The sequence below is a fragment of the Apostichopus japonicus genome, chromosome 5, assembly GCF_037975245.1.
Source record: "Apostichopus japonicus isolate 1M-3 chromosome 5, ASM3797524v1, whole genome shotgun sequence".
Taxonomy (NCBI): Eukaryota; Metazoa; Echinodermata; class Holothuroidea; order Aspidochirotida; family Stichopodidae; genus Apostichopus; species Apostichopus japonicus.
In genome coordinates this window covers 4,706,764-4,995,121 of record NC_092565.1, presented here as the reverse complement: position 1 = coordinate 4,995,121, position 288,358 = coordinate 4,706,764, and the positions used below count along the sequence as shown (strand labels likewise).

The 288,358-nt window shown below is 37.9% G+C and overlaps 11 protein-coding genes and 1 long non-coding RNA gene across 34 annotated transcripts in view; 5 read left to right on the top strand and 7 right to left on the bottom strand.

The window, feature by feature from the left end:
- LOC139968155 (zonadhesin-like) overlaps positions 1-8,749 on the top strand; it is a 43,567-nt gene extending 34,818 nt beyond the window's left edge. Inside the window, exons 29-35 of the mRNA XM_071972551.1 lie at positions 6-395; positions 1,190-1,515; positions 2,846-2,996; positions 3,686-4,020; positions 5,020-5,148; positions 5,830-6,233; positions 7,880-8,749. Coding sequence (XP_071828652.1) covers positions 6-395; positions 1,190-1,515; positions 2,846-2,996; positions 3,686-4,020; positions 5,020-5,148; positions 5,830-6,233; position 7,880 — 1,736 coding nt within the window. The 3' untranslated portion in view covers positions 7,881-8,749. The remainder of the gene's footprint in view (positions 1-5; positions 396-1,189; positions 1,516-2,845; positions 2,997-3,685; positions 4,021-5,019; positions 5,149-5,829; positions 6,234-7,879) is intronic.
- Positions 8,750-12,944: 4,195 nt separating this feature from the next.
- Positions 12,945-28,298, bottom strand: LOC139967387 (triacylglycerol hydrolase DDHD2-like). Its single transcript, XM_071971121.1, has 17 exons — positions 28,088-28,298; positions 26,383-26,729; positions 25,820-26,044; positions 24,811-25,018; positions 24,266-24,459; positions 23,215-23,419; positions 22,700-22,789; positions 22,129-22,270; positions 21,136-21,344; positions 20,237-20,511; positions 19,804-19,899; positions 19,021-19,195; positions 18,409-18,575; positions 17,650-17,755; positions 16,874-17,095; positions 16,061-16,199; positions 12,945-15,483 (listed from the first exon to the last, which is right to left on the bottom strand). The coding sequence occupies exons 1-17, from the start codon at positions 28,197-28,199 to the stop codon at positions 15,369-15,371; spliced, it is 3,027 nt and encodes a 1,008-aa protein (XP_071827222.1). The 5' UTR covers positions 28,200-28,298; the 3' UTR covers positions 12,945-15,368.
- Positions 28,299-32,735: 4,437 nt separating this feature from the next.
- LOC139967386 (RCC1 domain-containing protein 1-like) lies at positions 32,736-62,515 on the top strand. Of its 7 annotated transcripts, none has more exons than XM_071971119.1 (7): positions 32,736-32,745; positions 56,175-56,399; positions 57,703-57,954; positions 58,849-58,999; positions 60,114-60,238; positions 60,951-61,126; positions 61,889-62,515. In XM_071971119.1, exons 2-7 carry the CDS (start codon positions 56,201-56,203, stop codon positions 62,204-62,206), a joined length of 1,221 nt encoding a protein of 406 aa, XP_071827220.1. In that variant the 5' UTR covers positions 32,736-32,745; positions 56,175-56,200; the 3' UTR covers positions 62,207-62,515. The 7 variants fall into 7 exon arrangements, with proteins under 7 accessions (XP_071827220.1, XP_071827219.1, XP_071827214.1 ...); XM_071971118.1 differs by lacking the exon at positions 32,736-32,745 and adding an exon at positions 32,752-33,063; XM_071971113.1 differs by lacking the exon at positions 32,736-32,745 and adding an exon at positions 54,528-54,674 and having other exon boundaries at positions 61,889-62,514.
- LOC139967384 (DNA polymerase lambda-like) lies at positions 33,208-54,471 on the bottom strand. The gene is made up of 8 exons (XM_071971108.1): positions 52,908-54,471; positions 52,098-52,175; positions 51,591-51,878; positions 51,371-51,499; positions 50,207-50,375; positions 37,070-37,161; positions 34,207-34,320; positions 33,208-33,519 (listed from the first exon to the last, which is right to left on the bottom strand). The coding sequence occupies exons 1-8, from the start codon at positions 53,589-53,591 to the stop codon at positions 33,364-33,366; spliced, it is 1,710 nt and encodes a 569-aa protein (XP_071827209.1). The 5' UTR covers positions 53,592-54,471; the 3' UTR covers positions 33,208-33,363.
- Positions 62,516-63,422: 907 nt separating the features above from the next.
- LOC139967385 (DNA-directed DNA/RNA polymerase mu-like) lies at positions 63,423-71,909 on the bottom strand. Of its 3 annotated transcripts, none has more exons than XM_071971111.1 (10): positions 71,175-71,522; positions 69,866-70,067; positions 69,388-69,492; positions 68,357-68,542; positions 67,578-67,649; positions 66,732-66,855; positions 66,125-66,257; positions 64,892-65,251; positions 64,153-64,321; positions 63,423-63,841 (listed from the first exon to the last, which is right to left on the bottom strand). In XM_071971111.1, the coding sequence occupies exons 1-10, from the start codon at positions 71,291-71,293 to the stop codon at positions 63,755-63,757; spliced, it is 1,557 nt and encodes a 518-aa protein (XP_071827212.1). In that variant the 5' UTR covers positions 71,294-71,522; the 3' UTR covers positions 63,423-63,754. The 3 variants fall into 3 exon arrangements, with proteins under 3 accessions (XP_071827212.1, XP_071827210.1, XP_071827213.1); XM_071971109.1 differs by lacking the exon at positions 71,175-71,522 and adding an exon at positions 71,530-71,844 and having other exon boundaries at positions 63,430-63,841; XM_071971112.1 differs by lacking the exon at positions 71,175-71,522 and adding an exon at positions 71,852-71,909 and having other exon boundaries at positions 63,431-63,841.
- A 9,408-nt stretch (positions 71,910-81,317) lies between these two features.
- Positions 81,318-97,248, top strand: LOC139967383 (programmed cell death protein 4-like). Its single transcript, XM_071971107.1, has 10 exons — positions 81,318-81,954; positions 86,239-86,345; positions 90,278-90,391; positions 90,768-90,995; positions 92,012-92,109; positions 92,556-92,670; positions 94,619-94,726; positions 95,013-95,123; positions 95,578-95,717; positions 96,443-97,248. Exons 1-10 carry the CDS (start codon positions 81,678-81,680, stop codon positions 96,495-96,497), a joined length of 1,353 nt encoding a protein of 450 aa, XP_071827208.1. The 5' UTR covers positions 81,318-81,677; the 3' UTR covers positions 96,498-97,248.
- A 3,171-nt stretch (positions 97,249-100,419) lies between these two features.
- LOC139967381 (serine/threonine-protein kinase 10-like) lies at positions 100,420-151,771 on the top strand. 6 transcript variants are annotated; one of them, XM_071971103.1, is made up of 19 exons: positions 100,420-100,533; positions 101,813-102,025; positions 109,624-109,788; positions 114,734-114,932; positions 116,113-116,185; positions 124,015-124,209; positions 132,766-132,847; positions 133,761-133,871; positions 135,385-135,549; positions 135,812-136,453; positions 140,723-140,859; positions 141,309-141,432; positions 141,951-142,079; positions 143,189-143,444; positions 143,750-143,874; positions 144,549-144,740; positions 145,696-145,821; positions 146,260-146,373; positions 146,849-151,771. In XM_071971103.1, exons 2-19 carry the CDS (start codon positions 101,879-101,881, stop codon positions 147,044-147,046), a joined length of 3,180 nt encoding a protein of 1,059 aa, XP_071827204.1. In that variant the 5' UTR covers positions 100,420-100,533; positions 101,813-101,878; the 3' UTR covers positions 147,047-151,771. The 6 variants fall into 6 exon arrangements, with proteins under 6 accessions (XP_071827204.1, XP_071827205.1, XP_071827203.1 ...); XM_071971104.1 differs by having other exon boundaries at positions 100,434-100,533; positions 101,817-102,025; XM_071971102.1 differs by having other exon boundaries at positions 100,473-100,697; positions 101,817-102,025.
- Positions 151,772-156,803: 5,032 nt separating this feature from the next.
- On the bottom strand, positions 156,804-185,273 carry LOC139967379 (threonine synthase-like 2). Of its 7 annotated transcripts, none has more exons than XM_071971094.1 (9): positions 185,114-185,273; positions 174,063-174,306; positions 169,008-169,202; positions 168,432-168,584; positions 166,097-166,315; positions 164,780-164,928; positions 161,596-161,721; positions 160,726-160,865; positions 156,804-158,715 (listed from the first exon to the last, which is right to left on the bottom strand). In XM_071971094.1, the coding sequence occupies exons 2-9, from the start codon at positions 174,286-174,288 to the stop codon at positions 158,469-158,471; spliced, it is 1,455 nt and encodes a 484-aa protein (XP_071827195.1). In that variant the 5' UTR covers positions 174,289-174,306; positions 185,114-185,273; the 3' UTR covers positions 156,804-158,468. The 7 variants fall into 7 exon arrangements, with proteins under 7 accessions (XP_071827195.1, XP_071827196.1, XP_071827199.1 ...); XM_071971095.1 differs by having other exon boundaries at positions 174,063-174,302; positions 185,114-185,266; XM_071971098.1 differs by lacking the exon at positions 185,114-185,273 and adding an exon at positions 185,043-185,060.
- Positions 174,765-183,969, bottom strand: LOC139967380 (uncharacterized). The gene is made up of 3 exons (XR_011792979.1): positions 178,767-183,969; positions 178,106-178,220; positions 174,765-177,501 (listed from the first exon to the last, which is right to left on the bottom strand). It is a non-coding gene; the product is annotated as an uncharacterized lncRNA (long non-coding RNA).
- An 11,969-nt stretch (positions 185,274-197,242) lies between the features above and the next one.
- Positions 197,243-224,914, bottom strand: LOC139967378 (serine/threonine-protein phosphatase 2A 55 kDa regulatory subunit B delta isoform-like). 3 transcript variants are annotated; one of them, XM_071971092.1, is made up of 8 exons: positions 224,730-224,914; positions 219,770-219,847; positions 211,819-211,916; positions 209,796-209,961; positions 209,169-209,459; positions 207,048-207,212; positions 205,422-205,683; positions 197,243-204,211 (listed from the first exon to the last, which is right to left on the bottom strand). In XM_071971092.1, the coding sequence occupies exons 1-8, from the start codon at positions 224,734-224,736 to the stop codon at positions 203,929-203,931; spliced, it is 1,350 nt and encodes a 449-aa protein (XP_071827193.1). In that variant the 5' UTR covers positions 224,737-224,914; the 3' UTR covers positions 197,243-203,928. The 3 variants fall into 3 exon arrangements, with proteins under 3 accessions (XP_071827193.1, XP_071827192.1, XP_071827191.1); XM_071971091.1 differs by lacking the exon at positions 224,730-224,914 and adding an exon at positions 224,430-224,646; XM_071971090.1 differs by lacking the exon at positions 224,730-224,914 and adding an exon at positions 223,644-224,331.
- A 5,549-nt stretch (positions 224,915-230,463) lies between these two features.
- Positions 230,464-240,347, top strand: LOC139967377 (uncharacterized). Of its 2 annotated transcripts, none has more exons than XM_071971089.1 (2): positions 230,464-231,056; positions 232,277-240,347. In XM_071971089.1, the coding sequence occupies exon 2, from the start codon at positions 232,277-232,279 to the stop codon at positions 234,314-234,316; it is 2,040 nt and encodes a 679-aa protein (XP_071827190.1). In that variant the 5' UTR covers positions 230,464-231,056; the 3' UTR covers positions 234,317-240,347. The 2 variants fall into 2 exon arrangements, with proteins under 2 accessions (XP_071827190.1, XP_071827189.1); XM_071971088.1 differs by having other exon boundaries at positions 230,465-231,052.
- Positions 237,657-270,711, bottom strand: LOC139967376 (uncharacterized). The gene is made up of 20 exons (XM_071971086.1): positions 270,531-270,711; positions 269,130-269,282; positions 268,868-269,021; positions 268,210-268,395; positions 266,956-267,113; positions 265,372-265,451; positions 264,088-264,291; positions 262,942-263,170; positions 262,215-262,399; positions 258,853-258,971; positions 257,936-258,185; positions 257,551-257,631; positions 256,466-256,558; positions 255,396-255,503; positions 254,578-254,730; positions 250,028-250,153; positions 248,451-248,631; positions 245,446-245,550; positions 243,447-243,549; positions 237,657-241,805 (listed from the first exon to the last, which is right to left on the bottom strand). The coding sequence occupies exons 1-20, from the start codon at positions 270,577-270,579 to the stop codon at positions 241,700-241,702; spliced, it is 2,823 nt and encodes a 940-aa protein (XP_071827187.1). The 5' UTR covers positions 270,580-270,711; the 3' UTR covers positions 237,657-241,699.
- Positions 270,712-288,358: the final 17,647 nt, after the last annotated feature.

Below are 288,358 nucleotides of genomic sequence, written 5' to 3'. Positions count from 1 at the left end.
TCCAGGTGAAGCGCACACATGCCGAAGGGGTTACACCGCTCTGGCAACCGGATGCTACGCTCTAATCGACAACGACGGAAAATACAGCAAAGCTGTGTCCAAGTGCTCCTCAAAGGGCGGTTACGTGGTGGAAATCTCCACCAGACGAGAGAACGCTGCTGTCAGCGAACTGGCCAACGGCAAGGACATCTGGCTGGGCCTGTCCGATTCACAGGGTAACCAGAGGTTTGACAACCCCATGGGTTCACCAGCTCTATATTCCAACTTTGCCATGCAGGAGCCCAATGTGATGGAACCAGGATGGCCCAACATCTACATGCGGGGATCAGATTCCAGATGGATCCGATCAGCTGCCAAGGAAGACAGGTTCATTATCTGTGAAATCGATGGCGATGGTGTGTATCTTGTTCTCAGTCTATGCTTTGTTTCATTTTATTATGAATGCTTTTTTTCCGGCTTAATTGACATTAGGGTTATAGAATAAAATATACCAGGCTATTATATTGTAGACGGAATCTTATATCACACAGGACTCACAGATATCTGGAAAGAGAAAATGAAAATGAGAGGAAAACTCTTCTGGTTCAATCTGAGAACTTCAACCCTATATTGAAGAATTGCGGTGGAGGGGTGGGGGGGGGGGGTGGAGGGGGATTTAGCTTGGAAATTGGAATTCATACAATGATAAAACCTTAACCTAACTGTGCATCACTCTTTACTGTGCAAAAATTTAATGCCTAATTTTCTCTCATCAAGAAAGTTGAAAAAATTGAAATGACAATCCGCATTTCAAAATGCTTTTGTTTGCCGGCTGCATGCCTAGAAAGTACCAATTCTATGATTATATCCTTAAAGCTGCATCCCAAAACATGCAGAGTACAGGCGGTACGATGGGTTTGTCCTAGTCGGCGAGGTTCATTTAAGTAAACCGTTAGTCCCGATATTTCTTCTCACACTTCGTTTGCACCACGAGACCTAATTCTCTCACGGTGATACTCTTTCGATATGGAAGAGATAAAAGTTTAATACCGAAAAGCAGCTGAGCTGGACAGAAGATGGTGAAATTAGCCGTTTAAAGGCTTTTTGGCAAATTCTAGGCATGTCCTTCAAACTTAATAGCATACTATTTTAAAACCATTTGTAACAATTATCTATTTCCCCCCTAACCCCCCCCCTCCTCCATTTACAGCTCCGAGCAGAGTACCAGAGGGCAATAGACTCGGTGCTGAATTCGAGAGAGAGATTCCAGACTCTCAATTTTCAAGCTCGTCTTTCAGAGACATGCTCTTCCCCGAGTCCGGTAGACTCTTCTTCCCCGGTGACAACGGTGGTTGGGGACCCGACCCATCCGACGAGGACCCATACCTGCAAGTGCAGCTCAACGTACCGAGCCTGGTGACCGGACTGATCATCCAAGGTCGAGGTGACCAACCAGAGTACGCCAAGAAGTTCCGAGTCTCGTACAGTATTGACTGCAGCGATTTCCAGATGGTATCCAACGAGGAAGGCGAGAGAGTAAGTCTTGTCGAGGCCGAGTCACACCTTCTTAAAATTCTTAAAACTAAGGCAGTCAAGATAGAAGAAGACCCAAAAAATAAATGGGGACATATTCATGATTTAACCACCTAGGTGTTCACCATAAAGTGTCAATTAGTGCGAAGCAACAATTACACACAGAACACGTTTTTCGAATATGGTCACGATTTTGAGAGTTCTAGTAAAAAAAAAGGTGACATCTGATGTGAATATGTGTACGTGAGAAGAAAAAATAATTGTGCAGTTAGTGGGCCACATTTGCAGCTCTGTATGCACGATACTTAGGCTGAGGATACCACGCAAATTCTGACCGGCAATTGTTTTTTCTTCACTAAATTTATCCAGCTTTAATTGCCTAATACTAAGCCTAACTTAATTATGCCTTATTATGCCTAGGCTTACTTAGGCTCGACTATCGTGCCAGTCTGTGCCTTCTGGGAGTGTTCTTTCTGCTTCTTCATTTTCCAAACCAGACAGATCATCATCTTCACATGTGTCTGGTTCAAAACCTGTATAGTCGATGTGTCCCCCCCCCCCCCACCCTCTCGTACGTTTTCCGAGATGATGTCCTAACTGAATGTCTGAATCTGATTAGCAAGGATGGGTGACGCATGTTAACGTCATTGTTAGAGCACAAAGGAAGTGTATGCATGGGTACGCACACTTTACATATAATGTACCTAGCGTATATATGTACGGCTTAAGTGTTTGTCGGAAATGAGTCCTAGTGCAGAATTCAGGCTATTTTCGGTCCTGTAAGTACTTTCAAATGAAATTTTGAACAGTCAGTGCTGCATTTTAAGACCCTTATTAACCAAGTTAAGAATGCAGCCATGAGAGATCTTGAGAGGCTTTCTCACAGAATTTATAGAGACGAGAAGCGCCCACTCAATAACCAGCTGAAGTCACTTCTTCAACCGACTAGTTATTCTTTGAGAAATAGGACAATCATGCAAAAATTTACGAACTGTATGTTTTAAGAATTTGTTCCCTTATCGGGCTGCCATATTTATTTAGGGAGTTGTTCCACAAAAGTTACTTTAATTCTTTTTATTAAATTTTGATTTATTATTTGTACATATATTCAATACTGTTTTAATCTTTATAACTCTGAACTGTTTTTCATATCCTAGTTATAAATATGTACTTTCATTTATTTATACTGGATTTTAATTATAAACTTGAAACTTGAAGTATGCATCTCTCGACGTATAACCCTTTCGTCGGATGATTAACCTGCCCCATGGTCAGACACATAGTTCAACCCCGATTTATTTGGATTGTACTTTTCATTTCTCCCTCTTTCTAGATTTTCAATGGTCCTACAGATTCCAACACTCAAGTAGTGATCTTCTTCCAAACGTTTTTCGAAGCTCATTGCGTCCGAATCCATCCTTCAAGAGACCAGAATGCTGGCATAGCTCTCAGGGTAGAATTTTACGGCAAATTCCTCGAACCATGTAAGAAATATTTCAACTTTTGTATTACATATCCATAAGCTTAAAGGATGTCTATGGCTACAAAAAAACTCCCCCTTTTTTTTTAGAATGTTAGAGAACATTGAAACCCAAGCACTATCAGGTTTGGTTATGTTTGAGTAAATACTTCAATGTTTTGAAAAATTACCAATTTATCATGAGAGAGCTCATCAATCGGATGTGGTTGCAGACAACCTACAGTATAGTGATAGACGGCGCATTGAGTCAGTGGCTCATGAGAACCATAACATTCAGTCGCATTCTTACTGGACAGAAACTTAACTGCCATTGACAGCTAACAACATCTGGTACCGTTTATTGTACACAAAGTAACATAGGCTTTGAGAGCATTTCATACCCGAGCGGCTACCACATACCTATGTCCTGCAGTCGTGAAAAGTCATGAACATTTTCCTCTCGCTGTGTTGTCAGCATCTATCATGGTGCAGACACGGCAATTATAAAGCAATGTATTTCTTGCTCAAAGAGTACTTGATTGCCGAGAAACGTTATACCGGAAGCACATTCCCCATTAGTTTTAACAGTGTTTTAGTTCATACAGTGTTTTTAAAATAAAACTACTTTGAAGAATTAATTGAAATGATTCATTTTCAAAAAGTTCACTTTTTTTCCTTCTTCTTTTTCTTTGGGGGCTGGATATTTCTTGACAGCAATTCCATGCATGGATGGTTTCCTGGCCAACATAGAGAACATTCCTGATCAAGCCTTCGCAAGCAGCAGCTGCCCTCTCCCAGAGGACGCCGCCGAAGTCGAGGGAGAAATCGACGTTTGCGCCGCCAGCGCCAGATGGAACGAGAACGGCATCTTCTGGTCTCCAGGAGGCGCTGGACCGTACGAATTCATCGAGATCAACTTTGGCAGAAACGTAATCGTACGTGCTGTCTTGGTAAGAGCTCAGGAGGGCCAGGAGATTCCACCTTTCCGAGTACAGTACAGCCCCGACGGTATTACATGGTTGTGTGCGGACTACGCTGAAGGGGAATCAGTGAGTAATAGATGATTCTTTATTAAATCAGCTCCTCGTCTTCGCCGTAACATCGGTCGAACGTGTCAAGCAGAACATTGATGTGATTCCTTAAAAGAGATATCTTCCAAATCAACACCTTTTCTGAATTAAAGAGACAAAACCATATAATAATAGTCCCACATTCTCTAAATCTATAGGGAATGGATCCAGACACCAAAGAGATAAAGGAATAGACTATGAAAGTTTAAAGTCACAACTCGATAGTCTACCTTGTCTCAAACTCAGTGTATGGTTGATTTTGAATGTTGTGGAGTTAGGGAGAAGACATGCGGAGAGATTTTCAACTAGCATCAATGTATATAATTTTTTGCTCTCCATTCAATAGGTTTTCTATTGTCTGCTACTGGAATATTCCTTGAACAGTTGGTGGGTACTTTTGTGAACCCATCTACACCATTGATTGCATACAACAGATTGCGTGTAAATATTATCACCTCCCTTACTGTGGAATGTGGGCCTATATATAATCATATTACCATTCTATTTAACTATATAGCCATTCTATATAACTTTGAGCTAGTGTGTGACTATCTTTAGCTACTTAGCTTAGAGTGCATGTGTACGTACAGTCAGTCAATCTCACTTTGTTTGATGGATATCATTGGTCTATCAACTAGATCTACGACTAGACCAATCTCACTGTGTTTGATGGATATCTTTGGTCTATCAACTAGATCTTAGACTAGACCAATCTCACTGTGTTTGATGGATATCTTTGGTCTATCAACTAGATCTACGACTAGACCAATCTCAGTGTTTGATGGCTATCTTTGGTCTATCAACTAGATCTACGACTAGAACCAATCTCACTGTGTTTGATGGATATCATTGGTCTATCAACTAGATCTACGACTAGAACCAGTCTCACTGTGTTTGATGGATATCATTGGTCTATCAACTAGATCTAAGACTAGAACCAATCTCACTGCGTCTCCTTTCCTCTGCTTGTTTTAATAGGTCTTCCCATCTTCTGTCAAATCTGAAGAAACATACCAGCTGGAGGTGGAGGTTGACCTGAAATTCATCCGTATCCTCCCTGCATGTGACGACGTCCCAAGCCTTATGGTCGAAATCTTGGGTTGTGAGGTTTGTGAGGCCCTCTCTAATTTTATTTCAGTACTTTTAAATTATTATTGCAGGATGTTGGCTCTGTTTGTGTGTGTGTGTGTAGGGGGGAAGTGGGGGGATGGGGTGGGGAGAACAGGAAACAGGATGATAAAACCACATTCAGAGATGGATTTCAGGGAGGTCACATTGGGGCTGAGCCCCTCCCACAACCCGAGGCCATTCCCCATCCCAACCCTTTCCTCCACCCCACCCTACCCCTCAATCCAACCCCCTTTCTGGAATTTTTTAATGCTAATTATTGGCTACGAGCATCATTTAAACTAGAGAGATACATGGCGGAAATACTTTATCATGCTTCGAGGGCAAGCATATACATCACTTTTCACAATGTTTCTTTGCCCTGTCACTTAATTTCAGTCTCTACCAATACTTGCTTCCCAGCCCAGTCCCCCACCCTTTTGATAATTCCTGTGTGTGCACTCTAGTAGTTGCTCCTTCCCCCCCCCGCCCCCTAACCTTCCATCATTTTTTAAACTTTTTATTTGCATATTTTTCAAGAAAACTAGAACAAGAAAAACTGAAATGTTCTAACTGTCTTCTTGGCTGTCATAGCAGACCCAAATTATTTTGATGATAGGTTCCTATCTTTGGACCTGAATCACCTGACATTTCCATGACAATTATCCTTCTTCCAAGCAGAAAGACGCTGCTGCTGCGTCTTTTTTCCGTCCAGTGGTTAGAGGTGAAGAGGCACCTGTTGAGGAGGAGGTAGCTGTTGAGGAAGAGGTAGCTGTTGAGGAGGAGGTAGCTGTTGAGGAAGAGGTAGCTGTTGAGGAAGAGGTAGCTGTTGAGGAAGAGGTAGCTGTTGAGGAAGAGGTAGCTGTTGAGGAGGAGGTAGCTGTTGAGGAAGAGGTAGCTGTTGAGGAGGAGGTAGCTGTTGAGGAAGAGGTAGCTGTTGAGGAAGAGGTAGCTGTTGAGGAAGAGGTAGCTGTTGAGGAAGAGGTAGCTGTTCAGGAAGAGGTGGCTGTTCAGGAAGAGGTAGCTGTTAATGAAGAGGCACCTGTTAAGGAAGAGGTGGCTGACGAGAATCAGATAGTTGCTTAGTAAGTACTTCACAATCCAAAAATTTTCCAACAACATTTTTTTATTCTTTCTGGAAGTATCAGCAGATGTCCTCCACAAACTGTGAGACCTCTTTTACCGTTTGCATAGTACATTTTTTGAACCTCGTTGACTGGTTTCATCCACAAAGCCTAAAAAATGGTTTTTGAGTTGCACATGGCGTATTTTCCTGCCCTAGGCTAATGAGGCACATGTTGAGCCTGACCATGTATTCCTAAGCGGTCGGGTCCAGACATTATCAGATACACACCGTCTGAACAAATTTTCCGCCCCACCTGGCCTAGCCTACTAGCGATTTAGTCACATTATCAGATACACACCGTCTGAACAATTTTCCGCCTCACCTGGCCTAGCCTAGCCTACTAGCGATTTAGCACCTTCGATTTAGCCGAGGTAATCCTGCACTGTGTATCACCATCAGACATGACCTCGCAGGGAAACGCAAGTCCATTGGAGTTTCCCTGTACTGTACTGAGCTGCAATGTATACAAAGTTTAGGTACATACAAGTATAATGCTAGCAGACCATGCATCTGTACTGTACAGGCCTAGTTTACTAAAGTTACAACACATGGAGAAAGTGCCTACTAAATGATGCCGAAAATTGTGTATCATTTAAATTGCTGTAAAGAATATTATGGATGCAGTCTTGCTTCCTTAATAGTCGCTAAATGAATGATGAAAGGGTGTAATTTTTTAACGTGATGTGTACAAACGATTTTCGAACCTAGAGTAAGGCTGCCTGGAACAATGGATCACTTTACTTTTTCCAAATAAGTCTGGGTGGGAATGACAGAGAAAAGAAGTTCATTACTTTCTGTGTTACATGCTTTTATAAACCAGTACTTTCCTATTTTCATTGGGGTTATCTTTCTTTTAACAAAATATTACTAATGACATAAATTATAGAAAGAACCCCGCCCCCCCAATTAAAAAAAAAAAATGTTATAGGCTCTCTTTGGATTGAGACTTGCCATTAATTTTAATTTCAACCTAATTGCTCCTTCCTATACATGATTAGTCAACCTCTTTCTTTTTGAGTATGTACATTAAGATTTTGAAAAATAAAATAATTTAAATTTAAATTATTATGATTATGATTATGACTCCGTCTGAATTCAAAGTTTAACCCGTGTTTGATAACATTGTAGTAGTTTAAAAGATTCACTCAGTGACATTTATACACTGCAGATTATTAGAAGGGCATAGTCAATGACATTGGCTCAAAGTACATGAATTACAACTAATATTGTGCCATTACTAAACTGTTCAAGTTTACGTAAATCATGACACGTCTATAGCCACAATATTATTTACTTTTTTTTGGGGGGGGAAGGGGGTAAAGACGTACCAATTAGAGAGCTCGGATGAGCCAGTTCTCATCAGTGTGGAGGATTAGGTGTAAATATAACTAATCTAAATGTGGCCCTCACTTCCTTTACCCTCCACTTGCCCCTACCCTCCAAGAAAAAAGAAAGAAAAAAAGTGGTGATTTTATTCTTCTAGCTTGGTACCTGTATACCACCAAATGTATCATCACTTGATTCCTCCTTTCTTGTTAATGATAGAATCTGTACTTTTTATCCATACATTAATTAAGCACCACCTCTCTCTATCTCTCTTTTCAGAATCATTCCTGAAGACAGCAAGACCAAACATCTGAAATTTTAATTTAAACTTTAAAAACCAAGATAAAGGCATTAAAAATATATCGGTGAAGGTGTTCTCTATGTTACTATGTTTAATAAAGGAAAACTTGTGTAAGTGTGGAAAAAGTTAAGGCACATTTATTTTGAAAATATTTCCAAAGAAAAGTTTTAAATACTAGAATAATAAGATGATTTGTGCTGTCTTAAAACTGCGACAATATTTCAGAAGTAACTGTCCATACCCTGTGATAATCACCATTTGTTTAAGTTTGCATAAATGATATCAGATTTTTTCCCCCTAGGAGCAAGAGATTAACCTAGTCTGTGATAGTAGGTCCAATTCCCTGTGGTTTCAACTTTTAGAATCCTCAAACATGTAATGTTAAATTTTTGAGATACCGATGCCCAAGGTACCCCTCCACTGTTAATTTGTTTCATAAAAATTGATAATAAATAAACTTTATCTTCTTAATGTAAATAATATGAGTTTTAAAGAGATCCCTATGCACACATTAAATGACCCAAAACTTCCAAATATGGTCAAATAGTTTTCCTTTGCACTGAGAGATAAAGTTTGAATACTTTTTCTTTTTAATGTACAAGTATGAGTACCTATTAAGCAATATCTGGATTTTTTGGCAAATTTTAACTAATAATATGGATATATTCAGTTGACATAAATCTAAGCAGACCATGAGAAAAGTTGATTTTAAATGAGGTATGTCTAGTTGGAAACAACATGGTTTTGATTACAATGGCCAAAGCTTTAATAACATCCCATAAAACTGTCACTTTTATTAATAAATGTAATAAAATTATGCATTAAAATTTACGGCCCCTGCAATGGTATGAACTTGTTTCTCGTAATTTTTCTTTTCTTTTGGTAACCTGTCAGAGATGTACGTTGGCTTAATATGGACATAGGAAAGAAAAACATTGAGATTTGGGAACACTTATTCCACCCCCCCCCCACCCCTCCCCCAAATGTCCCTACTAAGCCACAATAGAGATGTCCGATCCTTTTCATTTACCTAGTTAATTTTCGGATATTTGTGTTTATGCTTTTGCATGTCAGTCTTTTTAAAGACAATTGGAATCTTTCTTACAAACAAACCCGCAAACCAGCTTAAAGAAAAGTCAAGTCACGTTGTTCAACAGTATACAAAAGTCTTGTTTAACCAGTCGTTTTAACACAACGTGGTTCATATCTTGTGGTTCTCCACTGATCACTACAAAGAACGATTGGAATTACACCCAGTGCCGAACTTACAATACCGGCCGGAAGCAATAGGCAGATTTAAACGACACGACAAAGTCGTCTGCGATTTTGTGTTAAGCCGACTTGTTGCATATGATCACGCAACCACCAAATTGACACAGATCTGTGACCACTGATCAGTGGCGAAGCTATGGGTATTGGTCAGAGGGGGCGAGAATGGTCTGTATGGGTGCTTTCGACTTTATCTAAGCGGAGCGCCACCACAGGTTGGCACGGAGCGAACAGAATTTTTTTGAGTAAAGATACTCCCTAGATCGCCGGAAATGACCCTTTCCGAGCCTTGCTAATTTGCAGATAAATGAAGAATAAATAGGTGTCATCGCCAACAAAATGTGACAAATGTCAATAGGTACTAGATGAGAGCGCAATAAAAAAGTCAATAATCGCGAATAAGTAAAAAGTGGTAAATGGCTGAAAAGGGCACCAGCAGTCCATTTGAGTCCGTCAGGGGGTAGGGGGGGCATCCGCCCCTGACTGTATGGGCGCTCCGCCACTGTTATGAGCGCAGTGTAGGAAGAGAAGGGGGAGGGGCGGTATTTTGTAACGGTTTGGGTGAGCGTCTGCAATGATTCGTAATGACATGTTATCGCAAGCGTTCAACATGCTCAAATAAAATGAATGAATGAGGAGGAATTCATGTCACTTTTCAACCATTTTTTGAAACAAATTGAGCGAATTGATCGCTAGTAATCTTGAAATTGATTTCATCACGGTCATTGTCATGTTTCCCATATGTACCTTTCTCATAGAAAAGGAGGGTAATGTAATCAGAAATACTTTTAAAATGACACCAAAGAGACTAAAAATTCTTTTCGACTTTGTTAATAATGATGTCTTTTAAGAGACACCGTAGATACGTTGCTCGCTTGGGTTTACTACAATAGTGGCAAATGGAGACCAATATCCGCACTTAGTGGACCTAATGTTATAGTCGTGCATTGACCTTGAACAGAGGGGCCTACCGTGAAAACGTACGGAAAATTCATACTTTTATATCTCAGCGAGACAATTCCACTGGATACAGAAATACGACTCAAAAGTCCTTAGATGTGGTCATGATAACAATCACAATAAAAGATATGTATGAAAAGCAGATTAAAGATATGATGGAAACTCAAATGTGGACCAAAAAAACGATGTCCCTACGGATGCCGTTCAGTGACATTTACATAATTTGTGTGTAGTAGGTTATGTAGCTCTTCTGTGGAAAAACTTTGGAATATGCTTAAAGTTGAGAGTTCATCCATGCTTTAGATTAATGAGGGACATAGATCATCACGTTTAATGAGGAGGGAGGCTATTTTTAATTATTTACATAACATCTGGGTAATAGGTACTGTAACTCTTTTCTTGGAGAAAGCTTGGAATATGCGGATAAGGAAGAAAGTTTCGAGTTCCTCCCATGCATTAGATTAATGAGGGACCTAGATCATCACGCTTTACGAGGATATCTCATATATTAGGTGTAAGAGAAGCGGTGAGTGTGAGGAAGGGTAGGGGAGAATGGGGGGGGGGGTAAATGATGTAACCAGCACAACAATTGCTACTAAAAAGTTTAGCATAGTCAGTGTTGTTGTGTGTAAGCCTAACAAGGGCTGAACGTTACAATGTAACGGTTAGGCTGCCCAGATTATCGTAGCCTGCCCTACTCATACTTCATAGACTCGACGTATTGGAAGCAAGTGTGTTACGACAGCAATGTAGTTTTAAAAACAAAATAAAGCTGTAGATTCACTGGTATTATCAATTCAGCAAGTTAGGATTGGAGGATGTGTTTGTGAGTAGGAGTTTTTTTGTATGTAGCCTACACCATAGTCCATACATGTATGTCACTTAGGAGTTATTGGATTTCAATAGCCTATCCCTATTTGGATCAAATATTTCGTTCAAATGGCATCCCTGAATGATTGTTTTAATGACGATTTCGAAGGGTCAGAACCAGGAATTTAATCATTGTAAATCCTCACCTAGGCCTACGTAATATTGCTAATACTATAATCAATTCAAGGGATGGACACTTTTAGGCTTTATTAATATTAGTTGAAAGTGGGAGGCTCTGACAAACTGAAATAGTTGCCTTGCTCAACCATATGGAACTCAATATCTAGTAACAGTAAACTTATTACAAGCACAGAGGCCACTGTATTTTTTGATATCCTTAGTTTTCACAAATATGCCTCTGTTAGAGCCATGTTGTAAAAAGAAACATTTAAAAATGACAGAAATCTAGAGCTGGATCATATTCATTCTCCAGCATCTTGAGATGAGCTCTCAAAATGTTGATTTCTCCAATCTTGATAATCTCTTTTATTTACTAATTAGTCAGGAGGAAGGTTATTTGGCCTCTCTCCTGATGTTAACATTCTTTGACCTCAACTTTAAAAGGTAAAATAATGTATTAATGTTCAACTCAGGTCACTGGAAACCTTTGAGAACTAACCCTCACATTTGGCAAACCAAAACCGATATTTAGGCGATCAAAGTTGTGAAATGTATGCAGTAATAATTTTCAGAAGTCAAACACACCCAGCTACTTTAAGAACACCATACCAGTCCAGATCAACACTGAGCGGACCAGCAGTCATGACTACTGCATCAAGACATGGTGGTAGGTTAATCCCAGTGGAATGTGATGTTCATGGTTCACCAGATACTACACAAATACATGAAAGGATGACTTTTTACAGAACTTTTGGTTCGGAAAAATTATGATACATCAAAGTGCAGAATGAAAAATAGAAAATTGGGTGGCGAGTTATGTTAGATCAGTATAGTTATTAGTTTTCGAGAAGGGTTTAAATGGATCCAACAGATTGATTTAGAAGCAAGGTGACTTACATCATGTGAGAAAACATGAAACCTCTTGCTAGGGGTCATTCCATGTCAGATCACCCAATGGAAAATACACCACCATCTCAGAATTTCTTAAACATTTCTAGGAAAAGTAACACACAAAAATATTTGAGTAATTAGTAATTCAAGAGAGCATTCAACTGCAACATCACTCTCTATGCATTTCAATGTGTTACTCAGTGTATTTTGCATTATGACTGTATATAATTGCTAAGATGGCTATTTTTAGATGCCAGATATTGGAATTATAGATAGGATATGAAAGAATTTAGAATTTTGAAGAAAAATGACAAATGGTTCCACAAGGTCCTTACCAAGGTCAAAGTTAAGTTCCAAATATCAATTATTTATTCATGTAGCCCACATGATATCTGACAGTGGATTAACCCCCATTGCATCAGCTTTAAATGACACTTTTCCTATCTACATTGGAACTTTGTGGGCCTGGCCCATTTTCATAATTTTCTGCAATATTCAGTGGGCCATAATTTTTGATACGTAGGCCCGATTTTGGTTAAAATCTGAAATTTTGCATTTTTGTGGACAATAATATACCAATTTTTAAGAAATACTGAGATGGTTGTGAATTTATCTTAACTTTTTTTGGGTGATTTGATATGGAATGACCCCTGGTGGTGATACCCAATATATCAGGTATCCACTTCCACAAAAGGCTATTCTACATCATAGCAAATGGCATGGCTGTCACCTTTCTGTGTTTCACTCGAGAGATTGAGTTAGATGGTACCATAATCGAAAGGTATTGGAAAACTATGGCACTTGAAAACATACTTTTACTTTTACTGTAGCCTGTCAACCTTGATATATATGTAAGCAATGAAATTACACCCCAACTTTAAACTTCAGAGAAGAAAGAACCAGAGAAGAAAAATGAAGCACTAATACATCAAATTGTAAGTCACAATATTCGTCTGTATTTAAGTTACAATCATTAATCAGGCATAAACTGTTGATTATAAGTAAGCAATGGCTGGAACCACATATTAGTTAAATTGACTAGTATCCAATTATGTTTGAATATGACATAGTATGTTCATAATTATGCAATTGACAGGATAACAAGGGAGTGATTGACCCTTCCACCTTACTCTCCTCCTTATGCACATCCCCTCACCTTACCCACACATCTTACTCCTCTCCATCTCTCATAAGATCCCAGCCACCCAAATCATTCCCCCCCCACCACCCCCAAGTCACTGTATTATCTTAATGAGTAAAAAATGCAGAAACTTGTTCCAATCAGCTTTACTTTGAAATTTAGTGACTTGAGTTGCGACTTGATAGACAATACCAGTAACTTTCCTAACTCAATTCGAATCACTGAGTCAAGTTACTGTATTATCTGTGCGAGGAGAAAATGCAGAAACTTGTTACAATCAGCTTTACTTTGAAATTTAGTGACTTGAGTTGTTACTTGATAGACAATACCAGTAACTTTTCCTTACTTAAGTCGAATCAATGAGTCAAGTTACTGTATTATCTGTGGGAGGAGAAAATGCAGAAACTTGTTACAATCAGCTTTACTTTGAAATTTAGTGACTTGAGTTGTGACTTGATAGACAATACCAGTAACTTTCCTAACTTAAGTCGAATCAATGAGTCAAGTTACTGTATTATCTGTGCGAGGAGAACATGCAGAAACTTGTTCTGATCATCTTTACTTTTGAAAACCTAAAGACTTGAGTCATGACATATCATAACATTGTTCACAACCATGACAGCTCCCAAACAAAACTTCACCATGTTTTTATTTTTTTATTTGAATGAATCGTTAATACAAATACTTCTATCACAGGGAAGATGGTCAGATTTGCTTCCCATCAAATGAAGCATTCAAGTTTGAAAACTAGATGAAAAAGTTCTTGCAAACTGACAACATAATAAATAAAACAAAATAGCAAAGACAAAGTTTGTTCACTAATATAGTGAAAACTTTTTCAATGGAATGAAAAGGAATTGACCTTTGACCTCACTGTCTACTGTAGACTGTAAAGTTTGATATTAAAGGACTTTTCTGTCATTGTCGTAATATGTAGTATGCTTTTTACACAAAAGAAATTTGAATTTTTAGAGGATCAGGAAATAAAAACTGTGGATAAAATTTCATTTTTTGGCAGTTTTTATGACCAGATATGTGGAAAACCTGTATCATTCATCTCTAACCCAAGCAAAATGAAGAGTGCAACTTTCACAATATTCATCGTGGAATCATATCGTCCACCATTGAGATGTGAACAAGCTTACTTTAACCTATTGTTATGAATACAATAGACTAACTAAACTATTATTTTTAGTTGCAAATTGCAATAGAGAGAAACAAAAGCCAAAGATGATGATTTGAGCTATTATAATTATTCTGATTCTTCCCCTTTGGACAATACACTGAAAATTAATGTTCACGATTAGTTTTGAAATATTAACGAGTTGAGAAAATATATATAAACAAATGTTTCACAAGAATTTATATTGTAAACTCACCCATTGACACTTACCATAAAAAAACTTAAAATGTGTGTTATGGCTATGTCATTGTTTGTGTGTAAAACAATACTCTTCAAAATGCCAAATTTTTGTGGCATGCTGATGCTACTCCCCAAAGACTTTTTCTAACTGAGTGGGTAATTAGAAGCTTTCATCTTTTAAATATTATGAAATGTTAAATGCAATAACATGACACAATGACTACTTGACATCAAAAAGGTTTTTCATGCAACAATAAAAAAGATGGGGTTGATTCAAGAAGTGGCAAAATATTCTGTTTGAACTTATAATTAACTTGCTTAAAAGTGACATCCTTGATATATTATCTCTGAGTTACATAACATGAATATGAGAATATTTCAAAGAAGGCACACAACATTCTAACTGTATGGACTAAATTTCTTCCCAAAGAATGGAATACCATTCTTGGGAATTTTGGGGATATAGCAGCAAATATTTTTTATCAATGTTTCCAAATATGGAAATTTGCTGTATCAATGAATTAACAACATGTATGGTATACCAACAGACATCTAAAGCAGCTAGATGAGAAAATTAACTTGTTTTCCAGTTTCTCACTTTCTTTTCTCTCTGTCTCTATTATTCAATTGTAGATGCCATGATGGATAGACATCTCAAAATTTTAGCCTAAAGAAAAATTCCATTTATACAACAAACCTGGATTGAAGAGATGTGTCAAAGATATGATCAATATTCATGAAATAAAATTAAAATTCATATATATTCTGCCCAAAAATTCATCAGTAAGAACAGATACTTTGTTTCATAACATTTAAAGCCATCACCCATTTCACAAAGGAGAGAGGTCAATGTTCAGGTCTGGCTTGGAGTTGGTGGTCCAGAATCTTTGATTTGATTGGAGCTGGGGTAAATTCCAAGAGGATTGTAAATTTCTTTTAGAACCATGAGAACCGTATCTTCAGAATACCTGACAGAGAAAACAGAAACACAATAGAACACAAAATTGTTGACTTTGTTAATTCACCAATTCCTGGCAGCTTCAATTATTTACATATTCCAATATTTGCAACCAGTTTATACTAAGGTTTTTTCCCCTCTCTCTGTTAAACCAGGTGTAATTAGCTGACCAGTTAGCCTTTTACAATTAATGACATGTGACATTGTCAGTCTTATACTTAATATACGCAAAAGAAGGCTAGGATGTACACTTTAACTAAGACACTGTGGTAGGTCCTACGTCTAGTCGTCAATGGTGCTTTTGAAAATTGACAAACGTTGACAAATCTGTAAACAACCATGTATTACAACTGTGATGCATGAAACTAGCAACAAGCTTTCGCTGCAAATTTTGCTTGTAAATATCATTATTACAAATATAGATGTCCATTCAAGAAAAGGAACATCAGTAACTTTCCATGGCAAGACTTAAAGACTTTGCAAAAGTTGTAATTATTTTTTCTTTGAGATGATTTACATCAAATCTTAGGTATTAAGTTACTACTCTGTAGGGTATACATATGTATGAATGAATTTAATAAACTCACCAATAGCAAGTGTGACTACCTAAGGCAAACAAATACTCGTTGAAGCTTTCAAAGGGGGCTTCTTGGAGGACATAATCGATTCGTCTTCCACTGTTAAGGTTACCCAGCCTAAGGTCAGCCTCTGCCATGGTCTTTTGCACTGAAACATAGCAAATGCAAAACAGTATGAAAGCCTTAAAAGCGTATGTTATAAAAGTATTTGTGACATAAACCATAATGCAAAGTTATTAAAACTACAAAGTTAGTTTACTTCAAAGGGGGGGGGGGGTGTAATCTGTGCACCTCTCTCACTTGCAGTGGGGGTGGATTATCTGTACACCTCTTTCCCTTGCAGTGGTAATAACTGGAGAATTAATGAGCTAACACTGCTTTTAAGGTGGTTTTCAACAAAAGAACACCAAAAAACAAATCATCAATAGACAAATTTTCCCATGGAGGGGGGAAGGAATCTTCAACCAAACTCACCCCCCCCAAACACACATCACAACGTGGTGGAAGGGGAATACACGTTTGCTAGTGAGTTCTAAAAGTGAGTTACTCCATGCACACATTTGATTATGCCATTGATTACTGCCTTATATTTCTCAATCCCCCCTCCCCCCTCCACATTTGTAGAATTATCCTCACGTCTTATTTCATGAACATCTTCCTTTTATGGTTGAAGGTTGTTCCTGCCATAAATTCTCTACCTTGATTATTATTAGCAGCAGATCCTCAGAATTTTTGTACACCAACCTGAAATTAATCTGCCCCGACCCATCCCCTCCTCCTTCTCCTCATATTCCAACCGTGACAAACAAAAAGTCAGCTCACCTCTCATATGCTGTGCATCTTCCTGTTTCTGTTGAAGTTGTTCCTGGCTTAATTTCTCAGCGACAGCTTCCATAGCTGCATCTGTAGCTGCTGGGGTTACCTCTTCCTCGCCGCTCGTGTGTGCTAATGCAAATTCATGGAGGGTCTTCCATGTCTTCTTCATAGAATCCACAAAACTTTTTTTCAAATCTGCTCCAAAGTGGGCAAGACTGTCTTTTATCTCTGCATAAGGAGAGGATTGCACAAAATATTGCATCATAAAAATATGTCACCATTTCTTTTACTGTTTCATTTGTACAGCGAAAATGTTGAAAATCAAGTTTACTGGAATAGTTGTAATACAGAAAACACTAGTCTTATTCTCAGCTTATCCTAAAAATATCCTCTTTACCTCAAATGGTTTCAAACAATTTCAGACAAATTTATAGAAGAAATGAGTTAATGGTTGATACACACTAAATATGTTTCATAAAGATAAAGAAGAATGGTAAATTATGAAGCCTAATTCAAATGGAAAGTTTAGATGCCTATTAAAGTTGAACAAATTGTCTTCCCTTGAGAAGTTTACATCCAAATTTTTTCATTAATTTAATTGACATCTTCCTGGCACCCTAGAAAGCATGAATAATGAAAGGCACAAAAGCTGGCAAAAGTATCATAAAAAATACAGCCCATAGGAAACCATCCTACTATAACCCAAAACTTTCTGTACCTTTGCTTATTTGTGATATATACTTCCAAGACTTTACAGCAAGCACAAAATATGTGACACATACCTAAATGGAAGCGTTTCCTTCCCTTGTGGTGAGGCATCAATACTGGCTTTACATCAGCTAGGCTGGTGTTAATCAAAGGCTCGATACGATAAGCTACGGGATCAAACTGTAACAGAGACAGAAAAAACAAAATCTCCCAAACGGAAAAAGATATTCTTATCTGGCATTCATTATAAGTATCCCCATCATATGATGAGATCTATACGTTTGGGGTTTGAGGTTCAGTCATGACCATGAGGTCATGGGCTAATTTTTGACAAAATTCACCTTCCCCTGTCAAAACTCTCTCAGGAGCAGAATTTGGGGTAGATTAACGATTTCCAATAAACAAGGCAGGTTTGGGAACACGTATAGTGAAATAGTAAAAGAAAACTTGACCTTTCAAATTTACCTCTGAAACATGAGAGGATAACCAAATTTTTTAGTTTAATTTTTTGGACCCAACTGAAATTAGCGATGCAGTTATATACTGTCATATCTGGACTGAAGTTTCTTCTCCTCTTCACTATTAAAAGATTCTGCCATTTGAATACACAGTAATGTTCTTGTCAATATTGATGTGATCGTGTGCGCTTCTTGGCACGACCACCAGGGTTCATGCAGTCAAAGCAACTAGATCGTATCTGTGCAAGCCGAAGGCAAAAATGTGTAAAAAAAAAAAAACAGTAGCATCAGCAGGAATAAAATAATCTAACCGGACGAAATTTGAAATGTTTCTTTTACAAATGAGTCGATGAATGAATGTAAATCCAAACTTACGGGATGAAATATATTAAAGAAAGAAGAACACTCTGGTAGCTTGTAGTCTTCGCCGACGTCGTCGAGACCACGTACTGTGAGGAACATCCCAATGGGGGAACCCAGAGCAAAGAAATTGACAGGTTGGACGCTCAACTGTGGATACTTCACAAAAGGTTGACCAACACCTGGCAAGATAACACAAAGTAAAGATTCAAATATTCTTAGTAGTTATTGGGAAGAAACTGTCTTTCAGGTGAGATGTTCCGAGCATGTATCTAAACTAACATAATCTTTTGTATGGATAGGGCAAAACGAAAAGAAAACGTCCCTCCGATGTTCCGGTAGAACTTCTATGAACTGTTGTAATTCCCATAAGACCACACAAACATAACATAAAAGAGGCAAGTCATGAGATGACCATCAAGGATAACAGAAGCTGATAGGTCTGTACAAAGTACATAATATGTATCGATAATAACAACTGTGTAAATGCAAAAGCTCCTTTGCTTTTGTATTGAGCAAAAGGAAACATCATTTTCCAGGGAGTAATATACTTCAATTCAGATCCAACTTTACATTGTGATGAATAAACTCCAATTTGAAACATGAGCAAAGCCAAAAACAACGAACCCTGCGTTCCGAGTGTGTAATCTACGTGAACAGAAGGAGGGGCGTGGCCGTCGACCAGCGTCAGACCATTGACTGATGATGCACTCTGTTCTAACTGTGACCTGGTGATTTCTTCTTGAGCCGCTTTGGCAGCTCCCAGACGAGCGAGTTCCTCAGCCTGTTGCTTTCTCCTTTCCTGCAGATAAAATTTGCGGACAATATCAACTTTGTATGATGTACTTCCTAACTAATACACCCAATTATGTCCCCATCGTTACTTGCAAATATCCAGAGGATATGTTCTTATGGAGATCTATAAAAATGGAAAGGAGGTGAATTCTTTTTCATGGAAGTGCATTTTCATTTGGATATCCCCTTAAATTGATTTTATACTTATATTTGTGATAATATGGTATCTTTTATGATCATTGTCTACTTTAACAGTAAACCTTGAACCTGCAATGGTTCTTCAAGATCATGAGTCTCCTCCCTACCCTCCCAAGAGATGTCAGCAATACAAAGAAACATTGTACTTATAAAGAAAAATACTTTTCCCAAACTGGTTCAAAATGTCAAACTTCTTAGACCTTTGAGAATGGTCAAAACTTGGCAATTACTAAGGAGGTAAGCTATTTTAAAGCAAAACAAATATATGAATATTTTACTATTATTTAAAAGTAAAGATATTGCAATCATAAAGGAGCAGCAGAAAATAAGTTTAACTACATATTGAATGATTTTAACGATCTGAAGAGTAAATAATATAGTGATGTTAAAAAAGATGTCTGAGCTGCTTGTCCTCACCGATTTCTCTGCTTGATGTTTGATAAAACCTCTGATTTTCTTTCTTGGTCCGAGAGGAATGCCTAGTTCTTTGAGGTCACTGTCCTCGCACATCATCTCCAGAAAGAAAAAAAAAGTGACAGGCAAAAGATGAACTTATGTAACAAAATATGCACCAAAAGTAAACTACTGTATTCCAGGAAATATTTATCTGGCATTGATCCACATTATATTCAGTGAGTTGAAACTTCCATCTAAACTGTTTTCGCAATTAAAGCACTTCCAGTAACTCCTCACATCAGCAGAATATATCGAAACAAGCTAGAGATGAAAACTAACTGGGAGGGGCAAAGACATTCCCTCGCCACTTTCGGGACATGTGTCCCCTTCCCTCCTCTTCTCTTCCTCCCCATCCTAACACCTTTTTTTTATACTCTTCTGCCATATTCCTTACCAACGACTCCATGTCTATTCTCTCCTCTTCAAATTTTGGCATCAAATCAGACATGCCGAGTTGTTCTAACGCTCCTTCCAAATCCAGACTCTTTTCCTCGCCAAGTTCATCTTCGCTGGCAAGGTTTGAAATTGATAAATTAGAGACGCTAGAGTTACAAGAATCTGTCGGCGCAATCTCCGCCGGGATAGCGAGCTTGTCCTTATCTTCCTCTTTCTGTACCGGTTCACTCTCACTCCCTTGATGTGAAAGCAAATCAAACACAATCAAAGAACCTGGAATGAAAACAAATTAGAAAGAAAATGTAAACAAACCGTAACCATGACTGCAACTAGTATACCTAAACTCAAAAACTTAAAGGAATTCAAATGCAGGTAGTTCAATCATGCAACTTTTTGTTTTTCTATTTGTCATTGAGAAATACTTTCTGTAAGTACTTTATATCTGAGAATAAAACACCTAAACAGAAATCATGATAAATAAAAGAATGGTCATCCTTTAGAGATCTGAGTTATGGGATGTGATCAAACTGCCTGTATCGTTTTGATAACATCTCGATCCACTATTGGTTCAGAGTCAAAGAGAATATGTGACAACATGCAACAAAAACATGTGTTAACTAAAGACACAAGTGTCGATTAATAGACAAATATCATGTTCATTGCATTAAAGTAGCTTCCTTTTTGATAGAATCAGAAGACAGACAGAATACCCCGTACGTGGTAATCTCTTTATGATATTTCTCTACAATAATATTAACGAGAAAGCTGCAAATTCTCCTGAAATCCCTTCGGTCTACCTATCTCACAGGACACTACTGAGCTCATGCATCTTCCCCAAACACCTGGGCGCCTGTTTACATATTTTGGAACGACAAAAGGCAAAATAAACCTTCTCACCTAAACTGTGGCCGATCAAAGATGTCTGACCATTAAAAGAGGGATTTCTTTCCTTAAAGAGATTGTAGAGCCGGTTTATTTCGCTGGCTACCACTTCTGCGATCTGCTGGCAATAAGCAGGGCTCGAATAGAAGAGAATATCCAAGAGGGTATCGTTGGTGAATCTTCGCAGCCGAAGAATGCTTGGCAAGGTAATTCTTTTCAGTTTGCTGTTTGAAAAGGAACAGGAACGATGAACAGTTTATAAACATGGGAACTCATTACCCCATACTGTTGAATTAATCAAAGTTAACTTATGTGTAAATTGATGCTTACACTCACAATTATCCTTGATCTCTCTGTCTCATACTTTTTTACCACATGTTATCTTGCTTCCCAGTTTTGGTTTTGGTTGTAGTCTTCACAAAAGCAGATTGCAAAACCTGTGAGGCCACAATGGCATATTAAATGACAGATGTTCACCAAAGCGTCTTTTAATACACAGAGTCAGAGGCTGACATTGAGTCAGATGTATTAGTCTACCTCTCAGCTGTCATACACCTCCGTCTTTAAGCAAAATTTTACGGACTATTGGAAAGTTTCTGCACTACAAATATGATCATTCTGAAAATGTGCCACAATGTCTGTGCCCCTCCTACCCTCTCCCCTTTGCCCCACCTCTTGTCAGCTTGCACCAAAAGGCACTATGCAAAGTCACATTATTCTAGCCTGCAAAACAGTCTTTAAAAATCAAAATTTAAACAGTTTTTTTACCTTTTTGTTCCCTTTCTCGTTCCCTTTCCTTTTTTAAATTTCACTTTTACTATTTTGTGACAGGAAATTTGTTGCTTGGTTTCACTTTTGAATCATTCATGTTATATATGCAACACTCTCATATGTTATTGAAGTAGAAATAAACAGAAATTCAACCTATGTAGTACCTGAATAGTATTAAACTGATAAAAAGGGATAAGAATTCCCAAAAAACCAAAAATGGTTAAATGAAGGAAATACCTATCAACTCCAGTCGCATCTCCATGAAGGGCTTCATACCAATAGACGGGTAAAAACTCTACCCTAGCGGCTCGCCCATCCTCCACGGCCTGAACGAAATGAGAATTCATCAGTCTCAAAGAAATGGAGCGGAAGTCCTCCACTAAAAGATGGGAGTAGAACCAGAGATATTCAGCACTCTTAACCATTCTGTGTTCTTCATAGCTAATTTTAACTAATTAATTAATATTAAAGTAATAGAAGATAATGAATGCACAAGACAAGTAATTGGGCTGTTGTGCTGTACAGTATTTTCACCAAAGAAATGTAAGTAGTAAAAGGTACAGCTTTATTAAATCAATTAACCAGAAATGGTGCAGTGGGTGGGGGTTGGCAGTGGGGATGGGGAGGTTAGCTTTCTCCTTAAGGCAGACGGTACAGAAGGTATAGTCTGTCTCAGTTTAAACATAACCTTTAGCTCTTTGCGGACGTGGGCAAAGTGTGGCCTTAGTTTAATTCGCTTTTCTTTCTGAGTGCCACTCGCCCTCCCCTGCTCTCAGTTATCAATTGTGAATGAAATCATGGTACCTACCACACTCTACTATACTCCTGAATCTCAGATCACAGACGGGACCGATTCCATGGACAACAAAAACCAGGTGATCTATTTTATCAGGTTCACCTGAAATTGAGACGAAAAATATGTTAAATATTTTAAGTAAATGTTAAAGCACATCTTAACTGAAATACCAAGAAATGAGGAAGAAGAAACAAGGTATAAAAGGGAAGATCCTGTTAGTAAGTTAACCGAGAAGACCCCTTAAGTCTGCCTCGGTGCTCTCAAAAGAAAACATCCAGAGCATACATCATTAAACTCACCACGGAGCCTCAGTAAAAACAGTGCCCTTTTTGATAACAGCACCCTTAGAAACAAAACTCCCATTTTTGACTTATGCCTATATGCTTTTTCTCTTTGAAGAAGCAACCAGGGCTATTACAGGATCAAAATGAAAAGGAATAATTTGACAGCCAAATATGAAATTGAATCTAAAGACACAGGTAGTAGATGATTTATTCTGTCTGGCATATCATATTTTATTCTCTCACCGAAATCGATGTCGTCTATATCGTCCACCCCTCGTTTCACGACTCTGGGCCTTATCTGCGTGTCCGCACTTCCCCATTCTCTGGGCTTGGCCCCGGGTCGGAAATGTACGATCACATTTGGGTTATGCATCACTACTGCTTCCCCCTCCGGTAGTTCTAATCTTCGATTCCATAAGTTCTGGAGGGCAGCCGATTTGTATTCTTCCTGTGTGAAAGAACAAGGTTGTTAAGAGGGGATGAAAACCGACATTTGTTTTATAGAATATTATCATCATATTTAAAGCATTCTTAATCTTTAATCATAGAGTTTATTTTGCGTACTTTTTACTGGAAATTTGATGGTTCTATTGTTTGTAATTTACTATTTTTATATTGTGAGACGCGTTGAGATGTTTTTACATGTAATGCGCCTTTAAGAATATATTAACATTACATTGCATGACATTACATGACATCTTATTCTTATAAGTTTAGCAAGTTTCTATTCAATACCAAAATATCTCAACCATTTCCCAGGGAAATTCACATTCCATTTTATGTTTTCAGTCATCACTGTTAATTGTTCTTGTCGACGCAAAATCCTACCCCTTCTGTTCTTTCTAGTACTGATCATTTACTTCTAAAGTTACAACTTTTCTAAACAATGTAATGTTTTTAATTGTTTTAATTTAGATTAACAAGAAAGACAAAAGGGTTAGTGATTCCTTGCCACGTTTTATATGAGAACATTCATTGTAATACTGCACAGAAAGTTTTCAAGGTTTTGTCCGCACGTGACCGTTGACCTCCGCAAATGAGTTTAAACGATTAATTCTGTATTGGACTTTCAATAAAACAAGGAAGGGAAACAAATGTAAAATATACATAATTGAAACTACAGAGGATGTAGACACTCTGTTTTCAAGGAATGTTTTCGGTATTTAAATCAGAACACAACGGTAGCAAGGTTACACTTTAGAAGTGGAAGACTTATCTCCACATACAGCTTTTTGTAACACCAACTTCAAATGCAGCATTTAGAAAACGTTTCATCTTCAAAGAGAGACCGTACCTCTAACGTTGCTGCAAGCTCCTCGTCGTAGGGGACAAATTTGTTATCTCCATCGCTCTTGAAGAACCATGTACACCTCCTCACTTTGGATGGGGCCTCCTCCCAATAGATGGAGTGTCTAGTTCTCTCGCGGAGATTAACGTCATAGCGTCCTCCGTTCATAGCCAGAATTATTTCATTTTTATTCTGCATCCCTGCGGTGAACGTGTAAATGTGATTTCAAATTTAATTTGACACAGATTTTCAATTTACTTTAACTACTTTACCACTGACATTATTTCATACAGTAATACATTTGTGATCCATCACTTGCAGGTATGACATAGTGATGACAGCTTAAAAGGAAAAGCAACATGTCCCTCAACTACTCGCTCTGGATCCTGTCATTACTTTAATGGCTTGGACAATTTAATGCAGAAACAACATAATCCATACAGCTTAGACCCTGTACTTATACCCTCTTGCAATGCTCCTTCTTTTCGCCCCACTGACCCCACCCACCCACAAATACCCCGTCCAACCTCTCTAAATCAACTTATTCATACCTCTTAGATAGGATTCTTCTAATCTGCTGGAATCAACAGTACTAAAAGGGAGCCAGTCCTCTGTATTTCCTTTCATTGCGCAATAGAACCAGTGCGGCAACACTGGTCTGTACTGGGACTGTATCCCCGGACCACCTGGGAGAGGTGGGTGTATGTTCACGGCAGACAGTTCTTCGTTGGTAGGGGGCGGCCTGGCAGGATCGTACGACTGAAACCATTAAAGAAGAATGGTGATTGAAAAGATTGCCAAGTGATCAGGATGTATGATGTCAAAAAAACATGTAAGACATATATATGGGATGAAGTTACGAATCATTGTATATGCAAAGTCACATTGCAGTGCAACATCTGAGTACAGTTCCCTGGAATGATGGAAGATGGTTCAGTGACAGGGAACAGAAGTTTGTGTTGTATTTATTAGGGGGAAAAAACCCAGCTTTTCTTCAAAATCAAATAATGAGACTAAGGGCTTCACCTTACAGGAGCTAGGTGTATTTCACTTCTAGATTTATATAACATTATACCACTCTCTTCCAGATGCACTTTACGATTCACTTTTGTACGATTTGCAATGACAATTTTTTTTGGCCTTGCACCAGTATTTATAGTGAACAGTTATTTATAAACACCTTTGATAAAAGTACCAGATAATTGATGTATCAATGCAACAAGAAAATGCCTCAAAATAATATTCTCCAACTGTTTTGAAGAGATGAAGGTGCAAAAATAATAACATTGTATTATTATCTTCAAAATGACTGTGATTGTCAAGCAGGGAATAATTTATCCAGCATCGCATCCCAAAATTGCTATGCTGGACGGTCAAACTGCTATACAAGTCGAAAGATGTATAGCAGCTTCGCATTTTACAAATAAGGAACACAAGGACCATAGTGTTTTATAAGAGACAAAAATTCTGAGCCTCCAAAACAGAGTTTGAACACTAAAATATTCCCCTCTTTGTGTCAAGCGTAGTATCTGCTCTTTAATTGTTTCACAGAACGCTCACCTGAACTCCATGGGGATGTTGTAGACCAGCAGGTGGGACGTGATGTGACTCCAGGGGTACTGCTTGTGGTGACGATGAAGGGAACATCAGGGGTGGTCCTGGACTTGACAGAGAAGATGCGTCCACCGGGTGAGGCATTGGTCTGTGTTTGACGTCCCTAAGGCGATACATTCCCTGACCACTGCCTGAAGGAGGACCAACAGGAGGTCCACCAGCAGGTGGTGCCTAAAAATAGGACAAAATGAAGACAAACGATGGGAGTTTTCAAAAAGTTATCTCCAAATGTTATTCAGTACTCTTCGTTTGTGTATACTTCCCAGCTTCGTTTAATACTTCATATGAACATATGTAGACATGTATTTACCTCATAAAATGAAGAAAAGGGTGTACTTTTGCTGTCCCATATCAATCCTGAAGCCCCATTGGCCTGGTCACCTATCACTAGACCATTCCACCCTTGATCAACAAAGCTGCCCTCCCTCCCCTCCCCCCCCCCCCCCCGCCTTCAATGATAGAACCCTTCTCATATTAAAAGCACAGAGAATGTGGTATATTAAAAATACCTGTTGTGGAGTAGAGGCGGCAGCTGGAACAAATGGTTGCACCGGTGGAGCATTTTGAGGAGCACTGGGTGGACCCATATCAAATGTTGCTGACACCGGTGGTTGTGGTGGTACCATCAGAGGTATAGACCCTGGCTGAGAGCTGGCATCAGGCGGAGGAGGACCGTGAGAGACATTCTGAAATGGATCTGTGGAAGCAGATGTATTTGCTGGTGCGGGCTCTTGAAAAAACGATGCTGTCGAAAATTGCCCTTGGGTTGACGGCTGGAAAGCATCTGATGCTGAGGACTGTTCAGGTGGGTAATCTGAGTTCTCAGTTTGGCCCAGGAAACTACCAACTTCCTCCTCTGTAAATGTCAAGAATATTTTTAATTTCTTAAACATTTTCAAATGTTTGTTACATGAGAAGCTTGATCTTAAAATCTCAAAGGCATTCAGGGGCTACGTTATTCGTCATGGGTACGTTATTCGTTGTAACTGGTGACAGCAGTTCATGATCTAAGCATCTGGGTAAATTGAAAGTCAATTCCAATGTGAGATTACATGGACCAATGCATAATAAGGATATGTGTTGTAGTTAGGTATGGACCAATGCATAATAAGGATAGGTGTTGTAGTTAGGTATGGACCAATGCATAATAAGGATAGGTGTTGCAGTTAGGTACGGACCAATGTATAATAACGATAGGTATTGTAGTTAGGTGTGGACCAATGCATAATAAGGATAGGTATTGTAGTTAGGTATGGACCAATGCATAATAAGGATAGGTGTTGTAGTTAGGAATGGACCAATGCATAATAAGGATAGGTGTTGTAGTTAGGTATGGACCAATGCATAATAAGGATATGTGTTGTAGTTAGGTATGGACTTATACATATTAAGGATATGTGTTGTAGTTAGGTATTGACCTTTTGAAAAGTTATGTTTTGTATCAAACATGAACTTAAAGCAAACTTATTCTGTCAGGCACCTAATCTCTGCTTAACTATTTTTTACCCCTGCAATATATATTAAGTTCACTTAGGCCTAAGTAGCTTGCACCATAATTTTAAGGACAACAGCACCCATACTAATGAAAACACTTCAAAAGAAATTTTGAAGAAAGATGTTTGCCTACAATTATAATTGCTTAGCCTAGGCATAGTAAGTGGTTAACTCGTGGGCCTAGTAGTACTAGGAACATGTGAAATACTTCATACTGTAGCCTAGGTCTACTGTATCCGAAAAATTCTATGTATTTTGTAAAACTTGCTATGCAATCGAAACAATGTAACAATATGCTATAGTATAGGCTAGCAACTTTAGTACATAGACTCTTCCATAGTTTGGAAACTTTGGGTCTAATGCTAATCCCTCACTAGCCTATATGAGACAAGATTAACTGCCATTTTAGCTGCTAGTGCTACACACAAGTTTAATACTAACTTATTCCGTGTAAGTGTAACATAGCCCCACACATTTCTCCACAAGGCTAACATGAAATAAACACATTTCAGTAGTGGACTAAGACCCACGACTAACACTAGCTTAGTCCTTGCCCTAAGACTCAAGAGTCTTAGGTTGGTAGTGTAGTTGCAACTTAGGAGTTGGGGTTACAACATAGGCTTAGGGGCCTAGTGTTATCATATTAATTCCGTAACGTTAACAATAATAGTGTAATGTTAGGCTAGGCTTGATAGGCGTTTATGCAGAGGGAAAGAGAACCTGGAAATAAAGATGCTGCCACGGGAACTGGTCTCAGAACATTCGATGCAATGCTATCATTTGCTGAGAATTGAAACAATGGATGTGAAGTATCATCCTTTTTATTTGCCATTCTGAATACGGCAACACTGGGGACAGATGATCTTCAGGAAGGCATATGTACCGTAGACAGAAGGTACCTATTGCTGCTCAGCTACCTCTTGTTACTAATACAATTATTAACATAGAAACTTAAAATCGAAGACAGGCGACAGCGACGCAGGAAAAGGGTTCTCGTCACAAATACTGTACACGTACACGTCATGAATACTGCTTTTGATTTCTCTCTTGGTTGACCAGAATGGTAGTAAAACTATCGGTCATTTAGTATATATTACGGTGCAGTAAGTGCAAAATCTTTGAATACCCAATGAACAATTTCTATATCTTTTAGACAAATTTGGTATCGCGAAGACAAGGGTGTAGGAACCGGGGGGGGGGGGCGCCAGCCCCCAGTGAAAAATATGGGGGCGGAAGTATCATTCCGCCCCCCCCCCTTCGCAAGTCAGAAAACCTCTTTTTCATTTCCAAATGAGAAAAAAATCTCATTTGGAGGACCAAAATCCAAATTGCATCTAAGGCCAGGTGAAAATGCAAAATTATTTACAAAATGGAGTGGGTGTTGAAGTGTGCTATATTGCACCAAATTGCATCTGAGGCCACCTGGAAAATGCAAAAAAATTCCAAAGGGGAGGGGGACACCCCTCCCCCAGGCCGGCCATCACTCTTCAGCCCCCCACTCAAAAGTACCTTCCTACGCCACTGCGCGAAGATATAAAGTTGTTAGTTTTGTGATATTTTGTTAATACATCTGGCAACAGCAGAAATAAATATGTCTTTCATTTTGTTTACAATTTGTGAATCATTTATCCACAGAAGAAAAGAATATTCCTACAAAAAATCTACAGTTTGATGAAATTAAATAGAAAATTGACAGCTAAGTATAAACAATAAATTCCAATGGTGAAGGTTTGTAGGATATATGAACGCGAAAATTTTTATGACCCAAGTGCAGTGAAGTGTTTGATTAGCACTTGCCCAGATGACATAACAACCCTTTACTGTGACTCCAACTTTCTGGAGTAGTAGTAGGTTTAGCCATTCAAAATGGATTACATTCAATGAACCACATCTCGCATAACGGGCAAGATATTGAGATTGGGATTTCAACTAGCAGTGTGGAATATTTTTCAAATTGTCACCGTGACAAATCGAAATCCAAGTTGATTATGACGTCGGCTACTAGTTGACAGTCTAAATTTAATTGTGAATTCTTTGTTTTATTCATTCTAATAACTTAATCAAAACATGCCTATAAAAGAGCACCCTATGATCCAAAGAGCTAGAAATGGTTTAGTCCTTTGCTTGGATCACTTCAACACAATTTTTGCTTAACAAACTGAATGTATCATAATGAGTTGTGCGTTGCATCTGAGTAAGCGTGTGTTAGACTTGATAGTCCAGCCACTTTCAAAGTGTCTGGTCTCAAAATTAAAGAACGGATAGAAATATACAATTGCGAACTGTGGGGCACAACGAAGGATCTTGATCGCAAAATTGACACTTTTCAAAGGAGACTACTTCGAAATATTCTCAACATTAGATGGACCAATAATAATTGGTTATCAAATGATGAGCTCTACAACGAAACCAACCAAACACCTTGGTCATCCATAGTCGCACATAGAAGATTGAGATTTTTCGGTCATGTAGCAAGACTCCAGGAGGACGCTCCAGCAAAAGTTGCTTTAAGAGAAGCCCTGAGACATACTGCTAAACCAGTAGGAAGGCCCGTGACTACCTTGCTTGGAAAAATAAAGTCGCAATTTAAGGACATTAATATTAACAATTTCGAGGAAGCAATAAACCTTGCGCAAGATCGTGATACGTGGCGGAGGTTAATCACTGAGCATGTCGGATAGACGAGACTCAACTTACCACTACTACTACTAGAAATACAACATGGAGTGCGTGTGCATGAGCGCGCAAATTGGCTTTATCAAGAACGCGCTGTGGATCATCTATAGTGCTTTCGGCTATTATTGGAAAGACGTGGGTGCACCGGAATGCGCGTGCACTGGCTTCATATTTTTTGTGAATATAAGAAGTATATGAGTCATGCATGATGTAGCGCCTGGGCGCATACGGAGAAAAAGCGTGACTCTGACGTCACAATGTCTATAGGATTACCTACAAACATATTTTGTTAGCAACTAAACCTAGTATACACTATATCGTATATCAGTTTCTTTATTGATACTACAACATTCAGTTCTACGAGAGTTTTACTGTGCTTTACCTTTACGAATTTGCATATTAAAGATGCAATCGCCAACTGCCTTCAAATTGAAAGCTTTGTTAGCCATGTATTATCTGGTTACTGTAACCATGATCAAACCTATCGGTAAGAAGATTTAAAAAAACATCATCTTATTTTCGTTAAGTCAAGTTCTTATTAGAGGAGTAGAGTAGGTGATCATATTAAATCATTCTTAACTCAATGTGTTTGACATGATTCTTTAGAAAAATTTCTCAAAGTGTAAGAATACCGTATAGTCTTTTTTAAAGTATGTAACTGTTTTTTATCTTGTCTCGATGGTTTCCATTTGCGTTACGACTTAAGGTTAAAATCATACTCTAATTAGTACAATGCGGTAATTAAATATACATACCCTGTAAGACAATATATCAGGAAGACGGGTAATCGATACGGCGTTCGCATGCATATTGTCCCGATTATTCGAAGATTCATTGATATATTGAATGACCCTTTAGGACCTGATCTTATACTTTCACGGAACGTTCCCGCCATTATTACCCACGGTACTGCACTCACGCAATACTGTTAAACAATCGACGGACGTGTATAGAGTAGGCTGATTTAGTGAGCGAAGTCATTTTAATAATAATACTTAATAATAAGTGACGTCACTGAATTTCGCGTAATCATTATTTATACTCTTTCTTCACAAAACATCAGATAATCCATTGATGGCTAACGACACCTACATCTATGATCACGCAATGTTTGCCGGCGTCACCCATGTTGACCCAGATCTCTCCCAGTCGAGGTTCGTTGTTTATGACGGAAATGTGACCCTTACTGACCGCTGTGACGATGACCCTGCCTGTCACCTCACGCTTCATGACAACGAAGAGAACAAGACCCTCCTCGACCATATTCTGGCCTCGTCTGACATCCTCTGTTATTTCGTTGACATCAGTTTCTATCTCATTGTCCGTAAATACAACTTTGGGTTCCTGACGTTGGCTACTATGACCCTGCGTTATAATTTCGGTCGTATTTACGAGTGGATAGTCGTTAAACGTTCACCTCAACCTTGCCGCAGACGACGAACATCTCGGCGTCGCTTATACCGTGCAGAACGTAGAGACGTGACCGTTCACTATTACCCACCCTAGCGAGATGTTTGAGAGTTTGTTTGTAACTTTTTGAAATAAAAGTTGAAAACGAACAATTTCGTCCTTGATGTTTTTAAACAAGCCACTTCTTACTGGCAATTTAGGTTAAGTTTTGCCGTCTCCCGCCCCCCTCTCTCCGTTATTATACCACAGATCCTAGATAGCATGTGCAAACGTTACTAAGATTCTCCCTTTGTATCACCTTCTCTCCCTCTTTCCCCTCCTCAAGCCCCCCCCCCACCCTCCGTCATCTTTCCATAGGTCAACATAGGTGCCAGGCATTGTCACGATTCTTGGCTTTATCCCACATTTGTCTTTAGTATCCAAACTCTTTAACTTCCTTTTCTATTAAATTTACATAACATGAAATTTAGTACAAGGCTGGTCACCGAGCAGTGTATAGTCGACGAACGATGCCTATTGGTTAAGATCTGATTATTAGTTTTTAAATCATGTATTTACGTACTCTTTTTCGTTTTTTTTTCAATCAAATACTTAATTTCTGAAGCCATATTGTTTTTTAAATGGGCAAAGCGAAAACAAAATCCCCACATTCAATGAATTGCACAAAACAAGTGAAAATTACCAAAATAATTTTTTTATATTGCACAATTGTCATCATTAACAACATTTCTTGGAAAATAGCAATTAACTACACATTGAAAATGACATTTAGAATTCTTAACATTTATCAATAAATTCAATCTTAAATAATTCAAAACGTAAGTAAGTCAGAAACAGAAACCTGTTTGAGAAAATACTAACAAATCCCCAAAACGAAATGGCTTTAATAATGACGCAAGTCCTGAGTCCAAATGAACACGTTTTATCTTTGTAGAAATCCCTTATGGGCATCAACAATATCATTTAGACTATGGGCCGAGTGACTCTATTGTGTTGTTTCGTACTCCAGATTTGTGTATAACATAAACTATTCACTAAAGCATGAGAAAAATAAACATTATTCATAATCAAAAATGTTTCCATGTTTCATTCATCTAACATTTAAGAAATTAATTAAACTGTAAGCCGATATCAACTTAGAAAATGTACATCTCTTGATGATGTATTAGGCCAATCAAAATATGCAAATGGCGTGACGTCACCAACCTGGGACTTAACAGTGCTAAAATTTAGCCTAGGCCTAACCTAGTCTATAATGACCATGGGTACACCAACAAACTCTCGAAAAATGTGTGTTCGATGCACTTTCCAACAGCAGTTGAAAGTGACAATTTACAGCATTTCTCCAAAACTTCGTGGTCAAAATTCATAGAGTGTGTAAGATTTTGGAAAAATCACGAGACAGCGCATGGGGAAATTCCAAACAAATTGCTCATTTGCAGACCTTAATTGTTGAGGACTAGGCTAGACCTAACCATGATGACATTGACGTCGTATTCACGTTGGAACCCCCCGCTTGTGATGGATTTCTCGTCAAAGCTACCAAAAGTTCACAAACGTGTCTTGGATAGAGCGATTTAAGAAGAAACTGCAGTCTCCGACAATAAAAGGTCAGTTCTAGTTCCACAGCAATTGATTTGGCAAGAAACAGTGTAATGAATATACAGCTGTAAATATGTATGGTCTAGTTCTGCGAAATTAAATTATTGTACTGAAAATACCCTATGCCTAGGTTAGGCCCGCTAGCCTATTCAAAATTCATTGTTTATTTATTAAACCCAAAAATATGAAACATTATTGTAGGAAAATGAAACCTAGTTATCAATTTCAACATATTTTTCAACATTTACTGATTATCTCTTCAATGAAGAAAAGATGGTGACAATTTCTGAGAATTCTTGATATTTTGCTCAATAATCTCTTTCGTGCGGAGGGCGGTATTCTAAACCCATATGTTTGAAAATATCTTCTTCACTCGTGACCAATAGAGGGCTCCCTTCATGAATTTTATCTTTTCCCCTTCTGATGACGCCAGTCCTCAAAGCGTGTTCAGATAACGACATACCCTTCATAGAAGAGAAAAAAGAAACAAATATTTCCAGCATGTCAAATATGAAATGTTTTTTTGTTTGTCACGCAGTCAATTGACGAACTGACATATGATCTCGTTAATTTATGCAAATGTGTGCATCATGAATAACTGAACTGTTGCATTATAAATGAATACAACATTTTGTGTCGTGCTCATAGTTATATAAAATGGCCTTGTAGTAAATGTCTTTTATTAATGTTTTTGTCATGAATGTGAATAGTTAAATGTTATCAAAACCTTGAGTAACACGGTTTTGTCGCTGTACATCGCTACAGTTCGACTTAAATCAGTTAGACGCCCCCACTTTTTAGTTGAACACGAAATATAGATACATGATTATGATCTGGAAAATGCCCGACGGAGTCACAGCCTGAATTGGGGATGGCATAATTGCTGTAAGTTGCATAACGAGGATACTAAATCTCTCAAGGTGGCTCTTTAATGATGAGGTGACCTATAAACAGAACAGGATGAACGTATTTTTTCGGGTCACCTGATGCGGTTCCGTTTCTCTGTGTAACCTTTTTGTCCAATTTTTACAAAAAATAGTACAATAAGAATCCACCTATGCAGAGTGAGGAATGAGTGAGAAAAAAGGGGTAAGTTTTGTGTGCATCTATCTAGCTATAAGCAAGCGACAACAAATTCCCTGTAATTTTACCTTCTTGACGGCGAGTGCTCGAATTGACCTGTTGAAGTGATCGGAACCGGTGAAGTGCACTAAAGCGCACGGGTACTCGTTGTACGGAGCAACGATGATATCCAAACGACGGTGCTGAAGAGGATTATGGAATTAATAGATGTAAAAGAACAAAGAACATAAAAACAAAACAAAAACATTAACAAAAATAAAACGGAAAAACGAGGGCGGTGTTACAATAGAGTTATGGTTTTAATCGTTCATTGTGATTTTAGCTTTATCATTTTGTTTTCTTCTTTTCTTTCTTCTTTTGCAACGAAGCTTTAAATGAAATTAAATTGGTTGAAAGGGCGTAGGAACCGGGGGGGGGGGGCTGGGGGGCACCAGCCCCCCAGTGAAAAATGTGGAGGGGCGGAAGTATCATTCCGCCCCCCCCCCCCGCTTCGCAAGTCAGAAAACCCCTTTTTCATTTCCAAATGAGAAAAAAAATCTCATTTGGAGCACCAAATTGCATCTAAGGCCTGGTGAAAATACAAAATTAAGTTTACAAAATGGAGTGGGTGTTGAAGTGTGCTATATTGCACCAAATTGCATCTGAGGCTACCTGGAAATGAAAAAAATTCCAAAAGGGGAGGGGGACACCCCCTCCCCTTAGACCCCTCCCCCAGGCCGGCCATCAGTCTTTAGCCCCCCACTCATAAGTACCTTCCTACGCCACTGTTCAAATGAGTTTCACATATCTTTTATTCATTGTTTTTAAAAGGTTTAATGGATAGTGATGAGTTGGACCTTTCGCTGTGCAAACTTACATTGATCGTTTTTTATTCACTTTGTGAAAAACAAATTGATTGCGTGACAAGCTAACACCCTTCTCGTTGGGTTATACTTTCCGTTGCTATGGTAAAGTCAAGAAATCCGCCCCCACACCGCTCCCCCCCCCCCCAAATAAATAAATAAATAAAAGGGGGTCACAATTAAACCGAGCCACAATAGTTCTATATACCTCTATATACCTCAAGTATGTGGATAAATATACATAGAGCTGCAAACTAAATATACAGTTTTTAACTTGATCTGGATTCAAGGTTCTATAGAACATTCATGAGCTCCAGGATGGCCGACTCGTATAAAATAAATTCACTCGGCAACTTATCGATCACGATATGACACAGAAATATTATATTAATTGACAGAAATGTGTTTGAAGTGATCACGTTATCGTGGCTTGGCACTCATGCTGTATAGATCATCCTTTCCATAATCGTGATACAGGATTATACGCGTACGAATGTCTGACGTATGAGTTCACTATATACGACGGTGATACAGACTTTGCCTATAGGCTTTAATCTTTATTTGGAAAAGAAAGAGAAAATGTCTGTGCACGTCAGATATCATTCATCAAGTATCACAGTCCAGCAATTGAAACTTCTATTTCAGGCTAAGGTGGTTTCCGACGCATATATAACCTTCCATTTTCAACGGTTTCAAGATCGTTCTAAAAAGTGAAAAACCAGATGGCGAGTTGATGATGATGGTGGTGGTGGTACATTAATGAGATAATAACGATCTCGTGACTTGACAAGTAGGGCAAAGCCGGTTAATACGTCAGAGGTGACGATCTAATCGGGGTAGTTTTCAACTGTTGAGGTAAAACGGCTGCAATTATGTTGGGTTATTTATACTAAAGTGGACGTTTGAAGAGGTAGCGCAGGCGACAGCATTTCATATATCTAAAAGTCGAAAGGATAGAAGTTGGTATGATGTTACCGGGGACATGATAGCCTAACTATGGGCGGCCATCGGTGAAAGAAAAGGAGGAGAACTTAGTTCATGAATGTGTTCTCTCTTACGTTAACTGTATTAAAAATTGGATTTATCCAGTTGATAAGTAACATTTTTATTTGCAGATTTTTGTTTAGTTTTGCTCTTATTTTGATTGTCGCGAATATCAAGATAAGTTTGCATATATTAGTTGTTTTTGCTGCATTAATTGTGCACACCGTGGTCTACTTTTCTTTTTATTTGTTCACCCCGATATCCGCCCATACAGTTAACAATTCCCTGCTCTTAAGCAGTCACTAATTGTATTTATGCATTGCTCCATACTCAATAAAGAATGTAACAATTATGTCTTAAAAGTCCTTTGGATACAGAGGGACCGAGTTGATGATTGATAGACAGACAGATAGATATATAGATAGATAGATGGACGGATGGATGGATAGATGGATAAGTAGATAGATAGATAGATATAAAGGCGGATCACATGCAATAGCTCAACCCAGCATAGCTGATTTGAGCTAAATATCCGTTCAGAATTACGTTAAGCAGTAATCACACATCGTGCGATTAAACGACGCCATTGCAGGGATCAAGAAGCAATACACTCTGCTTATCTCATACATGCACACGTCATCATGACGACATACATACATTTTGCTTCCAGATAGGAAGTAAAATATGTCATATCACTGAAGGCACATCAGTTATCAAACTTTTATCGCAAAACCCAAATATGGGTGGATAGTTGATAACGATCATGAAAACGTGTTTAAGTTCAACAATATGCATTATACGCATGTATTGCCTATATAGACGTACATCCGGGTATACTGACACTGAGAAAGTGTATCGTTAATCGTGACGTATTGCATATTCCTTTCAACGTTACGAGAGGGGAGAGGGGGGGGGGGGGGAGATGAGGAAGAGGAGAGACGGCATGAGGATGTTGTCCGATCATTAAAGTCGAAAATACGTCACAACGTTGCTTGCATTTATTGGAACAGTTCGTAACCTGCAGCCACAAAACTCTGCCTTTATTATAACCTAGAGTATAACAACATCACACTCGAAGTCTGAATGAAATCCTAAAACACCATACCTTTCTGTTTTCTCCAGGTAGTCGACAGACGCCCATGTATTTCTTTTGTTCCCCTCTCTCCTCGACCTTGATCAAGTCGTCGGTCAGAAACCCTTCAATTGCCAAAAAAAGTAGAAATAATTAAATGATATTGACAGGCAGTTCAATATGAATGCGCGTAACCAGAAGGCGGTGGGGTGTAAACCAGCCACCCCCCCCCCCTTCAAGCCCAAAAAATAGCTTACAGTAGTTAATAGCAGACCAGTGACTGTATATTCCTAATTATAAACCTCTTTTTACAGCCTAAATGTGCCTCAGAATGCAGCATTTCACGTCTAAGTTTTTTTTCTGGTGTGTGAGGGGTTGGTCGGGGTGGGGGGGGGCGCTTCATTTAAAAGGATATTTCGGTGGTGTGTTTGCTTGATTAACAAAGTTCCTTTTTCAAATTTGATGACATTTTGTCAATGCATCTCGCAACATCAGAGTCGAGTCAATGATGTTATCACGGAAAATCAGCTCAACATATCTTTTTTTTCATAATAATATTTAACTAACTTATTCATAGAGGGGATTTTTTTTTCACAGACAAAAAGTGCATTAATGATGAAGTTCTAAATACAAAGAGAGTTGGCAGCAATGCAAACATTTGAAAGATCACACATTTCAAGGACAAAAATCAAACAGGAAATTTTAATAAAAAAGTAAAGCTTTTGAACAATTAAAATTGGCTGTAGTGATACAACAGACCAACTATACTATGAACTATATAGCTTCGAGTATGTATACAGCCTGCGATATAATAAGCAAGGTCATATATACATTCATATATATACATTCAATAAAACATATCTCGAGTTAGCAACAAGATGTCGAGATGGGGGGTCGGTTGCTAGGTATGCAGTGTGGAACATTATTCTCGGCAAGGTACAGTATGTTTATACCGCGTTATGTCTGCTACCGGAATATCCACGACTCACATGCCCTTTACTATGGCCAGTAAGATATTGTGATCAAATCTCTAAGGCTTGAAGTGTCTGTCAACAGTATATCAACATCGTCTCATTCGTTCTAGTTCCGCAAGACGCAGTCAACACTTCATGACAGTATCATGCACATTTTTAAAGTATTTTGTGCAATGAGTTGTGTCGGACTTTTTGAACGTCATCAATTTGTTGAAAGTATATAAAGGGCGCTCTTGGAAACCACTATAGGAACCAAGTTTCCTCGGATTTCTCTCATTTACTGATCAATATATATATTATATTGAATATAGGGATGTTATATGATATACAGAGATGATGGAGAAGAGATACTCATAAATTATATTTGCTGAAAAGATGTTTATACAATATACAATGCAAAAGATAAACTAATGACTTAATAGACCCCTCCGGCCCTCCCCCTTCTCCCCCTCCTGCCCCGCACACTATCCTCATCATCCGGTTGACTATATACGAAAGTGAATATGCTATATAACTTTGAGATTGGAGGCGGAAGGCCTTTGAATGGGTTGGATGGACACACAACCAGTTCAAATCCCAACATGTGCTGTAGACTATATAATAAACCAACCAAATTACCGTTCTCGTTACCGTTCTCCAGAGTCAGCTTGTCCCCTTGTTGATTTACCCATATATATAAATTATGATGTTTGCCAATTTAGATTACCAAACAAACATCGCAATTCAAGACAAGTCAACAGGAAATATAAATCACACAGATGATGGGTTGATGACGGCATTTTGGCCGTTATTACACTCAAGGTAATCTAACTGCATTATATGACATCACGAGAAAAAGACCAGGTTCTTAAATTATGCAGTCACAGTATTGGTGTTTCGACAACAGAATATCGTGACGGAATCATTAATTCAACAAAACAAAGAAACTAAAAATAAAATACAAATTAAAAAAGGCATAAAAACTAACAGCTTGCATCTCATATACGTCAGTTGTGCGTTAATTGCAATCGCGATGCTTGCTAACCGAACGGATCTAATTAGGGCTTTTCTATAACAAAATAAACATAAATTAAAAACAAAAGTCTTTTTTGTGTGTCTATACTACCGCTGCGTAGGTTGTGTGTGAAATGGTATAATAACGTTCAATTGAATTTGAAATGACGCCCGTATAGACATGCGCAGATATATAGAAAACGACATCATGGAAAGTAAAATGAATTAAACGAACCTGGCGCAACAACCGTACAGGAAAAATTATATATTTATAAAAACTATATATAATAATTAATTATATATAATAATTATATAAAAGTTATATATAAAAATTATATATATATATATATATATATATATATATATATATATATATATATATATATATATATATATACCCATTTACATAAATAATGATGTTTGCCAATTTAGATGACCAAACAAGCATCGCAATTCAAGATAAGTCACAGGAAAAAATAAATCACACAGATGATGGGTTGATGATGGCATTTTGGCCATGATTAAACTCATGGTAATCTAACTTCTTTATTAATGACATCACGAGAAAAAGGCATGTCCTTAAATTATGCAGTCACAATATTGGTGTTTCGACAACAGAAGATCGTGACGGAATCATTAATTCAACAAAACAAAGAAACTAAAAATTAAAAACAAATTAAAAAAAGGCATACAAACTAACAGCTTGCATCTCATATACGTCAGTTGTGCGTTAATTGCAATCGCGATGCTTGCTAACCGAACGGATCTAATTAGGGTTTTTCTATAACAAAATAAACATGAATTAAAAACAAAATAGTCTTTTTTTGTGGGTCTATACAACCGCTACGTAGGTTGTATGTGAAATGGTATAATAACGTTTAATTGGATTTGAAATGACGCCCGTATAGACATGCGCAGGGGCGTATCCAGGGGGGGGGGGGCGCAACAGGCGCGCGCCCCCCTATTGGCCGTCACCAAAAAAAAAAAAAGTTTAGCAAAAAAAAAAAAAAAAAAAAAAAAATTGATGACGACCTTAATGTGAGATGTCGGTGATCGCTCAACCCCCCCCCCCCCCCCCTCCCGTATGCTTTATTTTTTGTTTGCCAAAAAAAGGTTCTGGCGAAGTTCGGCGGCATAATAGTTTTAGAAACATAGATGGTAATTGTGTTTGTATTATCACTATAAACACTAAATGACATGCCAGCCATACTAAATTGTGCATTTTGTGTCCATATTTACTGGAAATGTTGCTTATTATTAAGGTCGAAAAATGGATCACATATGGCCATGGGCGGCGATCCTGGGTGGAGGGGGGATATATCCCCCCATGAAAATGGGTGGAGGGGATGTAATGCACCATATCCCCCCCCCCCCCACCAAATGCCAGGGATAAGAATATTTTCATGCCTACATTTATGCATCTTCGTTAATGTACGGCTCTTTTTTAGCTTCATTTCTCGCCTACCATAAACGCAGTGCGATCTTTTCAAATAAAGCGTCTTTATAAAGCAAAAATAGTTGACTGTAGGCTTCATTGGCCCTATAACAACAAAATGTATTATTGCGCCCACGGTATTGATATAGCACATATATGCACCCTCATAGTATTCATATAGGCCCTATAGTAGGCCTACACACGTACATGTTCCCTCGAACAGCTGAGAATCTCATGTAACCAGGGTAATGCTTAATACACGTTTCACCTGGATGCCCTAGCAATCGGTACCTAGGAATGTAACTATGTGCAATTGTGTATTGCATGTGTATAGGCCTATAATAGCCTGCATGAGGCCATTTTCTTCATCGAATAATATAACAGAGCTCTCGAACATTCTAACGTTGCGCCTGAAACAAGATTGACAGGGGCAATTTTCCCAAAATAACACCCGAAATTAAAAAAAAAAGTATTTTGGATCCTGATTATGAGATATTTCGGACATGACATCCCTATTTTAAAGTTGGGTATATGCCGCTTGGAAACCTCGGGAAGTGCCGTTTCCGGCCATCTAGAGGGTTTGTTAATCCCAAAATTTTCTTGTACGCTTCGCGCCAACTCATGGTGGCGCTACGCTTAGATAGTCAACAAGGTCATATCCCCCCCCCCCCACTCGGAAGTACGGATCGCCGCCCATGCATATGACACCATTTTGCATTTCAGCCCTTCTTTGAAAGCAAAAATTGTACACCCCTCCCCTTAGACCCATCCCCCAGGACGGCGATCATTCATGCCTGGCGCCCCCCCTATTGGAAAATCCTGGATACGCCCCTGCATGCGCAGATATATAGAAAACGACATCATGGAAAGTAAAATGAATTAAACGAACCTGGCGCAACAACCGTACAGGAAAAATTATATATTTATAAAAATTATATATAAAAATTACTTACATATAATAATTATATAAAAATTATACATAAAAATTATATATATAAAATTATATATATAGATAAATATATATATATATATATATATATATAGGTTTATATATATATAGGTTTATATATATATAGGTTTATATATATATATATATATATATATATATATATATACGTGTGATATATATATATATATATATATATATATATATATATATATATATATATATATATATGTATATTATTTTACAGTGTTACTGTTTGGGAGTAGTGTGGCGATGTTGCAGGCGTTTCTTTCATACCGAATATAGGCTAAATTAGTCAATGATTTCCTGTTGAGCTTGGTGTATCCAATTTGTTTGTTTTCTTTTGTCTTGTTAACGTTGTTTCGTTCCATTTCTCTAAGGGGGTGTTCGACTTTGCTATGTAAGCCCCAAGGCTGCGTACTGTGAAACACTTGCTTCACAACAAATTTTCATTATATGTATTTTTTTCATTTTTAATTCATCAATTTCATGTCTATATCAAATCTTGTTGCGGAAACAATACAAGAAAATGAAAGGGAAAAAAATAACGTCTTATATAGTTATAACCACGTAAACACTTTTTCGTTGTCGAGGTTAAGAACCTGTTGCTATGACGACAGGGTGATCTAGTCTCTGGGTGGTGGAAAACGTTGCATCGTAAACAATAAAACTGCAAATCGCTGTTTTGAACTCTTTATTATGATTGAATCACGAGACTGAAAATGAAATGACGTTAATGCAAAGACGAACAGAATCATTGAAAATAATTACTGTCAGATAGCGATGACATGTAGTATTAAAACAACAGATGAAGTTGATGGATTCGAAGATTATTCTCTTAGAAAATATATGAAAGATATGTATTTTGATATTTAGCATGCATGCAATTGTATGCAAGTCAATGGAGCAAATATGGCACGACACTGGAGAAGGACTTGATCAAGTCTACCGTGACTAAACTGTCCATCCGAGATATTGCCTCGATATGTTTTCGCCGAGTGCCCTTTGCATGATCCTAGCCCCGCCCCAACCACCCCGCCCCCTACATTGATATTGTGACCAACGAGTAATACGTCACATAAAAGTGACCAGGACAATTATAAACAAATTAAAACAACACAGTTTGCCAATCGTTCAAGGGACCAAGGTCTTTTTGCTCCTTCGCAATACAATCAGTGGTTAAAAAAGGCGGGCTATTATATCGACAATTAGACTCACGGGGGCGTATATAGAAGCAACGAATATCCGCATGAACCGAAGAATCCGTCTTACAAAATGAACTATTGAACAGGGTTGCCTTTGCCCAAACGTTTCCAAAATGAGCCGTACGCATTGCATTTTATTATAATTATAATTATTATTATTATTATTTTTTTTTTTTTGCTTTTGGCCGTCTACACAACTTTGGGAGTGAAGATAATGTTGACCGAACTTGGCTGCATTACTCATTGCCTGTATTAATACGTGACTGCAGAAGAAAACTTCATAAACCTTAGCTGATGGTCATTGCCTGAATTTTAGCATTTCCAGCAAACCATTCCATTCATTATGATTTTATCCGTAAAAACACTCATTTGGCAGAATTTCATGTAATATGGGCCGTGTATAGCCGTTTCATGATGATCTGGCAACAAACTACTTTGAATCAGATTTGGCGGGCCAAAGGCAGGTACGTGCGACTTACTATTTTGATGAAACCCCATGTGTACAACAATATCGGGAGTGCCAGGGTATAGGGTCGATATTCGCCCGATGAAATGCCGACCTGCAGGCCTTGACAATATACAGTGACACATATGAGACACCTTTTTACAGATCGTGTAGTGTTTACTATTAATCTAAGCTTCAGAGTCCTTGTAAAGGTGTCAGCTGTTGAATTAATGGCCTACCACAGAGAAATATACACCATGTATTTGTATACCCAGGCGCTCTTTGATCTGTATAGAGGTGTGAACCATCTTATGCTATCTTGTATAGTTCGCACGGTGTACCTGAGTACTGATATATTCTGTTGGCATATATGAATTTGGAAGTAACAATAAAAATGAGGTACGAAGTGCAAATTAAATAGTCACCCGATGTGAAGTGTAAGCTACAGACCATTCCGGACGTGGTAGCTTATATCGTCGTAAAAAAAAAATCTGCCTAACGGGCCAATTAAACTATTAACCCATATATGCTGACAGACACAATAGTATAACCTGCCTAGCTTTGTTGATATGAATAATCATGAACCTACAACGTAGTGGATACATTGACCTAGCACAAAACGTGGTATGACTAAGATTTAGTTACCCCCCCCCCCACACACACACACCCCATCCCCCTCATTTATGAGGGGATGTAGGGTACGTACATCTATAGACGGGTGGGGTATTCTAATTAGCATATGCGTTTGAGTGTCATCCTTGGCTTATGACAATAAACATAGCTGGTTAAATTTCAGCCCGCGGGCAAGTTGTCTACACCCCGCCAAAATGCTTTCGAAGTCCTGTCGATGCCTATATTGAAAGTTTCCACCCAGATGGATGGACACTTTTGATTGTATGTATGGGAAACCGGTTATTAATAAAATATTTCAATCGACCAAAGACGATTATTTTGTAATGACGTCCAATAACAAAAACTGTGGGTAGAGAGAGGGAGGAACGCATAATGTCACCCATCCACCCGACCCCCAAATCGATATGAAGTAATATTTCTGGGGGGTGGGGGTGGTAGGGTGAAGGCGTAGAGTTCATTACAAGTTAGCCACGGCTAACCTGAAAGTCAATTCCCCATGCAGATACGATATCTTATATATATATATATATATATATATATATATATATATATATATATATATATATATATATATATATATATATATATATATATATATATATATATATATATATATATATATATATATATATATATATATATATATATATATATATGAAGACATGTGAAACTACCTGGAATTTTGAAAAGAACTTTTGCAAGTGCCAAAGACTGTGTGCAGGAGTTAGTCGATCCAGGCTTGCGATGTGCGTGCTATTACAACTAAATTATACACGCGGCCACAAGTAAAGTTTGCGTGACCAGTAGACGAAATGATAAAATATTTTATAGAAGACAAAACTGGATACACAGAGTTTGAAAAATGTTCTACCTTCTTCTTATTATTTATTTCATTTCAGAGTATAAAGTGATTTTCTTTTCCTTGCCTTTTAAAAAGAAGTAAAATAGTATAAGAAAACCATACAAAGGCAACTAGAGATATACAGGGGGAACAATGCATGAAAATAATATTTCAAAACTGATATGAAAATTATTCTAACCTGCCAGTAAATATTTGCGATATTTTTTTTCTTGGTTGGGGGGGGGGGGGAGGAACGAGTTTTCTTACGGGTCTGACATTTTAAAATTATGCGAACTGATTGCCAGAATCGCAATTTCAAATGAGGAAATAACGATATCATAAAATACAAAAACATTTAGTTAATACCGTAACTCTCACTTCTGCTTTGAATACGGATATGTGGTAATTCAGTGTAAGCTCTATCACAATCTGTTATTGTAATTTGAACCTTTACATCACCAACAATACATTATATATCGAAAGGGGAAAAAAGAAACTGTTCCCTTTTAAAACCTCTGATATTCAAAGAAGAAACTCTAGACTCTTTCCAGGATAGCGAAACAAAAACGGCATAAAAGTCAATTTGCCGATATTGGTGGGAAAGAAAAAGTGGCAAAATCTTGAACAAAATTACTGCAATTATTGCAAAAACAAAACAACAAAAACAAACATCCTTTTGCAACAAAGCACCCCTTAGTCATACCAAACTTTGTCAAAGGGGAACTTGGGGGATACCTCCTTTTCCGTTGACGCCTCCCGAGGCGACAACAACCGCCACTGAAGGGACACAAAAAGATGATGCAGGTGAGAATTGGGATCGGCAGGCAAAAGAAAAACGTTTGAATACCCGAGAATTAACCCTCTCCCTTACACATCATAACCTGTATACCATGGCGTCTATAGTCATTTCTGTCAACATGATCCGACTCAAATTAAGCAAAATTGCTACGAGAAAATGATATCTTAGACTTGCCGAGTACTCGAATGAATGACTGTGAGCGGCCTCCTGGTGGTGGCGGCGTCATCAATCTAGCACACTTAACACAAAACATATATACTGTTGACGCAATCAACAACCGTGTTCCTGACAGTCCTCTTGCATGGTGAATTAGAATGGGGAGGGGATGATTAAATCTTAAAATGAAACAAGTTAACTTATATACAAAAAGTTATAAATTGAATAATTATTGGTTTTGAAATTTTCTAGCTATAGCCATCAAACTCTGATTAACATCTGATAAAATACCACAGTGTCTGGAATATATACAATATAGTGCGGAAGGTTCCGCACAGAAAATCCGTACATCCCAAATAAACTGCACTATATAGGAGTATTGAAATACTCCTGCAGACTATAGCGTAAGCATAGGTGAATTCCAAACGTATATAAATATTCGTTGTAAAAGTATGTTACAATTAAGTCCCAAATCGCCAGGTATCGGCAGCGACTGAATGGCTTCTTCAGAAGTAACTGTGTCATCGAGAAAGGTCTTTTCGTGAGGACTGTTTGCTATATCGCCGGACGTCAGTTGTAAGTGACGGCGAGACATCGCTTGAGATCTCCTCGTCGCAAACTGCACATTTCTGTGATGAAAGACTGTGAACTGATTCACTGCTGCATGTGTGATGCTCGGTGCACGGTTGTGACAAACCGGTGACATCCATCAGTGTTATAGCAAACCGAGATATGAGTTCTTCGATGTCGGTAACCGATATACCGGTATGGATATCACTCATAGCATTTCTTCGCCCTCTTCTTCCACAGTTGGAAACACTTGTTGATTGTGTGCAGTGGATGCTCATGTTGACACTTTGTTCAAGTCTATCGTATAGTCTATAAGCTAAACTCACGGTTATTGCCCGCGGTACACGATGAGAACGGGTGTATCCCGTAAACAAAATATTATAATAATAATATTAGCAGGATTTGCTTTCCGATCTGTATGATTTGCTTTCCGAGAAACTGTATGAATTTATTTATACAACCGGCTATGGTTATTTGCGCAAAGTGGTATAGAGACGATTGTGTGAAATGACGGGGAAAAAAGATACCACTGTATGGCTTGACCGTCTTCTGTGCAATTGTGATCAGTCCTATGGTGAAAGCGTTACTATCACTACTTTGAACGAATTAGCTCAGATGGTATATATTAGAACAGTACATGTATCATGGCAATGTGAGCCAGTTCAGTCAAATAACAATTCCTCGTCAAAACAGATAAGATATTTCTTGGTAAAACAAACACGTGACAGGATCACTAAGTCGTAATGGTTTTCCCCTGCACGAGTTATATGTCGTAATAACTAATGACTACTCAGAAATCTCCTTCAAAGTACTATCACGAACACTAAATGTGAAAGGTGAGTTGACTTCCCTCAAAAGCGTAGTAATATATATATATGGAGGCTGGAAGTTTGTTCACTGTTCTTGATTTTCCAACTCATTACGATTTTCAATTATATATACATATATATATATGAACTATCGAAAGTAACTTTACGGCAATGTTGAAAGAAAGTTGATTGATCCTCTCTAAAGTGATCACAAAAAAAAATCGTCGAACAAAGCACAGAAACCAAACTTATGAAAATGGCAAGTTCGGAATGTGATGTTCAGTACTGCACTGAACAAGAGACGTTTCTGTGACTGACTCACAGCTAGTCTATCACCTGTTATTAAATAGTCATGTAAATGCCAAGTTACGTATGATTCGTCATCTGTGTACGTATTCGCGTCTGTGTCACACAGACAATTGATGACGTCAACTGATTGTTCATCGTCTTTGTCCAATCAGAGTTACGAGGGTGAAAGGTCGCCTGGTTTTAATACTGATGAAAATTTCCTTCTACCAAATACCATGATAGAAGTGTGACACAAATCTACCCATTACCTTTAGCTGATATGATAAGAGGTCCTTATGAAGAACAACTCCCTCAAACAGCTAAGAAAGATCTTGCTCCGGTTGAGAGATATTCTACTGCAGTTTGAAAGTCGCCGTACGTCTGAGGGCTGTCATTTTGTATATCTGTGAGGTCCAATTGCACCTATGAGGATCTGAAACCTTTCATGTTTCTCCTTGTTTTTCTTTTCCACATTTTCAAGGTAGAATGTTAACATTGACATCCCAAACAATGCCATAACAAGATAATATGTCAACAGATCCATCATTATAGATTCAGTGAAACGGTACCCATCGCCATCACAGAAAATAACATTGCAATAAAGACAGGAAAACATAGACACTTGAAGCGCGCGTGGCTTGATGATGACTTGATCAAGTCTACCGGTTGTTTTGCGAGTGAACATTAAAATCTGTAATATCTCCCAAATGGAACACGATTTTTCTTAGCTGTTACGGGGAGGTTTGTTCATGACAGTTATCTCTATCACATAGAACAATATTGACAGTTAGGTTTGTTTGTTACTCAATGTTCTAACCTGACCAAATACCAGTGAATTTACACCTGAAATCTGTAAGACTACGGTCTGTAGAATACCATGAACCTATTACTGATAAAAAAAAATCATGTTCGTGAATCTTGAATCCTTTATCCACACCTAGGAAAAGTATTTCTACAACAAAGTTGCATTTTCATGAAATTTCTAAATACATAGGACATTAATAACTGTAAAGCAAACATTCGAAATGTACGATCACGTTCTAAGAAAAAGTAGATTATAATTGGTAAAGTAAAGCTAATAGCATCTACCATAATGGCATCACAGACCACATACGCATGTGTTATATTTCCTGTAAGAGTAAGGGGAGATTTTGCCAGTCAAATTATATTACAAAACTTCAATCAGGAAGTCGTTGTAGGGAATAAGAACTTCCTGTACGTGTGGTTCAAGGAACCATAGATATACAGCTGGGGATAATCAACTGACAGTTTGGAATGTTTATCACATTAAGATATACGCTATATTGGCCGACACCAGAATATCCCGTAAATGTTTGGGGGAAACATAATCAGGGAGACAGGCGCAGATACTCTAAGATGTGACCTGCCATTGTGTGGACCTGAGGTCATTGACAAAGGAGAGGGTGTGGACCCGAGGTTGTTGAAGAAGTAGAGGGTGGGGACCTGAGGTTTATGTTGAACAAGGACAGGGTGTGGACATGTGGTTGTTGAAGGAGAGAGTGTAGACATGAGGTTGTTGAATAAGAAGAGGGCTTGGACCTGAGGTTGTTGTAAAAGGAGAGGGTGTGGACCTGAGGTTGTTGAATAACGACAGGTGTGGACATGAGGTTGTTGAAGGAGACAGTGGGGACCTGAGGTTGTTGAATAAGGAGAGGGTGTGGACCTGCGGTTGTTGAATAAGGACAGGGTGTGGACATGAGGTTATTGAATAAGGAGAGGGTGTGGACCTGAGGTTGTTGATTAAGGAGAGGGTGTGGACTTGAGGTTGTTGTAAAAGGAGAGGATGTGGACTTGAGGTTGTTGAATAAGGACAGGGTGTGGACATGAGGTTGTTGAAGGAGAGAGTGTGGATATGAGGTTGTTGAATAAGGACAGGTGTGGACATGAGGTTGTTGAATAAGAAGAGGGTGTGGACCTGAGGTTGTTGATTAAGGAGAGGGTGTGAAACTGAGGTTGTTGAATGAGGGCAGGTGTGGACCTGAGGTTGTTGAATAAGGACAGGTGATGAGGTTGTTGAAGGAGACAGTGTGGACATGAGGTTGTTGAATAAGGACAGGGTGTGGACCTGAGGTTGTTGAAAAAGGAGAGGGTGTTGACCTGAGGTTGCTGTTAAAGGAGAGGGTGTGGACCTGAGGTTGTTGTAACAGTGAATAGATGGCACTATTTCTAAACAGACAGCAGAGCCATATGTCTATTGAACACTCTCATAGATAGACGCATAAGTCAACGATTAACAGAGAACTTGACTGGATAAATTATAAACAAATAGAAAAAGAGAAAAGAATTTTATTTATTTATTTTCTTCTTCTTTTTTTTCAACAAAAAATTATAAACAATTGGAAAAAATTTGAACCAGTGCAGTAACCACAGTGGGACAAGCCCCACACTCTACCAGTCGAGCTATCCAATCCCTTAATTGGCAGTAGGGATTCCATTGATAGGTCCTAGTACTTTGCATACTGAGAGAGGGATCACGCTCAAATTTCATATGATGCAACCCAGAAAGCAGCAGGCAAGGGAAATTTGGCTGTTTATGCATATATCTGAATAAAATGAACAATGGCAAACTGAATGAGGATGCTTATCTTCTCGTAATAATATCTCAGTGGTACCTTAAAGCCTTCATACATATGTATGGCATTTATGCATACATTTATGCATATTATGTATTTATGCATATATTCAAAGAAAATGAACAAATTGAAAACTGAATGAGGATGCTTATCTTCTCGTCATAATATCTCAATGCTACATTAAAGCCTCCGTACATATGTATGGCATTGCCAATAACAATTTCTAACTACTGTTTTAAGGCCTGAAGTTGTATGCTGTTACTTTGTGTTGAACTTTATATGTTTATGTTTTGTACTTTAGGTCTTCTACTTTATTTTAGCTAGTATTGAAGTTTGCTTTATTTCTTTTCAGTTATGTTGCTATCATTCTATCAAATATACTGTAATGAATATTTGACTTATTGATGCGATTATCAGGTAAGGCAATAACTATTTCAAGACAAAATAGATCAATGGCTTACCTGTGGAATGCAACTTTTCCAACAATTTGAAGAGAATTCCTTTGTGAGAATGTCCATCTAAATGTGATATCAAGACATCGACGTCTCCGCAAGTTTTCTTCCCACGTCGGAAAGATCCACAAGTGGTGCAAACAAAGTTTGGGTTGAACTCCTTAGTAGCATCTTCAACCTAGTCATGCATAAAAGTCAAGAGAAGTTACTTACATAACAAGTAGGCCGGAACCAAACCCAATTATTATCGTTATAGCTTCAATATATTACAAAGAGTTTTGTGTCGAACAACTTCACCTAAACAACCTCAAATTCATTCCGAAGTTATGCTAGTTGGAACATACAATAGGTCTGGGTGCTGCCAGTTTGTAAATCTGTGATGTCACATGGTGGCACTAGGAGGTGAAATCATTTTATTTTTCCTTTCAAATATATCATATTTTCAAGGTTGGTTGTAAACAGTATAAACACCGAAACCAATGTCAATCATATGTATCATATGTATATAAAGAAACTTCAATAATTTAGATTCAGCAGTTGCCAAAACCCATCTCTATAAATTAAAAGAAACCCATTGTACTATAAACTATTAGCAATCCATTAGACAATCTTATGTGGCTAGATGGTGTGATCTTTAGACTTACTCAAGTCTTCATTCTTTGTGTGTGAAGGAACATTAAGCCTGTGATATCTCCCGAATGGGATAAAAAATTATGGAAACTGTTGTGGAAAGGTTTTCACCATAAAATGATGATGGATGAATCTGTTTCCCTAAAATTAGCAAATCTAGAAAAAAAAACTCATAGAGTCCCAAGTTGTTGATTTTGTTATGTATTTGTTTGCTAGAGGTGGCATGCACTAATATTTGGAGACTGTTTTAAAAATCTGCTGGTACTGGAATTGTTTTCAGCGACCACGTTGTTTCTTTTTTATATGAATAAAAGAAAAAGGAACAGGAAAACAAAATGGGAAATGAAAGGTTTTGGCTAATATAGGAGCCTGTAGTTTCAGTCTCAAGTTTAAACTAACTACAAAAGTAAGGAAAGAACTGTAAACAGGCTGATTGCTTTGAAAACCAAATCTATCCTGGTATTGCATAAATTGCCTCCCAAAAAAGAAGAAAAACCCCTGACAACTCCTTTTAACAGGACGCAGAAAAGTTAAACCTCTCACCAATTTGCCAATTTCTGCCGCTTCGTCTCTGGGCATTCTATCAAGAAAGTCGTAGTAATGGCTGAGGCCGATCTGTTGTTGCTTGTTTAATTTGGCCTTCGTTCTTACATCCTCCAACGTTTTATAACCCTTCGAGAAATGAAAGGAGAGAGCACGGTTAAGGATGGGGATGTACCAGGCCTATTGCCTCACATCGTGTAGATTCGAAATTGCCACTTACCAATTGTACAAACTCTTGAGCGACTGTGGGTCCAACGCCCCAGATGTTGTTGAATATGTCAAGGATCTTAGCCTCTTCTCCTTGACAGACGTGATCAATTTTACGGAGGTGACCGCTCTGAACGATCTCGGCTATTTTATCAGCCAGTCGAGAGCCAATCCCAGGGATGGCACTTGCTTCCTCCCAGGTGGTGACTGCTCTGGGGTGTGACTTCAACGCACCGATGGCTTTCCGGTAACCCAAGGCTCGCCACTGGTCTTTGGTGTTCTTATATGCATTCATTAAAACCTGTTGGAGGACAAAGAAAGGAAACACAGAGTAATTTCAAAAGGTGAACTCTCCAGAGGACTTTTAAGCTTTATTTTTGCAGTGGCATAGAAAATTTGATCAAAGTACAATTCATGACTAAATACGATGCCTGATTGAATATTTAACTAATTATCATTTCAGAAAGCACCTAATTTATTCATATATTCGATAAGCTGCTACATGTGAATATATCCTTACCTCCAGCTTTTCTGTGATATGTTCGTTAAGATTAACAGACTGTGATGTGGATGGTTTAGCACAGACCCAGTTACCTCTCTGGTGAAAATAAAAGAAAAATGATCAGAGAATTATGTTGTAATTTCATTGATTACCGTCATGTACTCCATCATCTGATGGCTTCCTCAGCAGGAAGTTTGAAAATATGTCAACAGATTTTTCTTCAGGGGTGTGATTATGACGCAGAAAAGTAGAGGTTCTTGTATGGGTATTTCAACAATGCACCACCTCTTCCCCATATAGAGGATATATTAATTTGGTTCATAAACAATATAAGCAACATGCTGATTAGCTACAGCTATAGCACACTGCATACCAAGTAATAAATGTTAATTACGCATACCAATCAGCACTTTGTATCATATTCAGTTATATTTATAGAAGGATACCTTTTATTCAAAATGAAATGTCATGTTTACCACCCTGCAAAAATACATACTTATATATAGATAAATGTTTTTTCATATACACATGTACAGTTTCCTATGAGTACACATTAAAAAAAAATATTAAAAAAAAGCTCCTCCACTGAATCCTACTTATTGTGCCAGTGACAACAGGAGTCGTTGAGTACTCCCCGTGGTATGATTACGAGAACAAAGCTCTAAGAGTGAGAACAAGTACTCAATCTTGTACTAAGTAGTATCTATAAAAGATGTTGCAAAATGCACACGTAAGGAGTACTTGAGCACACATCCACTCATGAGTACAAGTACGAGTACTGGCATGAACGTTTACAGATTTACTACCTACCAGTCTGCAAATACTTACCGGAAGTTTAGTCGGGGATGTCGTTGGTGTGGACTGGTTGGACGTTGACCTCTCTCCAGCCTCTTCCATCTCTGCTTCACCTTCATCTTCATCACTGGGAACATAGTTACTATCTTCACTGTCATAGCCGACTTCTTCTTTAGTTTTCTTTGGAGATTTTGTACGAGCACCAACTTTTGCTACATTTTTGGTCTCTCCGACTTCACCAAACGTTTTTTTTGTCATTTTCTTTGCTTCCGTATCGTTTACGGTACCCTTGCCTGGCTTTTCACTATCTTTAGTTTTAAAATCTATGAACAGTTCATACTCTGAAGTGTTGATGACTTTCTCTTCCGATAAGCACGTGCTCAACCAATTAGCTTTCACGACTACTGCATTACCAGATGTAAAGTCATCTTGAGAAATATTTGTTATCTTTAAAAATCTTTCCGAGGTCATCTTTTCATCGACGATAACGAAAGACACGCTCTGATTGTATCTTTGGCAAACTTCAGCTCCTTGTTTGGACAGTTGTTTATTGAAGATATCTGTTCTTGCTTTTCCTAATCCAGAAGACAGTACAAAAACCTGATATCCTGAGAAAATTGTATCTGTCTGCTCCTTGTCAGGGGAACTAGATTGGTCTATTTTTCTACATTTTAAGGGTCCTCCTTGTACTTTTTCAAGGACTCTTTTCTTTTCCATGTTTGGTTCAAATAGCACACAGAGATATTGCTACTTCCAAATAATTTCACAAAGCCGATTTACCGTAATTTAACATTAATGTGGTGGTAAGGGGAAGGGGGGGGGGGAAGAGGTGAGGATGGATTTTAGCAGGGATTCAAGTGTGCACATGATACCTAACCATACTGAGAAACTGAAGCACACATTTCAACATAAATTCCTTAAATTCTAAGTTGGGCTGCTTTGACATTATGCATAATAAACATTGAATTAGAAATATAACTTTGGTAATTTAATGTAATTATTAGCCTTAAAATGTTATTAATAAAGGCCACAAAGTTACTCAAATGTTTGCCAAAGATTTCAAAATATTGAGATATGACCATTTCTGTCATGTGTTGTTAGTTTCCATGTTTATTAAATGCTCACACTCACAGGGCTATTTGTAAGATGTTCCCAAAATTACATTTAGGTCTATGCTATTGATCAAATGAAATGCTTCACACAATCGAACGTTGATATGCCAAACCAGCGGATGTATTGTAGGCCTAGACCAACGTTAAGGTTATTCAGACTATTTCAGTTGATACTAGTGTAGCATCTTACCTACTACTACTTGAACTAGTGGTAGTAGTAGTACTAACTAGGCATCCAGGCCTAGGCTTGCTGGTACCTTTAGTCCTAACGTCAAGGCCCTAGTGTATAGGTGCGAAGTAGAGTGAGTTTCACTGAATTGTTGTAATTTAGTCCTTTCCAACATCGACCAAAATTCCTTTAGCACGGAACAAGAACAGTAAGAAGCTTTAACTCATACGTGAACTTAAAAGAAAAACATATTGTGAAGATCCAACCAAATTAATGTTTCAACTAGTCTCTACTTGTCTGTAATCTCTTCAAATTGATCTGTTGTGACGTCATACCGAGGTAGCATGTCCCTTAAATTAAACTCTTTGGTTTTGAATGTGAGACGTGTTGACTTGTGTTGTTTATCGTGAAAATTTTGGGAAAACGGAATCAGGATGGACATTTAGTCAGTCCCAACAAGGACACTATGTCAAAAAGAAACTATTCACCATTAAAACCTCAAAACCTGGCTGGTATTAAGTAAATATTCACAGTTAAGCATAACTGACTAGACTAGAGTAACAAACTAAGTAACAGTAACAACAATTAGACTAAAGTTAGTTAGCGATTAATAGTAGCGGGCTATACGAAAAATGTGCAAGTATCTCTCAATATATTATAACGTGAAGATTTCGACGGGGATTGTTTGTAACACATGAGCTTGTTTTGCAACTAGTGAAACCTAACACGTTAGGCTTAACTTAGACGTAAAGTCGGGGTTGTACTGCATGATTTATAAGTAATCATATCCTAATGTGGAACATCAGGCAGTCGCCTACGGTACTATGCCTAGGCCCCTTTCCACGAAAATTTGTTAAAGCATCATCGTTGCGCAGACACGTCTACAAATGAAATAGCTTTCCTCAGTTATTACTATTTGCCATTTTTGTGGCTTCGATTGAATTTTCAATAATCTAGTTCCATTTTCTTTCACGCAAGTTCTGTTGGCCTACAGGCTACAGCACTATCTTAGCCTAGCCTAGGCCTAAGTTAATCTTTTATTATGCATCACTAACAGTAACAGTAAATTAGTTAGGGCTAAGTTGTGATCTTGGCCAAGCATACCATTCTTATAACATTAACACTATCTACTTAGGTCCACTGGCTCTCCAAATACATGTCATATCGAATTTATGTATTAAAAGAAGGCCGTGGCTATTCTTACGACGAGTCGTAACAATTATTTAGAAACTATTCTTACGACAAAGGCAAATTCAAGCGCAGTAAAGTAAATAAAGCAACTGCGCATGTAGTAGGGGTAACCCTAACCCTAAACATAACCCTAAACCTCAATCCTAACCCTTACCCTAACCCTAACCGGAAATTATTGTTTCTCCTCGTCGTAAAAATAGTACTCCTGGTCATGAAAATAGCAACTGCGCATGCGTAGTCGGGAATTATTCTTACAACTAGTCGTAACAATAGCCACTTTGTTAAAAGAAAGTTTGTTGGAATGGGTCATGACATTTATACGGCAGCCAGACAAATAATGTGGGCAGAACCCCTCACTTGTCCATATGCTGAGTGAATAGCATGTTACCTGTTCTTATTTACCTGGCAGCCAAGGAAGTAGTGCAAGTGTAAGTCAATTATATTCTGCCACTGCCAGGTGAATAGACGTGAGCAAAAAGATAAGGCAAAAGCTGACAAAGTGCATACAAACTGAACAATCCAGACTTGGTGACCAGATTTACCAAAGTATTGACAGCCAAGCCTGCCTCATTAATTGACCAGAGGATACATGTAATGTTATTTGCATAGCCATTAATTTTGCCAATTAATGAAGCTGTTTCAGCAGTTATTACTAGCAGTTTTCCCCGTTGCGCTTATGCCCTATGGGTTTCTGCAACGTAAGAAGAAGAAGTTACAGTGGCCCTTGGTGCCACAGAAATGTCAGTCATAGTTAGAATGACACCCATTGTTCACACCTTCATTGATCTCTCGTGCAAATGATACCTACCTTTTAATTTCATCTTCCAGACAGGGTTTGAAAACTGGAAGTCCAGATGTCACATGAAGAAAAGGCAGAAAGAGAATTATATGCTTGTGGCTATAATGGTTTTGAACAACTCCCTTTGATAGACCCTAAATATGAAAAGTCCCAAGCAGTACTATATCCTGCCCAGTGTATCTTTTGCCCTCCATATGGTGCCCAGTTAAGACATTGTCTTTCAGTGAGTTGGAGCAGTTGTTCTCTGAATAAAGGTTGGTACCATTTATGTATTATAAGTGAAAAACTAAGCAAATTCACATTTTCCACAACCATAATCGTAGATCTTTTACTTGTGATGTTTATCCAGGAGAGATGAGCAAATAGTATTGTCGATGTTGGTAACCATGGAGTCTGAAGCCTATTAAGCCTGACTCCCACCACTGCCTCCACACCCACCCTACAGGAGAATCTAGTTCCCTATTCCCAGTATCTGTTGTGAATAACAAAGTACAGAAACCAGCATTTTCTCAAAAATTAGGCAATGCTCTTTGTGTGAGATAACACAGACTTTAGCAGTTTAATTAAGTTTACGCTCAGACCACATTGAACAGTTTTTGAGATCAAAGGATTGTTTTGGATATTACTTTATAATTCATGTTCATTCTATGCAAAGCATCGCTATTTGATAAGTGGATTATCTCTTTGTAATATATATGTGGGTTATAAGCTCTAGTTGAATGACAGTAATGTATAGATCAGTGCTTTATCTCACAACTGTAACTTCTGTATGCTACCTTGTGATGTAAATCTCTCCTCTGAGCAGCTGGTCAAAAGTTATTCACATGTATGATGTATGAATTGCCAACATGCTTATTTTAAGTGCAAAGGTAAGTTGCCGTAACAGCTATAACAGACTCCAGAATAGTGAATTCTGTGTCCTAACCAACCAGCTGTTCTTTGTTGAAAGTAATTGTAACAGCTATGATACAGCTATAACAGGCTCCACACATTGAAGTGAATTCTGTGTGCCCACCACATTTTCTTTGCTGAAAGTAAGTGTATTAACTATGATACAGGCTCCACAGTCCACACCAGTGAAGTCTGTGTGCCCACCAACTTTTCTTTGTTGACAGTAATTGTAACAGTTATATTACAGCTATATAACAGGCTCATCACAAGTGAATCAGGGGTGCCCACCAGCTGTTCTCTGTTGAAAGTTATTGTAAAAGCTATAATATGGGCTTCACACCAGTGAATTCTGTGTGCCCATTAGTTGTTCTTTGTTGACAATGATTGTAACTTTACTAGTCATCAGGGGCATGAATCATCAATAAAATCAGTTGCAACAACTGAGACTGGTCATGTTCAATTGAACCATTGTGTTTGCTGATATTGCTGTGATGTTCGGTTGCCAGTTTGTCTAGTTAGTAAGGGTCAGGTCTGTATTAATGTATCTTTACCAGGGATGAATTGAGACAGCCGATGTGTGTCGGTTTATGTCTTCATAATTGAATGTATCATCTGAATTCAATTTGATTGTTGGTATCCTACTTTGCATGTACCCTTCTTTCACAGGTAAAGAAGTTTTGCACAATGGTTTCTCCTTCAATCAAGCTAAGAGGAAGGATATAATCAGGAGTGAAAACAGAGTTATATCCATTCATAACTTTAAAGGTTCTCTCTTTGCTACGGCCTCAACACCCAGAAATATTCTCGTCCAGAGAAGCCCAAACAACTTTGAGATTGCCAAAATTGAAGACAAAGATGGAAGAGGCATCAAAGCTGTCTACCTTGACAGCGATGTGAACGACATATTTGTCCTGACAGGTAACTTTGTTTCCAAACAGGCAGTCTAAATCCAAATAGTTGAGAAGCTTGGAACACTACCATGGTTGCTATCGGTAATAGAGATTTAAGATATAAGGGTGGTAGGGTCCATTTTTTCAAGAGACATCTCAAACTGAAATTTCGAAAAGATTGACGAAAAACAGTTGAGTCATCGTCATGTCCATAATCTCATATTTCACTGTCCTAGAGTAAAACAGCTAGTTGTCTGTTGTTACTATTAACATAACATAAACTTGTTCCGATATGTATCATTACACGTTCAATGTTCCTTTACTTAGGCAATCAGGCATCGAAATATATCTTCCTTGAATGGTTGCAATTGGCTGGTGATAACTTTCAGATCTTAATGAAAGCTTATGGCTATTTTCCCTTCTGCTCAGTCTACAGCATATAATATTGTGCAGTGTTGTATGTAGGCCCTAGACTAATGCTAATGTTTGTTTCAAATAGTCAAGTGACTGTCTCAAGCAATGAAAACGACTTCAAATGGAATGGAACAACTAATAAATTAGCGTATATATATGATGTGTTTAACTTTACCTATGGTTTTTGTGACAACCGCTGTGGTACATTTTCACAGCTGGCAAAAAAAAACAACCCACCAGTTTCTTATTCTTGACAAATATAAACGCTGAACAAAAACAAAATCTGAACTGATGGCAACAAAAGTGTCTTTAATAGATGCTTAAAAAAATTGTCAGCTCAGTTCAGTTCAGTTCCGACCAGCCAAGCAAGTATTTACTTATATCAGTGACTGCAGTATACTTCATACCCTGGTCTCAGTTGGAGAGCACTTCATATTTCAAGTGAATATCCGGCCACTTGGTCTTCTTTGTTTACATATTCCAGACTCTTCTTTTACTTTGTTTTAAGAGACAGACGCTGGTATCCTGGAACAAACAGGAGGGATGTTTATTTACCGGACAGTCTTTAGCGAAGATCAAGTGTATGTCCTCAGCTGTGGGAAGGAGCATGTTTTGCTGCTGACTAAATCAGGCATGGTGTTTTCCTTTGGTGCTGGTAGGTAGGTTAGCATTGGTCAGCTGTCTCACTGACATTTTGATATCTCTTCGGCTTTTTTTCTCCTTTTTTTATTTCTTGTAGAAGGTAACAATAATCTATATTTGATGATGATGGTTTGGGTGTGTGTTTGTTTATGTGTATAAGTCTGTATGTAAGTGACACCTTGGCTTGTAAACATTACTCAAAAAGGACATCATGGATTTAATTGTGAACCTTGTATGTAGATAAATCCCAGTGAGATCAAGAACAAAATTGTTTTTCATAGATGTGGAAGGTCATAAAGAAAGAAGATTGAATGACTAAGAATTACAAGAACCTTTTGCAGAGGTCAAAGGTCATTTGACGTCTACATAGGTTAAGCATGAAAACCTTGTAAACAATATAATCGAAAAAGAAAGTTTGTACTTAATATATCGATCCATCTTATTAAGTACAAAAACCCTTCTGAAGGTGGAGCTCAAAGCCCATTTGAGGTCATCATCGGTCAAAGCCAAAAAGTACAGCTTTGATCAACTACATACGTGGTATGTGGATCCACCTCATTGAGTACAACATATCTATCATTTTTGTATAGGTCAAAGGTTATTTGAGTTCAACATAAGTCAAAGTTTGGATATTTTGTACACAACGACTCCAACAACAAAGTGTGAATAATGTTCATACCTCATATATCTTTCGATTTTTAGGTCAAAGGTTAAATGTGAGTTTGACAGAGGTCATGAATCATTGTTATCGGAATCTAACTCCAACTTGGATGCACTTCATACTTCGTATGCAGGTCCACCTTATTATGTACAAGAGCCTTATTTGCAGTTAACATTAAAGATTGTCATGTAAAATTTGGCAAGGAATCAATAAGCCTGTAGGCTTTGTAGTTTTAATGGAAAGTGCATTTTTTAAGAATGAAATTTGCATTTGCTTCTCAGATATTTGTGGAAAACACAATTAACTAACTCCTCCCGTTTGGAGTGTCACCCAACCTTGATGAGCTTCAGGTCCATTCATCTGTCCCGACATCCAAATGTGGCTGCTTTAATAGCATCATGATATGACTCTGCCTTTAAGCTTTAGCCAATTTGTTTTCTTTCTTCTAATTTTAATAATTATTTCTTCAGCCGTGGTCAGCTGGGACATGGTGTTGTTGAGGATAAAGTTCAAACACCAACCCAGGTTGATGCAATAGCCGCTATTCCAATAAAGGACATAAGTGCCGGCGGATGGCACTCCGCAGCTGTCAGTGGTACGTCTCATTCCTCTCATTTTGAAGGTTAAATTTATGGCTAATTGATGGTTATTTGAAATCTTCGCATCCAATGTAATGGAAGGAGCCCACTATTTATTCAAATTGTAGTAAGCTTTGTCAGTCTCCAGGTTTTGAGATCATTTAAATATCAGTGGTAGTATTTATCGAAACCTTCATTTCATGTAATTATTTGATGCAATTTTTTAGTATAGTAAAGCAGAAAATGTTCACTGTAGTCCATTTCTTCTACTTAATACAAATTATAGATATTTGTATTGTATTGTATTTTATTGCAGTTTTGTATTACATTGTATTGTAATACAATGTATTGCATTGTATTACATTGTATTGTAATACAATGTATTGCATTGTATTACATTGTATTGTATTACATTGTAATGAAATGTCAGACCTGCCATCTGCAAGAAGGTGTAGCATTGACCTTTTCCAATAAAATCCTGGAGATTGGTGACCGGAACATGGAGGTATTACAAACTATTCTTAAATCATATAAAATTCATAGCTTTATCATTCTAAGAAGTTATTTGAGTTCTGCTGGAATCATGGTAAAACGGTTAATGATGGTATATAAATGTACTGTAATGAAGTGATATCATTTTGTAACGCTGTAATACTGTGCTGGCAATAGTTTGCTATCATCATCCTACCGACCATTTACTTCTCACATATATGTTTTTAATTTACACAGAGTATGGCGATCTATACATCTGGGGCTGGAACGAAAGTGGTCAGCTTGGATTTCCCAAACAAACCAAGAAGGACAAATCTACGTCCCGCTCTCCGTTAGCCAAGAAAAGAAGATGGAGTGGGAAAGACGAAGCAAGCAAAGATGAGATGACTGGGAATAGTTCAGCGAAAGAAGAGGTAAATAGTCACTGTAAACTTATTGTCAATGATTCGTTTCCGACACGTTTCGTTTCCGACACGGTCAAGATGGGTAGTCATGATTGTATTTAGCCTAGAACATCCCAAGGTAGAAAATGGAAATCGAGTTCAAACTTGACCATTCAGACGTTGAATCATAGAATTCACTCTCATTAAATGTGACGCATTTAATAAAATGCGAGTATTGTCGCAGAAGTTTTGACAGTGAATGTTAAACAAGTTGTTTATATAACAATGCATCTGTAAGTTGTGTCACCTTGTTCTATTTGCCTTTGTTTGGATCTAGACGGTCAATGCAGAATACATAAAAATGAATGGTTAATGTTTGAGCTATCATGGATGATTCAGTAGATTTGTTGGAGGGGTTCAGGGGGTGGGAGGGGGAAGGGGGTCTCCATTGTTGTCCTTTTTACATGAAATGGTGAATTGCAACAACAAAAAACTTGCAATCATGAGAAATTTACAGAATGAATGAGAATGGAATACCCACTGAGCCACCCTTCCAAACTATCCAATGCGATCAAATCAAAGGAAACAAAACAATCCTGCCATCCAATGATATTATCGCTTCTCTACCTTTTCTGCTTATGTCTAATACTGGTCTTTATCCGAAAGCATGTCAAGCAGTTCTTCTAAGCCAAAAATTCTAATTTCTTTTAAGAGGTACAGAACTTGCTCCTTAGACAGAAAAATACAGAAATGATTTGAACAATGGACCGTTTTGATCTTCCTTATTTTCAGGATATTTCTGTAACAGAAATTGATACAGAAGATGTTACATTTCTCATGTCTCCACAAATCCTGGACATGTCCCCACCCAAAGAGGTTCTGATCAAATCAGCAAGTTGTGGATCCAGGCACACAGCAGCAGTGACTAGAGATGGGCATTTATATACCTGGGGTTCTGGAAGATGGGGGCAGCTCGGACACGGTAACGAATGGACCCAGGATACCCCGACAAGGGTAGAAAGGTTTGCAGATGGGGGGTGCAGAGTTGTGGACGTTTACTGTAGAGAGTGGAATACCTTCTTTGTGTTAGAGAATGACATCTCTCAATAACAAGAAAAGCTATAGTTTAGCTGGAATGAATCTTGCACATGGAAGATGACATTGTAAAAACTTTGTAGTTTTACTGAAATTGGGACCATGTTGACGGAGGCATTTTAACGCATTGACACACTTTTACTTACTACATATCCAATGAGAACAAAGAAAAAATGTGAATCTGTTAAAAATACATATATTTCAGATGAACTTTTGTTTGGTATCATACATAATTAACTAATTATGATGTTAGGTAAATATGATATTATAAACTATACGAGTGTACTGATATTGTGTTTATTATAGATGATATAGATGATACAGATATTTGGGAATGTTAATAGCTTTCCAACCTACATATATTTTGCTCACTTATCATTTTTGCTATATATTATCACCGTGTGCTTTTAGAGATGTTTTCTCTTTGGTCGTTTAACTCCCAACACTAGCATACTATTCATAGAAAGGTAGCCATAGGCAATTGTTTTGAAACATCGAAGGTAAACAAGTTACCACTGTTGCCAATATATGTGTTCACATGCTAACATTTATAAGTTTCTCTTTCAACCTTTAAGTGCTTCTCCTTTTTGTGAAAGACAGAAAGAGGGAAAGGGACTGCAGATTATCAGATTATGTATAAATAGTTAACAGAGTTGTTTAATACATTTTTGTATAAAAAAAAATAAACATAACACATAGTACTATTATATTAGATAAATGATTTTTGTCATTTTGTATAATTTTTATCAGATAGGTCAACTCTACATACATATGGTAGTACTTTTGATGGGCTAATTTATGCGAGAACTGTTTTTACCTACGATACCGCCAAAGAGTTCAAGAGATGGATCGACCTGGTAGCCTACCTGTACCACAGTGTTTTGATAGTACAACAAAAGTATATAATTTAAGTGGTGGGGGGAGTTTACAAAAGTCCAAGTTTCCCTGGCCATGTCGTCTTTACAGTTTTCTCTCTCTTTGTCTTATGTAAGTGCTGGATAGATTCACAGAATTAAAAAAACAGAAAATAAAATTTTGTTGATCGTAATTTACCCATCTATCTACTCCAATTTGAGCACAGATAGGCAAACAATCCTAACATTCCTTCAATAGCTCTGATCATACATGGCTTACTGCCAAGCTCATTGAATCAAAGTTTCACCCTATAAAAGGGTAGGAATACTCATTAACTTAGACCACTTCCACCTGGCAATGAAAGCTTTCTTCAGATAAAAAATTATAAACCACTTGCAAGTCAATAGATTTTGTGGCAAGTTACAATTGCAGAAGTGTATAGTGCATGTTTTTATACTACGGTAAATGTCTGGTTTTTAGGTACTGATTACATATTGCTAATGCTATCTAGCTCTCTATGCAAATTAGATTTCAGATCAAATAAAAGTCATACTTAAATGAGAGATCTCTTACGAATGCAAAGTTTACAGAGTTCATGTCTAAAATGACAAAATCATCTAGTACTTTTTCATAAAAAATGATAAAAAAAATGAATATTTCTGAGGTAGGAAATGTGTAGCATGATCCCTGAAACTTGTTCTTCTCCTCTTAGCAATTTCTCTCGTGAGGTTCTCGGTAGGTAAGATTAAGATGCTGAAATATCTCTCTTTCTGTCTTGGCTTCCAAGGAACAGTTCTGTAATAAATCAAAAAGAGTCTGTTTTGCCACAAGATTTATACAAAGTACTGCATGACATCCCAGTAGCACATAAAGTAGTAAACACTTCCCCCTACAGGACATTATAAAGTCATCCCCTGAATCATTTCAAAAACTTATCCAATTTATAGACTTACATAGGCCAGATATTTTACTACCTTTGGAGTATGTAAGCATGATCAATTTTTCACCAAGTACTCTTCACCCCTCCTACCCCACCCCCAACCCTTCCTACCATCACATTACCACCTAATGTACCCCCCCCACCCCAAAAGAATGTTGCTCCTTACATTTACTTTGTCGAATAGTCCATGACTGGTTAATATCATATTCATTTCTTTATTGGCGTAGTCTCGAATGGAACGACAGAACATTCGAGAGCCTGTCCAGCCCATGAGAGCAAAGGCATGCTGACTGGCTGGCGTCATGACAAAGTCTACCCTTCTGGCAATCCATGATCTGTTACAGAAGAATAACAATAGAGCTTTTGTATTTAATCTGTTGTCTTTACGATGGTGTGCACATCACTGAGAACACCGCTTAGTTTAGCAATGACAGGAGTGAAATTTGCCACAAGCAAAGAGATTACAAGGACCAGAAGGGTAGGGGAGAGAGGAAGAAGTGAGGGGGATAGAGGGAGGGGAAGGGGAAATATTCTCCCGTAACTCACCCTCACCTCAAAACCCATAACCCACTGCATACTATACTTGTAATGTATCTTCTATTTAATCAACTGAGCCAGGATCCCACTCATAATATAACATTATCAATGGCCATCACACCATAATAACCAACAATTAATGGAACGGAAGAAACGATTCACCTTGAATAATTGCAAAAACAAACTAAATCATGATACATGCATGAATTGAGGCTGATTTATCAAAACCTCTTTCACTACTTAGGGGGGGGGTAAACAGTAACCCGAATAGTAAATCAAAAACCATTTTAAGGTTTGAGAAAGCTAATATTGACATTCTTTTAATATTCAATATGGGAAAAAACAAGATGATAATAAGAGGTTCTTACTTTGATTCATTTTCACTGGTTCCATGAGTAGATCCACTGCTTCTCCCAGAAGTCTTCAGCTTCTTACAAGGCGATGACGGTTCTTCTTCATCTGCGTGAATTCGTTCCTCGTCTATGCCGGATGTAGTCACCACGTCTTCATCTTTTGGTAATTTGAAGATGCTGAAACATCTCTCAAAGTGGTCCATGACGCTCTGACGTTTGACCGATATCGGTGCCTCGCCGTACGTATTCCTCTGAACGTCCGTGTAGATGAGGTGAGCTCTCAGGTTTTGAAGGAGCTGTGCCAATAGCTCCTCTTCTCTACCCTCTTCGGGATGGGAGATGAGGAAGTCAACGTCGTGACCCGAATCTTTACCCCTGAGGAAAAAATTGGAAAAGGATCTCATTGGAGCATGTAAAATTACTCTCATAAATTCTCTTATAAAGTAAAGTTGGCATTTGTGATGGACTTACAAGGACCTAGTTTTGGATGTATTTTTCTTGCTTTCTGTGTTATAGGGTAATACATGGTCCACATTAATAAGGCTTCAAAAGTGTTCCTGCTGTGAGTGTGCATGTAAGTCACAGAGGGGTTGCATGCGGTCCGCAATATGTCTATCTGTGGAGTAACCCAACGGACCATATTTTCAGATACCTTTGTTTAAAGGTAAAAATTAATAGCAAATTACAGATAATCATTTCCAGGTTCCAGGCATATTTTTTGCTTTTAGTCAGATCTAATTAGGCTTACAACTTACGTGCCTTCTAGGTTACTTCATCAAAAAAAATTGTTGAGAAATATTTGGGACAAACTCCTCCTTTTATGTATTTCTTTATCTCAAACATAAATTAAATATACAATATCAGCACTTTCAAATTTCCTATTCATTTTGCAAAGAAAATTTTACTCATTAAAAAAAAAAAAAAGTGCTCTCAGTTGATAATGCAATCAAAAGGTGACCTCAAATATACTAGAAAGTTAAATAATTTTCAGTTTCACCTGTGATCAAACTTCAACAAGTGTTTAAACCACAAGACTCAACGCATCCACCTGCACTGAGAGAATCAATTTCTCTAATTGGACGCCCCTTAATGTCTGAGAAAAACCATGGATGGACCAAACCTCCAGAAACAGTTCTTATGAAATCTTTTAGCAGCTTTTAGCTTAAATGGAGGGCAAAATATGATGACATTTCAGTGTGATTGTTGAAGTTTCATAAAACCCTGGATTCCCCATTCAAAGTAGATTACCGAATAAACCCTCCTGTCATAATGACTGTAACTCCTGGCAATATTCTTTCTGCTTCTGTTTTCACGATGGAGTGTATCTTCTCTGCTTCTCGTCGTGTTACAGGTGTGTTTAAGTCAGTGAAATGCTCCAGACCTACGAGAAAAGGGAAAATTCCCACGACCAAAAAAATTAATATCTTTATTGGATGAAAATTGTAAGAGTGCAGAAAAGGAATAGAATTGATGATAGTTTAAGGAATATTCCAAATAAAAAAAATGTAATGAACATATTTGTACACTAGTTGGTGAAATGAACTTCTCGATAGTCAAATTAAGCTTTGAATTTTTAAAACTTTCATGAATTTTCAGAAGTTTCATGAATGTATACGGCAAGAACATGAGTGAATAACCTCATCATGGCAAACAACTTTTACTGACGTAGAAATGAATTTTATTTGGGAGAAGAGAATAAAATACTGAGTAAATTTCAATTTACAATTGTCAGTTCAAGCTTAATGTGAATATAGGTTGAGAAATGATTCTGTTAACTTTACCAGGCCCCTCAAGTCATCAATCGTAACTCATAGTATAACATTTCCTTGGTGGAAGGAATTCTACTTGACCTTACCTTTTCTTTGCTCAATCGAGAGGTTCGAATATTCCGAACGTCTAATGTCGTCCAAGGTGCGATGACCCAGATCATACCACTTTCGTGCCGTTGCAGGGCCACATCCAAAGATACCTGTGAAAGCCTATTGAAAGATGAAAAGTAGCATCACACACAGTAAAACTTGTAACAAGAGTAGTGTGTTAATAGCAAATATACAAGTAGGGGTGGCAAACCGACAACTTTTGGGCAACTTGTATTTAAAAACTGTTTTCATGATTACTCCTTTTTTGCTTGTTGGCTTTCCTTTTTTTTTACATACCATAAGCTATGTGTGTGTTCAACTTGATATAAAAACATCAGTGTTAGGATCCAAGCCATTTTGTACATAGATCTACACATTTTAGCTCTGACAACTTTCATATGTTTAAAGAATCCCTATGAAGTAATGAATGAAAGTTGAATGTTTTCCTTTACATTTGGGGATGGGGGTGGGAAGGAGGGAAGATCAGCCAACAAATCGAATATCAAATAGTCCTGAAATTATGAAAGGTTCAGTACCCTTTAAGAATAGGATTATTGAAACCAAGTGAGCCTTTATGAGCAACACAATAACCAAATGTTGTGAAGAGAAACTTAGACCAACACCATACATGTATGCACTGAGTAACTTCTTAATTTAAATAGTCTTAATTCTTGATAAGACAGTATAAGATAACTTTCTCTTTTTCAAATTTTCTATTATGTACTCATGCTGCTCAAATGATGTTCTTCCTTAGAGGTACTCTCCTTTGCATCTAAAACATGCTAGAATTGCCACAAATGGTCACCGACATCAATATTCTTCTCTGCTTTTAATGAACTTACCTGCATGACCTCGAACCATTCATCTCCTTGGATGTTTTCTACTTCTGTTGAAAATCCATCTTCCAGTAACTCCTGAGAATAGAAGTCAAATAACATGTTGGATATATACATATTTAAATGTATACAAGTTTACAAGAGTGCATATATTGTGCCGTCCTTTTATCATCCAGCTGTCCTTCAAATCAATTCCTAATGTCCTCTCATGTGCTAGTTTTCTTTTTATATACATTAACTTTACCAAATGATATGTAATTCCTTCTGCTTTTCTAACCTTTGCTTTTTCTATTTTACCAGTTACCTTCTGGAGAGCACTTTCCCAGGCTTGTTCATTCATATATTTTTTAATATATAGTGCCTTTTCTCAAAGGCTCAAAGCGCTTAACAATATTACCCCGGTCAACGATAACCTGTCAAACAAAGAGACAATCCCTCCACTTGGCAGCAGCTAAACCGTGCCCAGCTGACAGTTTTATGTCACAGGTCCCCATTTATACACCTGGGTGAAGAGAGGCAATGGAGATAAAGTACCTCGCCCAAGGACACAACGCAATGATCTGGCCAGGACTCGAACTTGCAATCCTTAGATCACAAATCCACTGCCTTAACCATTTGACCACAACACTCCCTCAAACTTTGACCTTGCTAAGGTCAGAGCTTCATTTCTTCTCTCTTATACATAATTGCAATCCTCTCCACACAGCTGCATTTTCTTGTCTTCAGCATAAATATTTTTGCCAAATCTCAACTAAAAACTCAATCAAACAGCTTTGTAACCTTACCTGTATGATTCTTTTACAATGCTTCCCTCCTTTCAGATCATACAAGTCTTCAACATCTCCCATGCTTTTGATCTGTTTAGGGTAGGCGCGAAGTGCAGCAGATGCTTTGCGAAATGCCAACGCCCTGCCAAGGTTATTATCACCTCCAAGAAAATCTGCATGTTTCTCTAGCAACTCTAGGGCATCCTAATTGACAAAAACAAGAAATTAAAGAACAGTGAATCCATTTATTTGGTATGTCTAAATATAGCAATGTTCAAGTTTTCATGACACATAATGCCCTAAGCATCTACCTCTACCTTACATAAAGAGTTTAAATATCTATGCCGCAATGACCTCCACTGACATCATGGGGAGTTACTAGATGAACCTTCCTAATTCATCGTTTCTGGAAAAACTGAGCCAAAAATCAAAGATCAGACCAATGGGTCCACTGTCAATTTTCTGGCAAACCCGAAATGCATCGTTACCATGGGAGGCATCTTTGTAAAGACCTGACTAGGGTCAGAGCGGGAGAAAGTGGGGCAGCTGTTTGTCATTGTGAGCAAGTTCTTTCCACATTAGAAGATGACAGAAGAGAGAAGGGGAGGGACAAGGAGATGTGCTGATCTTCCTCTCCAATTGTGATATCAATGATGGCATATTTAACACTTTTTCATTGTCAGAAAAATGTCATTAGGAAAACAGATATATTGCTGTAGTCTACACAATCTTTGGTTTCACTGATAACTTGCTGTCGATACTGGATCTTTCTGTTATCCATCATCAATTATATCAATTTCAATTAATTTCAATAATATACTTAAGTGGCCTCATACAATGTAATATCTTTAATAAAGAATGTTTTTTGCTTGGTTGCTTTGATGATTTGCCTTCAATGAAATATAAAGTCGTTTTTATTACATTTGTCCCAAGATTTTTAAACGTAACATTACTTTTTTTGAACAGGCTGCATTTGTTTTAACAATTTGACGATACAGGGTAAAATGGAGGAAAGAAAGATTACAGAGGAAGCTTGTAGGCTATCTCACCGAGAACTTCTTGTTGACGCTATGTAAAGGAGTTATCCTCTGACAGCAATATTTGGCATTCTCATAAGGATTTTCTTCTGTCTTGCTCTGCATAATAGGTGCAACCTTTAGAGGAACAAACAAATTTGATAATAATGTGCAGATTATTGATTACAATTCATTTACAAGATGAAAGATAAAATTCTTACACAGGCTCTCTAGTGGATAAGCAGTTCGCTAACAGTTTTATTTTATTTTAAAGATAAAATTGTTAGAAATTAATTTAAATCAAACATACTGGTTTTTTAGAGTGCATCTAAGTGTGTGCCTTCATGTTTCTATTGTCATGGTCATGTTGGTTTACACTTTCATCAGCAATATCCATTTAAATATTGGGTATTTAGAAAGTGTATCAACTGTGGCTATGTATATACATGATCTGTTGCATTACTTCAATTTTCAAAAACACAAACAAAAATTAAATTGTCCTCAAAATTACCCGCTTTCCAGTCTTCAGTCTGTGATGGTCACAAACTTCCACAAAGATTCCCTCTTCCATGCAAGAAGTGAAATACTCGAGTGTAACGACATGGCATTGACCACAGATCTTTTCAACATCAGAGGACGGATGAGACTTTTTCAAAGACTTGACAACTTGATCTTGTGTTTCCAGTTCAGAGATAATATGAGTCACTTTTTCTCTGCAACGTTTTGGAATAAAAAATAAAAAAATCATACCACGCACTGCTCAAAGCAAGCACTCTCAACTAACATTATGACAAAGCTTTAAGAAAGCAGCACACAGTTCAAGGTCATTATTATTGGGTCCATTATAAAGGTATGCAAAGGTTAAAGGTCATCATTATTGCCACCAAATTTTAACATGCTTTAAATTGCTTTCAAAAAGTTTTCAAAAGTACTTTCCGAGAGGCTCTGATTCTCCAAATTGGTCTTTGACATTGACAAACATTCAAGTCAACAGTTCTATTATCTTTATGTGGGTAATTTCTGTAACAGTGGCTGTGAAAAGCTTGTTGAAATTTGAGCATTGGTGACCATTCATTTTCTAGCATATTTGGGGGCAATACAGGTCTATTACCTTTAATCCTCAATATTCAGGAGAACAAGTGAAACAATTATACTGTACTTTCACGAGATACTTAATGCACATACATTAACTTTTCTCTAATTGAGAAACCATATTACTTCATTGAAAAACATCTTGAAAAATAATTACAACTCTGAAGTATTGACCATCTTGACATATCATTAGAAAGAGAAAGTTTGCTATGCAGTGATGTTATTTGAAAGTCACTTTCAAGTAGGCTCATATTTGAGCTGTACTCTTTACAGTGGTGCTAACTGTGAAGCTAAATATTACATGGTTGGAATCATTACCACAATTTTAATAGCAAACTATATACTGTATAGCAATTAAGCAAACTCTTTAGAGGTTCACATAATCCCTTTAGTTAAAATCCGATACAAAGTAAAAACAACAAAGTGACAAATAAAGTAAAGTAACACTAAGCATTTTGCTGTCACTATGACACACCTCTTTGCTTCAAGTTCACTTTTGGTATGAATGTGACAACTTTTATCATCAATATCTAAAGAACCCATGCACTATGCTTGGAATATGTTCCATTTTATCAATCAAAAGTAAGTTTCCCAATGGACTTTCCTTTCAATAATACTTTCAAAAAGGGGAACATGGACAGTCCCATATTGAGTAGACCAAGCTCCAATGGAATTAGTGCAGGTCAAAAGTTAGGAGGGCTTGAATCTGAAAAACCAAATGATTGTACCTGAGCAGGGATAACCCACACAATTTTAAAGACCTTGGGCTATAGTATTTTGTTTCATGTCCATAGTGAAGAAATCCTGATGGCCTGTAGTTGCCTCTTTTTTCATATCGAACAGTCATTCATTGAATTCCTTGCAGACTAGATTTGATGGTCACTAGCGTAATTTAGATATTTGTTTTAATTAGAATATAGGAGGGCTGTTTTCTGTAGCTAAATGAAGTTTGAGGTGTGATGAGTCAAATGTTAAATTCGTGGAAGTAGTACTTATGTATGGTTGACGGCATAACAACATTAACAGCCAATGTTACAGGATTAACAACATGAAAAAGGATTCGGAATCAACATAAGCCCTTACGAAAGAGTTTCATCCACCAAAAATCCTTTCTTGTTTGCGCTTTTCTTCATGTGAATTAGTCGAACTTTCTGTATTTTACTCCCTACGATAAACATAACCGCGGGATCTTTGCTTGATCTGGAGCCCGACGAGGGTAGTTTCCCTCCGGCAGCTGCCATCTTGCTCTTAAACCGAAATATACGCCTAGAAATGATAGTTAAATAAACATCCCTAAAAATGCGTTTGTTCTTGCTAGTTCAATTTTTTTATTTTAATGTGCAAACTTGCATCTTTTGTCAAGTAAAGTTATCCTTAAGAATTTTTCTATCATTGTTTTTCCTACCTGGTGTGCGTCTGTGATCCAGACGTCGTCTGCTACCTACATATTCGTGATCGCTGTGTAAAGCATGGGATTTGAATTGTTGAAGTACAGTATGATGAAATAATGTTACTGAATGACTGACGAGGTCGACAGTTGGAGTCTTAAGGTAGTCTTAGCATCAACATGTAAGTTGTACATATATCAGAAAGTGTCTACTGACGAAGCATTAAAAACATCAAAATCTTCCCGATTATAGCTCTTATTATTAACAGTAATCATCAATCACATAGGCTATGACTGAATTATTTCAATGCCTGTCCTATCCTAACTGTGTTAGGCTATAGGCCTTTCCCATAATGTAAATTTCAACACCAACACTAAAGGCTCTGAATGGGTCTTTATTTCTTAATTTACTTAAACACTTCTAACTATAGCCTTGTTATCCCTTAGCCCGATGAAAAGGTGACATAGGCTTAGCCAGCTTGCATTGAACAAGCGTGAGTATGATGAGGAAGCAGCATAGCTGCACCTACAGTTCTCTAGGCCTAGGTAATTCATACTGTTTCTTATAGTTATACTTTGGATTTGATAGGATGTGAGGTACTTGATCTAAACAAATTATTCATGTGTCCAGAAGGAAAAAAACACTTTTCTACTGCTTCCACACAACCTTCCAAGTCACCATTCCATTCAGTAGTACCATGCATTTTGCCTTCATTTATTCCCCTTTTAATAACTAATTGAATCCTCTTATTTAATCAATGTTTATCATTCTTTATACCTGTTACATGTAAATCTTTAGATCTTTATCATCATCTTTATATATCTTAGCGTACGATGGGCAGTCAAGAAAGTCGACCAGTCCAAACTACAGAAAAGGCTCAAGAAATAGGGAAAACAGTAAATCCCTCAACTCATGAGACTGGTCTGAGAGGAGCAAGGACAACAACTTTGTTTAGAGCAGTTAACTTTGAGCTGTTTGTCAAGCCAGTAAGTGTATTGTCTTTCCTTTACCTAAACTCTCAGAATCTCAACAGCTATTAATCTTTACTGGATTTGAAAAAAAAGTTGGAATAATAAAGTTTCCGATTATCTATTTTTTTTTTTATAGTACCCTTGTAATGGAATGTGTTAATACTGCAAGGTGTTTCCACAATTCAGTCTTTCAACTTACCCAAGTGATTTTCAAGTTTTTTGAAGTTATATTAATTATACTTCATTTACCCTTTTAAGCTACATTTTGTTTGCTTTAGACTTTGGAGTTATAATTTGCATCATTGTACCAAAGCAAATTAATATTTACACATACTTGGATACACTGAATTTAATTAGATAGTTTGATTTCAGAATTATGAACTAACTGCTTTTACCAGTGCAACTGGCTTTTGTATTACATTCATTAATACAAGTACAATGCTTGGCTCTTTTATTTGCAAATGTTTCAAGTTTTCATAACTAGTTTACATCATTCCTGCTGGTGGACTAAAATAAGTGATTTTTTTATTTTTTTCAAATAGCTTTCCATTACCTCTCACAAATGGCAACATGGATTGAAGTAACTTCAATATAAAAATACATCTTTAATATTTTACCATTATTGCAATATTTTTCATTACAGAATAAAGTGGTTATGGCTTTTGGTTTAATTGCACTAACAGGCAGTGTTGCATACATAGCTTACATGAACGCTGTAAAAGAAAATCAGAAAGATCAGATGATGTACGAACAATACTTTGAAGATGGATCAACGTTGATGAAGCCTAAGAAATCAAAATGGGAATAAGGAACATTCCAAGGAAGTCTCCAGTATTTTGCTTCAAAAAGCTACCATGACTGGAAGAGTCGTAATCTAGCCTGGAAGAATACGATCTGCCAGTCGGGTGGATTTGCAGTGAGAAATTTATGGTGCAAATAATTGAAGTTTTGTATGACCTTGCATTAAAGGGGATCCTCGCAGTTCATATTCAAGACATGCTCTCTGAATTGACTTATGTGAACAGTGAAGTTGATTAACACACTATGCTGTGTCTAAGCAATTTTTCCTTAAAGCCTCATTTTGCCTTCAATCTCGACAATCTGAGTAATCTGCTTTGATAATATTGTGTAGTAAATTATCACACAGCCATGAGCATGTGCTTAATTGTCAAAAGTATGGCCCATTGGCAGAGATCGAATATGAGAAAAATCCAAACAACATCCTCTGACCTGTGCTTGTGTACCAAACAGATGAGCCAAAGTGTTAAGTGGACACATTTGTGAGCAAAGGTTTAAGTTTGGGGGGGGGGGGGAAGGGGGGTGGTGTGGGTGGTTGGGGTCTAAACAGTTAATCATGATTGTGCTACACAATAGTACAAAAAGAGATTGTAGAGGAGTGGTGAGGTCATGTTTATAATGAAAAGCAGCTGATTACTCTTGAAGGATGCAATTGACTTTGTGAGCCTCATTTGCTCGTTATTCATTATGATTCGATGAATGCATAGTTGTTTAATACATGGATAGATCACATATCACCAGCAGATAGTCACCATGTGGTGTGAGACAACAATCCAACAGTGATCTATTGGTTGACTCTCTCAAGGAGTTGAAAGGGAGAAATTAGTCTTTTCTTTCAATACACAGGTTGTATATCTACTCAACAAATCTACAAAGTGTTTATAACACTTATTTTCCCAGAATGGATCATAAATGTTGGAATCGTTTGCATACTTCATGTTTGTTTGTTGCCAAGAAACAAGTAAACAATGTGAATGAAATATCCCCAGGATGGAAACGACTGATTGTCTACCTTACACCCTTCTAATTTCACTTCAAATCTAATTTTGAAGTGTCTGTTTTCTCAAAGGGAAAGGAATCAGTCATTCATGAGACCTCTAACCAGGAAAAAAATATATGCATGCTGTGACCATGCCCATTGGCTGCTTGTACACAAAATACCAAGCTGAGTTAGGCACATGAACTTTTAACTGACTTTTTTTTCATACAAAATGAATGCAAATCTAGCTCTTTGATCCTAACTGTAGCTGCCGAGAGTTTTTTCTCACCAACTCTATCCCTGGTCTTTCCTTTGATATACAAACATAATATAGCATTGAAAATGAACATTTTCCACTTTGGGGACCCACTAACAACAGTTCTGGAGCAGAACAGATAATTATATGAAATATGAATGTGTTCAAAAGTAACAGGTACTGCATGTTTTAACCTCTTCAGTATTTTATAAAACAATAAAGCATGGTGTGTTACTGCACATTCTTAAGCACCTTGTATTGACTTTATGAAAGTTCCTAGAGATAAAGATTTTAGATCATTCAATTCTAATGTTGGTTTACTTGTGAAGATTCCTGCCTCCTCCTAGCCATTCCTTGTCAATCCATGGCATAAATAGTAAACTCTGTTCCTAGAAAGTAAGAATATTTGTTAAGTAGATGGTGTCTGCATAGCATATCTGCAGTGCCGTGCCGTATAAACACAAGGATACCTATGGCCATGTATACTATCAATTATAGTGGCTGGCAGGGTATTTATCCTTTCAAGTTGTTTTGCAATAATCATAGTGTGTTTGTATATACAATCATTGGTTTGGTACAAATTGAATATCTCTTGATTAACGAAGAGTTATTGCCCTGTTTCCGATCTTATTTTATTATATCTTCACAAACAACAGTGGCTATTAAGTCGGAATGGAATGAATGAGAACAAATACATGCTCAAACATGGAAAAGTCTATTTAACAGTGGAAAATAACAATTATACAATTTACAGAAATAATTTTTCTTTGTTTTTCTTATTTTGTTATATATTTTCTCTTGATGTTTCACATCTTCATAATGAACTAGAAATACCATTGTTTTGATTTATTAGGAAACTAAGGCAAGGGGATTATAAGGGAGACTGTCACCAAAATTAAAAGTTTGAAACAAATGAAAGAATTTTTGATTTGCAACAGTCCCCACTCCCCCTCCCGACCCCCCCACCCCCATCACCAACCCTGACTTCACCCTGCCTCAAAAAGTGTTGGTATATGAATCAATTAGTCCATTATACAGTATAATATATTCAACTTTCTTGTAATCAACCTGTGATGACGGACTTCAAAGAATAAGTATGTTTTCTTTTCAAATCATAAATTGTAGTTAAGTCTACTTTATAAGTTCACATGGATTGTGTTGGTTGTGATAAGCAGCGTACCCTAGGGATGCTCTGAATCCTCCCCCTTCCCACCTTCAATTCCCACTATTTGACCTCTGATTTCCACAATAACCCCATAAAAGTTTGATGTACCACTAGCTTGCATCCCTATTAAAGCTTAAAAGCTACTACCCACCGCCCAATTCCATCTACACAAGGTTCCATTTTCCATACCATTGCATTCTTGTCGACTTTAAAATCCACATTTCAAGATTTAAAGTTGAAACGTCGACTCCTTGAAAAATCAATTTTGGTATTAACTTGTCAGTCATAAACCAACAAACAAGTAAACTGTTCTTTTATCATAATTTTTTGGGTGGGAGGGGTGGGGCGACAGGTCGGGTTGCTGTTTTTGGGGGGTGGGCTTGCCTTTTCTTTCTCGCGTGCTATGGCTGATTGAACCAACGGACAGATTCACAGGGCATTTTCAAATTTCATCGACAAACTGGAATAAGAAATGAGCTGTCACTCGAGCATCATAAAAAGCATCGCTCCGCAGGTATAGCTTAAAGAGCTCATTGGAAAACCGTTTCAAAGTATTCAATTGTACGGTGATTTTGTAGGGAAATGTTTGTGGGGGGGGGGGGGGAATAAAAGATTTAAGGCGAAATATCGAGATTTGAAAGTCGAGATTTTAAGTCGAAATTTAGACTGTGGAATCATTCATCCCATGCTCGAGAATGTGAAAATAAAGTCAAACAAAGTTATTTATGGTGACTCCAAACCGCCAGAATGACCATATATAGCTGAACCAATCCAATTGTCAATACTGATGACACATTTGTCAAAATATCCACAAATCACGTAGAAAATCGTTCACTTCTTTTTCCACATGTTTTTGCCAACATCGGTCACGGTGGATGCACACGTACGGACACGTTAAAACACTGCGTGCAGGTATGAATACAAATATGATGTAGACATATGCACATCACTATATACCAGACTTTTCATGCTTCGTGAAAGAATTCAGTGGAGCTTATTCTAAATCGTTTCCATTCACTCATTTCAATTAATAAGTTAAAAGATACCCAGAATGAACTTTTAATCGATCTTCCAGAGAATAGGCCTATACTGATTTCATGCGTGATTGCACTCCAAATCACTCTCTGGCTGCATGGGCGCAATCACGCATATAATTCTTGGGGCCCTAACGTACTTAACCCTCCCCGAACAAATCATGTGGGGGGGGGGATAAAATTCTCAAAGGTGAGTATCCACCCTCCCCTTAGACCCTTCCCCTCGGACATTAAATCTTAACACCCATCCCTAGTACAAGAATACCCTCAGTTATAACTAAACCAAAAAGCTCAGCAGGTTTGTCACATTCAACGTCTGTGAACATAAATACAGTACCGGTAGTCTTTCCCCCCTGGTTTTAAGGATATCGATGTCTTATCAAGGTGACTTTTGGTTTATGATCGTAAATTTTACCATTTTTTATATTTTTTATTGTATTTGTGTTTGTTTCAATTCCACTTTGAAACGTTTACTACTATCATTTTTTCATGATAACCCCTGTCTGCCTGTCGCTCGTTTGGTTCACTGGGATAAATAAATGTGGACATAATTTCTTTACTCGTGATAGCTAGACGACATTGTGCATGAAATATCCGATGGTATATCGTTAAAGGGATATCATGAAGCACGCGTCCTGTTGTGCATGAAGATTCCACACCCATGCCTTCCAAACCCACCTCCCACTAGGTTTCACCTCGTACATAAAATAGGAGGGGTGTTTCGTTTCGCTACGTGCTGGTCGTCCTTCTGTGGTGTTTTGAACAGTGGCGGAGAAACAGGGGGGGTTGGGGGGGTTTTAACCCCCCCACTTTTTGAAGAGGGGGGGTTGGCCCACACAATCAACCCCCCCTAGTTTTTGCCAGTAATGTTCTGTTATAGCCTATGTTATGTGCTCCAAATGGCATAATAAATCAAATTATTAAATTTGAAATTGTTAAAGTCATTTCAACCTTTTACCTGGTAGGCTACATCAGCAATTAACGACCGAAAACCGAGTTAGAATTGACCGACACATTATTTCTAGCCCCTTTCCCCCACCTTGCGCATTGGAACTTGTAGCTCATAGCGCTAACTTCACCCCACAACAGAAATACACAAAATAACGTTTTGTTGCTGTTGAATAGCTTTGGAACTGTATACACTTGCCAACTTCAACGAGGTGAAGGAAGGAAAAGAAAAAGAAGAAAGAGAGAAAAGGATGGAGTAGAAAATACGGCAAGAAAACGGGAAGAAGAAGAGGAACAGTGACAAAATTATTCGAATTTGTAAAGCAAACAGCAGATATCACATCATATCAGTGAGCATGAAAATGGCGTTCCACGATAAACAGCCTCCAAACCATGGGCGCAGATCCTGGTGAGGACAGCGGGACGCGTCCCCACCAACTTTTTCAGTAGTGGGGACATGATATACCGTGTCCCCACCAATTTGTCTTTGCATTTCAAGTTCCCCTGTATGGAACTTTGGCGCAGTTTGATCCAGCATTGTGCAAATGACATGCAGCAGTTCTCATTTTATTGTATTTTATCCACAGTTGTTAAATATAGGACGCAAAATCGCATTTGCGGCAGTCTATATTTGTTTTCTGGGAGAGGACCCCAGACCCATCGTATATACAAAAGTCTACTTGGATTATTTGTCCCCTGATTTTCTTTCTGCAGACGCCCATGTATTTCTCCAAACTAAATTTCTAAGCAATGAGATCTAAAACTTAAGGAGGTTTAGGAGCATCATTAGGTCTGGGAAGTGTTATTTCCGGCGATCTGGGAGGTATATTTGCCCCAAAAAATCGTACGCTACGCGCGAACCCATGGTCGCGCTCCGCTTAGATAGTGTCATAGAACAGACACGCGTCCCCACCATTATCCAAGACTGATCTGCGCTCATGGTCAAAACTGTCGATGTGTGTAGTGTTCGGTTTCGGAAATAACTGGTATATTTTTATTTCCTTCAACGAAATTTTTTATTTAGTAGCCGTCTGAATTTTCGAAAATTCCCTAACCAACATTCTTCATCATACTTCATCACACTCGTGCAATTTTGACCCGTCTGTTAGGGTTTGAAGGAGGTTTTTCTATATCGGTTGTCCATAGATGATATTTTGTGCAACATTATGGGTATGTTTTGAAGTGAATTTATTCACGAGAATTGTGAATTTTCAAATTCTGAACAGTGGGGCTGACGGATATTGTGGGCCGCGATGAAGAATCACCTACAAAAGCAATGATCCACAGGATATGTGATGAAGTCGAACATGATGTGTGACTGGTGACAATCTTCAAAAAGGTTATAGATGAGAAAAACAGTATTTGGAAAAAACTTGGTTGTCAGGCAAAAGTGTACATATGGTTGGTCAGTTTCAAGCCATTTCAAGTGCCATTTCCGGTGATCTGGGGGTACCAAAACCAGAAATTTTCTTGTACGCTGCGCGCCAACCAATGGTGGCGCTCCGCTTATATAGTAATACACGCCCCCCGGGTTAGAAAAGCCTGCATACACCCCTGGTTAAATCCAGCTTTTCAAGGCCTGGGCAGTGCCATTTACTGCAATCTGGGAGGCAATATTTGCCAAAAAATTCTTGTGCACTTCGCGCCAACTTATGGTGGCGCTCCACTTAGATAGTGAGCCAGCAGTTATGACTTTTTATTTCATCAATGGCCTGCAACCCCCCCACTTCTGACAAGAAATCTCCGCCACTGGTTTTGAATGTTTGAGTGGGTGGTTGGGGGTTTGTCTCTGCAGGTCGGTGGGCGTATTTACCTTTATGGCTCGCTTGACTTGAATTTCGTTTGTCAGAATGGGATCATGGTTGGGTAGTGCCGTTTGGCCGTGACGTCTTGGATCCCGCAGGGCGGGTCACGTTCACATACTCCATCTCAGCCGATCGCATAGGCAACGGCGTTGATATTCATTGCATGAATAATACACCGGCCGGCGTCAGTCACCAAATTAAGTAAGGGAGAGACAGGAAAATACTTGAATCGAAAATATGCATCCTCCCAGACCCCTCCCCCTCCCCTTCCTGCCACTCTCCTTCACACTGTTTCCAGATATTCAAAGAAATACTTTAAGTAATTCTTTGCTCTGGACGAAGGCTCAGAAATTTCAAATAAGACCAATAATTGTTGTGAGCTGTTCCTTATCTGAAAGTGTATCGTGCTATTCATGCATAATACAAGCAAATAGTAGCTTGTATTCACACGTTGCCACTTTAAATTCCTTGTCATTGTAAATACAGAGCGCTTTTTATTGCAACATAGGGTGTTTTGTTACCTGGAAATTCAGAAATTGTGTAGATTTCCCAGGGTGCTTCCCATCTACATACCAAATGTAGGCAAATTTGAACGTAGGTTAAGCTGAAAATTTGTATGCACCCCACCCCCACCCCCCACTTATGAAACTTCTCCTCCTTTCATTTTAGAAAAGTGTTTTCATTCTCGAATTTTATCTCATACTTCAGTCACTTTATCCTTGCAACTTCAACTCCTGAGTTATATTGAGATTGCATCTGTATTCTCAAACTTACGCCTTAATTTCACGACGCTTTATATCAAACTCTCAATTTGTTACTCCAACCGATTTTATGTTGCAATTTTGACGTATTTATCCGCCAAACTTTCGATATAATGATGTTTTTCGGAGCTTCCGCTTGTAAACAGGAATTATCTTGTCAATGATAGAAAATATCATTTGATTGGCTGAAACGTGTTTTTTGCTACTGCAACGGATCCATCTATATATTAACTAATTCTACTGTTGACAGTGCGCCCTAGTGAGAAATTGGCGGGTGTAGGGGAAGCTTACTCCACAGATGATTGCCGTCCATCAGCATAGCTTTTTTAGACTCAACCGTTCAAGTTGAACCAGGGAGCGTTAGAGTAGCAACTCCCTGCCTGAACATTGAACGGCTATAGTACAGTTAATTATGATGGATACGACGGTTTAATTCGGGCTTTAATTTTCTTCTGCATCACTTCACTAAGAATTACGTACCGTTCTTCTCAGTCTGTTAGTACACAACAGTTTTAGCCCATTGTTTTTCCTAGCTTCCGACAACAATAGAGTCTGTTATTTAAATTGTTAATCTTATCTGACAATCTTTCAGCACCGCATATATTTGCTCATTAGCAAATAACTGTGGTCCGCTGACCTATTACTCGAAAGCATTGTTGACAAACTTATTTAAATTATCATCAATTTGCATGTATCGACGATCATAGTCAGCACAGAGCTATCTGATTGGCTCATAATATCTTCATTATTGCCACCGGCCAATCAAACCTGAGAATTTATGGTACCATGTGACTACGAGGTCAGCCGAAAAAAATCAAAACATTATGGTAATGCAGCAGTGTATCTAGTATTAGCTGCAAAGTACGTCTCGACTTGCCAGTACATGTGTATGGTGGCATTGCTAGCAATAAGATATTGCCATGCGCACTAACACAATTTTGTCATAACAAACAATTCGACGCCGTGTTGTGACAGGAAGCATCCCACAAGAAAATTCAACAACAATTACAGAAAATTAAACAAGAATTTTCATTTCTCTTCATTTTGCATCTTTGTGGAAAACATAAAGCAAACAAGTGAACAGAATTTGAAGGACTGACGTAGATTCTCTGCCTTTAACGGAGCCATGGAAGTTGAGGTGCCTGTCGTGAATGGAGGCGTGGAGAATGGCCACATTACAAGCGAAGACCACGTCGAGGCTCTGGACGGTAATGACAATGAACAACAGCTCACTTCCATCTCCGTGGACGAAGGTAGAATCTTCCGAAAGGCTAAGAGACGTCTCAAAAAAAGTCCTTCGAAAGAGCTGCAAGATCAAACTGGGAATGGAATTGCCCTTCAAACCGTCAAAGAAAAAAACCTCAGGAGATCTCGCACTGGCAACAGAGGTTTGCCTAAGAAAGGTGAGTGTGCTATTTGCCAGACTAGGTAGTACTGTGCTGGCTCTAACCCTAGCCTAAAATAATAATATAGTAAAAGGGGAGGCCTAAGTTAATTAGGCCAAACTCAACTGTAGTTTGTAGATTAGGATTTTTAATCCATTAGCCCTTACGTGCTTCTCCCATATTTGTGGTCGCCTTAAGTATCGCAAAAATAACTGCTGATTATTATCATTATTGATATTCAAAGGAAAGGTACTTTAGCCTACTTGTTTTGGAATACTCTATTTGCAGAATGCATCATAGTTCATACCATAGATTTCTAGCACTGAAAAAATGTAGGGCATTAGCAAAATGCAACCTTATAATTTATATTTCATGCATGTAATCTCCAGTTTTTCACCCTCTATAAATCTGGCTTTATGAAGTTGTTTTGTATAGATGATGCTAGAATTGGGATAGTGTTCCCAGCTGCCCTTTGTCATTTAAAGGCAAATACCTTTCTTAGCAATAGGATTTCATATCAAAATAGGAGAATTCTCATGCTAAGCACTCTCCATTGATCTAGGTTATAGTGTATAGTTAGAGACCCAAGGATCAGGAAGCTATACAGTAGCGTATTGGAGACCCTATCCGTGTTAGATCTTGGATGAACACTGGCTTATATCAAGCCTTCTCTTTTCAATAAGTGTTCAGAGAATAACGAGGCAGGAATGCGAATTCACTCCCATACCTGCTCCCGGGACCCTCATTTAACATACCCATCGACGGACTAGTGTATGCCACAGCTTCTGACACTTTCTCAATTACTGAGGTTGGCAATGGCACCCATTTGACTTCACTGCAGTGCAGCTATAACGAACAAAGTTGTTTATAGGCCAAATGAAGAAAGAACAGAAACAAACCACTTTTCCAAAGTCCACAAACCAGAAATACCAAATCCATGGAAGACCCCACACATCACCACTGCACTGCAGCGATTTTTGAATAGGTCAAAAGAATCTGGCTCCTGTTAGAATTTTGATCCTAGAACCTAAGGATTGTGAGGCGGACACTCTAACCGCTGAACCAAGCCTTTGCCATAATCAGCTATGAATCAGCTATTGTAAGCAAATCTAGGTTTTCCGACATGCTGCACATGGCACTATATAATGCCTTAAATATGATATAGCTTCTCACAAACTATTTCTGAATATATAAGCTAATGGAGTATGCTTCCTCAGGAATGCAAGTCAATTGCAGGCAGCAACATGGACTTCAGAATAATCAGCATACAAGGAATTGACCGTACTGTTAATTGTCGGCTCTAGTCATAGTTTAAGACTTTGGTATCTGGCTACCGCAAAACCTTTACCTTTACTTTGCGAATGTCATCGGGGTTATAATTTTTGGTGGTTGTTGGAATATTTATTTAGTCGTGCGAAAAAATGTAAGTAGTATAAATTTAGCATAACACTACAGGATGTGTTGTTCAAAGCAATGCCGATGGTCAGTTTACTTATTATGTCCTGCCTGCCTTCCAGCCATTCTTCCAGGAAGAAGCAGGGTCATCCATAGGTCAGTACTGTTTTCTAACCACACAGTTGACAAAAATAACACTAACAGCTGACTTTATGACCTGTCTGGCAGAGTAACCTGATAGTCTGCATTGACCATAGAATTGGTCACTCATGATGCTGGAGTGATAAATGTCTGTACTCATTTAAAGGAGCAGTAGCCAAGAATCCAGTTTCCATTGGATTGCGAGGCTGTGCTGTAGAGTAGACTTCTGTAACAAGTGCAGTAACGCTAGTTTTGACATGTCCATAATGGGTCGCTGTGGTTTGTGCTGTTTAGACAATTAGTTATTTATATTAGGTGCAAGTCTGTCTTCTAGCCTAAGTTATTTAAGTATATACAAACTATAGACTTGTTTGGTAAACGGTATGTACTAGAAAATTCCAAAAATAATGAAAGACTCCTTGGCTAGCAATGTTAGCAGTGATCTTGGTTAGTACCTTGTGTGTTCAGCCGTTTTCTTTATGTGTGTAGTACAAATACATTATGCATTTGCCGAGTTAACAGTGCTATGCATTTGATAACTGTCATTAACAGTAACTAGGTATGGTGTTGTATCTTTCCTCCAGTATCTTCAAGGAATAGCACAAACGTAAAGTGAGTTTTGTTTTGTACAAGAGAATTTATAAATAAATAAATAATCAGCAGTTATTTTTACGACGCTTAAGTGACCACAAATTTGGAACCCCTTCAATTTAGAAAGTTATTTCAGATGGAAAAACCGTAGATTTCTCTTGGATGAAAAAACCCACCTTACTATGACCCGGACGGGTATCAGACCCCCTCATTGCTGAGCCTCATTGCTTCAAATGCTATCGCCTCTATCCATTCGGCCAATGCAATCCTGGTGAAATATCATGTTCAAATCCAACTGTACATGCCACCTTTTGAGAAATTTGTTTTATAAGTTGAATATTATTTTGTGCCAAATGTCAACTAGTAGCAAGCAGGTGTGCTGTCAAAAAGGAAAGTAACCTCGTGACCATCCCTTCTAACAACAAATAAGGTATTAATTTGTAACCATTTGGACAATCAAATCTACCCAGAGATAAATTCCTGTTATGTATAACCATTTGTATTCAAGTGAAATTCTTATCATCAAGCTTACAGTTGCTGTTATGATACCCAAAATATTCATCAGATTGACAGTGGATGTTTATGTCGATGTCGTCTGTGACACATAACAAATTGGTCCCGGCCTGGAACATGGCATGCCATTAGTTCTTTAACATTAATCTATTTTGTTAAGGCACGTTTTTATTTAGATCTATTGTCAGATTTGAAAAAACTAAGTGTGCACTGAGTCAACTGGCAAAGAAATTTCTTTACTTTTTCCAGTCAGTTTGGCTTCATGCCAGGTGAGTTGTTCTGGCGGGTCTGGTTTTATCGACTACTGTTTACATTTTACAACTAGTAGGTATTGTCTGCTGGTATGGTGCAGATAGTAACCTACCATGAACAAGTACTGGATCAAGTCTCTTAGCGGTCGTCAGGTCATTGTCAATGAAGGTACCATTGCAAACTAGGTACGTGCAGTATGTGCGTATCAAGGGTTAGGATTAGGATCGTGGTAAACATTACTCTATAAATAAAGAACCTACTCTAAGCACATATATGACTCGTTTGTGATCATATGCTGCACTGCAACTTGGCATGCACATGCTGAACACCAAGTTTGTACTGGTATGCTCAACCACAATAACGTGACAACCACTAATGGACTTGATCGCAAATACTGAGAGCAATCTCATGTAGTAATGTTGGTCAGAAGTTTCATTTGAGAGGAATGCTTCCCTCCACATATATGCTAATATAAGAAAGTTGTACATGTTAGTTACAGAACCTTATGTTAAATGCTAGCTACAGTTATGTTAGTTACATGTTATGTTAGTTACAGAACAACTGAGGACTGCATATTTTGAAAGACTATTCAAAGTTTAAAGTACTTCAGAATTTATTGTGTAAAACAGATTATCTATGTGTTTGGCACTTTGGCAAATATTGAATACTGCAGTAAACAATAAACAGTTCGGGTAGTGGCAGACTTTCATCCTCCTTTGTGAGTCATAGTGTTGTTGATAAAGTTAGGTAGAAAATATTATTGTTGAAATGAGTTACTTGGAAAACTGATGCAACAGTTTACGTTTGGCTTGTATGGCTGGCTGCAAATTACAAACCAACCTTTGGAAGGAAATTCTGCTGTGTAAGTTTCACCACCTGTGAAGGTTGTTTACCTGGTAATCCAATGACTAGCGAATCGAATCCCTGGAATATATTGTATCGCATGATGGTAGTCCATGAGAATGCAACAGATGCTCGGCCTGCCCAAAATTTAATAATTAAAACCCTGGATAAAGTTTGTGTAAAAGTCACACAGACTGGCTTAGTAATTAAAAAGATCAAGTTGATAATGAAAATTAATGGTCTGTTTTGGCTACTGATGTAGGTAATGCAGGGAAGCTGGTGTGCGAAGGTCAACTTTGCTTGAACTCGGGAGTGCAGTAGTAGTGTTGAATCATTCAACTTGAATGCATTGACCTAATTTGTCAAAACATGAAAATTATTAAACCTACAAATTTCCTTTCAGTCCAGTGCTGGTATGATTTCAATTCCAACTCAGTGATTAATGGTATTGTGACAGAATTTCTTCTTCCGATTCAACCCGGTCTGTTGGAATCAAGTTTTCCAAACTGAGTAAATATTTCATCCAAGTTACTACAATTTTATCTGTTTTTATTTTGGTTTTAATAGGCGGTGGTGGCGGCAAGGGTACTTGGGGCAAGGCCGGTGAGATCTACGAAGAAAACGATAAGGATTGCCGGGATATCAATGACCCCAACTATGATTCAGAAACTCAGGTGAGGAAAAAACTTGGTGGTTTTAGCAGGACAAGTGTACCATGGATGTTTCATCGCAAATGACGTTTGCTGTATCTTCCCAACCCCCCCCCCTCCCCAGTATTTAGAACATGGCACCTTCTATGACCAGGTGCTATATAACATAGAGTATTTTTAACAGTCAGACCCCCATGCCAGTCATCATTGAGTCCATATAGTAGAAATATACGATGAAGCACCTTCCCAAGCAGCTAAGAAAAAGGTTATTGCGTTGATGCCAGATATTACAGATTAAAGCGTTTCTTCACATACGCGACAAGACTGAGGACTTAAGCGATTCAAAAGATGACATTGAGGCACATATGCTTGAAATGACATTTTTTCTTAATGCATTGTCGATCCATAGTGCAAAGATTCCTCATGTATGAATATCTAGTCTGATTCAAGAGGTTGTCGAAATTTGAAATATAGTGGTAGAGTCTAATGGAGACTCTTTGAACGTCAGGTAGTAGGTAGACTCGAAATTACATGTTTGGATGGAGACTTGAATAACTCTTCTTAATCATAAATACCTGAACCAGTGAAGGTTTACAGTACATGTGTTTCAGTGTGGATTTGTTTTCTCTCTCTCTCTTCATTTGACATCAATGCTCTTTTCTGATATTGCACAGTTTTCCTCTTTTACTTGTTTTTATGAATTCAGGGAATAGTTTAACCAGTAACACATCGCAAAACACCAAATATCTTGTGAAGTTGCTTATATACAAGTGTAAAGTTATCGCAGTTTTTTACACAGGAACTGTAGTGTTAACAACAGAAATCAAATCAGAGCTTTCAATTTAAATACTTTACGAAATTTGAACACTAAATTATTCCTTGAAATTGGTAACATGTTTGCACTGCACTCCCCTCTGACTCTCTTGTATTCTTGTGTGCGGTTCGCCTCATCGTTCATGACAACTTTACTTTCATGCGGGAAAATCATTTGTGGCTCTTTCACTTCAACAACACAGAAATGTACCATAGTAAAAAGCAGTGGGATGATCTGTGATAGTAACCAGCAACTTCCTATTTAAGATGTAATTGAAACATCCTCTTTGCATGCCACCTTATAGTGATAACTTTTATCAGAATGTATTATTAGAAGTAGAGTAGGGTTATGCATGTGGATGGATTCAAGCTTGGATACTCAATTAAAGTCAAAGGAAAAAACACTTTTGGAGTTCAGAGCAAACTGGCACAACACACAGGGTGACTGTTCAAAGTCTGATACATATGTATTTACTGTGTATACAGTACTTTAAAAGTTAATATGTTAAAATATACGACATTGTTTCATGATTACTGTGCATAAACAAACATATAACAAAGAATCTGTGCTTTCATTTTGGTACTTCACACTCTACAATGTATTTTGTTGTTAAGTTACAAAATTCAGGCTGCACAAATAGGAAGATATAGACTTTGCTTACTTAAAACAAAATACTGTATTTTCATTCTTTATAACTATAGTAGAGGCATACACTATACTACCTCAACAGATTATTATCAAATATTTGTATTGATCAACTTGTAATTTACTCACAACAAAAGATCTGATTTCATTTCATGAACGCTATGTCCATTGAAATGCTCAGTTACTTGGATAGTCACACCTTAGTTTCCACATTACCGTAGTAGTACAGAAAGTAACCAGCTTCTCAAAGCACATTAACCATGCACAAGAAGGTGGAGGGTGGGGGGGGGGACATGCATGCAATTCCAACTGATCTTTGCTTGCTTCGATCACAGACAGCTGAACTAGCTGTACAGTACTACAGTATGTGAGGTCAGACAATAATGTGAAAATAGCATTACCTGTAGTATATTCTGGATCCTGTTGTTTTTGTGAGGAAGTGGTGGAATTGTCTGGTAGGTAGAACAGGAAGAGTTGTGTGATCAAATAGCTCCTGGGATCAATGGGGTCAAAGTTGTAGCGTCAGTTTGCGGTTCTAATAATCCATTTCAGAACATTGAGAGTCATAGTCAAGTTGGGTAATATCTTAAAGCTTAGTGTAGTTGCGCAGGTAAGCAGGATTGAATCATAGTGTGTTTTTGTTTAGGAAAGTCTTGTTTGAGTGATTTGGAGAGGAGGAGTCGAGGAGAGTATTGTGTCTACAATTATTCTTGCCTGGTGTTTCTTAAATATACCAGTGTGTTTTAGCAGAGAGTAATATGTTCCATGCCTACTAATTACGTTTTATAAATATAATAATAATAATACAGTGGATTTATAGAGCGCCAAAATCAGCAACAAGAAGTAGCTGCAAAATGCACGTAACACAAAACAAGTCAACCGCAATCAAAGGAACAAGGAAAGAAATGTCTTTACTACCAGGGATTGTCATTGGCAGTTTGCAACTAATATTAGGTTAGATGGTGGATGACATAATGAAGAGACATAATGAAGCAACCAGCAATATCTCTGCACATAACGTATTAATTTAGTATGTAATCTGTCCAGATGGGCTTTGGTTATGAGTATCCACCAAATAATGTTGGAAAACATTGGTTGTATTCTTCCGGACTTGCATCAGTTTATGTAAAACGCAACCAAATGTGTTTTACTAATTATATGCGATATATTTTTTGCATGAATGATGAAATTCAAACAGCTATGTCATGTGTTTGCAATCCCTGTTGCATAACTTCAGGTTATTAAGAAAACAGTTACACCACACTATTCATTATGAAAAGGGAAATTACAAAATTGTGTGAGTCATAAAAGACATTGCCTCACTTGGCAGTCTGCCAAAGTTTTGGACTTGTGATGCCTGGGTAGGTACTGATATATATTGCAACATAAATGATCATGGGGCATTTCCCTGAGAGCTGTAATGAATCTGCAAAGCTGCACCTGTTGTGTGGGTGGGAATGTGGAGAGTGGAATTGTCTCCCTTGTTTCACATTGATTATAGTATAAACTAGAGTCATAAAGTAAAGTATGTGGATCCTGCGCAGTACCATGGACATTACTAACTGCGGTTGCACACTTACAGTTCAGAATTCAGTTTCTTGATAAATTTCTGTGCGTGAATTGAAACTGCAGTGTCAATCTGTGTAATGGTTATTACTGTTATAAACTGTCGATAATGCACTGAAGGATTTGGTTAAAGAGTCCTTCGTTGAACAGCCAAGTGGATATGAACAACTTGTATGAACTGTAGTGTGTCTCATGTTAAATGCACAAGATTCATGCTGCACAAAGTAATAAGGTGAGAGGTTTGGTGGGGGGGGGGGGGGACGGGATGTGCAGAGGTATAGAAATGGTTCCAGATGTTGTGAACCAATTTAGCAGTAAATGCCATTTGTATCCATGAGTTCACATAGTGTGACATAAAATGCCCAAGGCAGTTTTCACAGAATTTTGATATGATCAAGCAATGCTAAGCTTTGCCAGGCTCACATTATATGGTCTATAAGTGTGTCTATTGAAGCCAGTCTAAGACATCCATTTCATCCCTCTCTTACTGCACCTGTTAATTCCTATGCATGCCCTGTACTGTACATCAACTGGTAACAATCCTGCAGTGCGCCCTCAATGAATGACCAGCATTGTTTCCTAGACTTTTAGATTTTCTTCTGCTCAAATATCCAATTCCCAGCAAGTTCTTTGTAAATGTTTTCAAACTCATTGCAGACGAATGCAAGAATGTTTCCACTTATCGACGATTGGGTTAATCAGTATATATAGGAGACTGGGTACTAAAAGTATTGGTATTTGTGCGTGCACCAGTTACCAGTAATTTTGGAGGAATATTGACACATATTTCAAACTTTTTGGCAAAAGTGATGAAAAGTTTGCAACCCTGTGTCCTCTGCTTTGAGGTTTTCTCCCATATAGTCTTGGTAATAATGCTTTATGTTAATTCTAAATGTGTTTTTATTTATTTTTTTATCTTATGGATATCAAGGGAGACTATCTGGTCAAGACTGTGACACCTATGCTGAGTGGCCAGGATTTGCTGGAGGTGTTGCGACCAATTGTGCAAGAATTCTTTGAACATGGTGATACCAAAGAAGTGTTGGTAAATATTTCTTTTTCTTTGGTTAAGGTAGGGATGGGGGGGGGCCTTCTTTCATGATATTTTCTGTAATGTTTAATGTGGTACATAATATTGCAATTGATATGTATTGCATATCAAAAAGGATGGTTTGTGAATGTTTATGGGTAATTGCTGTCTAAGCAAAAGAACATTGTTTTACGAGATATTGTCTGGTGCAGCTAATAATGAATTTGAAATTTTAAAGGTTTTCATGAAAAGGTGGGCCTAGTTTCACGTTTAAATGTCAAGGCTTGCTTAAAGCATCCCTGGCGTAAGGGATTCTAAGCATCAGTTTTAAAGTCTTCAAGTTTCCATACATTTGAGTGGATTCTACATTGTTCCTTTAATTTGATTGCAGGCGTATTTGTCTAACCTCAACATCCAAGAGGACAATCTACATCATGTACCAGCCTTGGCTGTGACAATGGCCCTTGAGGGTAAGGCAGACCACAAGGAAATGACCTCCGTCTTACTCTCTGACCTCCGTGGAAAGAAACTCTTGACGGAAGAGGAGCTCAGTTTCGCCTTCGATCATCTGTTGAACAGTTTGAGAGATCTGAGCTTGGACACCCCTGATGCACCCTTGGTATGTTGTCCAAATATATAGTGATTGTATAAGTAAAGAAACAGCTACATCTGTTGAACAGTTTGAGAGATCTAAGCTTGGACACCCCTGATGTACCCTTGGTATGTTGTCCAAAATACATAGTGATTGATAAATAAACAGCATAACAGCAACATCTGTTCAACAGTTGTGAGACATCTAAGCTCAGACACCCCTAGCTGAAGCACCCTGCGTATGTTGTCCAAAGAACATAGTAATTGATAATTAAAGAAAACAGCAACATCTGTTGAACAGCTTGGGAGACCTGAGCTTGGACACCTCTGATACACCCTTGGTATGTTGTCCAAAATACATAGTGATCAATAAATAAGCAGTACTGTGGAAGCTTTGAGGCTTGTTGATAACATAAAAGAGAATGAAGGGAAAAGCCAAATGAATAAATTCGTCATTTTACAACATTCTTCTTGCATTTTGTGATCTTCCAAAAGAATGACACTTTGTGATTGTCTCTTACCATTCTCCAGTACTCTACTATAACTCTCTCCCATTTACTCAGTCTACAAATTGGTAATTGACTATCTTGTGAGCAAAAGATAGCTAAAGTTTCTGCCAACTGTAGATCCAGAAGGAACCGGGGGTGTACAGGACGACCGTAAGGTTGTCAGTCACTTGTAAATGTAAGAGCTTTGCCTTGTGTACAGAACACTGTAATATTGTAATATTAAGGTCGACAAATTAACTTTGACTTGTAAATAAAGACCCTACAAATGCTACCTCTTGCACACTTTAATTTCTGCTTGAAATAGAGATCAGCCACTCAATTTTAAAGGTTAGTATTAGGCTCTGCCACCTCTGCCTTCAACACAGTACCTGCACATATATACACACATACTGACACACACACACTCACACAAACAAACACACTGTACAACTTGTAACCCTAGTCAGGTAGTCTTTGAACAGTTCTACCTTAAGGAGACAGAATTCCAATCCTTTCAGGTTCTATAAGTTTAAAAATTCTGTTTCCTGTCCTGTAGGTGGTGGGCCAGTTCATCGCAAGGGCCGTTGCTGACGATTGCTTACCACCAAAATTTTTGCAAGAATTCCAAGCCTCTGTCGATTGTGATTTCAGCAAGTAAGTATTGAAGATGATCTATAAATAAATCAAATTGGCAATTTTCAATATGTCATTTTGCATATGAATAGTATTAATGTGATTAACTGTCTGAGTAAAGAAACTTGCACAATTGACTGTAATCATTAATTACCAGCCAGTTAATGCTCATGCACGGTAAAAAACAAAAAAGAGGCAAAGTGAGCTCTTGTTAAGGTGCCTTTGTAAAGTATTCAGAAACTGACTATCAGACAAAAGCAGCTACCTATGTTGGAATTAATCTTTTCCGATGACTTTGTGAAGATTGCCAAACTGGAATCGCAGTTATTGATTATGTTAATCGTGTTATGGAATGATAATACTTTCATTGTGGGATGTTGTCAGAAACACAATGGTTCATGGCTTCCTGTAACATTGTTCTGCCTCATAAAACATCTTCCTGTTTTCTCCCGTTTTTCGTTTGACAGGAAAGCCCTGGAGAGAGCTGCCTTACTGCTCAACATGAAACACGGGATTTCAAGGCTTGACAACATTTGGGGTGTCTCAGGGGGAACCAGGCCTGTTAAGCAGCTGAGCAAGAAGGTGAGTCTTTGTTACCCTGAACAAACTGGAATAGTTACAAATTACTCATTGTCTTAATTATTTCATAACTAACTTTACTAGCTCAGGCATGAACTCTTAAAACCCCTTGAGGAAATTTCTACCTTCTTGGTTTCCCCCCCCCCCCCCCAACAGTGGGAACCATAAAAAAAATCTGGTTCGAGTCCCCAGTATAATGTCACCAACTTGAATTCAACTCATATTCACCAAAAACTAAATTTATGATTGGTTCATGTCACAATAGAAATTTAAAATAGGAATATCGTGGAATAGTTTATCTGGAATCCCATGTTAGCCAAAATACGATTCAAAATGGGCAATTTGCTGGACAAGTGCAAAAGATGCCTAGAAGTGTTGCAACACTGATATCATAGACAAAACTGCAGAGCCTTCCAGACTGCACTTTAAAGTTGGAACACTAAACTACACCATTGATATGCCATGGTGGAAGACTTTGTCACAATAACAAATCCACACATTGACAGCGATAAGTTTTGAATAGCATTGTTTGCTTCCATGGCATATTGTAAATCTGTTGTGGTTTGTGTGTGTATGCTCCTGTAAAGCCCTGTTTGTCAAGAAGGAAAACTCTGATGAATCCCATCCTTGGTAGGTTAGTAACGGTGGATTGATTTTAGCAGAGTTCAAAGTCTGAAAACCTTGTAAACAGGCCAGCTCTGGAATAGTACCATGGATGAATTCCAGTATGCAGCATAATAATAATAATATTAATAATAATAATGATAATAATGGCATTTCTATAGCTCTCACTTCTTTAGAAATTATATGCAGTGGCGCTTTACAAAAGACACAACTACACCCTAAAACAGTACTATTGAACTGAAACCTAGAACAGATGTGTTTTTAAGTTTGCTCCTAAGACTTGTGAAGGAACAAGACAACTGACTTTTAGTGGATAACCTGCTCCTCTCCCTTGGACCTGCCACAGAGAAAATGAGTTAATTTTGTCACACGAATTAAGTGAGAACCAGACAAGGTTTAGTAGAAAGACCTTGTGGGGCATCAACCATGTCATTCACTCATAAAGATTTTCTATAGCTCTCACTTCTTTAGAAATTATATGCAGTGGCGCTTTACAAAAGACACAACTACACCCTAAAACAGTACTATTGAACTGAAACCTAGAACAGATGTGTTTTTAAGTTTGCTCCTAAGACTTGTGAAGGAACAAGACAACTGACTTTTAGTGGATAACCTGCTCCTCTCCCTTGGACCTGCCACAGAGAAAGCCCGATCACCGAAGGTCTTCGTCCTAGTTCTCTGAACAATGTATTTAGTTCCAGACCTATGAGAGTACCCACTTTCCTTTTTAATGAAATAATTAACCAAATAATTGGGAGCTTGGCCATTGATGCATTTATATAAACATGCAATTTGCAAAGGAATAAATTAGGTTAGTAAACCATATAGTAAAATCTTTATGAGTGAATGACATGGTTGATGCCCCACAAGGTCTTTCTACTAAACCTTGTCTGGTTCTCACTTAATTCGTGTGACAAAATTAACTCATTTTCTCTACATTAGTCAAAAAGTTACAGTATTTTGAATTTTGAGAAAATTTTACATCGCAAAGCTTTCTGGTTTAGTTTAATGTTCCTTTTATGTTGGACAGCTGTTCAACGTAGCAATACATAAAATCTGATATCGTAATAAATTTAAATCTTCTTTTTTGTAAGTAGTGGCCAACAATAGTTATAAAAATAAGTCGGCAAGTATTCTCAAACTAATATTTGTTGTGTGTGTGTGAAAGTTGATGCAGGCAAATGTGGTCGGTGGTCGGCAGACAATTTTTAAGTTCGATCGAGGCCGACAGAGGCCAACCCGAAAGCCTCTGCCATCATGGTCTATCAATGGAGTAGGGTCAACCTCTGTATGCAGCATCAATGTTTCTTTTTACTTTTCATCCTAGATGATAATGCTTCTCAAGGAATACCTCAGTTCCAAGGACTCTGCAGAGGCCATCACTTGTATTCAGGAACTGGCAGTGCCACACTTCCATCATGAGCTAGTCTATGAGGTATGGAGAAAAAAATGAAAAGAAGATCATATTTTGAGGGGGGGGAAGGGGGGGGGGGAATAATGCTAATATTCCATATTGGTTTTAAGGATAGATAAAATACTAAATTAACTTTACATAATGAGGACAACTTTTTTTCTATATCATCTTGTAAAATAGTTGATCTGTGGATTCTGTGCCTCAAGGTCTTTCTCCATTTTCATTTGAAAGCAAAAATACACTTGAGACAACCAGTTACCAGTGGAATGACATATTAATCTCTTTACTTGTTGTCCTTGTAATCTAGGCTGCCGTCATCGTGTTGGAGGCAGCGGATCGAAATGCCGCGGAGCAGATGGGGAAGCTGCTCAAGCTTCTCTTGGATGCAGCAATCATTACCAGCTACCAGTTCAATACTGTAAGTTACCCTCCTAACAACCCCCCCTTCCAAGCAGCTGGGGGTTACCTTCCAGGACCTTATTTTCCACCTCTTGAAACCAGATTAAGAAAAGTACAATTGTTTTTTGTTCCTTATCTCAGCATCCTTCGGATTTTCATTGAATCAGATTATAAATGTGTGTATTTTCAATAAATGAAGGAATTTGTTGCACTTTTAATATTTATTTCTAATATTTGAACTTGAACTTGATGGAATTCTTGAAAGAAACCTTCAAACGTGCTCACATATTTGTTTCTTTCACATGCCCCTCTCCTCATCACAACCCCCCCCCCCCCTTCTTAATTTTCAATCATACAGGAAGCTAATATTATTTTGTGAAAGTTACAGAAGATTGGTATGGACCTACCATCTCTCTTAACTAAATATTAAAATACTCTTGCTCAAGTTGGTGCATCTTTCATCTAACATTTAGGGATTCGAGCGTGCGTTTGACGCCCTTCCAGACCTGGTGTTGGACGTACCGTTTGCGTACCAGCTGATGGAGCAGTTTGGTGACGTCTGCGTGCGAGAGGGAGCCATGTCTTTATTACTGAGGAACAAAGTGCCTGTCAGGTAAGTAACTTCCATGCCCTAGCAGCCAAAAGTTAATCCGGCTTTGTTCCTCCTGGAAAAGAGTCGTTTAGCTTTCAACGTAAAATATCTCATAAAATAATTCCACATCACGCTGCCGGTGGCTGTGATCTCTGGTATAATAACTTGCAGTCCCTTTTGTAGTACTGAATGAATGTAAGAAAACTTACTTCAAGTTGTACACACATTCATAACTTTTCTAAGGATTCAAAAATGGGTTGACTGCAGTCCTTTTGGACAAAGTTAATCTGTGGTCTAATCTTATAATCGTGCTCCTGATTCTTGGTATTGTTTCCTTGTTAAAGCAGGGAAATGAATGATAATATCCTTGACCCTGGAAAGTGTAAAGAGTCTTAAGCTTCAAAACCAATTAAAACAGACCTTATTGAGTAATCCTTAGTGGGGCATACCCCTCATCACCCCTCAGCCCACTTCTCCTCTGATGGCTGAGCTCCAGCCTTTAATGAAGACCCTCAAAGTTGGTAGTGCCCAATTGAAAAAGTCTCAACACTGTTTAGCATTAAAGATGCAGTAACAATATTTCAAATAGTCAAAACATGCAAATTCATTTATTTTTTTTTTCCAATTGAAACTCATTGACTCTCCAATTTAGTTGGTCCTTTATCTTTCTTGTTGTCTTAAGAATCTTTGTGTTCTTGACAAATGCACTGATGGTAAATTCATATCTTTGTTTTTTGTTGTTGCAGGGGTCGCAAGCGTTTTGTGTCCGAGGGCGACGGGGGACGAGTCAAAGAGTACTAAACACCTTTTGAGCAGTTGTCATAATTCTTCCTGTATTTCCGTGCAACAATTATCATTTTTAGTCTGTGTAGTCTATTAAATTTAAAGGGATGTATGCTGGAAAACTGCATGCTCTCATCGGGAAATCTAATTAATGACGATGTCACTCAAGTTTTCTTTGTGTTTTATTTCTCTGTTGATGTTGAAAACACCATTAAAGTGAAACAAGACTGACAAGAAGAAAACAAAAAAACTCAAAGTGTTTTGGTAAAAGCTTTGGTTTTGATTTGCGGCATTGAATAAATATACATGTGTAAATAGTTACAGAAAGTGTACAAAATTTAAAACAAAAAAAAAAGGTTAGAAGAAGGATAAAAAACCTATTATCGTCACAAGACTTTGAAGAGAAAAAAATAACATAAAAATTTCTAATCTGATGTGTTTCTTCTTAAAGATATTAATTAACATTACTTCTTTCATTCATTTGTCAATAATTGGAAATGCCTTTCACCAACCGATGGACATGTATGGTGGGGAATTATAACGTTGTTTAAGCCTTGATCTGAGATGGGAGAAGAGAAGGAGAAAGAGAGACAAAGAGTGTGTGAATGATACTGACCGTAAGAAAGAATAATGTATGGGTTTTTGCTTTAATGCCTGAAAATGGTTATTTTACTCATTTTTGGGAAGAATCCTGAATGTGAGATAACTGCGTTGAACAATGCAACTAACATTGGATATGAAATTAAAGTTGTAGTGCATTCCAAAGAAACCCAATTGTTCTGTACTTTTCTTATTTCTTTTCTGTTTTACCTTATCACATTGTGCAGTATGTCGCTAAATTAAAAGACATACCCTCTTCATACATTTATTACGGGGAGACTAATTGTTCCCAGATTATAGACCCATTTCATCCGTCGATGGGTGTCCTTGTTGATAGATGATTTTGTCATATATGTTTCTGTAAGTTTTCAGGGTTGCCGGGTGAAAATGACATTTTGGTGGCAAATCTTATTGGGAACATGTGAGAGTCTAAAAATGTTTGGTTTGGTAATGGTAGCATGATCAACAACAACATTGCAATTGAGCTGACAATATATTTTGTCTTCTAAGCAAATTACTGATGTTTTTATCAACGGAATACAAGACTATTGTTATGAACAAATACACTAGGAATAGTTAATACAACTTCACATCACAAAAGCTTTTCAAAATGGACGAATTCCTACTGCAGTGTTTAGGGCGGTGTTTATTTTTTGCACAGTAATCAGTATTTTATGCTGACAAAAGTCGGAGCCTTTAAAACTGCTACATCAAAACTGAACACTAAATTGTTTCCTTCAAGAAAGTGTTGAAACCTTGTAGTTTACAAACTTGAAATGGATCTAAAGGGGTAAAGAGGCTTTCTTTATGAGTTATCAAAATTTGGGGTCTCATCGCTAAGACATTACATGTTCATGGTACGGAAAATTCAAGTTGCTATGAATGTACAACTTGTCAGCTATCCAGTGATGGAAAGGGTTTCGCTATCGTGACAACTTCTGCAAAGACAGACCACATTACTTTGACTTAATAGGTGGCGCTATATAGATAAACACCTATTGTTGGGTACATCTTATCAGTGTTTCGTGAATGTCTGTGTTTTCTGTCACTAGGGAAAGTAAGGGATTCAATCTTTCCTACTTGGGTTCTTAACTTGGAATAAGTTTTGCTATTTATATAGAAAAAATAATACATCACTGCACCTCTTATTGGAAAAATGATCGCAGTTCTTTGTGTTTCTGGGATAGCTATGAGCTTGTGGTGCAGAACGATGAGAAACACGGCCACGTCTCTCCCCCCCCCCCCCCACACATCTGCCCCTCACCTTTTCCGCTGTGGCGTTGGTTTCTTCCAGTTGTCTTTAAACCCACTACCAATTTAAAATTAGTTTGCAAATAGCTAACAAACAAAAAGCTCACAAACAGCTCTCAGTTCCTGATCGATCAGGAACCGAGAGCGACAAGTAAATTGATACATATCTGTATGGCGCCCCCATTTTCACAACTTCAGTACGTTGTCCTAAGTTCACGTTCACCTTTTTGAAATAACTAAGGGCACTCACATGAAAATGAATATTTTGCATTAACAAAACAAAAAGGGGCACGGCTTCTAGTATGTTATGAATTGCGACATCCCTTGTGTCATCCGAAGCTCCCATTTGTCAAAATTTCCGCACCGTAGGTCAGTGTTTCATATTACAAGTATAAGCAAACACAAACTATGGAAATCGTCAGTATTTTCTACCGGCCGTATGCAAATTTTCAACATTTGAAATAAATATTGATTATTCAAAGCAAACTAGGTACCGTAAATTATTATGGCTCTTTTTGGACCTTCCCCTTATATTTTTACTTGACTGTTATTTACACCCCTGTATTAACTTGTGTGCAACAAATGGAATATCCATTTCAGTATCCTACCGCCGCGATTCCTATACTACTATGAACTGAGTTTGAGAAATACCGTTAACAATTTTAAATAAAATTGAATCAATTATATGGCCTGTTCTAGTATCCCAGAACGATCTGGCGAATTAAAGTAGGCACATTTTTAGTCCTGTAACATTTTTTGAAGGGATGGGGAGGGTAGGAAGGGATTACATAAACATAATATCGCCCTCTATTTCTTGTTTCTGTGTCGGTATGAACAGGGAGTTGTTATGGAACCCCTGGTATGAATAAGCACAATAGGTTGTTCGTATTTGCAATAATGCAAATATCCAACCCCGATATACAGCACACAAACATACACAACCAACGTACAACTAATGACCACAAAGGGTATAACGTTTCCTTATGCCTAGCCAACCGGAATGAATATTGCAGTTATGCATCTATATATGGAGTTCTTGTTTAGTTGACTTATTTAAGTAGAACAACAATATGCAAGCATCCTTCTTTCATGGACCTAGCAACTTGGGACTGAACATTTGCATGGTAGCCTGACTGGGTAGGCATGAGCTACTGACTTAGTCCGATAGGTTCATCTATGTTTTACATGATATGAACTTAACTCACATTACTGACTTTATACGACCAGTCAGTCACATTGTTATCGACTTTGCCGGTGTGACAGAGAATATGACATCGTTATAGCCTAGGGTAAGGATGCATTGCGGTAAGAAGGCGGCTTCTGGTGCACGTCCTATTTTGTATTCATTTCATTGCGAATACAGACAACAAGAAGGCTTGTTCCGTTATCCATAGGTCCGAATGCAAAACATGGGCCTACAGTGGTGGGCTTGCAATACGACTTATTGTAGAACAATGATTGAGAACCCCTCATAAACCATCCTCGAGCACGGAAACAAATCCTTCTTGTTATCAAGGTCAAGGTAGAGCCTAGGTCAAACCATATTCGATGCAAACCTTCCCTCTCAGAACATGCTCTTGCTACAATTGCAACTCTGACCACGTGAAATATGGGTTCGTGTCCCAGAGGCAGACCTGATATTTCGATTTTCAGAGGCAGCCCTGATATCTCGATTTTCTTAGAGAAGAGATGATACGCACAATCTCTACCAAAGGTCGAGAAGTGATTGAAACTTTAAAAAAAGTAACACATGACCTATAACTTGACATTATTGTTATATATGCCGACGGTCCATTTTCCGGCTTTGTTAGTGACCTCACCTGTATATGGTAATTTCGGAGTATGTTAACATTTGATCATAACAATATTTTGCTTCGGATAAGAAACTCTTGCATGACGTTTTATTTTGTTTAAGTACCAGTGCCATCGACATTCTATCATAAAGTCGCCCCATTCCTCTCCCTCAATTGGTTCTCTCTATCCGACCATTTTCACGGTGTAATTATCACCCTGGTAAGAAGTGTATTGATTATCGCGGAACCCTCAATACCTACCTTAGAGGTTTACGTGACGTCATCACCAGGCGTGGTAAACATTACACGGTGAGTGTACCGATTTTTATTGACACTGGCCAGCATTCAATACATTATTCAGTAGTTGGAAATATGGCGGAAGTTGTACACCGTGATAACCACGACAGCGGGTGAGAGTGGTCAGGAAAGACAGCTGATTTTAAACTTAGATTTTAGCTTTTTCCTTACTAGTGAATGGTCGAGTGGGTTCTGTGGATATATCGTGATTTATTACCTGCGAAATTCGAAAATAATTCTCTTGATCGCATTCCGCAACAGTTTGGACTTATTTGTGGTACGATATTGCATAGCCTACATCATAACGAAAGTGTTAGTTATATTACTTAAGTACTAGGCTAGCCTAATAATAACATGCCAGTCGAGTTTCCTTCTGTTACTATGTATGTTAGGCTAGAGGGTAGGCGATGACAATTCCTTTTACTCGGTCCTTGCTCAATTCTAACTCATATAATTACAAGTTCCCATCAATGTTACTTGAGTGACTCTTCCCAGGGGGCTATTAGCTGTGTAAGTTACAGAGAACTGGATTTTCTGTATGTGTGTTACAGGCAGTAAATGTGGCATAGGCTTACACAGTAACACTAGTCTACAGTAACACTGTTTTTATTCCTAGACTCGGTGAGTGTTTAAATGTTTCATTTTGCTGATCAATAACCTACCTTAAGTCTAGCTTAACAATTAATGAATGTAAGTGTTAAAGCAGTATTTACTTCAATTGTCTATCAAGAGCAATTATCATCTATTTTGTATTTAATTTTAAAAATGTGAAACCCAGTGCCTAACCAATGCCAATCTTTTAAAAAGGACTGCCTAGCCCAAAATGAAAGAGACAACATATTGGACAATTATTTTAGTCCTAGAAATGCATAGACAAGGCCTATATCATACGTCACTCGGCCTTAGACAATTAGACAAAGTTCCGTTTGCCTAAATTTGAATGGGAACATTATTTAGCATAGGTTTGGAACAGGCAGACTGGAGCACATAAATTGCCACCTGTTCAGGGATCCAACTGGATGCACAGAAGCCATAAAACAAGTGGCATATTTGACTTGTGGATGAAACTAGCATCTTTCAAGACTAAGAGGATGTGCCTCTTGATCGCTGAATGCCAAGTAACTGTGATTTTAACTCAGCCATTGTCAAAGACATTGCATAACTGAATTCTTGTCACATCTACATGCAAAAGCAATTTACTGAAATAAAAAAGGATTGAGATTCCACAGCTTTGCTGCTCAAGTGCTTGTTCTCAAAAAGAATGTCTAGTCTTATTAGTGATCATTAATTTCTTTTAGGATAGCCCAAATATAAACAAAATTAAATTATAAAGTTTAAGTACTGCGATACATGTTCAAATTTGTTCAAGATTATAACTTTTCCATTCATCAGCTAGATCATTTCGAGAGTGAATGTTAATGGAAGTTATCAGTTATTGAAGTGTCCAAAGGTCTCAAGATGAATAGCATCCTTCGAATATTCAAAAGAGGGAATGATGTGAGCAAATCCCAAAAGAATCTGACAAAGATATCCAGCCGAAACCCAGAAGAAGTTTGGGAAATTATAGGTGAACTCGGTGATGGAGCTTTCGGAACAGTATATAAGGTAAGTCACAGGTGCAATCTGTAAAAGGACAATAGGCCATTGTGATTTGTGAGAGGTCATGAAACTATAGAAAATGGTATGATATGAATATGCCTTTTTTTAGGCATCCCCCCACAACAAACTCCAGCAAGAAAATTATCTAGTTCAATTGCCCAAGAACAGATAGAAACCATTGTAATCATTTGTTATTTAAGTCAGTGAATATTTCTGTATTTTAAAATTTCAGGACACTTTTTAGGCTAACATATATCAATTTGAGTAGCATCAAATTCTGTAAACATGGTATAAAAGTGGTAAAACAGGTAGTTCTGACAGAAACTGCTAAAAGGAGAAGAACAATAAACAGTGGGAGGGAAAGAGAGATAGAGATATATATAGAAAACATCACATCATGTAAGAAGTTGCACTCTCTATAACTTGGAGGAAATAAATAAATTGTGAACAAAAGAGTAATTAGTAATATGAACCTTCATATTGAAATCCCTCAAATTTCTTTTTTTTTACTGTGCATATCTGACCAGAATCATTGATTGTGTAAGTGGATCAATACACTTACTACTGAAAAAAATTAGTGACTTGCAGCTGGTGTCGTGAACTGATTTTCAAAGTTTGCTTCATGGATGAAAATGTCTGGGAATTTTTAAAAGCCTGTTGATGCCTGTCTGTAGAGTTTTTAATTATGTCATTTTATGGTGTCCTTAACCCTCAGATCAACCATTCTGGGAATTTTACTTCTCTTTGCTATCGAGTTACTTTCAATTTTTTTTTGACAACTGATGCAATTCATAAGTACTGTAGCAGCTGTTCCAACTAAAGTTATCTCAGGCAAATTCCATATTTTTTTTTTCTTTCTTTAAATCTCAATGTTTAGATTAAAACTTAACCACTTAACATTTTCAGTGATTGTATAAAAGCTCTTAATTTATAGTTATTCTACAATTACCAAGTTAAAGTCCCTGGTTGTCTTGATTGTTTTATTATGAGTCATTGTATATAGTACAATACAGAATTAGTGTTTACTGTTGGCATTCAATGGGTGTGGACTTAGTACATGTATACATGTCATTGGACTTCAGTCAGTGACTTGTTTACAAATACAGAGCTGGTTGATATTATTTAAGTAGCTGTGTGTACATACTATTGTAAATTGTACAATACAGTGAGGTTCATACTGAATACCATGTACAGTACCAATGGATGGGATCTACTTCCTGTTAAAGACTTGTAGGGTATGTCAGAGCCTTGTTTAGTTGTTCGTGTTCCTGGCTGCCACAAGTGTTGAAGAATTATTCGATGACTTTATGAACTATGCAGCGAATAATTTCTCTACTGTAGTACCGCATCCCAAAATGCTTTGCAAACTGGGAAGTTGCTATACAAGCCCAAAGATGTATATATAGCACTGTTTACACAGGAATCACAGTATTTGGTAAGAGACGAAAGTTCAGAGCTACACAAAATTTGAACACTAAATCATTTCTTGCTATTACCAGACCTGTGCAGTGTAACATTTCTGTGTTCACATTTCACCACTTTATCATGTCCTTAAAGTTAAAATATTTTTTTTTTACTCCATCCACTCTTCAGTTTATCATTTCAATTGTCAATGTATTGAGGTACAGTCTGTTTTGCTTTGGAAGACTAAAATTTACAAATACATATGTTTACAAAGAGGATCAATCGATATCAGGAAAGTTAGTTCATAACTCATATCAAAAATACCTTTTGCTCCTTTCGGTTATTGAAAATGAACTTTTCTATGTACAGCGAGTGCAAATTTAAACTCATATGATGTAAAACCATGGACGTTAGATGTACTTTTATGTGTATAATGAAAACTATAAAACTTGGTGTGGTAAATTAAAAAAAATTGTAAAGGTGCTTAATTGATATTTTCGAAAACCAAATGTATATATATCCTTTGGAAAACACAAAAACAATTTTCAATAAATCTGCCCCTCTGCATCCACAAAAAAAAAAACGTAACAATGTGACAGTCCCAAAACAGGTGCTCTAAAAGTTTAAATTTGAATATTCTTTTATTAAATCAAATTTACTTCACTCCTCGATTACCTGTCTGCTCACTTTGCTCTTACATAAATCTAGAGCCTTTGGTATTGCGGCTTAACACTGTGCACCCTCGGTGGCCTTCCCATTGTGTTCCACAACTCTCTTTCTCATTCTACCCACTGGAGCACATGCTGACAGTTGGAAAATTCTAACTCAGCATATCCTACCATCGGTAAAAATATCGGAGCCTATTTTGAACGATCTACAACATCTGATTTAACAGACACACTTCCCCACACTGAAATTTAAAAAGTGATTTTAAGTTTGGTCCTTTGACTCCTTTCCTTTTTGTTTTTCTTTGGAACCATCTTTTGGGTTTCTTGTTCTTTGATCCTATGGTTTTGTGTGTGTGTGTGTGGACCAGTTTTGCGAAAAATTGCATCTTTGGTTCTTCGCCTTCCACCCACCAAGTTTGTTATCCTATCTCTCCTATAGGTTATTTCCTTAGGTGTTGTGAATTCAATCTTTTCATATTTCAATACTCAATCCACATTGTCAAAGATGTCCTTTATTTTAAAGCCTTACAGCAGGTTATGCACAGACTCATGCACAATAAGAATGATATTTTTAATTAAAGGAAAGCTAAGATAACCTTCTGGGGTTTTTTTTGGTTCATGAATATTGCTCAGCAAAGGACTAATAATTGCAAAATTTTGGCGGCCATGGATTTGTGAGTATGATGAATTGTGTCAAGACTATGTGGCAGGCTTAGAATTTCACAATTTTAGTCATAAATTTTGCTAAAATGTGTAGGGATGCACCGGATCCAAATTTTTGGATCCGGCCGGAACCGGATTTTGCCGGATAGTACATGAAATCCGGCCGGATAAAATCCGGCCGGAACCGGATTTTTTCATTACACAAAAGAAAATCATTAATAAGTAGTAGAAGTATGAAACAAGGAGCAAATCTTAGGTGAGGTATACGCAAACCATCAGACCATTGAGAAAATTAAATTAAACATGTTAAACCTAATTTTTCCTTACTTTGAATGTTTTTATTAATTATTGGAAACAGTTTACATTGATTTAAGTTAATACCAACACCTTTTTAAGGAATTATTCAGGCCAGATTTTGAAAAAGATCCGGCCGGATTTTGAAAAAGATCCAGCCGGGACCGGAACCGGATAATTGCTCACTATCCGGCCGGATAGTCCGGCCGGACGGGATATCCGGTGCACCCCTAAAAATGTGCAAACAGTCTGTTCTGGCTATATACTGTATGTCAAGTTTGAAGCAGTTGCATTTTTCTTTAATTACAGCACATATCAATTTAATACTGTACAGAGAAGGGCTTAATAAAGTTTGCAGATAATAAGCAATACAAGTACAATGCTTAAATGGTCAGGCAACATGTCACTTGTAGGACTAATTTGTTTGTGTAAAGGCAATTTTGTGGTCCTAGGGGTGGCGGGTGGGTGGGTGGGGCGAGGGATAGTGTAGATAAAGCCGGATGATTTCTCATAATCTATGTTTGAGAAAACTACTCCTCACAGCTCATCAAGTGAAATTTTTCCAATTCCTGGTCTAAGTGATATATGCAGTAAATATGCCACTGTGTGAATTTTGCCTCATTAAATATTTTCACAAATAGTTAGTTCAGTTGGTTGCAGTCCAAGTCCATTCCATCAATGACGTTAGTACCACTCACCATTACATATCGATGCAGCAGTTTACTGTGTTGTGAACTATTAAAATGTGATAGGTGTACACCATACAGAAGGTGTGACAAACCACACCGTTGAGAATCAGGGTAGTTTTCATGACCGATCATACTGAATGCCAGCTGTAAAGAGATGCAAGAACTGTCTTTTGTGTGTCTGTTTACAAGTGCTTGTGTGTATGTGTGTGCGTGTGTGCAGATGTTTTGCTAAAAGTGTATTAATTGCATTCAGTCTTTGGTGACTAGAGATTGTCCCAGATTTTGGAAAATTTGTAACAAATCTGCAGTCTGAGAAATGTAAAATTGATAGATGTCATTGGAAATTTGTGCCTAATTCTATCCATATATTTAATTCACAAGTGAGAAGATAAGTTTCTTATTTGTAGGACTTGCTGTATATATGTTTGTATTACTGTATGTGTATCGCAGTCTATTGATACTTATACTATTGCTTTTCTTTTTTATCTTCTTTTTTCGTTTACGACCTGTGTAAGCCGAATTTCCGATTGTGGACAATAAATTCAAATTCATTCAATTCAATCCAAGTAACTTAAGTCAGACATGACACCAATTGACTTCAGCCCCCTCTCCTCCCCAAATAAAATCAAGGGGAGGGGAGGCTTATCTTCCCCAAAGGATATTGCATATATAGGCAATATTACCAATTTTTAAATGCCTACTGTAGCATGTAGCACATGAATATATAGCATGTACATTACAAACTAAACAGTTGAAAATTTGTCCATATTTGCAAAAGTTGCAAAATATCCAAGCACCCTCCATTTTACCCAAATTTCTCAAATTGTACTGGAGTACAGTAGGATCCAGTCGTCGGGTCATACAGTAATGCTGATAAAGGAATTATCAGTCGTAGCCTGAGACAGAAAAGGGAACCTGGATGTTGGAGGCAGCGTTGAGTCACAAAAAAGGAAGTCTTGAAAAGTACATTGTCCTCTCTTCTTTATGACCTTTAAGCAAAAAGATTATTCATAAGATTGATTCATAATATATATATAAAGAAATAAAGGTTTTGAATTTCTTTTGAAGCATTTAGGATAGAAGATTCCTGAAATATGGAACTTTTACTGTTGATATGAAATGTTGCTACAAAACAAATTTGACCACTAAATTATTGTCTGCTACCATTAAGATGATTTAATTTCATTGTACCATAGTTTGATCCAATAAAGGTCATAAATGATGTAATTAACCATACAATGTGTGTATATGTACATATTAAATATACAGTACCTAGACAGGTCTGTAACATTATAGAATTGATATTGTTATTGTACTTTCCTCTATTAGTACAGATGCTGTTAGGTTGTACTATACAGTAGACATGAACAATTCTATATATTGATATCTACTGTATGTGAACCAGATAGTGTAGATATATTGATTATAGTATTGTTTGTTATACATATATTTTATATTTATTACATGGTACAATTTGGCACTATGTTGTACAATGGAAATTGAGTGATTATTCATAAATTTATTGCATGAATGGGGAGAGATAAAATTAGCAAAGTGACGGTAATAAATGCTCTGTATTAATTATTGCTAACTATACTGTATAAAGTAAGCTGCTGCAGTATAGGTTGCCAAACATTGTAACGTTATTTCTCATTCTACAAGTTTGAAAGTGGAAAAAAAAACAGACCGCAGTATACACTTTGTTGGTATTTTCTGTTAATCTTGTATAGTACACAAGTTAGATCTTGAGAAGGTATGTTGGTTTTCATTGAAGCAAATTTCAACTGCTGGAAGAGTTTACTATAAGCCTACCACACAAGGAGATATATAGCCTTTATTATGTGTAAGAATGGAGGATTACAGTTCTAAATGTTACTAGCTGTTGCTCAGGCTTAAGTACTGTACAAGCCAGAAGGACCATTTTGGACAATTTGAAAAGGCATAATTTATTTAATATGATAGACTTGGCATAGCTTTCAGCATGAGTGAAACTAGTGTGAAGTCTATAATTAATATATTTACTAAACTATACGTGACAGGAGAGGTACATCAGTATTGAATTCGGCCATCACTCGGTAGTGTAGGCAACTATTAACCCTGAGCACTCTTACAAGCCTTCTACCTGTACAGTAACGTACATTTAACTTCTCACATTCTCAACAAAAATTAGCGAAGGTTCTACTATGCTAGTCAAATCAAGGAAGTACTGTTGGGACTACTGGACTCAGCTGTACTTAACATACAGTAGGCATCATATTGCTACACAAGTATGATAACAAATGTAAGTTGCCTAGCCTAGTAGCCTACCATTGTGAACATTATGTACCCTTCTGTACTGACATGCATAGGATTCAGTCAAAGCATACAGTACATACAGTACATCAATTGAATGTACCCTGATATATCAACAGCAAACCGACGGCGTGTCATGTTCAATTGATAAGGGGTACAGTTTGTAGGGCCTATTGTATAGTGATACCGACCTCCCTTGATAAATTAAATCCAACTCAAAAGTTTTATCTGTAGGTTTAGTCATTCATCCACCCATTTAGAGGGGTCAATGTACAAGATTTGGGGTTTTGCAATTAATTTTATCTACCGTTCAAAGGAATAATCAAGGTAAATTCTGTATAAAGGTCCTCTAAATGGTAAAGCCCAGTTTAGCGTACCTGAATGTAAGTACAGTAAGATCGTTTAGGAATATACCCTGTGGTTGCAAATTGCAATAGGGAATTAAGAAAATTCCTGGGCAAGGTTAACCTGTTCTGTTCAGTAAATATTACAGTTGCCCTGGAAGATATGATGGATCTATTCAACTTTGTTAACATATATTGAGAAAAACTTCAAATTTGATCTCATAAGTTATTTGTTAAATGAATATAAATTTGAACTCATATTAAATTTATTTGACTAGACATTTGAGAAATGTGTGGACTCTTCCGTTGGTTACCATGTAGAGTACAAGCCATATTATACACACATGTGTGATATACCTGCTAAATATTTCCTTTACTCCTCTCTCACCTGTCCCCATTCAACATATCCCATAACAAGCCAAAATGTTGGCCACATGACAAGGAGAAAAGTTACTACACTTCTCACTTACTGTATGTACCTCATTACTTGTCTCCTAGGGATATCTGCAGACTCTTTCTAGAGCTTTGGCATTTCTGTAGTGACCTGGTTTAGGACTGGGTGGCTCAATGCAACTTTTAGCCAATTTGCAACTGTTTTTGCTGTGTGATACCAGACAAATGATTTCCCAAATTGCATGTTGGTTATTAAATATTATTAATACATACAGTGAACATGTCTTTTCGATGTCACATGTCATGAATCATATATATGTGATTAGAATACTAAATCGAGCTCTTTGTCTGTATTTTTCATGTTCCCCCCCCCCTTTTTTTTTGAACTTACCATTCAATTCGCTCGTCTCTTACCTGTCTCTCAGTCAACATATATGCACTTTAGCTATCTACCTAATTGGAACGTTTTACTGTACACTATTGGAATGTTTTACACTATTGGAATGTTTTACACTATCGGAACGCTTTAGCACTGCGCCAGCCCTTTATGGGCAACACACACTCCCTCAGATGTTTTCATTCGCTATCTAACATTTTCATGAATTTTGTTTTTTCCTTCCATCATCTGGAACTGCTTCTCTGTCATCTTTGTGAAGCACTGTATAAATATCCTTTAAATTTTCAACATTTTTACATTTTTTTTTTAAATATCATGCTGTCATGGTAAATTTGTATAAAGTAACTTGTCGTCCAGGTATCGGTTTTGCGATATCTGCATGTTTTTTTTTCTTGAACCTTGTTGTAAGCCGATGAACAATTTTTTTTCAAAACTTGTTAATTTTTGTTGCTTTTTGCAGGCAAAACATAAAGATAATGGAACACTTGCAGCAGCTAAGATAATAGAAATTAAGGACGAAGAAGAGCTGACAGAGTTCCGGGTGGAAATTGACATTTTATCGGCCTGCCAACACAAATACATCGTCGGACTTTTAGAAACCTACCTCTATGAAGACAAATTATGGGTAAGTAAAACATTCTCTAGTACAATCAAACACCTCATGAATATCATCACTCCATCGCCCCCTTCCCATCCCCAAACTGCTTTAGTGATGTCATCATAGGAACCCCCATCCACTCCCATCCACTCTAGTTTTCCCCTGTGACCAATGACTCCTTGATGGAATTACGTCAAGTTCAAATCTGGAAGCGAATTAACCTATAGATCAAGCTTTGGTCCAATACAATATGATTTAATACTATATATATATAGTGGTATTAATTTCAAGACAAAATGTACAATAAAAAAAAAAGCCACTTACTGTAGGAGCACAAGTAACCTATATGCTTTTGCATGATTCTTTTGGTGTACTTGTCACGCATCCTCTTACCCTTCCCTCCCCCACCCCTCTTTCCCCTCTTTCCCCTTCCCTCCCCCACCCCTTCCCTTGTGTTACCTGATGTTTTTACTCTGGTTCTTTGCCTAAAAGGGGTCAAATGACATGGAGTACCTAATGATGTTGATCAATTGTGATTGTGTGTGCTAGTGCTACCTAGACCAAAAGAAATGGATATCGGTTTACCTGTGGTCATTAAATCAGTACTGTGAACTTATCAAGTAGGAATGGGCAAATCTGGCTTCCATCGTGGCTTTGCTAATATGTACTGGTTGCAACTTCCAAGGAATACTTTTTTCCATAACAAAAACCATTCACCCCTAAGTTCTAACCTTTATGAGCTCGAAAACGAGGGCTTTACATATTTGTCCAGTCAAATCTATATGTCCTCTTTATTCGTAGGTCACTCATATAATACCATTGTGTGACAGAGTTGACAATCGGATGCCAACCAGTGTAACAAATTTATTCTTGAGTTAAGTTATGTATAAAAGAAGCAAATAAGGAAGTGCAAACAACTAACAAATGTTTCAAATATCTTGAGGTCGGAAGTAAGCCTTTAACATTCTTTACTTTGTGTGTTAAAGGCATTTCCTCTATTCCCTCCACCTCGTTTAATTTGCTATATGCATTGTGCATCATCATTAGTTTACCATGTACAGTAGTTTCAATGGGACACCTTTGCGGCTATGTTGAACATTGTATAATTTGTGATTTATAAGTAAATAACGTGGTGCCAGTCGGAAGTTTTGTTTCTCAGAATCAATCAGTCACTCTCAGTTTTGACATTCTTCCTTTCAGTCTGTCATCATGAATGGTAGTTCTCGCTAAACCAAAGCATACTGATGTACTTAGTCACAAAGTCATTTCATTACTTTGTATCGATTACATGTTTGTCACCAGAAGCTGTGATCTTAGTCTCTGTTTAACTCAGGAAACAGAAGTTTTGTAAGAAATTTGAGCTTTGTACTCTTTATGTACAGTATCACAGTGTTTGTTTTATTGTACATATCATATTCTTTATGTTGCTATTTATTCACAAACTCTTTTGTATGAGTTCAAGCAGGATTGGCGTAAGATGCTAGTCAGGCATTTGGCAACTGAGCAGTTTGTGTTGTGTACCATCGTGAAAAAAGCTTATTTTTTTCCCTCCCCCTTCTGCTTCAATTTAGTTGATGTAGAAGTAATAATTTGAAGCATATTTAACATGTACTGTACTGTTCAGTCGAATTTACATTAGGTGCAATAGTTAAAAAATTTGTTCTTGTATGAAATTAACAGGAGGTCTTGTCGTAACACAGAACAATGAGATACTTCCCCCCCCCCCCAAAAAAAATATGTCAAGTACAGTACTACTGTGTATATCCATTCATTTGCCTGAAACTGTTTGACCTTTAAGTCCCTTTCAGGTTAGCTCAATCCTTTGTTGATATGTATACACAGAACAGAGAGGGACAAATTTAGGGGAAAAGGATAAAATTTAATATGTAAACTGGGGTGTGAAATTCACAGAAAGTCAAGAAAAATGTAATTACAAATAGTATGCTCACTGCCCCAGATAAATTCCAAACGGTTACAGCTTATTCTGAAGACTTCATGACTGAGATTTTGGACAGAATTCCAATTATTTAGAAGCATTCAGGAATCTGCTTGAGTTTTGATGTTTAGTGTGCAATCAATATTTTAACTGTTACAGCCTATGGGCAAAAGGGCTAAATTTATATATGATTATTCATGAGGTGTATGATTATTCATGAGGTATGGGTGTGCTGTATCAAGTTTATTACCTCCCATTTGTACAGTGCTTACAGAGTTTGTATGTTGGAGGGAAGTTGTTGTGCACTGCAGTGTGGATGCAGTCTTTTATCCAGGGAATAATTAGTGTTCAAAATTGGCATGTATACAGATTTGCATAATTTATATCAATTTGCTCGTATTTGTATTATACCATTTTTTTGCGATGAAATACTGAATACATAATATACATGTATATGTGCACAGACATTGTCCATTATATGAATGTATTTAGATGGTTTAAACAGCCTCAGTGCCCCTTAATTAAAGTGATGAATCAAATCAAAGTTACATCATTTCCTCTCCTACCTGTCTCATCTCTGAACACACACTTGTAATCCTAATGTACTTTACCAGTGTGTAAATTTAGCGGTCGTCCGGTCGTCCGAGACGACCAAATTACCTGCCGGACAACCAAAACTTGTCAAATCGTGAAGTACTGGTTGCCCGGCGGACAACCAAAAACTTTCAAAAAGGCTGGTTAATGTTCCGTGAAACAAACGGAAAAAGACACGGAAACAAGCGTGAAACCAAAAACTTAAAATGACATTTCAAATAAGAAGAAACTCATTCCAAACTCCGCCTTCATCTAATAAATAATATACAGTACGTAGGAAGGCCAAGCCCTCACATTGACATGGACCACTCAAACCAAGCTTCATGGTATTTTCTGTTCCGTCCGTTTGTCAACAAAGGCCAATCAGAGTTCAGGTTTAACCCCACGGACAAAGACCCCGCCCATCCACCACATTTTTTTTAGAAACGAACACCAAGTACACACTCACAACTAGGTCAACGGAAAACATAACAAAACACATTTTTGAACGAACATCTTTCATTATGTCTTTTAAAAAAACCACAACTTCTTCTGACAAGAACCAAAAGTTCTCCAACTCCTACAGATCATTAAATTTGTTTGAAAATAAATATATCATAACAATCAACTGCAAGGTACAGGGTTACCAAAACTTCATTACAGATATTTTCATGCTAAAAATAGACAATGATGCTTTACCAAGATTCCCATGATTTATTGGCTAATAGTCCCTACCGATTGTTTGCAAACATTCTTGAATTTTCAGTGCTCAATGAACAAGAAGTAAGTTGTTTAACAACAATTACTTGCAACGTTTACTTTCCCTTGTGTAGAGATAACAAAGTTTGTGGTAAAGGCTATCATATATGTGCACTCAAATATCATAACGTTAGGCCTTGTCTCATATTTGTAATGTACATTTTGACAACAATCACTGCTGGTACGAAGATGCACTTGAAGTGTTTCTGAGACTGTCACGTAATATTTTAATCATTGTTTTGATCAGAAAATGTTATGAGTTTTGTGGGAAGCTTACATCTGATCCGGAAAGGATATTTTATCTCACAGAATGTTTCTTTTCTCTGCAATAAGAGTTGCTAATGTGAAATGTGCATTCATACCACAGTAGTTTCTGTTGCAAACTTTTTCGCGGCTCAATTGACCAAGTGCTTCAGAAAAGTTTATTTTGGAGCAACATTCGTGTGTAAACTTACTTCTGTATTTTTTTTATCGACATTGCGTAAAAATCTATTCACATAGGCCATATACTGTAATTTTCGCACAGATGATTGTTTGCAAAGAACCCAGGATAAATGTTGGATCAGATTTTAAAGATTTGCGCAAGTGTAGTTGAAAATGAAGTTTGAACAGGCCTATGTAATTGCAGTAGTACAGTGTGGAATTTAGCGAGAGATATGCACACTGTAGGTACAGTGATTTTGAATAGTTGGCTGTTGGATGCGCTGCAAGGTCAAAGCATGGAGCTACTACAGAGTTGGCGAGTAGGGAAGTACAAGGGCGGATGAAGGAGGGGGCTGGGGATATTTTTTTTAAAACGTCAGGGTGGGCGAAAGGAGGAGTCGGCCGGGCCGCCCCTGTCAAACACCGAAGCTAAGACACTGAGCCATCTGCCCTGTAATATTGTGTATGACATTCACAAAGTATGGCACTGATACTACACTAGTAATAGTACAGTAGGTCATACAATAAACGTAACTGGTGTTCGATCGGGACGCAAGCTTTTTTTACAGGACACAAACTTTTTCGGGGGCTTGCGTCCCTGGGAGGCAAACTTTTTTTCGCTAATAGCATTACTGAAACTGAAACACTAGACCAGTACTATGACGCACCTACAGGATACCACGTGGTTATTGTATCGTTACGCCCTGCAGCAAAACATCATGTACCTAACTAATGTACACAATCTTTGCTACAGTCAGCATTATTAGAAAATAAACACAGAATTTGATCTAGAATACATGAAATCGCTCAACATTCATGGTTTCTTAGGATTTTTTTTTCTGAAGATAAATTACTATAGCTTAACAGGACGACCAAAATTTCAGCAGGACAACCATAAATTGGTGAGCTGGTTGTCCTGGGGACAACCACTTCAAATTTCTTAAATTTATACACTGTTTACCTATTTGGTTTTCATTCGGATTTGCTTTTGAATATTTTACCCACTTCAATCCACAAAGATTCATAGGATTTATAAACATAAATACAGGATTAAGAAAACCACACATATCAGTATTTATGATTAGCTTTTTTAAATTTGTCATCAAATGAGAGGTTGATTTCTGTTTTAAAAAAAATAGGTATATTTATCCAAATTTTCCCAAGTCACTGGTCACACCCTCTCTCCATTGCCTTCTCATCTGTACCTAGTGAACCTATGTCTTGTGCACTCAGTAACACTCTCATCACGATTTTTTGCCCCCCGATTTGTTTCCTTTGCAGATGCTTATAGAATTTTGCGAAGGCGGTGCTCTGGACGACATCATGTTGGAGCTGGAGAAACCGTTGATGGAACCCCAGATCAAAGTGGTCTGCAAACAAACTCTGGAAGCTTTAGTATTTTTACACAGTTCACGAGTCATTCATAGAGATTTGAAAGCGGGTAACATTCTTCTCACTGCTGCAGGCAACATTAAACTAGGTAAGAAACGCAGAGACAACTTTAATGAAAAAGTTTCATTTGGCTTCCAAAAGTCACAAATACAATTGATATATATCATAAATGTATAAACTTAATTTTGACCATATACTGTATAAATATATACATGCAATTAAACCTCAATAAAGGATGAAATTAAGAAAGATGTGTTATTCTTCCCAGAGTATTTCACAAATGGCGTCCTTATGATTTAAAACGCATCAACGTTATTTATATTTCATCTTCATAGAATGCTTGCACGACACTTGAAAGTGATTGTCTAATCCTCAATTTTACATGGTATTATATTAATTTCTGATATTGTGTGAAATATTCTATGACAGATTCATAGCTAACAAGGTGAATTGTGACAGTGCAGTTGGAGTCGCCATAACCTGATGTAAAATAGTTTCCTGAAGGTTCCATGAAATTTTATTCTTATAGTATCCAGCAAAGTTTTGTGGGGCAGATCTGGTTAGCACTAGAAGTAGTGACAACTTCCTGGGGCACAGTTAGTTACACTTTCCTCCTCTAGATGAAGAAGAAATGCAACATACAGTAAATGCATAATTTGTGTCCTTTTTGTTAGGAATTGATCTATTCTCCTTCACAAAATAAGTGCAGAGGTTGTTGCATTATCTGGAAATTTTTTTAAATGTATATGGAATGACTTTGCTCCTCGCTTACCTGTCTCCTCACAATCTTAGCACCTTGTTGTACCGTGCCTAGAATGTCCTGGTAAAATAATAACACTGTGCCCCCTTCCTTTCAAGTCTACCGTTCCGAACGCCTATAGCACATTCTGTTCTAGCTCGAATTCCGGCCAGCGGAATGGGGGTTCGACATTCGGCGATTACGTGAGCATTTCTGAAATCGATATTCAAACTTTGAGCTCGAAGTAACCAAAACTGAATGTAACGTCCCAAACTTAACAGTTCCAGTGTTGTTGCACAACCGTCGCTCTGTGTACCATATGTAGAACAAGTTCTGAACCGTAATTGGAATCGGCTCCTCGAAACATTCATGGGTTTTTCCCTCTACAATGGTTATTAAGAAAATTCAATTACTGGTGGTTACAGTATGACGTGTTGAGTTATCTATCGAATACTGTACAGTACATATTTACAATAGTGACCCGAAGAGATTCGTAGTAAAGATGGCCATTTTTGTGTTTCATTTACAGCTGATTTTGGAGTATCTGCTCAAAACAAGAAGACAGCACAGAAGCGAGATTCTTTCATCGGTACTCCATACTGGTGAGTCTCAAATTCTAAGGAACCCTGTCTGGTTTAGAGTTAATTGGTCCCTGACCAAACACTTTCATTGTGATGGTGTTGGCCCAGGGCAATTGGGAGGGGAGGGGAGGATGGAGGGTGGCAGAAGAGGAGGCAGGTGGCACCAACGGGCATAGGCACTCATTGCCAATGGGCACTTTCTGCCAGTTTTGTTGTTGCACTTCTCTTTGCAATGAGCATAGGACCAGGTTGATAGTGAGTTAACACTCTAGTGCTCCACCCACACCTGGGTATCCTATCATCTGTGAATAAATAAACATAAACTTCTTGGGTAAGTAGTCAGGGCAGTCCATGAGAGGGGGGGGTGGGGGTCGAGAGGAGGCAGTCCACGTTCATTCTCAACTGTTGGTGTGACTATCCCATGTCCTAGCGAACATTGATCGGATGTTTGATTGCGAAAATAATAGCAACAGATTCATTCAGCTGTGTGGCTTGGCCCTTTAATTTTCTGACTCTCCTAAGGTGTGTGTGCTCAAGTGCATGATAGATGATACAGGCAACTCAAGCTAATGCCATGAGTTTCTGTGTGAGGATTTGCTAGGTAGAATTTTTTTTCGACAGTGAAGGATAGCGGACAATAATAATAATACAACTCTTGCTAGCCATTTCAAACCAGCCAGGGTCAGATATATTTTGCAGTTCAGTGCACAACTTAATTATCAATACAGCTGAAAAATAATTCACAGATTGTTACCAGTTAGGGCAACAGACACTTGACTATATACTTGTGTTAGGTTAGGGGATATGGGATTTACGTCACTCCCAGGTACTGTACTACACTGTTTTGAGGTTTGCAATTGTATTGTATGTTATGTTGAGTAGTGCAATGGTTTACTTGTGAAAAAGAGTTTTTGTTGTCCAACAAAATGTGTAGTCTTTACAGACCCCTGGAGTTATGGGTGGTGGGGGGGGGGTATGGAGTGGGAATCATTCCCTCGATTTTTTCTTATTTAAAGGAATTTAAAGGATAAATATTATCAGAAATTTCACTATCCTTATCACTTCTCAGTGACTTCATTGATTTATGCGCATAATTAAGAAAGACAGATACGACTGTTTTGGTATAGGGAGGTGGAATTCACTGATTGTAAGGCATCACAAAGCCTCTGAGCTTTCTTGTTTCATCTACAATTCTCCTGTCTTTGTTCTCTATGATGAGACCCACCTCCCTCCCTCCCCTCCCCTCCTCAAGCCTTGTAGTATAAATTCCTTTGCGACATTTCCTGCATTTCTGTTTTGTCTGTGAAGAGCAAAAGTGTCTGGCTAAATTCTTATATACATGCCGCGTGGCTAGCAGTTCTGTATTTCAGTCGATCGAGGCAGCATCATCACTTGACGCTCGTCACATAAATTAATTCCGTTGTTAGGTGATAACGTAAACATCATCTTTACCTTGGCCCTTCCTAATGACACTTTGTCTACGACTTAGACACATCAGGAGCGAGGAGCTTTGGGTGTTGCCTGTTTCAAACGAACCAAATTACAATTTTTTTTCGCAATTAATTTCCTTTGTTTAGAGTTACATTAATAATACATTGACAATTCCAGCTGGGAATTGAAATAACAACTGGGTTGAGCTTGTTTTTTAGCTTTGTGACGGTAGCTTTTTCGTAAGCCAGCAACAGCCCAGATTCCAAGCAGTCGTTAGTAGAGTAAACATGACTTTATTTATTCAATGAGGTACACTTTATACTGTAGCACATTTTAATGTATATACTCGCATAGACAGGGAGGCATTCTTTTCTGATTATTGCATACTGTTAGGGCAACAGTCCACTGAAGATTAAACAAATGTTATACGTAGTCTGGTGCACAGTATAGCCATATAGGCACAGTAATTTGAGTATGTATTATTGCACTACTACTACTACCCACTACCTGTTTACACTGTTTTTGAGCTTTCCTTTCTACTGGGATAATGTTTTTTGTCTTTTGTTTAGCATAGTGTCCTCACTGACCTTATTTGGGGCCACTTCTTATGTCATTTACATTCTAAATACACACTCTGAGAAATATGTAAAAACAGTTGCTATCGGCGACCAAGGAATTAGAGTGATATTGGAACAGTTTTGGTATCACGTCAACAGACGGCAATAGATCGTCACCACCACCCCTAAGCCAAATCCAAAGATCTTGATAGTCTCGATTCACTTTGTTCCCAACTTACCTGTCTCTGCCTTACGATTGCATTTCTTTATCTATCTGGTTGGCATACTGATCACAGTATCTCACCACAATGAGACTGCATATAGGTTGACCTTAACGAGAAGCAGATAATCGGCTATAAAATTTTTATCATTTCCAGGGTTATAGATCTGGTTTCATGAGTTATTATTTCTCATAAATTAATCCATTTATGCCACCAGTTTGACCACTTTGACAAATAATGTTAAAAATTGAAATGTTGAAGTTCCTGTGATTTACATCTCTTCTGTCTTCACTCTATGACTGCAATTCTCTGTCTACTTGGTTATTCACACTGCACCCCCCCCTTGTGACACCCCCCATCATTTTCACATCACCATCATCATTCAAGGATTTCTATCATTATGCTTCAACTGACTTTTGATCTAACATACTCATCATGTTGAAGTTATTGGCCTTGGTTTACATTTTCCGGCACAAAGGCTATAAAAGGAGTTCTGATATCAGAAAAAAGCAGCCTACGTTAACACTTCCATAGTACTCTGTAGCTTTAGCGATGAAATAATGTAAAAAGACTGGCCTTCCGTTTCCCTGTACAGTATATTGCGAAACTGAACATTTTCAGTGAAGAAGCCAATGTCAATCATTTGCGGAAAGTTCACTGGATTCTTGTCTATTTCAAAGTCATTGTTTGGGCTGCCCATGTGGCATTCATGTGGATTTTATTACAAGGTACAGTGGTATTTGAAATTAGTAAGGAAAGCTTTCACAGTTAATGGAAAGTGTTGCTTAGGAATGGTCAGAACCTGAAGGATGCTAGCGTTAAAATCACGGGGCACTTTTTCCCCTTTACTCTTGAGGATGGTTAATGTCGAAGATTATATAAGGTTCTTACAACAGATGCCAAAATTGCAAGTTATATCATGTAGATAGGTAAAATGAAACACTAATATGTATGCATAATATTATTATATATCTGATATGGTGTTCTTGTTAGCTGTGTGTCCATGGATAAGACAATGGATTGATGGTGACCATGCATCTGTCGTAACTAGCATGGGGGTTGGGGTGGGGTGGCTCAACCGACCGGGTTGTTGAATCCTCTCAGAGAAGATGGCAATAGAGTCAAATAAACAACAGCTCTAAATCATCCTAGGAAATGTTAGTATCTTTAACTTGGCATTACCCAGAAATATGTAGTCTTTGTATTCATGCTTCTGTAAAAGTTAACAAAAGGTTTAAGGAGCGTAGGGGAAATGGGATGTGTAGTATACATAAACCACACCTCAGTATATTAAAGTAAGATGTTTCGTGCCGCCTCAAAACATCCCAGGTGCCGTCATCTTGTTGTCCTCTAAGCCCCCTCCTCCTCTCCCCTCCCCCATTCTCTCCCTTTGCCCCCCTCTCCCCCTTCCCCCCCAGATGAAAAACATGTTGAACCATTAGTATAGCACTGCATTTAGCTGAACCGTGTAATATAGAGCATCAAATTGTTAGACCTCAAAAGATGGCTGAGTTGTGCTAAAATGTGACCAATTTATGTAGGGTTTAGTTGCTAGATTGGAGTGCATATATATTTACGTTGAATGGAGACTAATAAGTATTTTTACAGTAACTCATAAATAACCAAGCCCCCAGGTCTTGGGATATGTTGCTGATTTCTTGTATACATGTATATATGTACATGTGTACATGTTAGATTTTGTTAATGTTGTTTTTAATATTCATTTAGTCTAGTGTAGGGCAGACATTGTAAGCCCCACATATTGTTCCAAGATTTCTATTTCTATTCTGCCTTCTAAATTCAATTTACCACAGAAGAATTTTGACAGTGAGTTGACAAATTTTTGTTGTTGATTCTTCAAAGCTTTGTCACCTGTACTGTAGTTCGACTTAACACTAAACACTAACACAATGCAACGACCAAAACCACAAAGGGGTTTCCAAAAACATGTCAGAAAGTTGTCAGAAAGTTGTTACCCAGAATATGCAAGTTTGCTATGAATCACTGGAAAGGCAAAATGTGTGTGATAGTACAAGATGAAGCAGAAAGGTTTGACGAAAAGTTCTTGTTATCATCCGTACAACATTCCTAATGTTAATTTGCAGGCTACAGGTATATGGTACTGAACATGAAATCCATTCATGTCCAAGGCCCCCATTTTAGATAAGCTGATTTCCGTTGGAAAATGTCTCTACTTTTTATTCCATATTGATCAAATTTCTTCATACCTTCCAAGTGTATGGTAAAGTTGCAATCCACTACAAGCACAATATATTTCAGTCAGCAGTTTATATAAACATGGCCCATGTACACTAGATATGTCCCATGCCCTATAGCTGCATTGGTAAAGCTCAGAGACTTTGGTACCAAAGACCAAATGTTAGTTTTGTTAACTATTCCATTTGTTGCTTTTACATTCCTTTACCAGTGAGACATTGTATTTTTACTATCCAAATTCCTTGTGGTTGTCAACTCCAATACTATTCATCTCCCTCCCCTACTCTACCCACCCCTCCCACCCCCTCCCATTCTGTACATAGCCACATTAGATAGTATGGGGAATATTTGGTTCTAAATTCAGATCCTACTTCCAGGAAGCCATTTCAATTGCTTTTGGATCTATTCATGTCGTACCTTCACAGGAATTCCATTGCATGAGCAAAATTTTACAAAATTGCCACTGATATTAATTATTCACCAGTATAAAAATAATTTCACGTATGATCATGTTTGCTTCATACGTGCTGTAGATATATCAACTCAACTGGAAAACCTATCGAAGAAGCCAGACAGCTAAAATCAGACAATTTTATTTTATTTTTGTTAATTAAACTAATCATGACTAGTCTAGTGATACTCTGGTGTCAGTAAACAGGAAAATATCATGTAACATAAACCGTGGGTGTGTTAACCACATCGTTGTCGCCCCGCCAGTTAAAACCATTATTTGTTATTGCTTTTAGAAACAGGTGTCCTTTAGCATGTTTCTGGGTGTGTCCTAAGGAAAGGTCGTGCAAGAATCTCGCTTAGCAAATATTGTGGAAAAACAAGGAAGTCCTTCAGATAAAAGAGTGGATAATCTAGCTAGTACGACTTCCCTTGCAGTAATATCTTATGGCTAATACTTGGTATAGGCTTTGCTATGGCAACCAGTTGGCGTTGATCCCCCCCCCCCTCCTCTCCCTCCGCCCATTCTTTTGTGTTTTGCACTAGTTTTATGAAATTTGAACTATTACAAACCACACCCTATAGTATGTACATATATATTTTATATGGCTAGTGATAGCCATGCAGTTCAGATTCATGTCTGTATAGGCATCTACTAAATAACTGATTTTCAATCGGGTTTCGATTTCTTTGTCTCTTACAAATACAGGGACATCTTGGTATGAATGCCAAGGGACTGCAGTTTTTTGAAGACTAAAGTTAATGTTTAAATGGATTGGTTGTTTGTGATGCTTTTAAGGAGATAAAAAAAAAAAAAAAATAGTATGGAAAGTTTTATGGAAAAATTTTGTCCATTGAAATTATATGCAGGGAAGTAAAATATTGACTAGATTGAAACGGCACTTAATTAAATGATCAGAGGACCAGACTTGTAGAGTGAGTACAAATAACTGGCATGAGTACAATCACACTCTAGCAAGCAGCATGAGTAGGAATGCAGAGTACCAGGCCCTGAGTACAAGCACTATATGTTCATTTTGTACTGAGTAGGAACACGATTTCAAAACCATTACTGCGAGTGCTGTACTTATGAGTACAAAATACATAATCGAGTACGGGTACCATGTTCTGACTCGAGTACTGACAGTCTGGATAGAGGACTTTGAATAATAACAATAATCCCAGTAAGGGTTGGAATGCACACGTTCAGTGTGATGTACAACGTAAGTTTGGCAGCCTTGCCTTGATATCCCTGCTATGTTTTGTCACAGTGTACAGTAGTATGGCAGTTGATTGTGTTAACCGCAGGAAATAGATATAAATGAATCATACTGATAGCATATTTATATAACTGTTTCTATGTTTTGATATAAAGAGACCTTGTATTCCCTGAGGAAGGATGACATGAATTGGAGTCAGTTTATTATCACTTTAGTTTTACTTTCGGTCTATATTAATTTCAGTGTTTTTTTTTTTGCTTCACTGCATGTTGTGACTTCCTGTTTGTATACACAGACTTGTGTCATATGGTGGCAATAAGTTATTTTCATTTCTTCAGTGCCTATGACTTCAGTTTAAATATTCAGCTTTAAAAATACAGAGAATTTATTGCTCAATTTTCGTGCAGCAGTTTTGATGACTCTGTAAGTTGTCTCGTATATGATACTACAAAAGGTTCCTGGGTGTAAAGATTAAACTGCCAAGCATCTTTGTAATTTTGTATAGCAATTTGCACTGCATTTTGCAATGGAATTTAATGGATAAATTATTATTCTGTGGGATTGCACATGGTAGAGCACATATGAATTGATTGCTAACACTGTACTTAACACTCTACACAAGGATGTATAAATGTTTCATTGAAGATATACTGACACAATTTGAGTAAAAACTGGTTCACATATATGGTAGGTCGAGTTGGCTACTTAATGTAGGTAGACCTTGTTGACAGAATATTAAGTGTGTGGATTATTAAATTGCTTGTAATATGTACTTGATTACTTGATGTGACCTAGTAGTTTGGGAGGAGGGTGGGGGGGGGGTGCTAGGGGAGGATGAGAAATGAAGGGTATCTAGAATAAATCAGCCGATACTAAGAATCAGGAATTTGGCTCTTGAAACAGAACTTTTCATCGAAGGGTAAGGTCATTCCAAAGGGTAGGGAGGAGGGGGTGGGAGAAGTGAGGATAGGCAGAGTATGGGAGGGGGGTGAGGGGCAATCATTCTTGCTCATGCTATTGTCAATAATCATCCTTTTGTTTTACTCTGTGTGCAATTTTTGTCAGGATTAACATCACTCCCCTCTTACTCATCTCATCTCCACATATACAGTAGAAGAGCTCTGAATTGATCTAAAATCACCTACTGATTATGTCTTATGGTTTGTCAAATACGAGTGTTTCAGTTAAAAGAATGCAGAGTGAGGCAAAAAGAAGCATCAATCCGATGGTATCAGAATTGCAATGTTTATGTCGCCGTGAATTAGTTTGAATTTTAAGGAAGAATCATAGAGTTATGAAGTATCATGCTAGAAGAAATACTTCAAAAATGTCAAAAGCGATCTTAAAAGTGGAATTTTTCAAACCTACTTAGCTACATACTTTGTTACATCCCCCACAAAATTTTTTGTATCATTTTAATTGTCCCCTGAATCTCAGTTATCGTATCTTTGTTATACTTATCATCAGGGTGGTACCGCCACGTTGTTGTTATGTGTATTAAAGGAGGGACGAGAAGGGGACATTATGTAACAGCTATTCCCCTTCCTGATTTTGCTTTGTTTTGTTGATTTCCTGTAATCCTCCCATCTAGTAGTAAGCCTCCAAATTCCTTGGTTTTCCTGTTTTATATTGCCTTTAAGTAACTGTCAGTACTCCTGTCTAGCTAGCTCTTGCGTGCAGGAGCCAAAATTATACGCAAACACAAGATGGTGGATACCGGAATGTAAACTTTTTCTCTTTTTCTTCATTTGCAGGATGGCACCTGAAGTAATAGTTTGTGAAACTTTCAAAGATAAGCCTTACAGCTACAAGGCCGACATCTGGTCTTTGGGTATCACCCTGATAGAGTTTGCCGAGATGGAACCACCATTCCACGATCTGAATCCGATGAGGGTACTGATCAAAATCCCCAAAGCAGATCCACCACGTTTGCAGCGTCCTTCCAAATGGTAAGTCATTTGGAACAGGAATCTCAAAGCCATTGAAAATCGATAAGTCACAAAGAGTTAACAAACCATTTTAAAAAATTTTATGATCTTTTCTTTTTTTTCTCTTCTAGCAAATTTCCTTAGAATCTATGGACCGTTTTCTTGAAATTTTAACTTAAGTTAATCTAGGTATAAACTGTTTTATTTTAGTTTATTTTAGTACTAAATTTCAGCCATCTGCATTTGGAAAAAAACTTTACAGAGCTGCTAAGAAAATTCCCGTAGGGGAGAAATAAAAAAGCAGGTTTGAAGCTGGCCTAGCTAGCTAGCTCATCAGTTGTTTTTCATTCTCAATTAGCCATGTTTAACTACCCTTTCAATTAATTATGCATGAAAGGAAAGAAGGCAGTGTGCAGCTGGTGACAAGTATTCGTATACAAGAATAATGTCGATCGAAACGTCAGGCCAACTTATTTTTACACATTCTCTTACACAGGCTCTCTAGTGGATAAGCAGTTTGCTAACAGTTTTATTTTATTTTTATTTTTATTAAGAATAATGTGTCTTAGTTGAAAAAGTTCGCCGAAGTAGCAAACGAGAGTACTTTTTCAGGGTTTGAATAGTCAAAGTTAGGAATGCGACATTGGTTGGGGATGGGGGTGGGGGTGGGGGATGATGGGGGAGGGATGTGGCCGAGATATTAGTAGTTGACATTAATTCTCATACTGTGGTCTAATAGGTTACAAATCCTTGGTTGCAGTTAATGCCGACCTTGCATATCAGTTGGCAGTGTTTAGTCAGTATCTTGCAACAGTTTAGCCTTTCTACAGTACGTTTTCTTTGGTTTCCTGGACAAAATCCTCTGTTCTGTACAGCAGAGGTAGAACTGGTACATGGCTCAACTTTACAGCCTTCCAAATCTATAAACATCCGCCTACGAACGGTGGTTTCTATCGATTACATATTTATGTGCAGTCCTGTGAGAAAACCAAATGTTTCAACTTTCAATTAAATCGGGACAGCGCTAGTGTTCTAGTATCGTGTTGCGACGAGTGTGACTTTCAAAATTATGACTGTCGTGTGGGATGGAAGTGTACTTCTCTGAATAAGTGACTTCAGTTGGGAAGCATCCAGACATAATTCTTTCTGATAATTTACTAATGCTCTCCCTTACCTGTCCCCACACAAAAATGTATATATGCACTTCCCATCGACGTAACCTAGAAAAATTTGGAATTTTTTTTTTATCCCGTTTGCACCCCTAATGACCCTCTTTCAGGTCATCAATGTATTCTTCTTCCTACTGAATCTTACCCATTGAGAAGTTAACTATTTATTTAACCATTGTAGTGAGCTGTTTGCATCCAGGAAGACCTCATTGTTTTTGTTCCCCCATGATATCATCTGTCAGTTTGCAACTTATCTCCTGACCAACTGTTTCTTTCACCTGAATCGAGCACTGACTAAGCATTCATTGTTTTGTTTTTAACCATGTTCTTGTACAATTCCTGTGTTTGTATGATACAAGGTTACTTGTAGCTAAACTGTTCCCATGTGATCTAGGTTATTTTATGTTAGTGAAGACTAGAAGTATCAGGCTTTACTTCCGAGTCTTGAATTCGTGGGCTGAGGTAATATGGAAGCAAATCTCATCTCAATCACTGGTAACAGAAAGACATGGCATGGTTGTTTTCCTATACATAATGGAGGTAGAGCAAAATCACTCTAGGTATTTGTCAAGACTCCCCCTCCCACTCCCCTCCCCCGCACCCTCCCCTCCTTGTCACCACTGAAAAGTTACACAACTGAAAAAGTTGCACAATTCTTTTGCGGAAACTTTTCGAGAACTTTCTAACTTTCGTCCATATTGCATCATCTTCCAAAATCGGACTGGTTGTCATAGTAACTCATGTGATAACAAGCCTAATGACCTCATAGGCATTGGTTGTTTTTAGTATAGGACTGGCACCCTGTGGCTAAGGCTAAAATGGAAATGACATCACACAGTGGGAAACTGTTGTAGATGTTTGGAGTTAAAGAGAGAAAGAGACAACTTGTTGGCCTTCAAAGAAATATATTGCTGAATAAGAATTTTTGGCTCAATTTTTTTGCAAAACTTTTTATTACTTCTTTAGAAAAGAGTTCCCCTTTTCCAAAAATACAAATTGTAAGAAACTTTGGTGGATTGGTCATGGTGTCTTGATTTTGATATGCATGCACAGTAGTCACCCTGGTGATGCTGTGAATCTACAAGTTTGGTAACTGGATTTCGGAATGAGAGCGGAATTGATCAAATATAAACCTGTCTGCAGCGTCATTTAATTTAACAGGGTGTACTGAATCGTGACATGATGGTATTTACCTCGTTTCATCGCTTACCTGTCTCCAGGAAGAGGGCGGTGTACATATTTATTAGGTTACACCTGCAAAACCTGTGCAATATTCAAGGTTCTATAGGGAACTCCAGGTGTGGTCTATAGGAAATGTAGTGCATTTTTAGTGTACTCTACAGGTATGTAGGTGTTATATACTAATATATAATTATCTGTACATTGAACATGTGAAGGCAAAAAGATTGGACATAATTGTGTGTTTTCAGTAGGTACGGTGTACATCTGTAAACCTGAGCAACATATGTGTATGTATTATTGGATATTCTAATCTTCAACATTATTTCTAGAGGTTGTCCACTGAGGATTAAGGATACTAGGGTCCACTAAAATAATGATCATGTTATATTCATGACTGATGTTTACAAAGCTTGTCAACTGATCTGAGAAGATTCTTAGTGGAGTAAAATAGAAGTATCCCTGACATACAGAGTTGTCAGAACAATTTAAGCAGCATATTTATACCAAAATCACTGATTCATGCCCTCCATGTACAAGTTTCCTTCCAATGTCATCAATTTTCTCCGAAGAGGAAAAGTTGATTAAGTTGTGAGGGGGGAAACTTGGTATACTTTCTTAAAGGCGTCTCGGGTCGGAGATTGAAGATGTAAGGAAACATTGTCATCACCGGTTAGATCTACTGTATGTTACTTTGTCGTGGGGTATCTTCAGAATTGACCACAAAATTTTAGATTTAGGACTCGTCCAATAAGGAATTTGGGGATACACTAGGTTGCAAATATCGTGATCAGATTTTATTTTTTAAAAAACCAGGGTCCCATAAATAGCCTGCAACAGCTGCAGCCCTCATTATAGGAAAGTCCATGTTAGACTGGCTTCAGATTGTATTTGAGGCATTAATATGCTCATGGCTGGTAGTAAAAACAAGCATTTTTAATGTTTTTATGCCCTTACTGGAGGCAAGAGGAACCTTTGCGATTAGTTATGGCATGTGTGTCTGCATGTGTATGATGTTTGTGTTTGTGGGGAGATACCTGGTGTGTAAACTCCCTAAGTTTCAAGGTTTGTGGTAGATTAGCTTTGTACTACTTGGTATCACATGGATTCAACTTAGTAGGTTGGAGTTCAACAGAGATCAAATTCTAGAAACTTTAAAAGTTATGCCATAACTTTAATGTCAGCAAAGGCCTGTAAAGCATCGATGAACTTCATACTTGGATCCACATTTATAGTGAGTAGGCGTAAAGTTTGCTTAAATTTGGGTTCAGTTTCTATGCAGAGCAGCCTTATTCAGTTTTATATCCTAGCTTTTCTTTGAACTTATGACCCTCCTAGTTAACACCTTAATGTCTGCACAAAGGTAGTAAACCATGGTGTGAAAATAGCATCCTATGTAGAGTAATTCAAGAACTAATAATGATATTAATGTGGTCTCAAACAGTTATTTTACGGTTAACATTCAGTGTTTGTCTCATAAACTTACCTCTTTACTCTGTTGAAACGTGTCAATTTATAAGTTTATAAATCTGTTCGTTTCATCATTAAATTTGATACTGCAATATGCTGGAAATTTGAACTTTTGAATAGTTACTTCAACGGTATTAGTACATGTATATGTTTTGTTGATGTGGAGAATGGTAGGGGGAGAGGGGGGAGGGGGCAGGGACAAGGGTTACTTGGGGATCATTGACACAGTTGGCCAGGGGGTGGGGGTGGGTGGGTAAGGGAAGTCTGATTGAATCTGAATGTGTTTGGGGCAAGAAAAAGTAAATTATAAATAAAATAATCAATTGTGACATTTTGTATGTACTGTACAGGCAAACCTAAACAGGCGTTGGGTCACATATTAAGTTAGTAGCACTTTTTTTGTCACTTGAAAGTATGTACTTAAAATTCTTACTCCTCCAAAGCTATCAAAGCTTTTTGTGTGTATTACAAACAGCAACAAATGAACAGGAAATATCTGAAAACTGTTTTCGAAAAGGTTAGAAACAAATACAGGAAGGTTAACGATTAGTCAGAATGGGTGAGTGATAGTCAGAAAGGCTCAGTTTTTAACATGTTGATTAGGTTCAGTGATTTGTAAAAATTTGACTTTTACCAACGCTTGAAAGCAAACAAAGTGAACTATGACGCACTTGCAGAATTACAGAACAATATGAACCGTTTGACGTACAGCGCCAGAGGCCAACAAATTGTAGGAACCTAGGGGGGAAAAAACCTGCAGAACAATAAGGCCCTTGTATTCATAATAGTCGAACATAATTACTGCTTTTTTTTCACTTGTATAAGCAATTCAACCATTTTTGCAAAGCAGGTTGCTTTGCGATAACGAATAAATTATACCCTGGTATCTTGAGGTTTGCAAATGACCAGATATTACATCGTATGCAGTCTTGATGGGACAATAAAAGGGGCTCACTTCGTACCGTGCGGTATGAATGGTGTTTTTTCATGCCAATTATTCTGGATAAGTTTATATAGGAAGGCGTGAATAGTAGAGTATATATGAATGCGGCTAACTATAAGCACCAGCAAAGCTTGTGGAAAGTTCTGTTCTTAAAAAAACAAACAATTGAATGTCAAAATTCATCCCTGTCATGATCCATCCATCCCTCATTCTCCCACCCCTTCAGTAATTTTTGATACTTTTTGTTAAAATCTGGTCAAATATGATCAAGAAGAAAGAAAAGACATGAACAGCATGAGAAAAGTATTAAAAAAACCAAGGACTAAAAAACCAGGCATTTCTGTCAGAGGTGAAATCTAATTATAGAGCATATCTGCAAAAAAAAGAGGAGGCCAAATTAACCACAATATCAGTGACTCCTCAATTTACATATGTAATTTATCTGTTTCATAGTTTTGATAATATTCCTGAGTTTGTGTTCCATGACAACAACAAATATGTAATCAAAGATAATGACAACCTTCTCCTGCAATCTTATTCTTTTCACTGATAGAGAATGTTTGGAGCTGCTCAGTATGGGATGTACCAGGGTTTATTTTCAGCTGTTACTGTACCATACGTACTGTACCTATTTTTGACATACTGGCTGCAGATGGTGTAGGACGTCTGGCAGCACAGAACTACACCGGGTTTCTTCCTGGTTGGGGTCTTGCTACTCCTTTAAAACCCAGCATGTGACATATTTTCATTTTTGAGGTTTCGCTTCAAAGTATATGTTAAAACTCCCAATAAGGGTTAACTTTCCATTAGATTAATCGGAACTAATATGCCACCCTAACCCTCCCCGAAGTTGAATGCATTACAACACTGGATACCTGCAGGCAAATTGTGGAATGATCATATCATATAGTCGGCCGTAGCAAAAAATGAGCGGGAATCTTCCTGATTTTCTGGACATCTCGGATTGGTGTAAATGTCCCTAAAAGCCGGACAGACTTTATTTCACATTCAAACCTTTGTCAAAAGTACTTGGATCTTGTAAAGGGGAAAAATGGCAAGTCTCTTAGGGTGGAAGAGGACCTTGGAAATAACTTCCTCGAAAACCGAATTGAGAAGTGACTGCAACACCCCAGGATGCGAAGAGAAAAGGATACATGTGGAGGTGGAGACGTTAGGGAGGAAGATCATATCAGAGGATATGTGTGAATGCTGTACGCTATTGCTAGAGCTTGTTAGGTAAGGCTGGAACCGATGAAAGGATCTAAAAACAGGTTGTCAAAGCAGCTTACTGAGTTTGGGTTTTTTTCATCAAGTTTGTGATGCTATTTTAAACTAAAATCTTTGTATCAATAGAGCTCATTAGCATCAGCTATAGCCAAATGACCAGAGTTTGGTCCTGATCAAGTTTTTGATGCTATTTTATGCCAAACTCTTTGTATCACAAGAACTTATAAGCACGACTATAGCCAAGATTTATTTGAAAACCTAGGAAACAAAAAGTCCCTAATTTGGTTTAAAATGTTCATGTACTGTAGGTTTTAAACTGTGCTAGCTATACCCACTTTGAAAGTGTTGAGACTACGCAAAAATTGAGGTTTCCGTCAAGTTCTCGTAATTACATACCCATTAACCTTTCATTTGGTGGGAAAACTCAAGACGATTGTCTTGATAGTGTGATTGACGAATTAATTCATACTGCCCCCAAGAAATACTGATTTGGGTAGTCCGCCGCCCCCCCTCATAGCAACAGAATCTGCAGTATTGAATTGCGTTGGATTTGACATTGCTCTGATACTTGTATTATGTTTATTTATACTGTAGTCGTTTTACAGTCTGTTGTCTACCGAACTGAAATGTTTTTGTTATCATCAATTAAACAGGAAACAAGTGTAATATACATATTACACTGTATGAGTACTACAAGTACGTTGGTAAGGAAGTAAACTGAAGACATTATGCTTCTATGACTCATGCTTTTGATTATACAAAGCAAAGAGTTAAGAATGTTTATTTCTGGCATGTATGTGCTCTGCAGTGTAGGTACAGTACTACAGTATGTCAACGATGACTCTATGTAATGATGCATATGTAATGTCTCTTTGTATTGTAGATGTAGTTATTCAGCAATACTAATAGCAAGCTTGTGCAAGGCCCCCCTGTTACTCTCCATTGGTACAGTAGATGCAATGCCATCAGAACTAGCAGATTAAAGGTCATTTATTATGAAATAGCTTCCGAAATCTGCTGGAAATGCCCCCCCCCCCCATAAAAAAACAGTGAGAGTTTCCTGGGTGCAATACTGCAGGTCTGCAAAAATGGAAAGTTTATATTTATTGCATGGTAGATTTGTGAGGAAGAGAAAGAGAACGATGACCAGAAAGTGGGCTACGGGAGGGAGGGAAGGAGGGAGGGGGGGGGAACAATTGTGCTCTGAAGTAGAGGGAGAAGTGCATAAGTTGATTGGAGACAGGTAAGTATCATTGCTCTTGAAATATCAAAAAACTAACTTTTGGTGGTGTTTTCACTTCCTCTTTTGCAACTGTAGTTGGAGAAAAGAATACATACTGTTTGGAATGGTCAGTGCTTTTCTTTCACTAACTAGAGGGTTTAACTTACTGTAGCAATGATTGTTATTTTTAATGCTGGATTTTCCTCCGTTCTGATCTATTTTTCCTTACTTTTTTTTTTTTGAAGCTGCTCTCTTGTAACATCATTCAGATGTTCAGGTATCGTATTGAATGTAACCTTAGACTTAATTCACCGGTGGTAAATTTTCCATTTTTTATCTCATTTCAGGTTTTGTCTTTTATTTTATATTTATTTATAGATTTAATTAATTTTGTGGAGGTAGTTGAGGTAGTCACATCCAATTCATTGTTTATCATAACTTTGGTTGTTTTTCCATGGTGCGATATTTTAGGTTTGTACTTTATTTGGTTGTAGGGTTAGCCAGTTCTTGGAGGGGGTTATATTGGCTTGGTATTGCCATTGGATCATACATGGTTCACTCTGGACCAAAACAAAGCACCCTTGTAAATGCCACCTTTTTTTGAGACACCAGTTCTTGGAGGGGGTTAGATCGGCTTGTTATTGGTAGTGGATCATACATAGAGTCACTAAGGACCAAACAAATTACCCTTGTAAATGCTACTTTTTGGGATCTGCTCCATTATGGTCAGGTGGTAATACACTACATGAAAGTCTTTCTCTTAACAATATAACCAGCCCCATGTCCTCTCATTCACTCCTCTCAATCAAAAACAAGTTTAGAAAGAGTGATACAGTTTGGGTTGGAACAGGACTGAACCCTTTTCTTCACAAAGGAAGACAAGTCCCTGTGCTTTCCAGAGGGAGGAAGATTTGTTCAAGGATTTTCTTGACTTAAAACGCTTCATTTTATTAAAATACCAAAATATGAGGAGAAACTAAAAGGAGGGTTGTAATCTTGATTTGAAGAACATACTTCAAATTTTAGGGTTGGGGGTTGGTGGGTGGGGGCCGGTAGGGGGGGTGGTTGCTAGAAAAGGGGTTCAGAAGAATTCAGGTTATGGTTGAATATGGCTTTATACACATGGTTACGTAGATGATGTGTTGGCATGATTAGAGTAAGACTGTACATATCCACTTGAATGATGTTCTGACAAAAAAAAAAAAAAAAAGAACAAGGAGGAAGTTATTAATTTCATAGAAAATGAATTTAATTACTTATTTTCTCTTACAGTTAGGTTTATACAGGTTTCCGACTACTTTGGAACAGACCACATGTAAAGCAGTAATTTAACGCCACTGATTTTGCAAGTTTCTGTTTGATTACAGGTCCAAGCAGTTCAGTGATTTTATTGCCAAATGCCTGGATAAAAATGTAGAGACAAGGCCAACTGCTCAAGAACTTTTGAGGGTGAGAAACAATCCTGATTTTCCCGTATTGAAAATTTTCCGGGAAAAACAAAGACATTTCAGAGGGGCTCGGAGCCACCTTCCGAATGTCTGTCCATGAAAACTAAATTTATGAAAAGGAGTTAGGCAGTCTTTGCATCTCTTACTATTTGGGTAGACTATCATTTACTTCTGTCCCAGCTCTTACCTGTCTCTGCAGATATGCACTCTAATCTATCCATGAGAGGGTCATCGAGACGGGTGGGGGGGGGGTGTGGCAACAGGGAGGGTTCAAGAATGTTTTTTATAAGCTGGATAGATTGGATTGCATATGTGTAGGAGACAGACAAGTATCATGGCTGGAAAATATGAATACTAGTAATTCAGGGTTTCTATAGAAATATATATCTTAGAATCAGGGCTGAACGTGTTGTCACTAGTTGGAATGGTTTCAAAGTCATCTTTGTGGAGGAGAAGCAGAAAAAGAAATATCTTGTGGCATTCATTTCTGGAAAAAGGTCAAATGTCATGTAATTGTAACAATGAAACACTTGAGCTTCTTCAAAAGGGTCACATTTATGCTAGTGCCAAAAAATAAAAAAATAATAGAGATTCTGAGTGTTTCATCTAGTATGTTTAATATCGGGATTAATTTATAGAAGTGTCAGTCGTTAAAAAGTATCTTACATCTTAGTGTTTGTGTGATGGAGAAGTTGTATCTATTAGACATTTATACATACACACACACAAGCACACACAAATCCTATTTCAGCATGCTTTGGGTATCATTACTGAATAGTACGTACAGTATTGTATTGAAACACCAGAGTGAACCTGAAGCCTTTTTTTGTGCAATATTGCATTTTGAGGTAATTTTTAATTAAATTAAATTAATTAATTAATGAATTTTTTTGGGTCAATTTCCTCATTAATAGCATCCATGGCTAGCAGATGCTGAAGACAACAAACCTATCAAACAGTTACTATTAGAGGCCAAAGCTGACGTGGAGGTGGAGGAAGAAGACTTACCAGAAGATCAGCTTCCAGTAAGTATCATATCAACTGCTTGAATGTACCTTTGGTAGGTAGATCCCCCTCCCCCCCCCTGCCCACGGTGAGTAAAAGTACCACATTGAAAGGAGTGCAGGTCAAATGATAATTCAGACGTGCCCAATCATACAGAAAATAACCATAAATATAGAACTACTGATATTTATTGATTTCAGGTATTGCGTGCACCCCCTCGCGTTCCTCAAAAAATAATGCCTGTCTGAGATGACTGAACCTCTGACCTCTTGTGTACTCAGACATACAACTACTTCCACGTAACAACTTCATTGAGTTTTTTTAATATTTATATACACATCGGTGTGGCGTTGCCATTAGAACCCCTGAAAACTGCAAGTAGTTAAATATATAATTAGGATTAACCATACGGCCGTAATTTTAAGTTAACTTGTTGCAACTGATCATATTAGGTTTGAGAGAAAACACGTCCTTTAAAGCCGTGTATCGCAGTAAAGTTACACGACCTAACAAAAGATTTTGGGTACAAATATACTCATTTTGTGGTCTCTTGAGTAACTTAATTTTGGTGTTTCTCTAAACTTGGCATCTCAGCTTCATTTGAAGTCAACATAAGTCAAATTTGATAACCTTTATAGAGACATAAAATATATTGAGACATAAAATATACAGGAATTAAAGAACGACCCCAAACCTGACACTCGTTGTATGTTGGTCCGAATATGCAAGAACCTTGCTGATTGCTTCGGCACTCCAAAAGAAATCTTGTGTGCGGTGTGTTTTTCAATGTTCTCGTAAAATATTTGGCTGGGAATCACTAAGCCGATCACATTGGATTTCTGGTTCTACTTTAAAAAGCTGACCTACAGAGTAATCCCTGGTGAGGATTTATAGTCTGAGAACAGTCACTTATTTGTTTGCAAGTTGTGAATTTTTCCTTCACTCTATACCCATGATTCCCAGTCCCAGTTTTCAAATTCCAGCCCCCCTCCCCACCCTCCCCAGTTTCGATGACTTTGCCGTCCTTCTGCATGCCTCGTGACATCTTTCATCGGACTACAGAGATCTGTTTTAGTAAGAAAGAAATGTTTAATGGCCCTGCAAAAAGTAACATTAGTTTTGTTATATATATGTTGGCATTATTCTAAATTTATTACATGTTGTACAACATTTTCTTTTGAACAATTACAATGCTGAATGTCTTATCATTAAGCAACCACTGCTATCGTTTGGCTTCTTAAACTTCTCAAGCATCTAAGCACGAATGAGCCGAGCTTGTAAATCAGTACCATAGGTCATTTTCAATCAGATTTTGCCAAAAAGAATTGGCTGCTGCAAATTTAGAGAGAAAAGAATATAGAAAATTCAATTTATTTATCTGAGAATAAAGTGGAGGTTGTCCAAGTTTTATTAAATCAGGTTCATGTCTAGAACAAACCTGGGCAGGCTCGGCTTAAAAAAAAAACGTTATGGAAAAAAAACGAACTTGAACGTTTCTAAAAATTTCACCTTTCGTTCCTTTGCTTTTTACAGCAGGATGACAAGTCGTCATTGGGCAGTTTTGATCAGCTCCCGAATCATGAACCTAGTGTACCGGTAACACCGGCCACTCCGGTCACTCCAGCCACTCCTAATCCTCATATCTCAGATGTTTATCACGTCAACCAAGAGATCACTCCTATCCCCAGGAGACCATCAGTAAGTGAAAATGGGTTTGTTTTTTTTTCTTAATATTCAAATTTTTAGTCCGACTTCATTGTGTTTACTGTCTGTGCAAGTTTTATTAATATGCATTATCACGTCAACAATGTAACAAAAATAGCCTTTTCCGTCAGATTAGCTCATTTGAGATTATTTGCACTGTGCAGAATGAACAAATTCCTTTTTCTGGGACACAACATCTTGTGTTTTTTTTTTTTTAATCTGTGAGACAATTTTTTGTTCCTTCTCGCCCATATAGCCGCGAGAGATTGTGAGGTCGGACTCGTTGCCGACCAGTGAAGTCGACGTCAACGGAACGGACGAATCTCCGGAGAAGACTCCTGACAACGAAAAGGTAGGTGGTAAAGGCACTGCTCCCCCTCCCGATAACGAAACTGGTGAAGAACGTGCGAGGGTAACCCCTAACCAGAATGGTGGTAGCCCACAACCTGATGATACAGCTATGCTCAATGCATCTGAAAACACTAACGACCCATTAACTCATTCCAATACTACTACTACTCAAAGTATGACGATTCTAAACGGCAATGCTTCCCCTCATATGGCTAAAGTATTCATAGGTGATCCCAGCGCCCTCCAGAAGTCACCGTCCGATCCCGGCTTGTTCCAGCGAGAGGAGAGACCCGGCTCGGTTCCACCCGCCACTGCTAATTCGGTGACCGGCGGTGGCAGCGAGCGGGACTTCCCGAACCAGACGCCTGCGGACAAGGCCAGGCGGCTCGACAGCTTGAAGAAGGCGTCGGACGTGACCAAGGATCACAAGGGTAGCGTGGCCAGTCGTTCCTCGGTATTGTCGGATGTCACCACGGATAGTGTGGACGGCCTAGACACCCCCTCATCTGATGGACTTTCGACTGATTCCAAGCGCAAATCAGTAGAGGTTAGAAACCCCGTTTGGCTTGTTTCTCGCCCACGCTTGTCTCTCTCTCTCTCTCTCTCTGTCTCTCTCTGTGTTCATCAGTGGCATCCCATCACGTACACATTGTCGATGATCTTGGCACACCACCTGTGCAGTACTGCACCCATTAGTCAACCACTGCTTGCTCTGTAGAGTTAGAGAAAATTCAGCATGTCACCTCCCTGGATCCACCACCTCCGTATAAACACTGTGTTGTAAAGTTTGGGTATTCCTGTACCACTATCCCCACACCATACAACCACCAGACCCATGCCAGATCATATTTTATTTATCTATGTCATAATCATACTGTCGTAATTGAATTTTGAGTGTTTGGGGAAAATCAGCGCGTAGGGAAGGGGGAAATACAAACAGCAAACTCTGGAGGAGATCTGAGCTGGTTTTTAAAACGGTCATCAATGCAGTGTTAGCCCTTGATTTATGCATGTGAAAAATGGCTCAAAAGAATTTAGGGATTTCTTTGTGGAGGTTATAACCCTCAATAGTCAATGTTGTTCCAATACATTGAGGAATTAAAGGATTAATACAAAGACAAAAGAAGTCTAGCAGAGGCATAGAATAATCTGATAGCATAAAGCAAGAAATGTAAGATTGAAGTTGTACCATTGGTGACCATTTTCTATTACTTTTTTTGCATATTTGAGAGAGTGGCATTGGGGGTCGGGAGGGGGGGGGCAACACTGATTACCCTGAAGGAAAATATAACAAAATGACTCATTTCAGCAATCATTTACAGCAAAGGTAAATCATCGGAATTTGATCCTTCCTGCCATACTGTAACATGCTGCAAAAGGTTGTTTGCACATGAAATCATTCAAACTGCAAGGTTTATTCTCAAACTACGATATGAAAGGTATCTAATTCAAGTACCCAATTAACTCCCCCCTCCACCTCACCTCACCTCTCACCCCTCATCACACACATTCATAAACACATGTACTCATCCCTGCCTTTGCATGTTTGTTGTCAAAATTTGTTGCATGGTTTGTGTCAAAAGTTTTTTCACGCATTAATTGCTCAAAAAAATGTAATTTCAACTGATTTTTATGTCTTCTAACATAAACTGTACTCTCTATTGAGACAACTTGCTGCTCATCACGAACCATAAATACACTGCGATTTACCTTTGACGAAGTCGCATCCCGTCATTGCGTATTCCATCACAACTTGTCATTTGATCACTGCAAGCGAGTCTCTTAATATACAACACTCCTCAGAATTGCCGCCAAAAGAATAAAACAAAACAAAACTAATCAATAAAATGAAAATAAAAAAAGATTTAGACCTTGTATTTTTTAGAAAACCCATTTGCAGTTAGCTTTTCCCCAGTGCTTACGGGCTATCACCCTAACAATGGAATGCCTGCTCTGCTAATTTAAGTTAAACAGTTGCAAGTAACGGTATTGTCTACCTCTATCCGGCCACTTATATATTGACCTGGCTTACATGCGTCCATTACTCCATTCCGTTCATTAGAGCCAATTAATGTCAATATTTCTCACATCCTCTCAGAGTCATGCGTACTGTTTGGTTCAAGTGATTTTCTTTCATGCCCCTTTCACAGTCAGGTTTTTACAACACTTGTTAAACCAGGTCAGTAGATAAGAGAGGAGAAGGTCCTCTTCCTTAAAAAAAGCAAAAGAAACAAGAAAAAAAAATATGGGCAAATTGACTCCTTAGGAATATAATGTCCTAAGGCAAATGTTTACTTGGTTACTTATAAAAAGTTACTTAGTCTGTAATATTGTGTCGGTTTTAATTGTTTAATTCATAAATGACTGATCGGATTTCAAGAGAAGGTAATTACAGTTAAGCCACTCTGTCAATATTAATTAAAAAATAATCCGCGACGTTAATTCCTGCCCTTATTGACGCGAATATCGTTAACAAGCCTTTGAAACAAAATATATCCCCCCCCACCCCTCCTTTGCAATGCCAAACAAAAGCAGTTAATGTAGCTATCAGAACGCTTGGGAAGTCTTTCCTCATTTCCCAGGTAATTTGATACTGTCATATATCCTTCCTTTTTCATAAACTAGTTTACGGCCAGCCCGGTCTGGCTTGGTGGCTTTTTAGTTCAGTACGATAAAACACTCCACTCTGCTAGTACACGCTTCACAAATGTCGTCGGAAATGGCTTGCTCTTTATCAGTACTGCTTGTTCTCTCTTAGCTTTTCTTACAGGGACATGGGTAAGTAAAATTATTAGATTTTTTTCTCGTGATTGGAGGCATATGTGTTATTTAAAAAAAAACAAATTCTTCATACTTTCCCAAACAAGAAGTTAACTGCTTAGATTCTCCAGCACACTGCTTGTATTATGTCGCCGGCCAAGCTTGATTTTATGTATATAAATCTGTGCATCTGTTTCTATGGTTACGTATGTGTGTGTTGGTCCCCAATCTTTCATGTACAAACTGGGAGTTTTGTAGATGTACTAAATTGTCACTAGTTAATACTGATTTGGATAATAACAGCATATATTTAAGAATGTTGGTTGATATTACCTCCTGTAAACATGGCAGGGACTGTGTGGTGAGGTTTATTCACTCTCTTTTGGGTGATTATCAGCTGTTTTAACGATAGACAAATAGTTGGCCTTGAGGTCGACGGTAAAATCCATGGAATTGGGACCAACATCTAGCTACAAATGATGTGTGAAATTATTAGCCTTTCTCTCTATCCTGGTCCTTTTCTCGTTTGTCGAAATATCGGTTCTTTTAAATCTAGATATGTGGGAGAACAGTATCAAGTGGTATTAGCATCAGAATCAGATAAAGGTTTGGAACTGTTCATACTGTCATTATGAGTGCTTTGAAGCATGATATGATAGGACAGTATAAAGTGGTATTAGCATTAGAATCAGAGGAAAGTTAGGAACTGTTCGTACTTTCATTACGAGTGCTTTGAAGCATGATATGATAGGAAAGTATAAAGTGGTAATAGCATTAGAATCAGAGGAAAGTTAGGAACTGTTCGTACTTTCATTACGAGTGCTTATAAGCACAATATGAGAGGACAGTATAGAGTAGTAATAGCATTAGGAAATTGTCCCAAACGGAATGTTTAACTATCAAGTCCTGTTCTTGTTATGACAAAACATAACCAAACATAACCTGAACTATAATCCAGACATACAAACTTGAATTTTTTAAAATTAATACGTTACTTTCATAGTAGTCATAGCGATTTAATGATTGACCTGACAAATAGGAAATGCTAGTAACACCGGAAAAGATGACATCAGTTTATTAAATTAGTTTGAAAGTACAAGATTGAAGGGCTTGTTGTAAACTGGAAACCAGTCTGTATATAGAATTAATCAGTGGTCAAACACTCGGGAAATATATATACACAACTGATCTTCTGTAATAGTTAGAAATAGGTTAGTTTGGAATAGGTAGTAATGATTTTATAGAGAGATTGAATTTCTAACTTCAAACTGTTTTGTTAAAGGAAAAATTCATAGACAAAGCAAAACATTTGTCAGGAAATTTCATGTATGAAATTGACGATTTTTGTTAATATTCCATCCATGCTGTAAAACATGTTGCGAGGAAAATCATCACTTGGAAAAATATTGGTACATTATGATATTTTTCTTTCCCCAGTTTTTCCAGTTTTATCTAGATTAGTATCAGTCAAAGGAAATATGACAACAATCTGACCTATGAGTGATGAGTTACCATCGTTGTTGTGTGTAACTAATCTATATTATGAATCAATATGATGTCAATATAATTATTGCTGATACCTCAACCAGTCTCACTTGGGTTCTGCAATGTATGAATTAATGCATGTTTCATTCATAAAAAATTAAAATAAAAAAAATTAAATTTAAATAGTAGAAGCTTGATTTCGTGTGCAACATGACCACCTTTAATATGCAAAATTATTCAAAATTATGCAAAGTAACAGAAAGAACAACAACAACAACATCAAGTGTTAACTAAAGCTGGTGTGAAAGAATCCTGTACCTGTACTTTTTGCATGTTGAAACCAAAACCAGAGAGAATAAGTGGATTATCATGGTGACAGGACAGGAAATGGGTCATTGACCATTTACAGAAACCTGATACTGACCAGCCGACAGCTTTAATACAGTCTTCAAAGTTAGCTGTATGTGTGTAGCTTGTGTAAGATTAAATACAGCAGTTTTAACTAGTAAAATAACCTCATAGTGAAAGCTCACCGTTGTTTTTGTTTCTCCTTCCTCTCTCGGCCGAGCAGCAACCGGCCAGACCGAACTTCAAGACTCTCAAGAAGACTCGAAAGTTTGTCATGGATGGCAAGGTTGTTACCATGACTACCTCAAGGATTGTCAAGGAGGGCTCAGAAGACCAGACTAGAAGAAAGAAAGAAGAGAGGTAGGTGTCAAAACATGGTAGACTTAAAAAGATTGCCCAGACTACTGCAAAATGTGAAGATGGTAGTGTGGACGGAATGGGGGAAGGCAGTAACTGTGATGACACAGAGCATTTACATGTGCGCTTAATCTCATGTTTTGGTGGCATCTAGTGATAATGATTAGCTCCTTTTAAGCTTGTTTAACCACTTTGGCAGACAATTTTAAAATAGGAAACACTGTGAATTTGCTCCTGCATGACAAATCTTTTCGTGTCTTTGTTAGATTGTACAGTTTTCAGACTTTTTTCATTTGAATTTTTGGAGGTTAAATATGTCAAGGGATTATTTGGCTATGAGGAAACAAAGTCCTACCATCCCGCTCGGGGTAAATTAAGCGCGTACTGCACACAATGCAAACGGCGGTTTGTTATGATCTTGTATTGAAACAAAAGTATTTTCCCAATCACAGGAAGAAGGAACTCCGTGAAATGCGGCGTCTCAGGCAGGGGGAGTCGAAGGAACTGAACATATTGGCCAGTAGGATCCTACAACACATGGAACAGTTGAAGAAGAAACACGAAAACGAGAAAAACGTAAGAGCAAAAGAACAGCCGCGGTATTTGATGTGTACAACCTAGTGGTTTGTGAATGTGTTGCAGAGATGGATTAATATATTGAGTAATCTTCTTAAGTTTTCATGCTAAAGCAGTGGGTTCTCAAACCTGATGCTAAACCCCCCCCCCCCTCGTTGGGCCGAGGGGGGGTGGGGGACTTGGGAGGAAATTGAGCAGGGATTTCATGGGGGGGGGGAGTGGAGGCCCAACACCATTGCAGAATTTAGTAGTGAGTTCGACAGCAGTCTTTGAGTGTGTTTGCTGGCAAGCAAAGCTAATTTCTAGTTTTAGATTTGATTTGCCAAGTATGCAAAAAATTTCAGATGAGGTCAACCTTTCCTGTGACAGTACAGTTATAGATATATTTATATATAAATTGTTTGACAGGTTGGAGGTGAGGTAGGAGAGAGAGAGAATGTCCCTTGTTGAAAGGTTTCTTTCATTTCATATCATTTCCATGTGAGATGTCATTGATTTGTCTCTCGTCGTTATTACAGGACATGCTAAGAAAGTACAGCGTGGAGATAGAGACCTTGAACAAACAGCAGAAGAGCGAGGTGGAAAAATTGGAAAACTCTCAGCAGGCAGAGAGAAGAACTAAGGGCAAACAACTCAGACAACAACAGGTAGACACAGTGATCTTACAAAAGGGGGTTCCCGTGGGTCATGGACAACTTGTAAAAGTCATGGCAATTTAAAAGATCAAATTTCCCAGATTTGGAAATGTCATGGAAAAACGAGTAAAAATGTGAAAGCTCACGCGGTGGTGGAAATAATTTTTGTTGTAAATTGCTTCTACCCTATTCTCTTTTTCTTTATCTTTTTTTTTTTTTTGATCTTGAAAATTTTCCCATAAATCTCATGGAAAAAGTCATAACAAATTTCTGTTAAGTCGTAGAAAAGTTGTGAAAAGTGATGGAATTTTTATCGTTTGCAAGAAATTGTGAGGGAACCCATCAATCTCAGTGAATGCACATGCAACTGTGTGAAAGATTGGACATTAAAACTCAGGCTTAGAGGTTAACGATAATAAAGGTTATAACAAAGGAAAGCTTTGTTTATGAGAAAAGCCAAACGTTACGTAGTAGTTTTATAATAAAGTTGGTATGTTTATAGAATTGAAATCATTCACCTCTCTCCTCACTTCATGCTCAGAACAATTCCCCATCTCAATATCTTGTTCCTAGCTTATTTTGACAGGAAAAACTCTTAAGAAAATTGGTGATCAGGAGCAGATGTTTTTCAATAATCTTGAATTTCCTAGCATAATCTTCTTGCTTATTTATCCTTGAAGTAAGGTACTTTTGGATTCTTTACTTTCATCAAAATGTAACTGTTTTGTAGAATTTTTTTTTTAGCCCTATTGGGAACTAACAGAAAAGGGGAAAAGATAAAACTTGTTCAGCCGAGTTGCCATGATGACATCATTCACTCAGCTGTTGCCAGATGCCTTCACAAAATTTGATAAAAACACATCTTTGCCGTACAAAACGCTACGACGGAAAGGATTTGACCTAAAGAAACAAAAAATATTCTGTCGAAATTTTGGCCCCGCCAAAATATCTCCTTAAGCTTTCCATATCAAATACGATGTATTTTTGGTTTGAACTTTTGACAGTTTTGAAAATTAACCAAGTGATAAGATTCTTAGCAAGAAACACAAAGAAACAAACAACATAAATATCATCATATGTTGTGACATGATTGGTTTATGAAATGTTGCTTCAATTCACAGGATAGGGAATATAGGCAGTTCAAGGATAACCAAAAGAAGGAGGCCAAGTCGAGGTCAGCGAGGGGTAAAAACAAGGAAGAGATTCGGAGGATGAAAGAGGAAAACCTGGTGAAACAAGAGGAACAAGAACACCGATTCCTGACGCGACAAAACGACGAAATTGAATCTTTCATGAAACAAGCCGAAGAACAGCACAAACAGAAGGTCTTCGCCCTGGAACACAAGTTCCTGACAGATAAGCACCAAAAATTACGAGGTAAGCAAGAGTGAGCGAAACCAGTGTTTGGCGGATACATTAAAAGGGGGGAGGGGGGGCCTTGCCTTGCCAAATGAGGGCGATGTTCTTCTTTTTCGAGGGAGGAGAAAAAAAAGAAGGATTGTCTAACTTTTGTTGATTCTTTTGATTGTGTTGTGGAATACTCTTAGTTAAAATTTAACTAAATACTAATCAGTTTTTAATGGATCCGGTTCAAGTGTGAACATGAAGAAGGTAAGATGAAAACTACTTTCAATTCTGTTCTATAAGTTTAAGGAAATGTCTTTTGACTTTTCTCCCTCCAGCTCGGGAGTCTGCGATATGGGAAATGGAGGAGCGCCATCTGAAGGAGAAGCACCAGATTGATAAGAATCAGCTGAAGGACATGTTCTACCTTCAGAGACATCATATGGTTCTCAGACAAGACAGGGTAAACAAAACAAAAAAAACATTTCAGATCAAACCCAATAATATATACCTGGATGGCAGTCATTTTATAATTCGTAATATTGTGGTTGCTGACAAATGTAGGGATCGCTGAAATTGGTAGGACAGAAGATAATACAGACAGCAATTCACCTCCCTCTCTCCTCCCTCTAACCTCGCTCTCCTCCCCCTCACCTCTCACTCCTCCATTGCACCTCTATCCTCCCCCTCACCTCTCTCCCCCTCCCTCACCTCTCATCTCTCCTCCCCCTCACCTCTCTCTCTTCTCTTTCCTCACCTCTTTCCTCACCTCTCTCTCCACCCCTCACCTCTTTCTCCTCCCCTTACCTCTCTCTCCTCCCCCTCACCTCTCTCTTCCCCCTCACCTTGCTCTCTCCTCACCTTGCTCTCTCCTCCCCTCACCTCTCTCTCCTCCCCCTCACCTATCTCTCCTCCCCCTCACCTATCTCTCTCCTCCCCATCCTCCCCCTCACCTCGCTCTCTCCTCCCCCTCACCTCTGTCCCCTCAACCTCTTCTTTCCCCACTGCTTTTACTTCCCTTCATCTGTCTTTAACCCTTTCCAGTTCATGCAGTTTGTAATTTTGTCTTCTAGCAGCCTATTGACATCCTACTCTTTAAAGCTCATAAGCCGCTTCTTGTCCTTCTATCGATGACAGGAAACAGAACAGCTGAAGATCGACTGTGACAAAGAAGAGCAAGACATGAAACAGCGCCAAACGCAGGAGAGAAGACGGCTCCCCAGGGTTATTCGAGGGGAAAGCAAAACCCGTAAAGAGATGTTTAAGAAGAGGATCCACATCGAACACCCCGAATATAAGCCAGATCAGGAGAGCCAAGCAATCAAAGAGGTAAAATGTCTCTAGAATTTACTTTGGTAATGTTAAAAAAAAGAGGTGACTTTTCAAGAATTCTTAGGCAGTACCTTGTCCAAATATAAGTAAAGTAAATATCATCTTTGCATGTCAAACAGTTTCTCATACAGCCAGGTTTAGTTATATGTTCAAATTAACACATTTTCACAAGGTTTCTTTAAACAATTTTCATTCGTTGTTATTTTGGATGTTAGCATGTATGATGATATACTCTCTCTGGAGAGAAAGTTTTGATTCGGTATGAGGACTCCTCATGATAAGAGGGTTAGGATGACACCAAAACTTGAAAACACAGAACTATTTGTAGACAACCGTTTTATGTTTTCCCAAGATTGCTAGTCCACATGCTGCAGTTCCTTGAATAACGTTTCGGGGAGGAAACAGATTCAATTTTTTTGGTTGGATTCATCCCAGGAAGCATAGGGGGGAAGATTAATCAATTTCAATTATGAAACTCACTTATTGGGGAGATCTGGAGAACCGAGTTAATCTGCACAACAATTGAAAAACCAATAAAAACCCTGAGTGTATAACAACCGCTCGCAAGTTGTTTCTCAAGGTAGCCTTGTTTGCTAGCACCGTCGCAATGCATCCTGCATATTTACTCAAAATGCGGAAAATTGTTTCATAGAAAAAAAATTAAGAATACAAAAAAATTGTAAGCAAAAAACTAAACCTGGAGGAAATAGACAAAACAAGAAAAGGGGAAACAATGTGTGCTCTTATTGGACATCTGGATGGTACTATCTGACCACAAGATATATTCAATGCCATATCGTAGATATTGCCATACCATAGATATATTGCCATATCGTCAGTTTCATTTTTCACCATTGACGCTGTAAATTTTCTTCCCCCTCCTGAATTATCCCTCCTCCTCCTCCTCCTCCTCCTCCTCCTCCTCCTCCTCCTCCTCCTCCTCCTCCTCCAGTTTGAAGAGAACGAAAAGAAGCGGCTTAAAGCGGAGACTCAGAAACAGGAGATGAAACACAAGAAGAAATTGGAAGAGATGGCTCAGAGGCAATCCATGGCACAATCAGAGCTTCAGTCCGAACATGTGAGAAGAAAAATTCATTCCATTTCATGGGGATAACTATCAAGAGCTGATCATTTAAAAAAAAAAAATATTTGTCTTTCTTTGTTTCTTGCATATTTGGTGATTTTTTGGGGAATGGGTTTTTTTTTAATTTTTTTTAGGAAGTGCTTTAATATTGATGTTTGTTAGATGAGCAGAAACAGACTTGTAATGAGTCTGTACTTGTAATTTTTTTGGTAGCATTTTTTTTAGCATTTAGCAAATTTAGCATAGTTACCTTTAAAAGGCCATCACACATCAACACACTTTAATAGTGACTCGCTAGTGTCAGATTGTCTCTGACTTGGGTACCAATTTTATGTGGGGGGTTGCTAACTTAATGTGGGGGGTGCTCATTTTATGTGGGGAGGGCTAATATAATATGGGGGATGCTAATTTGCTTCTTTTTATGGTTTTCAGAATGAAAAGAGGAAGACTTTGATGGAACAGGAAACTCAGAAACTGAAGGAAAAGGAACAAAGTCAAATCAGAGAAATTAAGGAATGGAAGGAAAACCTCCGTCCCAGGAAGAAGGTCAGGAAAATTGCTTGCGTATTCTTCTTTTTTTATCTTTTTTTATTCCATAAGAAAATGACCTTCTCACCCAAAAGTTTTTGGTAAAGCCTAAGACTGTGAATTACATTGACAGGTACTAAACTATTTAAAAGTGATATCAAATTTCAAGGACAGATGAATATAGTAAGTATATCGAAAGAAGGAAAGATAAGTCAATTGAAGAATGCGTGACATTAACAGATCACATAGCGAGAACCGTTTGAAAACTAAAAGATCCATAATAAATAAACTGTTTTGCACTTGCTTGCGTAATGGCGGGTCTATTTAGCACAAATAAGTGCTGTTCAAACAGAGAGATCTCAAAGTGGGAACGAGATGTTGAGATACAGTTTTCCACCTACCCGATTTGTGTACATATTTTGATCTTTCCCATTCTCGTCAAAATCTCACGAGTACCGCTCTAACGTGTTTTCCTCCGTGCTTCACATCACAGACACTGGAGGATACGTTCCGATCCGAGTTGTCTCAACAGGACCAGTTCTACGCCAGCGACGTACACGAAGACACAGAACTTCCAGATCACCTACCGGAAGATCAGAACAACTCCTACTACAGGGCGAACGGAAGCTACGATCCAGACATGCAGTACCCCCCCTCTCACCCCAGGAGGCTGGCCGATGCCTACCCTTGATTGGGGTGTGACATGTCACTGCGGTACTCCCAAGAGACGAGTCACCTTTGTACCGGGGTACTCACGTGCCTTGTATGGGGTGTAAGAAGTAGATGAGAGAGAAGTCCGGTCATTGTACTCAACAAGGTTTATAAGATGATAAATAGAAATGTGGTTCTTAATGCGTGGGTACCCTGTCTGATAGGATTGGTACTCAATCTCCGAGAACAATTTTAAATACTCTAGCTGGTACCCTTTGGTCACGTTTTCCTTCAGTGTATGACGGGCAGTTTTTGAAAATTTGCTAGTCGGCGATCAGTCTACCAACCTTTTAACCTGTTAGTTACGGTGTAAGAGACTTTATCTCCAGCAGGGTGAGGATTAAATTGATCCCACAGCTAGTTTCCAAGTGTCAAATGCCCTTCAACAAGTCATCTACACAAGTTGTCATTTCCTCCCAACTTAACATACTTGTAACACAACCAGTGTCAGTAAATAAGCAGTTTGCTGTCAAGTATAGAAATGATCGTGTTTTGTGAGAGACTGCTCGAAGGTTGGATGCCAATCGTGATGAAGCTTTTTAATGTAAGTGACGATAGGGGGCGATAGCATATCCTAGCGTAAAAATCCCACATCCTGTTTGATGGACGTGACATTAGAGGTTTAAATTAACATTTGGAAAATAAAGTGTCTATCTAGTAAATGTGATGCTAGTGTCAGTGGGCGGTGAATAGAATTTTAATAATTAATTAACAAGTAATTAAATCAAAGCAGATATCCTAGCAAAAGAGATGGAAACTATACTAGAGTGATTGGCTGGTAGCTGCCATTTTTGCAGGGATGTAAAAAGTATTTACAGTGGGTGGATCCAGAATTTCAAAGTGGAGGGGATTTGATCGTATGGTCACTGAAGTCAACTCCTGTGTATGGGTGGGGTGTCCTATGCTTGAAAAAAAAAAAGGTGTGAATTATATAAAATGACAGACCTAAAATGGTGCATTTTTGAGGCATATTTAGGTCATTGGAAAGGTCTATAGTTTAGATCCACATGCAGGTTTGTATTAATATAAAAAAAATTGACTGAAAGGGAGGTATACGTCCCCCCTCCCAGGATCCATATCTGAAGTATTCATACTCAATGGAGGCATCTCAATTGCCAACAATTTTTGGTGTGCTCGATTTACAGCCCGTTTAGATCCGCATATTGATATCTTGTGAAATTATTGGTCAACTCGATACATCTTCTCTATTTTAATCGATGCTTTTGAAAAATGCTGCATAAAAATGTCTGTTTGGTCGAATGTTTGTGAGTGTTTAGCAGAGAGAGAGTGATGAATGGGATTGAATCTCCCATTAAGCTCCAGAGGTTGATGTAATTTCAGGCTATAGGATGAACAAGAACATTAGTCAACGCAGTCCTCACACCGACATGTAACAAAACAAGAACCATAGTAATGCCATGCTAACTATATAAAAAAAAAACGGAAAGAAAAACTCAAATTAAAATCTAACATCGATTATTTGTAATAGGTTCATAAGTTGGCCTTTTAAAAGTACAGATTTCCATTTCCATGTGTCTAATTGTTTCTGTGATCGTTGAATTTGAAGACTACTTGAATATCTTGATAGATAGACCTAACGGAAATATTTGAACCAATTTAACTTTCCATTACTTAGGAGCCTGTAATCATAAGTAAATAATTCTTTCATTTCCATGCTTTCACCCCCCCCCCCACTTCCCTCTTTTCTGCGATAGTGTTTTTGTAAGCAGTTATTTTTCTACAAAATTCCAATTGGGATATTTTCTTTTTTGGAGATGATTTATAGAGTGTTTAAGAGATTAAAAATGATTACTATGATTCACATTCAATAGTCTCATAAATCAACAGCGCCATCTATGCGGAAGCTGAACGCTGCATTTTAAAAAAAATGCTGAAAGATATCTGACTTTTGCAGGATACCAAAGGGTCGGTGACTTGGGTGAATCAGAACTGTATATGGAGACATAGTAGCAGTCATAGTAATTTCAGTGTTGGGGGTCTTTAGCAAGTACACATTACATGTATGGCATAGTTCCAATGCCTATCAAGGTCCTACGGTTGATTAATTTATCAGTTTAGAATTTGAAAAGCGGAAAAACAAACATATTGGCTAAAATGGGAATGGAACAAGTCACCCGTGGGTAACAGGCCCTATGTACTACCAACTGAGCTACCCAGCACTTACGTACCAAATAACTAGGGACCAGATGCCCCACCACCCCCCCCCCCCCCGCCACACACACACACACACACACACCCACACACCCAGTTTTATTGGATACCACCCAGAAAGCACCATGGAAGTGGTTCCCAGAGAAATTTGGCTTTTATAATTTTCCAATTCCCTGTACAATTTTGATTCAATGCTGTTTCCTCTTCACACAAAGGAGTGATGAAGGTTGATATTTAACATGATCTCAGAATGACTTGGTTTATTCAAACTTTTATCAAGATATGCAACATGTACAGTGCAGGCACAAATTTTGACTATTAAAATTCTCAATTTAAGTTGTATTAAGTCATAATATATATCCTATATAAATTTAGAACACAAGTGCTGAGATCATTTGATTCTGTCAGTATATATATATATATATATATATATATATATATATATATATATATATAGATGTATATATATATATATATAGATATAGATACATATAGCATTAGACTACAATTAACAAATGGTCTCTTCACATTGTATTCCTTTCAGGGTTATTCTTTTTTGTTGAAGAAATCCATATTTCCATTTTTTTTATCAAATACTACAGTTATAAAATATTTAAATATTAACATGTCATTCATAGGTAGTAAACTTAGATGGTGGTGATAAGTTTTAGGCTGACCTTTACTATTTTATTGAGAAACATATCAGTTAAAACTCATCTTTTAGGGGAGAAAAAACAAAAAATGATATAAAAGAGAGATGAAGCTTCCTTTGCTTTACAGCTGCACTCACTAAGATTTCTGTATAGGTCAACATTTCTTGTTATGAAAGAGGTGGGACACTTTTCTTTCTCATAAAGTATGCTCTGTTTGCAAAATTTAGAAATGTTTCTTTAATAATGGGCGGTAAAAATTTTAGTATCAATAAAATTGATTTGTATATTTTAGTAAATACTTTAGTAGTTTTGAGATTTTGTTCATAACTTTTACCCAGTCATACTTTATATGCTTTCCCTTGGAGGAGAACCAATGAACTTTAATACCAAACTATTTTCTGGTCAGAGGTCAAGTTTGACGAAAGAATACATCTGATAACTTTTCTGAATGTTATTGTGTATAAAGGTTGTGTTTATCAACGTTTTTACATGACGTGTATTAAGTATCTTGATACAGACACAACATTGCTTGCTTTGCACACTATTGCTTTAAAACACAGTTTCCTTCCATCTAAAAATAAAATAAAAATAGATTTTATCATATTATTGACAGGAAATATTTTCAATTGTTGCAGGCCTCCGATTGGGAAATTTGTTAATATTTGATGTAAGATGTAACTTGTAGGAATTTATTGTAAGTTTTTGTTGTTGTTGTCTTAGTAGAAGCAGCATGCAATATCAATTTAGGAAAGAATTGCTAATAATGCATCTTTAAAAATGAAGATTATATTTCTCTGTCATATCATAGAGCAATAGCTTTGCAAAGAGAGCTACATTGTTTAGTAATATTTTTTACATTATAAAGGTACTTTTGGACATTATTATTTTTTCCTTCTCATGTTTCCTATTGTTTGATGCATTTCCAGGTTGATAAATTCATTTGTTGTTTTTAGAGCAGAACAACAAAGAATTCTTTAATTACAGTAATTTACAAATTTGGTAGGTTGGCAAATCTAGATAATCACTAAAAAAAAAAATTAAAAAAATTGGAAACTTAGTTCTATATTTGTTTGTCCAAATCACCCTTTCCTTCGGGTGTTCCAAGTCATTTTATTATATAATTTGTTCTATGAAGATATTTATTGAAAATTAATATTTGGTATTTAAAGGGAACAAAAAAATAATATCAGCCCATGTCATGAGAATTATAACAGATTTAAGAATTCATTAAAAATTGTCTGTTTCATCAAGCTGAAGGTACTGTCTTTAGAAATTGTATGTCATCATGAGGGATTCATATCATTTACACCAGGGTTGTCCAACCTACGGCCCGCGGGCCACAGTCCGGCCCGCCGCAGGGTTGCGTCGGGCCCGCCAGAGATGCTCTACGGTGTGAAATTTAGTGAGCAGATTTATTGATAACAATTTGAATCAATCATTCGAACCTTCTGCGTCCAAAAATCTGCATACAGGTCAGTTTGTGTGACACTCTCTCAGCGGAGGGGAGGGGGGGGGGTGCCGGCTGGACTTTATTCATCTGTTTTATCAGGAAGGAAAATAAATCAGTGCGCTCCACGCGCAGTGCTCACATTTTGTTGCCTTGGGCTTCGCGCAAAAAATCGAGCGTAGGGTTCATGCGGCGCCCTCCTTCATCATAATCATTCCATGTGGCCCTCCTCTGCAAAAGGTTGGACAACCCTGGTTTACACTGTGGTGGAGAATTTTTTAATTATTCGCTTCTCTAAGTTGAAGCCAGGTTAATTATTGTCTACAGAGGTGTATGTGCTTATCAAATAAAATTAAATACAACAAATATTAGTCTGCTCACACAGTATTGTTCATTATTATCTCTAAATTACATTGAAATCACAGTCTAAAAACAGGTCTCTTCTATCTCTCTTTTGTTATTATCCATATGAATGATATTTTTAATATCATAACTTCCCTTCTTTCACATCACCTTATATAGTATGACAGACCATGTCACCTTTTTCCAACACGGCAGTCACGCTGAGCAACCCCCTTATTAGGACCATCGCCAACTTTTGACATCAAAATTTACACTTGTGAATTCCGTTTTTTTTACCCCCCCCCCAAAAAAAATTTATTCTAAAAGATGCGACCTGGGTGCGTAGAGTGACCCAAAGTGAAAAAAAGTTGACCGGAAGTGACCAAAAAATTAATAATTGTAATAGGTTTTGTAATAGGTGCCTAAGTCCCAAGTGTCCACTTTCAAGTCCCTGGTGTCCATTTTTAAGGGTTGATCTCGGAAAGTTAGGGGTCGGGAAGTCAAATATTTGGTCAAAGGGTGGAACTGATGTCACGGTGCACCCACCCACACTTCCGGTCAGTTCGGGTCACATGACTCATTATTACAGCCAAAAAATGCAAGTGACTTGGTATACTACCTTGATATTTTATTTTGTGAAATGACCACCCCTAGGGTTAAGGTCGAAAATCGTTAACTTTGACCTCCAAATTTCTTGTGGATGTTGAGGGTCAATAGGGCATTAATATAGGCAAAGGGCAAGATATGTCACTTCCGGTTCATGTGTTACAGGGGTTCAAAGGTAAAAAATGTTGTTCCTTCCAAAGAAGGTCAAAAATCGTGAGAGTGACCAATTTCCACGAAACTTGCCACCTGAAAAATTTCGGCCATGAGGTTACCCGGTTAAAGGTCAATCAGAGGTCAAAAATTAGTTGATCCAAATTTCTTTTTTTATCGGATATGATAAGTCGGACCACCAAAAATGGTCAAAATATATTTTTTTTACCTCGGGTCATTCCAATTCAAGATGGCTGCCACTCAAAGTTAACCCCAACCCCTAGGGTTAGCTTGGGGTAAGCATATTCGACCCTGTGTGTACACGGTATGGTTTTTTGAGACAAAAATTGGTGTCGTGATGTAACTCGATGCGTACTACCACGTGATGATCTTAAAAAATTTCAAGTCATCTACTTCCGGGATGAGGGCGCTTTAAAGTGGGCTATCCATCGATTATAACTTTGCAAGATTTGATTTGACCTAAGGTGGTAAAACAGCTACTCATTAATGTTGACGTCGGCGCTGGCGTCTTTGTTTAGGGTTATTATATACCACCGCTGAGCAACACCTATTTTTTGGAAGGGGCGTCCAAAACATATAGACTGTACCCCCTTTCCGAAGATTAATGCTACCGTACGAGTTGTCTACACGTAGCTACGACTCTCGTCTCCCACATAATAGAAATTCGGCCCCGTCACATACCCTCGGTAGAGAGGAAGGGGTACCGAAAAGAGGTACTTTTTTAACTTTTCAAGACAAAAACACCTATTTTTATGCGCCGACAGAAATCATATAGACAAAAAGCCTTTCCCGGTCAGATAATTACACGAAATTGGTGTATAACAAAGACAAGGGTGTCTTCTACTCCACGTCTAATTTTAATGTCGATGGGGGTTTCAGAGAGGACAAGAGAGGGGGCTGAAAAGAGGGAGTTTTCCAAAATTTGCACTTAATATACACTTATAAAGAACACGTATTTCTATCGGGTCCTTTGGGACCACGTATCTCCCGAACGGAAGCAGATATGGACCTGGGAGTTGCAGATTTGGGCTCCTGAGCATCGATTACTCCCTATTACGTCTTTTGGGCTAAATCGATGTGGGGTCAATTTTTGGCAATTTTTATTTGCGCCAAAAATAGGTTTTTTGTCTGAAAAGTTAAAAAAGTACTTCTTTTTGGTACCCAATTCCAAAATAAACTTCAGATTCGTAATCAGCGTGTCGCGAACTACCAGAAAAGATACACATTTATCGATTTTGCGACAACAAGTTTTTGCACCTCAAACTTGAAAAAGTAAGACCGAAAAACTTTTACGACGAACAAAGGATTAAAATCTTTTGTTGCCCCTAAAAGTTTTTCCGTTTTCTATTGTTCCTCTGAAAAGGTGCAAACTGAGCGAAATAAAAGGGCGCTCGACGCATCTTGCCAGTGATACGTGATTTCAAAGCAGTCAAATCAAACCTTTGTTTGTCATCTTGAGTTTTATCTTGACATTTATGAATAAATGGGTCAAATTTTGGCATAAATTTTGGAAAAAACTGCTTACGGTTTTTAAAGGTGAAAAAACTTTTTGTCACAAAGGCGATAAATGTGTATCTTTTCTGGTAGTTCGCGACACGCTGATTACGAATCTGAAGTTTATTTTGGAATTGGGTGCTGTGTGTGGGCGTGCAGGGGGGAGGGGGGGGGGCAAAAAAACCTGATTTATGATTTATGAACAAAAATAGAAATCATATAGACAAAAGCCTTTCCCGGTCAGATAATTACACGAAATTGGTGTATAACAAAGACAAGGGTGTCTTCTACTCCACGTCTAATTTTAATGTCGATGGGTGTTTCAGAGAGGACAAGAGAGGAGGCTGAAAAGAAACGGTTTTCCAATTTGTACACTTATAAAGAACACGTATTTCTATCTTGTACTTTGGGACCACGTATCTCCCGAACGGAAGCAGATATGGACCTGGGAGTTGCAGATTTGGGCTCCTGAGCATCGATTACTCCCTATTACGTCTTTTGGGCTAAATCGATTTGTGGTCAATTTTTGGCAATATTTATTTGCGCCAAAAATAGGTTTTTTGCCTGAAAAGTTAAAAAAGTACTTCTTTTTGGTACCCAATTCCAAAATAAACTTCAGATTCGTAATCAGCGTGTCGCGAACTACCAGAAAAGATACACATTTATCGATTTTGCGACAACAAGTTTTTGCACCTCAAACTTGAAAAAGTAAGACCGAAAAACTTTTACGACGAACAAAGGATTAAAATCTTTTGTTGCCCCTAAAAGTTTTTCCGTTTTCTATTGTTCCTCTGAAAAGGTGCAAACTGAGCGAAATAAAAGGGCGCTCGACGCATCTTGCCAGTGATACGTGATTTCAAAGCAGTCAAATCAAACCTTTGTTTGTCATCTTGAGTTTTATCTTGACATTTATGAATAAATGGGTCAAATTTTGGCATAAATTTTGGAAAAAACTGCTTACGGTTTTTAAAGGTGAAAAAACTTTTTGTCGCAAAGGCGATAAATGTGTATCTTTTCTGGTAGTTCGCGACACGCTGATTACGAATCTGAAGTTTATTTTGGAATTGGGTGCTGTGTGTGGGCGTGCAGGGGGGAGGGGGGGGGCAAAAAAACCTGATTTATGATTTATGAACAAAAATAGAAATCATATAGACAAAAGCCTTTCCCGGTCAGATAATTACACGAAATTGGTGTATAACAAAGACAAGGGTGTCTTCTACTCCACGTCTAATTTTAATGTCGATGGGTGTTTCAGAGAGGACAAGAAAGGAGGCTGAAAAGAAACGGTTTTCCAATTTGTACACTTATAAAGAACACGTATTTCTATCTTGTACTTTGGGACCACGTATCTTCCGAACGGAAGCAGATATGGACCTGGGAGTTGCAGATTTGGGCTCCTGAGCATCGATTACTCCCTATTACGTCTTTTGGGCTAAATCGATTTGGGGTCAATTTTTGGCAATATTTATTTGCGCCAAAAATAGGTTTTTTGCCTGAAAAGTTAAAAAAGTACTTCTTTTTGGTACCCAATTCCAAAATAAACTTCAGATTCGTAATCAGCGTGTCGCGAACTACCAGAAAAGATACACATTTATCGATTTTGCGACAACAAGTTTTTGCACCTCAAACTTGAAAAAGTAAGACCGAAAAACTTTTACGACGAACAAAGGATTAAAATCTTTTGTTGCCCCTAAAAGTTTTTCCGTTTTCTATTGTTCCTCTGAAAAGGTGCAAACTGAGCGAAATAAAAGGGCGCTCGACGCATCTTGCCAGTGATACGTGATTTCAAAGCAGTCAAATCAAACCTTTGTTTGTCATCTTGAGTTTTATCTTGACATTTATGAATAAATGGGTCAAATTTTGGCATAAATTTTGGAAAAAACTGCTTACGGTTTTTAAAGGTGAAAAAACTTTTTGTCGCAAAGGCGATAAATGTGTATCTTTTCTGGTAGTTCGCGACACGCTGATTACGAATCTGAAGTTTATTTTGGAATTGGGTGCTGTGTGTGGGCGTCCAAGGGGGGGGGGGGGGCAAAAAAACCTGATTTATGATTTATGAACAAAAATAGAAATCATATAGACAAAAGCCTTTCCCGGTCAGATAATTACACGAAAATTGGTGTATAACAAAGACAAGGGTGTCTTCTACTCCACGTCTAATTTTAATGTCGATGGGTGTTTCAGAGAGGACAAGAGAGGAGGCTGAAAAGAAACTGTTTTCCAATTTGTACACTTATAAAGAACACGTATTTCTATCTTGTACTTTGGGACCACGTATCTCCCGAACGGAAGCAGATATGGACCTGGGAGTTGCAGATTTGGGCTCCTGGGCATTGGTTACCCCGGTTACGTCATTTGGGCGAAATGGATTTTGGGTCGATTTGGGGTAAATTTTGGCAAAAACAGGTTTGGCAAAAACAGGCAAAATCTGGTTATTTTGCCTCCTACGCCCCCACACAACACCCAATTCCAAAATATACTTCAGATTCGTAATCAGCGTGTCGCGAGCTACCAGAAAAGATACACAGATCCTGAGCATCAGTTACCTCCTGTGACGTCATTTGGGCGAAATCGATTTTGGGTCAATTTTGGCAAAAACTGACAAGGATCAGTGGAGAAAATGTTTTACAAAAACTCTACATCCAAACAACTGGATCTTTAAATATTTGAAAGCAAGCAAAAGCTTCCTCCCACCTTATGGTCTGGTGGTAGAGAAACAGTATTGGCAGCAGAGGGCCCCTTGTTCAACCCAATTACTGCTTCCTTTTCCTCAAAATATATCCTACCTTGTTTAGCAGCTTACAGAAAACTCATCCAACAAAATGTTTCTAAAAAATTCAATACATGTATCAAAAAATATATCCACTTTATTTATTTAGAAAAAACCATTCCATAGCAGGTAAATTAAGTCCTTCTAACAATTCCTTACATGCAGATAGTTGTAAGAAAATGATTACATTTGCTTCTAATATATGTAAGGTTAAAAAAAGATATTTTGAACATGAACTTGGATTTTTTTCATGCCAAATCTGTTCAGTGACAGGACTTTTCTCTAGTTCAATCACCACCCTTATCCTGTCCCGAAACAAAACTTTCCAATGAAAATAACCTCAAACAGACAACAGAATTTACCATAAACTATTTTGAGCAAACTAATGCATTATAACTTCCAAGTCATTCTTCCCCTCCCCCTACCACCACCCAGACCACCTTCTTCAACTCCCCCTCCCCCTCCCCTCCCCCACAGACACATATGCATTACTCCATGAACTTAGCAAGAGTCTAATTACACATGCCTGTACACTTTGAAGCATTTTGAAACCAAAGATATTCATATGATGGGCTTTAGGAGTAACTTCAATGCATGGATATTATTTACACATATTTGAGTCAAATAACTCAACAAATGCTGCAATTTCATCATGATTATTGTCAATATTACATCAATGTAGACATGTTGACTTAAAACCCACCTATCCGAAACAAAAGCAAAGGATTAAATGATTGCAGAAAATATATCAAGAGATTATTGTCAAAAATGGATTTATGTCCATCATACAAATGACTGGAATAGTTTCTCCTTCTATGAACTCCCTGGTAAGTATAACGCAGTGACAAAAAAGGGGGAAACAAAATTCGAATATGCATTGTGGCCTCGATAATGTATAATCATTTGGAGAATTTCACGTTGACCCCGTGACCTCATCATTATTCATGAGATGAGCATCAAAATCAATAGGGTTCATCTACTCACTATGGCTCATCTATGTACCATGTATGACTTCAATCCAACTTGCCATTGTTGAGTTATCTTGTTTACGAGCCAAGGACGTCACAAACACACATTCGCAATCACCATCGCATAGATTCCTTGAGCCTTCGGGCAAGGAATCAAAAAGGGGCAAAATTTGGTTGTGCCTCTGCACACCACATGCCTAGTTTACACCCAAATCTAAGTCCATCACTTTTGTGTATTCCTCTGTCATCACAATGAACCCACTTACACGATGACCATCAAATATGCATTGTGGTTTAGATGATGTAACATGAGCAGTTTTCTTCATGAATCTGATGTGATGTATAGTGAGGGTGTACATGATTACAAGGGTTTCACAATTTGACCTCTGATGACCTCTGACCTCCACCAAAAACAATAGGCGTCTTTAACTCGATGTGGTACTTCTACACACTGAATAAGAGGTCGGCCCAAGCTTCCAGTATTGAGATATCGTGATAACAAGGTTTTCACAATTTTACCCCTAATGACCAAACGCAATCACTCACACACACACACACGCACCCACGCATACAAAAGCCATCATGAATGCATAGGTTACGATTATCATCAAAACCAAAAATATCCATCTATTTATAATTTCTAAATATAAAAACTTTCATTTCTGGTTTGAAGTTTGGTTATCATATATAAATCTCAAACCATTCAGCTGCTGATTTTTCTTCAATTTGATCTCTCTCTCTCTCTCTCTCGTTCTCCCTGGAAATAAAGTTGTACCTCTTCAGTCTACAACTCTTGGGCTACCTTCCAATTTACTGGTGATATCTTCCACCTTCCGTCGTAAGATTTCCACCCAGTCTTGTGAGACTTCCATCGTCACCGCCTGGGTCGGCATCTCCAGCCATTTTTCGACTGTGGTATTCACTTCTGGGACTAACCCTGCAACTTGTACTGCCTCTGGGAATTTAGCCGGTGATGCTGTTGCCAGTACCACGGACGGATTGCCAGGTACCATCGGGGGAGTGGTTCTGCAGGTCACCAAATGAGAAAAAAATTATTAAAAGTAGCGATTCGAGAGCAGCATTTTTAATAATAATTTCAAATAATAAGTAAGTCATTCTTGAGGAAAATGCCTGGGAATAATTCCTGCGAAACACCTCACAGAATTACTCAAAACCGACTGCAAAATCATGACATAACACGTAAGAATGACTGGTGATGGCTGTCTCCTCGCCAAGCCATTTCCTCCTTCCATTCTGAAGTAGAAATATTAGAAACGAGCATTATTTCTCAACAGTTGCTGTGGTGCAGTGGATAGTGCTCTGGACTAATAAACACACTGTCATGAGTTCAAGCCCCAGTCACATCATTTTGATCTTTTGCCAGTTCCTCCTTCCATTCTGGAGTAGAAATATTAGAAATGAGCATTATTTCTCAACAGTTGCTGTGGTGAAGTGGTTAGTGCTCTGGACTGATAAACACACTGTCATGAGTTCAAGCCCCAGTCACAGCATTTTGATCTTTTGCCATTTCCTCCTGCCATTCTGAAGTAGAAATATTAGAAACAAGCATTTTTTCTCAACAGTTGCTGTGGTGAAGTGGTTAGTGCTCTGGACTGATAAACACACTGTCATGAGTTCAAGCCCCAGTCACAGCATTTTGATCTTTTGCCATTTCCTCCTGCCATTCTGCAGTAGAAATATTAAAAACGAGCATTATTTCTCAACAGTTGCTGTGGTGAAGTGGTTAGTGCTCTGGACTGATAAACACACTGTCATGAGTTCAAGCCCCAGTCATAGCATTTTGATCTTTTGCCATTTTCTCCTTCCATTCTGAAGTAGAAATATTAAAAATGAGCATTATTCCTCAACAGCTGCTGTGGTGAAGTGGTTAGTGCTCTGGACTGATAAACACACTGTCATGAGTTCAAGACCCCACCAGAGCCTTTTACTTTTCTGTTCTTTGGAGCAGGTGGAAGTATAAAGGTAAGAAACGAAGTTTATTTCATTGGGAACCAAAATGGTGTAATGGGTAGTTCCGTCTGCGATGATTCTGAGCAGCACGGTTCAAGCCCTGGGTGGGCGAATCCTGCAAAAGGAGTCGACAGCACCCCTCCCACTGACAAGGTTCCCAAATGGCATACGAGTTGGCTGCTACCCCTCTATCTGACAAGGTTTCCAAGCGGGTGAAGCGAGTTGGCTACTACCCCTCTCCCTGACAAGGTTCAGCGGAGAGGTCTCCCTTATTCCTGACAAGGTTCAATGGAGGGGAATACATTTTAAAATCATTAAGTCCCAACAACTGGATCTTTAAATATATGAAATGCATCCAACAGTAGGATCTCACCTAATGGTCTAGTGGTGGACAAAAAAAAATAAGCATCACAAGGTCCCTGGTTCAATTTCAGCTCATGCTCTTCTTTTTTATTCTTCCAGTAAAAGCACAAAAAAAAAAAAAAAAAAAAAAACTAATTTTTCGCATCTTGTTTTGCAGCTTACAAGTAAAACAATAACCAACATATGCAGTAAAAAAAATGTGTCCATTTAGTGCCGACAAAATATAACTTTCTGTACATAAAAAAATGAACACATGTCTTCTGTTGTTAATATTGTGGCTTGATCATTGCTTGTGGGATTGGAATGGCTTCTTTAGGTGCTTTAGTTTTATAGGCATAGTCCTGTACCACAGATAACACCCATGCAATGCCATCGTCGTCGTCGTCGATGTAAGTAATCTCTACCGAGGTACAACATGGGAGGTGATGCTCCGACATCGCGACGTCTCGTCACGTTTCCTCCTTCCATTCTGAAGTTGAAATATTAGAAACGAGAATTATTTTCTCAACAGGTACAGTGGCAGAGTGGTAAGTGCTATGTAACTGGAAGAAACTAAGACAAACTCTATGTCTAGAGCTCAAACCCCAGGTTGTGACCTCTGGTGGCCTCAAATGACCCTTGACCTCCACAGAAAACAACAGCCTCCTGGTACACCCTTTTGCAATCGGCAAAGAATACAAAATTATAGTCCAAAGAACTAACTTGGTGAGTTTCTGGTAGTAGCATGCTACTCCAACAGCGGTGTGAGGGCAAAGTAAATACTTGTTCTCTTTCCAACATCTCTGCATGGTGGCCTTCACTGCTGCATCGTCACATCCAAAAGAGGAAACAACTTTCGATGACTGAAACCAAGGAAAACGAGAGGAGAGTGCAGGACAGGGTTTAGACACAACCAATCACAACTTGTGAACATTTAGAATTCAAATTTTGCAAAATTCTAGATCTGACCTTAATATATTTGTCAAATTGTCACAGATACAACTTTTGACAGTCGTCATTTACCCTTTTAAAGTTGTTTCGGCTTTAGCTGACCCCAGTGGTTCCCTAACTATTTGGAACTGCCACCCACAATACCCTCTTCCCTTTCCTGCCAAATTACCATCATCAATGTCAAATGGTCAATATAAACCATGGTTGGATTCGGTTTCAATTTTTGTAATTGAACCGTTAACGAACGGTATATTTTTTATTCCCAGGTTGAGAACCACTGAGCTAACCATTTAAAGGAAGGCAAAACACAAAAATTCTAGCAGATATGAAAACTAATAAATTCAATCCCTTTTTCTTTTTCCATATTGTACTCCTCAACAGTTCTCAATTTAGGTTGTAAGAATTTTTTTTTTTTTAATAGACTATAAGGTTCTTCTTTCACATTGGTCTCCTCTCCACAAAGTAAATGATACATTTTGATGAAAAATTGCCACACTATCGTTTGCAGAATGTTAGTCTCTACACTATAAGCAAAGAGTCATCAAGCTGCTTGAGGTCATTCAAACAGTAGAACCGGAAGTGACGATAACCTACATCCTGTCCTCTTCGAGGAATCTTTAAAAAGTTAATATTCACACAAACCCTCTGTAACAGATCCTCTGGAATGTTGACAGCACCACTTGATTCCAATTGGCTGAACAGATGACCAATGAGCTCGCAGTCATCATTCGAAAATAACCAAAATATCCTCTCCAAATTATAAGGGTTCTGTGTAAATGAGAAGTCGAATAATTGCACATCAATTTCGAAAATTTCTTTACAATGGGAAAATTTTATGTACCTTGAAAGTTTCCAGCCAGATTTATGTGCACAGCAAAGAGGTTTATAACAGTGAAAATACATATTTACATGAATGTCAATATTTGACAAATGTCAACATTGCAAAATAAGTACAGGAGGCTAGGCCTAAGTACATATTTTAGTAAAGTTTGTAGATCTATAATACAGGTTGATGTTTGCTATTGTTTTTCTCTAAGGTTTCATTTTTCTCTTGATTCACCAAGACAAACTGACAACACCCTTTGCACTCCAATGTGTGTGTATGGATCATGTCGTTGCCATGACACCCAAACAGAAGTTTTGAATGTACAATTTGTCTGAAGATGACAACTATATGCAAACAACCAGAATGCAAACACTGCATGACTGTAGAGGTTTTGACGACTTCATTACAATAGACTTCTGCTTGTTCACCAGAAATAGCTCTCTTAATCTGTCCTGATTTCTACCATGAGATTACCATTAGATTAGTTAATTTTTCCATAGCTTTGACTTAATATTTACTGAAAGAAAATTATTTTCAAGTACAGGGAGGGGGACGATATTAAAGTATTCACAAGCTTTCATCAAACTTCACATCTGGTAAATGTTTAACACACTCAAGTTATTAGGAAAAAATTCAAAACGCACGCATAACTATCATTGTGCATGGCAAAATTACTGAAAACATATTTTCGATACTTCTAATTGTCACAAATTTAACAGTCAGTACTCCAGATGAAATGAGTTGCACAAGGTGTTTTTATAATACTGAGAAGTAGCTAATTAATATGATGATGCTTTTCATACACCATAGCACCATTGGTTTCGGTTGCAAATCATCTATTAAAGTTATACAAAAAAAGTTTCCAGCTATTGAACTTTCATTGTACTTTAAGTTTCAAAATGCTGCAAATAGAGTCCATACTTGAAGATGAATGAGTTGCACAAGGGCTTTTTATATACTGATAAGTAACTGATTAATGTTATGATGCTGTTCATACACCATATTGCAATCGGTTCCTGTTGCAAATCATCTCAAAGTGTTTTACCAAAAATTTACTTTCAGTTTCAAAATGCTGCAAATGAACTTGAAAGCCCTTCATACAATGAACAGGCTTGGTTTAATAGCACCTATTGAAGTCGATCAATTTAACAAAAACTATTAAGTGAAGCAGAATAAAGCATCGCTTGATCAAAGACATCAAAAGTTCTGTTAAATGACTGCCAAACATTATTTAAGTCACCACTAGTGAACACAAGAATGTCATAGAAATACTAAAAAACGTGTGAAGCCAAAAAAAAAATTTGTTAATACTTTATGGCCATTTTAAAATATATCATAGTATTTCATACTTTTTTTCTTTTTTGTGGGCTTGTCACTGTATGACCAAATTTAAATGTCATCAGAGTTTTTTTATCAGACGGAGATTTGCTAAATGTTTTCAAGACTATATTTCTGAAGGTTCTGACTTGCCAACTCAGGCATCGGAGAGTCATCAGAAAATAAAATGTCTCGGATGGGGAGGGGGGGCCTGGGGGTATTGATCCAGGGGAAATGAGTTGCATCCTCTGCAATATATTCACAGGCTTTGAGGAAATGTCCATGACTCTGACGATAGGATGGAGGCAAGGGCGCCGGAAGCACTTTTAATCTGGGGACGCACCGACATCAAAGGGCACTTTGCAGAAATTTGATTGGACTGATGCAGCCTTGTATTTAGTACCCTCTATAACTCTTATTGTATTATCTTATTTGCGTATACACATCACTCCATTAATCCCCTCCCCCCCCCTAAAGGAAAATATGCATACTAGCACTGCAATATCCAATGTGCAAATTGGGAAACAAGGAACAAGTTTTCTTTTGAGACAAAATGAGGTGGAATCATGCTAGTTGCTAATGTAGGAATCTTCCGAATTTGAGTTTATTTCTTGTTAATATCTTAACAATTTTTTTTTCATTCGAAATAGCTTTGAGTTTGACCCACAGAAATTCATTAAAAAGTCAGCGGCGATGCCAGGATTTGCAAAGTTGTATGCACGACTATCTGAGCGGAGCGCCACCATCGGTTGGCGCAGAGTGTGCAAGAAAAATTTTGGGTTTCACAAACCGCTCAGATGGCCGGAAACGGCCCTTCTCGAGTGTTCATTCTGGTTCCCTGGCCTCTTGCTAACTTGAGACATCTCAATTTTTATGTAGAAAAAGGGCACATTTTTAACCTGAGGAAAAGTGGGGGGGCACGTGCCCCCTGTGCCTCCCCGGTTCCCCTGCCCTGGGATGGAGGTTATATACAGGTCATGAAAAATTACTGTTTCATGTTATGTTAAAACTAACCTTTTTATCATTTAGTTTAATGGCTGTCTCATTTTTTCATGTCTTAAACCTGGTTTATGTTAGTTTCATTAATTGATTGCTTATTTTATTATTTCTTTGCGTTTGAATTTGCTTTTGACAGGTCCAGTTGGGTTTTTTGTGATACTCTTATGTAACTTATATTTGTACATCTTAATAGTTTACTCTATAGTTCCATGTAAAGTGCATTTGAGATACTATTTTATGCAGAACGCTATATAAATAAATCATATCATTATCATCATGTTTAGACTTGACCAAGCCTTTTTATCCTTTTGCATATGACAGAACATTTAAATCACGTTATCACCACAACGTGGCATGTTTTCATCTCTATCCACAAAAAAAAAAAAAAAAAATTGATGATGGTAATGAAGGTTTTCCTGTCACTTCTTGATCAAGATATTAATTGATTAAACTTTCATTCTTTGGAAAAACTCATAAATAGTGTCCACCTTTATACATCTATTATTGTCTGTACTTGTATAACACACAAGCCTTTTGAAGTCTCCTACATATATATACATATATATATATATATATATATATATATGACTGTCTACATTGAGTTCCATCAGTTATACAGCAACAACACCAGCGAATATTGTAATATTATCAACTGAGAAATTGCTAGTTCGCCATCCAGCTCACCTGAATATCAATAGCTGGTGACAGGGTCTGTTTCACTGTCTCCCGTTTGGAGAAATCTCCCGTCGACAATGTCCTATGTATGATGTCATTCTCGTTGACAGCACACACTATTTTCACCGGGAGACCCATTCGGCTCGCTATCACACCACCTACATAAGAATAGAACAAAAGAGATCAAATCTTCAATCACTTAAAATGTGATCATATTTTGGGCTTTCATAACGATCTAGAAGGTATTATACATTCACATTCTTTTCAATGGTCATCCCAATTTGGGACAAATTTTTTTTCTGTACTGTACTGTTTTTTCATGGTCCACTTCAGAGCACTTGTACTGACAGACAGTATGAGCAGTATGAACATCCTTCATCTATCAAATGAAGGTTAGGAACTGTTCATACTGTCAGTACGAGTGCTTTGAAGGAGGGAATAGGATGACAGTACAGAGTGGTATTAGCATTAGGAAATAACTGGCTGTGATAGGACAGAGGCCTATGCAAACATATTCAGTATCATAGCAACCATCATCTGAAAGGCAATTTAAAGGGGAAGAGTAGTGTCAGACTATGGAAAACTCTATCCGAGAGAAAACTATTCTAGGCTTTTTAGTATACAGCCTCATCTCAATATCTTGTCCCTGATTTGTGATATGGTCCATTAAATGTAGCTATTCTTTGCCTGGCTTACTCCAGGACATGGATCACATTAGTCACGTTAGGTCATACAGTTTGGGATGTTTCTTACTTCAACATTCAAGATTTTCTGTAATTAGAATTTTCGCCTGGAACTTGTTTACTTTGCAGAAATATCGTTTTCTTCTGCGGAAAAAATGATTATACATATAAAGTTAAAGCAAGACATTTTGTACTTCAATTGCCCTGAGGACATCAGTCACTGAGTGGTTGAAAATGCTATGAGGACGTGGTTTTGACTCATGGCCTGATCAGTCAGGCAGTGTGTGGCGGGCTGAAAGTGGACCTTAGACTCCAACTATAATGTTCAATCAAGATGTGCTTTTTTGATTTGTTGTGCTAATACAAGCAATTGATGTTCGCGAATGACACATATGCGAGCATACACTTTAACCAGCTAACACCACGACTGTATAGCCACAAATAAAAAAAAAATCAATATATCTCAAGGATTTTTGTAATAAATATTGACATGAAAAGTTGAGCTAGTATATGGCAGGTTCTTTTTGCAAATGCTACAAACAGAACGGGAGACAACTGTTATAAAGGTGATTTAAAAAAAAACATTGAACCATACATTAAGTGGGAGGAAGGGAAATGCTCTAAATAGAATCCATCCAAGTACCTGTGACATTTCCTCCGGCACCCGTGGGTGCGATTACTTCGATGACACCATCGCAACCCGGGCACATCCTGAGGTATGAGTAAAAGAATGACACGGCTTGACAGAGCACCCGAGCTATGTTGATGGAGTTCATGCTGCCTAGGTTGTGTCGATGCCGGAACTCTTGATCCAGACTCAACGCACGGATAGGTTCATCGATGTCGTCGCTGTTCCCGTCGGCTGGTGCGGGAGGACAAATGAGAGGCATCGTGTGAATGTCCAGAATTTGAATACAGAAACTGGAGTGAAGGAGTGGGAGCAAGGAGGTGAGACTAGTGCATGCAGGAGAAGAGGGAGAGTGGGAGTGAGAGGAGTGCATGTGGAAGAGGAAGTGGGAGGAGAGAGTGAGTATTGCATATCAGAATAAAAGGGGTGGAGTTAGTGAAGTGGGAGTGAAAGGAGTGCATGAAGAAGTGGGAGTGAGAATAGTGCATATTTCAGAAAAGAGGAGTTGGGTGACAGAAGAGGGAGTGGAAGTGAGAGGAGTGCATGTAGGAGAGGAAGTGAGAGGGGTTTTAGGAGAGGAAGTGAGAGGGGTTTTAGGAGAGAGAGAGAGAGAGAGAGTAGGGCATATCAAAAAAGAGGGATGGGATAAGAGAAGAGGGAGTGAGAGGAGTGCATGAAGGAGAGGGAGTGGGAGTCAAGAGTAGTGCATATCAGAAAAGAGGGGTTGGGTGACAGAAGCGGGAGTGGAAGTGAGAGGAGTGCATGAAGGAGAAGAGGAAGTGGGGGAGAGGGAGGAGAGGGAGTGGGCAGGAGGAAGGAAAATATTTGTGAAATAGCTACTTTTAATGCTACAGCATAGAGGTAATATCATATACCTATCACCCAAGAGGAAGCAGCATAAGGCATATCCAAACTCTCTTTGGAGACATAATAACTAGTCTGAGAAACTGACATATAAACCAAAAATAGCTAGCCTCAGAAACTGACGTATATAAACATTACTGTCAAACACAGTAAAGAGGACAGTGCAGTGGTACAGTAGTGACATTGTTGTTATGTGTTCGACATAGAGGGCTTTAGCCAGATATAGGAAATTTAGGGAATCAACATTCACAGCCCAGTGACAATTCTCCCAAGAAGGGCTATAAAAGAGAGAGGTGTCCACTAATTTGTTTTGTTGCTCGTATGTGCATGTAATGTATGCAGAATGGTTCATTTCGCTCACTTCTAATCATTATCTTTATTTTGTCTCATGAGACATGTGTGAGCCAGTCATTAGCTTAAAATCTTGTCAAGACCTGACCACCACATTACAGAACTTTGCAGGTATCATACAGGGTAACCCCCCCCCCAAAAAAAAAAAAATAAAAAAAATCCTCAAAAGATTCAACCTGTCAGCTTTCTGCTGGAAGATTCAAACTATACCCTGTATTTAAAAACTGTGACATGTACAGTACACTCACAGAGAGACGCACAGTATATTTACTTCAGACTGGGGTCGATATTTGCTTGCAGGGTGCTTAATACACGACCGTATAATCTTTCCAACTGAAAGCAAATTGACACAGCAGAATTCTTCACTGACCTTGTGAATTTTTATTCTTTTGTGGGTAAATGTTTGACTTCATAGATATTCTATACTTTATTATTAAGACACCATTCACGTGAACACAAAGAAAACAAACAAAAGAACCACTGCACACCGTCGCTATTGAATTTGTTAATGTGAACTCAAGGTTAAGAGGAACAGGATTCACGGGTAGTACACAAGTCGTACACAGCACGAAGAGCGAGTACGATGTAAATCTAGTGGGGTGGAGGTTTCTTTTCTATTAGTAACGGACATATCTGTCTTTGACAGATATCATACTTGATATGTGTATGTGAGATTGGTATATATGGATGAATTCAAATAACCTTTGACCTGAACCGTTATAACAACAATGATCTTGTACTCTGTATGCGATATACATATATATATATTAAGTGTAAAGTGTTTCCAGATGCATGTTTAAAGGTTTCAAAGTTTTGACCTCCACTGTCCCTTGCTGATCTGTGAACTCCCCCCCGCCCCTCAAACTTTCAGAGTTCATTTATCTTCTCAGGATAGTACAAAGATCTGTCCATCTTCTCTTTTTGCAGTATCAAAGAATTCTTCTGAGGATGTGGTGATTCTTTCTATTCAATGACATCTGAGGATTTAAGACTCTAATGACATTCAAATCCTCTGTCTGCATGTAAACAAGTGGACATTCACACACACACAGAAATACATGTACACACACATACTCATATACCTGCCATCGTGATTGCCAAGGTAAAGAGAAGAAAATGTATTCTCAGATCTAACCTCCAAAAACGTGAACATTCTTCTCATTGACCGTGGTCATGGATCGTTCCTGTATGTCTGAAATACGACCCTTGGGAAAGACTACCACAATGTCCAACCCTTCTACACCTCTAACAGCCTCGATCGACGAACTTCCTGTGTCCCCTGAGGTGCCTAAGGATCATAAAGATAGAGAGCAAAAAAGATTTAATAAAACCTTTGTCCTACTTGGCTTGCCTTAATTATGCTATCCACCAGCTTTCAACACTACTTTGAGGAGCTGCATTTTGCATTGGGTTTTACTCTAAAGCCTAGTATGGTGTCCCTTCTGATCAAACCATGATCAAACCATTTATACATGATGAGGTGCTCCAGCCATGCCCAAAATTAACAGTGGGTGCTGTAAATATGAACTCATACGTTTACTACGCTCTACAGCAAAAGAAAACGACTTTGATAAACAATGCTATTAAAACATTTCCCCCCACCAACACCCCATATATATGTTCTTGTCCCTACGCAATGCTAACTAGTATCATCTTCAACCATGTTGTGCTAATTTAATTAATGGAGGGACGAAAAACACTCGCTTCATACCGACGAGTAAAGTGATGTGCTTTGTTCTCTTCCGCAGAAAGTAGCTCATCAGCTGCCCCAAAACAAAGGTAGATAGATCTTTAAAGGCTAGCGTCTTGCCATGGAACATCTCCAGAATATGAAGCCCATCTGTTAGAGTTTTCATCTTCACTGTCTCGGGGAGTTCGATACGAGCGAAAGCTTTGTCAATCAACTCTGGAATGAGAGTTAAAATGAAAGATGAACATCCTCATTAGGAAAAAAGGAAGATACGATGGCTGGAGAAGTGGGAGCTATGCACCTAGGAGGAATGGTGACAGTGACGGAGGTTTATTCCTTCCTGTTTTTCTCTTGGCCCTTCCCACTGCCTGTCCCCCACCACTCCCCATCCACCTACTTCCCTCCTCCCTGTCCCCCACCACTCCCCATCCACCTACCTACCTATCCCCCCCTCCCCCAAGAAAAGAAATAAAAGAATAAGATCTGAGAATTATAGTAAATTAATGATAAGCTCATGAAATATGACAATTTATATTCAACTGTGCCCTACCCAATCCATATGCTCTCCCTACTTCAGTAGAACCTCGGTCCGTATTCCCTAAGTCTTTGGCTCACTTTTGCTCTCATAATTTGGCTGTCCATGGGGCTGTCGGAAGTGTAAATGTGTGAGTGGGAAAGATGGTATCAGACGTATCGCTATTTTCACTATGCCACTGCCAACCAACATCCAACATCCAACCCCTCCCCCCCTCCCCACCCCCTCCCAACCACCACACCTTTCCCCTAATAAAATATTGCTCGAGTACGACTATGCACTGGGCAATAACAAGGAACAAATTAGTGCGCACATTTTCTTGTGGCAGTGGTGAAAGCTTTGAATTTTGCCTCTCAGACAATACTACGGTCCCTGTGTAAAACTGAAAGACATCCGAGAAGTTATATCAAGTAATTCCACAATTTTGCAAAGCATTTTGGGGTATGTTACTCAGAGACATCATTCCTGGAATAAAGTTAGTTCATGAAGAATTCACAGTGACCTTGCCCCATCCTGTTTCCTGAGGAAGGTGGTTCTTCTGTGGTCTATTTGAACTCACACAATGGGGACAGCATAATTTGTCATGCTACATCAGCTGTTCTTCTATAGCAACCTACAGACAAATTCACCGGCACAAAATCACAACATAAACAAAGTATGGAGGGCGTACATGTACAGTATGATGAGAGAATAAGATCACATTGTGACATGGATGATGTCATCATCGAGGCAATGAAGCTGTTTTTCCCATGACATTGAACTCGCATTATTCACAGAGGAAACTAATATTTTCTCACACAACAAAACCTTTTGATGACATTTCTAAATATAGAGAACATTGTCAGCTTAGCAAACATTCCAACAGTAGCTGCACACAGTACTGAATACTGATTATAATTGCAACGTCAAGGTTTTTCCACAACATCTGTCCTTATGACGTCGACGAGCGTCTACTCCAAAGTTGTAGTCGGTGGAAGAATTGAAGGTTTTAGCCGATTGATCAAGATAGAGTCAGTAAATGTACATTCATCAGTTATATCTCAAGATATTGAGAATGGCCAAGTTGGAGTTTTCAACTAACGGTGTGAAATATTTACTAAATTATAAGATAAGTGTTACATCATCTGCCACTGGAGTATTTCCTAAAGTTGCATACAGGGAATACATTAGGTGTTCAAATTTTGTGAAGCATTTCAAAAGACTCTGAACTATTTTCTCTCATTGAATTCTATATAGTTCCTGTGAACATAGACAACGGCTTCACACATCGTTACACTTGTATAGCAACTTGAAAATGGGTCATACAATAAAGGCAATTGGTGTTTGATCGGGACGCAAAGTTTTTCTCTATTAACATTTAATATTGTCACACGTTTCACTTCATTTCCTACTTTCACCGCGTATGCAGCCAACATTTAAGTGGCTCAATTAAATCCGTTGAAAAGTGCAGTACTATTATGCTAGCATTCTGTCTCGATGCTCGTTTTGCATAAGAGATTTCCAATGTTCACGGCATATGCACACATCTTTTAAGGGGCTCAATTAAATCTGTTGAAAAGTGCAGTATTTTTATGCTGGTATTTTGTCTAGACACACGTTTCACCTGTTTTCCGACATTCAAAGCATATGCACACAGCGTTTAAATAAAGGGCTCAATTAAGTCAGTTGCAAAGTGCAGTATTTTTATGCTGGCATTTGGTCTCGACACTCATTTTAATTGATTTCTGACATTCACAGCATATGTATATATAGCCGTTGGAGTTGTATACCGGACAGCAGTGTGTATTGCATGTCGTCCAGGCCTGCCTATGTGGTAACTACTGTATCTACAGCCAAATTTCCTGCCTCACAATTTGACAGTCATTTGGTAATTGTATATTAGTTAAAGGTTCCATAAATTGATTTTCTTGGGGTACAATATAGGCCTATCGCTATACGCTTCCCTTGCGCACAAGCCAGGGTATTCTCAGGGAACATCATAACTAAGTGTTGTGTGTTCCTATAAAGGTATTTTAAAGTGCATGTTTTCACGGAGGACAGCAGCCTAGACGCAAGTTTTACTGAGCGGACGCAAACATTTTTAAGATGTTGCGTCCCAGGTACGCAAGTCTTAAAATCCCAGTAACGATACTGGATTCTAAGTGAAGCTAATAAATTACATTTTCAATAAGATCTTATCGATATCAACTCAAACAAAAATAAAAGCTGATTATTAATTAACAAATAATTGGAAACAAGAAATTGAAATCTTTGAGAAGTGACTATGTCAATATGAGGCATTTATTAGCTTTTTCCCACTGGTGCTTCTTTTGTTGGCTGTTTTGTGTGGTCAGGGATTTATCTTAAGCTTTGTTTGCTGGTGAGTATAAGTGGATGCAGGGAAGCTTTCTCCACAGAGTTACTCCAGCTTCCTCTTTGTAATATACTTGCTATACATTTTACTCTTATACTGTTCTTTACTTCATTACTTTGCATTTTACCTTATTACACAGTACTAGACTGTTATCCATCTATTCAGAATACATTATAATAGTGTTGGATCTCTACAATAATAATATTTCAGGAAATCTTACTGTACTTCCCGCATGGATAATCCTCAATCATTACTGTTTTTTACAAGTCTGTCACTATTATCATCTTTCCCTGGTACAATTTTAAGAGACTTTAATGGTCAATATGGAGACTTTTCGATGAACATAAAATCCTACCATTTTGCATGTTAGTAATCCCTAACTCGCTCCAATTACATTGCTGTAATTAACTTTACCAATTTCGGACGTTAAATATGTGAAAAATGGGAAGAAAAGTCAGCTTTTTTGGAAACTTATTTCAGACATTCTTGAAACATTACTAAGACATCAGGTGACCATGTGACGCCATCTTTGGTATACCGCAATCACAACAATGCTTTGAGTGTGTAAAGTTGTATACTTGAGCTACAAAAATCATCAGTGTTGTTGGAGGTTGCAGTGATACCTCAGCCAACAAAAGCATCAGCTTTTTTAGCTTTCTGAGTGGAAGAACTGACATAAAACGCCGTAGACTTTGGATCAATTTTGTGAGATCCACGCAGAAAGATTTTTCAGCACCTGGAGTATCTCATGTCCATGAGTCCACATGCATGACCCTGCCTCTGTGTATGCTGCAAATGTCTCATTCTGGGAATCTTACTTTCGACAGCTGTGGCGGACATAGCTAATGTGAAATTGACCCTTTCAAGTCTCCTCATAAACACGCCCTGGACGTCCTTACATGTAACATTATATCACGCAGCTGTCAGTATACTACTTACTGTTTGAGGTGACGGTATGTAGACTGTGTATAGACCGTGCCTAGGGTAGAATTGTTAGTAGGCTCACAGCATGTGTAAATAGTCATGTTAGGATTTCATTACATCTATCCATTTCATTTGTTGTATTCCAGTATCGTGAGTTTGTGATACATGTGTTATATTGTTCGTTATGTTTGTTCTGGCATCTGCATGGTCTAAGGAGTGGAATAAAACGGTAATATAGAGCGATTGGATGTTTTATTTTGTTAGTGACTGTCTTGTGATTGTGGGATGTTATGCCTGTTTCAACTAGACCTAACTCTATGGAATTACACAGAGTCACGGTAATATTCCACCCAGGATGGAACGAGAAACGTGGATTTGGATATTCACTGCTAAATTTGGTTTATTTACAGGATACTTTTTCTGTGTTTGTACTTTTGGATATTGAAACCAGTAAGTACTATGTTCAGCTGAAGCTTAGTCATGTATATGCTACCATGGTCGATTTGGGCCAGCGTCTCCTCGTAGTTGTTCCATTATGTTTAGTATTTTTTTGATATTCCGTTGATAGTAACGAAAACCATTTTCCCGTGACATATCACGCATGAGGCATCTGTTAGGTCTATTCTTCTGTTCAGTTTGCGGTATCTTGCGATCAAATTGTATTACGGAATCAGCAAGCTGCTTGCATGTTCTATATTGTACCATACTAGCCTAATGACGCTCCGCTATGTAAACGATGCCTCCATTTAAGTGGATATTTTGCAAATAAAATAAACCATTTTACTCAATTATCTGCTTAAAATTGTCTTAAAACTAGTTGTTTACCTTCATGTGTTCTTGTTTTAAGCTAACAGCTTTTCAAACGCTCGAAATTGGAAGTCAAATACAGTACAACTGTTTGCAATCATGTTGATTATGGGTATGTAAACTCCCAAATTAATGGAAAATCACCCAAAATTTTTTGGTCTGCATAGTTGATGTTCAACACACACCTCTGCACATCTCTGTCATGTACCACACATGCCACCTCAACTTCTAAGTTTACTTGCCTTCCCTACAAGAAGTAACGCAAAGCTCACTGCCTTCCAACATCTCTGCAAGGTTGCTACCACAACTTCCATGTCTATTTTGCTTGGCTGTCACTACCAATCAAGTGCTAAATTTTTTGCAAAATGATCAAACACTAAGATACGGCCAAACTACGACCATCCAAAGTTAACTGAGCATTTACATTTTTACGCTAAAGCTTACCTATTGTACCTACCATTCAAATCTTTGCGGGGAATATCATCCTCTTCGATGAATAAAGACAGTACCTCTTTGCAGATGTCTGGGAAAGAGAAGTTTGCCCAAGACTGGAGTGTTCCCTTGGAGATCTTCGGAATAGTATCTGGCAGAAGCAGTCCTCCATCAGCTTGATATCCCGGTGAAAAAATGGCCTCCTCGAAGGAGCAACCCTTCACCTTTCCTCTTGTACTGTTAAACTTCATGTTCTCACCGAGACCTCCCTATACAAATGAGAATTTTTTAATGAATGCAGCCTGTACATATCATGTTACATGTGAACATCAATTTAATGATTTAATGATTGTTTGATTTTCAGATTTTTGTTTGTTTGTGGAACTCAGTGAACATACCTGCATAAATTAAAATCTGGCATATATTAAGAATTCTAAACCTTGCATCAAAAATTATTGTATCTTTTTTCCCTTTTATTTTGGTTTGATACTAAGACATTAACTTCCAAACTCGGACAATTTAACTGTACTCAGACTTGGTTTTCTGGGAAACCTTTGGCACCAGGAAAGATTGTGTTTGATTTTCAGATTTTTTTGGGGGGCAAATTCAGTGAACATACCATGCATAATTTAAAATCTGGCAGATATTGCAATTAAAGAATTCTGACCCTTGCACGGTGCATCATTGGTATAAATTATTGTTTCTTTTTTTTTCCCTTTTATTTTGGTTCCCCTTACCAAACATGAATGCATTCATTAAGGCTTCATTAAAGCTTCGAATGCTTATAAATGATGGCTTATATTTGCCCCAAGAATGCCTTCGCTAAGGCTTCGCTAAGGCTGCACCAGAGCCGAAAAATTTAAATTAGCTAAGGCTTCGATGGCTTAAATTTGCATATAAGTATTCACTTTGAAGCTTTAAATAGGCATTCGCTCTGCAGCCTTAATGCTAGCATAAATTTTCCCTGAAGCCTAAAATGAAGGCTTCATTAAGGCTTCATTAAAGCTTCGAATGCTTATAAATGATGGCTTATATTTGCCCCAAGAATGCCTTCACTAAGGCTTCGCTAAGGCTTCGCTAAGGCTTCGGTGTATGGCTGCATCAGATCTAGCCCAAAAAAAATAGCACAGGCTTTGATGGCTTAAATTTGCATATTGGTATTCACTGTGAAGCCTTAAATTGATGAAATTGTTTTGAAGATTTATAGTGAAGGCATTTCAGTTTTCCTCATGATTGACTTGACCGTACATATACACTTCCCACCCAACACCGTAGGGTCAAACCTTGCAATTAAATATTACCTTCTTTACCTTAATTATATCATGAAGCTAATTAGTTGTATGCACCTCACATTATTTGGTTTGACAGCTATTTTGTATTGGTCCTTTCCAATGCTACGGCCCCCCTCCCCACCCCTAGCAATCGGTTGAATGACTTTACTAGGAACCTATCCGTCCCATGCATTCATGAATGCCTCTTCACCCCACACATGTAATGATGAAGAGACGATTTATATTATTTCTAAAAGAAGAACACTTTAATTCAACAAATATTAATCATCGTTATTGAGAAACAATTGTGAATGAAATTTGAACCAAAGAGTTTATCAGAATATGACGTCCCTTACACAAATTTATAGTACCCTTTACATGCATGTTTTTTGCACAGGGTTTGAAGAAAATACATGTATGTAAATGCCCTCCTTACATGCACTATGGCATGCGTGAAGCATGTATTTGAAAAAAATACATGCATGTTAATGAGCTTCATTACATGCTCCAGCAAATACGTGCTTAAAGCAGGTATTACTCAATGTTTTATACATGTACATGCTTAAAGCATGTTTTTTGCGCGGGGTTTGAAACAATACATGTATGAAAATGCCCTCACATGCACTATGGCATGCGTGAAGCATGTATTTGAAATGTTTCATACATGTACATGCTTAAAGCATGTTTTTTGCGTCGGATTTGAAACAATTCATGCTTGAAGCATGTTTTTAAATCCATTGCATGCACTAATGCAAAGGAAATATACATGCATGTATTCCATGGAAATACATGCATGAAAGTATTTGCAAATGAGGCAATGCTTAGAAATAAGGTAACATTAAATAAAATACTGGTTAAAAATAGACTACTTACAAGAAATGTGAAGATTTAGACTTATTTAGAAACAAATTATGAAATGCAAAATCTGGACTGAAAGCACCGAACATGGAAAATCAAAGTTTTATTTATGTTGAAAACATATACTAACAAGTGTAGGGAGAAAGGCAAATTAGAGTTATCCTAGCAAGCTAAGAAAAGTATATGCAAAACTGAAAAATAAGGAGTTGGTCACATGTAGATAATGAACGGTAGATATAATTATGAACTGGTATATAGCTGATAAAAAAATATAATGCAGATGAGCTAAGAAAGAAAGCACCTTAAATGCAATTATACAAGTGTAATAAAAATGGTATATCAAAACATTACATATGCCCATGGGGCATCCTTAATTGTGACTTCATTTTCCTCACTATAGATGTGTAGTGTTATAGTATTATAGTATAGTATACAAGTATACTGTTGTAAAGGTAGTAATGAATGAATCATGTTGAAAGATAAGATCTGGATACTCAAAACACTGATCAAGTCATAAAATTTTTCAATGTTTATCCAAATAAAGAATGGATTGGAAGCTTACAGAATGTTGCATCACAGAATGGCCACTCTGTATGCTATAAGGCACATATATAGAATATATATTTGTCATAAAATTAAGGCAAAAAGAAAACATGAGCAACATTAATATAGTTAAGCTTCACCAAAAATATGTGAACATTCTAAAAGCATTAAATTTGGTGTAAAACATAAAACAAATTACTAAGTTGGTCCATTGCTGACTTCTATTCCTATAGGCTTGGTAATTTGTGGAGCTGAATAGCAAATTAAGAACAGAGTAGAAAACTTTCTAGCAGGTACCTATAAGCCAAACACTAGCTTTTCAAGAATTTTACAGCACATGCAACTCATCAATTTCTGTGAACTTCTCCCAGGGCAAATAGGGAATTCACATAACTCACATACAAACAAAGTTCATATTAATTAAACTCTACATTTACACTTGCAAAGATATTGGCATATCAAGATTAAGGCATATTTTGTAAATATTCATATGACCCAAAACAATAGGGATCATACATTTCCCCAAGCCCCACATGCAGTATATGTCAGATATTATGTTTATAAGCTACAGTATTTCTCAGTTATCAGAGGTGACACTTTTTGTAAAGTTTGTACATACATGGCAAACATTTCTCGGTGCATTGTACTGTCTGCACTGAAAATGCGCCCGCTACACCACTTGACAAACGTGACCCCATGCTGCATGCAGACCCAACAGTATGAATCATGCTGTTCGCAACGGTATTCTACTGTTGTAGGCATCAAGGCGTGGGGCAATTCCATGACAGAAATCTGAAAAGAACAGAAACAAACATATATATAGGCTATAGATATTTATTATAGAGAAAATTCACCTTTACTCCAAAGAAAAATATTATTAGAGAAAATCAGAGAAATAAGATATGACTCATAACTGACAAATAAGTAGTGTTTTAGGAAATAGTATTTTCTAAAACATTACTCCCTATTTGTCAATTATGAATCATATCGTAGTTCTCTGGTTTTGTCTAATAATATTTTATATATATATATATATATATATATATATATACTATAGTGATCAGACGTTTTTATATTTTATTAGTGACTGCATGTCTTTTCTGATTGTGTACGTAGTGAATATTACTGGCCTAACTAGGCCTAACTCTACGGAATAACACAGAGTCACGATTACTGTGCACCTAGGCTATGATATCACACCTGTATGCTTTAAGTCTATTCTTGGTACAAAATTTGAAAACTTCAAATGTCAATATTCGAGAACGAAGCATTAGATTTGAATGTAAGTTTTACCAGAATGTTCAGATTATAGTACTCTTTGATATAACTTTTGGCTGGACAATCCTTTTCAAATGGCAAAAATGCCAGCATAATTGGATGACTATATATGACATACCTCAAGTTTCACTACTCTCGCATTCTTGGACAAAACTGTCTTCATCAACCGATGTCTCTGATGGTGCAAATGCAATGTCATCCAAAAATGAAAATTCTGGGTCTGAAAACCTTGTCTGTAAGAAAAAGTATGAACAACTTTTATTAAAGTTACAAGCCACCTCAGGCCTAGAGGAAAGATGATGGATGCATGGCTGTGGAGTGTCATTCTTCCCTTTAAATGAGGGAGTATTATTCAAAGAGTTCTATCAATTGTTCTGATTCAAGCCCTTGCAGCATATAAAAACAAAAGCAAAAAGAGAAACAAAGCAAAGATGGTACAATTTACATGGTATATCAACATCACTTCCCCAACACCTCTACTACTTTAAGTTTAAAGATGAACAATAATGACATTTTACATTACTCTCTGTACAGTGGTTTATATTTGAATTTCCTTTAAACTGGGAAGTTGACTTTCAAACACAAACTGTTTCTTTCTGCTGATTAAAGAAATTTCTGGTTGAAATTGCTACTGATGAGGCAGTTTTTTGGGAAATCTTTGCAGGATGCATATTTATAGCTGATTTGAAGGGAAACTGTACAGAAAGTTGTGTATCTCTCAACTACCTACCTATCCTCCTTTAAAAAATGCCTCTAAAAAAATACTACAAAAATCTAACCTGCTTCTTGTTGCCAAGGAAGGCTTGTTGGCATTCCAATGCACCTGTCAAGCATTTTAAGAAATGCAGTTCCTCACAAGTGACTGCTGTAAGGAAAGAGCAAAGGTTCTGTGAAATCTTCTTGACATAAATTGAAAATGTTTGTTAAAACGAGCTTTATTCTGTCAAAATATGTCCATATATCAAAGAAAACAATAGTAAGACAGAAGAGGTGACACAGCTGAAATGATGCGTGTAACCAGAACAACAAAATTGAAGGTTTATCTTAATGCATCACAATATCAATGGAGCATTTGCAGTTCATATTTGGACCAAACAATTTCAGAAACAATATATTATCAATTTGACCTTCCGTGATGCATGATCCTTCCAATGAATGATGTAGCTTCTAATCTTACATTGCACGTCTATTAGTTTTTCAGGAGAAGTAAAAAAAAAAAAAGTAGGCCTAGCCTAGGCCTAATTAAAATAAAGAAAAAAATTAAAACATTATGAGAGCATGCAAAAACATTACTTACATGTTAATTTTGGTTGGGGCATACGTTGATACCGTTGATACTCTCTCCTGAGCTCATCTTCTTCGGTCCCCAGCAAGCTTCCAACATATTTGCACTTCTTCTCTTGCTGGTAAACGACTAACGTTCTGAACCACGTACAATGCAAGTGGTATAATGCAAGTGGTAGGCTATAGTATAGGCTACTACAACATGACCGAAAAGTTGATATTCGAAAAATGCACTCAACTAAATCACTGGAAATAATGAATCCAAACTGCTTTAAACACTAGATCCGTTGACAGAAACAATAAACCTTGATACTAGAGTGAACGCGACAGGAGGTGTCCACTAAAATGAGCAAAAAATCCGAAGAAAGATGATACCGACAACACGCCACAGATGTCTTCCGATATATACTTTTACTATCTTTAAAAGTGTATAAGTTTTACCGCCGAAATTGATAGTCCCGAGTAATGTTCCTTGTAAATGTGAACTGTAATAACTTTAACACGAAACGAATCTATTTGGTTCGTGTTTCGTGGGTTAAACAGGTCAGGTGTAATTAATTAAAGTAGATTTATTTAAAAAGTGTGGGTTGTCTTTTTTTTGGGTATCGTTTGTCTCGGCTTTAGAAGACCAGACAAAATTAAAAAATGATGAATAAACGTACCGGGCACGTCGTCTGCGGTTTAGTTCCGCATCGTTACGGTAGGTCATTATGCATATTCATATTGTCGACAGCAATGTTCAACTTAACTTCGACCGACGTAAAATAGTATACTGTACTGTACAGTGCGCATATCGCGCGATATGTATAGACCCTACGTACCTTTTCCTTAGACTTTAAGAGTAAGTACCGACGACGTTACTTCAGTTCTATACTCTAAGAAAATTCCGGAACTTTTGTCGATCAATATTGAGGCCTACAATGCCTTCTAAATATAGAGACTATTTCAGGACAAGCAACCCGTTTAAATGTATGCCACGAACCACACGGTGCGACTAAGCTCATCTCAGTTTGACGATTTAGACAATGGTGATAAGATGCCTTACGTTAGGCCCAATATGTATGACACTAATGTTAGTGTAGCCGTAAGCCCTGTTAGTACTAGTTCTACGACTAGTCTGAATACTACTAACGTTGGTGTCACTTAAATCGATCCCAACAGAAGGAATCAATGAAGGAAATGGAGCTGAAAGGTTGGTAAAATGACTTTTATTACTTCAGTTATGATGGAACTGGATCTTTTTCCCACCATGAACAAAAAGGTATACAGCCTGTGGTATTGGTAAGGCTATAGGCTGCCTACAGAAAACCTAGTACTTTTTAGTAGGGTAATATTGTGAAGAGGCCTAGGCCTAGGCTATCTCTTCTTTGTATTACTATTACTGTCTTGGTCTATACCTAGGCTTAGCCCTGTAGCCTAGTCCACCAAAATTACATGGGCAGGGTATACAATTAAGCTTCTTTAAAGTTAGGAGCCTGGAACTGCCCTTAAAATGCAAAGCTGGAGGCAGAAAAAATTTTTATTTTTTTTTTGCCTAGATCATACTAGTCTAAAGTATTTTAGTAGTAAATAGTAAACAAACAATACTACATGTGGTTCCTGTTTAGTCCAAAGAGACATTAATTTAGAGAAATTTAATGGTAAAGTTACAGTAGCAGATTCGAACTGACCAGAAACGTGGTGCAAAAAGCTCATGAACGTACAGGTCACTGTGTTATAACATAATCTTTTTATTGGAATTTGGAAAGCTGATTCTGATCAGTATTGTTTGGAGAAAGAAAGTAATCAACACAACAGGAACACTATAGATATAAATGACTATATGAATAAATTGTGAATTCAGTACAATGCTGAAAAATGCTATTCTTGTTCACAATTGATAGGTTAAATCAATTTGAAAAGTATTTGTTGCAACTTGCTGTGGTAAGCCTCTCATCTTTCTTTCTGTCTTAATGGCTGTCGTTCACTTTTGACTCAAGAGGGCATTGCGTATCTCTTTGGAAATTTGTCAAACCTTTACCGCTTAATCTACGGCGCAAGAGTTACCTGAATTATTAGATTGAAGGGCTCGTGTTCAGTGCTCAGAAGGAAGAACAATTACACTTAGGTTGCCGTTCTATTATTTTTTTTCTTGGGGGGAGGGGGGTGGGTAGGGGTGGATGACAGAAGTTGTTTTGCAAAGAACAATCCAAAGACTTATTTGCTGTTAGTCACGATGTAAAGTAATGCCAAATATAGTTTTTGTTTTGGCCTACAGTACTCAAGGAAGTCGTACTGTGTATGTAATGCAATTAGCTTAGGCTAAGTCTACCAGAACAGGAAAAACATCAGCTTTGGTGAACATTCAAATTTGGTGAACATTCAAATTTGCACATTTTCTTGAAATGTACTGCAACTAATTTTATCTTTTTTAATTTGTTTGTGTGTATATATAGGCCTCAACAATTATATTTAGTCTCAAACTGCAAGAAATTGTGATCTAGGGTTGTTATACTTGACTTCAAAAGAACGTAAAGGTCATAGCTTGGCTTGTGCATTTAACACAGGTTTGTCTTGGGGGACATAAGTTTTTATCTGTGGAATGCAAACTTTTTCGGGCAGATGTGTCCCTGGAACGTGCGTTTTGAATTCCTAGTAACTAAAAAGACTGGCTGACATTTTTCCAATTGACTGTTTACATTTGGCCACCCAAAAAAACATTTGGTGTCCGTAAAAGGGTTGTGACCCCAATTTGACTACCAGGGGTGTAACATAGAAGAGTAGTCCACTTGACTTTCACCAACTTATTGTAGTAATGCATTTATTGAACATTAGTTAATGTATAAGTGGTAAAATGATTATTTTGAGAGTGCAGGCAATACCAAATATAAACTTCAAAAAGTCATAGCGCATCATCCTGTATTTTTTATAAAGTTTTTAAATTTCTGTCATCACAGTGTGTAAAGTTGCAATCAAGGCACAGTTTGAAGCATGTACAGTAGCTAAATACACAATGGCATTTCCTTATAACTCATGGGAGAATACCAAATCAATGCTTTATATTTCAGGGTGCTCCATTTAATAACATATATCACCAATGCATGAGGTTACTTTAAACAACCAGCTAGCTGAAATTTGAAAAAAAATGAGTGCTTGTTTGCATCTTAAGATGTCAAGAGCTCATCTGGAAAAGAAAAATAATCAAACTCTTCATTCCTACCAAAACTTATTGTAATAAAATATGATATAATCATCCTATATACAGTATTATCTGAATCATCATCATTTTTAATTTGATAGAGAGAAATATCAATAAAATTGAATGGTACAGGTACTTGACAAATCATCATAAGTTTCATGGCAGGACATTGATTTTTATATGTCATTTGTATGAATCATCTACAGAGCTAGGGATCCCCTGATACCCTGGCCACCATGGATGCAGAACAGTTTCTACTTGTATCACAACACTTAAGAACAATGGTTTACTTTCTCTACTTTATTTTGAGTAATGAGTTCCAATTAATACATACTGATGTTCACTGGAATTCTGATGTAGGGTTAAACTTATTACAAAAGGTGATCAGAAGGGCATTCTCTTGACAGTGTAGCAATAATATTCAATTGCACATAATTTAAACAGCTTTAGTTAATATCTCTGTGTCAAAATTAACTCATCGTATATGGCTACACAGGAAATATTTTACCATTCATTAAGCTTTTCATCACTTTATTGTCCAGTAAGTGCTAAGTATATAGGAATACTTCTTTCATATAATGGTATTTGCACTAATTGGCTAGCATCAGTACTGCACATAGCCAATGCCTCTCCAGGGAGCTGACACTGTAAAAGGGGGGTACCAATGTAGTCTTGGCCTTGACGGTTGTTACTCTTTTCTAGCGTGCGTACATGCCTTCCTTTAAATGCCTACAGTATCTCGAATGTGCTTGTCCACTGAATTGTATATGACCAAGGATCTGTCCATTACAAAAGTCTTGGGCAATTCTCCAAAGCCAATGCATGCAGCCTATAGCCAATATTAGAAGAAAAAAAAAATTCATGAATCCCTATTTTGACTGCTTGTTAGGCTTCATAGCAATGCCAAAATTAAGCTTCAAACTCATGAAGAATTAAGCTTGTAAGGCTTCACAGCAATGTCAAAATAAACCTTCAAATTCATGAATCCCTATTTTGATTGCTTGTTAGGCTTCGATGGCAATGCCAAAATAAGGCTTCAAACTCATGAGGACTTGTAAGGCTTCACATCAGTGTCAAAATAGAGCTTCAAATTCATGAATCCCTATTTTGATTGCTTGTTAGGCTTCGATGGCAATGCCAAAATAAGGCTTCAAACTCATGAGGACTTGTAAGGCTTCACAGCAATGTCAATATAGAGCTTCAAATTCATGAATCCTTATTTGACTGCTTGTTAGGCTTCACAGAAGTGAGAAAATAAGGCTTCGGATTCATGAATACTTATTCTGAATGCTTGTTAGGCTTCAAATTAAGGCTTCATAGTCATGAAGCTTTATTTAAGGCTTCACATCCTTATTCAAGTTCATGAAGACTTAATTCTGAATGCTTGTTAGGCTTCAATTTAAGGCTTCATAGTCATGAAGCTTTAGTATAAGGCTTCACATCCTTATTTAAGGATTCAGAAGCCTTAATGAAGGCATTCAGAAGCCTAAATAAGCCATCATGTTTGGTAAGGGTCGCTACTAAGATATTAACTTCCAAACTTGACAATTTTACTATATACTCAGACTTGGTTTCCTGGGAACTGTGTGGGCAATTGCCAGTGAACTACTTTGCCCACCCAGCATTTAATTTAAGATAGCCCATTGACCTTCCCAGTAAATTTTCATTAGAGATATAGACAAGTTACACGACAACCAAGTTTGAAACACTTGATCTCAAATCGGAATGAGCAATTTTACCTTTCTACAGTTGACTAACTGTTGCTATGGTATCAGGGCCATCAATTTTGAGGGGCATGGGGTCATTCCCCCCCCTTCTCCCCTTCTCCGGCCCACTCCACCATGAAGATTGGGTGCAAAAGTATGTTGGTCCCAAAAAGATATGGTATATGTTTCAAATGAAATATATAGCAGATAATATATGTTAAATGAACACCTGTGTATGGAATGAAAATCTCAAACATCTTGCTCAAAATGCATGCACACTGTGATGCCTTACAGTAGCTTCCTACACTTATTTGCACTAGTTGCTTCCTACTTATGTTTTCATAGGTTTGCTTCTCGAGAAGGGATAGAACTGTAAGATAAATTAGGAGCTGCCCATCATGTGAATTATTCTAACTTACTGTACTTCACTGTATAGTTGGCACTGCTTTTGCAGAGGCTATGAACATTTATTGCAACAGAAAGAATTGCTTCCAATCTTCTTGAAGAGTCCCTTGCCTAATTTAACACCATGCAGCAATGACCACAATTCAAAGACAAATGGTAACACAACATTGCCAACATGCAGTTACTGTCCTTGAAGTGTCCTTGAAGTTGTAGTAGTCATTTAATATGAGATTTTTGGAAAAACTAGTTAAAAGTTAGAATGAAACTTTGATCTAAAATTTACTTTAAAATCAAAACCTAAAGAAGGCCTAGGATACACTAACGCCTCTCCATGGCTTGACAATGTAGTCCCCCAAACTTGGACCAAGATACATACTACAGACCACAGGACACCAGTGCTTTTAAGTTTAATACGCATACGATAGGCCAGTTAGAACCACATGCGTCAAGTAGCTTAGTCCCAATTAGGTAGACCAACGTACTTCTTGACGCCGAATGGTAAGGCCTTATTTTGTGGGGTTGAGAACGGAACTTTGAAAAACGCTGCGCTCACCTAATAGACTCTAGACTAAGTTAAAATATTTCCTTTTGTTGCTTGAAGTAAATGCAGTAGATTATATGACATTCGTACAAACTTTTCGAGTTTGTCAGGAAACACACATGTTCAGTAACATTGACAGTATCTTGTTTTGAATTTGTGCAGTTTTGCGAAATTAATGACACGTAAACCTCATACTAACTAAACATCAAGGCACCTTGTCCATTGATATGTGTTGCGCAACATTACAGCTGGTCTACGCGGAACAAAACAAAGCCAAGAAGGGTAAATGTCCCATGGAAAGCCAAACCATAGAAAACCCCAGCACCTTCATTCACAACACTTTGAGAGGAGCTAAATATTCTAATAGCCAGATGCGAAGAAATGATCTTTAATTCATTTGAGAATATGACTATCGGAGTTTGAGAAACAGTTGAAACCTTCAAAATATCACAAACACAGGCTTGTCCTTACTATACTAACTGTTTATACAAGTTTAAACATCATCTTCACTCAGGAAGAGGTATTTACGCTCAGATCAAACCGATTATCCGATTTGCCTTAGATGCAGCTATGGTACACTGCTTTGACGGATGGCTTTGTACAACTAGTCATAATAACACCTAGATCACGATCATCATCAACATTATCCAGAGTAACGCCACTCATGTTGTAGTTAAAACTCTGTTTTCTTTGGACCCGTGACTACTTTACATTTACTAATTACATTTGCCAAGTTTTGGACCATGCCACTTGTTTGTCTAAATCACCCTGCAAATGAGATGAATATCTTGGATGTCCTCAACCTTAAGTTTCTATAAAGCTTGGTATCATCAGCAAACTGACAAATATTAGAAGTCACACCAACATCAAAGTTCATATAAACAACTCCCCATTCACAACAAACTCGATTTTTACCTGTTGGCCAACCAAGCATCAATCCAATTTGCACCTACCCCCTGAACACCCAGAGCCCTAATTTTTAGTCATAAGTCTCTACCCAGTGGGACTTTGTCAAAAGCCTTTTAAAAATCCTGATACACAACATCTAGGCCTACACTAATCTTAGAATCAAGAGATTGTGTCACATTATCGAGAAATCCATGCAGATTTTGGAAACACAAAACATATATGAGTAGAAAGCCATGCTGTGACAAATTTAACCACTGATTCTTAAAGTGATAATCTAGCACAGACTCCTTAACAATACAGCCCATAACTTTACAGACAAAACTTGTTAAACTGACCGGCCTATAATTACATATTGAGATATGACTACCCTTTTGGAAGATAGGAGTAACATTTAAAATCCAATACTCAAAGGGGCAGAAAGAACATCACAGAATTCAACCCAGCAGGCCCTGGGGCCGTATTGGTGTCGGACTTCAACGCACCAAGCGTTTGTGAACTCAAGTATGTCAGTATATAGGAATATCAATATTTCCTGAAAAAAGTGAAATCTCTCCGACGGGACCAAGCTTAAAGAAATCATTTGGTGAGGATGAGGTTGATTGCACGTTTGCTGAAATAAAGTTTTAACAAGTTTTGGTCAAAACTACATCCTCAAAGCATTTTGCCGCGAGGGATTTATCCCTTGTGTGACATTTTGTAAATGCATCTAACAGAGGCATAGGGAATTCTGTCATATCATGGCATATATACCAGTAATGTCTTTCTTTGTTTTTCCAATGTTTCCGTCATTTATCCACGTGACCCTTAACAGCAGTGTTGTAGTACTCGAAAGGTACTCGATACTCGAGTAGTCCTCGTAGTCACACACAGTACTCTATTGCTAAAGTACGTACTACTGATGGACTACTTGGACTCGATGTAAATTGTACTTCAGTTGGTGCTCGTATACTTTACGAGTACTTACATTAAAAGAAGACAAGACGGCAGTCCATGGAGTTACACATATCATCTCTTCTATGAGGGAATGGATCTACATTGACCTTGACCTCGACCCTTAACAACTACATACTATTTTAAAATATGTCCAATAGTTCTCTATATATCTTTTGGTTTAATGACTTTCCAAAGCTACTAACAAGCAGAAAATGATTAAAAACAGTTTTGCGGTATTTGACCTTTGACGTCACCACCCATGCACGAGTTTACTGTTATATGGTCAGGCACCTACCCACCGAGTTTGAACGTGATCGGACATGCATACGGTCTAGGAGGAGTTCGCGAAACCTCTTTTCGCACAATTAAGACCAGTTTTACCTTTTGACTCAGTTGACCTTTGACCCTGACCCTAAATGCCCTTATATATGGCTACAAGCCAGTTTTTAGATATCTTACCCTTTGAACTCTGACCTTTGACATACCAACGTTATCAATCACCCAGGAACGAGTTTACCGATCATGGTCAGGCACCTAGCCACCAAGTTTGAACTTGATTCGACTTCAGCATAAGAGGAGCTCACGACACACCTTTTGCACAATTTAGACCAATTTTATAGCTTTTGACTCAATTAACCTTTGACCCCAACCAGTGGCGTAGGAAGGTACTTTCGAGTGGGGGGGGGGGGGCTGAAGAGTGATGGCCGGCCTGGGGGAGGGGTCTAAGGGGAGGGGGTGTCCCCCTCCCCTTTGTTTTTTTGTGTGCATTTCCAGGTGGCCTCAGATGCAATTTGGTGCAATATAGCACACTTCAATCCACCCACTCCATTTTGTATATAATTTTGCATTTTCACCTGGCCTTCGATGCAAGTTGGTGCTCCAAATGAGATTTTTTTCTCATTTGGAAATGAAAAAGGGGTTTTCTGACTTGCGAAGCGGGGGGGGGGGGGGCGGAATGATACTTCCGCCCCTCCACATTTTTCACTGGGGGGAGGGGGCTGGCGCCCCCCCCCCCCCCAGCCCCCGGTTCCTACGCCCTTGACCCCAACCCTAAACACCTAAATCTGTCTTATTTTGAAATTTGTCTCATCATTCTCTACATACTCTGTGGTTTAATGACTTTTTCATACATGGGATGATAAGCAGAACATGGCTAAAAACCAATTTTAAGGTTTCTTGACCTTTGACCTCTGACCATTGACCTATGACGTCATCAATCACGCAGGCATGAGTATACATGGTCAAGTATCTACCCATCAAGTTTGAACTTGATCGGACTTACGGTCTAGGAGTTGTTTGTGACACACTTTTGTGCACAATTTATGCCATTTTGACTTTGACCTCAGTTGACCTTTGACTCCGACCCTAAACACCTTAAGCTGTCTATTTGAGGAAAATGCTACATACTAGCACCTTCCTCTCCGTATAAATCAATATTCAAAGTTTAAGAGTAATATGAAAGTTATAGTTTATTATTGTGTACAGCATCAAATTGGTACAGCTTCTAGCCTTCATTATACAAACTGAGACATAAGACTCTACCTTGTGAGAGTATACTTCACACATGAATCTGGTACTTGTTATGTTCTCAGTATCCACCAATAATCCCAAATGAAAATAAAGATAAATTTAATACAAACGTCCTGCACTGGCATCCTTTAAGTCCCGAGTATTCAAACTAAGGGCCATTTTTTATGGTCGAAAAACAATTTTGGATCGAGGGTCCCCAATAAATTTGGAAATCAAGAAGAAAATGATTATGTATATATATATATCTATATATGTACGTATGTATATATATATATATATATATATGTATATATATATATAGATATATCTATATATGTATATATATGTATATATATATATATATACATATATAGATATATAGCCTACATATATATATATATATATATATATATATATATATATATATATATATATATATATATATATATATATATATATAAAGAAAAAAATATTAAGGTGACGACATTTAAACCTGTGTCACACACCACACCACTACATCACAGTGAGAACATGCATTTAAGGAATATTGCATTGGCGAAGTTGATTGGTGAGCAAAATTGCTAGAAATGTTATGCAAATTTTGGTCAAAACCACATCCTAAACAGCATTTCGTAGATCTTGACGATAAGAAAATGTTCCCAGATTTGGTGGTATTATGTGGGTGCATCTAACAACTGTAACTTGGTTTGATGTCAACGAGACAATTATTACGCTGAAACAGTCTATTGTTTTCTTTGTGGTATTTAAATCATATTTTCAAGAGATAAAATAATATTTCTACAAATAAGTTGCAGTTTGATGAAATTCTCATTATAGAAGACATTGACAGATATAAGCCAACATTCTGAATGTACCATATCGAAAATATATATATATATTTTAACAAGACAGAGACTGACAGAAAAATAAATCTTTTGAAGAAATGTGATCCTGCAGTAGGGAACGGCTAGCTCAGTCAAAATAGACTTAGACAGACATTCAATCAAATGAAGTGTCTCGAATTAAGATAAAGCGTTGAGTTTAAGATATTTCGATGACGTTTTCCACTAAAAAGTTGAAAAAGTGACGTGTATTATTCTTAAAGTGTTCCGTCTATATATGCCATCGGAATGTCTCTTGAAGCCATATATCTGAGTCCAAGGCCTAATATTGGGCCGAATCGATTCCACAACAACTTACGAAAACCAATGAACTAAATCATCTTCTTCAACATAATGTAACAACTCTATAGTATGGTGCTAGCCGGCATGCCAATAACACGCCATCACCCCATGCTTAAAATATTCAGCATATAGATTAGCCACCTTACAACATTTATGTGCTAAAAGTTGGCACTTATTTTCAGTTCAAAGAACTATGTCTGACTTTTATCTCCACATATTCCCAGTCAGCTCGACGTTGACTCTGAACGCAAGGTTCGCATGGCAGTCCTTTCCTGTCATGGGTGTTTCTTTTAGCGTCATTGTTAAACGGTGCTCTGTCTGGAGGCCTTAAAGGACTATTCTTGCCAGCATCCCACAAGTTCTCATAGTTGTCGGGACGAGGACATATCTTTGGTTTAGACGTAGTCACTTGGCCGTCTGCAGAAGCGCACCTGCGCCTAGGTCGTGGATTGGGACGGTGCCGTGATATATTTCCACTGTGTTTTGTTGCATCTTTTACATTAATGTACTCTTTAGAATCTTCATCTTCGTCCGCAGATACATCAGCTTTAGAAAGATCTCCAGGGTCGCTTGTTACGGGAGCAGGCGTTTCTGTAGAATTGATTCTGGTCGAGTTGAAATTGTGATCCAGTTTCCCAAGACACAATGAATTTAGTTTCAAACCATCTAGGTCATCACGAATGTAATCAATGTCCACAGACAATTCCTTTCGTCCATTACAATTTCCGTATTTGCTTTCAATGTTGCCTTTTCCATGAGTCTCGACAGTGTTAAAACGATTCCGTTCAAACACATCTTTCCTGTAAACTTGGTGTATCTCCAATCGTTTGGTTTCCATAAACTTATCTACATCACGGAAGAGTTCGTTTCGTTGTTTAACAAGATGCTGTTTAACTTGCTCTTGTACTTCCATTTCATGTTTTCGTATAGCGTTCTTCACTTGTTGACACTTTTCTTCTAAGTCATATTGAACGTTTTCCTTCTTTAAACTCGATAAAGATTCCAATGGCTTTCCTTGGTAACAGGTCCTTTTACCTTCAACGATTTGCTGCATGATGTTGAATTATTAGTTTATAACATGTACAGTAGCGAACCCTAATAAAAATGGGCAATGAAATCCCCTGTTCTCCTTACGATCGAAGAAAACAGTAGGCGATCCTACAAAAGTACGTCATATCCTGCAATTGAAACAGCATAATTGTCAAAAAGTCATTTAAATCACTAATATTATCCCGCAAAACAGGTTTAGAATTAGGATTCACGACAATCGTTGCATGCACTGACGACAGCTTGAAACGATATGTGACAAAAGTGCCCCTGCACTAAAGCTGCCCTTGCGCGTTCAGTATAACAAAACGGAACTCACTGAACTGCATCTGTAATGAACACCTCGTATGTAAAGCAATGAGTATGCCAATTAATGCAGCCGGCCGTGGATTAAATACGTTAAATACCTGTCTATCATTGCCAGTTGTACGTTTATGTAGATAAAAGATTTCCTGTACTGGTTTATTATTATTTGAAAGAGATAATAATGGTTTGTATTCACTGCGAAGAAATCAATATAGATATATATGTTTATCCGTGATATGTAGTAATGAGCTATAGTATATATATATATATATATATATATATATATATATATATATATATATATATATATTTGTGTGTGTGTGTGTATGTATGTGGTGTCCCTCCGGGTTGCCATGACGAAAGTAACGGAAATAGGAGGTTCGTTCTGTTTTTCAAGACCAGGAACTGCAAATCATGTATTTGCTATGACCTATACATAAGGATGAGCAATGGTTCTATTTAAAACATATTCATAATGGCATCCTAATACAGACAAGGAACCTTCTTGCGTGACTGGCAAAATGATTGTAAAGGACTGCCAGTATAAAGACAACTCATGTTAGAAGTACACATCCGGGTATCAGCAGATGAACTATAATAAATTATAACAGACATATACTACTTGCGTGTAGGCCTAATGATAGTCTTTATTTTATACGGTAGTTGAAATATGCGACAGAATGCAATATTTCACATCTAATTATTTTTCTGGAGGGTAGACCCTACATTGGAGTCGGCTTTTGACTGGGGTCATACCCTATATACTTCTTTAAAGTCATGCATCGAGCATGCAGTGTGAGCTGTTGTAAAAACACGGTTTGCGTCGTCCCAACGTATTGACGATACTGCTACTAATTAGTGTGTATGCAATGTTGATATATATATATATATATATATATATATATATATATATTTATATATATTAACTGGCTGCCTGACACCGCAACGCAATGCAGCCTGCAGCCATAAAATCAAAACAGCTTATCAATGGTGAGCTTGCATGGGGTTACTTTCTTCTTATGCACTGGATATTGCTATTGACACTCCATCAAACGTTTATTTGAAATGCTGACACCATAATGTGACTATATGATGGTCTAAAACACACTACAACTTACTACTATAGGGCGTTAACTATAAGACATAAGCCTACCTGTCATTTTGTAACGTACCGTATATGTACGAGATCTTCGTGATGAGTAGGTAAATCCCCCAAAACTGATAAGACAAATACCTTAGTTTAAATACTGTCTGGGAAATGTCATTTGTTTTTTGTAAAGCTATTGTGTCACTAGGATTTAATATGTCCGTTAATATCTAGCTCTTTGTGTTCCTTTCATTTCATTCAAGATAGATTGTTGACACTAAAACAAATGCCATAATTAGGTCGTGGATAAAGCTTCAATTATTAAAGATTAAGCAAATGTCCATCCTTCGTAACAGGAAATCAATACTGAAACAAAAATAAAAAGTATAAATTGCAGTACATGTGGCTTGGAGATGTCATTTTTAAGACTTGCTCCAATATGATACAGACAGTATGTGTGTGTGTGTGTGTGAAGGAATATGAAAAGCCCGGACCTCTCCCAAAATGGAATGCAAGGGTGTTATGTCTAACACAACATATACCAAGGTGATGGATGGATGGATGGGGAGGGGAGTGGGGGGTTGTCTCATTTTCACCCATGAATGCCGACAAAGCCAATATTCATTAAGGTATGGTTATTGAAATTCTTCTTGAGACAAGTAGCACCTTCCAGCGAACCCAGTGATACCTATTGAGTTTCCGTGAAAATAAGCTTGGTGCCCAAATGGGCCGGGGGGGATGCATAAAAGCCGAGCGATTCCGTCAACATTTTACTGACTTATATAACTCGCTATTACATACAGAGCAGGCAAATGGTTGTTATCCTACAGGCTCCTAAGATAGATGGAGGGCAATCCAATTAACTGTTAAAGACAGCATTTGGAGATTTGGAGATACTGTAACGAAAGAAGCTTGTTAAAAGATTTCCTATCAAGTGACACTTGTTGAATATTGATCAGTTAAAGTACCACGATAGGATCGCAATGAGAATATATAGCCTATACTAATGCTTGAGATGGCTCCATTGCAGATTCTATTGCTTTCTCTTTTTTTGCTGTGATCAATAGTTCTGTGTAATGTTGTCTATAGCTTATAAATCAACGTTCCGCCAACTGTTAGTCCCAGGACTAGGCCTACGTGATGAAGAATGAGCCAAATCCTACTTGTAATAACAACTGATGCTCACAATGTATGAATGGCTATAACCTCGGCTAAAATGTAACATAATCGATCCCCATTGGAAAGCTCCAAAAACTGGCGAATAAATCTTTCAACGTTCGGAAGAGTCCCGTGACACACCCAAAAAATATTTCGCGATCCACAGTTTCGGGTTCGCGTTCAAAAGCTTGCGGCGCGTCGTCTGAAATAATGCATGAAGCCTTTATAAGGAGTCTGATCAACAATACATCGTTAGTAATTGATATACCGACTTTTTGTTTGCTTTTTCAAGTTCTTGACACACACACACACATAAATAACTTAAGCAGAAAGTTTGTTAAGCCTTGTTCACGAACAGACGGCACATTATTGACGCCATGTCGCGTGATAGCTAAAAATTTACTCTTTTGTAAGATCAAATAAACTAAGGTTCTGCAGGTGTAAACACTTTGTTGTCCTATTTCTGTCTAATGATATAATTATTTGGAAACCAAGTTGGCCTTTATTTGTTCAAAACCACAGAGTATACGGAATGACGATAACTGGATATATGTTTAACAATCCATCAATCTTGTTATCTGTCATGTATTATATGCAAATAAAGGTACCACTTTCAATACCACCTTCAGACGTTTCGTATAATTCCATAAGACCTCTAAACCATTTGTTTCCAATTGCAACAGAAAAGGGTAACTTCAATAACAAAAAAGGGTTCAATAACCTGTTCGGGAAGTTAAAAAGGTATATTAAATGTTTACAACGTACCAGTCAAAGCGAAAGGTTATACCGAATAGGAACGTATAATTTCACTCTGTGTCCAAATGCTAATAAAGAGATTCCGCTGATGAATATTCTAAATAAGTATACACGTATATATTTGCCCCCCTTCCCTCCCCCTTTGTTTTAGATCCTGAATACCAAGTTATCCTGTGTCATTTTCTATTAATATGAAAATATCAAATTTTGTAGGAAAACTTTTCATTTATAGTCTCTGGACCGAAAAGCCAATTTGTTATCGCGACATCATCAGTTTATTCGAATGAAAAATACAGATACACAGACAGATCGCAAACTGACTGTCAAACTACAAAATTCAATACCGGTGCTGGGGCCGAGTGGATAAAGGCGGTCGCATATGAAGCAATGAAGCTTAGCAATCGGGAGGTTCCGGGTTCGATATACCCGGCCAGTTCATATTAGGGTGGGTTTTTCATCGAAGAGCAACCTACGGTTTTCCCATCTGAAATGACTTTCTAAATAAAAAGATTCCAAATTTGAATTCAAATGTTTAAATTGGAAGCCAGCCGACATTTGTGGTCGCTTAAGCGTTGTAAAAATATACTGCTGATTATTATCATCATTAAATACAAAGTATAGGACAACACTTGAACTACTTAAATATAGTACAAGAAGTTAGGTACCATGCACGGCTCGTTGCATTCGGAATCAATAATAGGTAACTATACAGTTAGCAGGAAAGTTAGCATGGAGATACGTATAAGTTAACAATTTGATAGGTAAGCATTGATAATGGTAAATTCGTCATGAGATTTTATTGCCATTAAGAATGTTGTAAGCTAGATTGTGAGATGTTTTGCGATTATTTAGACTACTTCTCAATTTCGTGTCATTTCCAAATTCCGTATACATACAATGTGATAAATAACAACAGTTAGTGACGGCGTCCTAAAAGTTTCGTTACGAGGTGTCATCCATACGCGTTGAAATGACCGCATCCCGACATAGGCACGTCGAATGTTTCATGGAAAATAACCCCCAATAATGCAGTAGGTAAGTATTATGTAATATTGTTAAAGATAAGATTGAAGTAAACTTAATAAGGTTTATAGATAAAGTTGATTGAATTTATTAAACATTGTATCAACATACACTTGCATCACATAGCCCAACTGTTAATATATAGAGCACTTGTTTTTGCTTTACATACTTTGACCTCTGCTGAGCTGAAATGACCTTTGACCTCCACAGAAAGCAACAGAAGTCTTTTACTCAATAAGATGGAGCCACTGTAGGAAGGAATACAAAAATGCTGTAAAGTTTGTTGCCAATTTTTTTCGTTTTTCAAAATGGACAATGTCAAATTTCTGGAAATAAAATGCTAATGTAAATGACAATTAAGATCTAACCGTGCCATCGGTTCGTTCGTTATATCATAAAAAAAAATACATAAAAAAAAGCTCAAGGGGGGGGCGGTCGCCCCTTCGACCCCCCCCCCCCCCTTGGCTACGCGCCTGCCTTCGTCCATGTGGATAAGCGCACGTGAGCCCTTGTTAAGGTACGGTAAGCTTTGAATAGCCCATGTTGGGTATTCTCTGGTAGGGGACGCGCATATGTGGCGCACTCTATGGGAACGAGAGCAACTGTTGGTGTCACTTGTTATACCAGTGGTCGCAGCTGTTGAAAACCGGTACGTGTGAAAGAGGCTTTGATCTTGATACAAGACTGTAAACCAGTCTTTTAATCGTTAAATTAACAATTTAGTAGATTATAAAATAATTCCAAAATCTTGATTCGTATACTACAAACAGGCAAAACAAAATTTGACTCACGCCAGTTCAATTTTCTAGACAGCTCGAGACGTGATTTTTCGACAATGGTGATCAATTTAAAAAAAATCTTGACCATATGGCTGGATTTGAAAATAAGGCGAGTTCGTGATGTTCCTAGAGTTTAATTCGGCTATCCTCCCCGACCTTGAATCAAACGATGTTTTTGAGCCCCCCCCCCCCCCACCAAAATACTGTAATTGTTGAACCATGAATTGCCAAGACTCACTTAACGAGTCTAAATGAATAATTGTGACCACTCTTAGTGTGAAATACTGCAACAATAGAATCACAGCTATATGGTTTCTATAGCTACCTGCAATACAGTAGGGTGACGTTAAACGATAATAGTCTCACCCATAACACTCCCTGTCAACTATGTTGATATGGTCTGTTTTAAAGTGTCCGGCGATATTTGGTAACTAAAAGGGGAAGCCCAATGACATCATTTGAAAAGTTCACACCTCTTTAAAGCACGCACTGTAAAAACGACTATAGAAAACCATGGTATGCAAATGTATATTTGTCTTGAAGATCCTGGGGGAATTGAAACTAGTTCAATAGGTTCTGACTGGAGGAATATATAGTTAGATGTTTCCCCAGCAAATATATGTTACCCATAATTCCTAATGATTATCAATATTACATTCAGTTAATACGTCAGAAATTTAAAAACGACAGAAAATACTAAACTTTTAACCAGCATTTTCATGTCAGATGCAAAATATTTTCCACCACGGAGCTGTTCCGCCCTCCCCCCCCCCCCCCTTCTAATTGAGGACTCGTCATTGACTTTGGATGAAGTTGGATTGGTTAGAACTATCAGGCGAGTGCTTCAAAAGTGTTAGTAGATATTCGCAATTGTCAAGTGTGAATGCCCTACGACTTACGTTGTTCATGCTCTGAGAATTTGTACCTTTTGTCCGTTATCAGGAGACAATTTAGTACCTCGTTGTCGAGGTACTAAACAGTATAGCCAGAGCCGTTTGTGAATAAATATACAGCTCTGCGTATGACAGCGAAACGAGTCAAAACGACAACACATCTACGGTGGTCTCGAAGGGACCCCACGAGATTACCGTACTTCTCTTAAAGACTCTTTAAAACGATCTCGAAAAATTTGTACGTCGTATTCGTGTAAATGTTCATTTGACGCAGAAAGTTGAGCCAAAACTATGCATTTTGTTTTGCCGTGTTGTGGCATTATCATACATCTCACGTGTCCCTTCAGGTCCACCGTAGATATCTGATCTTGTCGGTAAGATTAAATAATTACGAATATAGTCCATTCTTTGTGAACGTCACCATGGCGAAGGTACAAACAAAAGGAGGGGGTGGGGGAGGGGGTGGGGAGAGTGGGTTGGGGGAGGGATGCAAACAGCAGTGATAAAGATATAACACAAAAGACCAGAGAAATGCCACAAGTTTCTGACACAGCTGATAGTTTTCGATCCTTTAATTCTTTTCCTGACATGAAATCAGTACCCAAAGACTAGTATCATATGTTAATTTTACAACATATCTGTTGGCTTGAATTTACAAAAACACAATAAATTCACAAACTAAGCACTTTGCCAATAGAGGTCCTTAGAAGTTTACATAACCTTTATTCCCCCTTCTTCTTTCCATAAACGCGTCTGTCACAAACAGCCAGGTTGCCTTCCAACCAACGGTAAATGATTCCATCCTACAGCAGTCACACTATACAGTTATCAACTAAAAAAATATATATTGGTGATGTATTAAATCGTGCAAAGAGTGCTGAACAATAATAACATGGAAATGAAAAAAATCCTCAAAGATATGCTAGACGACAGCTGAAACCCAATATCTTCGGTTCACTGTCAACCCTTCTAATATTCTAATCATTTGAGAATCATCAGAGAATAGAAAATGGTTGATCAGGCCAAATATCTCTCCGGTTTTTATACCATTCAAATTTTTCTATTCGTTGACAAGTTATGTACCCTCCTCTGTGATCCTCCCCGGCTGATTCGCCGGAGAAACATTTTAGACTTAATCCCCCCATGAAACAATAATTATCACCATGGCAACAACAGTCTCCAAGGTTGTCCGACCACAACCTTAGAGCAAACGTAAATTCCATTGGCGGCGACAGGCCCACAACTCGGAAGGGAAGGTGGAAAAAGTGCACTGTGCCAAACAGTTTTAATAAACGCAAGCCAATGATTAATTTGAACCAAGGTCACAAATCGGTAGTCATGGAAACTACACATCGGTAGTCATGGAAACCACTCATAGTTACACCCGATCTGCTTAACCACCAAGGCATCAAGACTAACAAAAAAATTCGTGCTAACAATAACCAATCAGTGTTACCTATATGCCCTTGACTGTAATGATCATATATTTCAATGACACTTTGTATTGAAACGTCAAAAAACTGGCGAACAGCAATCTTCCATGTGAGGACTTGCGTCAGGACCCACCCGATCTCCACCAATCAGGATTGATGCTCACAAAAAATTGCTTGGTCTATTAACTTGATGTTAGATAAAAAAATGAAAAAAAATTGATCTTTGTCGGGAAACTTCAGAAAACTGTACACAAAATTCTCTGTTCAAAAGTTTTGTGACCAACTTTTGGTGATCAGGGCCGATAGTCTGCGTACTTAGTTCGAAAAAGGTTGAGCAAACTGGATAGCATTCTAATCACAATGTCAAAAATGTATTGACTGCAGGGAAAAAACTTCCACTACCTTGGTGTTGCAATGTTTACTTTCCTGTGAAAGGTTTATTATCATACACAAATTCAGCACCATTTTCCATCAACTGTTTTCACTGCAGTTGGCCTAAGTTTAGACTATTCGTTGTACCATAAAATTAAAACAAACAGTGCAAACACTGAACACAAAAGAACACATTGAATAATGTGTAGCGTATGACTATGCATTGAATACTACAAGTCTCAAAGAAGGAAATCAAAATCTCCAAAGATTGATACAGGGAATGACATAGCAAAGCCCACGCTTTGTTTGGGTTTTCTTCCAGCAGTTTTGAAAGTTGATGAATTGCATTTCTCAAAAGATACTGAAAAAGGTTTGGTAGTATGCACAAAGCCTGCTAAACAAGCTTTGCATTTGCATAGCAAATAGACCATTCTGCTATTACAATACCAGATCAATCATTCAATGTTCCCTGTATAGCTATGGGCAAATGTGTATCAATTCTTTATAATGCATCAAACCTTTAAAGCTTTATTCTCAACAATTAATTGCAATCTTAGTTTTTCTTAGTAAATTGCTCAGTTGGTTTGGGAAAGTTACATTCACAATATCAATGCTAAGCCTTTCAAAGGATTTTTTCTGGTGACGACAAATCCGGAAACTATTTGACTGGCTAAACCTTCAACCACTCCAGGAACTTGGATTACAGTAGTTGGGGGTCCGGGGAAGGGCGAAGCTGGGATGTCATCTGGGCAAATGCTATTCAAAAGCATTACTTAGGTTATTATAACGGCTCCTTATAATCTCATTATTTATCCCAGACACCTAATACATTTGGAATGTTCTTGGCTGTCAAACGTTCTCTGTACTTAAAAAGCATCATCAAAATGTAACTCTTTTCTAGAAGTATTCTTTTCACTCTGCGGACAAATGATTGACAAATTACAAAGTAACACAACAAAGAAATTTTGGATGGTCTAGTACCCCTATGACATCATCCATTCTGCTGTTGCCAGATGCAAAATACAAAATATCACAAAAATTTGAAAAAATTCATATCTGCATGATAAAAAATGCTGTGAGGATGTGGTTTTTTTTTCGTCTAAAGATACAGACTATATTCGGCAAAGTTTGTTAAGCAATAGTCTTCGGCGTTTCAAGCACTGCTAATTGCTTTACTATTCTGAGGGGTGGGGAGGGAGGGGGTGATATGGGTCACCTTTGTTATCATCAACAAGTGATGTCTAGTGGAATTCCAAAAAGCCAAAAGACCCTAATCAACATGTACGACACAAAATAACAAGAAAAAATTATCAACTTGAAGAGATAGGTGCATTCCACATATTACATCAAGGTGACCACAACCCCCCCCCCTCCCCCACCCACTCACCCTTGAAATTAAATTATCCTTGTCAAGTGTTGAACGCAAACTATTGCGGGGTAATCACGACTCTATTAAAAATATTCCCAGCCAAGATGGAACAATTAATGGCCAGGCACAACTTAAGGCTGCAGAATTTTATAATCCATTTTTTTTTAACAATACCCCACCTTTGAACCTTAGTAACCTAGTAAGCTTATACAATACTTACTTTTCTACTTACAATATTTTTTTTTATAAATTACAACTTTCTGGAGGATTCTATCCAACTGTTAATTTCTGGTAAGAGATTTTACAGGCTGCCATTCAGACAACCTAAATTGCATTACATTTCATTTCAAATAATCCCTCTTTTAGAGCCTATGATGAAAAAGACTTACACATATTACCAAAGACAAAGCATCAGATTTTCTGAATTTGGACAAAGATATGGGATCAAACTGACTTAGATCAAACGCGAGAGCAACAATATTTAGTTCACCTTGCTTCTTCGTTTGATATTATAAAAAAAAAAAAGGCATACTTTTCGTTTAATTTGAATATGATATGAACTCATTACGAAATAATGCCATCAAAAACTTTGATTTTTAACTAAATGTATTTATTCACCAAATGTTGGTGGTTTATACACTGCAAGGAAAAGGGTCATCTCTGTATGTTGGCATTAGAGGAAAGAAAATTCAGGTGTATTATATGCATTCACCAAACAACAAATATGAATAGAAAAGTATAAATCGAAAAAAAATGGGCTGCACACAGTTAAACCTCTAGGTTGACAAAGTTACATAGAAAAATTACATTAATTCTTTCTGAACAATTTGTTTCAAAAATATGGTAATGAGTAATGGGCCCATGGCACTTACTCCAGTCTGTGTTACTATACAAAATTATTTGATCAGAAATCTTCAACTACTCTTGAAGAATATCCTGAGGAACAGTGCTCCTCCCCAGCCCCTCCCCCCCCCCCGTCACCCTTCATCCCAACCCCCAAAAAAAATATCGTCCTTACTTGACTTTGATAGTTGTAACCCATGAAAATGTTCTTCTTATACCCTGGGTGTTTCTCACAAGTTTTTATAAGTTACATTTCTCACTATAGAATGACCACATCTGTACTTATTTCCAAAGACTTTTAAACCTATCCACTTCATTTTGGTGTAGAGATTAACTAAGTTTCAAACTAACCACAAAAAAAAAATCGAATTACATTACATTAAATTTCATTGGTGCTCTTAATGTCAATTACATTCTTCACTCAGAAGAAGTAAGAAAAGAAAAACTATTTTGATGGTTTTACTCGATAATGAATCGCTCAAAATGTTCCGATCGACGGTTAATTCGTGTAATTAGTTGGAAGTGGATTATCCTTCAGTTCACAGAAAGGATGAGCACAGACCAAAGTACTCGACTTCTGATCTCCTGGACGATAGTTTTTTTTTACCTTTTCCTTTGTGCCAGATGTCAAAGGTCACAGATCGATGTGCCATAGTTAAAAGAGAGTCAAATCTTTAACTGAACATACTGTACTTAAAAGGATTGATAAGAAAAAGTATATCAAGTTTCCAACTGGCCTTTTCTACTAGTTGTAATCTATAGGTGAGATTCTAAAGCACAGTGGGGTGCTAAATTGTATCTTGCTGGTCACTGTACAAATTTTTGAAACATCCTATGAGAGGAAGGTTCTAAACTTCTAGACAAGTTTACTGTGCCTCTGTCAGTTCATGAAATACTTAAAAGAGTGTCTCTTAGTTTCATTACAGAATGAACTTAGTTATCAGGTTAATCATATCTCTCATCAGATTAAGAAAGAAAGAGGGGTGGGGGGGGGTGGGGTGGGGGAATCCCACCCTGTTAGAACAAGATATGAAAGAGTGTGATATACTCTTGTGTTTGCACCTCTTGACCCGACCTGTTCCACCCCTTACCTGTTCCGACCCAGAACTGCAACATACAAAATACACAGTTGGAATCACAAAACAACTTCTTTCTGAAGAACATGAGGGCTCAAAATAATATATATACCTCCAATGAAGTGGGATTTAACACAGGTTCTCAAGTATTATGTTATCTTACAGACAGGAAATACAGAGATTTGCAGAGCATGAAGCAACCGCCTACCGAGTTGACTCATTAAAGCGATAGAAAATATATATTGCATATATGTCATTTACTAGAAATCAAACAAAGAGTCACCCGGGGAATATTTTATCCTGTATCGCATCGCAAAAATGTTCTACGCACAATGGGCAAAAACTGCTATGCAAAGGCAAAGATATATAGCAGTTTTTGCACACAGCAACCACAGTATTTTATATTAAAAAATAACAAAAAAACTGGTACACTCTACTATTCCCTGGGTGAACCCACATTTATTCTCTGTAAGCTGTACCACTGAGGATGAAACAAAAATGGTCAGTTAGCGTTTGTCTGTTTGCTCCTGTAACGTGTTGCTTTAAAGAGATCAAATTCCACTCCTTTACAAGAACCTTATTCATTTTAGCTGCTGTCTTGGAAACAGACTGTGCAGAGGCTTATTATTCTGAGCGTCTATCTGCCATCCTGTATTGCTTTGCAGTCATTCTGTGAAAGAGTTGTTCCCCCCCGCACCCCCCCCCATGTAAAACTCAAAGACACTAAAGATAACAAGATTATACAAACAGAACCTATCAAATCTTTTCTATACCTTGCACTCATGAATGTTCAAATCCCAATGTGAGTTCATCGGCCAGTCGGGACAACTTTCCAGTGCTAATACTCTCTCGTATCATGCTTCAAGGCAATCATTCCCACAGTACGAACAGTTCCTAACCTTCATCTGATAAATAAGGTTCAGCCATTCTGCTCATACTGTCAAGTATGAGTGCTTTGAAGTTGAAGCTCATTTTACATATAACACACCTAGATCCCCTTGTTCACAATTTGATTGAAACTTTAACTTGTTCAGAAGTTTCATTGAAGTAAACAATTTGTACCAGCCCCAAAAATCAAAGAACCAAAAAACTTATTGGTGTTGCTATCATCATCACAAAAAAAGAAGACATAGCTGCTGTTTGCTTGCCATTAAAAATTCTGTAGCTTTCTCAGTCTGAAAAACCACAAGAATACTCTTTGTGTATGAGACCCACAGCTATAGAAATAATGTTTAGATTTCCATTTAATGCTGCTCAGTTCGACAATCACTCCTTGCCACATATTCCCTGGCTGACATGTTTGTGAGACGTACCTCCAGAACAAGAGCTTATATGTTTGATGGATTTTATCTCTTTCTCTCTTGGAAAGAATCCCAAAAGTGCCAAGCTTTACCTAAAGTGACTCTACAATTTGGTCACAAACCGTCTTGGGATGGTCACTGGTAACCCTATCTACTAAAACTGTCTGACAGTTGTCATTGGCAGAGTTACGACATAAAACAGAGTAATCTAACCATTGTTCTTGGCTCAATTATAACTTCATCCTAAAAAAAAAGACCGAAAAAAACCCTTCTTTCTGCTGGTGGTTGGCTTTTGGCCAAATTACACATATTTTTTAATAGGACCATTCTATGCTATTTAATCAGAACCATCTCCTAAAGACTGTCATCGGTCAAGGTGGAAGACGTGATTAGAATCGTCTGTGTTTAAACTTCTACGAACCTAAACTTAAATTTATTTTAAATTGATCATAATCATACAAAACATGGACTCCCTTTAGCCGGAACTCTCAAAACTCCCCCGTTCCATAACAAGGAGTTTTTTTTTGGTCGGACCGTCTCGTCTCTTGCAAAAAAATGAAAAAGACACAAAAAAAGGAAAAAAAGAACTCGACGAGCTCTCCGGAAACTTTCTGACTTTTTACGGCACCCGAGACGTCGTCCTCGCTTCACGCTGATGTCTCCGTCTTCTCGCGGCGTGTCTGTGGTGACACCCTCTTCGTCGCCTCTGGCAGACCCGATGTACTTTGCTTGCTCTGCGAAACTACACAAAGACTCTTTTTTTTCAATAGTACATTATTAACGATAACAAAAGTAAAAGAAGCTTGTAATGCTGCTGCACACTCTGCCCGAGCTAACCTACCCCTACCTTTAGCTAGGCAAGTTCTCTTGGAAAATATAGAGGTTATTCGTGGCCGCCACGGCGATGATGTTCTCCTTTGGATGCCAGGCTGTGTGCAGTATCTTGCGATTGAAATCTAGACTGTCCACACTGATCTCCTCCTTCCTCTTCTTGTTGCCCGTCCCCACCCGTCGGGGCTTCAGCACCTGCATGGGCGTTACCGTGTCTTTGGAGGCCTCCAGGGTGATGTCACGCTTGGTGTTACGGTCGAATATTCGGAAGAAGTTGTTGTAGGATCCCGTCATAATACCACTGCAGGGGGGGGGGGGAAGAACAAACATGGGAAAGGTCAAGGGGGGCTTCACATTTGAAACAGACAAGATGACGGGGGCACGGAAAACGGGAAGGGTCTGGTTGAAGGGCTAGTCAAAAAAAAAAACACCTGGACAAATGGAAGTGTTTGAAATAGGTAAGATCATCATATACTAGTAGCAGTTCTGTTGCATTCGGCATCACAACATCACAAACACTTCATTTACCTACCAAAACAATAACTAACATCTAGGTACATAACCCATATCATGGCAGATCATTGCAAATCATGGCATATGTTTCTACAGTGGAGAGATGTTTGCATCTATACCATGGGCTCATTTTTTATTGATTTATTTGGTAACCGAGTAAAGTTGGCTTGCTGACAGCACCACTACAGACAAGAAAAGTGGGAAAAAACCCATACTGTACATAACCTACACTTCTTGAGGGAAACCAAGGGCTGTTTCTTGATGTACCTGTGAGCACAATTACCTTGTCTTATTTTTAATGTGATGATAGGTACTGTAGACATTAAATATTCAAAATGAAACTTTTGTTGGAACAAACTTTTCAGCAATGGAATCTCTATTACTACATGCATCATCCTGCTATTGCCGAGTTTCCACTGAAAGGTGGCATTTAAGAGTTTGAAATCATTCATATGTTGTTTAAAATGATTTCGAAACTCCAATATTCATCCCTCAACACATTCCCCTAAATTTATTATTGTCATCTTTAATGAGGGTGGTCCTGCTCAGTACAGAAGCAATGCTTTCCAGAGGGAGCCCTCAAAGTGGGGTAACATTTGGAAACCTACTCTTAGTATATTCGTGAAGCACCTCAAGTTGGTGATTTACTTGCTTCAAGTGAGGTTGAATTGGAAATCCCGTCTCAGTACATTCATGCATCAGTTATCTCATGCTTTTGATTTTCAGTTACTCAAACACATATCTGCTACTCAGTTGTTTATGAGGATGTTATAAAATAGTATCCCTCCTTTCTCCCCCCCCCACACCTCCCCTCTACTGATACAACTTTGCATCTCATAGAAAGAGCAAGATATGTGTTAACATTCTGGATGGAGACTGTTCAACTTGAGTATCTCTGTTATTTATTATAATAGGTAAAGTACGACGACGGTTGATTCTGTTTCTCCGTCGAAGCTTCCTGATAAAGCATACTGATCGTAAAAAAAAGAGTAACTTGCCTATCTGTTCCGTTCCATACACACTCAAACTTGTCAAAGATGCAGTCGTTCTCGTAGAGGGAACACAATTTACTCCGCAGGTACTCGTGAACTGGAAACGTTTCGACTGGTGTGGAATCCATTTTAATGTCCCAAACTTTTACAGATAAATAATCGCGCGATATCAAATAACGTCCGTTGTGACTAAACCTAACATCTGATATTGAGGAAATGATTTCGGAAAAGAACGACTTCTTACTCGGGTCCTCCGGTTCTTCAAAAACTGAAAAGGAAAAAAAAAAGAAGACATATCAAATGAAAGCAGCATAAAATTGAAAAGGCTGCGTATGACAAAATAATTTGTAACCTTCTTAACTGACTGTTCAAAGCCCCATCTCAAATCACTGTTCCAAATATGTTTGTTTGACACAATATTTTATCATTCTCTTTTCTTGTTGTTTTGATGTCACTTCTGAAATGCGCTACAATTGTGATGTTTGCTACCCTGTCATGTACTTTGATTTGAATATTTTGTCAAATATGCAGAGTTTGGTGGTAATATTATTCCGTATAGAGCAAATGACTTGTCCATTTTATGAAGTGAAACAGAGATATCTGCAACCTCACCTGCCGTAACCATGCCACTTGTTGTGCTGTTTTGTGAAACATTTAAAAATTTCACCAAACTTCAGGTAATGCAAATTTCACAGGAAATCGACGGACAGACATGCATGAATAGGCAGGAAGTAATACAGGCTGGATAGCTGGCTGATTGTATAAGCTCTGATTACATGACAAAGACTATACTGTCTCGTACTGTTTGCTATTGTCATCCATATCGTATAACTCAAGTCCGTTATAAAGGCATTGGAAATGGAAGAAGAATAGCCCAACAGCTCAAGGACAGTTTTTTTTAAAATTTTATATACCATTTTTTATCCAGTAATATAAATGCTTTGTTTGTTTTTCTTTACTGTAGATCGGATGCAAGCACTGTTATTGTGATAAGATCAACTTGTGATAAGATCAACAAGATCAACTCGAAAAAAGGAATCAAAACTCTTTTCATTGATTCTATGTGAAAGGATCACCACCTACTGAGAATGGAAACCTTGATGGGTTTGATAATAGGGAAGAGTACAAAGTTGATACGGTTTCTGATACACACCATTAGAAAACAAGTTTTTGCTTAAAATTAAACTTCAGGGCATGAACACATATCCAACACAAGACACCCTGTGATCCCAACAATAAATAGGCCCCCCCCCCAACAAAAATGTCATGTGATTTTATCTCACACAAAGAGTCCTTGTCACTGAAATATTATTTTGAGCACTCATTTTTGGATGAGCCTTGAAATTAGTTAAGAAAATTTTTAATTTTTCATTTTGCTGTAATGTGAACATTTCATTGCAATCCCCTGTATGAAGGACTTCACCGACTTGCAGTTGCAAATTGCAATCATCCTTAAAAGGTTTTCACAACCAGACAGACAGATGGACGGATAAGATGTAATACAACTGCATCAGCCCATAATGTTGGATATCTAAGGAAGCTCACACCGATTATTAAGTCCGTATATCCATCCCTCCCCCCCCCTCCACCCTCTTCCCTACCCTCCCCCGTTTCTAATATAACTCTACTCACTTTTGGTACTTTGGTCACAGAGGGCGGCATCTCTCATGTCACATAACCTGATGATGCCTTTACTACTGCTGTAAACAAACACATTACACTCTTGAGGATGAAACTCTGCCGCCGTGATGACCTCTGTTAGGTCTTCCATGTTTGCTGGTTTGATGTCAACGATATCTGGAAGGGCACTTTGTCAAGGATTATAATGCATGAAACCAAAAACCGTCAGCACAAACTGACGTAGATCTTAAATCTTTTGATGAAAGCAACTCAAAATAGAGGGGAGAGAATGTTGCATAATTTCTCCAAAAAAAAATGCTCACATATGCCTAAAAAGAGCACCAAGAAAGCGAAACGCCTGGACTCGAATTGACCGACAGCACCGATGTGAAATTTGCTGTCGGTGACCCTACCACTTGCTGTAACGCCCTTCAAATCACCCATTACTGACAGCAGACAACTGTCTGCTCCTCTTGTGAAATCGCCAAAAGGTGCCCACATACAGTAATTATCTCGAAGGGGAGTCAAATGTTGTCCAAAGACTGTGGCAGAAAACCACTGTTAAGCAGCTGGGAGATATGGAGAGATTTAGACATACAGCTTTTAAGAATACAGCTTTTAGAATACAGCTTAAGACACAGCTTTTAAGAATAATCTCTTGCATCGTTCATTTTTTTCTCATTCCTGTACACATTTTCTTTCACTTGTTTGAGGTAAAGGATTTCTTAATTAACTGTTTGTCGATCAGAAAAGATCTTTCGTTATCATGTCGGGGTGGTTGCCTTTCTGATGATGCAGAGAACTCTTTGAAAATATGTGAGACATTTGAGTTATGGCAAGGGTTAAAGTTTGGAAATTTTTTTTTGGAGTAAAACCTTTCAGTGAATACACTGAGGGAACAGTCTTTAACATTGACAGACGTTATTTCCTGTTTAGTGGGTGTGCCTGTATGTAAGTTAGCAATACAATTTTTTTGTTTGCTATGTTTTCTGAACCTATTTTTTTCTGACCCTGTCTGGATGACTCACAAGAGGGCAGAAGCACAGGTCCCTTACAGAACAATGCCTATTGTATTGCAAACAATAATTTTGTAGTTTTTTTCTGTATATCACTGTATTCCTAAATTCCTCATTAACCTACTGTATGGTTTGCTCTTTCCTTATAAGAGATGATAAAAAGCAATCAACCATTAAGCCAAACAGTTTGGAAAAGGTTTGACACAGCAGTGTCGGTATAGCACAAAGCAATACCACCAAACTAATAGTTCATATTTACAGTGTGTGATTTCTGGTGGTGCAGCGCTGTGGTAGTCCACCACTGCTTGAGTGGTTCATTTGCTACAACAGTAAGTGAAACAGCTCCAGGCAAGGCTTAATAGGCAGTCCCCTTGCAAGTAAAAGAGAATGCCAATATTAGGGTTCCCACATTTCCTTAACTCTGTTTTGCCTCCTCTTCGCAATAGTTTTGGAAATGTTTTGCAATTTCTTTGGCTGAATTTACCTGCTCATCCCATGTTTGAATGTGATAAGCGTATTCTTTTTCGGAAAATGGAAGAAGAGCAGAGAAAGTTATGGATAGATTGGGATTGGAAACCAGTCACCCCTGGGTTACCGAGCCCAGCGCTCTATGAAATGAGCTATCCAGCCCTTAGTTGGTGGCGCTCCCTATACAGCCATTTCTTTACTAGGGGGCGCCAGTCAAATGCCACAGTACAGTACCTTGCATACAGTGTAACCAGAGATTACACCCTAGTTACATCTACACTGACCAAAATCCCCCCCCCCCCCAGGATTCATATGATATAGAAAGCCCAGAAAGCGGCAGTCATTTTTCCGTTCAGATTCCCGGGTCAGATTTCCATTCCCAGTCAGTTTTCCATTGTTCGTTTACTCGTAAGTAATCTTTCTTATCATCTACACTTGGTCTTTCGATGCCTCTTAAACACCTTCATAAATGAGACAAATTTCAACTTTAAAACACAGTGCAGGGAGATAGTTTGAACTGACTTCGCATCCCAAAATGCTATGCAAAGTGGCCGACTTGCGATACCACTGCACAGTTCCATAACAGGTTGTACACAAGAAGAACTATAGTAAATCAGGGAATAATTTATCAGAAACAAAAAAAGGATACTGTAGCTTTGATCTGTGATGCTGAGATGCCAAAGATTAACCCTGAGATCGTCAGCAGATATGTACGTTTCACCGTCGCTATTTATAGATATAGAGTTGATATGATATGTGTGGGCATTGGAAAATATTCTTCTGGGGCTAGCCTCCACCATCAGCTCCATGGGTTGTACCTGCGGTACCCGGACGGATGAAACGCTGGAAGGGTCTCGATCAGTTCCGTCATCTTCTATAAGGTTGAAGCCACAAAATTTCTTGTCTCTCTCCGAAACTTTCCATAACTTAATTGTTTTATCTGGAAGGGAAAAGGAGGAGGACACAGAGTTTGATCAGCTTTCTAAAAACAATGCAAAAATTGAATCTCTTTTTTCGAGAGATCGTTAACGACCGGTTGAAGAATAAACGAGCACCGTTGTGATGAAATCGCTGGAACCGAACCATGAATCCGACTTTTTAATAAAGCAGATCTTATTCACACTTCAAACCCCTTTCATGTGAAATTATGATTCAAAATTCCTCTGAGAACGAATTTAAGAAGGAAACGGCCGTACTTCGGCATGACCTTTCAGAAAACCTGTGTGACGATACCGTCAGGGAGCTCGGAGGGTGTAGGAATTTTTTCATGACTTACCATTCGTTGAAAGTAGAAAATGAGCATGGTTTTGTTGAGGCAGCCACTTGATTTTATTTATGTTCTCTTCTATCTCTAAACTTTTCAAGTAGTCAAATCCAGGTTCGTGACTTTGGAAGGTGCTATATACATTATATTCTCCTCTTGGTGGACTAGTTGTCTTGGACTGTTGTAAAAAGGAACAAAAATTGGATGTTTAAGTTAACATGATATACTACAAAACAAGCAGTTTTACAGAGAAACCAACATTTTTTCCCACTCTAACCCACATCAAAAGTGAAACCTCACCTGAATGAAAATACTAAAATATGTTACAATAAACCCCAACAAACAAAACTTAAGTGTTATTTTGTTATTACATATATCAACCCAAGACAATTGTAGTGCAGAGAGAGACACAATAAATACTGTTCTTGCACAGACACTTAAAAGGTCTTCACCATAACCTTTCAGCTGTTAACAAACTACAGAAAGTATTGCTGAAGGGATATCAAAGATACATCCAATGACGATCTCATGATCACAATGACTCTCAGGCATTGATAAGGGACCATAATGCAAGAAATTGAAGAAATTTGATAGAAGGTTGGCAGTAACATCCTTCTTGAAGTCTTAACCTGCGTGGCCATCATTTTACTATCTGTCATATTTAGGGTGGGATGAGGGGAGAGGGGGAGGAATACCATCTCAACTCATGATATTAAGAATGGGTAATTTAAATTTGTTAATCAAAGAATGAATTAAAAGAGAATATGGTAAACATGCAGTTTTTGAGGCACATGTGAGCTTTTCTTTTCAAAAAGTAAATCCTTTAATACACACAGTAAACCTACACTGATTGTTGCATTTAACTATCTGTCATGTACAGCACTTAACAAAACCCTACTTTCTTCCTTTTACTCTTCACCCTAGGATGAAATCAAGAGATACGCTCTTCCCATGTTATCACAGTAGCTATGTCGCTCTAGCTACATTCTTCCTGTTAATCTAGATGAAAGTAGAAAACCCCTAACCATGCACTCTCAGAAATTCTGCTCATCAACTGAGATTGTTTGGTTGGTTATCTACAAGCACTAAACCATATACACTATCACCATCTTTAATAAAATGTATGCAACTACAGTTAACCTCTGAAGACACTGCATACCCTCAATATCTATCACAGTAACTTTGCGCACTAAACCTTACTCTTCAAATTTGATTTGTTATATTCCTAATTCAGACTTTTAAACAAATGCTCGGTCTGTCTTCACTTCCCCACCGGTAATTTTATGATTTATATTCCCTTCTTTTGAGGTACTCTGTGAAAATCTCCCCTTATTGTACATGTACAGTACATAGTGTTACTGTACATAAAAACATACTATTGAGATGAATTGACAGGATATGGTTTGCTCTCTAACTCTCTCTACTCTCCTACATAGGTGCAGATGTAAGAGAAGCTACCGGACACCATGCACCTAGATCATGAATGATTGGAATGTGAACTACAACAAACGTCACTGCAATGACGTGACGGGGCTTAAGCTCTCTTTAACAGCAGCAGCAGGCACTTCACAGCACAGGTGAATTGCCTACCGTAAATTAACCCGCAGAGTTTCTATCTAGTAGGACAATGGCAGACAACATGAGCTAACTGTGGGATACTTTACACAAAATTCTCAATTTTTTGCTTGCTTCCATTCCAGCGCATCGCACTTCAGAAACTCAAATGATCAAATTCTCAATTTTCATGATTACAGTATGTACATGTAAAAAATTAAAATGAAACATCTGAAAAATTAAGACATTTTCAAGTCAGCATTTTTTTTCCCTTTGTATGAAGAGGATTTTGCAGTTAATGTAGCACGTAAGCTTATATCGCATTTAACTCAATGCTAGCTAGAATCTGCCAGATTGTCCGACTAACTTTTCCTTTCAAAATTTGAACTCAATCTCACTGAACTTCTTCTGACCGTAAAGACAATTATTATGAACATCGCAATGTACACATATAATAAATGTTATTCTGCACGAGTCTCACCTCTGGTTCTCGTTGGAAGATAACCACTCGCCCACCTTTATCCCCGGTAGCTAGTAGTTCCCCATCGTGGTTGAACTCTACGGTGGAAATTATATCAGCTGCAGATTTAAACGGGAAAAAAGAAAAAAGATAAACCAAATATTTTCCAGTGAGTTACTGTAGATTCGGTCCTGTTCCACATACGACTTTCAATACAAGAATACAAGAGGGCCTTCTGAATGCATACCTGGAGGGTTGTGGGGGGCCTGGGGGAGCAGTGCTAAAATGTTACCAGTCATCAAGCCGCTGTAGATAGATGGGGAGGGTGCATTTAGTAGAGTCGGGGCAGGTACAGTTAGAGTGGATTGTAGAAAATACACAAAATACAAAATTTAGTTCAATGCTAAAGTACATGGGGAAAATGATTTTTATTTTTTACAAAAATCAAGAACAAACTGCTGCTTTAATAATGAAATACTTCCGAGTGGTACAATCATCACAGTTAAATGCTGACCAGATTTCCAGAATTAATGTCTTCCATTGACATGTCAAGTACTTTAATATCACATCCTGTCATACTGTTACGCATCAGGTATACTATTCAGTACAATTTACCCTTTTACCTGTAACGCATCAGGTATACTATTCAGTACCTGTACAATTTACCCTTTTACCAACCCCCAAAAAATTCTGATACATGTTTGCAAGGTTTCTTTGACATATAAAAAATGTTTACATAGCAGTTTTGAAGGCTTGGAATTTTTTTTGTCTCTTATGAATAGTACAAAGGTTTCTGCATTCAAAAACTGCTATGTGTATTATACCTACTGTATATACATGTATACAGCAATTTGCCCAGTTTCCATCTATTTACAGTAATATCAGTTTGCTTTGCTTTGATAAATTATTGTTATTACTTAGGAACAACCAAGCAAGCAATATTATATTCTGACACTACGTTGAAAATACTAGTTACTGCACCCCCAAGACTAATTGGTTTCCATTGTTCTTAGAGTCTGTCTCATCCCTTCTACTGCACTTTTCTATCTATCTAACACATGTACAGTGAACTCGTAACTTTGTAGCACAGCACCACCATTGACATATTCGGATCAATGCCCACTTTCTCTTTCTTCCGCATCTTTCATTCGAAAATAAGTTCAAATCTTTAGGACCCGACCATAAAAATTTGCTCTGATCTCAACCAGACCCTTACCATTGAACTCTCCCAAGAGAAAAACACTTCCAAACTCGTCCAACACTGAAACACTGAATTGGGCAACTGATCTCTGAATTAATCAAGTCATGGTAATATATCTTTTAACAGCTCCTTCAGAAACATTCAAATTTAAACTTTCTCTCTCTCTCGTTTTAAGCCTCCACAAACAGTTCGCCTGCTCCTGTACCGCTTGTAATACAGTAGGAGCACCAAGTCTAACCCATACCCTTCACACTAGTAACAAGACTCTTGATGAGAAACTGACTTGAATCTCTAATACTGCTGAAGTAAACCACTTGTCAGCTGATCAATTCACTTCCCATTCAATGCTAATTAAACAGACACAAATACTTAAAAGAACGGTTGGACAGTTTGACCTTTCGTTCACAACAGCCACTTAACATTTCTAACAAACTTGAGGTTTTCCCTGTTGCGCATGTATGTGTCTGTCTCTCTCTCTCTCTGCCTCCTACTGTAGGGACCTCTAAATCTTCCATTTGGATACAGTCAAATCATAATTCAGGAATTCACACCAAATCCAACCACCCACGCGCACGCACAGCCTTACTTCTTCGCCTGAACTCAAAAGCAATATTAAACAGCAGCTCCTGGCAGAAATTTGCCCTATTTGGTACTACAAATGCTGAGCTGTGAAACACCATCTCTATCAGTTTGTGATTGTCATTAAGGCTCAAAGAGCTTGTCCTAATGTAGGTAGATTGGAAGATAAGCAGTTTGATTGGAGGCAGTGGAAAGAAGAAGAAGAAGAGGTTCATTAAGCAGTAGTTACATTAAGTGTTAGTAGTGGATCAGACTGCAGAAATTTCTACAAATTCTTTCTTCGTACAGTTTAACTGTATGGTGTCAAGTTGTCAAATGTCAATTCCTGTCCTGCATTCTGAGAAGGATCAATTTTCACAAAATAAAAATAATATCAACTCTATGCAAGTATGCAGTAGTAAACTTCTGCTTGTTACTATCTGATGTAATCTTTCACACGATAAATTAATGGAAACTAAAGAAACAGTATCAGGAACTATGCACATATCGCTTAGTACTGTAGCTCACGCAGTCACTATGTGTTTACATCCTTTTCATGGTGGTGGTGTACCTGGAGTTTGGAGACTAATTGTTCATGACAGTGGAACAGAGAGGTACTGTACAGATATGTCATGGTATATAGGAAACGGTACCTAGGAGTGATCAGAAAGTTAGTGCAGATCTGCAGAGCACTTCGACGTTAAAATACATCTTATGTGTACAGTAGTAGAGTAGTACAGTGCTTCTGTATACAGTGATATGATCAACACTACACAAGAACTGTACTGTAATCCTTTCATTCTTATCCTTAGGCTTTTCTTGAAATAATTCCACAAAAACCTCATGACATTTCTGATGATCTGTTCTTACCCTCAACATCAACTACACAGATGGTGATGGAAAAACATTGGTGCATGCTAGGTAATTACGTATATATGTACAGTAAATACGCCACAAGAATAACAGCTATTTACAGAGAGTTCAAGTCAAGACAGTTAACACAGTCCTACAGTGTGACGGAGTTGGTATGACATAACATGCTAGGAGCAAAACAGGAAGATTGTTACAGTATGTACACAAATCCAACACTAGTAGTTTTTCTTTCTTTTCTTTTTTTTGTACACAGAAACTCAATACAAGCTTCAATATTTGATTCATGACAAACTTCTCAGGTACTGTACAGTAGATGGGAAAGTGCATATAGACTAGTGTTCATAGACCTAGAGACAGGTATTGAGAGGAGCAAAGTAAAAATCTTGCTAATTACATAATGTCCACTACAGTACTGTACATACTTCCCTGAATGTTATTGGATACTAAATAGTCTAAAAAGCCACATGAAGACTTACTGTGCAGTAGAAAATGTTGAAAATTTCAATAAATTTGCATTCGATAGCAATCATTTGCATGTTTGATTGCATTTCTAGTTTTTGCTGGTATGAAATGGAAAAATAGCTTCTTTTAATTATTCGCTACTCAATATTCATTTGGTACGTATACTCCACACCAGGATTGCTAACATTGCTGAAACCCGTCGACTAGAGACACATCAGTGAGGACTGTAGAAAATCTATTAAAAGCCAGCGTAAAATGGACCAGGAGAAATTTTTAACCGTAGTTCAGTCCTCCGAGACGACCAAATTTCTGTCCAGGCAAACAACAACAGCTTTGGTGGTTGTTTGCATCAAATTTGGATTGCATCATACCCCAGATCGGTAAACATTTTCATTGGTATCTACCTCTGTCACAAAAATTGTCATAGGCCTACAGTTCATATGATCCAACTGAAGAGGAGTTTTATTGGCCCAAATCTGGCCTTCTATTCACCAAACGTGCACATGATCTCTCCTACAGTGAATAATAATTCACGCTTTTTTTGCTATATTTTTGGACAATCAAATTTGTTACTTAGGACAACCAAAATGGAATACCTGGTCATGCCAAGGAAAGCAAGGAAAAAATCCTTAAATCCTGTTAGAAACCTTGGTGCATATTTTGACCAGACCATGTCACTTGAAAATCACGTTACTAATCTCTGTCGTTCTGCAAATTGGCAACTTAGGAAAATCCGTTTGATGAGGAATTACCTCGATAATAAGACTTGCGTCCATGCGTTTGTGACATCAAAGCTTGATTTTCTTAATTCACTTTTATTTGGCCTTCCTGATTCGACCATCAAGAAACTCCAAAAGATCCAAAACACTGCTGCCCGTATTGTGAAAAGGAAAGGAAGAAAGTGCCGCACCACCCCACTTCTGAAGGAACTTCATTGGCTACCTATCAGCTACAGAATCCAGTATAAAATACTACTTCTCACCTTCTGTGCTCATCATCTTGAACGGCCTGTGTACCTGTCACAACTTCTCTTGCCATATACTCCAACTCGCACAGTTCGTTCCTCCAACAAACTGTTTTTAACTGTTCCAAAACCACGATTGAAGAACTATGGTTACAGAAGCTTCCAATACTCTGGGTCTTATCTCTGGAACAAGTTACCAGATCACATTCGAACATGCTATAAACTTTCTACTTTCAAAAGTCTACTGAAGACCCATTTTTTCACTTGTTCTTTTGTAAATTAATTTACTTTCTTTGTAAAGCGCTTTGAGCAGTAACTTTTGTTTACTGATTTGGCGCTATATAAGTCTCATTTATTATTATTATTATTATATTATTAAAAATTGGCCATGTGGACCCATTTGGAGAGACAATTTTGAATTTTTGATACCGCTCAATTGTTTACTTTCACAAAATCACTTAGATACTGTACACAGTGTACAGTAATGGGGCTGGCATTTAACTTTCCGAGGGACTACACGACATAACATTGAACAATATGCTGCCATTGTTTACAGTAATTGATACCCTGTATGCAGGTAGAATTCGGAGTAGTAATTTAACCAGTATCGCATGGAAAATGGGCAGATTGCTGTACAAGATGCCTAACATTTCTTGTACTGTACACAGGTAACCATAGTATTTTATAAGACACAAAGTCCACAGCCTTCAAGACTGCTACACAACTTGTAAAACACTAGATTATTCCCCGATTATTAGATCTGCAAATCACAGAAAAGTGATTATACCTATAAGTCACAAGTTGTTATTCTTCCCGCCCTAACATTTTGGAGAGGTCTACATGGAAATAATCACTAAAACTGGTAATATTTCTTCAAAAAGGTGTTTGACTCTTGGAAAATCATGAAAAGGAGGACGTAGTATCTATCAAATTAAGAAAATGTTAAACAACTGTTCAACCGACTGTCTTAATAATACTGCTTTCTGTACATGAGAAAAAAGTTAACTGTCTAACAATTAATTCCTTTAGCACAAGAAGAAAAACTGCCACAATCAATCAGTCTTATTTTTTTTTATCTTTCTACATTGATACCTAGAAATTATATTAATACCTAAACACATAAATAGAGAATCTTCAAAGTTTAGAATGTGTAATTTACACACAAAGTACAGTACATCCCACTGCAGATATATCACCGGGTTTGAATTCAACAAGCTCATAATGTGGAAATGAATCAGTTCAATTTTGAAACATGTGTAAAGTAGCGAGCAAAATTGAAGTGAGATGAATCATGATACCAAATGTCTCTTATACAGCAAGACCTGCATTGAAGATGGAAAAAGCTGCAAAAACGTATCGATATATCAATATTTGGAACATAAAGAACTGGCAGAAAGGCTTTTGCAGAACAACGAAGGTGTTCTACTTCTGGTAGGCCTATCGTAGACCTAGGCTACAGTACCCGTACATTTCTCACCAAAAATGGAAAGCCCATTTTCCTGAAGTACCTGACAAGGGCATATAGACAGACCTAACACTTTGAACTCTGTAGAAAGAGAGCGTATTTTGAGCAATACCACTTCAGCAGTAAGATCAGCCTTCAAGCAGACTAACTGACCACACTGCTGGTGTGTCGGAAAGGATTGTGGGTCGTCAAGGTTCCAGGTTTCGTATTTATTAACAGACTTACATTCATCCAGTACGAGGTAGTCGAATGCATTCTAATATTTTTTGGGAGATCAGTCTTTACAGACATAATCAAAATCCGGACACAAAATAGTCATTTCTGAGTGGTATATAGATCCTGGAAGGGTACAGTATATTACTAGAGTGCCGCCATGTACTAATTTCGGAGGATATAGAGTGTCAATCTCTACCCCAAACAAAAGCCCCCTTCTGAATTATGATCAAGGCTAGAGAGAATGCAATTTTCAAGAATTGCAGCAGCCGTTATTAATTAATTATGCAGAAATGTTTGTAAATTGTTTGAACAAGTCTTATGCGATAACTTTGACATAGTCCTTGATATAATAAACCTATCCATCTTAAGCTATACAGCTGTAGCTTTTTGTACTTTCACTTACTGTACAACCTGCTCTCCCGATCCTAGATTTGAGCTTTGATATTTCTCAAAGTGCCCGTTTGATCGTACAGGAATGTTTGTGTAGAGCACTCCCTTTTGAGCTGAGCCACACCATGACAAAATTTGAGACTTGCATGATGATGAAAGCGTGGGTGAAAACTCGGACTGATGAACGAGAGACAGGCTAGTGCTCCATCAGCCACGAGGCAACATTAATGAAGTTTGTAAAGGATGTAACTTACAAATGAGGGGCAATACATATTCCCTAGATTTAATTATCATACATGTGTGACTACATGTACAGTATTAATTATATAGATCTCTGACGCTGAGCATCTAGTTGCCTGTATTCATGAAATTATCAACACTTCTGGTCACCAAAGTGTCGAGATCTTCTACAATATTACCGTCACGAAAACATCATTAAATAAATGTAGCCGAAGTACAGTACTTCAAACTGGCGATTGCCGCACTCACCGTTAAATGTAAAATTATTACATTTTCAAGTCAAATTTTAGAAAAAGGTGTCTCTGTAGGTCACAGGTAGGTGTTAATTGGGGTAAACTAATTCAGTGATATTTTATTTATAGTATGAACTTATACATGTGTAAGAACAAATATACACCATGTCTTGAAATTGTTTGTCTTTGACATAGGACTAATGGATTATCTGTTTGATCACCAATCTGTGCATTAGCTGTATTGTGCATTAGTATTGTGCATTAGCTGTATTGAGATTCATGGCAGACTGATTACACAATACTCACTGAGATTTAGTTACTGTCAGCACAAGTCAATGCTTAAAACATTTTCTAACGATATTCACAACAATGTACGTCATTTTAAAACAATCAGTATCTGGAGAAAATCTTCTGTACAGGAACCCATCAAAAAGTCAGGATTCATAAAACAAACTCTTGGTAACAGTATGATCCCATGTTCAAATGATAACACAACCTCCCGAACAATTTTCAATAATTCAAACTTCAAAGCCTGATCACCTTTCTTTAATAGTGGGAATTTTATGGCTAAGTTGAATCTGTGCTGCTTCTTTCAGTAATTACTTTGCAGAAGGAACATCAGGACACAGACCAACCATCATCGCATCTCCTCAGACTAACACCCATATTCCCCCCCCCCCCCAGCACCTGTTATGTTCATCAAAATCCAATTGACATAGTGAGTACCTTCTGATAAAGTTCAATCAAGATATTGTGTCCTTTTTGGCACTTTGTTTTTAAAATGTGTAGCCTACGTAGGCCCCTTTAAAGCCTGGTTAATCTTGAGTGGCATTGTCACTTGATATAAATCAATCCCCCCCCCCACCCACTCCCCATTCAGACAAACTGCTCACAGGAAAGTGTATCGTAACTTAGTTATTTCTAATGTACAGTATGGTACCGAATGTTGGAGGATTTTCTTCTCTCCTTTTCAACAGGTTCATGTGGTACATTTGCAGACTGCTTGGCCTGTAATACTGTAGGTATCACATCACAAAATGGGCACATTACTATACAAATGCAAAGATCTCAGTACATGTACACACGAAACACACTATTTTATGAGCTCTCTAAGGGCAAAGTTGAGAGCCTTCTAAACTATTATATTTCAACACTAAATTGTACTTTGTAGTCGACTAAGATGAAGGAGAACCAAACAGAGAGCAATCAAGATACAAGTTAATGTTGGCAGAAGATACACACATCATGGAACTTAGCTACTGGTTTCATAGGATATACTTGAAGGATAATTTAAAAGATGAAAATTGTTTACTGTGTACTTTTATTAATGTACATATCATTTTCTTACAACCTTTTGCACAAATACCTACCATCTGTGACATCATCATCTAGTGTTCCTTTGACTTGAGAAAAGCACCACTGAGGCTCACCACCATTGTTGGAAATGGCTGTATAAAGAGGAGAAAGAAGACAAAAGAAAAATATGACGTTTAGTAGTGATGAGAATGAGAACCCAGGAATTAAAATTATACTGAGTATCAGGTCCATGTTGTTACTACCCTGTCCGAAAATTTTTAAAAATCACTAATATCTTTTTTCAATGTACGTAAGGTAACAATTCATGTGTATTTCATCATTTAGTGATATTCCCTTCTATCTTGATGTGTAAAATTGGTGAAAATTTGTTAGAGAAAGGTTTGGCCAACTACGTTCGCCTTCTTCTACATGTGCACACTGTACTGTATAGCCATAGCAATCTCTCTGCATTGCATAATTGCATGCTTTCAATGCTACAAAACCTAACCTTTGTACTCCTGGGCAGCTCAAAAGTTGACCAAAGGCCCTGTCCAATTTAGTGGAATGGTCCCACAAAAAAAGTTGAACAGACTTTTCCATACTTGTAAGCATCAAGCAACATGTCATCAGTCCAAAAGTACACAACTGACAACACCATTTAACAATAAGGGTTGATTGATGTAGTTTTAACGGACTTTCCAACTTATCTATAAATAGTCAGGACGTCCTGGAGCACTAGCCTTAGTGCACAGAAATGAGAAAACAGGTTGGATAGGTCTAGCGCAAGTATGTTATCGTAGTGCCGTATCAGTGCCGTAAGAAAGTTTCTGGTCGACAAAATATATTGTAAAGTTATCACCCATTGCTTACATTTAGCAGTTTTATGCAAATATACCCCAACAAATGCTTTCAGGAATTCTTCAATCATGCAAACCACATTTTCACGAGACTGTTAGGCTTGTAACGACGTAGACTTGCACACTTTTAAATTACAAAACTTTTTCATAGATCACTTAAAAAACATCATTGGGGGGAAAAACACTGAATATGTTGATTTTAGAGAGTAATTTTAGGCTATAAGTAATTAATTATGATATGCAGCCTTGCCAAAAAAAAGTTTGTGGGTTAAACGAACACTTTACACTTATTATGACTTGACTGAACTTGACGACACTGAAGGCCTGCATAGCCCATATATGTACAGTAGTAATGATAGGGAATGTGTATGCCTAAGTCTAGTTGGCTTTCAGAATGAATGCGTAATGAACATGTAACTGGAAGTTAGCAAAATGGATATCCAGGTGCAAATTTTGGACCATTTTCATCACTAATGTTTAGTATTGTTAATGATTTCATACTCTTAGTACATTGTCTATATATATTATTGATAATGTGAAGTAAATGAACTTTGTGACAATTCCAGTTGAGCATACCTTTCACCATGAAAAGATGCAGTCATTCCTGGACAGTTTATATAGAAGCATCTATTATCACTGCCAGGATTCATGGACACATCGGTAGTTTTGAGCCTAATAGTCGTAATCGATTAATCGCCAGTAGTCGCGATTACACTTTTTAAGTTCCATTAATCGCGCTCAAACCCTAAGTTGCGATAACTCATCTACAAGCTACAGTAGCACTACACATAAACTGCTTTTGAAAAATAGCCTTACCTACCAAAAACAACACAAAAGCAGTTTGTCAGCAAATATCGCAAAAGTAAAGGTTCTCACAATGCTACACTAGCAGTATTAAAAAATCGGCAAAGCATCTGCTCTGGTTAGATTCATGCATTTACTTGTCAGTAATACGCTTGTTCTGCAGTGCAACATTCAGTCCTAGCAATGTTTGATCATTGCGCATAATCGCAAATTTGTAAGTTATAAATCTTATGTGCTTGCCAACGTTTTTGTCATTTCTTCAAATATGTTTACAATTACTTCATTACTAGCCAGGATCACATCTATCGGATTTGTGATGAGTGTGTTGATTGCGGAATAGTTTAATTTCACACATTAAGACACGAAAGAACAAATAAGACATCGCACAATGGAAAAGATTTATTTTGACTGTATTTCTGCAATGTAAAATATGACAGTGATGACGTCATAACTGTAACCGAGAAGTTTTGCGATTAATCGACTACAAAAGAGAGAGTCGACTATCAGCACTAACATACAGTCAATTGTATTCTGTATCAATTTTAAAATGTCATCAAATACTGAACGGCTTATAAAAACACTGTGTTTTAAGATAAATGCCACGTTACAAGAAGATCCTGCTAGGATGAAAACATAAGGCGCTGTAACGTGTACAGGCCTGTAACAGGTAGCGCTGGTGTAATTGCAGAATACGCCACAACTTTGAAGCACCACCCTTATAGGAGGTTCGCTACCGCGTCCATATGGGGAGTCTGGTAATATGCAGAGAAATGCCAAAATAAGAAAGTCCTATGGTATCATGCTGTTGTGGCTACATGATTTGTTCACTTTTTCATAGGGAGGTGCAATACGAAGTGAAATGCCGAAAATAAGATAAGTTCAATTTATTTTGCTGTTGTGGATACACCGGCTACCATGTCTCGACACATACTGTCGCCAACTCGCCATTGGCAAGTAAAATTTTAGCTTTGGCAAATAGAAAATGCACTACGCTCGACATTTTGCCACTGGCTTGTGAACTAGTCAAACCCCAATATTAGCAAGATTGTTGTACAAACATATGATAAAAGTAGGCGAAGCAAGTTTTAAGTTGTATATATACTAATTTTTGTCAGTGATTAATCTCAATGGGAATAAACTGTGTAAAATGGTTCGTTATCTGCACGTACAGTATGTTTTCATGTGCAGAGGTTGTTCACAAACTTCACGGAGCATTTATAAACATACAGGGAAGACATTTAAAAATCTAATCTCAATTTATTCCTGGTAAGGAGTTGAGCTTAAGAAGTACATAATGTGTATTAATGGCATTCATAAAGATGTTGTGTTCGTATATTCATTTCTAAACCAATTAAAACAGTTTGTTGAACATCAATAACATGACTGCTTTGTTATGCATGGGTAACCCCTAAACAGTCGAGTAGGCTATACTAGCCTACTAGCAGCCCAAGTAGACTACTAACAATAAACATGTGGAAATCTCCATCTGAAATTTAAAACATAAGAGCATTAAATTACTGCAATAATCGAAACTTTAACAAGTTGTAACCACTTATTCTAATGTTACACGATATTAAAATGCATAAAGTTAATGACACAAGACCCTTTAGAGTTGATATGCAGAATATCAAAACCATATTACACGATTATAGTAATTTTGGTCAAACCATGATTCTGACAAAGCATGGGAAGTACCGAGTTGGTTAGGCTTCACAGGGGTTTTACAATTACAACAGTAGGATATTGTTAGGTTCTTTAACATAAAAACGTGTAGGAAATAAATTCCATGTCAGAATACAACCACATTTAAGGTGGCCACACACCTCCTAAATTATTTCTTAGGGCATTTTCTAAACGCCATCGGTCATAATTCGAAAAAAATAAAGGAGTTTTGAGACAAGTTTTTCACTCGACACTGGCTGCAAGTCAAAGATAGATACTTTGTCAACCTTAGATTTTCATTGCATGGAGATCGCTTTGATTTAGGCAGTGTAATGGAGTGACAGTGGCATTTTTCATGCACCATTCTGCAGCTAAAAGTAAAAGACAAGAATTAATAATTGGGGAAATGTACAAAGTTGCCAGGAGTGCGACGGTGTATTTGGACAACATAGCTTTGGCAGTTCTGACAACACTGAAAAGTCATTATGACAAATCGTAGTCACAGAAGCTTAAGCTGCATTTTGAAAAATATATATTTCAATACATTCCAAAGCTGGGCTTGTTTCCTAAAAAAGCGAACTTGGGTTAGGCCTAACGTTGGAATGACTGTCCATGATTAGCCTACCTTGTATAGTCAGTATTGCGAAGTTCTGCATACTGCGAAGTTCGGACACCCTAAGAAGTACACGATTTCACCATGAAAACCTACAGGAAGAGCCAAATTTCACCAAAAAGTACGAAGCTACAGTTATTTTCTCTCCAAAATGACCCGTGTGCAAGAAATTACTTACATATTTGTCAATAAAATGACGAAGATCTATGAAGTCTGTTACAATTACTGAAAGAGCAACTGCGCCACCAATTTTATCACCAACGCCACACTGTGGGTTGCGTGTCCGAACTTCGAACTCTAGCAAAGAAATACCAGTTCCACAATCACGAGGAATCTTCTTGGAAAACAACATGGAAACAGTTTGCAGGAAAGAAAGTTTGGCCGTGTATCGTAATATAACAAAATTCTCCCACCATATGAAGTATTTTTTCAAATGATTTATACCAGAAGATTTAGTTTTGGGGGGTTTTAAGTCTTAAGTGTCCGAACTTAGAAGTCACCATGCTACTTGTAGAAGGATCCTTATAAAAACTTATTGTACTATTAGCCTAAATAAATTATCATCAAACTAAGCTCATGTGGTCTACCTGTGAACCGTCTAGTCTAACCAGTAATACTAGCCTAATAATATCAGACAACTCAGTCAGGCTATAGGCCTATTTTAACTAGTATTACTATTAGGAGCTCCAGGCTTATGTCAGTTATACCAATAGTACTGGCAAGTCAGTGGTTGTGTTAAGCCTAGGTTAGGTATGGCTCCAGTCTATTACTAGTATTAACTTGTGAAAGGCAACCAACCTTGTAAACTTAACATTTGAAGCTTTTAGCAATAGGGTTTTTATTGTTAGCAGAATAGGACTGAGTAAACCAATACGTTGGTATTTACTCTACTGTCAACACACATAAGCTAGACTACGGTGGTACTGTTGCTAGTGGGTGTTCGTGCGAACCCGTTGTTGCTGTTACTTGTTACAACTAGCTAGGCGACAGCTACTACACTATTACTAACGCTCATAGTTGATGCGAATTATCGTACGGTATAGTCCGAGGTAGAAGGGCGGAACAAGAGTTCGTTAGTATTTTTAACAATATACTTACCAGCCATGGTGATGTTTAACCAAATTTGTAAAATTAAACTCCTACAAATTTCAAAATTAAGTGGTTATCACTGCGAAAATCAGGTTATATCAGATGGACTGGATAGACGCCGATATTTCATTGCAACTCTCCCCTCTTTATTTCAAAATGGCGCTTACTTTTGGGGTTGCCCCGGATAGATGACGTCACGGAGGTGTGCGACAGCTCGCTATATAAGCACAGCACTGTAGTACCAGTAACCGAGAATCACAAAGCTGCACACTTTCCAACTCGAACGGGTTTATAAACACCTACACACCTGTAATTAAAGAGACAGTTAAGTGTCACGCGTTTTACAACCTTCTCATGAAACCAAACAGATGAGAATAAAGGCAACATTTACGAGATTTCGTTTCGAAAAGGCTCATGAAAGGGATTTTGTAAAAGGTCCAAATAAATACAATCTTTACGTATTATTATTATTATTATTATTATTATTATCATTATTATTATTATTATTATTATTATTATTATTATTATTATTATTATTATTATTATTATTATTATTATTATTATTATTATTATTATTATTATTATTATTATAATTATTATTATTATTATTATTACATTTTTTTTTACTGGAATTTATATCTGGCCAGATACAAAATTGGGCCTATACCTTGATGTTTTATATGACCTATATAAAATTTTATCTGGTTAAATTTTATGGCATCCATATTTGGCCAGATAAAACTTAATCTGTTTATCTGGAATAACTGTATATCAAGTTATGTCTGGCTTTATATGACCAGACTAAACTAAATCTTCATATGTGGATAGTCTCCATATTAAGTTATATCTGGTTTTATATGGCCATATAAAGGCTTACTATGGCCAGATTATTATAAAGCCAGATCTGGGATTTCGGTAAGGGTTTTGTGGACAAAATGCGTTCACAGAAGGAACCATTTTAATACAATAAACTATTTATTATTTAACACAAGAACGTACGTTATGTGGCCTCTTTGTCACACCTTAAAGGTAGTCAGTATAGGCCCCAAATGATATATCACGCTATAATTGCTAAAAGTTTTCAAACTTACTTTCCTGGAGGTATTTAATCTCCAAATTGTTCTCAGACAAATTTTAAGGAACATTCAAGATGACTGAATGTCCCAGTGAGGAAATTTTACACGAAGGTTGTAATAAAACCAGTTTGAGAATTTTGACCAAATGTGACCATATTTGAATATCTAGCATATTTGGGGCCAATACAGCATACTTTTAAGATCAATGAGTCCCTCCCTTATACCCATCTCCAATGCACAATTTTAGAGTAAACTAATCATAGACGGAGGACGCGGTACACCATGGCCCTGTCAATAGATTGTATGATACGTGGTGGATCATCCTGTGACTAATTTTACACATATCGTTTGGAGCTGCTAAAATATATTGAATATGCCCAAACAGTACAGTGCAATCTTCCTCTTTCAAAATGCAGCACGGCACCGTAATAGTTCAACATCAGTTTTGTAACCTAAAACTAAAATTTGAAGGTTTCCATCATGGGATTAAATGGACCTTCGGAAATGTCGACCATTATACCCCCTCCCATGGCTATATCATGCAAGGGGTGCATTGGATTGACCACTGGGTATAATTTGGTGTGTATATAAAAGTTGCAGGAAGAGCAGTGATCTGTCGAAAATGCTCATGTTTCCAATCAACTATTAAACTTGGGACCTGTATAGACGTGCATGTAACCAGGTATAATGATTTTGGTGCACTTGCATGGATTGTTAACCTGGCTATATTGGCTAGTCTAGTATTTGCAAAATGACTACGCGATCAAGGCTACAATAAAAGAAATCTAAAAAGAAATACCTTTTAATCTCGACGTTTCGACATCTTAATATTGGAATTAGTTTCAGACTCCCGGGTATACTTTCGACTTAAAAATGCTAAAGTTTTCCATTAAACGTAGACATTTCGACTTTAGTTGAAAAAAAAGAAAAAAAAGTGGAATCTGAGATTACCAGTCGAAATTTCAACTTTTAATCTCAGATTCAACTTTTTTCTTATTTTCAAATAAAGTCGAAATGTCTACCTTTAATGGAAAACTTGAGAATTTTTAAGTCGAATGTACCCGGGAGTCTTGAAAGTAGAATTATCGATCGATATCTCCACTCTTTTTTTTTCGTTTTGTTTTTATTACGGTACTTTACCAGGCTATATATTAATAAACCGCCGCAGATTACACGTTAATGTGACCAAGTTCAAATTGCATACAGAGGCCTTTCAGCTCAAGTGATATATATGACGTCACTCACATGACAAACAATGCATATTAAGTTTTAAATTTTGCGGCATTCAGCCATTTGGGACAATTTCCTAATGCATAATACCACTCTAAACTGTACACCAATATCATGCTTTTAAAGCGCTGGTATTGTCAGTACAAACAGTTCCTTGCATTGATCTGATAGAAACACTATATTCATACTGCTCATACTGACAATACGAGTGCTTTGAAACGGGACTTGACACTACAGTATCAGGCGCGTATCCAGGATTTTCAAACCCGGGGGGCGCGAATTACTATCTAAGCGGAGCGCCACCATCGGTTGGCGCGCAGCGTACAAGAAAATTTCTTGTTTTGAAACCCCCCCAGATCACCGGAAACGGCACTTCTCGGGCTTGAAATGACCAACCAGATGTACACTTTTTGCCTGAGAACCAAGTATTTCCTAATAGTTTTTTTTTCCATCCATAACCTTTTTGAAGATTGTCAACCCGGCACACATCATGTTCGACCTGATCGCATCTCCTGTGGGTCTCTGCTTTTGTAGGTGATTCTACGTCGCGGCCCACAATACCCGTCAGCCCCACTTTTCAAGGTTTTAAGCCCCATATTTGTTCAGAATTTGAAAATTCACATTTCTCGTGAATAAACTCACTTCAAAACATACCCATAATGTTGTACAAAATTTCATCTATGGACAACCAATATAGAAAAAACTTCCTTCAACCCCTAACAGACCGGTCAAAATTGCACGAGTAGAGGGAAGTGTGATGTAGAATGTTGGTCAGAAATTTTCGAAAATTCAGACACAGTTAATTTATTGGTGTAGAAATATTAAAACCTGTTATAACGGCTATTATAAAACTTGGTTGAAGGAAATGAAAAAATAGCAGATATTTCCGAAACCGAACACTACACACATAGGCGTAGGAGGCGCGGCGGCAGTGGCGGAGCTAGGGGTATTGGTCAGGAGTGGCGAGAATGGTCTGAAGGGGCGCTTTCGACACTATCTATGCGGAGCGCCACCACTGGTTGGCGTGTAGCGTACAGAAAATTTTTGAGCAAAGATACTCCCTAGATCGCCGGAAATGACCCTTTCCGGGCCTGGCTAATTTGCAGATAAACGAAGAATAAGATGTCATCGCCAAATTACACCAAGAAAATATGACAAATGTCAATAAGTAGATGAGAGCGCAATAAAAAAGTCAATAATCTAGAATAAGTAAAAAGTGGTAAAGAGCTGAAAAAGGCGCCAGCAGTCCATTTGAGTTCGTCAGGGGGGCATCCGCCCCCTGACCATATGGACGCTCCGCCACTGCGCGGCGGGGGTGCAGGCCCTAATTCGCCATTACTAATGTAAAAGAGAGTTTTGACATAATTGGACCTCCATGCTTTTTATACATCTACATGAGACATGTCGTTGTTTACATTAGCATCCCGCGGTATACTGCGAAATTTGAACGGACCGTACGGTACATGATGGTATGCGATGTAATAACCGATGCTTGCTTATATGATATTGACATAAACACGTTGAACGCGCGCTTTGCGCGCGAAAATTTTGGTTATTTTTTCAGGCAAGTCGGACAGTTTTGAGGCTTTTCATTCTGGAACGCCATTTTCATGCTCACTGATATGATGTGATATCTGCTGTTTGCGTTACAAATTCGAACAGGCGCGCAGCGAGGAATTTGCCAAGGGAGGGGCGAAGCCTGTAGGCAAATTATCTAAGCGTAGCGCCACCATAGGTTGGCGCGAAGCGTACAAGCAAATTTTGGCCGAAAATGTCTCCCAGATCGCTGGAAATGACACTTCCCAGGCCTTGTAAGTTGCCTCTAAGCACTTTCTATTTTGAAATTACTTAGCGATATCATTTAAAAAAAATGCTGAATGGGGGGGGGGCGGGCGGTCGCCCCCATCCCAAAATGCGTCATGTTCCCCGACGACACGGTCGAGTTCGAGACCAGCCACAGTTGGTTTCATAGCACAATTCTACACACGCGTTATGATAGACCATATATAGCATATATATAGATCATTAGTGAGAGAGGAAAATGGAAACGTCAAAAAATGGAGTTGTCGGTGTAAGGGGTAGGGTGAGTCACACTTTTACGAAATCATTGATCCGTCACTGGCTACCCTTCAGCGCTGTAATGATGTCACTGTTCTTCTTTCTCTTCCCGGTGTCTTCGCGTTTTTCTTTTACTCCCTCTTTTTCTCCTTTTTCTCTCTTTCTTCTTTTTCTTTTCCCTTCCTTCCCCTCCTCCTCCTCTTTTTCCCCTCTTTTTTCCTTTTTTCTTCTCTTTTTTTCTCTTCTCTTTTTCTTACCCGGGGGCGCGCGCCCCCAACGCCCCCCTGGATACGCACCTGAGTATAGAAAAAATTGTCCCAACTGGGTGCGGCATTATAGAATTGTTCTTATTTGGGTAGCGGTTCAACTCGCTATAGTTTATACTTGTAATGTATTTCCAAAAAATTACTCCTTATGTGACAAAACACTATAGCCTACGTTATCGTCATCAATTCAACGTTTTATTGCAAATTCATGCATTGTTCACTTATGGCACATGATATAGGTCTACAGATATTCGCGCATTTCTAGACCACGGTTCTGCAGTGCCTTTTAAGTTGAATCAAATACTTAGAAAAGTTTTAAATATATTATTGAATATATTCTAATTTTATAAAATAAAATAAAATCATCCGGTAATGTGCTTGTTATCTGCATGTTCGGTTATTAACCACTTCCCTATAAAGTGGTCTAAAATGTCCTCAATTGCCCAATTTAATTCTTATGCAACACTTGTTCATACTTTCATGCTCTTCAACCATCCAAACAGCCAGAGAAAGAGAGAAAGAAGAAGAAGATCCTGCTTGTTAACATGTCGAAAAAGATGGTCACTTGTATACAGCTCTATCTCTGAACTGTATTTATGAAGGGAGCCACCGGAGGAGCTGGTCTATTCCAGGCAGAAATCAACGTCGATCCAAGAGGTAGGCTAATTACCGCCTAAAATGTTAGGAAAGAGGAGGGGGTGGAACTTGGAAGAGAGTTCAGTCCTAGGGCGGGGGGCGGGGGACTACCAAAGGCAATATGACATGTGACTTTTATTTGAAGTGGAAATCCAATATGCAGATCACCTTAAGTCGAGCTGAAAAAATGAACTAAATTCGGTGCAATCTGTAACACAAATTTCATTTTTTTTAAATGTGTTTCATCAAATATGTTTAACGTAAGGGCATTTTTTCTTACACGAAATTGAATAACAAAGAGGGCACTTTCATATACAAAATGCAGAAAAGATCTTATATTGAGGTGGGGGGGGGGGTAAGACGAGAGAAACACTCCACCCCGTCCCTAAGGGAAAGTTACGACTACCTAAGGCACAGGCATACCATTTTCACTTGAATGGCTTCAAGATAAAATGGATGAGGTGAGGGCTTCAATCCGGGTGAACGGGAGGGGGTAACATTTGGTACGAGCGCCGTTTGTGAAAGACTCTCCGAGTGAACTCAAATAAGGCTACTACCAGTTTTTTCTAACTTCCTTATTTTTGTTTAGGTCAACAAATTACATTTTATGCACCGCCGGAGAAATGAACTCAAGCCCTGCTTTCGCATTTTTGAAGTGACCACCAAGACCACTGGCAAATCTAGTTAACGGAGGTTGTACGAAAAACATGTGGTCTGGCTCAATTGTGTGTACTAGCAGACAGTTGTTATGGAATAACAATACTCCCTGGTACTAGCAAGCTGAATATGTGTATGTTGTGATCACAGAGCTGCATTGGTTGTTGACATGATCAAATACTGCGGTGCACCTGCGTAATCATTCAGATACATACACCACGGTCCAAGGCGTGATTAGTCTCCACATAAACTTAATAATAGGCCAAATGTTAGGCCTGTCTTGTTTCAATTGGATAGCAACCAATGGATACCTAAGGAAAACGGTTAATCGCTGTACATTTTCGTACATGCATCGCGTCGCTAACGTCAAGTCCTTCGTCATTAGTCTTACCCTTAGTGAGGCTACACAGTAAGTAAGAGTCTTTTTTAACTGTTTGACCTTCGAATGTTAACAACAGTACTGGTAAAACATAGCCTAGGCCTAGCTTGTATTATAGCCTGGCTATAATCACACCAGAACTATATAGAATTCAATCGAGGATTGATCGCCAAGCCCTAACTCTCAGGTATGATTAAGATGACGTTAACATTGTGTACATTAAGTGGGGTTTCCACATGACAAGGAGTGTTGCATGACCCACAGGCCTAAGTTCCAATTGTACTTTGCCTCATAATTCATGCATTCCCTAAATTGACATCATGTTATAAATGTATGTTCCACCCACTGAGTGATAGACTAGAGACAGAAAATTGCTGTGTTTAGCTGTCAGATTGTAATTAACTGGTGTTTTTCATTGAAGGCTTAAATGTATATTGCTTGAAAGAAAATGGTCAAAAAGCCATTACTTTTGTCCTCTTTAAAATATTTGCAGAGTGAAGCATATATTGAAATTACCATATCAACATACACAAGTTCTATATTGCAGAATACTATCACATACTGTAACTTACAAGCCAGCTAAGTTTGTTAACTTTTGAGAACAACACAGTGGACTGCAAAAACAATTGAAAATCATGCCAACTTTGCCAAGGAAAATATACAGTAATATGCCAATAACTGTATGTGTTGAATGTCCCATTCTTAGTAGTCAGGCCTTTTCAATCGTGAATGAATTCAATTTTGCAATTTGATGGTTAATGTTCATCAAAATTCCATCGTCATCATATACTACTTGATCACTTTATTATGTATTTTACAAAGAAAATTTTAGAATTAATATAACAGTTCAGACTTCAGAGTAGTATTATCTCAGCAACACAATCACAGAATACCAATCGGTTTCTTGTTAATTGATTTCATTACTGTGTATACATGCCCTGAACTTTATAGACTCTTGCTCAGACAATACTTACTCTAAGGTACAATTAACTCCTTTCAACAATGTATTACCCTATGACTACTAACAATCAATACAGGTCGCTTACAGAATCCATCTTTGGTACATACTTTCGATTTCATCAACAGTAAGTGGCTGGATACTCTGTGTTGCTATTTTTAGGGTTTGGTCAGTTCTTGTTTTGCTTTTGAGGAAACTGAAACCAACACAATTTTTTGTGTATAATACCTACAATAGACACAATCAATTCAGCTTTAGTCATACATAACACTTGCTGTTTTATTTCTGCTACACAGATGGCTACCCCTCAAAAGAAATTAGAGAGAATATTAGAGAGTTTGGTGTGTCCCATCTGTCAGGATCCATGCAAGCTTCCAAAAATTCTACCATGTAACCACATGAGTTGTAAAAGTTGCTTGGAGAGTTGGGTAGCTGTACGAACAAAGTTGATATGTCCCCAGTGCAATGTGGAACAGGCTCTGCCTTCGTCTGGAGTGAGTGGATTGCCAGACAACTTCTTTGCAAGACAGATTAGCCAGGACCTTCAAGACTTCGCTGTGGATGAGGACCTCCTGTGCGAATGCGAGAAACATGATGAATTGGTGACGCGTGTCTGTCAGACATGCCTGTTAGGCGTCTGCCAAGTTTGTGCTTCAGAAGGTCACGCCAATCACCACTGTTTCGACGCGGGGTCTTCGTGGCGGTTCATTCAGGAAAGGATGGATAAGTTGCAAGCAGAACTTAAAGGTAGGAAGGAGGAATCCAGAATGGTTCTGACATCTCTAAGGCAAATGAAATCATTTTTAGATGGCAAGTATCACACTGCTCAAAGGAATATAGCTGCTTTCAAAGAGAATCTTCTTCAAAAGGTTCAAGAACTAGAAGAAGAGCTTAATGACGAACTTGAAAACCTTTACAAAGAGAAAGTGGCTGAGCTTCAGGTTGAGATGGAGAAAGCGTCTGACTTTGAACGCAATGTTCACGAAGGGTTGACATCCTACAGTCAAATTGAGAATGCCACCAGCAGTGGGAAACCATGCGCTTTGAATACTGCCACTGTTCAAAGTTTTAGCAAGCTGAAGCAGTTGTCGTCTGCTCCTTTTATGCCACAAGTACCGAAAGGTTTCTTGAATCTGGAGTTCAAACCAGGGCTTCAGTTTAAATTCAATCCTGGGGAGGACTGCCAAGTAACATGCTTACCTATACCATTGGATAAAATTGAAGTAGAGTTCCTCCACTCACAAAACAGTCCAGTACAGGTCAAAACTCATAGAAAATTACAGTTTCGTCTGATTTTAAAGTCCTCAGAAGGTCTGACAGAAGATGCCGACCTTCCGGCGGTGACTGCGAACATCCACTCCCCAACCGGTCAATCCAAAGACATTGGGGCCTATAGACAGTCAGATGGTACCTATATGACCACCTTCTTCACGCCTGCTCATGTTGGCAGGTACAAAATGGAGATTCGCATCTTTAACATCACCGTTCAGAATTCACAGCAAGAGATGTTAGTCCAGCCGTTGGGGACACATGTTGGAGATTTCTCGGGAATGGAATACCCTTGGCAAAGCCCTAGTGATATAGTGCAGTGGAACAAACAGATCTTAGTAAGTGACTTGGCAAAGAACCAAATCCTGAGCTTAGAAATGAGTGGCCCTCGGAAAGGAGTGTCTGTGATGTTCTCCGAGGTTCATTCCAGGAGCATGAGCGTGTACAACGATTTCTTATTCATATGTGACCCCGAAGCTAACGCAATCATGAAATATTCTCTGCATGATAAGAGCCTGAATCTTATCTATAGACATAGCTCCCTAGAGAGCCCCCGGGGCGTCGCTGTCGACTCCAAGGGTTACCTGTACGTGTCTGACTGGGTGAATCATTGCATCCTAGTCTTCGACGAGAAGGCCAAGATGATTGGGTCCCACGGCACTTGGGGGATAAGCGAGGGACAGCTGATCAATCCTAACTTCCTCGCCGTGAATAGCAAGGACCAGGTCGTCGTCGCAGATCACGGTAACCACCGTCTGCAGATCTTTGATCCCGTGATGGACTCGTTTGTGAAAACCATACCGGTCAGGGAGGACGAGGATTCCATGTACTGCTGCGGCATCGACGTGGACACGAACGACAACATCTACATCAGCGCCTGCTCTGTGGAATGTTCGGACAAACTGGCCATCGTAGTCTACACCAAGGACGGGACATTTCTGTCGGCCTTCAGCCAGGGCCTTCACGATGACGTCGACGGTCTGTGCATCACCAACAACAACTGCAAGATGTATGTGGCGGCAAGAGATAGCGGTACTGTGTCTTGTTTTGACTTAGTTGCAAATTAATTTCTATTTAACTTAAAACATCAAGTTTTCGCTAATTGTTTTCTTTCACACTGGGGCAAGTTAGGTATGGGGTATGTTACGTGTTTCTTCTGCATCTTGACGGTATATTTGTTTCCTCGAGAAATGAAACAAAGATCATTAATATGAGGTGGACTGACGTTGTTTGATTCCTCACCAGAGGCAAGAGTAATCTATGCAATGGTAATGTTATGTGGGCATTTGTATGTGTTTGTATATGGTCCAGGCTGTTAAACCCATTATTCCAAAAAATAGTGAAAGAACCCTTTTGTTTCTTGTGAATGTCTCATGTGAATGCGCATGTTTGACAGTAAAACCAATCCTTAGTCTTTTCTTTGTGCTTGAACATTTTGCAAGCCATGCACGGAAAAATAGCCCGTCATTTTGCGAAACTGGCCGTGCAAAATACGGCTGGAGGCCTGGCTGCCTAAACACCTGCTTACACATGTGTGAAAGGCCCCAAGACAATTTTCAGTAGCACCTGAATATTGGGCCAACATTATTTAGACCAACCATAATATGTTTGTAAATGATGGCACCCTTTTCCTGCCTGTCTAGTGTTAACAAATTGAAGCACAAAATATGCACAATAGCATAACTGACATCCAGGTGAATAAATGTATCAGTTTGTGGGGGTGTATTGCTTACTGACAGGGTTGTAAAGGTAGGCTGTACTGACTCAGGCTGTACTGACTAGGCTGAAACATCTTCAAGAACCATAGTCACAACATTTCACCCCATCATTCCATACAGTAGTACCATTATAATATTAGGTGCCCAAGTGTTTTTATTTTATATTGATCCCCCCTCTCCCCCCTCAAGGATGATATCAAGGGGTAGTATACACTATACATTTTGAGGGTCATTGGTGAATGCTAATTTCCAAGCTTTTGGTGCAAGAAGACCTCATAATGAGGGGAAGACCTCATAATGAGACCTCATAATGTGATAAGCAGTAAACATATTTTGAACAGAAACATTGTTTAAAGGTATTAATTTTTAAAGTATTATTTTAACAATAATAATATTTTTAAATATAAGTTCATAACTTAACAGTATGTTTTTAATATTGTTAAAAAACTAATAATATTTTTTTAACATGATTGTTTAAGACTACTAACAAAATTTAACAATATTATTTTAGACTAGGAATACTATTTAACAATAAGAATTAACACATAATATTTGGTGTGTTTGGTACAACAAAGGCAGAGAATCAAACCCTAACTGCTATCTAAACTCTAAAATCTTGATTTTTAGCTCATACCAGCATGCTGGTGTGAGCTATTGTTACAGTGCAGCGTCTATCACTCTATCATTCTATCACTCTATCACTCTATCCGTCAACAATTGGTAAAACCGCACCCACTCGCACAGTGTTTGATGGAATTTCATGAAACTTGGACACAAGGACCATTGGGTATAGGGCCATCAGAGATGGTCCAAAATTTGGGGTCAAAGGTCACCTGTGGGCCGTAATGGGCCATTTTGTGGAAATACGCAAAATGCTTCTTCTCCTACAGATTCCATGGTACAATGTTGAGGGTTTGTCACGATAGTACTATGGTAGTTTTACCTTCAGGGTGTTCATGAATTTGAGATCAAAGATCAACTAGGGGTCTTTTGTGGCCCGGGCCGCGGCCCTATATTTTCAAATTGCTCCTGTTCGTACAGTGTATGGCCAATTATAATGAAACTTAGTCACAATGTTCCTCGGGATGAGAGTTACGAGGGGTGTTCGGAAAATTGAGGTCAAAGGTCATTTAGGGGGTCATCGGGGGTCATTCTTTGTAATATTTTCAAATATCTCAATCTCCTCAAGATTTTGATGGATCATATTCAAAGTTGAACTGATGATTGTTGGATTGTGTATGAATAAGGTGATGCCTAAAAATTTTTGGTCAAAAGTTAATTAATTACAATTAATCCCCATTGTTTAAAAAAATCTGAGCCTTCACTTTTTGCCAAAGCTCCTTTAATTTGTCTCCCAGTTTCTGCAGTGTTTGTTTACATTTGTGGTTAAGCTCTGCAGAGGCTGTTAGTGGAATTAAAGCAGGACTGGGAGTTGTTATTAACTGTTGAACTGTAAGCATGAGAGCCCTATGGCCAATCAGCACTTGCCGATTCTTAGAAGTCTTTGAGCCTGAGGTATGTAGGCAGCTTGTGAAGTTATGTCTTGTAGGGAGTGCTTGTTATGTCTGCTAAGGTAGAGGGGGAGAAAGTTTAATAGGGTAGGTCAGTGGTATTGTTTGAGAGAGTGGGTAAAATAGGATTTAAAGGGGAAAATAGGAATCATAGCCAGTGGTGTGGCCAGGATTCTGCTAACGGAGGGGGGGGGGTATCCCTCATGGGCCCAAAATTGGTTTTGTGGGCCCTACATTTTTCAGCTCGAAAAGGTATGAGCTTCTGCACCATTGGTGCTCTAGTTCATGTGGTGGGTTATTGGCTGACAAGGTGGGGTGATAATTGAACCAGAAACTGAGGACAAGGAGAAACTTATACAGGCTCCCCTTCTCCAATATAAGACAATAGAAAACAAATTTCAAGTTTTACTGTTAGGCATTCCCTCCCCCCCCCCCTGCCCAACACCCTCCACCCATTTTTCTTACACCGCAACTCATCACATTGTCAGAGTTGGATCATGAAAAGAAACTTTGTTGTTGACACAAAGTAGTGTTATATACATGCCGAGCAAATAGTTCTGGCTGATTATAGACACTTTTATGGTCAGAGATTTTATTTTCTAATGTGTATATATTTCAATAATAGGATACTTTGACCCTGTTGTTACCTCTCAAGTACCTTATCGAGTCAGACAGTATCCTGAATAGACCACTCATCTTGTACTAAGATTGCAATCCTATGTAAAGCAGAACCAAAAGGAAACTTGTCTCGCTTCGTTAACGTTATTACGCTCGCAATGAGGTGCACATTTGGCTACATTAAAGCACTATAAATATATTTTACATCGTGAAACTGAAATTGCACAATAGCTATGCATGGTACAGTGACTACAGTATCATGATTTCTAAGAACCACCCGGGTTCTAGTGCTTCAATAGCCTCCTATGTAAATATCGTGTTTATAGTAGGTGATTCAATTTGGTTATAAATGAGGTAAAGTTGTTCTACAGTATTCAGGCTTTCAAATATCACCAAGTTTGATAGCTCAGTAAAATATGCGATGTCTTTGAATGCCTTACTTACAGTACCTTTGCAATTTGGCTAGCATTGTGTGGTTTCGACTGTATGTTACTATTGTATCTTCTCATATGGTATTATCTCCATTCTGCTATATTCCATCGATAAACACAGACTTTTAATACATACATCAAGAGATTTCTATTTATAGACTTATTTAATATAAAAAGGAAGATCTAAATAATGTTATAACTTCCATAGTTTGGTTAATAACAAGAACAAGAAAAAAAAAATGTTGATTCTGTAGTTGTTTAAAAGATAAACAGGACAGTACTGCATGTATCAACAAATTGATCAGTTTTCAATTTCATACAGGAAATTTGGAAGTTTGTGTAGTTCCGTTGAGGAATAGAAAGGGGAAAAATGACACGTCCTACAGTGAGGCCACTAGGCAAGCTGTACAAAGGGATTAATTTTCCCTACAGAGACTTGCATTATTCCATCACAATATGAATGTGTGTTTACATGGAGAATATTTTCATGTAAAAGGTTCCTCTTTTGTAGACAAATGCCATAAAGTCTTTGAAAATGAAACAAGTGCAAATGGAACAATGGGGTACTCTCGGTTTCTGTTGATACATTATGAAGTGAAGTTAGGAACGTATACATGGTAACAGCAGTAATGAATTCCATGATGGTGACTGATCTAAACAGTTGCTTTACAATGTATAAATCCCTTTATATGAATGTAGGAAAATGATCATGCAGAAAATATTAATTTTGATGAATCCAAAATGCAGGAGAAATGAAAAAAAAAAAAAAATTGGGTTTACAGAAGGAAAGGTTTTGAGGATCATTTCAATGATGAGATCACAGTCCACCCACTGTAGTCTACTGTGCCATGTGTTTGTAGAACCTGGTTGTCCCAGGAACCAGTTACACGACAATCCCCAAGTGGCTGTAGCCCTCCTCTTGTAAGACCTACTTCAAGTGAAGAAGGGCTTACATTGCAAATGTAAGATTACACCTTGAAAGATGCATAATTAAAGGCATGAAATAAGACTATTAAAGATGGGGAGTTTTTTTTGATCAACTAGCATTTTTCAATATCTTATGTCTTCCCTAATTTTATTTTTCCTGTACATCTGGTTCAATCCGTTGCAATGTATCATATTTAAATCTATCTCAATTCTGCTATGCATATATTTTTTCTTTCTTTCAGTAGTCTATCAATTCTACAATACTATGCACAAGCAGCAATTTTGACAATGTAACATCTTAACATAACTTGCGTCTATGCATAAATTTGCTCAAATTAACACAGTATTTGTTTCATGTGCAAAAAACGGTGACTTTGAAATGTGAACATCTGCACAGATTATCTTACAAAGCCAACCAAATTAAGTGCATAGCTTGGATTAGATGGCAATATCTGTAATTTATGGGTACTTTTATATTTTCATTTGAAAATAACTTTATCCTGTTTGGACGGATGTGTAATAGAAAGCCAAAAGTCCTCTTGAAATTGTTTCCTTTACCCACTTACCAGGTGTTCCGTATAAACAAAGAGCGTTTGTTCTTTGAATTGGCTTTATCTCCACTCATACCACCCATTCCTTCACCCTCCCCTTCCCTCTCCTCCACCCCATCAATATGGCTTCTGAAATGATTGGGACAAGTCCCACCACCTTAAAGACTAGATTGGTCTGTGGGTTTGGCACAGTGAACAGTAGGACACATCATTCCCTGATTTCGCTGTTCTTTTGGTCATTTGACGACCCTCACATGCTTGTAAGGTTATCTGAACTGCAAAGTTGGTGCCCCAGTAAGATAAATTGTATTTATTGTTTCTGTTTCATCAAGTAAAAATAACTTTTGACATGTCAAAACAACTAATATTTCTTATAGTACTGTTACTGTGTTGTGTCATCTTAACTGGTCTAATATAACTGTAGAGTAAAATCAAATGTTAAGGCTGAATAAGTTTATCATACAGTTTAAATCCTGGTATTTACTCAGAATTTTTCCCTGGCTCCCACCTTACGGTGGTCTGATATTTTGGACGATTTTGGCAAATGATTTCTCTCTTAAAGTAAATAACCCAAGATAAGGTAACATTGCTGTCATGGAGACTGCATTAAAACACTCGCAGGTTTTCTCACAGCCTGCTAATATATTCGATTACCAACTGCCCAACAAACTAGGGTAACTGGATGAAGTTACTGTGCAAGTCTCTCTCGAGAGAGAGTTGCCATATTTGAAGAAAAGAGGAGAAATTGTTGAGGCTATGTTGAGAGAGGAGTCTTAGTTGATTGATCTGCTGGACCCCACCCCCACCCCTCCAAGAATACTGAAGGGTACCTACATGAAAATGGTACCAGATTTGAAGTATAAGTTCAATCTAACATAATTTGAAAGTACAAAAAAATTCCAACTGAAATGGCTACACCACCCTAGAGGGAATTTTTTTCCCCCGACTGTTTTTATTCCCAACTTTTGTTGAAACTATCTAAAATCCAACATTTTATAAAATTTGGTAAAACTGTTCACTTCATTACTCACATAATAAGACTTTGATAGATATGACATGTCTTGATGTATGTAAGGCCTAATGTATATAGACAAGATATGTCTTGGTTGTAGATGTTTTTAGAATTGTGAGATTATTAAATGTGCAATGACAGAACTAATTCTTCTATGGTTACAAAGTTCCATTATCACCCTGCCTGGCTGGACAAACACCTACTTACTGTACTGAGGTGGATCCAGCAGACATGTGCATTGTACGTATCAGTGACCTAAACCCATAGGAACAACGACCTCTCGTCTAAGTTGCAAATTTCATTTTCGCTTACCAGGTTAAAATAAGACACGTAAAGAGAATTTGGTTAATAAATAGAATGACACGGTCAACTTATTTTGTATGAAAACTTGTTATACGTTACTGTCTCATAACACTTCAAATTTATAAGGTACAGTACTATAAATTTCTCTCAAAGCACTACAGTATATATATATATATATATATATATATATATATATATATATATATATATATATATATATATAATACAAAGGATATGCGGTGACATATAAATGAAACACCTTCATGAAGAAAAGAAAACAACATGACAAAGGAATTATGGAATTTCATGATGTTTAGGGTATTATAAACGTTTCTTTGCATAATTTGGCAAAGTGTACATTTTGTGAGCCATTTATATGTGGAAATCTTTTAAGGATTGCAAACCTATCAAACGTTTGTTTTCAGTGATGAAGAAAACGATCTGAAATGCATCTGTGGAAATGTGATCTCTTTTGGAATCTTCTTACACAAAATCGGTATTCAAGTTACCAGGTTGAAAACTATTAAAATACTTTTTGTAATTGACTCTTTGATGGTTTAAGTAAAAGTGCTTCAAAGAAGAAGAAGGAAGCAGACTCTTCGATTGAATTTCAAACCTATTTACAACAATTCATTACATTTGATGGTAGAGGGATTACCAGTAAATTTAAGGGGCAAGTCAAATGAAATTTTGTCATTTTATTTTCTCTAACCTAAAAACTTGCTGGCATCATTTTTACTCTGGAATTTTTGCTCATGGCGATAGTCGTGACAAGTTATACTGTCAGTGGAGTAGTTTTTCTGCACAGAATTGACACGAAAAAAACAACATGAAAACATTCAGAAGTCCCATGCTTTGAAGTTAACTTAAATAAAGTGTTTTACAAGTTTCAAGTTAATCTCACACTCACATCTGGTTTTGAGGTATCTTTCATATGTTGAATTCGTAACTTAGTCTCAAACTTATATGACGACAGGGGACCAAACAAAGCCATTCATTCATATTGAGCTACTTGGTGACATGGCTTGTTTGCATAGCACGTATTAAACAAGCCTCTTAGTTTCACTTTGATGGTTTCTATATGTACTAAAAGGTCTGACACAATTTCCTGGAAATAGCATAACTCTGCACAAAGGTTCACCTACAGTAGTGTGACTGGCGTGGGTTGCTGTGAAGTGATAGAACATGTTATTGTATCTCTGATAGAAATCTTACCCTCTCATCGTTCAGTTAACATTTCAATCCCACTGCAAGCGCAAATGTAACTATGAATGAGAGACAGTGCTGAGGTGCTCGGCTTAAAATAAAGCACACGAGAAGGCTTAACTATACTGTAAAAGCCAGCTTCAAGTTGTTGACATAGACGATATTACACCGAGTTATGATTCTGTCAGAGGTATGTCAAAGGTCAATTCCTGATTGACCTCGTTGATGTCATACCTCAGGTTACCCTCGATCCTTCTCATACTCCGGGCTTGGTCGCGTCTGCAGAAACAAAATCATGAACAGCTTTAACTACTGCAGTATTTCATTTTTCTACGTAAAGTTTTACTACAGCAGTATTATTATTATTTTTTTTGTAAAAGCTCATTTTAAACGTATGTAAGTAATGAATAAAGCTATGTAACAAATGAAACCAAGTTTCAATTCAAAACCTTGGCATTTATGAACTGTATTTGTTGGTTATGCACTGTATTTATTTATGATGTACTGTATTATTTAGTACTATTATAATGGCCATCATTATAAAGTGATTGGAAAGGTACACTCTTAAATGGATATAATTGGACTGCACCTTGTTTTCATAGATTAAATATGCAAATAAAAAAAATTATTTAAGAAAAGTACATTTGTAAAAATAATTTGTAAAATAGCATATTGCATATTTTCAGGTATACTTGTTAAGAGTTACCGAACATAAAGCTTGTTTGAGCAGTCCTCAGACAATGAAAACCAAATATTCATTTTAAGTTTGTGAATGACTGAGTTGCCAGGTTGTGTGTCACAGTGAGTATATATGAATGCCTACAAGACTACATTTGTAGGTAGGTATTTGGTATTATATATCCATTGGATATTTGGAATTATACACAGATATTTGGAATTATACACTGGAATTATAAATTGGAATTACACAGGAGCCTTTTAACAAATTCTGAGATATGCCTGGGACGTTACATAACATCCAGGGAATTTTACCAGGACTGCTTACTATCCGGGGACGGCACATGAAATCGGGGCCGTCTGTTCACCTTATCCTTGCTAGGACCTGCTGTTAATCATGTTTTAATATGTAAGCAAAGAAACCACTTCGTAATAGTTGAACCATTTTAACCAGTTTCAAAGTTATTTGTCTTCAATGTACTATCTAGCCTTGCCATTGAGCAGATTTTTTAGCTAATTTAAATGTATTTTGATTAATGTATGACTGAGATTTTTCCTATCTGTTTCCCTCAACTGCAATTCTTAAGTACTTTGCAATTTTGTTCTTATCCGATTATTTATTGACAAGTATCATCCATGTACAAGCACTAGTAATGTTGACAATGTTTTTCTCTTTCGGATCAGTACACCACCAACATGAAATATATTTATGCGAGCAAGCAAACTTACTTCATTTTCTCATATTTTTCACACTTTTGATGCCATCTATGAGCACGTATTCTTCTGCTGTCTAGTCAACATAATTATCCCTTCTAAAATGGCTTAGCTTTAACCAGTGTTGTAGTGACTTATGACTTGAGTCACTAATATTTCAAAAGCAGAACGACTCGAAAATCTACAGTGTCTCATGTCAATGACTCAGATGGAGTTACGGAAAATCATTAGCAGTGTCTTGACTCAACTCTCAAGGGAAGTGACACCCCTTACAACTCTGGCTTTAGTTTACCTGGGATCAGCTATTGGCATGTCAACATAATGTCAAGAAAATACAAATATATATTGACATTGATAAAAAAAATTTAAAAAAATTAGGACAGAAAACTTAAGCGTATTGTTGCAAAAGCCAGCACAAGCAATTAGTATCATGAATTTGTATCAACTGCCTCGGTCAATCATGAAAAAAATATTAATCTTGGTAAATTAAAAATTTGGATTCACTTGGTGGTCAAAACAAAGACTTACTTTGAGACATTTTTGGCCAAATTTCTGAGTTTGGCCATAGTCAGTATATCTTCATTGTCTTCTACTCGCTGGGTGACAATGGTATTGTCCACTATCGATGAACCTGGATGGAAATAGTTACAAAAAGTTATTCGCCAAAAACACATAACTGAAAACTAAAAAAGAATAGGAAAAAAGATGAGTTCTATGGGTACATTGCTCCATTGTTAAAATATTTATCATATGCATGCTATTACCATTAGATATGAACTGGTTGGGATTCACAGAGTCTGGACAATTGTCTATAAACTGTACCTTTAATGGTCACTTCAAAGCACTTGTTAGGGGGGGGGGGACAGTATGAATAAGCATATGGTGTCTTACAGTCCCAGAGGATGCTAATCTGGCCATCACTGAATATGCATTTCCTAATGTTCCAATCTTGAGAATAAGCCTATGAAAGGCACAGTATTATGTAACATTCATTCAATTAGCATCTGGCATTGGTATAGCTTACTGTAACAAAACTACAATGTTTTACTCAAAATAAGATGAAAAAAATTCAAATTGATCAGATTAAGGCACTCTCTAAACCTTTTCTCCCCTTCCCCGGGCAGTGTGAAGAGTGGGTATATTATTTAAAGGGTGTGAAGACTTGCACACAAAGAAACGTCTCATGTCGGTAATCTGTCCTATTTTCGAATGAGGTGTAACAGAAGTGTTAGACACCACCATCGATCCCAGAAAATACACACACAGCTTGCTACCATCGGTAATTAGACACTAGTGTACAGTCAATACATACAGCTACGGTCAATACCCACAACACAGTGTACATAGCAGCGATGGACATCTCAGGTCTGGATAAAAGATAACAACCTACAAGGTATCACGTTTCATTACTGTCTGAATTTTGTAGCGACAAGAAGAAAATGTCAAGCAACGGAAAGTTAACTTTTTCAGAGCGCGGCACGCGGTTTGGGGCGAGTCTTCAATGCCTTTAAGTCAGCTCTCAACATGTCAACTTGAGATTCTTTTCTTATTACGTTAGTAGTGATGACATGTAAAAGGCACCCCTATTGAAACAATTTTCAAACTTGTGAGACTAGTAGAATGAATGAACGTCATTTTTTTATGGTATTGTAATATCGAATACTTAGCAGAACATTGTTTTTGAAATTAAATACGAACCTGCCTTAGCTGAATATGCTATTCTGATTCTGATAAGTACATGGCTAAATCTCAATAAGAGCATAGAATGTCACTACTTAACTTTGAACTGACATAAACGTTATGGAAGTTATCAACTACTTACTATAAGCTGACACATAATGGCTAGAATAAAATGGCAGCCACTACTGATAAAAGGAAAGCATATGGACTAATGGCTTGACAATACCAAAGATCGTCAAACTTGTGAAACTAGCAGAGTTAATAAACAACATTTTTTATGGTAATTGAGTATCGAATATGAAAGCAGAGACATTGTTTCGAGACTTAATTAAACCTGTCCTTAACTGAACATGCTTAACATAAAGTGGTTACATTTTGATACTGATAAAGTAAATGGCTAAATCTCTGTAAGAGCATTACATGTCAATACTTTGATCTGACATAAATATCATGGAGCTATAAACTACTAACCCTAAATTACACTAATATGGCAGTCACTCCTGATAAAGGGAAAGCAAAAACGATCATGGCTTAACGATACCTAGGAGGTTCAAAGGATGGTTTGCACCTTTTATGTCACCATGGAAACTGGTGGATACAAAGACTGGTACAAAAATTATAAATACCATGTTTTAGGGATATACTTGACGATGTCAATAAACAAACAAAAAGGCATTTTAAGTTCTTGAAACTTTGTGACTATTTTAACCTATTCTTCTACTATGTAGTAAACTACTAAAGACATTTGGTATGATGGGTGAGGGGGGTAGGAGTATGGAGGAAGAGGGAGTAGGCAATTAAGCATGTGCTCCCACTCCCTTAGTTACTTCAATGCAATAACTCTCACCCGTTTTATGACTGGAGGGGCGCACTCTGCTGTCTTCTACCTCGTCTGCAACTTTTTGGCGCAAGAGGGCAGCATCTTGAGAAAGCAACAGGTAACTTGCAATTTCTGGTGCGAGAGTACGTCAGGGAATATAAAAAATTTTCATCAAACTTGACAGTCGACTTAAAATGACACATATCATAATAAGCAGGACATCTCATACTCTCAAGATCTTAAAAAGGTAACTAAAATACCTAAATGTTCCTTTTTTCCCCCTGAACTGGCTGTTAAATTAAGATTATTTAGTGTTACAAGAGGTAGCTGAAATTTACCTGTTTTCCTGTTTTATGATCTCTCATTTGTCCCTATACAAGGAAGGGTATCATTCTTGGAGAGAGGGGAGACAGGGGGCTAAACTCCTATCATCTCACATGTTTAATACTTCACAGGGCACCCTTTTATCATTTAAATTCACTGAAATTCCTATTATTTTCCTCAAAGTGACAAGAATCCCTTATCAAGCTATTTTCGGATACTGCAAACCAAATGCCAAAGAAGATTGCCATATTTATCCCAATCTATGGCTGAACTCCTGTGGATAATTGGGGTGTGTTTATTTTTCACAATGTTGGTATGAACATAGCCTAGATTATTTCACACACAAAGAAAGACAAACTTAATAAACGTGTGATTCAAGTTGCTTCACCGAACATAACTTCCTCTTTTGATAAAATGGACATACTTTAGTTGGCAACCAAGCATCACCAACAGTACGACACCATTCTGCATGATAAAGGCTGTATGCAGGGCGATAACCAAATTTGTCCACTACTTTTCCCCTCATAGGATATCTCATTCTTTGCCCAGGTCACCTGTAATCACCACCTGTGTGTCCTACAAGCTGCAACCCCCACCCCCCCCCCCCCATGCCTTCCTCTCCTACCAATCCAGCTCTTCTACCAAATACAAAGTACATAATAATATACAACAATACCAAGCTCGACATTGAAATAACTCATCATAATTTACAGCTTGTGCTCAAATCAATCAAAGATACAAGGGTCACACAGATATCAAGGTACATCGCTAACATAAATCTACAAACAACATGTTGCCTACGACGATGCAAACGTTCGCTATTTCTGGGAATGCAAACTGTTATGAATGCGATTACAGTTATTAAACTTGAACAAGGCTTCTAAATAAAGTGTTTGAAGTACTGTGACAAAAACAAACCTGTTGAAAAACAATTCAATAGGATGGAAAAGGATACGAAACTGAAAGTGGTTGTAACAATATCACGCCACAACATATTAACAACAGACTAGTTAAAGGACAACTTCAAGCACAAAATTAAATTTGGATAAGTTGTGATGAACCACTAAACAATATTCATATCAATCCACTTTTAGTTTTTACCATATGAGTTCCATCAATTTAGAGTGGCTGTCGCACTGACCATTTGGTCAATTTTCAGATGTATTTAAAAAAATCATTGTTAATGATAAGACTTTAATGACCTCAAATTATACTTACACAATGCATTAACTATGCTGTATATTTGTAGTAACTTTGTTTCTTGTAAAGCGCATTGAGATGGTCGGTATGAATGCTCTATATAAATAAGTATTATTATTATTATTATTAAAATATTTTCAAGGACAAGTGTTATTGGATGTCATCCAACGTTGTTCTCTTGTTCATTACAAAGTTAAAAGAACACGTTTTGGTTGATTTATTAGAATTTATAAAAGTATGGATAAACATAAAACATATTTTATCCTGCACTGGGGAACCAACATCACATTCAATTTAGCATTAAAGGAGCAATCCAGAGATTTAAGATATATTAAAGATGAGTATCTTGAAACCCAGAATAGATATTAGAAACATTTCCAGTACTCAATTTTTTTTAAGTAGATTATGAAATATCAGGACTAAAAATTCTAACTAAAGTCATCCTTTAAAAATAGCAGTCTAAGCCTTGAGGTTAAGCCGGTCATTTTAATGCCAGTTCAGCAATATGAATGGGTTCTTCAATGCTTTAAAGGCTTTAAATAAACTATAACAAAAAATTTGACATCCTTACACTAGTATTTGATGACTACGCAAAAAATGCAAAATATCTGCTTAAAAGTCTTTTTCACATTTAAGAATTACTTCCCTCTGGGAAGTACTCAAGCTGACCTGGACATGTCCACGGTGTCCAGGGTGCATTATTGTCACACAAAACAGCATCATTCAAGCGCGAAATGGTCATGATTGTTTAGAGATCGATAAGCTGGTGGGAGTGCTACCTACAACAATGCCTTAATTTTTACTCACACTAGTCTGTGATTAAGTGCAAGTGACTAGGGGCAAGTAAAGCCGGTGGTGATCTTTGGTCATGTGACTGCCCTAAGCGTTCACGCTACAAATGTGACGGCAATTGTGAGATCATGATCCTCCCTGGACGAGAGATTGCAGGCTCTGACCCTGAGTATGTGAGCCTTCGCACTAACCAGTCGATCATTTAGGCGTATCAGATTGCATATTCATTGTATTCTCAAATGTGGCAGGAATCATTAGATTCCTTTAGCTTTCGCCACGAAGAGAAAATAAGAAAATAGATGGATCAAACAGAAGTCATCCTCTGTTTATCTCCTACCTCTCCTCTTCCCCTGTTGGTTTCTTTCAATCTTCTCTCCATCCCTTGTCTACTAACCCCCTTACATCTATCTCTTTGTGTTCACCATGCTCATTAACCTGTCTGTATTCTGTGCGTGTTTTTGTCCCGTCTGTTACTGTTACTTGTCATTTAGACTTTGAAGAAGATCCTACTAGGATCGAAACGTCAAGCCAACTTACTTTTACACATTCTCCTACACAGGCTCTCTAGTGGATAAGCAGTTTGCTAACAGTTTTATTTAATTTTTATTTAGAAGTCATTCTCTTCAGTAAAAATATCGAGGAATCAGATATCACTTTACCTAAACAACATTTGTCACTTGAACTGGGCCAAACTAAATATTTCAAATAAAGGATACGAGCCAAACGAGCTACTGAGACTTTCCTTCCTTCGCTGAAGTGTTGCTCGGATTCAGAAAACAACTTGTGTCTGAGCTTCTCGTTGACAAGTGGAGAGAGGGCATCCATAGATTCGTTGAATTCGGTTCTGTTCATGGACCCAAATTCCTTCATCGGTCTCTGTAACAACTTTACCTCTACCTGTTGTGAGCAAAGAAACACAGGATATTTCACACAGATGTACAAGATTCATAAACAATTTTTCGGAGAGGATACTTTTCTGTTTGAACCAATCAAAAATTTGCAAAATGTTCTACTTTTTTTTGGAAATTCCACATCAATCTAGCTCATTGGTTTGAAAAGAAAACTTTTATTTCAAGTAATGAATAAGTCAAACTCTTTCTCTTAACTTTTTCCAAAATACTTTTGACATTACATTTAATACCAAAAAGAAAATATCTATGGGCAACAAAATGGCCACACTTGAATACAGTATTGTAGAATTCTCTGCGGTACAATCTGATACAATACACCAGATTATAACTTTTGAAATACTGAAAAGATCTTTTTATGATTGTCCATACCAAAAAAAAAATTGGAAACACAGAGATAAAATGATATCTAGTGTTATAAACTTTAAAGATATATGAAATGATATGGGCATAATCAGCAGAGACTACGTATGTAGGTAATTTAGTAATTATAAACAAACTTTTTTAAACTGGCACACTAGTCAATGTTTAACAAAGAACAATCAGAAATTGTGTGCAACTTACGTAGTGCATTCACTCAAACAAACACCAACCTGTCAACTGAGCATCATTAATCTCTCTAAATTTGATATATTTATGGGTTTTGTTTTGTATTTCATCAATCGCTCCCCAGATGTGTTTGATAAACAGTAAAACAAGTCATTCATCAAGCTAATTAAAGGTTACTTTTTTCTTCATTATCCGGTACTTAAAAGGAAACTTGGGTATTCAAGCTAATAACTACCTCGCGTTATCAGATATTAATATTGTATAGCATCAAACTCCATCACAGAAAGCCTGCTTTATTGTTTGAAAGTGAACTCATAATGTAACAGATTCTGACCTGGATTGACCTCCAATGACCTATGACCTCTACAATAAATATTTCAGTTCTGGTGGTATTCACTAAGGTGGAGCTACATGCTAACTATAAAGTTCCTTCAACATATGTTTACAAGGTCCTCAGAGTTTGACCTCTGGTGATTACAAAGTACCTTTGACCTTCAGAGAAAAATATAAGGGTTATTCTATTTACTAAGATTTGATCCTCGTACTAACGAAGAAGGAATTGAACCATACATGTAACGTTTTAGCTATGGTACTTACAATCCAAGGTGTTACATACATACACATATATGCACAAACAGACACACACCAATCACCATCAAATACAATTTCTTTTGCCTTCTGCAAGGAATCATAAATTTAAGAGAAACAAGATGGAAAACTGTGAGTTACTCACTGGGACTTAGTCTAGACATTTCATAGTGTTATAGCAATTGCGATAGCATAGGAATATGGTTACGAAACATAACCGGCTACTTTTAACAGACGGATATACTTACATCCTGAAATCTTGGTTCTCTGTACTTTAGGATGATGTACATAAAGTACTCATAGACGAGTGACTTTGAGACTTTGTTTTCGCTGAAGGAGGTGTAACCAAGATGAAGCTGGTCAAGTTCGTCTTCCTGAAATAATGAAAATGAGAGGAAATGTGTGGTGTTTATTACTTGTTTGTTAAACGGGGCTTACATAAATGACATCAGCTGGATATGCTGAACTGGCCACACAGTTTTCAAAAAGGGCCACAATTTCACTTTTCAACATTCTTTGACAGTTTTGGAATATGTAGCTATTGCGAGGTGTTAACGATATCCGGACAATCTCTGCGTTCACATGCTGTTAAGGTTACACAGTCTGCGAAGGGCAAGTTGTCAATGAGTTTTGTTACCATCAAGCCATGTTCACACTTTAGTCCTTTTAATGGATGACATAAGCTAAACATACATATTTGAGAGTCACTGGATATGCTAACAATTTACACTCCCCACCACCCCTGCCACACCCCTTCAAAATTACTTTGAGTTTTAGAATAGCTATTTCCATGATTTTCATAGCTTTGATAGAGCTCCTTGTCTTCATGATGTTGCTATGGTGACACAGTTTGGACATGAAGGTCATATATCAAATTTTGGAATCATCAAGCAACTTTGCTGTTTGCTTCAGTTTACAATCCCTTCAACTAAGCATGAAAGAATCCCACTAAAAGTCCAAAATTAATTTGTTAGTTTTACTGGAATTTATCAAGGTTTAAACATCACATGCATCAGAAAAAAAAAATGGCAGGAATACCAATGAACATAACGTATAAAAGTCAGATCCTCCCAAGCAACAAGCGAAACAATAGCCAAACAGTCTTCAATAAGTTTTGGACTTGATTCTTCAATACCCAAGTATTCACACAGAGCAAACAGTGTTATTTATAGTATCAACAGAGAAATGGTTTTTAATCAATAGGCAACATAAATGACAAACGGCATGTCGGGATAATGATGTATGAAAATTCTGTGTTGATCAAAGTCACCCTTTAAAACACATTGTTATGTTTTCAATGGTGACATGCTGTGTCACTCCCACTCAAAACAAGCTGAACAATTAAGCCACTTTAGAACAGAAGCAAACAATGGGACATAAATATTCCCTGGTAATACAGTCAGACCCTGTAAACCACCAGGTTCACATAAACTCTTTTCAATGATGTGCGAAAAAAAGTTTTAAACAAACTTTCAAGTGCATAGATTTCAAAACCTTGGGTTTTTTACATTTGTTATGCTATCTTCGTTCATGCAAATACACTGACATTCAGCATCGCTTGTGGCATTGCTATTACAACGTTGTTTAATATGTAACTCATGTAAGCAGCAGCTGTTGGATGAAAGTAATATTTGTCAACATTGAGATGCTGCTATAAGATTTAAACAGCAAATAAACCGATGGTGTAAACTAATTTGCATATAAGAATAAGGGCAGAAGTAAATAATGCCATTAACTAGCAACTAAAGTTATTTGTTAGCCTGAGCTAACTGAATACAGGGAAGAGGTAATCTATCTCCCTCCCTCCCTGTCCCTGCTCCCCCCCCCCCCCCCAACCCACATCTACTCTCATGTTGTGATTAACGACTGTCACAGTGCACTACTGTATTTCTTGTCATATGATTTAACTTCCCCCATTATTTTTATTACAATACTTAAAGGGTGAAGAAATTCCACTAAACCAGAGCAGCGATTAGTCTGAAATTCATGATGTCACCAAACACAGAACAGAAGAGACAAACTGCTCAGTAAATGTAGGTTTCAGCCACTAATATATTACTTTAGCCTTATTCGATCCGTGTGAACAGCTTTCTCGTGTGTCAGCACAAAGACGAAATAGGAGACAGAGAAGGAAGTAAGAAAGGAAGAGAGATTTTCTATATTTATCAATAGATTTGCGGAAAATGAGATCTAATTAAACCTGGGCAAACAGCTAGCACAGAGTGTATATTAACATATAAACAGAAAGAAATATCAACATAGAAAAACCGTATGGAATGACGTCAAACGTGACATAGTTGAAAGTAGAGTATGCTATTGGTACAGTAGGTGACGTGATCTGTTGGGCTAAAATAGGCACAAGTGACTAATACATATGGAACCAGAGTATCAGAAACTAAGACATACATTATCAGGGCACCCATGACTAATTTATACAGTACCAGCGGTACCAGAGACTAAATATATAGCATCAAGGCATCTGTGACCCATGCATAAACATAAAGTATGGGGCATCAGTAACTAATATATAGAGCATTAGGGCACCGGTGACTAATTTATACAGTACCAGAGACTAAATATATAGCATCAGGGCATCAGTGACTAAGATATACAGCATCAGGGCATCTGTGCACCAGTGCCTAATGCATACAGTATAAAGGGACCAGTGACTAATGCATACAGTATCAGGGCACCAGTTACAATACATACAGTATCAGGGCACCAGTGACTATTAAATACATACAGTATCAGGGCCCCAGTGACTAATACATACAGTATCAGGGCCCCAGTGACTAATACATACAGTATCAGGGCACCAGTGCCTAATACATACAGTATCATGGCACCAGTGCCTAATACATACAGTATCAGGGCACCAGTTACAATACATATAGTTTCAGGGCACCAGTGACAATATATATAGTATCAGGGCATCATTGACTAAAATTACAGTATCAGGGCACCAGTGACTCATACATACAGTATCAGGGCACCAGTAACTCATACATACAGTATCAGGGCACTGGTCCCTAATACATACAGTATCAGGGCACTGGTGACTAATACATACAGTATCAGGGCACCAGTGACTATTACATACAGTATCAGGGCCCCAGTGACTAATACATACATTATCAGGGCACCAGTGACTAATACATACAGTATCAGGGCACCAGTGACTAATACATACAGTACCAGGGCACTGGTGACTACTACATACAGTATCAGGGCACTGGTGACTAATACATACAGTATCAAGGCACCAGTGACTAATCCATACAGTATCAGGGCACCAGTTACCATATATACAGAATCAGGGCACCAGTGACTAATACATACATCAGGGCACCAGTGACTAATACCTACAGTATCAGGGCACCAGTTACAATACACACAGAATCAGGGCACCAGTGACTAATACATACAGTATCAGGGCACCAGTGACTAATACATACAGTATCATGGCACCAGTGACTAATACATACAGTACCAGGGCACTGGTGACTAATACATACAGTATCAGGGCACTGGTGACTAATACATACAGCATCAGGGCACCAGTGACTAATCCATACAGTATCAGGGCACCAGTTACAATACACACAGAATCAGGGCACCAGTGACTAATACATACAGTATCAGGGCACCAGTGACTAATACATACAGTATCAGGGCACCAGTGACTAATACATACAGTACCAGGGCACTGGTGACTAATACATACAGTATCAGGGCACCAGTTACAATACATACAGAATCAGGGCACCAGTGACTAATACATACATTATCAGGGCACCAGTGACTAATACATACAGTATCAGGGCCCCAGTGACTAATACATACATTATCAGGGTACCAGTGACTAATACATACAGTATCAGGGCACCAGTGACTAATACATACAGTACCAGGGCACTGGTGACTAATACATACAGTGTCAGGGCACTGGTGACTAATACATACAGTATCAGGGCACCAGTGACTAATCCATACAGTATCAGGGCACCAGTTACAATATATACAGAATCAGGGCACCAGTGACTAATACATACAGTATCAGGGCACCAGTGACTAATACATACAGTATCAGGGCACTGGTGACTAATACATACAGTATCAGGGCATCATTGACTAATACATACAGTATCAGGGCACCAGTGACTAAAACATACATTATCAGGGCACCAGTGACTAATACATACAGTATCAGGGCACCAGTGACTAATACATACAGTACCAGGTCACTGGTGACTAGTACATACAGTATCAGGGCACTGGTGGCTAATACATACAGTATCAGGGCACCAGTGACTAATACATACATCAGGGCACCAGTGACTAATACATACAGTATCAGGGCACCAGTTACAATACACACAGAATCAGGGCACCAGTGACTAATACATACAGTATCAGGGCACCAGTGACTAATACATACAGTATCAGGGCACCAGTGACTAATACATACAGTATCAGGGCACCAGTGACTAATACATACAGTACCAGGGCACTGGTGACTAATACATACAGTATCAGGACACTGGTGACTAATACATACAGTATCAGGGCACCAGTTACAATACATACAGAATCAGGGCACCAGTGACTCATACATACAGTATCAGGGCACCAGTGACAAATTATTATATAGAACCACATAGACTATGAAGTATCTGAGCCAATGAACAATGGCTGTAGAGGACCTCAAATTTCTGTCTGCATGAACACTAAACATTAGAATTGAAATACATAGTAAGGATGTGTAGAAATGCATCTTTCAAAGAAACCAAGTACTCACATTCATAAATGGGTAAATCATTGAAGCAAATGTCTTGAAATCTTCCACAAACTTCCAGTCAATTCGATCGATGAAGTCCCCAATCAGGAGTAAATACCGGAATGTAGCCGCGTCTTGGTTACCGACCATGATGTGACAGAAAAGTTGAATGTGCTGAAGGATGAAGGAAAAGCGGAAGAATTATCAAGCAAAATTGCAACTGAGAATGAAAAAAATTTCCTCAGACTGTCTTCAAACATGATCAAATGTAAATAATTCGTTGATATTTAAGTTGATATTTACGATATAAGTTGATATAAGCAGTCGCAACTACCCGGGCGGACAATACATATAGTCAGGTATTGAGTATGAGAGCAAAATCCCCCTCAGAAGAACTGTGAAACAAAAACAACTTCTCTCTTAGCAAAGCCTCTTGCAGACTTTCTGAATGTGACCTCACTCAGCTAGACGACGGTGTCACGATTGGCGATTATGGATAGTCTGGCAGTGTGCGTGTGCTTACGTCAAACTGTTTTTTTAAGTCTGGTCAACTTCAGTTCGGGGAAACTCGTCACGTATCGTTTTAAAAGTTACGGTAACCAAATCACAGGCCAACAAAAGTTTTGCATGTATTGTTCGTATCGTTCGTAAACAGAAAACGATCCTCCAGTGTCCCCTCACCAGTCCCATAACTCTGGGTCTCGATGAATATCGGAAAACTGAGTCGGGCCGCATTCGGTCGGTGAGCGTGCTGCTGGCCTGAGTTTCCGAAAATCAAGCTGCAAGATATATTCAAAACTGCAAAAATTTAAATTAAGACACAAAACTGACATATTTACCTTGTGAACCGATGAATATTCAATGATGGCCGTGATGAAGTCATGCATACAAAGGAACATGACATGTTTCAGAAGGTAGTGATTTTCCAAGAAATCGTACAGATTATCCTGTGGCAAATTTTAGGCAAAAAAACAAACGAGAAAGAATAAAGACGAGAATAGCGATACATTTTTGTGATGACATGACAATAAGGTTACTCCAGGCTTGCTCCAGAATAGTGTATAGTTCTTTTAATTGATTCTTCAGAATGAAAATGTATGGACTTGTAAGAAACATATTTCTGAGTCAAAAGCAATGTAAGACAATTTCACAGAAAAACATTTACATCTTAAGCTGGAAGTAGGTGTTTAGTGATTTAATAGTGTCTAGATTTAGATCTCAAAAGAAAAATTGGTTAATGCATTTCACAAGCACATTTCACTTCTACTAGATCCACTCAAAAATGATTGAATCATCACTCAAATCACCCAAACTTGTGATCTCCGTACAAACTCTCTGAAGTCTATTTTCTTCAAGATTATGATAAACTGGTAAAACAATTCCTATATGTGAAACTGGCTACATATTTGTTTACTTGTCTTGTCCTGTTTCTAATTTAACTCCTATAACTTCATATTTTAAGGCAACATTTCACACTGCACAGAAATCAATTGTTCCATGCTATCATCTCATTAAAATCCATTGAATTTTGACTCAACTTATCATTTCAAATTACCAAAGAAAACTTTGGCATTAAATAATATATTTACAGAACACTTTCAAGGACAAATACTGTTGAATGTCATCCAAGGGGGGGGGGCACATGCCTGCATTCAGCAGCCAATTTTTAAAATATTTTACATCTGAATACTCTAAAACTGGGAATATGACATACCGATACTAAAATATCTCTGTCTGAAGTGATATTTTAAAGTAACACATAACTTGAATATATCTAATATTAAACAAGCTCAGTAGTTAAGTTGCCTTGAGGAGCTTAATGGAGGCAAACTTAATGAATAATTATATAAGAATATTTACACAAATAAAAAACCAGATTAAAGAAAGTTTTTTCTGCTAAGATGTTTACCATGATAGCTTTGACCTCCTGCATGTCATCTGCATGTTCATCACTCCATATTACCTGTGAATAGCACTGACCAATCAGAGATAAGCACCGTTGCTAGGGGACAGAATAAATTAGGAGGTTGAAAAATATGAAAGACAAATAAACCCTAATGGGCTTGTGATTCCTTTAAAGGCTGAACATAAATGCTAATATTTATGCGGTAGGAGTGCAATCCACGACAGTATGTTCAAACACATTGTTTAAACATTATCACAGCCTCAGCTGTGTTAATTGAAAAGAAAACAAAAGCTGGGCAAACACATTAGGGATAGGTATTACCTCACTGCATTAGAAATCCAGTTTGTGCCAAATGAGCAACAATCGTTGCAGGGAAAGACAAGGTATCGCCAAACGTGACAATGGGAAGGGAGAATATCATGCATAAATTTCAAACGTTTGTGAATAAAATGAATGAAAGTGCACATTTAATTTTGTGGGACACAAAATTTTCTATAATGATTTATGCAATTTATGACAATAATTAAATAAGGAACAGCCAGATTAATTTTTCAAGCTGAAGAATTATACAAATGACATTGCCGTTTTATTTTTCAGACCAAGCTAACATTTCCTGTCTACGTGCTGTGTGTTATTACATCAATTGTTTTCTTTATTTTAGCCAAACCAAGTTACACTAAACCAAAACCAAATGTAATGAATAAGTAAACAAATTGAAAACAAACTTTATATTCCAAAAGGAGCTACTATTACACCGTAAAGAGTAAATAAAATGAAGTAGTTCAATAATGCTGCATAATCAAACAATACTTCAGATATATTTAAAATTGTCACAAAATGAAGTTAAACTTCTTTTCTCTGAAATAATATGTGACAAAACAATTCTGCAAGGCCTCCTATTTCAATGCCTAACATGGTTAATAAATCAATTTTTCCATTTAAAATCAATAAAAATTAAAAACAAAACAAACAAAAGAACTATTACCAAATTGACACAACACCACCACCAACACCACCACCAACAACACCACCAACAACACCACCACCAACACAAACAACAACTTGATTCTTCCTTTTCGGATACTGACCATGTTCATCGGCTTCGGAATGTTTCTAGTGATTTCGGTTCTTTGTCTGTAGTCATCCCAAATCACGAAGAAGGAATTTTGCTGTAAAAATAAGACCATAAATAAATAATCATGGTTATTATTACTGACAGGGAAGATTTTCTTTGAAATCACATCATCATAAAATCAATCCCTAAGATTATCGCCGACCTAGAGCCCAGTTGATAATTATATTGCTACGAAGCAGAATAGCCTGTCAGGAAATCTTCAACGAACTTATTGCTATTAAATGCACTGAAATGATAATTTATTTTGTCTTTGCATGCAGATATGTATTGTTTTGGCAGCTGTTGTGCTTAATTGAAATAATTCCAGAATAAATAATGAATTTAGTCAAGAATAATACCTTATGTTCTTGACCAGAGTCTGTAGCGCCCTCTTTCTCGGACAGGTTGACAGGTGTTCCCGCATTTTCGGGACGGATGCCCATACCCGGTGTTACAGAATCTTTGTGGAATGGTTCTAGGGCTCGGTGGGCCGAGCCTGCCGGCATAGAGATACGACTGTGCATTCGCTTGGTGTCCGAATCACTCGCTTCTATTATGTCCGGGACTGTAGGACGCCCTCTACCAGATGGAGGGTAGGGTCTGAGAGAACTGGGTAATGCAAAAATGGTTCAAAAGTTATTTTTTAATGGTGAAAGTAATATATGTGAGTAAATATCCATAATGCTAACAATTTTTGTTGTATATAATATACTTGAGGCAAAAGTTTAATTAAGGCACTGTTCACTTCTACTGTTCTGTTTCTGGAGTGTCTATGACAGAAAGTGGAATTGTTTTTTTCATTTTGTGTATTTTTTTTTAGACAGTCTCACTCCCTTTAAATAGGAAACTGTTTTCTGTTACTTTTCTCTCGCCCTTCTATGAATAATGATGTTTATAGTACAGAATATGACCCTGAACTCCACTATCTAGTTATGAATAAACCCTTAAACCTCCTATCCCCCTGAGTATTTGGCCAACAGTTAAGGTTAAGTACAAATTCTCTAGGTCATTTTGTCCGGTAAGTTGCATGGTTTGGTCAAATGTAATACATGTGGTGGATGTATCCCTTGCTCCGACCCCAACCTATGACCCAATAATACCCAGTCACAACAATTCATGACTTCCATGGGTCATATGGTTGCACAATTAAACATGAAATTGTTTTGCTGTTAACTCACGCCAATTATTTGAAACATCTTCTACATCTAACGTATCTTTAGCTAACAAACATCTTTCACCACGTTTCTGAGATGATACAGACAAGACTAGTACTTACTGCCTTTGCTTCCTATCGGCTGGTATTTTAATTCTGGGTCGGGATAACTTGACATGGGTACAGTTGTGCGGCAGTGTTATGATTTTCTCACCGCTGACTTTGTGAGGACAGACGACAGTCTAAGAAAGTAGAAAATGGAACAGCGGATAACCCAAAACCTGAAACAGAACTTAGCTAAACTGTAGACCATCGGACCTTAAAGGTCTGCTGTATAGACCCCAACTATAGCACGCTATCATGGTGAAATTTCTTGAGATTACGTAATCGACCTGCCTTGGTTGTAAAATTACCTCTTTTTACCAATTAGTCTGCAATGCCTGCCACATATTTTTTCTTGTATGAGGGTCTTTGTGTGAACGCTGTATGATTAACTACACTGTAGACATGAACATATTTCCACACAGTGTTTACACAAAGAGCCTAATGGTGTTAAGAAGCTACGCAGGCTAATTGTAGAGTTTGAGGTCGATTTACGACCGTGGCAGGTCGATTACGTGATCACAAAACTTTCCTAGCTAAAGCGTGCTATAATTGGAGCTAATAAAGCAGCTCTTTAAAGGAAATCAATTTTGTTATGTTGTAGATTCTTAAACAAATGCACTATCAGTCCAGTTGTATTTATTGTATCACTTATATTTGGGGGGAAAAAAGGACCCTTCAACATTCACAGGCTTATTATTCAAGTGGGTGGATTACTCAGCCTAACATCAGACAACCAAAGTCAACTTTCTTGGTTGTCCAGCAGACGACTACTTGTTTACAACAAATTCGGATTGCATTGTAACTAACTACCCCCAAATAGGTGAAATGATAAAATTGCTGAAGCCCTCCAGCACTTTGGAGATACAAACAAAAATAGTCGGATGCCTAACCAACATGTAAGACATGGTTGTCTTAGGGACAATCAAGAAAATTCCTAATAGATTTGCACTAAAGATCACTAGGTTAGCTCAAAACAAACTTGCAGACCAAAAACTACACACAGCACTCTCCCATAATACTGCCAATGACAAGACAAAAGACTATTGTTGTCTGTCTATTGTCTTTTGGCCTTGAGTGTGTTTGGTAACAAGAGAAGGGGTGACAAGATCATCCCATCTAGCACTTGTCATTGCAAACCAAAGCTACACACATACACGCTCTCCAATCATACAAAAAAAATATGTATATTGCACAAAAGTTTTTGTATGTAATTGTCTTTATAATTAGCATATGACAGCAAACACTGTTTATTTGTCCTTGCAAAGTGAAAGGTGTTGAACCTGCGTGAGAATGAAGTGCTTAACTAGCAAAAGTACTTAATGTGCATAGCATGTTCGTGAGAAAAAAGATACAATAGGTATATTAAGTCTATGAGAGGGAGTTTCCATTTCCTCTTTTCCATTTTCGTTTTTCTTTCATTTTTTTAAACTGTAGTTTAGCCACTGCATTTGAAACAAATTTGGAAGTAATTGTTTCAACCATTACAGGAAAGAAAAAATGTACTTGTAAATACAATATTTTAGCCAACTGAGCAACAAAAATAAGGGCTAACTTTAAAACGTTTACGGACTTGTGATCCAAGGATTGCTGGTTCGATTCCTGCCTAGTTTATTATGTTGTGTCCTTGGGCAAGATGCTTTATCTCACTTGCCTCTCTCCACCCAGGGGTTAAATGGGTACCTGTGAGGTAACTTGTCATTGAGGGCAGTATATAACTGCTGCCGACTGGAGGGATTGTCTCTGGGATAGGTTATCATTGACCAGGGGTAATATAACGTCTGTAAGCGCTGTGATATGGTTTACCATGAATAGCGTAGCTAAATGCCTAATATTATTATTATTAAATGGAACTATTATTCATTGCATGCAGGTTTGTAGTTTAGATGCACATTTTCTGGAGAAGATTCTCTATTTGACTAAATGGCTTAATTAACCCATTATCGATAACAGTGTAGTCAAAGGAGGAGCCCAACTGTGCCACATTGACCTCTCGGTTAGATTGAGGGTCTCTCCTCATTAGTGTGTGAACATCATATACGATTGTCATAACAATGTCAGACATAACCTAATTGCAAAATGGCAACTGTGAGTGTAGGCTGAAGTGAGGAATTCTGGTAGCAACTCAGGCTCATTTCTGGTTGTGGGATATTTTTTTGAAAAATTTTCCTCACTGCAAGATAATGGGACAAAAATTTACTACTACACTACCAAAATTTGACAATCTAATGGATTGTCAAAACATCTACCACCCATATGCAACCTGCACATCGATATAGAGAATCTGAAGAATCTCTGTGAGCACTCATGGTTTAGAATGACACTAAAACACATCTCAAACACCTCAGATAAGGCACATTTTGCAAAGAGTAACCCATGTCATGTCAAACTAGAAAGCCAGTTGGCTTTGTGATTTCTTGCCATATAATTTGCTCAAAATTCCATATATCTGACTTATGTAGAGCAACTTAAATTTGTCCAAGAATTTAGTGAGTAAGCAGAGAAGATCAGAGATATCTCTTTATCCAATTTTGAGCTAGTTAATCAGTTCTGCAACCAACCATATCTGTAAGGCATTTAAGACTCGCCCCAAACAGCGTGCCGCCATCTTTAAAACGTGAACTTTCCGTTGCTTGCAAGTGAAGTATTTTTCTCTTGTCGCTACAAAATGCAGACAGTAATGAAACGTGATACCTTGTTATCTTTAGCTGGACCTGAGATGTCCATCGCTGTATCGTTTGTACACTGTGCTGTGGGTATTGACCGCAGCTGTATGTCCTGACTGTACACTAGTGTCTATTTACCGACGGTAGCAAGCTGTGTGTGTATTTTCTGGGATTGATGGTGGTGTCTAACACTTCTGTTACACCTCATTCGAAACTAGGTCAGATTACCGGCATTTAGACGTTTCATTTTGCACGAGTCTTCACCATTTTAATAATTGTTATTAATGAATTAAGCGTTTCATGACATTGTTATACACTTTGAAATATTTTCACAACTTACGTCCAAAGCTAAATTCATCTAGTATACATCACAGAGAAAAAGGCCAATTTTGAGACCATTTGAGATAACATTTTCCCCTGTTAAACCAATTTTTAGTTGATTTGAGATGACCTATTGACCCTTGAAGCTCAAGAGTGTGAAAACTGGGCCACTTAAGTGTGTTTAAAGCCCCCAACACAAGAGTATCAACTATGTGAAGATGTTATTTCCTGGATGACTATACATGAAATGTTGAAGATCACTTGAGATTTATATTATATTGGAACTGTTTGACAAACTAAACTGAACTGAACTGAAATTTACCCAACTATGCTCACCAAAAGAAATTCATAGCATGGTAAAACTCACAGATTAATCGTAGCTTTACGTATTATTACCTTTTCGCAGCAACTAGGGCAAAACTTTGCGTCCTTAAGTTCATGAAATGCCTTCTTGTTGTTCGTTGATGTGTATATCATGATGCTATATTTGCTCAGTATGGCCTCTTGAGGTATGAAAGGATCCATTTCTCCGCTCAGTAGATCAACGTTTTCAAAATTCTCTCCAGACGAAAGAACCGATTCTGGGGGCGAAAAAAAGGAAAAATATTTTGAGGAGAGACATGGATAACAACATGAACTATGAAAGCCAGAAACACTACAATGATAAACTTTCATAGACAACAGATGCATCTGACAACCAATCCTATACTTAAACCTCACCCTTCCCACCCCTCCACACCCCCTCGGTGTCACCCCTTCACCCAACCCTATTTTCATAATTCCAATCTTTTTCAAGAGAAGGGACCTAAGACAGGCTACAGCCTCAAAGTGAAAGTAGTCCTAGGAGACAACAGTCGTAAACAAAACAGAGAGATTTGATTGACACATGATATGTTGGGCAGGGCTAGCAAATTTGTTTTGTAGAATCTACGGACTGGTTAAAAGTCTGGCGAATTTTATTCAGCTCAAACTTTTTAACGACAGGTAACTGGATAAAAAAAAATGAATATTGATATGAAAATTGCATAGAGCGGTGTCATTTTCACTGAGCTTTTAATGCAGTAAGCTGGAACTATCAAAGTTTAAATTTAGCAAACAAGTACTGAGACTTTTTAGCTCTCACCCTTTCCACTAAGCCGTGACTGCTTGCCGTAAGCATCAGTTGTGGGGCTGGTAATGTTTGTATCTTTGCCTGGAGGATGCAGGCCCACCCTGCTCGGTGGTTTGGGTTCTTTTGGTTTGGTCAGCCCCTCCAGCTGATTTTGAAGGTAATATAAATGCTGCCGGATCATGTTAAGTTCGTCTTCTAAAGCCTCTATGGTGTGCTTGAATCTGTCTTGTGTTGTATTCAGCTGGAAAAAAACAACAACAACAAAAACGATGTAACTGTTGCACCATTTGTCAACGCTTGCCTGTTTTACTAAAAAGTCTCCTGGGTTTTAAGACAATCTCACACTCTTCCAAAGTTAGGGGTTCATCTCTTGGCAAAATTTGATCTAACAAATCTACAAAAAACTTTTTTTTCTAACTTGCAATCAGAAGTGGGATATGCGTATGTTTTTACCTGCGATAGGAATGTGGAGGAAATTGATTTGATGTCTCGAGAAATAATTTGTATAACATGCTATAAATAACATAATTTTAACTTAACATATGGTGATAACATGACCAACCACAATTGATACTCATGTGCAAATACTCTTTCTTCTCTTTGTTTCTTCCTGAACATGTGTGTTCCCACCAAGCTTCGGAGTACCCTTTACGGTATCTTTCTTAAAACACATAATGCACAGTACAATAACAATTGTCACAGATGATAGTAAACTTTTGACATTCCCTTATGGAGGGCAATTAACTGTTGAACAAAGATTGCTAATAATCTGCTTGCACCAAATAAAGTTTAGATTGCCGACTTCTTCATCCCACCACCCAGAGTTAGATTTTCCTTTGTTTTTTCCTTCTTTTTTGCCCCATCTTTATTCAAACCATCTTTGCATATCATTTGTACATTTAAGTAAACTCTTTTGCAAATTTTGTTTTTTTATTCTTGATCAAATTTTTTTCTGAATAAATGTCCTACTGACTAGCTCGAAATAAATTTTAGGCCTGTTTAAACTTCTTCATCCCATAATGAACCAATGAGTCAAATTTTCCTTTGAATTTTTATGCCATTCCCAATCCTTTATCTACAACAATTTCTCAACAATTCTGCAATACTGCCATCTATCATTACACCTCCACCTCCTCCTACTCCTGAAACCTTCCCTACCTCCATATCCATTTTGCTGATTTCTGTGTTATCCTCTTCGAAGATGAGATTGAATTTATCGCTGTTACCCTTCCCGACTCTCTTCTGGAGTGCGACTTTATGACTCTCCAAGTAAGATTCAAATTCCTCGATACACTGGTTCTGGACCTGTAAGAGCTGTTCCTCTAGCTTCTTGGCTGCTTGAATGTTTGTGATGAGGTGATTCTAATCAAATGAAGAAGAAAAAACACACATACATAACATGCAAAGTTTCGTCATATGAAAAATAATAACCATGTCAGGGTTTCAAAAAATATCTTAACAAGGTTAGACATTAAGTAGTGACAATGAAAAAATATCAAACGGAATGATAACAATAGCCCAAGTATTATAATTTCAATTCAGAATATGATTTAAATACCATTTCCCCCACCCCCCACTCCCCCCCCAAAAAATATATATATATCGTTACAATTTACCTACAGTCGACTTTTATACATGATTCAATCACTACTCATAGTACATGCTTCTGATGATTTTTGTTTATCAAACATTTTTTTTAAACTAAAATTCTGTAATCATGGACTTTATTAGCATGAATGTTAACTTTCACTTCATTTAAACCACAAAAATCACAAATGTTGCAAAATGTCCAAGGCATTGATTACAAGTGACTAATACTTTATGTGAAAGTTATTTCTGAGGCAAAAAGTTGTTCAAAGTCAAATGAAATGATTTATTTCTTGCTATGATGAATTACTAAATGATTTGTTAATTGATTTATTACTAACGATTAATTACTTGCTAATTACATAAATTTTGGTAATTAAAATCTAAGAGGGTTTATCTTAGTTTCTTGATATCAATTGTAATCGTAGTTTTGAGGAATTATTGGTAGCCTTGCAGCTAAAATTCCTGAAAAACAACTTGTGAAAAAATGTAAGAGAACGATGCCATAAATTGGACTTTATCAATATAATATACATAGATTGTGAATGCTGATTAGCAGGATTGAAAAGCCTATTTTGTTTCTATAGAAATGTGTTTATTCGGGTAGTGTTTTTGTCCAATTTCAGACAAAATTGGGACAAACTATAATTAAGTCCTGGCCTAATCTGCCCTTTACATTTTCAGTCTAGCCCTGGTATGATGCAGCTACAGTGAAATAGCAGATTTAGTAGTTTTCAGCAAAGTGCTCACCTGATATTTTTAACAGAACAAACAGTTTTGTTTTCTCATTTATTTGAAGAAATAATTATTTAGAGAAAAATATTTTAGCATCACAAACAGCTGCTTAAAATTCACCTTCTTTGAAGCTAACACTGGTTTTCTGGATCTCTTCTGGCCGAGGATAAACTTGTCTTCTCCTGGTCTAAAGATGAAAGCTGAAAGAGATATTGAAGATAAAGATAATAAGAGAACAAAAAAGCACAAAGGGTTGTATTCCTGAGTATAAGATATGATCAACCATTGAATGACGGCTTTCAACAGCTCTTTTATCTGCAGGCATCTGTAAGGTTGCTAACGGATACGAGTTTCCATGTTTGGTATGTAGTAGACAGACTTGTAGTGTGAGTATGAATATTCATGAGTACAATTACAAAATTCAGAGTAGGAATACATGAAATTTGCTCTCTCTCTGAGTACCGATATGAGTACAAAGATGGAGTACCGTAGTACGATTCTTACGAGTATGGGATCAAGTCTGGTCCTAGGTCCAAGTCAAGGTACTGTAAGTCTGGTACCAAGTTTCAAAATCATATCCAATTCCACCCAACCATCGATCAACTTACACGACTTGCCAATAAATTCACAAATGAAATGCAAAGCCCGCATCTCCTGTTAGCAGATTTTTCATTAGTCGGCACTTCTTCTGTCGCCGAAAATAGTCTTTCATTAAATCAAACTTACAATGTCCAGGGAATTAGTAGAGATGAAATTTTTGTATAGCAGATTTTGAAAGCTCTGAAATATGACTCTTATGAAATAAAACATGGTTCCTGTGTACAAAACTGACCTACATCTTTTGCACTGGTATAGCAATTTGCTCATTCAGCATTTTGCAATGAGATACCCTGATAAATTAATCCCTGACGGTATCTGTTGCTTCTAAAGCTTAAAATATCCCTCCCGAAACTGAAACTTTTAGCACATTCTTAAAAAAAATTAACAAATCAGCTGTTTCCAATTTTTAGTTTAAATTTCTCTAGCAATCAAAAATATACTGGAGCAGAAAGCCATTTTTGCAGATTATTCGTAAAAGTTGTTTAAATATTTAAAAATTCAAATACCTAATAGAAACAAGCAGCAACAATTACCCTAGACTTAGCAAACTTTCATAGCAGTGATGCATGGACTGTCTCATTTGCATATAAACATTAGGGCTGACATTATTAATTTTTATAACAGATGCTGAGAATAACCATCACTTAATATAGTGAATGCCTTGATGACAGAGAATTTAAACACCTCAGTTCAAGGACTTCATACTGAACGTGGCTCAAGAAGCTTGAGTGAATCTGGTGAGAAGGGGGATACAGTAAGTACCAACAGGCAGCGATTTGAAAAGCACATAATATCCATTCAATTCCAGAATGTTGAAACTACATCTGACAATGTTATCTATCCATTCAGTCCTATAATAGGGGTGTATCTGAAAACAATTTCTCCTTGGGTTTATAGGATTCCAAGTGCTATGTCTCAGTAGATGGTATGTGAAGTTTGTCATGAAATATTCGGGTAAAAATACATTCTTACTAGAACGATCAAGAAAAAAAACCTATTCGTGACCTGCCCGATAGTGTTCGAAAGAAACGGCCAACAGCTTCGTCGTGTATCCCACAAAGAATAAAATATTGAGAATATGTCAACTGACCAGTTGTTACTCACCATCCTGAAGGGAATCATAACCCTGTTTGAATTGATCCAAAAAATCGTTTTCTTTCTCCAACAAAGCTAACCTCTCCTGGAGCTTCTTGCTTTCAAATTCGAGGCGACGTTTCTCTAAGGTTGTAGTATCCTTGAGAATCTGGAGCTCTTCCTGTAAACTAAAAGTCACATACAAAAACTGTTCTTCGATGAAGTTCTTGTAAATGAAAACAACAAGAGGGGCAAACCTTGCCGATACCTGCAAACTACACATGTTTGTCTTAGAGTTGCATTTTGCCAAGGTACGTACTGTTTCAAAACAAACCATGTGATGATGTCAACATAATAATTGAATTCCCGTCACTCCATCTGACAGGATCTACGTAGTTGAAGATATTTGGATGTTTATAGTTAGGGAGCAGACCTCAAATTTTGGACTATTTTGGATTTGGCCATTCGCAAGTAGTAAAAATAAAACACTGGTAATTTTCTGCCATAAGAAATTAAGAAATTAAACTCACAATCAGTTGGTTCACAATCGTCGGTCAGAGAGGTGGGATGATTTTCGTACCTAACATAAGCCTTATTTTACTGCTGCTTATCAGCAATTATTATCATTGGGTAGCTCTCAAAACCCTGTTCAGTCAACTTTTTAGCCAGTCGATCTTTTCCAACACTGGGATTCTTTTAACAAGCGGCTCAGATTGTGAAATTTCAGACCAGGAGGGTTAAACACTGTTTTGTACAAATAACAGATTTTGTTTTGTTTTCATGGGAGAAAATGGCACAGAATTTGGCTCCAGTATGATTTGACGTTGCAGAAGAGAAGCAGCATTTCAAGTCAATTCCAAGTATTACTTCAGCAGGAAGTAATTTATTAGTGTCCAAGTTTGGTGGCTTTGAACCTGTCTCTTACAAAACTGCTATGACACCTTTCGTAGATAAGTGCTACACAACTTTGCACCAATAATGCAATTGGACCATTTTGCAAAGTATTATGTGATGCGATACCCAGATAAATTATTCCCTGTCTGGCGACAAAATTTTACAAGAAATGACCAAGAGCTCTGCATGGCTGGCAGCAGAAGTGCACTCTGACGTCAAGCATTAAAATATTATTCTTAATATCCATTATATGTAATGAAAATAATTAATTTAATGACAAAAGAAAAACTGGGTATTTCAAACAATCATTTAACATAAAAATTGACAATAGACAAGATGGATGATTATCAAAAGCTTGAAAACTTGTTCATGATTAATAACTTTGCTCACTGTAAAATATCCTCTTGCAAAGTAGAAATCCGTGCATCTTTAGTAACGATGACCCTCTGTAGGTCTTCTGTGTCCGTTACAAGGGAAGCTTTTGCCGTCTGCGTTTCCTCCAAGTGATTCTGCTTACTCGCGAGTACATTTTTTATCTCCTTGATTTCATCTCGTAGGTGATCTGCCTCTTCATGTCTGACAAAGTCAAATAGAGAGTAAAATTAAGATTGATAGCTGAAACCTGACAGAGGGGAAGGGGAGTTAGGGTAAACTATGCAAATGTGGTCGCATTTTTCCACGATAATTATTTCCTCCCCTTTGGTCTTGTGAACCAAACAGAAAGCCAAATTAAAGGAGACACAAGCCAAACGATTATCATTGGTCTTTATGATTGAGATATAAACTGTCATGAACAAAACTTCCCCAAAATAGCTCAGAGAAATAAGATTTCATTTGGAAGATTACATATAGGTTTCATGTTCCTTCACAGAAAAGGCTAAAATACTTGAGTAAGTCTAAATATGACATCACCCAGCTGGTATATTTTTTGCTTTGATTTTTGTATCACTTTAAATAAAGTCAAATACATTAGTCACCATTCCTTCCTTCCTTTCTACCTCATCCCCATCCTCCCTCAGCCTCTCTTCCCTAGGAGCAAGGTACTCACCTCTGATGTAATATATCTTGAATCAGAGTAAAGTATGGAATCCGAGTTATTTGGAAGTTGTCTTCACTGCGACTCTCATCGGGACTTTCTTTGGTTGGGAGTGTCTTTGATCTTCCATCCTTTCTGCTGGTATACTGATCACTGAATATTGACTCTAAAAATTGTAAGAAAAATAGTCAAAATGGACAAGGTTGGCAGACAGCTTTGAAATCGAGACATAATTTACTTTCAAGATACACACACACATTGGAAAACAACTTACCATACAATTCATCTCGAACCATATGAAGAACTTTCTGGAAGATACCAAGTTGTGGAAGAACCTCGTCGAAAACCTCAAATACTGATCGAGTCCTGGCGACCGACGGTTGTTTGACAGACTTTGTCTCCAACAAACGAACTTCAAAATTTGTGGCTGCAGAAAGAATTATTTAATAACAAATAACTCAACTACCAGGGGAATCAAAACGGAGTAAATGCAAAATGCCTCTCAACTCCTTCTCTACCCTTATAAGATGTATATGGCTTCACTGTGGTCCACTGTTACTGGGTAATGTACATATATAGGCAATCTTTGAAGAAATGTCTGAGTCCAACCAACCAGCCTTGGAGTGGCTCTGTGGACTCAATGTCAAACTAGGACTGCCATTTGAGAACAAGTTAATAATTTTTGGTTGTTGATAAAATTACCCCTCCTACATCTAAGTCCAGGGTGTAGCCGGCTTCAACATCACACATACACAAAATGCCCAATACTAAGGGTAATTGACAAAGTATTTAGATAACTTTCTTAACATTAAACTTGCGTAATGAAATACTTCTTTTTTTTATATACTTGATGGAGCCGCTGCTGCCACTCCCTGGAAACTTTGGATTGAAGAGGTATTTTCAAAAGATTTGGAAAACTGGACGTAGACTCTCGATTTAAGGGTGTGTTTTTTTATTGGTTGGGTATTCTATAATTGCTTTTTTTCAAATTCCAATTTATCTAACTCGGATTGGCCCTGAGGATTCAATGTGAAAGTTGTGACCCCTTTTTTAGAATGACACTAGCCTAGGCCTATAGTTGGTGAAGGCTTTGAAGCTCGAAGCTGGCTACGAGGTGGAAATACTATTGCAGGGTATTCTGCAATTGTGCCATAAAATATGAAATAATTTGACAGCTTCACGTTGAATCAAAATTTTTTGCTGGGAAGCAAAGAAATCTGCTACTGTATGGGTCCGATTTGAATTCATATACCATTGCAAGGAACTGGCCAGACACAGTCTTCAAACGTAAGAAGTTAGACCGAATCACGCTTGCCTATTTCGTTTTCTATTTTTTTCATCTCTGCAAACGGAACAAAATCTAGGCTAAAAACTAGCCTAGGCCTAGCTTATCATCATAGTGTGATAATATATGCTACCATGCCTACCTTACATTGATCCCCCCCCCCCCCAAAAAAAAAATGGGGGAAATTTGATATAGTACTTAGTAGGCTAACCTATGCCTAGTTTTGGCCACAGGCGTGAAAGTATGTTAGCTTGCATGCACACTTCTATATTAGGCGTAGCCTAGTGTACTGTAGTATAGGGCTAGAATAGAATGGCAATACTTGACTCCTGTGGGCCTGGGCCTAGGCCTAACTGCTATTAAGTTTTATCGAACTTCGAAGGAACAAACCAGGAGAATAGCCTTCCAAAACGGTGCCCTCTATTATTCCGCTCTCCATTACACAAGGAAGCTAAACTGTAACTTCTTTGCAGTAAACGTCCACAATATTATATCATAACGAAGGACTACTTCATATCAGAATCGAGGCACTGTACTAACTTAGGACTTATATTAGACTCAGTGTATAGTAAGAATGGGACATGAACAGTTAATGAAAGTTTTTTCCGTAATGTTTCTAACATATTTTCAAACAGGAGATGTATCACGAAAGCATCCCGTACTTATATCAAGGAAAAGATATTCGTGTTGTCACGGTTCCCTCTATAAACAGTGGTTACAGGTGGCACTCACTTATTACAATTTCACCTATTGAGTGTTGGGGGAATTTTTACACATCGTCTTGTCCAAGTGCAAGAAAGTCATGGTATTTCGTGACTTTTAAGCAACGAAAAATGCTTCATGGTGTTGAAGTTTGAAGTTTGATCTGAGCTATCTCAGTGCTGGAGAAAGACGTTCATGTGTCAACTGAGAAGAGTAAACTTCTTAGTATGATCCTAAGAGACGAATATATAGCATCTGGCTTTGGAGCGATTGAAGAGAGAGAGAGTTCAAGATATTAACAATAGTCATTAAAATCAATCATGTGAGACTTGGGAACATTGAAAAGAATGTTGACTTGATAAATGCTTAATGGAAATATTTTTTTTAATAGAAGGCAATTGACCGACTGATGTTGCGATACTCCTAATCCAATTTATTGCAATGCTCATGTATGTTATTAATTTGATAAAGTAATGATCAACTCCTATGACTGAAATATCGTAAAATATACAGTTTCTGTGTTTACCAGGTACCAGTTATTATATACAGTATAAGCATTTTTGGCGGAATTACGATGAACATCTCCTGCCGAAGATAAACCTATCTGTTATTATTTAAAAGTACCGTTTTTTTTCAGTTTTTATCAGTTTGGCAAGATCAGTCAGGACCTATAGCTTAACTTCGAGAACAATGATACCTTATCAAAAGATCAATTTAATAATAAATTTAGAGAAATAAGTCCTTGTACCTGAAACTAACCGATAGTCTCTACCTTGAAACGGTCTAGGGCCTAACTCGAATTTGAAGCAAAATAATCGTCTTGCTGATCATGATAACTGGACGAGGCATCTTTTACTACACGGCACGTAAAGGACTAACCATTTTTGGTCAACAGGGTAGGAACCTACATTCTTGCCCAACACGGTGTAGTATATGGATTAGTCACATTGTTGCAACACGATAGGGGGATCTTGATGTATGGACACATAGGTCATCATAGCTATCATCCCGAAGACTAGTAATCTTGTACTATGGTGGTTCTCTCGTTCATAGAGTGGATTCCAGTGATAATAACAAGAAAAACTCAACGCCCCCACCAAACTGTTTGTCCATTCCCCACCCAATCCCACCCTTCCGCTCCATGCATGGCAGCCGGAAATATGCAGTTATTACCTACACTGGCGGATCCAAGGGGGGGGGGCAAGGGGGGCCATGACCCCCCAAAGGTGAGCCAAAAAGTGTTTCCGAACATCCGCTAAATCATATGATTGGAAATTTAAAAAATCGAGAGGAATAGCAGTGGTAGACTAGTCTAAACCTTTTCGTTTTCTGGTTTAAAATTAAATGCAGAGCTCCCAACTGACCCGCAATTCGCGGGAATTAGACCCGCAGTCTAACACCCAAACCCGCTGACCCGCACAATTGGTCCGAAAAAACCGCATTGTAATTGTCAAGTATACATAAACAAATTTGCATCAAATTTTGACTTAGCAACCATCATTTCTTTAGCATTTAGCATAATATAGTATAAAACCTCCTTTACAGCATCATTTGAACCTTTGAATTGGGGCGAGCAGCGAACATTTTCATGCCACGGCAAAGAATGAATTATCACCTACTATTCAATTTATTGATGTTACACACAAAAAAATGCATATTTCTCAGAAAATTTTGGGTGACAAAAGCCTTTCTAAGTGCCACCATTTTACATGTAGGCATCACCAGGATTCCAAAAAAATTCAATAGGGGAGGGGGACACCCCCTCCCCTTATACCCCTCCCCCAGGACAGCGATTCGTGGCATGGACCAGCATTTGCCTTCTCAAGAGTTGGGAGCTATGTAAATGTATGAGCGTGAGGATTTACAGTTTAACACCATTTTGCAGTTACAGGCTGGTTGTAAGAAATTTATAACCTATGAGAAATACAATTTCTTGAGAAAGATGATCCCAACTTTGTTTTATAAATATTTTAGAAAATTACACCCGGGAAACATTTTTTTTAGAAGTAAATTAACGACACCATTGTACACTTTTGTCGCACCAAATTGCATCTGAGGGCATTCAGCAATAGAAAATTTTCCAAAGGGGAGGGGGGCACCCCCTCCCCTTAGACCCCTCCCCCATATCACTCTAATGCCACTTTGGCCCCTCCCAAACAAAGGCCCTGGGTCCGCCAGTGACTACCTATTGCCTTAGTGTCAAAAGTCCATGCAAGCAAAAACTGTTAAGAAAGGAATTATATACAACTCAAACGTTACTCCACATAAAACCCACTGCCATCCATTTTATATTAACACGTATTGACCTGTCGATTGTTGCCACTGTGACTCGACTCGTGTATAATTTATCATATTTTACCAAATTGGCGCTTCTTGGATAGTTTGTTGAAAAAATGTATAAGAAAACTATACGGTGACAGTCATCAAACACAACCTAGAGACATAAAACAAACTGACACGTTTGAACACATCCATTGAATTTCCTGCTCGCTAATGGAGGAGCGCCATCCGTCAAAATTGGGTAATTGATGTAAATATAAACATTCAGTCATTATTTGCACAATTGGCTCGCCGTGATATTCTCCAATATACCGGGCGTATGATACGATATTTGATATAATCTATATATAGCGTGAAATTACAGTAAATCCCAGCCGTCACGTTTCATTAAATGACTTACAAATACACGAGAGTCCCAAAGTCACATATTTTAAAGTTCCCTTTACAGCGAACTGCAATACAATGACATTGGCGGATATTTTTTCTTAAATTGATTATCATTAAAATGTATGGAAAGGGAGTCGTGTTGTGTGTAAGTTCCAAACTCGAATATGATTGGTCAACAATCATTGCTGTCACTTGCTCTTCAATACTTGTGGTAGAAATATAGAATAAGGTACATGAATTATGCAAATGAATGTCATGTTCAGGTGCGTATCCAGGGGGGGGGCGTTGGGGGCGCGCGCCCCCCGGGTAAGAAAAAGAGGAGAGAAAAAAAAAGAAGAAAAAAGGAAAAAAGAGGGGAAAAAAGAGGAGGAGGAGAGGAAGGAAGGGAAAAGAAAAAGAAGAAAGAGAGAAAAGGAGGGAGTAAAAGAAAAACGCGAAGACACCGGGAAGAGAAAGAGAAACAGTGACATCATTACAGCGCTGAAGGGTAGCCAGTGACGGATCAATGATTTCGTAAAAGTGTGACTAACCCTACCCCTTACACCGACAACTCCATTTTTTGACGTTTCCATTTTCCTCTCTCACTAATCATCTATATATATACTATTTATGGTCTATCATAACGCGTGTGTACAATTGTGCTATGAAACCAACTGTGGCTGGTCTCGAACTCGACCGTGTCGTCGGAACATGACGCATTTTGGGATGGGGGCGACCGGCCGCCCCCCCCCCCCCATTCAGCATTTTTTGAAATGATATCGCTAAGTAATTTCAAAATAGAAAGTGCTTAGATGCAACTTACAAGGCCTGGGAAGTGTCATTTCCAGCGATCTGGGAGACCAAAATTTGCTTGTACGCTTCGCGCTAAGAAATGGTCCTGGGTAGTGCCATTTCCAGCGATCTGGGAGGCATTTTCGGCCAAAATTTTCTTGTACGCTTCGCGCCAACCTATGGTGGCGCTATGCTTAGATAATTTGCCTACAGGCTTTGCCCCTCCCTTGACAAATTCCTCGCTACCCTCGTGTTCGAATTTGTAACGCAAACAGCAGATATCACATCATATCAGTGAGCATGAAAATGGCGTTCCAGGATGAAAAGCCTCCAAACTGTCCGACTTGCCTGAAAAAATAACCAAAAATTTTCGCGCGCAAAGCGCGCGTTCAACGTTTTAATGTCAATATCACATAAGCAAGCATCGGTTATTACATCGCATGCCATCATGTACCGTTCGGTCCGTTCAAATTGCGCAGTATACCGCGGGATGCTAATGTAAACAACGACATGTCTCATGTACATGTATAAAAAACATGGAGGTCCAATTATGTCAAAACTCTCTTTTACATTAGTAATGGCGAATTAGGGGCTGCACCCCAACCGCGCAGTGGCGGAGCGTCCATACGGTCAGGGGGGTGGATGCCCCCCCCCCCTGACGGACTCAAATGGACTGCTGGCGCCTTTTTCAGCTCTTTACCACTTTTTACTTATTCTAGATTATTGACTTTTTTATTGCGCTCTCATCTACTTATTGACATTTCTCACATTTTTTTGGTGTAATTTGGCGATGACACCTTATTCTTCGTTTATCTGCAAATTAGCCAGGCCCGGAAAGGGTCATTTCCGGCGATCTAGGGAGTATCTTTACTCAAAAAATTTCTGTACGCTACGCGCCAACCAGTGGTGGCGCTCCGCTTAGATAGTGTCGAAAGCGCCCATACAGACCATTCTCGCCCCTCCTGACCAATACCCCTAGCTCCGCCACTGCCGCCGCGCCTCCTACGCCTATGCTATTTTTTCATTTCCTTCAACCAAGTTTTATAATAGCCGTTATAAGAGGTTTTAATATTTCTACACCAATAAATTAACTGTGTCTGAATTTTCGAAAATTTCTGACCAACATTCTGCATCACACTTCCCTCTACTCGTGCAATTTTGACCGGTCTGTTAGGGGTTGAAGGAAGTTTTTCTATATTGGTTGTCCATAGATGACATTTTGTACAACATTATGGGTATGTTTTCAAGTGAGTTTATTCACGAGAAATGTGAATTTTCAAATTCTAAACAAATACGGGGCTTAAAACCTTGAAAAGTGGGGCTGACGGGCATTGTGGGCCGCGACGTAGAATCACCTACAAAAGCAAAGACCCACAGGAGATGCGATCAGGTCGAACATGATGTGTGCCGGGTTGACAATCTTCAAAAAGGTTATGGATGGAAAAAAAAAACTATTAGGAAATACTTGGTTCTCAGGCAAAAAGTGTACATCTGGTTGGTCATTTCAAGCCTGAGAAGTGCCGTTTCCGGTGATCTGGGGGGTATCAAAACAAGAAATTTTCTTGTACGCTGCGCGCCAACTGATGGTGGCGCTCCGCTTAGATAGTAATTCGCGCCCCCCGGGTTTGAAAATCCTGGATACGCGCCTGATGTTAGTAGTACAAATAAAATGGAGTATATATATATATATATATATATATATATATATATATATAAATATATATATATACACATATACAGGGGCGTATCCAGGGGGCGCAACACGCGCGCGCCCCCCCTATTGGCCGTCACCAAAAAAAAAAAGTTTAGCAAAAAAAAAAAAAAAATTGATGACGACCTTTATGTGAGATGTCGGTGATCGCTCAACCCCCCCCCCCTCCCGTATGCTTTATTTTTTGTTTGCCAAAAAAAGGTTCTGGCGAAGTTCAGCGGCATAATAGTTTTAGAAACATAGATGGTAATTGTGTTTGTATTATCACTATAAACACTAAATGACATGCCAGCCATACTAAATTGTGCATTTTGTGTCCATATTTACTGGAAATGTTGCTTATTATTAAGGTCGAAAAATGGATCACATATGGCCATGGGCGGCAATCCTGGGTGGAGGGGGGATATATCCCCCCATGAAAATGGGTGGAGGGGATGTAATGCACCATATCCCCCCCCCCCCCCCACCAAATGCCAGGGATAAGAATATTTTCATGCCTACATTTATGCATCTTCGTTAATGTACGGCTCTTTTTTAGCTTCATTTCTCGCCTACCATAAACGCAGTGCGATCTTTTCAAATAAAGCGTCTTTATAAAGCAAATATAGTTGACTGTAGGCTTCATTGGCCCTATAACAACAAAATGTATTATTGCGCCCACGGTATTGATATAGTACATATATGCACCCTCATAGTATTCATATAGGCCCTATAGTAGGCCTACACCACTGACCTCGGGGTTAGAGGTCAGTGGCCTACACACGTACATGTTCCCTCGAACAGCTGAGAATCTCATGTAACCAGGGTAATGCTTAATAAACGTTTCACCTGGATGCCCTAGCAATCGGTACCTAGGAATGTAACTATGTGTAATTGTGTATTGCATGTGTATAGGCCTATAATAGCCTGCATGAGGCCATTTTCTTCATCGAATAATATAACAGAGCTCTCGAACATTCTAGCGTTGCGCCTGAAACAAGATTGACAGGGGCAATTTTCCCAAAATAACACCCGAAATTAAGAAAAAAAGTATTTTGGATCCTGATTATGAGATATTTCGGACATGACATCCCTATTTTAAAGTTGGGTATATGCCGCTTGGAAACCTCGGGAAGTGCCGTTTCCGGCCATCTAGAGGGTTTGTTAATCCCAAAATTTTCTTGTACGCTTCGCGCCAACTCATGGTGGCGCTACGCTTAGATAGTCAACAAGGTCATATCCCCCCCCCCCCCCCACTCGGAAGTACGGATCGCCGCCCATGCATGACACCATTTTGCATTTCAGCCCTTCTTTGAAAGCAAAAATTTTACACCCCTCCCCTTAGACCCATCCCCCAGGACGGCGATCATTCATGCCTGGCGCCCCCCCCCCCCCATTGGAAAATCCTGGATACGCCCCTGCATATATATATATATATATATATATATACACATATATATATACACATATATATATATAGGCCTATATATAGGCCTTATACTTCGTATAACCTTCTTCAGACGCCAGAGTAGACGGGGAATATATAATTTTACGATTGTTTCAAGGAAAATGCAAGGAATTATCAGTTTTACAACAAAAATAAGAATTATTATCAACTAATCTTTGCATTTCTTCATAAATCAAACAAATTGAAGACTTTTGTGATATTAGAAAACGTTTCATATTTAATATCAAATTATAATCTGTATTATTTTAAGAAAAAATAATATGTAATTTTCTTACAATAAACAAACAATGAGCAAATGAAAGATTACTTTATAAACAAAACGACAGTTTGAAATGATCTTCTATTTATAAATATTTTTTAAAAATGCGTTATGTTGACAAATCTAATTCGGTATCATGAATATCATACATTTGTTGAAACAAATTATAAAATATGAGCTTACGTGGCAATGGAATTCAAACTAGTTTAAATTTTATACTGTTGAGTTATATCTTAATGTTTATCATGCATGGTTGTCGTTTATACTATGGCATAAAATTGGAATATTTTTCTTCCTGTAACTATACCTCAAATAAGCACTATAATTTATATCACATACAGCTGTTCATGAAAACGAACTGTCAAAGCATATTTTAATTGAAAAATAGGGATATAAAGAAGTTGGGGAAAAAAACTACCTCTAATATTTCCAATTAACTTCAAAAGTTTCTGCGTGTATTTTTTCTTTCTCGTTTGCGTTTGTTTGTCTCAGATTTAAAAACATATAGAAACATATAGAAACATGTAGAGACATATATAGAAATATATAGAAATATTGCGGCCAAAAAATCCATTTATAACATTCCTATTATTGTTTAAATAGCATTTTCGCGGTCGAGGAGTTGAAGATGCAAGCATACTATATTTCACCCGATTGGCGCCTCTTGGGTTGTTTATTGTTTATAAACACATATACGATTGTTACTTGACCTTTTCAAAGAAATCCAAGTCAGTTTACCAAATAATTCAGTCTCATCGTTGTTTTCTGAAAAACCATTACGTCCGTCGATGGAATCATCATTAAATTAAAAGACTAAAGGTTTAATAGAGGCGAATATTATAAAGTGCAGGACTATACAATTTCTTGCAGTCTTGTTTAGGAAGCTAAAGAAAATCATCAACACGTAGAAAGATAATGAAAACAGAGAAGGAATTCCATTTATAATAGGTTTATTGATAGATTGTTGATTGATAAGTTAAATCAAAACAAACCCGATGGTGCAATGACATATTTATAATATCAATAACAAATATATATATAGTTTTTGTCCTTTGCCCAGCTTTGAAGATTACAACTGACTAATGCACATATATATACATACACAGTTACGCAATGCAAACAACTATACGCAGTTACACAGTTTTATGTAGTAAAGCAACTATGCAGTTTACGCCGTTTTTACGTAGTTACGCAGTTTTACGCACTGCGTCAAATCGTCAATAATTTCCAGCAAATGAATATCTCTCAAAATTAGCACAAGACTGTCGAGAATTTGGGCTTGAAATCTCTGTCACCATACAACAATATTACCAAGAAATAGGCCAACTATATTTACTGTTCTTCAATACGTCACTTTGTACTTTCACATTACCAGCAATCCTAACAGTCCTATAAAAACAGCAATCCTAACAGTCAGTATAAACTTTAGGCTCTATATCAAATAAACAATACCTAGGGTCGGCTTATAGACTACGATATTAACTTTAAATCACAGTACTCCGCGAGGAAGCATAAATATTAAGGTTTTCCTTGAAATAGTCTGACAACTTCAATCGAAAACAAAGTCGATTCCAGTGGGGTAGCCAGAGAGGGATGGGAGCTTTTAAGTCCAAAAGAAACATAAATAGCTCAAATGAACCTGAAACCTTAGTATAATGCAAAAATTGTAACCAAAAAATAAAATAAAAATACAACTCTGAGTCGAATGCTCTCATGAATGTGTATATTACTACCTACATAAATATTTCTTCATTTGCGGTGAACGAACTTAGGTAGGCCTAGTTTTCACAAGGAGTGACGTTTCATTAACTGCTAACATTTTGCCAACAACAATTTTCTATTGATTGCTAAGCAAAATGCGCACACTGGCTGCATGTGTCCTAATCATGACATTATTTTTGCTTGGGGAATACTTCCACCCAGAACCAATAATGAACATCATTTACGTAAAGCCTTGCTGTGAGTTCTGTCTTGACAGCCTGCTAAGCCAAAGCCCCTATGACGTCATCGGGAACTAATGACAAGACTGTCCCCGAGTAACTATGTACTTTATGGACAGTAAAAGACAAACAGCCGCAATGCTGCAATCTTCGCAATGCTGCGGTAAATGTTTTATCTGTTGTGAGTTTCCTTTTGAAATAAATACAAAGAAATCACTTTCTCTGAAAGTGAGTCAAATTGAACTGCTTTTAACAGACGTATAAGATCAAAAGAAATCCGGCAAATGTAATTCCAAAAAGTGTGAGTGAGGTGAGCATTAAATGCGTTAAATCCTTACTGATGGAAGGGAGCATACTTCTACTTTAGACTGTCTCTTGGAATTGAAGCTTCTTAGCATATGTCTATGCTACCAACATTTGCGCACATTTTGTTACATTAGAAAAGAACGATTCCATCGACCGATACTTTCATTCACTATAAGTGCTGATTTTTTTCACTGATCTCTGTATGAATATTAAGCGTTTTTTTTTATAGGATAATGAAACATTATACCGTACTCCTAACGCAAAATGCAACTTGAGGGGTTTATCGCCATTATTTCGTTATAATAAGAGAATAACCAAAATATGTGGTTCGCTTCCTTTGAAGGGCGGCACCGTTTACTTTGCGAGATAGCAGCCAAGACGGAGAGCGGTAACGAAACATTGTTAAGGTGACATGGAAACATTATACGCTCGTTTAAACATACTTACAAATATAAAAAACTGCATGATTTGTTGACGATTTACCGACGTCAACCAAATGCAGAAAACAGTATAATTTTGTTACCAGTTTGTATGTTTAGATACTCGTGTATTTATCAATTTATCTATAAAGTAAAAAAAAAATGAATTAAATTTTATATTGAGAAATTTAACATTTTGTATACAACGGATGCACAATTACTCAGAGCATAAAGATTTTATTATTCTTTAAGTTCTTATTTCCCCCAAGCGATGAGACCAACGCACGATTATTTAAAAGAAAAGACCAGTAACACAAAACACCTTAGCGAAGAATGGAATAGTCCCAACCCACAGTGTTACCGTAATTTCCGCGTTATTTGCACGATTTGTGTATTCGGACAAGAAATCCCTGCACATTTATTAATTTTCCGGTGAATTATAGGACAAGCGTCTTGGGGTACTTGAAGGAATTGGATAGGCCTATGATTTACTCACGTTGAAGGTATTTTTCAATTTATCTATATAGTTCCAACATATGTGACTTTCATTTTGTCCCAAAGTGATGAATTACTCAGAGAATAAGCTGTCTAATATTCTAATAATTTGCGAATTCCCAAAAGATGGGACCCGCGCATGATTATTCACCATTTCTAAAGAAAATTCTTGCATTAGTACATCAGCTCACTTTTAAGTTAAATCATTAGATTAAGCAAATTTTTGAAATATGAATTGATTGATAAGTCCCGATTGTCGAAACAAGCATGCTAACATGCATAACAAACATATATGCTCAACATTGTAATTTAAAGGTTAATAATTGCTCGAAGCTTTTCAAAAGTATATTTTCCTTCAGGTTTGGTATACCTCCATGCACATATTATATTCAGACATAAAAAAAAAACACTTACCGCAAACAACTATATAGTCTACATAATATACCAGAAAGGAAAATGAGTCGAGTATGGTTATTAAACGCTGGCTAAAATGTTTCAACATGAGTAAATCATTATATACAGTGGCGGCGGAACCGGGGGGGCTTGGGGGGGGCTCAGCCCCCCAATGAAAAAGTTGAGGGGGCAAATGCGTGATAAGCCCCCCCCCCCCAATATTTACCAAGGCTCCGAAACGTGCATCTGCCCATTTTTCAATGTATACTTGTCGATCTGTCCGATGCACACGTATACGATATAGGTGTAATAATTTTAGTAATTGCTGGGGACCCTGGTCCCTCGGACCGTCCCCTGGCTATAGACCACATTGTCACCCCAACCGCGTCTCCCCCCCCCCCCCCGTGAAAAGTGGAAGCAGTTAGTGTGAGTACCGGTAAGCGTAGCACAACTTCGTCTTAGGCCAATGACTTGCCTCATTTCAGCCAGTTCTCCAACATCCCCTTACTTAGTGGCGGAGCGTCCATATATACAGTCAGGGGGCGGATCCCCCCCCCCCTCCTGACGGACTCAAATGGACTGCTGGCGCCCTTTTCAGCTTTTCACTACTTTTAACTTATTCGCGATTATTGACTATTTTATTGCCCTCTCATATACCTATTGACATTTGTCATATTCTGTTGGTGTAATTTTCCGACAAAAGGCGACGACACCTATTTATTCTCCGTTTATCTGCAAATTAGCAAGGCCCGGAAAGGGTCATTTCCTGCAATCTAGGGAGTAACTTTACTCAAAAATTTTCTGTACGCTCCGCGCCAACCTGTGGTGGCGCTCCGCTTAGATAGTATCGAAAGCGCCCCTACAGATCATTCTTGCCCCCCTGACCAATACCCCTAGCTCCGCCACTGCCCTTACTACACTCAAAAACGTCTTTGCGAGTACACTACGAGTAATAGCTACTCTCTTAAAACACCATCGAATATACAAATTACAATGTTTTTACAGACTTTTACGTGCAATCTGAGAAATTGCAGGCTGGAGACCCATATTTTAGGGCTAGGTATTCGCAGCATAAAACACTCGGGAAGTGCCGTTTCCGGCCATCTGGGGGTTTGAAAAAACCCAAAATTTTCTTGTTCGCTCCGCGCCAACCGATGGTGGCGCTCCGCTTAGATAGTCTCCACACATTAGCCCCCCCAATAATTTTTCCGTTCCGCCGCGCCTGATTATATATATATTTGTGGGTACGCCGAGGATCTTTAACATTTCATTATATATTCAGTTGAGGCAGGACTTTATCTCCTGACAAAATGAAAGGTTTTACACGCTTCAAGCCGTGAATGTCTCATGTCCGCATCTAAAACTATGTACAGATTACACACAATCAATCGACGTTTGTTGTATGTTCAACCGAAAATAATACGATATGTAAATCTGAGATGAGAGCTAAGAATAAATGAACACAAATCTTACTACAATCCTACACAGGGCAATAGATCCCCTTACAGGATTAAAACTTCTTATAAACATCAGTTTAGAGCAGGCTTTCCCTAACTTTATCCCCCACGAACCACCTGTGGATGTCAGAGTTGTCCCCGAACCCCAACTTTTCGAGACACCCGATCTGAGTCATTATTATACTATAATACGCCTAACAGTGCTTCGTAAAAGATCAAGTTCATAGTGTAATATTGTAATGAAGAAAGAAAAGTTTGTCGATAGATACGACTTTTGAACATCACGAAATTATATGATATATCAGAGTTTAGTTCAACAAAAAGTACTCTAGTTTTGACTTTCAGAAACGTCTCACGAACCCCCTGGGATACTCACGCACCCCCTGGGGGTTCATGCACCCCAGTTAGGGAACCCCTGGTTTAGAGGGTTTCCGAAACGGATGGCAGACCAGCGGCCCGTCTTTCTCTCTGCAATCGACAGCAGACCATATGCATTACAGCACGTCTGATGTTTCGATTACCAAACCCGTATATATATGGATTCAGAGCGTAGTTTGCGAATAACATGCTGTGGATGATCGCGAACTGTTTAAAGTCGGGCGTGCCGGATATCACATTTGTAAAGATATAAACTACATATGGTATAAAACTGAACGAATAAAGAACGACGATTGCAAATATTACAATGGCTGATTTGATCTCTCTATTGAAAATTTTATTCCGCTGTTTCCGCTGGACCGAATAAGGGAGATTTTCGCCGGCTACGGTAGCGGCGTTGGTCCGATCACCACCAACTGTCCCTGTAGTAGTTGTTGTTCGAATTTGGGCGCGAGTTGCCATGGAAACGCAACCGTAATGATTCCTGTTTTCTGTGTTATTTCTTATTGCGTCAGACTCCTCGCTTGATATAGGTTTATGATCCTTACCTCGAGTACCATCATTATCGTGATCCGTACACTGTGAAGTATCAAATTCAGAAAGTGCTCTTGTAGAGTTATGGTGTACATTACCTAGGTCCAGGTTCTGACCTGTGACCTCACGTTCTATTTGTTGTAGATTTTCACCTGATCCAGTTCTTGGATCTTGAGATCCATTACCATTTTGTAAGATTTGCGGTTCTCTCATATGATTCTCTAAGATGGGTGAATGTTTTCTCAAGTTCTCTCCATTGACTACGGTAATTTGGTCACCTGTGTTGTGAGGGTCGTTTACATCAGCTGTTTTCTCGACGTGACCATTCGGGTGGATCTTATTTCTGCCTCTTGGTATTTCGTGAAGTTGCACCATATTGGTCGCGATTAAATTAAACTGCGGTTTTAGAGCATTGATTTCACGCGCGTGCCTTCTGACGATCATAAAGATGCGACAATAAATCATAAACATGATCGGTATCGGTGCCAGCCAATTAACGCACATCCACACGGAAAAACCCACCGTCGGCGATATAGAAACAAGGGTACACCGGGAATATTTATCTTCAAATGCTCCGCCTTCATAGCCTATCCATGTTAGGCTAGGGAATATAATACCGGAAGTAATAGAATACGCTGCAATGACCACGAACGTAACTACGATCCTGTTCGGTGTAAGAATGCTATCCGCGGTGAGTGGCCAGCATATCGCGATATACCGTTCCGTAGAAGTAGCCAGCAGACACATGGTGATAGCAACCGATTCTGTAATACCGACACAACCTATTGGTAAACAAGCAGCTTGACCGACTATGATACCGATATCGACAAGGGCTTGTATCGGGTAAAATACGGCACAGTGAATGAAACTAAGAATGAGTAAGCTTATCATGAAATAATTAGATTGGGTTCTCAATCTTCGCTTCGTAATAAATGCAGTAATGATGACGCCATTACCGAGTACTCCCACGAGAGATATTGTTACGTTAATGGTAAGTATCACTGCTATAAATATGTCACCTTCCATGATGTTATTCCGAAACTACAATTTCCACAACTATCATGAAATAACTCCAGAAAGAAACTGCAGCCGGATCAGGATTTATGGAGTCGCAGAGTTTATCTACACTTGTCTAATTTACCCTCTACTGACCCCTAACGAAGTCCATTTTCATCTAATTTGGCGTCCTCGATATAGTTTAATTGATTATAAAGCAACGAACTCTATAACATCTAATGACATTATAAAAGTACAGTTATAGTTGTTCAGTCACCAAACGAGAACATTATATAAGACTTTATATTTATATGCACTCCACTGCGCGAACGATTCGCAATCTCAGTAGACACCGAATCTTCAATGCATTATCTCAATTCCCTTGAGGGACTACCACAGAGAAACTGCTTACAATATTGAGCAATCCGCGTGAAATTCATTTGGACTCGTTCTATAAATTAACGACTTTCGTAGGATATCTTTGTAAAGATAATACGAGGACTTGATATAGTAACAAGTATTTTGACTTGCGATTTAGGCTACGTTAGTATACTCTTTCTATCATAGATGAAATTTAATTATCCAGCGGTTTAGAAAATAATTTTCTCCATGCCAGCAGGAATTCGCGATTAAGCCAAGCAAACTGAAACACTGTCAAAAGACTGTGGAAAGATATTTCCTGTGAGTAATCAATCACTTTCAGTTATACCGTTGCATGTAAACAGTTATAGAGAGAAATACTTGGAACTGTTTAATGAAATAACAACAATATGCACCCTGCAGGGACATTATGAAAATCGGTCGTGCCAATAGCGACACAAGTTGGGTTTCGGTAGAGCGGTTTTTCACCATACACTGCACAGACACCCAAACGAATCCGCTACCCCATACTCAGATAACAAGTGTCTAGGCATATTGGTAAACGTTATTCAGTAATTTATCACCCCAACTTCCACCATTCTAATCTTTATTGATGAGACTGAACCGAATTAGATTGACCTAATGATCCCTATTTCAGGCTCAGTTGTCACATTGCTCATAAATCCGTCCTGTCGAAAATAAGACCAGACTATACGGACTATACAACCATTTGGATGAATGTTGTAAACTTTGCCGTTCAAACTGCATAGTTCCATGTATCGCCCTGCATCACAATCACACACGAGACGATCAGTTAAGACCACATGATTAAACTCATTTAATGAAGAAGCTGGCCTGTAGGCTATATGTGATGAGAAAATGTTTTTTTTTTTTGGTTGTTGAAAAATATCGAAATTAAAACGAACACCGTCAAGGTTCACTTTAGCAGACTGATTCAAGGCGCCGACAACACGAACATCCGAATATAGGACTCAATAAAATTAATCAGAGAACGGAAGTATATTCCGTTTTTTATCATGGCTTTCAATAATGGTTCATCATGTAATGAAGATATCTAAGTCTTAAACCAAATTCTATTGTTGCCAATGCAAGTGCAGTCGTTAATAGCCTTCAGAATAGAAAAAAATCCTTCAAGAAAAGTTCCCAATTTCTACAATTTTCAGGTAACTGTAGTCAAAGAAAACGAATATTGATTTGAGATACACATCTAAACAAAATCATTTCTTTCCAAGATGAATTCAATGTATCAATAATGAAGAGAGTTTCACACTCTAGAAAATCATAAAAAAAGCTGCAAGTTCAAGGCATTCCACGTGAAACCAAAAACACAAGTCAATATCCAGATTATACGACAGGCTCGTGATGAGATCAAGGGGGCTCTGAAGAGGAACGAACGCGGATATAAAATGAGTCCATTTTAGCGATGCCGTAAATCGCCGCGACTTTCCTTCGGAGCAGAAACCAAGCCAACACGAAAAACAGAGCGACAAATTGTTATACTTTATAGTCCCACGTTCTAACCAATAGTAGGCCTACCTATATAGGAAACTCGATTCACATGCAGTCTCATATAAGTTGGCGGATTGGTATATGTATCACCCAAAACGGGTTAATAATAATCCAACGGTATAAGTTGTAGGCCTATTTCGGATTAAATTTCATGATTTGGTGAATTAAAACAAGGGTCGAGCATAAATCTTGTTCACAACGTATATGTCAAATTTTGAGTGGGTAAAATTCAAACATTTTTTTCTCTTCTGACAGAAAGAAATATAGTGTAAACTTTCCCAAGGGATAATTATCACCTGTCTGGACTGTTTACAACAGAGACCAGAATATAACACCGGTATCTAACGGTTTTGATCATATAGAAGAAATCACAGTCCTAACGTTATGTCGCTTTCATATGTAAATCATCCAGAGTATAAAATTGCGCTACTCGGACTTCCTGTTACAGAATATTTGATCCATAGACAACCCAGCGTTTTGTAAGAAGATCAACTTCACAAGCTGAACATATAGGCTTATATGCCCATGGTTATAAAACACATACTTGTCCCGAGTTAGTAATGTGAGGTATAAGCGTCATCAAGGAACTTGTGTAACATTATTTCTTAACCAGAGCGACCCACTAGTATATGTGAAAGATAAGCCTCATCCTGTCGGGGCGTATAGTTCCAACCTCCAGGTTTTCAAGAAGAATATTGAAATGAAGAGGAATTTTAAATTTGTCAAGCGCGATTTTGAAAGAAATTTGGTACCGTAGTATATATTTCGTCAAACTACTGAGTCAATTCCTTAGTCGCATGTAGGCTACTTATGAATATATCGAGTCCGAATCTGCGAAAACCTAAATTTCACTTCCATATTTTGACACAAAAATATTAAAATGAGCTACATGGTAATAAAGTATCAACTCAATCTGTACGTTGACGAAAAAATACACAAAAGTACTTTTCAGTGCAGACGAATTTTCGACGCTGCTTTAATTTGATTACATTAGCATATACTGGTCCCGTTAGACCTAAATATCTGTGAGTAACCACATCTTAAGGTAATCTCTCATTTTTAGTCGAAAATCAAACGGCCTTGTTTCTATTTGCTATATACGAAACACGATATATATAAATAGAGAGAGAGAGAGCGACATTTTGATGTTTACTTGATGGATGGAGCTACCCGTATTTGTTATCTCTATAAAAGCTTACAACCCATAGACTCTTTAAAAGCAAATTTGATCTCCTGATTAATTTACATTAAAAGCATCGCGTTTAAGTCTTTTTTCTATTGGCTAAGTGGGCGCGTTAGGGGTAAGTCGTGAAGGAATACTCTATATTTCGGTATTTGCAATCCATCACAAATGAAACCCTGAGACTTTTGTTTACAACAGACGGGTAAAAAATGTTATGCGCACTTTGAATCGACGTTTAACAATTTCTGCCCCATTTGGAGTACTTATATATATATGTATGCTTTCATAGGAAGTGAGTTAGAGACCGAAACTGGTTATAAATGGTACAAATAAATAAAATAAATATAAAAAATAAGGAAAAAACATGAAAGCAGAGCATACGCCCTGGCGGAAGTTAGGCCTACATGTGAGACGTTATAATAGAAGCGTTGCTATGGTAATAAGCAGTGGCGTAGCTAGGATTTTTTGAGTGGGGGGGCCATGGGGGGCTGTTCTTTCTAGTGGGGGGGCCGGAGGTTACTATCTAAGCGGAGCGCCACCATGGTTGGCGCGGAGCGTACAGAGAAAATTTGAGATTTCAGCACCCCCCAGATCGCAGGAGATGGCACCTGTGAGGCAAAATAGCAACCAAAAAGATGTGCAACTTTGGTGACAGAAATGCAAAAAAAGT

Bases quoted from the DNA above. Each gene is read 5' to 3' on its own strand.
- LOC139967376 (XM_071971086.1), bottom strand. From the start codon at position 270,579: ATGGAGAGCGGAATAATAGAGGGCACCGTTTTGGAAGGCTATTCTCCT. The intron at 267,114-268,209 runs GTGAGCAAAGTT...TGTGACTTTTAG, and splicing joins TTGCAAGAGGATATTTTACA to TTTACAGGAAGAGCTCCAGA. The intron at 250,154-254,577 runs GTGAGTACTTGG...TCATTATTTCAG, and splicing joins TGATTTACCCATTTATGAAT to GAAGACGAACTTGACCAGCT.
- LOC139967385 (XM_071971109.1), bottom strand. From the start codon at position 71,687: ATGGCAGCTGCCGGAGGGAAACTACCCTCGTCGGGCTCCAGATCAAGC. The intron at 66,856-67,577 runs GTAAGTTCATTA...ATCTTTCAATAG, and splicing joins AATGGTTCGAGGTCATGCAG to GCTTTCACAGGTATCTTTGG. The intron at 66,258-66,731 runs GTAAGGTCAAGT...CTTTTCTCGTAG, and splicing joins CTCGATTGAGCAAAGAAAAG to GTCTGGAGCATTTCACTGAC.
- LOC139967377 (XM_071971089.1), top strand. From the start codon at position 232,277: ATGGCTACCCCTCAAAAGAAATTAGAGAGAATATTAGAGAGTTTGGTG.
- LOC139967378 (XM_071971090.1), bottom strand. From the start codon at position 223,674: ATGCAGAACTTCGCAATACTGACTATACAAG. The intron at 211,917-219,769 runs GTAGGTATTTGT...TTAAATCTGCAG, and splicing joins AGATGATGATGTCACAGATG to CTGATATAATTTCCACCGTA. The intron at 207,213-209,168 runs GTATCCTTTTTT...GTGCCCTTCCAG, and splicing joins CATCACAGATCAAAGCTACA to ATATCGTTGACATCAAACCA.
- LOC139967384 (XM_071971108.1), bottom strand. From the start codon at position 53,591: ATGGAAAAGAAAAGAGTCCTTGAAAAAGTACAAGGAGGACCCTTAAAA. The intron at 50,376-51,370 runs GTGAGAGGTTTA...ATGCATGACTAG, and splicing joins CGGCAGAAATTGGCAAATTG to GTTGAAGATGCTACTAAGGA. The intron at 34,321-37,069 runs GTATGGTGTTTT...AATCCTCTTCAG, and splicing joins TACCTGGAGAAAACAGAAAG to CACCGTCGTTTGGATATCAT.
- LOC139967379 (XM_071971093.1), bottom strand. From the start codon at position 184,978: ATGCGTATTAAACTTAAAAGCACTGGTGTCCTGTGGTCTGTA. The intron at 164,929-166,096 runs GTACTTGGATGG...ATTCTTATGTAG, and splicing joins TGCCGGAGGAAATGTCACAG to GTGGTGTGATAGCGAGCCGA. The intron at 160,866-161,595 runs GTTTGTGTGAAT...CCTTGGTTTCAG, and splicing joins CAGAGGATCTGTTACAGAGG to TCATCGAAAGTTGTTTCCTC.
- LOC139967383 (XM_071971107.1), top strand. From the start codon at position 81,678: ATGGAAGTTGAGGTGCCTGTCGTGAATGGAGGCGTGGAGAATGGCCAC. The intron at 92,110-92,555 runs GTAAGTATTGAA...TTCGTTTGACAG, and splicing joins GTCGATTGTGATTTCAGCAA to GAAAGCCCTGGAGAGAGCTG. The intron at 94,727-95,012 runs GTATGGAGAAAA...CTTGTAATCTAG, and splicing joins ATCATGAGCTAGTCTATGAG to GCTGCCGTCATCGTGTTGGA.
- LOC139967386 (XM_071971119.1), top strand. From the start codon at position 56,201: ATGTCACATGAAGAAAAGGCAGAAAGAGAATTATATGCTTGTGGCTAT. The intron at 56,400-57,702 runs GTTGGTACCATT...CTTCTTTCACAG, and splicing joins CAGTTGTTCTCTGAATAAAG to GTAAAGAAGTTTTGCACAAT. The intron at 59,000-60,113 runs GTAGGTTAGCAT...TTATTTCTTCAG, and splicing joins TTTTCCTTTGGTGCTGGTAG to CCGTGGTCAGCTGGGACATG.
- LOC139967387 (XM_071971121.1), bottom strand. From the start codon at position 28,199: ATGGCAAATAAAAAGGATGATACTTCACATCCATTGTTTCAATTCTCA. The intron at 26,045-26,382 runs GTATTTTTAATA...TCCTATTTTTAG, and splicing joins CCGCCTCTACTCCACAACAG to GCACCACCTGCTGGTGGACC. The intron at 24,460-24,810 runs GTATGAATAAGT...CGTTCACCGCAG, and splicing joins AGAAGAATCCTATCTAAGAG to GGATGCAGAATAAAAATGAA.
- LOC139967381 (XM_071971103.1), top strand. From the start codon at position 101,879: ATGAATAGCATCCTTCGAATATTCAAAAGAGGGAATGATGTGAGCAAA. The intron at 102,026-109,623 runs GTAAGTCACAGG...TGCTTTTTGCAG, and splicing joins CTTTCGGAACAGTATATAAG to GCAAAACATAAAGATAATGG. The intron at 145,822-146,259 runs GTGAGAAGAAAA...TATGGTTTTCAG, and splicing joins CAGAGCTTCAGTCCGAACAT to AATGAAAAGAGGAAGACTTT.